A 281,385-nucleotide genomic window follows, 5' to 3' on the forward strand; every position below is an offset into this window, starting at 1 on the left:
GAAAGAAACAAAGAGCAGCTAGTTTAAAGAATGGGAGATGGGTCAAAGAGAGAGCTACCAAATTTGGTCCGATATTTGGTCAGGTTTGAGTCACATCTTCGTGGAACCATCTGGAGGCAAAGGAGACCCTGGACAAGGAACTCCAGAAGACTGGAAATACAGATCTTAGAGTTCTTATATAGTCCCACTCCACAAAGGGATTTATTCTCTGATGACACATAGAGGGCAAAGAGTGGCAAGAGATGAGCAGCCTGGCAGAATTTCCAGGTAGAATTTGCACAGAGACTGAACAGGAGGCCAGAAAAGTCAAGTTCCCTGAAAGCCAATGGAAGATATTTCAAGGAGGAGGGAGTGTCCTCTAGATGCTAGAGGTTAGAGAAAATACACACCAAGAAGAGTTCCTGGAATGGGAATCGTTAAGTTCTCAGAGAGAACTTAAGTTGAGAGAGAGATTTTAGTGGCAGGATTAGACACCAGCCTGACGAGGAGGAGAGAATGGTGAGGGAATGAAAGCAGTGGGCTGTGACCACAGGCATGACACACATGCCACTTGGAGTCACTTAAGTCCCTGGGCACAGGGCCGTTGTCTCAAGGCAGAGAAAGATCGAGGGAAGGATACGAAATGCAGCAGGATGAAAGCCCTGACCTGGGTTTTAGGCTCAGGTGTAAATGCATGTCTGGGATGCTAAAGGCCTTCAGATCCAACAGAATCTCAAGGTGAATTCTCTGAAGGCAGCAGTAAGTCTGCGTTCAGCTCCTCCTTTCTGCATACAGAGTGTCTAAGATGAACTCTCTCCTATTCAGAAATGCTTTCCTTCCTGGTTGGGGAAGTCACCGTTTTGATTTAGAAGTCTTCTAGGCTGTAGGCATGTAGGTGTAGATAATACTTTTTGTCTCAGAAAAGGGTTATCACTAATTTCACTTAATTGTGTCAGTACAAACTGGGTAAGATTTGTTACTAGAGTCCAGCTTTTTGACCCAGAGATCTATAAAAAAAAGTCTGACAGAAAGGACTCCTGAACTTCATCTGGATTTGATTCTAGACTTTCTAGCCAACCAACACCAATAAAGCTACACCCTGCTCCCCACTCCTGGATAATTCAGGCGCTATATGAGGACATATAGGCCAACCTCCTGATTTGGTGGTGTCTATTTCCCTCTGGAAACAGGCACTGACTTTTTTTTTTTTAATTGAAGTATAGTTGATTTACAATGTTGTGTTAGTTTCAGGTATACAGCAAAGTTATCAAAGTGATTCAGTTATACATACATATATATGAGGGTTTTTTCAGATTCTTTTCCCTTAAAGGTTATTACTATATACATATATTTAAATATTTATTTATTTATTTGGCTGCACTGGGTCTTAGTTGCGGCATGTGGGATGTTTAGTTGTGGCATGTGGGATCTAGTTCCCCGACCAGGGATCGAACCCGGGCCCCGTGCATTGGGAGTGGAGTCTTAGCCACTGGACCGCCAGGGAAGTCCCTACAAAATATTGAGTATAGTTCCCTGTGCTATACAGTAAGTCCTTGTTATTTATCTATTTTATATATAGTAGTGTTAAATTAGGAGTTTGGGATTAACATCCTCCTAATTTATCCCTCCCCCCAGGCACTGAGTTTTTACCACTGACAAAAGATGCAAATTTCAGTAGACTAGCAATTCACATATGTGAAACTCACAGTGCTTGTCAAACACAAATGAATTAGGCAGTCCAAGAATCTTAGGAGGCAATGATGGAGGGGCACTTTACTGTTTGTACCTGAACTTCAACTATCATTGAGTGACACTACTGGGCTTTCATATTTGTGCTTAGTACCCTTTCCACTGGTATTAACAAGCTGTCATTCTTCATTGTCAGTGGGCACTCTTCCTTGTCCAAAGCCAAAACACCAAGAGAATGTCTCTGCAGGCTAGCACCCATCAGGTCATCATTTTTCTAACTACTGTTGAGGCCCTGCCTTCCTTGCTGCCTGTGCATTCACCTGGCTCAGTTCCCATTTCCCTATTTGGATGTGAATGTCACTTAGCCAGTTTGCCCACATGATTTCCCAGACCAGGAAGGGACATGCCTTGATGCAGAAAGATGCAATCGCTGCTACCACCATGGAAAGGAAAGCCCATCCTTGGAATGGGTCATGTGCTCTTCTTTCCTTTTGTTTCTTTTTTTTTTTTTTTTTTAATCTCAGAAGCTGTGCTCCGTCATCCATTTTGGTGGGGTATTTCACTCTCTCTGACAAATGCCCATTTGCCTTTGATTCTTCAAGGATACAATTTTCCAGCCAAATGGGACTTCTGCTTATGCTTAGGATTCCAGACTTCATGGACATCGCTTAATCCAACATCTCTGCCTCCAGGCAATGCTTTTTTCCAGAGAATCAGAGAAATTCTGTGCATTCTTAAAATAAAAAGTGAGATCTAATTATAGGTCCTGACATTTCCAGGGATCAGTCTGGAAATTACATAGAGTAACTCTGAAATAACCTCACTTCATTTGCAATTTCCCTTTGATAAAGTTAATTTAGGTGGCCTTGACCCTGGTCAGGGACCCCACTTGCCCTTTGCTCTTGAGTTTGGGGACTGTATTAGAGCTGTATCCAGAACCTTCTCCCAGCTTGCCTGAGAGAGACATAAGTAAGGCTCAGGGAATTTGGGGTTCTTACATGACTCTGCTCTGCATGACTCAAGGGCACAGGTCTCCTTCCTTCTTATCTTTCCTGCACAGAGGCCAAAAGTGAGATTAAGACAATGCAAGTTTAGGATCCAGCCATAAAGTAGCAGTAGGATGTGAACAAGTCACAGTTGCCCTCTGGGCCCCTCAGTTTCTCATGTATAAAATGAAGGGGTTGGACAACAAGTTGCTCTTTGATCCCAGTTCAATTCAGAACTATAAAAGCACTGAGGGATTACTTAAATGAATAAGGCTGGATTCTTTTTTTTTTTTTTTTTTTTTGCGGTACACGGGCCTCTCACTGTTGCGGCCTCTCCCACTGTGGAGCACAGGCCCCGGACGTGCAGGCTCAGCGGCCATGGCTCACGGGCCCAGCCGCTCCGTGGTATGTGGGATCTTCCCAGACCGGGGCACGAACCCGTGTCCCCTGCATCGGCAGGCGGACTCTCAACCACTGCGCCACCAGGGAAGCCCTAAGGCTGGATTCTTGCTCTCAGAAAGCAACCTAGTTAGTGACTGGAATGAAACAAAAAACTCCTGAGTCCTAATGTGTACCAGGTACCATGCAAGGCACTTTGAGCTCACAATCCTCAGTGCAACCTTTAGAGACTGGTGTTCTCACTCCTGATATGGCTAAGGAAAGTAACTGGCCTAGCTAGGGAGTGGCAGGCGTGTGTTTGACCCGAGTTCTGCCAGTCACCAAAAGTCCAAGGGTTTATTGTCCACCCAGACTGCCTCAGACACTTGCAGAATGTGGTAAGTGCTACAACAGAGGTACAAACAAGGCACTCTGGGAACACAGTGTCTTTATGTTTCCAGTGGCTTCTTTTCCTATCCAAGGACTCCATGAGCCTTGCCACTTGGGTCTGGGCTGAGATCACTCAGGGAGTCAGGCCCCACAGGGCTCTCTGCCAACCTCCCATCACTCTGACTCTCAGAATTTATTTTTTACTTTTCTTCCAGGAATGTCAGCCCACTTGTAACAATAACAATAATCCTTTCTACACAGGAACACTGCTTCAAGGTTTATGAAGCACCATCACATCCATTACCTCAATTTAAAAAAAAAAAATTATTTATTTATATTTTTGGCTGCGTCGGGTCTGTTGCTGCACACGGGTTTTCTCTAGTTGCAGCAAATGGGGGCTACTCTTCGTTGTGGTGCACAGGCTTCTCATCGCGGTGGCTTCTCTTGCTGTGGAGCACGGGTTCTAGAGCACAGGCTCAGTAGCAGTGGCTCACGGGCTCTAGAGCATAGGCTCAGTAGTTGTGGCACACGGGCTTAGTTACTCCGTGGCATGGGGGATCTTCCTGGACCAGGGCTCGAACCCGTGTCCCCTGCATTGGCAGGCAGATTCTTAACCACTGCACCACCAGGGAAGCCCACATCCATTATTTAATTTAATCACTTCCTCCTCTACATTCCTACAACATATTCTGGGTATCTCTTTAGTATAACAGTCTGCCTTGTCTAATAGGCCTATTTCCCTTTATTGTGCTCATCTTGGTTCACAAGTTCCATCCTATAATTCAGGTATCTCAGCAACTTGCACACTTCTGTGCACAAAGTGGGGGGAGATAAAAGTTTGCCATATTGAATCCTCAGAGTGTTATGGCTCTTTCTCATTGCTGCCTTCTTCACCCCTTCAATTCAGTGGATGTCTGGTTGCCTGTGAAGGGTATAACTGGGTTCTTCGGGGGTAAATCATAGGAGCAGTTCAGACCAGCTGGGGGAAGACAGAGGTGAAGGCCTCTGATGCCTGGTAGGCCATGGTGGATGCTACAGCAGAGTTTGGTGACTACTTAGTTTTGTCTCAGGACAGGTGGGAAGCAGGACTACTTCTTGGAAGGGCCCCACTCAGAGAAGAAAAGTGGGACTGAAGAGCCCGACAGGGGACAGAATTAGGAAGGGCCACGGATTTGACCCTTGGGAAAGAGTGGACAGCTGCTTGGAAAAATTCTCCTCAAAACAAACAAACAAACAAAAAACAAAAACAAGGAAGGAGAGCTAAATGGGTAACTTTTCTGGGGCACAGGAATTAAATGGTTGCCGTTCTTAGGAAAAGAGGAACTCTTCCTGCAACACTCAAACACTGCTTAGAAAAAGCGCAGGGAGCATAGCTCCCTGGCAGTTCTTGACTAAGAAGGGTGAGGGGCCATCCGTTTCCTGCAATTCCTCTCTGGAGAGAGGAGAGGTGCTTTAAATCCCAAATTTCTCCTCTGGTTGGAGGAGGTACATGCAACTTAGAAATTTCCCAAGTTATCTTTAGAAATGAAGGCTAGGGCTTCCCTGGTGGCGCAGTGGTTAAGAATCCGCCTGCCAATGCAGGGGACACGGGTTTGAGCCCTGGTGGGGGAAGATCCCACATGCCGCGGAGCAACTAAGCCCGTGCGCCGCCACTACTGAGCCTGCGCTCTAGAGCCCGCGAGCCACAATTACTGAGCCTGTGAAGCCCGTGCTCCTAGACCCCGTGCTCTGCAACAAGAGAAGCCACCGCAGTGAGAAGCCCGTGCACCCGCAAGGAAAAGTAGCCCCTGCTCGCTGCAACCAGAGAAAGCCCACGCAGCAAGGAAGACCCAACGCAAACAAAAATTAATTAATTAAATAAATATTAAAAAAAAAAAGAAACATAGGCCGGGGACATGCAGCCCCCACTGCCCCCCAGATCAGGGGGGAACAAGGCCAGTGGCTCCCACTAGGGCTCAGAAAACAGGCAGGGTATGTTCTCTAAATACTCTCCAGGAAAGGCAGTGGACCCTGAGCTCCCCAAATTCTCCTTAGTAAAGCGGACAGGGGCCCGAATCCCGTCAAATCTTCTTTGAACAGAGAGCGGTGGTGGAGGGTGGTCCTGAACATACAAAATCATTCTTTTCCTGGCAATTCTCAGAAAAGTGGGCAGGGCAAGAATAGCTAAAACTCTTCTCAGAAAGAGGGGTCAGGGGCAAGATTCCTCAAGGTTTTCCTTAGAACGGGGGCCGGAGGCAAGAAACCCAAGATTCACCTCAGAAGAGAGTCGAACCCGTGACTCTAGTCAGAAGAGAGCCCAGGGCCAACGAAACCCCTCGGAAACAAGGCCGCGCCGCAGCTCGCCCAGTGTCCTTAGAGCGCGCCGCATGAGGCCCCGCCCACTGCCCGGCGTAACCGCCCCACGCCCGCCGGGCCCAGGCCACCTCCGATGCATTGTGGGTGGGGCGCCCCTGCTGAGCACTGCGGGGAACCCCCTGCCCATCCAGTTGTTGGCCGCCGGGCAGCCCGGCGTAACCCCCCGCCAATGTCCGAGCGAGCCGGCCACGGATTAACGCGTTCTCATGCCCCACCCCTCGCGGTGTTCCTACCCTGAAGATAAGCCCCGCCCCACAGCACCCTGACTGGACCTGAGGCCCGCTACACTCTCCCATTGGCAGGCCGCCTGTCAGTCACCTCGTCCCGCCTCCTTGGGCCCGCCCAGGCCCTCAGCCTTATCCCGAGGGCCAGCCGGCCAGCGCGCTCATTGGCCGTCGGCTGCTGTCCGTCATGAGTATGGCCACGCCCTCTTCGGGGCGCGGATCCCGGGAACCCTGGCTGGACCTCATTGGCCTGCGGCGCCGCCACTCAGTGAGACGCGCCTCAACCCGGAAGTGTGCGAGGCGAAATCTGCCTAGCAACCGGGGAAGCCGGGCTGCGAAGCGGGCAATTTCAGTGTGAGACGGAGCGGCGAGACCGAGCGGCGGCTTCGAGCGCTGTGCGGCGGCTCCTCCCGCCCGGGGTCAGCGCCCCAGCGCGCGCACGCGCACCCCCGCCGCCCGAACGCGCTCCGCGCCGCCCGCTCAGTTAGTCCGTCGATAGTCCGTCGTCCTGTCGCCGCGCCGCCGCCACCGCGGGCGCCACCTGAAGGAGCTGCTGCCGCGGAACCCGAGCGGACTGGATACGACCCTGCCACCCGAGGCCGCCCAGGGCCGAACAGCCGCCCGCAGAGGCGCCGAGCAACTTCGGTGAGTGAGGGGCGGGCGCCGCTGGTGGCGGGTCCCCGGCTTCCGGTGTCCCGGGCTTCTCTGGGGCTTCCGCTTCTCTGAGGGGGCCGCTTCCATGCGTGGACCCCCTTGTCTGAGGAGACCTGCTTCCCTAAACCCCGCCTCTCTGATAGGAGCCTCCCTTCCCTGAGGGTGCCCCATCTCTTTGAGGGACCGCCTGCCTCCGTGAGGGGCGCCTTCTCCGAGGGCCCCCGCCTCTTTGAGACTACCGCTCCCAACTTCTCTAAGGGGATCCCTGCTTCTCCGAGGGATTGCTTTTTGAGGGATCCCCTGCGTTTCTGGGACCCCCATGTCTTCCCTGAGGGACCCCCACTTCTCTCAGGGAGATATCCCTGCTTCTAGGGCACACTTCCCCTCACTTCTCTGGGGGACCCCCACCTCTGCGAGGAGATCCCTGCTTCTCTGAGCTGTTGTCCCACTGTTCTGTGTTCCTTTTTGGCCCTTGCCTTTTTAAGGTGTCCCCCACTTTTCACAGGTCTCCCTTTCCCCCTACCTTTCTGCGTTGCTCTCCCTGCTTTTCTGTCCCCACTTCTTTGGATGACTTCCTCCTTTTCCCAAGTGCCCCCCAACTAATCTGAGGTGTTCCTGCTTCTGTCAGAATCCTTGTTGGAGGTGTTCCCCACTTTTCTGATTTGACCCCACTTTTGATGGGACCCGCTACTTTTTGATGAGTACCTCCATTTTACTGAGGGGGCCCTCTACTCTGAAATGCCCATACGTCTGACTGGATCCTTATTTACTTGAGGAATGTTCCCCACTTTTCCAAAAAAGTTCCCATTCTGGGGGGGACTCCTACTAATCTGTGGATGCTGCAGTGTTTGGAGGGGTCCCTGGCTTCTCCAGAGGTCCTCCCCGTAATACGAGATGTCCCACTTCTGTTAGGCTCCTCACATCTCTGAAATGTGCCTGCACTCTTTCAAGATACCTCCTCTCTGATGGAGGACACAGTGGATTTCTTCACTTCTCTAAAGGGTCCCCCTGAATTCCCAGGGGTTCCCCTTCCACTTGCCTGAGGACATGCCTCCTTTCCTGAGGTTTCCCTCCTGATTTGCTAAGGGAGAAACTCTTCCGTCATTTTTCCTTCGAGCCCTCAACTTCAGTGGTACCCACTTCTCTCTATTCTGGAAGGAGAGATCAGAAATATACCCCTCCCATCTTCAGTCTTCTTTCTTGCCGGATTAGGGCTATTCTCTGAACTTTTACCTCAGCTTCCAGGGACCTGGAGGAATTTGTGATTGGAAGGGAAATTGGGAGACAGGCAAAAATAATGCTGTTTTCTTTCATCCTTTAAGACCTGCTAGATTTGGGGGAGCAGGAGCTGTTGTCGAAGGACAGTCTTGGTTGCTCCATTTTTGAGTCATGGGGCCACCACAGTGTTGTCAGGCCAGTGTAGAGGCAGGAGGGACAGGGCTGGAGCATTGTACCCCATTATCACACTTTCAACTTCCTGTCCCATTCCTCAGTCCTCCCTCTGCATAGTATAACTCACCCCCCCAAAAAAAGAAAAAAAAAAAAAGAGAAGAAAAACGCTCTTTCAGTTCTTCCAGCTGTGTTTTCTCTCCCTAGGCCCTCTGATGTACCCCTTGATCTCCAGTGGATCCTCAATTTGTGGGCCACTCGGGTTTGAAAGGCAGAGCAAGAAGCAGGAAATGGGTCACCTTAGATCCAGGAAGGGTGGAAGGGAGGCAAGGAACAGGGGATTTGAATTCATTTCTCTAAGTTTTAGGTGACTTCAGCTTGGCTCAAAGGAAGTTTTTACGTGGCTTTTACAAATCTCATGTGTACCTTTTTTTTTTAATGGCCCACCCTGGATTCCAAGTTCACTCCAGTAGCTAATTTTATCTGTTTTGCCAAACGCAGAGCTCTCTGGAGCCCAAGTAGATGAATGCTGGCATTGAGAGATGGTCCAAAGGACAGGAATGAACTCAGTTTGAAACCTGAGTAACTTGTAACCACTTCGTGTCCATGCACAAGTTTCAGGCTAAAAATGTGGGGAAAATGTTCCTGAAGTGGAGTTCTGAAATATAGGCTGAACTTGGTTGGTTTAGCATTTCAACCAGTTCTTCCCTCTGATTCTGCTAGAACTGCAGTTCACTTTACAAGTTTGACTTAAGACTGTCTCTCCTGTTCATTTCCATCTGGGTCTTGCTTAATTTGAGTCCTTTGTGAAGACTCCTGCCGAGGCTATAATTTGAGTTCTAAATCTGTCGGTGGACCATGTGGACACAAGTTTCAACTCGAGCTATTTTCTTCTGTGGAGAAGCGCTTGGAGAGTTTCCTGGGCCCTCTGCTCCTGGGGTAGTCAAGTCCAGGCAGGAAGCTGCTACAGACCTGGTTGCTCCCCTACTGCCTCTTCCTGGTCAGCTTGCCCTGAGGGGAAGAGGAAATTTGGTGGGGAGCTCGGGGCTTAAGGTGTCCTGAGACAGGGCAGAGAAGTGCTGGCACATGTTTGTTATTTGAAAATGAAGCCCATAGGACCAGCAAGGTGAGGTGTTAGGGAAGAGGGAACTTTGAAGTCAGAAGGACCTGATTCAGATTCTGGGTCTGTCCTTCCTAGCTGTGTGGCCTTGGATAAGTTATGGCACAAGATCAGCACGTTACTAAATATTTGAGGGGGTCACATCTCTGTGAATGTGTGTAAAGGCGCCTACAAATGGGAAGTGCTTCCTAGATGTGTGAATGAATGAATCTGAGATAACAAACAGGAGGCAGCCAACACAGCGCCTAGCACATGGTTGGTGTGCAATAGGTTGGTTGTTGTGCTCAGGAGATTATGGTTCTGGTCTGGACTCCCAGACAGGAAGCACTTGACATTTTGCCAAGGCCAAATATGCCCGCAGAGCGAAGAGAAAGAAACTCGGAGTGTCTCGTGCAAAACCCACTGCCCACCTGGGTCTAGTAGTGTTTTTCTGTGTTCAGATAGCAGACGTGAGATGGATTTGCTGTGTGACAGGGGTTTGTGTTTGCCTTCGCCTTGCTTTCTCTCTCTGTAAAATGGGGTAATTTGTGAGTTAAGGCCATGGAGATGTATTACTATAATTAGACCACAGGCGAGATAGAAGATTATTACTAGCTTGAATTGTGGGAAGAAAAAGAAGGTGAACCATAAAGGATCACGGCCATATTTTGGGACTGCTTGACTGAGCGATATGCAGCAGTTACCTGATGAGTGATCTCTTCTTACACGTTAGAACCTTGGAAGAAGAACCGTTCTTTTAGGGTAATGGATCAGATTTGGGGACAAAAGACTGGAAAAGTGATGTACAAAGGCATTTATTGGCACAAAAGAATAGTACATTGAGTGTGTGGCTTAGTGCCCATGAGGAGATCAGGATTCACCTTGAGTTCCCAAGGATTCAGAGAGCTGTGAAGATGCTAACTCAAACTCTGGGGATGGAGGCTGGGGTGGGCAGGACACTTTTTATCTTTTTTGAGAGGGTTTTGTCTTAGCAATTAGTGAAAGCCTTAACATCATGGCTGGTGAGTTGGGTCCAGCCTTTTTCACTTATTCATGTGGGGACAGATGGTACTTGCCCTTGATAGCTAAAACCCGGGTTGCGGGTGAATAGTGGGTGAAGAATCTGAGCTAGGCCCCCACTGCACTGCTTCCAAGTTTGAAGAAAAGGGTTTTTCCCCCTCTCTTGAAATATCCCCTTTCCCTCCCTCTGCCCCCATCCCCCCCCAACACAGAGTGAATTTACTATTGAAGCCAGGAAATATCTGCCAGTCTTAAATTTCTCTTAATTCTTTTAAGGACATTTATTCCATTATATGGGAAAGGAGCAAAGTTTATTATTTTTAAAATATAAAACATAGGGTAAACAACTTTAAGGGGATTATTATCCCTTTTGAAATTATGATGTCCCTTGTGTGCCACAGACTTCACTCTGGTGGATGGTGGCGCCACCACCAAGTCCCTTTTATCTAACGGGAAGTTTTTTAAACTTTTTTTTGAATTGAAAGATCCTTACAGCAATAAAAACCCTCGGATAGTTAGAAACGATATTGATCTAGGTACATTTATTAGATGTAATGTAACGTGGTTATCCGTTGGTGGGCAGCTCTAAAAAGGTATGTGGGTCGCAACACTGCCCAGCTTCTAACTGGACAATAAACTGTTGATTTATGTAACTGAAATAGCTGGGGAAGTCAGGGTTTCCTTCCTGTTGGAGACAGCACTGGGGGCATTAAATCCCTGTGGGATTTTGATGATAAGAAAGAAGCTGACCTCCCTCGGAATTGGGGAATAACTACTGTATGGAGTCGTTCCATCCAAATGAATGGATGTTGTTATTTTGAATTTCTAGTATTAATTTTGGCTTTATCCTCTCTGCAACCTGGCTGCCTTTGTTTACACTGGTGCATTGTTTGAATATGAATTTGTCTCTCCAAACTGGCCTATAAGGGACGTTTAAACACTCAAGTAAGGGCTTAACTTGGCACAAGTTTTCCTGTGTGGCCATAAGGTAGGGTTTTTTTGTTTTTTAATACAACTAAAATTGGATTGAGAAATAGAAAGTGTTAGATTTTCTGGCTCATATAACTTCCTATGCCAGCAAATAATTCAGCAATAAATGTGTGCCAGTGATGTGCTAGGCATACCATGCTGGGTGCTGGGGGCCTAGCAGTGAGCTGGGCCCCCAGGGACAGATGCAGTCAGCCCTCAAGGATCTTACATCCCAGTCACAGACAAGTAAACAAATGAATGAAAGAATATCTCAGGGCTTCTTTGGGCATATTCCTGGATGTTGGGAGTTTGGGGTGGAGTTTCTTGGAGGTTTGGAAGTGAAACCTTACTACCCTTCTAATTTCCTCACTGGACTCCTTGCTTCTGTTTCCTCCTTCTGAAAGGAAGCAGAAATTATGGTGTTTTCCCGGTTGATTGTTGGCTTTTGGCACTAGTTGATCCAGGATGACTGTGGCTGTAGTCTTGGAGAAACAAAAGAGAGTCTGGAATGGTTATTGCCAGGAGCATTTTCAGCTTTACTTTTCTTGAAGTTGGTAGCAGTGTGTTTTTGGAATCCTGTGGCATTTCTTCATGGCAGTGCATATTATGCAAAGAGGTAAACAGCTATTAAAGCCCTTCTCGCCTTGTTTTAAATCTTAAAAAAAAAAAAAATCAGACAAGAGTAGTGCTTGGCTGTTGTTTATGGCATAGGAAAAGTGAGATTTCAAATAGGTGGACTGCTTTGTCATGTATCAGTAGGTTCTTGGTGCACAGAGTTCCCTCTGCCCTAGGGTTCCCTCTTGTATTGGGACTGGGGAAGCACTATTTTGATCTTCCTATGTTGTGGCCCGGATTTGATGTTAGTCCACATAGATCAATTATGTGACAGGTGCTTTTCTTAAGTAGGTGTATTTTTGAGGGGTGGAGCCAGAGAGCCGGGGTGGATATTCATTCAGGGCCCAGGGCCCAGCAGGGGAGAGAGAGCATATTACAAGGAGAGTTTCTGGTAGTCTGTCTTCTTTTCCTTTCCCTTCACCCAAGTACTGACTCATGAGGTGAAGCGGAAGGCCCAGGCCGGAAGTGGGCGTGGACAAGCAATGCAACTGTGCACGTGACCAGACTCCCACCTCTGGGCTCTGTTGCCCTTGGGAAGTGGATGCATGCTCTCTCTTCATTTCCTGTTCCCCACATTCCAGGCTGAGTTCTTGGGCTCCAATTTGAGCATAGAAAACATGTTCAGGTTATCATTTTTTGCTCAGTAAGCTGCTTTGTCAGAACTGGGAGCCACCAGTGGACCTGCACCTAGCAGTTCTAGGGGCTCAGCTAATGTACCCACAAACTCAGGACTATCTGGCAGGGTGGTTAACAGGATGGTTTCCTATTGCATTATCACAGTGTTCCCTGCAGGAGCTTGCCTGCAGAGGGCTGCTCTGGAGATGTGTATAGAACTAAAGGAAGCAGACAGTAGATAGATCCTTCTGCAAGAGTGTGCTCTTGAAGAATTAATTTGTCTTTGTTGCTTTGTAAAAGTGCCCTGTGTGCAGTAGAAACTTTGGAGCCAGAAAGCCAGATTCTGCCACTTGCTGGCTCTGTGACCTCAGGAAGGTGGCCTAACTGCAAGTGGCCTAACCTCTTTGAGCCTCAGTTTCTTCATTTGTTGGGTGGGGATGGTAAGCACGAAGCAAGCAGCTGGATTGTTGTAGGTGCCTAGTAAAGGTAGTTGTTAGCAGAATCATACCAAGGCTGACTATTCCTCTTGAGGTTGGCACCCAAGTTTGGATAGCTATCTATGGCAGTTAATACTGCCCAAGAGCAAACCAGTCCACGTTGGGGCCACAGGCTGCTGCGTATGACTGAGGGCTGATGATCTAGAGGTTCCTGGATTGGCTGATTTTTGACAGTGGGTTCCTTAGTTCATCATAGCCTTACACTGCTGCTGCTGCTGCCGCCGCCACTGCACCACCTTGGTGTACCATATGGACTTGCAGTGCCTCCTGAAGCATGACAGGGTAACTAGGAAAAAGGCTCAAACCTACACTCTATGTGGCTATAGTATGTTGTAGGAAAAGCCTTACTTTTGAGTGTGATGGAAATATTCATTTAACTTGCTAAGGGTCAGGCACCTGGCTGGACACAGGAGCTCATATGCTACTAGGAAAAAACAAGTTCATGAACTGATAACTGCAGCAAAATGCTGCAGTTGGATTGCGGAAGGAGAGCCTGCAAAGGAAGGGGCGATGGGGAGGGCTGCTTTTTAGGTGGCTACTCATTCCCAGGAGAGGAACAGCATGGGCACCGTCAGGGACCTGGAGGTAAAGAAACAATCTGGTGAGTTCCCTTGACCTGAGGAGGTTATGCTCATCTAAAAATCAGAGTTTGAACTGAGCACCTTTGGCAAGAAAAGCCCAAAGTTACCTTCAAAGGTAGAGAGTCTTATAAAATGTGCCATAGTAGGATTCAAGATTGAACTCTAAAATAATATTTAAATTGAGCTCTGAATAAGTATTTTCAATCAGAAACCAATGATGGCCAGTGAAATCAGACCATGCAGACTCTATTTATAATAGTATGCAGTCTACATGGAGTTTCAGGAGGACAGATAATGGGGGCTGCTTCTGAATTTTTTTCCTTTGAGAATTGTCATTTAAGCTGGTCTAAAACTCTTAATACAGCAGAACAGTTTTTTTTTTTTGGCTGCGTTGGGTCTTCGTTGCTGTGCACAGGCTTTCTTTGCTCTCTGTGGCAAGTGGGGGCTACTCTTCGTTGCAGTGCACGGGCTTCTTATTGCGGTGGCTTCTCTTGTTGCAGAGCATGGGCTCTAGGCGCGTGGGCTTCAGTAGTTGCAGCACGCGGGCTCAGTAGTTGTGGTGCACGGGCTTAGTTGCTCCGCGGCATATGGGATCTTCCCCGGCCAGGGATCGAACCCGTGTCCCCTGCATTGGCAGGCGGATTCTTAACCACTGTGCCACTAGGGAAGTCCCCAGAACAGTTTTTTAACTTGCATGACATTTTCAAGGTTTAGGCTTTATATTTATACTTAACCTCTTAAAGTATCTCTATTGAAGGTTGATTTTTGAGCCAAATTTGAAAAAAAGATTTTACTGCTCCCAAACCAGGAGTTGGTAAAATTATAGGCCTGACTAGGTCAACATGCAAGAGGACATGGTGTTTGTTATCAAGTTGTGAAGGAGAAAACTAGAAAGACCCGCCTCCTGAATTTCCTATAGTGAAATGCTGGGCACCAGTGGAGGAGGGGAGTATTCATCCTATTAGGAAAACTTTGGGGAGGAATGTTTTCCTCTTTCCTATGTTAGGTTGGAAGATCTGCCATTTAATAACTGGGGAGGGGGGTGTGAACTGGATACCAAGTTTTTAAAACATGTTTTTCTTCATGTCTACACCAAGGATGTTTATTAGCAGGCCACTGATGTGATTAATACTCTTTCTTTGTTAAGCAGGTTTGAATAGGTTGATCTCTAGACTTAAGACTGTCATATAGCATTTTTTTTTTTCTGGTAGTTTTCTGATTTTTTTTCCTGTTAATTCTTTAATTCATAGAAAACATGGTTCACTTACTAACTTTTCAAAGACTTAAAATTGACCTAAATTAGATATGCATATATTTTTTTTTGTAAGCCATATATAGACACAAAAGAGATATTCCTTGCCAACTGGTGACACATGCAGATGAAGACAGAGTGGGAGATACACTTCCGGTTCACAATGATACTTCTGAGCAGTTTGTATTTAACCCTTTAGGGAAGCATTTGTGCTCAGAGCCCTGTAACAGTGGGATATCGTCAGGGCCACACAGAGACTAACTGCAGATGGAGCCTGAACTCCATGTTGCATCTACACTAAGCGTTCAGAATTGTGGTTAGAAACGATACTCAAAACAAACACATGTTGACAAAGTGGCTCATCTCTAGAGAGCTGTGCTTCAGAGAGCTTTTCTGCATACACGACAGGGATGGGGCAGATGGGTGCTTATCTGTCTCCCACAAACTCCTAATCTAGTGTAAAAGTGTTGTGATTTAAAAAATGACATTTGTTGTAGAAGCTGTAATGTGTTGGGAGTATTGTATTTTTCATAAAGCATAGTCCCTTTAACTATTTTCTGGTCCTTGAAAAAAGTACCAAAAATATCAAAGTACTAGGGAAATCAAATTCACATAGAAATGAATCTTTTCCTTTCCTTTCCCAACCAATTGCTTTGCAATCTCACCATCTGAGAGTGAATTTGGGGTGAAATAAGAAACTTTAAAATAATCCTCTTAGAGATTGTGGTTATATTGTCCCTAAACTCAATGAAAATAGTTTTAGACTTTAGAGTACTAAAAGTGCAAAGTGTGGAAAGTAGTGCTCTTTTTCATAAAGGTACTTTTTTTTTTTAAACTTGGTACACTTTTGTAAATTAATTAATTAATTTATATTTTAAATTTTTGGCTGCACTGGGTCTTTGTTGCTGTGCGCGGGCTTTCTCTAGCTGCGGTGCACGGGCTTCTCATTGTGGTGGCTTCTCTTGTTGAGGAGCATGGGCTCTAGGTGCACGGGCTTCAGCAGTTGTGGCTCGTGAGCTCTAGAGCGCAGGCTCAGTAGTTGTGGCACACAGGCATAGTTGCTCCACGGCACGTGGGATCTTCCCGGGCCAGCGCTCGAACCCATGTCCCCTGCATTGGCATGCGGATTCTTAACCACTGTGCCACCAGGGAAGTCCGAAACTTGGTACACTTTTGAATGAACAACTTGTTTATTCTTTGGAAAGCTTCTTAGAAAACAAGAGGGAGCCTAGTGTCACTGTTTGATAGCAGTAATCTAAAAATTGGTTAAAGTCTACATAACTAGGTCTGCTTAGCTTGTGAATTGAAGTGGTCCACAGTTCATTCCGTGTTCTGAGAGAGAAAGCCACCTAGAAAGTTTAAAGGTTAATGAATCCATCCCTTTGCAGCCCTGTCTGCCCCAAAGCCCTCACACTCCAGGAGTAGCCAGCTCTGGCCCTTGCTTCTGCTGTTCTGGATGCCTGGGATGTTCATCCATTAAGAGCTAGCTCAAATGTCACATCCATAAAGATCTCCCAGACCCCTCTCCAGGGAGGGGAGCAGCCTCTTCCTTTGTGATTCCTGTCTTTTCTATGAATGCATTTTCTGCATTGAAAGCATTCTATGTCTTTCTGTGCCACCAGCCTGTGAACTTCTGGAGCTGGTGCCTACAGGCTCCCCAGCCTACAAAACCCTTGTGATGAGAGGTCTCTTAGACGGTTCTTGTTGACCGGTGTTTATAATGTAAGATATCTTAAATTTTGTCCACCAGGAACTTTAAAGACATTTTCTGATTAAAACCCCAAAAGTACAGTACCTTAAACATTTAGTAGGTGATGCTACTCCTTTTCAGTTGGTTTCACACTATTGTTGAGCCTTTGACCAATTTCTACTTTATAAAAGAGGACACGAACATGGATTTGGCCCAAATTTCTTTTCTTCAGTCCCTTTGTTGTACAGGAATTAGCTCTGTTGGTTGTTGGAAGTTTATCTAATAGTACATTAGAAAGATAATTAGAATATTTCTGCAGTGGTTAGGGTGGAAGGAGGCTTGGCTATTATTAGCAAGGATCTGGTCTGAAGGATATGAAGTGAATTCGGCAGAAATTTTTGTTTAACTTAATAACAGAAGTGTTTTTAGAGTATCATGTTAACTGGTACCCATAACTATTAATTGACTGCCTTGTTCTTAGGGCAGAGGGGAAAAACTTCAGGAGAAACATGGTTCTAGCCCTAGTTGTCTCTTAAATTAGGGTTTCTTCAGTTTTAGAATGGCATCTGAAGGTGATTGCATCATATTTCATAATCACCCAGCTGAACTATTTGCTGTTTAGTCCAGTACTATAGGCACAAGTTCTTTAGGCCAAGCAGTCTCAGCATTCACCCGCCTGAGCATCTGGTACCCCAAACAGGTCTGGATTCACTATCGCTTTTTCCATCTACACACTTGGCCCTCTCTTCCTATCACAGAAGTAAACTCTATTTCATCCTTTCCCAGCTGGATAAGTTGGCACTGTCCCCTGGAGCAGCCCACCTGTCACCAGTGCACACCTCAGTCCATGGGGGTGTGTGTGTCATTAATATGTCACAGCTGATGCCTCCCTCTTTATTTTTTTAAATAAATTTATTTATTTATTTATGGCTGCGTTGGGTCTTAATTGCTACGCGCGGGCTTTCTGTAGATGGGAAGAGTGGTGGCTTCTCTTGTTGCGGAGCGCGGGCTTCTCACTGTTGTGGCTTCTCTTGTTGCAGAGCATGGGCTCTAGGGGAGCTGGCTTCAGTAGTTGTGGCGCGTGGGCTCAGTAGTCGTGGCTCGCGGGCTCTAGAGCACAGGCTCACATGTGGCGCATGGGCTTAGTTGCTCTGCGGCATGTGGGATCTTCCCGGACCAGGGCTCGAACCCGTGTCCCCTGCATTGGCAGGCGGATTCTTAACCACTGCGCCACCAGGGAAGTCCCATGCCTCCCTCTTTAAAACAGGATGGTTGTCACCTTGGTGACTCCTATGGGGTTTGCCAGCTCAGATTCTGGAATCCCTGTGTCAATCTCAAGTCTTGGGTCTCCCACCTGACCACACTTTGCTCTGTTTATAGTTAATTAAGTTGGCATTAATCAAGAGCCAGGTGAGGAGCAGTGAGGTAATATTTTGCTTCTATTGCTTTAATATACATCATCTGATTAATCGTCGAGTAAAGCAGTTCTCAAAATAAACAGCTGTCGAATTAGAGTGAAAATCATTTGCTTTAAACTATCTTTGCATATGGGATTAGGGAGTTTCCTGCATTCCTATACCAAGTTACCTGTTTGAGAATAAACTGTTTTTGTTTGGTTTTTGAATTTGAACATTCGAATTTCTTAGTAGCAAAGCAAATTGCTGACAAATCTGGGTCAGGGAAGGTGTTTGGGGGTCAACAACTTGTATTTTGTATCATTTTTAGTTTAAGGAATGCTTCTTTTTTGGCCCTGGGGAAGTTGTGCCAGACGTTGGCATTAAGCCCTTGGAAGATTTTGGGGGTAGGATTGATTGGGGGTGGAATCAACAACAAAAAGTTGCCAGTTAGGTGTGGAACTCAACACAATTAAAATGGGCTTTTTTTTAACTTCTTATTGTGGTGGGGGCACATAGCAGAAAATTTTACTTGTAAAACTTATTCTGCATTAAGTGTTTTTAAAGTTTGGGGTCAAGACTAACAGTGGGTTAGAATTACATTGATTCTTTTTAAAAAATGAAATAGAAAATATCAGTACATTGCAAGGTATGTTTGGTGAAACTTTTGTTTCACTTGTATTAGGATATGTTATCTAGGTGTCTCATCATGAATTATTTGTTTTAACGCTGTAAAAAGAACATGGAAAGGGCCTTTTCTGGTGATTCTTCAGAACCTAATCTTGATATTGAGAGCTTCTTGTGATACTAGATATTTTATTTTCCCTATTAAAACTGTGTTTGTTTTATGTAGTCGAACATCTCCAAAGCCCATCCTCTATCAGGTTAGACTGTTTCCCGTGTTTCCTCCAAGTCACTGGAGAGGGAAGGGTGCAGATTTGCTTTCTTGGGGGGTTTCACCTTCTCCCAGAGGCACGGGGGCAGATTGGGAGGTAACTGGAGAGGGAGAGCAGTCATCCCTGAAGTGTCTTTGAAGTGGGTGGGTCTGGAGCTTACTTTGTAGAACTCTTTACTGCGCTGTAAGAATTACGGTTTCGCCTATCCCCTGGAGGGGAACTTCTGTGTGACGACCCCGCCGGGGGTGGCATTCTAACCTTGGTTTTCAGAAGCAGTTGCCTGAGGTCTCGCAGCTCAGTTGGAGCGAGGTCAGCAGTGAGCGCGTCATGAGTCAACCCTGGGCGCGGCCCGCCCGGCTCTGCCGCGGGTGAGCTGGCGACGACCCCCCTAACCCTGCGGCAGGAGCCCGCCCGAGCCCTCGTGGGAAACCGGCGCGCGGGGCCGGGCGTCCAGTGGAGTGCGGTCAGGAGGGGCGGTGCTTCCGGGGCGGTGTCGGTCTGCCTGACCCCGCCCACCACTATCAGGCCCCGCCCCAACCGACTGGCCCCGCCCATCCGGGCGCGGGCGGGCGGCGTCGCCTTTAAGAGCTCCCCGGTGTTTTGGGGGCCGCGGGCCGGGCGCGCTGACCTGGTGCGCATGTCCCGGGCGGTGACGCCGGCGCCGGGCTCCATGTGTGCGGCCGAGGGGCGCATTATCTGGCCGGCGGCGCGGGCGGGCGGGCGGACCGGCGGAGCGAGCGCCGCGGGCCCGGGCGGCCCCACAGGCGGAGCGAGCGCGCGCGGCCCGGCGCCCCCAGCCCCTCGGCCGCCCGGCCCCGCAGGCGACCCCGACCCCGGCCCCGCGGCCCCTTGAACCTGCGCGCTGTCCTAGGGCCCGGCCGGCCCGCGGCCCGGTAAGTTCCGGACCAAACTTGGCGGGGGGCGGGGGCTGGGGTCGGGGCTGAGGTCTTGCGAGGGAGACTGGAGCGGCAGGGGCGGTGTGGGTTGGGCAGGGTCGGAGGGTCGGGGGGCTGTGAGGGACCCCCTGTGTGAGCATGGAAAAGTGAGAGCGAGCGAGTACTGCTTTTATTCTGGGAGCGTCTTTCTTGCGCTGCCCTGGAAAGTTCCGCGCTCTGACGCCGCCCGGGCACGTGGGGGCCGGGCCGGGCGGGGGTCCTGGAAAGTCGCGTCGTCGCCCCTCTTCCTCCTGCGCTTCCTCTGGGGTCGGGGGAGGGGTCGGGCCGAGAGGCGCAGCTTCCCAGAGGCCGGGACGGGCTGGGGGGCGGTGGCACGTGGGCGCGCAGGGCGAGGGTCCCGGGCGGGGGTCGCGGGCTGGCCGGGCCGCGGCGCTGAACCCCGCGGCGACGGCGACGGCGGCTGCGGATCCCGTGTCAGAATAAGAGTCCCCGCGCGCCCACGCCTGCAGGGCTGGCCCTCCCCCCGCTCGCGCCCTTCCTGCCTGACCCCCGGGAGCCGCGGGACCCTTCCCCCTCTGTGGGTTCCGGCTTTTCACAGGGCTTTACACTTTAAATTTGCCTCCCCATCTAGGCGTTGGCTGTATTGATTTCTTTTTTCCCACCTGGAATGGGTCGGCATCAGTGACTAGACAGCCGCAGCTGGCCTTTTAAAGGGATTATTGCCAAGAATCGGAATTGATCACTTCAACAAGGAAGGGCTTATGGGCAGGGCCCTAGCCTAGAGCGTGATTGACACTTGGTGTGTGCGCAAACACTGGGACCCAGAAATGAATGGGGATCCCTCCCTTAGGAACTCAGTGACACATTGGGTGCACGTTTCTGCCCTGCCCTGGGAATTTTGCAGGGACTGCTTAATTTTGTGTATCTGATCCTATGCCTTTAGGTGTGTAGTTCATCCTTATCCTTAGAGCTTTGGATTCTTTAGATCAAAGTCCGAGTGAGTCACTTGCGACTTTAATTTCCTCTTCCTTACCCTTTTACTTCTTTCAGTTTTCTTGGAGTGCACAGTACTGGTTAAGTCTCTGGTTCTATATGTCCATTTCACACAGTGACACCTTCTGGCTGTGGTAGCGCAGAGAAACTGAGGGACAGACAGCCTTCTGTGCAGTTGCTTTAGTCTTGGACCCACTGTCCTGTTGATGTTTTTATTTCTTCTGGTAGTGGTTACAAGTTTTCTTTTAAGTTAGATTATGTGCAGTGTTTGCTGGCACCAGATCAGTATGCTGAGTAGCGTGTTAGACCTGACAGCAAGCTGTGGAGGAAGGCTGAAAGATCACACCGGCCCCGATTTGAATGCCCACTGTGTGCTAAGCTCAGTGCACAGACATATTTCAGTGCCCTTAACAATCCGATGGAGGAAGAGAGAGTATAGTCCCCACTTTACAGGTGAGGAAACTGGGGCTTCTGGAGGTCAGGCTGCTTGCCCAAGACTGCTTAGTAGAGAGGCAGAGCTGGGCTTGCGCCTGCCCTGTGGGGCACCAGAGCCTAGGAGCTCCTGTTTGCAAGCCCAGTATGTGAGTATTTTCTGGGAGCTCCTAAAACACAAGGCCATTTATTTGTCCAGGCTCCAGTACACCTCTGCTTGGAGTTGGGGGATGACCTGGTGACACCATTTCTAGCCTTGCTTTGTCCTCGGAGAGCACAGTTACCAGCTGGCTTTTAAGAACCAAGCCACAGAGTCACCCCTTTGCCTTGCTTCCATAGCCTGTAACTCAGAAAAGTTGGTCCTTTTCTAGAGGAAGCAGTTTAGGTTGGGGATTTTGAGAGTAATTTGCTAGACCCTTTCCTCAGTTACTCCCCCACCCTTCATCTTTCATCCCCTATTTCTCCCCTAAAATTCTGAAGCTGGGTTTTGCAGAGGATTGCCTCTCATCTTGGATGTGGTGTAGAGAATGGGATTAATGTATTAATGATTTGAATGCATTGTTATTTTCATTCAGATGACGTCATTTTTTTTTTTAATGTCAAGTCATCTCTATTAATGCAGTATAATTTGGCGGATCCTACAATTTTATATTTTGATAGAGAGGAAAGAAATAATGCTGCTTTTGGTAAAAAAAAAAAAAAGTCCTGGAAGGATTTGTACCAAGATTAGGGGTAGCAGTAGTTTGTTTGTTTGTTTGTTTTCTTAACTTTTTGATACTTGTGTTTTATGATTTTTTTTTTTTTTTTTTTTTTTTTTTTGGCCGTACGCGGGCCTCTCACTGTTGTGGCCTCTCCCATTGCGGAGCACAGGCTCCAGACGCGCAGGCTCAGCGGTCATGGCTCACGGGCCCAGCCGCTCCGCGGCATGTGGGATCTTCCCAGACCGGGGCACGAACCCGTGTCCCCTGCATCGGCAGGCGGACTCTCAACCACTGCGCCACCAGGGAAGCCCTATGATTTTTTTTAAAAGAAGGAACATTTTATTTATTTATTTTTGCAGTACGCGCGCCTCTCACTGTTGCGGCCTCTCCCGTTGCGGAGCACAGGCTCCGGACGCGCAGGCTCAGCGGCCATGGCTCACTGGCCCAGCCGCTCCGCGGCATGTGGGATCTTCCCGGACCGGGGCACGAACCCGTGTCCCCTGCATCGGCAGGCAGACTCTCAACCACTGCACCACCAGGGAAGCCCGAAAGAAGGAACATTTTAAATTTAAGTAAAAAATGACTCCAATTCTCAACTGTTTAGTAGTTCTTCTCACTTGTTTTGTATCACTTATTTTGTGACTTTGTGGCATTGCCAGTAGTGATTTCTGTATTGATTTATTCAATAAATATCAATGTGCTTACTGTGCCTCCGGCAACATGCTAGGAATCCCTGCTCAGTGGAGTTTACTGTGAGATTAATGGGAGAGAAATCGTAACTAATCTCATAAACTTGGGGAAACTTACAAGGGCCAAGGAGAGACGGATGCTGTGACATGGTGAGCAAGACTTGAGAGGGTCTTTTTTCAGCTGGGATCAGAGGACATGTAGGAGCTAAATAGGTAAAGTGAAAAAGGGAGACCATTTCTGGCAGAGAGAGTGCTTGGGACTGAAGGAAGATCAGTGTGGTTGGAGCAGAGAGAGACAAATGTGCAGGCTCCAGGGCTGAGGCTTCTGGAATTTACCTTGAGAACAGTAGGACCTCATTGAAGAGGATAATACAGGGACCCATGTGATGAGGCTGCATTGGGCCTTAGATAGCAGAAGACTGGAAGATGGCGCCTGAAGGACATGAGGGGGAGAGTAGCGAAGCCATTCTGAAATGTTGGCATTTTCTTGTGTTCTGTTGGGAGAAAATCAAGAATGACCTTCAGAGTCTTGAATGTGTCTGTTTCCAAGAGACAGAAATGTAATGCCCTTACCACTGAATCCAGTTAAGGACTCTTGGTGTGGGTGTGTTAACCTCTGAAAGCATAGGCAACTCAGATGCTTACCTGGAGAACTACCTGTTTGGACTTGGTAGTCCAAACTACCAAGTTTGGACTTTGGGTGTTTCTGTGCCATCAAATGGAATGGAAAAGATTATTTTCCCTAGGCTTATTTTTTTCTCCCTGATGATTGAGTTAATTTATGCTCATTGTAGAAAACTAGGAGGATTATGAAACAGGTGAGTAGGTGAGGTCTTCATGAGCAGTCGTCCTGGGGTAATAGAGTATCATTGGGATTTCCTTGTAATAGTTGTCGGGTTAGGAAGTGCAGCAGAACCAGAAGAACGAGTTGGCAGTGTCATAGATTGAGGCTTACAGAACTGTGCAGCCTGCCAAGTGTGGTTGTTTGTTAGAATGGATGCTCTTGAGTTATTTGAACTGTTTTAGGAGGTGAGTTGGACAGCCTGGCCTCAGATTGCTTTTCTTTCAGGTAGTGAAACTTACTTTATGTGCTAACTGTGCAAAGCTACATCTTTGCCTTGAATTAGGAAGGCAATGTGTTAAGAAGGTTGACGTAAAAAAATACAGGGGACCTGAAGTGGTGGCAGTGAGATGGAAGTAGTGAGACTGGTGTTATGAGAAACAAAAGTACCAGCTGGGGACAGATCTTACATACTTGTGGATTCCGGCAAACAGGATCCAGGACTTCTTAGTCAAGAGGAATGTTAGACCACGGTCTTCTTGCCCCTCCTCTTGCTTTCTAGGCTGTATTTATGACCTCTTTTTGTGTGTGATGAGAATGTAGGTTAGTCTTTTAGAAGACAGAAACTTACTCTAATTGAATACCTGAAGGTAGCCGTAGGAAGTGACTTGAAATCCTGTGGAACCCTCCAGGGTATGTGGGAAAGGGTCTTTGCGGCTTCAGTGCACTGCACTCACTTTCTCTCTCTTGATTTTCACAGAGGTACTTGAATCTTTCAGCCATTCCTTCTGCATCTCCATCTCTAGCCTTGAAACCACTCGACCTGCCTTGCTAGTCAGGTCTTTTGGTTTGAACCTTCAAACCTAATTCATCCTAAATGAGGTAATGCCTTTGAGTACACTTTTAATAAATAGTGCTGCATTATAGGGGCCAGCCAGATCCTCCTGGTGCCAGGGAGGCTGTTGCATATCCAGTACCGCCTGCTCTTTACCATGTGAGGCCGTGGGCCTGTTCCCAGGTAGCAGGTCCCTGTAATGGTGTCATGGGTCAGCCCTGGCTTTGCCTGAGGTTGGGTGTGAGCTCCACCCGGCCACTTCCCTGTGGCTTGACCTTGGTGAACCTTGTCCTCTGTTTCCCATTTCTAAAAAGGGGGTAGTAATGTCTGCCTTAAATGGCTGAGTTGGGAGTGAGATAATAAATGCAAGTGGCATAGCACAGCACCTAGTATGTGTACCTGCTCAATAAATTGGAGTTCAGTGAGTGTACCATCATGACTTTAGCAGATGAGGCAGAGCCCCAAAGCATTAATGACTGTTCTGCTTCTCATGTGTGGAGCACCTCTATGTTTGTGGGACAAACCATCACTGTCTCTGCCCCTTGGAACCACAACCTTGTTCCCACATTTCAGATGGAAGAAGGTGAAGTCCCTACAGAGGGTGATACTTGCCAGAGTCACCTTGCTGATTTTTCTACAGCTGGGACTGGGCCCCAACCTTTCCGATTTCAGACTATGAATGTTTTTCCCACCAGCCTTAGTGCCTCCCTGGTGATACAGAATGGCTAGGTTGGTGGTGCCTCATCAGGACAAAGGAGACACAGCCCCTTTTCCTGATCCCGAGCTTGCTGAACCCCACATTCTGATTTTCAGGGTCAGCCCTTCCATTTGTAAGATGTTTGCCAGGCAGATTCTCATGGGGTCCTGCCTTTGAGAACCCAGAGGCGCCCCTGTACCTCTGGCTTTATCACTGAGTGGACTCTGCTCAGGGATGAGAAGTAGGTTGCTTGATGGTGCTTGCAGTGGCAAACAGGAGAGTTTGTTCCCGAATCCTGTCCTCCTTCCGCACTTACAGCTCTCTAGCCAGTTTGGGAATTTGACAGATCTGACTACAGCTTACCACTCTTCAGCATTGGGCAGGTTTTCTGGCCACCTGGCCTCAGCTTTCCCATCCATAGACAGGGACTGTATCTTAATCTCATGGGATGGCTGTGAGGGCAATTGGGAAATGTTTAAAAGTAGTCAGGGATATCCTAGCCCTTGATCCTCCATTTACCTCTGAGACAGAAATCCTTCTCTGGGGAAATTCCCTGGCAGTCTAGTGGTTAGGACTCCTAGCTTCCACTGCAGGGGGCACAGTTCTAACCCTGGTTGAGGAACTAAGATCCCGTGTGTCTCTAGGTGGGGCCAAAAAAAAGAAAAGTAACCAAAAAACAAAATGCTTCTCTGCCCAGAGGACAGCTACGTGATGATCCCCCTGGGTCTTAACATCTCAGTTATCACGCACAATGAAACACTCAGATTGAGGAGCTAGATTTTCTTTATAACAAAATTCCACCACAACCTAACAATTTGGAGGTCTTCAGAACTTATTGTAAGGAGATCTCACCTAAAAGGTCAGTCAGGTTATCCGGAAGGGAAGTGAAAAAACCTTGTGGTCTTAAATCTGCATATAATCCCAATATAACATTTCCTACAATCGCAGTTGTTCTGTGCAATTAGCCTTTGAGTCAGTAGCTGTTAAACTTGACTCAACACATTCTTACCTTAGAGGCAGCTGCTCACCATGACCTTGGAGGTGAGCAGGTTTCAGGCCAGTATCTTCGTCACTTGAGTTTCCATTTGGTGGACTTTGTGGCAGTGACAGCATATTTTTAGCTTTCTTGTGTGTTTTGGGCAGGCTCACTCTGCCAGCCAGTTCTGAAAACTTTGCTGCTACAATCTTCATTCATCCACGGAGGAAACACATTTTTTTCGCAATTGCTCAGTGGTGTGGGGAAAGTAGGAGCATGGCAAACTGAATCCTTGGTTTGAAGGTGTTGATTGAATTGGTTGAGTCACTCCAGACCTGTGATATTCTCAGGACTTGCATATCATTGACAACACCTGAACCTCATTTTGTCTTCTCTCCTGCATGTAAAGGGTTAATGCCCACCCCCTTCAATGGTGGGCAGTTCTTTCAGAGGATTCTGGAGTCAGATCCCTCCCTGGGACTCTCTTACACCCACCGGAACCTGGGGAGATTTCGAGGGTTTGATTAGTATTTTCTTTAACACTTTTGTTTGATTAGCTGACCTTCTCAGCAGTTTGTATGTTGGTCATCTGTCTCTTGCCTCTCTCTGCAAACCTTTAAAGTTTTTATTGTTGAGGCTTTTTGTTTGTTTCAACCTTACAAGTGACATTTCCCGATGCCAAAGACTGGGGAGGTGGTGGGAGCCTCAGGTGTCAGTAGTAGGCATTTGAAGTTTTTGAAGTTTGCTTTTGAAGTTTTCTTGGTTAAGGATATTAAGGGACTGAGTCTGGATTAAAATGTAATTGTAGCCTTACTGTCAATTTATATTTGTCAGGCAGAGCATTAGAAATGTAACTATTTTTGGTCCTTGGGCAGCAGACAAATGTAACATTCACCTGGGACTAGCTTGCTTCTGTGTGCTGTTTTGCTGAACCCAGCAGGCAGCATACAGACTTCCAGATGAACAGGACAGCCCTTGATGTTGCAAACTGGAAACTGAGGCCTGAGAGGAGGAGTGGCCTGCCCTGGGTTGACTTGCAGAAGACAGAACATAGATCTCTGTTCCCTTCTAGTGCTTCCTGGTCTGATCTCTGTTATCCTTATTTCTTTATGGCCTGGTTAGTTTAGAATTTTTTGTTTTGTTTTAGGTTTCTCTTTTATTTATGTAGTGTAGGTCCATTGGCAGGTTTCCTTCCTCAGGGCTTTGTTTTTTGAGGTCATCATGGTATCTCTGGTGTGAGGATGGGACAGGACACAGGGAAGAAGAACTCAGGGCTGCTTCTGGAGTCTCAGGGCTGCCTTCAAAACAAAACAAAACAAAAACTCTAGCTGTGTTTCCTGTTCTGGAATTGAGTGGTTGATGGCTTTCAATTTTAAGAGCATTAAACTGCTTTTCCCCATCTATTAATAAAAAGTAATGACACTTATTATTTAGTCATCCTTCGGGTGATCCATTTTGGGTGTCCATTTCAAGATTCAAAAAAACTAGCCATCAGATCCTGTACGAGGCTCTGATGATCAGCTGTGCTAGTCTGGGGCAAGAGTGAAGGACCTTAACACTCAGATAAGGATGAGTCTAGGACAGCACAAGCTGGCTGCTAAAAAGCTTCGAGGGAGGTTATTTTTTGCATATCCTTTATATGTGGGGAAGTCCATTCTGCCTGCTGAAGTAGTCTTTAAACCATTTCATAGGAGAACTGGTTAGAGGGATTGATCATGTTCTTGGAAGAGAGGAGATTGGGTGGGTGGGGGGTGGCGAGGGGTTCCAGGAGACCCATTGGTGAGTTGGGATCTCAGCTCAGGATTGGACAGTTGGCCTTTCCTGCTGTTGGTGCCATCAGGTACCCACTCACCCCCTCAGGGAGGATGGAAGGGGTTCCTCTTACTTTCCAGAGATAAGATCAGGTGACCCTGACACAAAAGGCAGCAAGAGTGGACAGGTCGCCACCTGGGGAAGGTACTTAGCATTGGGTGAGCAGATGAGAAACATGCACCTTCTGTGAAGTTTAAGATGGTGGGAGCATGCCCACTTCGTTACCTTGGTTTATTGCAGAAGGGAGAAAGTAACTTAAATTGCTTAGAAAAATTAGGGTCACTTTGAATCAGTTTAACCAGTCTTCTAAGTCTATGAACTAGGGTTGGCTAATTTTTCTTTTAAGTTATTTTAAAAAGTTAACCCATTGACGTAGAAGAGCCTAAGCTACTACAGTAGGTGGCCTATGGAGTGAAATGCAGTACAGGTGTCTCAGGCCCTGAGATAGTGGGTCTTCGGTTTTAGGGGTGCTGAGTATGAGCAAAGGTGAGGTGAGCTGGGCCCTAGAGAAGGGTGGTCTGAGATCGTGTTTACTGCCTGGGAGAAGGTGGGCATTGGTGAGACCCAGGGCACAGCCTGTGACCCTGGATGGCCACTTTCTGCTTCACTAGGAGAACGTAGTGTGTTGAGGTGTGGCAGTCCTGTGTGACCATCAGGGCTCAGGACCCTCATGAACAGGAGGCACATGTCTTTGACCCTGACAGATCTCGGCTGGCTCTGGGGGCTGGGTGCGGAACTTGATTTGTCCTTGTGTCTCTTCCTCCCCAAAGAAATAGTGCTTTGTGTTAGATGAAAGTGTGATAAATAATGGGTAAAAGAATAAAATATCTGAGGGACTGTCTTGTATATACGAGTTTGTTCTGCTCTGTTCCCAAGAGTGAAGTAGTGATGGATAGGTGGAAATTAGAAGGACGTGGCCCTTAACTTAGCCTGAAAAAGAGCTTTGTAGCAATTAGAGGGACCAGGAAGAGGCTCCATGTGATTCCTGTGCCCCAGGAGCTGGCTGGTAATCAGCATTTTTTTTTTTTTTTTTTTGATGTGGACCATTTTTAACGTCTGTATTCGATTTGTTACAATATTGCTTCTGTTTTATGTTTTGGTTTTTTGGCCCTGAGGTATGTGGGATCTTAGCTCCCTGACCAGGGATCGAACCCACACCCCCTGCATTGGAAGGCGAAGTCAACCACTGGGCCACCAGGGAAGTCCCGGTAATCAGCATTTTCTGGATTCTGAGAATTTTCCAGCTTGAGGTTTTGGACACTTTTCCAAACAGACCTAGGGCGATTAAGACACTTCTCTGAAACATCACATGAATTTTTCCAACAGCTGCGGCTTCCTAGTTTGAGAATGTTTCCCTGTTTCATGCATTGCTCAAATGTTTCCAAATCCTGACTCTTCTTGTAGAGTTCAGGGGAGAAGACAGGTGGGTGTCTTACCCAATGACAATACTGGTTTTGAGAGTAGGGAGAGGGGTTGTGGACACAGGAAGGAAAAGGGCCGTGGGGACCTGGCACTTGGAAAAAAAATGACTTGGGTCTGAGAGTGACATCTGCCTGATGATGACCAAGACACCATCAGGGTCCTGATTTTGAGGTCATGGGTGGGAGTGAGGAATCAGGTGAGTTGGGTGAGGGCAGCAGCCTGGTGCCTCATATGCAGAGCTGGGAGGGCCAGCACATGCCCTGGCCACCACCCACCTTAGGAAGCGCTCCCACAGGGCCTGGGCTGTCCCCCAGCTCCATGTCCCTTGGCCATGTGTCTTCTGCTGTCCTTGCACTCTCCTTGCTGTCTTTGGTCAGAGGACCTGTCTCCTTCCCAATGGTCCGTGTCTGCTCTGTTCCCTACCTCATGCGTGAGTGCTGTGCTGTTCTGATGGAAGGAAAGAAGATAATTCTGCATATCTGTTCCTTGCCAGGGACCCCTGGTCTGCTCTGTGGAGTGCTAAGAGTGGTTGGCTTGTGTGTACATCTCACACAATGGAAAAGAAGATGAAGAGGTCCTAGTTTATGACCTAGGCTGGCAGTGTTTTTTTTTCCCCTTAGTTTTTTGCTGCGCCCCGCAGCATGAGGGATCTTCATTTCCAACCAGCATCAAACCCACGCCCCCGACAGTGGAAGTGCAGAGTCTTAACCACTGGACTACCAGGGAAGTCCCTGGTAGTGTTGATCAAGTCCTTTAAGCCCCTTCCCTTGGCTTGTATGTACCCTAGCATGTAGGGGCTCAGAAATATGTGCTTCGTCAACCTCTGAGGGTTTTAGTGCCTTTTGCAGAAGGTGAAGATGCACACGAGTCATTGAATTTGCTGTATGGTCCATGGAATGAGGGTTTGCACAACAAGGCTCATTCCTCCAGGAGGTTTCTAGCAATTCAGTAAAGGGCTAAGTTAGTGTGCTCTTGTAAGAGGGAATCGAGGGTGTGCTTGCTCATCTTTGCTTTAGGAAGTCTTCCCGTAGCCTTGGGAAGGATCCAGCCTTAGGATGGCCTTAAGAGTCCGACTTCCCTCGAAGGTGTGGTGGTTCAGATTTGAGCCTGGGTCTGGGAGATGGCTGACCTGCATCTGGATCCCCATTTAACTTCTTAATCCTGTGACCCTGGCCAATCACCTTGACTTATCTTAGCCTCTGTTTTTTTCATCTGTCAAGTGTGGGCATCAATGGCAGTCCCCTGTGTGAAGTGTGGGTGACAGTGACAGTCTCCCAGCGTGAAGTGTGGTTAGTGTTGGTAGTACCTCATTCTGTGGTTATGAGGATTAAATGAAATCAGGTATGTAAAGTACTGGCACCATGCCTGGCACCAAATAAAGAATTTAATAATCATTATCCACTGTTGTACTTTTCTTTTCCTCCTTTAGTAACAAAATCTCTTGTCAACGTGTTAAAGGTGATTCTTTGGATGTTCCTTTGTCAGCAGTGAGCTTTTTTTTCTGCAGCAGTTTGAATCTGTGTGCCCAGTGGTAGCTTTCTCAGTGGAGAATCAGGCCCTCCCCTTTCTGTGCCACCAAAGTCCGATGAACACTGATGAGTCCTGGACCATGGGGGACAGTGGAGCCCCCACTCTAGCAGTAGTGTGACTGGGGTCTTGGGGACAGACCTGCAGTGCCTGGGACTCAGGCTGGATCTTGGTGCTGGATGGTTAGGTAGGACCTAGGTCTGTGTTAGGTGGCTGGTGACAGAGCATGGCAGTGGGATAGGCCTCGGAGGAGGACAGAGGGTCCCTGCAAGGCTGGCCCAATAAAGGTGAGGTGAGTGAACACCCCTACCCTTGCCCCTGTGGCACTACTCCTCCTCTCTCCTCCTCGCCCCTTTTGGTCTGGGAGGGCTAGGGCTGGGACTCGAGGCGACTTCCCAGGGGATTTCGTGCTTTGGGTTGGGTTGTATTGGCAGGACTGTGCTTTGAGAATATTGGAATGAGATGAACTTTGTGGGCTACTTGGGAGCCTGACCCTACTTAGGACAGTGTTTCTCTGGCATGTGTGGTCTACGTTCTCAACAACTGACAGCTTAGAAGTATACCTTTGCCTGGAAGATAAAGTGTGTGCTGGCCTCGTGTGTGCCCATGTGGTGTCCTGTATATATTGGTTTTGTGTGCACCCTTGTGTGTGCTTGTGCACATGTGCTTATGCACGTGTGTGATGGCTCTATATGTGCTTGTGCGTGTGTGTATGTGTGCAAATGGAGGAAAGACATTTCAGTCCGTGTTGGACGTGGGCTTCGTGTGGCAGAGTCCTGCCTTTTGTGGGGTCCCCGGCCCACTCAGGGGTGAGTCTCAGGTAGAGACAAAGTCCCACTGAGGGCACAGCCCACAGGTTTCTTTGGGCTTCTTATTTTAAGTCAGAGATTCACATGACGTTCGCATTGTACCTCATAGCGCATCAGGTTTAGTACTAAAATCTGCTACCAGCAAGGAAATCTCCAACTTGCAGCGGAAGCCAAAACAAAGTGTATTTCAAAATTCTGGTGTCCTTGCCGTTGCACCCCAGGAAGCAGGCCTTTCACTCTTCTAAAGCTTTGGTAGGGCCCGGGGATTTGGTCTTTGCTGCCTCTCTCCTCCAGTAGTGGGCTTCTCTATGTGTCTGACTCTCTAGCACGGTTTCCTTCCTGCTTGCTCCCTAGATGCTGGCTCTTCGGCTGAGTCAAGCAGAACCCTTCCCAGCCAGCAAGGCCCTGTGTCTGCCCAGCACCTCTTCTCCCCAGTGGGCCTTCTGTGAGGATAGAGTGATGGGAAGTGTCTGTGCAAGGTGCTGGGAAGCTCTGATGGCCTAGAGAAGCCTGGTGTAGCCCACCCTCCCCTCTTCCCTACCTCCTCTGAGACCTTGGGAAGGCTCTGCTTCTTCCATCTTGGGCTCATTTTACCTTATAAGGGCTGGGGGCAGTGAGGACAGTCCGATGGTTCTCTGAAACACCCTCCCTGAGGAGCCCCTCTGTTCCTGACCTCCTCTGATCATACTTTTATCGTTGGGTACATTGTCAGGAAGATGTGGTGTCTGTTCATGTCATTTCTCAATTTGTTCTTTTTTTTTTTTTAATATTTATTTATTTATTTGGCTGCACCGGGTCTTAGTTGAGGCACATGGGATCTTCGTCGCGGCATACAGGATCTTGTTTTAGTTGGGGCATGCGAACTCTTAGTTGCGGCATGTGGTATCTAGTTCCCTGACCAGGGATCGAACCTGGGCCCCCTACATTGGGAACGTGGAGTCTTAGCCACTGAAGCACCACGGAAGTCCCTCTTAAATTTGTTCTTAATTGGCTTATGTAGTGTAAGCCACAATTTACTGATAAATGTTGCCATCGTTGTAGTTTCTTCCTTGGAACTTTGCAGCATTTTAATCACTCATGCAGTTTTTGTGATCCTTGTGATACATCATCAGAGTTTGTGGCAATGATGAAGTGTCTGGGGCTGGGAACTGGCTTGTTGGCCTGGACCTTGCCATGAGGCCTCGGGACTCCTGGGCTGAACACGTGGCCTCAGTCACGGCCATCAGTGCTGTGATGTGGTTGTTGGATGGCTCCAGCCACGTGTCAGAAGTTACTAGATGGTTTTGACTGTTTGACCTGGTTCCTGACAGATAGAGAAACTGAATTCTGCCTCTTAGGAAAGCTTGGTTGCTCAGATGGTTGTAGCTTGTTTTGTATTTGAAGACCCAGCATCAGACTGGATTTCCAGAATTCTACCAAGGCCACCCTTCTGTCCAAAACTCAGCTAGGGGGCATCTGGAGGTTTGTGTGTGAACAATGCTGACCTTGCCGCCTGCCTGGGTACTCACTAGCTGCTCTGGATTTGGATCTAGGCGGACCCTTTGGTGTTTTGGAAAGTACCACCTTACATAGATCTCAGTTACTTGTTCTCAGTCTCCTGTTGCCTGCCTGGAGGATGGGACCCTTCATGAGGATCAAGGTGGCAGAGGCCAGCTGAGGCTCCAGGTCCGTCCAGCAGTAGTGGGACAGCTGGTGGGTGCTTTCCTTGGTAGCGAGCAGACAGTAGCCCTGCCTCCCAGGAAGTGCCCAAGTGCCACAGGGGCCCTTCTGGGCAGGGGTGAGGGGATGGGGGAGTAGGGGAGTGCGTTTTAGAGGTGAAAACTGGAGGTCCTCTCCTGGACTGTGTGGTCTGCCAAGTTTACATTTCTTTTTTTTTTTTCTTAATTAATTTATTTTATTTTTGGCTGTGTTGGGTCTTCGTTGCTGTGCACGGGCTTTCTCTAGTTGCGGCGAGCGAGGGCTACGCGTGGGATTCTCATTGCAGTGGTTTCTCTTGTTGTGGAGCACGGGGTCTAGGCACGTGGGCTTCAGTAGTTGTGGCACTCAGGCTCAGTAGTTGTGGCTCGCAGGCTCTAGAGTGCAGGCTCAGTAGTTGTGGCACATGGACTTAGTTGCTCCTCGGCATGTGGGATCTTCCCGGACCAGGGCTCGAACCCATGTCCCCTGCATTGGCAGGCAGATTCTTAACCACTGCACCACCAGAGAAGTCCCCCTAGTTTACATTTCTTTGGTGATATTTCTGCCATCCTACCTGCTGCTACCTGACCAAAATAGTCTTATCTTGGACCTTACAGGGATAAGCTTTGTGAACTACTTTTAGATTTTGTTTGGATTTCAAGACCATGAAGTTTTTTCCTTTAGGCCCAGGTAGGTCTTCATTTATATACAGTGGGGCCAGCACAGAACACTGCTCCCTCCATGCTCCTGAACAGGTTTTCCCTTCTCTATTCCAGTTCTGGAAAGTGAGATACCGGTTCTTAAACTTGTGGGGAGCACCTGCCCTAGTTACCAGCTTGCGCCAGATTGCTGCTTGTTCACCAAGACTGCCTGTTTGAAGATGGCCGGTGAGGAAGTATAAACTCTGGGCTCAGCCTATGGCCTTCATGTTGCTCCTCAGAGAGACCTGGGGTGATGTGCAGGTCTTTGCCCTGTCCATGAATATGCAGATCATGGTTGGTGCCTGTGTCATCACAGAGTTGGGGTCTGTCTTTACGGCATAGAGAAGGTGCTCAGCTGGTGGCTTTGCTTCTGCTTTCTCAGCACACACAGGCCCACGGCCACAGGACCTGGGTTGAGGCAGCACATGGCGCCTGTGGCCAGGGCCGGGACCCCTCAGAGGCAGTGGAGGACACCTAGTCCTCCACTTGGTGAAAAAAGGATTCTTGCTTTTCCGGGAGATTGTGTGATAAATAAGGTGTTGCTTCTTTAAAAACAAACTCAAGAAAACTTGCCACAAGAATGGAATGGCTGGAGGTTTTATTTCTTGACATGAAAATAAATACTGATACAGCTGGTTGACATGCTTTGTGACGTGGAGGCCACCTGGATGGTGCCTTCTTGGCAGTGAGGCCCGCTGCTTTGGGAACCTCCTGTTCAGGCCACCTGCTGTAATGGAGATCTTCTGTGGTTGGGGCTTTTTGTGATCCTCACTCTCAAATTTTTCTGTTCCGAGTGGTCCTGGAGACTCAGTTACCTCCTCAGCCTCCCCCTTGTTAGTCGTCCCAGGAGGACACTATATTTTGCAGTCACAGGCCACACAGGGACATGTCTGTTTGGAAAGGAGACTGCCTGTTTGCCCAAGCCAAACTAGGTGGGGAAGCCCAGAAAATCATTTTTGCCCTTCTTATTCTGGAGCAGTTAACCAAAGTGATAATTGAGGTGCTATGGGCGTTTCTATCTGAAATTATTGGTAATGAACCAAATGTCCTCCTCTTGTTGGAGTTGGGTACCTCATGTGGGGTCATTTGGTGTCACTGTTTTCCCACATAGCATCCATGGACTTGGCCGGTGTGGTGACTGACTCCCCTGGGCCTGGCTTTGTGTCAGCCTCACAAGATAAGTGGGTTTGGTACTCAGACCTTGAGGAGGGGATGCAGTGTTTTCCTCTTCAGTGACATTGATTGCTGAGTGCATTGTTGGGGCTAGTTGTCTGTGTCTCTGTTCTCTTTTGAGTTTGACGTGAGTTTGACGTGTCCAGAACTCAGGGCTCACACCGCCAGTGGGCCTGCGTAAGGGTTTCTGAGTCTGGCTCAGGTGCTCCAAGGAATAGGTTTGGGTTGTGCTGTGATATCTCTGGCTTCCACATATAGGAAAAGATTGTGCCCAAGACGAGTTAGTTATCTTTATCGTTCATCTAACAGGGATTTCTTGACTCCCTTGGTTCATGGCTGTGAGATGGGGCTGGAATAGGTGTGTCCTGGGGAGACAGAGTGCTCTGGGAGGCAAGAACTGGGGTGATGAGACTTGGCATACTTGAAGTCCATCTGAGGTATAACATTAGATGCTGCTTTCATCTCACTATTGTAAGTCTTTCCAGTATCTTTTTGTGCAATTTATTTGGGGAGTGGAGGGAAGGACTGGTTGATAGTAGAACATGTCAGGGACATGGCTGGTCTGGGAAACAGGGTTCTAGAGCCATGCTTTTTGGCTGTGGGTGTACCAGACCCATGGGCCTTGTTCTGTACACACTAAGGCCTCGAAAGGTTAAAATGATTTGTTGTTCTACCTCAAAGAGACATTGTACTGAGTGAAATACGCCAGACAGAAAAGGACAAATACTGCATGATTCTATTTATATGAGGCACCTAGAGTAGTCAGATTCATAGAGACAGAAAGTAGGATGGTGGTTGCCTGGATGGGCATGGGAGGGAGGGAAAAATGGGTAGTTAGTGGGTAGTTAGTTAATGGGGACAGAGTTTCAGTTTTGCAAGGTGAAAAAGTTCTGGAGATGGATGATGGTGATGGCTGTACAACAGTGTGAATGTACTTAATGGCACTGAACTGTACACTTAAAAATGACTAAGGCCAAAATATGATTAAGACAGTAAATTTTATGTTATGTGTATTTTAGCACAGTAAAAAAAAAAAGGAAAAAAACCCAGAACCTTTCTGAATTCAGAAATAGCCTGCATCCTTATGAGAGCATGCATGCATTTTTAAAAATAAATTTATTTATTTATTTTTGGCTGCATTGGGTCTTCGTTGCTGCACGCGGGCTTCTCATTGTGGTGGCTTCTTTTGTTGCGGAGCACGGGCTCTAGACACGTGGGCTGCACTAGTTGTGGCATGCAGGCTCAGCAGTTGTGGCCCACAGGCTCTAGAGCACAGGCTCAGTGGTTGTGGTGCATGGGTTTAGTTGCTCCGCGGCATGTGGGATCCTCCCTGACCAGGGATCGAACCCGTGTCCCCTGCATTGGCAGGTGGACTCCCAAGCACTGCGCCACCAGGGAAGCCCGGCAGGAGGATTCTTAACCACTGCACCACCAGGGAAGCCTAGAGCATGCATTTTTATCCTCCAAGAGTTAGCTTAGGGAGAAATGAACAGAGACACTCACATTTTGATGGTCTACCTTATGCCAGATACTAGGGGCTTTAAAAAAAAAAAAAAAAGATATACATGGTTCTAGAAGGCTCATTTTAACATCATCTTGGGAGCGTGATTCCATGGGTGTTCTTTGGTCCCTAGAGCGGTGGGGCCTGGATGCACTTCCTCCCCTCAGTAGAGTCACACAGAACTAGAGTCTGCAGGAGATTTAGGAGGACAGTCCAGGAACATTTGAGATCTTCTCTCCTCCAGTGCTCAGCGCAGAGATTGAAGGTGTTCCTTGGTTTTCTGTGGCTCTTTGTTAGAGAATTCCCTTAGTGTGGCACATATTGATGTGTATGCACAGAAGGGGAGACTCTAGTTCGTAGTTACTCGTTACTAACACAGAAGTTATTTCCTCTTTTGTTCTTGTGACATTTTCTTCAAGGTATCCTTTAATATCGTAATGCCCTAATGCTAGACATTTCAAACACCTACCAAAGTCTCAGACTTGTCTAGATGTGAACATTTGATCCCTGGGCTTTTTAAAATTTTATTTATTTTTTTTATTGTTTTATTTTATTTATTATTATTTTTGGCTGTGTTGGGTCAGTTGTGGCACGTGGGATCTTTGATGAGGCATGCAGGATCTTTCGTTGCGGTACGCGTGCTTCTCTCTAGTTGTGGCGTGCGGGTTTTCTCTTCTCTAGTTGTTGTGCGTTGGCTCTATAGTTTGAGGCATGTGGGCTCTGTTGAGGCGCACGAGCTCAGTAGTTGTGGCGCACGGGCTTAGTTGCCCTGTGGGATCTTAGTTCCCTGACCAGGGATCAAACCCGCGTTCCCTGCATTGGAGGGCGGATTCTTTACCACTGGGCCACCAGGGAAGTTCCTGATCCCTGGGCATTTTAAGTATGGGGGTTTATCTGAAGTTCTGAACTGCCGAGTGGACTGCCTGGGCAGCTGCTAGGGATCGAGGGTGGAAACACTGAAAGGAACCTTGTTATAAGGAATCAAAATATTTTGAGGAACAACATTAATCATAGTAGTCAAAGTAAGAACTAGTTGCTTCTCTTTGAGAGCCTGCCTGGAGCCAGGGCCTGCCACTTGGTCCTCAGGATGGTCTTGAGTCCTAAGGGGCTAGGTGGGCTCCCAGGGGCACAGTTGGATTTGGCCCCAGGCTGGATGGACTGTTTAATTATCAGGAGGGTCGTGGCTGGGCAGCTAGCTGTATGATTCATCAGTAGGATTCTGTTCATTATCATCAGGATGGTCTGGTAGTGTGAAAGGGAGGGATGCTCAGAAGAAAGGAGGGTCGTGCTGGAGTCAAGCCTTCGAGAGGGCAGGGCCTTCTGTTGGAAGGATTGTTGATGGGTTTTTTAGGGAGGGATATGGAATCTTGGCAATAGAAATGGGGAGGGGAGTGCAGGGTGTGGGTGAATGGGTGCTGGGGTAGGTCACACTTCTTAGTGGTGATAGGGGAGGCCCTTCCAGACACAAGGCCATTGAGGCCTAAGGGAATCTCCAGGCACCTTTCTCCAAACAGCCATGTGAGGGAGTTGGGGAGAGCTCCCCCCACCCCAAGAAGCTCTGGGCTCCGCAGGGGCTGTGGCGACGCTGTGGCCTTGCCTATCTCCATATTGTTTCTTCCTGATGTTATATTTATATTGTTATGTTTTTGCATCAGGGTGGTGGTGAAAACATAGTGGTTGAGTATTTATAACTCACAGAGGATGCCATTTTGTCATTTCTTCTCCATGCCTCCTTGGGCCTTGGATAAGGAGATGAGCAAGCGCCCTTTCTCTTGTGGAGTGTAGAGCGTTTGGGGGAGAGAACCTAGTGGGATGCTTGATGTCAGATGTCAAGATCAGCCGTGCCACGTGATGGGGCTGTAGTCCTCGGGGATGGAAGCAAGGAGAGGGTGCCTGAGTAACACATGTTTTGAGTTTGAAAGGTGAGTGGGGGGAAGGAAGGACTTTCATGGCAGTGAGAACAGCATGTGCAAAGGCCCAGTGGTGGAGGAAGGCAGATATGGTGGGTAAGATGAATCGAAACAAGGCCTGTGTGGTTGGAGCCAGGAGCATGGTGTGTGTACACGTACTATGTGAGTCCCAGATGACTTCATAGGGTCACCTGCGCCTAAACAGTCAGGGCCTTAAAGGCTGTGGTGAGGTGTTGGGGGGTTTTAACGAGCTTTAGGAACAGCTGCATTGGCATAGTGTGGGGAGTGGACAGTCTGTCTCTTGGTGAGGCCGTGGTTACTGTGGCTGAGGGAGGAGAGTCAGGGGCAGACCGGGGGTCTGGAGGGCACATACTGGTTGTTACCCTGGTAGATGCTTTGGCTTGACAGTAGAGACCGGCCAGCTCTGGTTGCCAAGGATAGGCTTGTGCAGCTGGCCTCACTGTCGGCTCCTTGGCCCTCATGGGGTTGGTTCTTTGCCTCTCGAGTCTGCCTAGTCATGCTCTCCCTCACTCTGTGGGGATATAGGGTTAATGAGGCTCTTTGCCTTGGGGAGAGCAGGTACTGCTTGGTCCCCTGGGGCTGACGTGGAGCTGAAGCACCCCCTTGCTGTGCCTCTGCCTTGACTTCTTGTCTCAGGCATGCTGCTCTGCCTGAGTCATCTCTGTCATCTCTGTCCCTTTAGAGCCTGTTAGGGCCATGGTTCCCTCCTGCTCTCAAGGATCAGGTAGTCAGTATTTTCCACCGTTGCTGTCTTTGTCACTACTCAGCTCTGCCCTGTAGGTGAAAGCCGCTGGAGACAGTGCAAACTTGAGTGGGCGTGGCTGTGTCCCAGGAAAGCCATTCGCCAGAACAGGCCCAGGCAGTAGTTTGCCGACCCTTGGATTAGGGAATTGACTCTGACCCAAGTTAATCTTTCCCTAACCAGCCAGCGCATGTTGGAGCAGTGTGACCTCTGGGCTTCCTTGAGATGATCCACTGTTGCCCTGCCTCAGTTTCTCCCTTTCTCATAGAGCTAGCTGGGGACTTCCTCTCCTTGACAGTTAGCAGTACAGTCGCTAAGACTGTTGGCAGAGAGGGTCTGGGTGGGGTGCTCATTTTGTGTGGAACACGTGGACTTTGTGGACCTAGGGGTAGGAGAAGGTGAATAGTATTATTGCTGGGTTTCACCTTGGAGGTTTTTTGGCTTAATGTGTTCCCGGGATTGGATTAGAGCCAGAGTGGTAAAACACTGGGCAAGTGTTTGGTGAGTGCAGACGGTGGTAGGAGGAGATTAGAAGTGTGCAGCTTCCATAGGGCCAGGCCTCGGAAGGGATGATGGGGCCCTCTGGGGGGCACCTTGGAGAGCCCAGGCTTCCCCATCAGGTGCCCATGGCCTCTGAGAGCTGTCCCTGGGCTGGCCATGGGCATTGCAGCTGAAGCGTCTCTAAGGAACTGGAGCTCCCTAGACAGCAGCCAGTGTCTGGCCGGAGGCTCCTCCCCTCAAGTTAAAAGGGAGCGGACCTCTCTTGCCTGAGCTGGAGAGGATGAAGTGGCAACAGTGGACTCTTTTTTTTTAACAGTGGACTTTTGTTGCCCAAAGTGCAGTGACTTGATTTCATGTAAACCACCAATCACTGCCTCCTTACCAAGTGTGATCTCCCTCAGATTGGGAAATTGTTGTTTGGGTAGGTCGAAGATTCGGGGTGTTGTGTGTGTATGCATGTAAGTGGAGTACCCAGGTGCAGGGTCAAAGCCAAACCATAATGATTTATCAAGGGAGTGGAAGAGTCTCTTACGAGTTGGTAATTGTGTACTTAAGGGTTACTTGATACTGTTTTAAATATATGGATTGGAAATAAAAACAGTAAAAGCTCTCTAAACCCAGCCAGTGTGGGGTAGATGGCACAGCAACCCAAATGATATACCAGTGGAAAGTGATTACAGTTTATTTTAGAGAAATGCTCCCAATCCTGATGGTGCTAAGTGGTCTCTGCTTGGTTTCTGCTCCTTCGTGAATTTTGCTCTCATTGTATCAAGGGGTTTTTGGGGTGTGAACTCCTCAGATTGGTTCTTTCTCCCTCAATGTTAAACCATCTCTGCTCATTCATTCTATAAATATTTATTGAGCACCGGACACTGTTGGAGGTGCTTGAAATGATATCAGGCACCAGGCAGACACCCTTTTCCTTGTGGCATTTATGTTCTTGCCAGGTGAGAAAGTCCATAGATACAGTAGCTGTGTTGTGTGGAGTTTGAGGAGGGGCCAGGGCTGTGGCAGAGAAAGGGCAGGGTGAGCAGGGTGGGCCTCTTTGAGGGAGACATTTGAGCAGTGACTTGGGGGTACACGGAGGAGATAGCCATGGTGGGGGAGAGTGATGGAGGCAGAGAGCAACTAGCACAAATGCTAGCACAAAAGCTAGCAACTACTGTTAGAACAGGCTGTGTACAGACGTTTTTGGGAAATTGTGTGAAGCTGAATATGGACTGGGCATTTGTTGACATTTAGAGATTATTGTATGGTAGTTATGTTTTCAAAGGTCATTTTCAACTTGGGATGCAAATTGAAGAATTGATTGTTAAAATTACAAAGTATCGGGGATTTTGTTGAAAACCTTGAAGAACCCCAAGGTGGGAGGGTGCCTGGTGTGTTGGAGGCCAGCATGGCTGGAGGAGGGTGGACATGTCAAGAGAGGATGGGGCTTCACTCTGAGCGATTGCAGGGCCTTTGGAAGGTTTCGAGCTGAGGAATGAAAGCAGGGGGTCCAGTTTGCAGACCTCCGTCGTATTAAGGGAGGATAGTGTGGCAAGTGGAGGTGTGAGAAGTGGTGGGACCCCAGATGTGTTTGATGGCAAAATCAGTAGGATTTCCTGGCAGACTGGATGATGGGTAGTCCTATCAAGAAGGCAAGTGCAGCCAAAAAAAAAAGGGACTTTCTGGCGGTCCAGTGGTTAAGACTTCTCGCTCCCAATGCAGGGGTCACAGGTTTGATCCCTGACCGGGGAACTAAGATCCCACATGCCTCATGGCGCACACAAAATAGAAAAAAAAAAAGGCAACTCCAGATTTTAATCTGAGCATTTTGAAAGACTGAATTTACCATGAGCTGAGGTGGGGAAAGCTGTGGTGGAGGGTGAAAGTCTGAGGTGACCTTAAAACTTCTTGTATGTTGCATACTGCCCCATGATGCACTGTATGCATTATGATAACAGATTAAGGTCACCTTTCTCGCAGGTTAACCCTTCAGGAAAATGTCCAGTGTGTCTTGTGGTCTCACGGAGTTAGGGTACTTGGATCTTTGTTGAAAATCATTTGTCCACATGTGCATGGTGTATTCTGTTCCATCTGTCTACTTGTCTGTCTTTACGTTCATATCATACTCTCTTGGCTACTGTTAACTTTACATACAGTATGTCTTGAAATCAGGTTAGGTAAGTCTTCCAAATTTGTTTCTCTTTTTCAGTATTTCACTAGTCTAAGTCCTTTGCATTTCCATATAAATTTTGGAATCAGTCTGTTTTTTCCGGCAAAACATGCCTGCAGTTTTTTTTTCTTAATAAATAAATTTATTATTTAATTTTTGGCTGCGTTGGGTCATCGTTGCTGCACACGGGCTTTCTCTAGTTGTGGCGAGCGGGGGCTACTCTTTGATGTGGTGTGCAGGCTTCTCATTGTGGTGGCTTCTCTTGTTGTGGAGCAAGGGCTCTACACACGCGGGCTTCAGTATTTGTGGCACGTGGGCTCAGCAGTTGTGGCTCACGACTCTAGAGCGCAGGCTCAGTGGTTCTGGCACACGGGCTTAGTTGCTCCACGGCATGTGGGATCTTCCCGGACCAGGGCTCGAACCCGTGTCCCCTGCATTGTCAGTCAGAGTCTTAACCACTGCACCACCAGGGAAGTCCCATGCTGGCAATTTTTGATTGGGACTTTGAATCTATGAATCAATTTAGGGGAGAATTGACACCTTCTGACCCATGGAAAAGTCATATCTCTCTGTTTATTTAGGTTTTCTTTCATTTCTCTTAGCGATGTCTTACTGTAGTTTCAGCTTACAGGTCTTGCACATTTTTTTGAAAGATCGGATTTATCCTTAAGTATTTCACATTTATGGTAGTATTAATTGATTTTTTTTTAAGAGCTTTGAGTTTTGGTTGTTTGTTGCCATTTGGAACAAATGGCATGTGGAACAACATTGCCATGTGGAAATACCACTGACTTTTGTATATTGCCCTTGATCCTGAAGAGAGTAGGTGCTTGGAAAAGCCCAGGACCCCTACTTTCTGAGGCTTCCCCCTCCATGGCAGAGAGAGGCCTTGGCTTGGGAGGTAAAAGAACTCTGATCGCAACTTCCCTGGTGGTCCAGTGGGTAAGACTCTGCGCTCCCAATGCAAGGGGCCTGGGTTCGATCCCTGGTCAGGGAATTAGATCCGACACGCATGCTGCAACTAAGAGCCCGCGTGCTGCAGCTAAACGTGCTGCAACGAAGATCCCATGTGCTGCAACTGAGACCCGGCGTAGCCTTACTAACTAAGTAAATAAAAAAAAAAAAAAAGAGAGAGAGAACTAAGATTCATGGCATCTACTGCATTTCCCAGCCTGAGTGGGGCCAAAAAGAGTGGCAGAAAGGGCCCCTCTCCCTAGGAGCTAGCCCTGGTGGTGGCTGTAGCCCTGGCCCTCACTGAGGAGGATGCTGTGTGCTCCTTGGTTCCCAAAGGTCTTTGCATAGAGTTCACTGATACTTGCTTATTTTGCAAGTTCTCCTGTGGGAGTGTTTCTCGCCATCCATGAGCTGTGAATTGCTGTGAACCCAGCTTAAAAATAAAGTTTTCATATCAGAGCAAGCTCCTGATAGTCATGTGGGTGCAAAGAATGACAACAGAGGTGATATTGACAATATTTGGCAAGCTACAACTGACAACTGCCTGGGAGTCTGAGATTTGGCTGGTTCACTGGGTTCAATCTCTGTGCCCAGAGGCCTGGACATCTGATGTCACAAAGGAGGGGAAGTTCTGGGACCATGCTATCTCTGGGACCTTGGGAGAGTTCCTAAACATTCTTGAGCCTTAGTTTTCCTATCTGTGAAACAGGCAGACTCTTTCTGCCTGGGCAGTGTAAGACCTTTGGAGTTGATCCCTGGGTGAAACTTCTAGTTGCCCTGTGGCGGTGAAGCCGCCTCCATGTGGGAGATGAATTTTGTCCATCCCTGGGCACCTCATGCCCTCAGCTTCTTGAGGGCAAACTCTGCACTGCCGGTAATGGTGGGTGGTTTCCTTGGGGTCTATGTTGGGGAGTGCGCACTGGGGAGGGGAGAGGTCATCTCTGGAGAGGGAGACCTGGGTGGCCCTGGGCAAGTTCCTGAATATCAGACATGTCAGGTCCCTTATGTGTAAAATGAGGGTGATTGTGTAATTTATCCCTAAGATTGTCCTGGGGATTCAAAGAGATACTGAATTGTAGCATAGTACCTGGAACTCACTACTAAACATCTATTAAATGCTAGTATTTCTATTTCTGCTGTTAATGTCATTACCATTATCATCAAAACCTTGAAGTGTTTTCTGTGTGTTCAGTATGTTGGCTTGTGGTTGTGTACCACCTCTTGTCTCCATCCATATTGCTAAAGATGAGATCTGTAGTGTTTGAGATGTTAGTATTTATTGGTTAGTGCACCTTATTGGATCATACATCAGAGACTGATAGAAATTGATTTCCTCAGCTTGCCCTCCCTTGGAAGGTAGCAGACACAGAGCTCTGTTTGAAATCTAGAATTTTGCAATTCCAGGGATTGGAGACATTTAAAACTGTCTGTACATTCCAGAAATTTTCCTTGGAAACTCAGTGTTTCTTCCTCTGTTCTTTGCTTTAGGTTGGCCAGCACGTTGACGGAGTTGCCTTTTGACATAGCTCCCACCATGGCCGGCTGGTAGGACCACCGTCCCATGCCCAGAAGCCAGGTGAGTGTGTAGTATCTAGTATCTGTGGAACGGAGGCACTGACTTACCCAGTAGGCGTTATTCAGGTCCTTGGACATTTGAAACAGAGCACTGCTTTAAAAGCTGATGGCCACCTCCTAGAGGAGAAGGAGGAAGACAGGTACCTCTGGGATTGCACATTGGGCCATCTCCACAGGGCTGCCCAGGCCCTGCCTCCTCCAGGATGGCCGTTTGCTCTCCTGTTGCATCTCAGGGGTCGCTCGTTTGAAAAGGCCAGGCCCAAGTAGGATGAACTGTCCTCCGTGAGCATCAGGGGCAGAGGATAATCCTGGCCAAGTGACCTTTGCCCTCTGGCCATTCCTGTGATTTCCCAATGCTGACAGAAACTGTTAGAATTTATCCTTAACCACCAGTGCTTGGAGCTCATTGCCCTTACCGCACCCCGTGCCTATGGGGAAACTGAGCCATCCCCTACTGCTTATAGGGCTCTCAGGTGGAGACTCTGTCCAGGGCTTTCGGGACCCAGCAAGACAGAGCCCAAAACCCAGGTGGGATTTTGTCTGTTACTATCAGACCAGTGATGTTTTGGGCCAGGGCTGCCTACCTGGAGAAGAATGTAGGACTGAGAGACGTCTTAGAACACGGAGATAGCTTGGAGACCTCCTGGGTTGGTTAGCTGCTTCCTCTTATAGGCCAGCTGGCTGGTGACTTTCCAAGGGGTGTATGCCCTTCAAACAGTGTCACAGCTGCACAGGGTAAGAACTGGCTGCTGGGCTGAGCAAGGTATGTGACAAGGGTTGGGGGTCGGTTTGTGAGGTTTCAGCTCTTATCTGCATATAGCGAGATGATAGTATGGGCATGGTCAGGTAATCCTGGTGTCAGGAAAACATTTCCAGAATGTTTACCCAGCAAAAACAAACTTTACTGGTATTTAAAAAAAAAAAAAATTTTTTTTTAATTGAGATAATTTGCATACCATATAATTCACCCATTTGTAGTATACAGTTTAGTGATGTTTTTGTATATTCAGGAGTTGTACAAATATCACATCTATCTAGTTCCAGAACACTTTCATCACCTTCAAAAGAAAGCCCACACCCATTAGCAGTCCCTCTCCAATCTCCCTTCCTCAGCCCCTGGCAACCACTAATCTACTTTCTATCTCTATGGATTTGCCTGTTCTGGACATTTCATATCAATGGAATCACATAATATCTATGACCTTGTGTGTTTAACTTCTCATACTCAGCAAGTTTTCAGGGTTCATCCACTCTGTAGCATGAGTCAGTGCTTCATCCATTTTTGTGGCTGAGTATATTCCATCAAATGGATAGACCACATTTTGTTTATCCATTCATCTGGGATAGATTTGGGCTATTCCCACCTTTCGGTAATTATGAATAGTGCTGTGAACATTTATGTACACAAATTTGTGTGGACTTGTTTTCACTTCCTTTGGATATATACCTAGGAGTGGAATTGTTGGGTCATGAGTCTTTAATATTCTGAGGAACTGCCAGACTGTTGTTATTGTGGCTGCACCATTTTACATGCCCCCCCAGCCCTGCCCCAGGCCCCCAGAGCTCTCTGGAGACAAAAAATGACTCAAAGTCTGTGCCGGTTTCCTAGGCTAGTTGAGGATCATCGGTGTTGACAGTGCTCGTTACCTGGTGCTGGTGGCAGCATGCAGTGAGCCAGCCACCTAGAAAGTGGGTTTGGCGCTTGATTGTCAACAGGCTCTCTTTGGACGTTAGTGTTGGAAAATCGTGGTACTTTACGTCTTGACAAGGTCTTACCTGCAGCCCAGAGGGGTGAGTGATCATCCCTTATCCTATAGCCCAGGGCATTGTCTGAAGGCAGTGGGCTGGCTTAGGGTTCTCTGAGGTCCTCGGCTGGGTGACCCCACCTCTGCCGGGCCCTTTGTTAACTAGGAAGTACATAGTCCAAGCAGTAAGTACTTGCTGAGTGAATGAATGAATGAATGAAAGAAAACTGCTCCTTTCCTATCACAGGGTCAACAAGGAAGACACAGCCAGAGCATTACAAAGCAGTTAGTTTGGTGATTCCGGAGGGAATTTCTGGAAGCCCCCTCAGATGTTCCCTCTGGCCCTGCCTCTCTGTACCCGGTGAGTGAAGGGGCTTGACGGGAAAGGATGGTCTGTGAATGGTTGTGGCAGATGGTGGTCGATGTCAAACAGGCAAAAACACCCTTGAGCAATTTTATTTTTTGGCTGCGGTGTGGGATCTCAGTTCCCTGACCAGGGGTCGAACCTGGGCTCTTGGCAGTGAGAGCACAGAGTCCTAACCCCTGGACCACCAGGAAATTCCCTGAGCAGTTATTTTTAAGAGATGTATAAATATGTCAGCTTGTGTACTTTTTGTTGTGGGTGTAAGTCAGCTCAGCAGATTGATTGATTGTTCCACTTTCAGTTGAACCATGGCCTAAAGTCAGCTGAGGCCTCCCCATTCCTGCTGCTCAGGACTCTGGGCACAGAGGAAGAGCAAGGCAGGAGGAGGACTGGGTCCTGGGGAGTCTTGAGGCGCATACACAGCCCCCACACGATGCCCCCACAGTGTATGTGGCTGTCAGTGTGAATACTGAGGGTCAGGCTGCCTGCTTGGGCTAATGGAATTGGTGTCCACCCTTGAATTTTGCTTGTCGGGTCCTGTTCGTTCAGCAGCTACGTATACTGCTCGCGTGCTGAGAGACTGGCCTTGTGCTTGGTGTTACGGATCAAAAATGGGTGTGACTTACAGAAAAACAAACAGGAAAAGCAAATGCAGATGACCCTTAACCAAGGCATAAAAGATACTCAGTCTTTTCTGATACTAAGAATAATGCTTTTTGGAGCTTCCCTAAGATATTTCTGACCCTTTGTCCTGAAAGGTGGACACCATTCTCTTGGTGGGAATGACGCAGCACCATATGTTGCTTTTGGAGGTTCACAACTCCTCGGAGGGGGATTTGCTTACCCTTTGCTCCAGCAAGTCCACTTCTAGAAATGTATGCCAAAGATAGACTGTCAAAAATAAGGTTTGTGACAAGACTGTTCATTACAACATTCTGAAGTATAAAACTGGAAATAACTTAGATGTTTGTCATTTGGGCCTGGGACTGATGGGGCTGGATCGCCAGTGGGGTGGAGCCGAGCCCCTGAGCAGAGGAAGGAGGGGTGTCTTCTTGTCATGGTGATGGGATTTCTAGGGTGAAATGAGTAGAAAAAATTATAAGGTGAAAGATAAAGAGATGTACCGCACTCACTTTTATCCCTCATAAGGAACGGTGGGGGTGGGATATAGACATGTGTATTTGTTTATATTTTATTTTATTATTATTTTTTAATTTATTTAATTTATTTTTTGCTGTGTTGTGTCTTCGTTACTGCGCGGAGGCTTTCTCTAGTTGTGGCGAGTGGGGGCTACTCTTCGTTGAGGTGCGCGGGCTTCTCATTGCAGTGGCTTCTCTTGTTGTGGAGCACAGGCTTCAGTAGTTGTAGCATGCGGGGTCAGTACTTGTGGCATGCGGGCTCAGTAGTTGTGGCACGCGGTCTTAGTTGCTCCGTGGCACGTGGGTTCTTCCCGGACCAGGGCCTCGAACCCTTGTACCCTGCATTGGCAGGTGGATTCTTAAGCACTGCGCCACCAGGGAAGCCCTGTATTTTATTTTTATTTTTCCTTTTTTTGGGGGGGCCATGCCATGTGGCATGCGGGATCTTAGTTCCTTGAGCAGAGATCGAACCCAGGCCCTCGGCAGTGAGATTGCAGAGTCCTAACCACTGGACCACCAGGGAATTCCCTAAATCATAGTAGTTTGATTGTAAGATATGAGATATGCCATAAAGGCAAAAATTAGAAAAAAATCTTTAACTGTTTTTAGGAATCATATTTTTGGTTTCAGGTCAACAATGCCCATAGTCTTACTGTTACATATTGTAGGAGAAAACAAGTAATTGATGTCTTTAAGAACCAAAATTGGGAATTCCTTGGTGGTCCACTGGTTAGGACTCCACGCTTCCACTGCTGGGGGCCTGGGTTTGATCCTTGGTTGGGGAACTATGCCTCCCCCCCAAAAAAAGGAACCAAAATTTTTAGGATGAAAGACATATGCAAATAAAAGATCAAAATACTTAAGTGAAAATGTTTTAATTCTAAATCTGCATTGGGAATGTCCCAGTTGTATAAGATGGTACCAGGGTTGTGTCAGAAGGAATCCCCCCTTCCACCCCACCAAGGGTGGGGCAGGTAAATGTGAATGAGAATTAGTCCCTGAGTTGGAGCCTCAAATGTATTAAAAAAATCCAGTGTTCCTATTGGTGCTCAAAGGAAAGGAAGAAACTCACTGGTGCCCTTTGGAAGGTGTTAGGGAATCAACTCATTTTGAAAATTGGTAGATAGAAGGAAAGAAGCAAGCATTTATCTTGCCTCTACTCTACAGACTGTATTTGCAAGGAACAAAAAAGGGAGTAAGAGCTAGTTTCCTTCGAAGATAGATTAGTGCTGCCAGAATTTTCCGGAATGCTCTACTCGCACTGTCCAGTGTGGTACCTGGAATATCGTGATTGAGGAAGTCAAGTTTTAATTTTATTTGATTTAAATCTTTTTAAATAGCCACATGTGGCTAATGGACCGTGTAGCTGTTAACATTCTGGCTAATTAATATGAAACGATGGGATTATAAATTCATACATTTGCAGGCATCTGATGAAATGGTGGGTCTAGACAGTGGACCTCAGTGGCTTCCAGCCCCCAAGGAAGGGTGCACATGCTTCCAGAGGGATGTGTGCTTGGTTGGACCTCAAAATCTAGTTTTGGGACATTGGGGTTGTGTTACATTATACCACAGGGATGCCAACTGGCAAAACCCAATTGTGGGAAACAGGACAAATGGCCTGATTTCTTCAACGTATGATTGAAAAGAAAGTGGCAGGGGAACTTGTAGGTTTCAGCCAAGCGTGACTTCAACAAAGATTGAGGAATGATTGTTTAATTGTTGATGGTGTGATCATGGGATTGTGGTTTTGTGTCCTTGTAGTGATAAACGCTGAACTGTTCATAAATGCATGTTGTATGGCATTTGCTTCTTAGAGGCTAGTGGGCGTGAGGTGTGTGAAAGACCAAGGTGGTCGTCTGACAACCATGGAAGCTGGGTGGTGGGCATGAGCAGTTAATTGTGCTGTTCTCGCTGCTTCTTTGGGTATGTTTGCAATTTTCCGTAATGAAAAGTTTGGAAGATGGTGTTTGACCCAGGCATTCCCTCAGGGAGCTTTATGATTCATGTCACCCAGGGCAGGGGAAACACTCGTTTACAAAAGTGAGGATGGTGGCCGCTTGCGGTTAAAATTCAAGCAGAAAACCTTCAGCAGAGATTCTGGAATTGCTGTGAGGGGCTGTGGCCAGTAGTAGCCTGTTAAGCGGGACAACCTCTTGTTAACAGCATTCTCATTTTCTGTAATAACAACCCTTACAGTACCTTGATGGAGCCCTTGAAGAACCTTAGTGATAAAGTGGGCGCTGTTCTCATTTCACAGGTGAGGAAGCTGAGGTGTGCAGAGATGAACCAGGCATTCTGGTTTTGACCTAATGTAGTGTGATGCTGATGGCACCTTCTGTTCTGGGAGCACTCCGCCCACCTCCCCCAGTACCCAGAGTGCATTTTATCACCACAGTGCATCAACACCCTGATGCTGTAATGTCCCATATGTTGTTTTCTGACATAAATTAATATATTATTCATTAGAAATCAATCTCACCTCTATTGGTGTGGTCTGTACATAGCAGCCATAGCCAATTAAGACTGGATAAAGTAGGTAGTTAGCTGGTCTTCAGTATGACTTCGTCTTATAAAAAGCACTGCTTTGCAGATTTGATCCTTATGTGTGATCTAGGGATTACTGCAACTCCCAGTGTGCGAGGGACCTCAGCCCCATGTCTCAGCCTGCTCTGTCCACTGCCTACCCCACACATCTGTGTGTGTCCCCCCAGTGGCCTACTGGAGTTATGCTGCTATGGGTGGGAAGCCTTTTGTTGAAACCCCAAGGGTGTCCCTGGGGGCCAGTTAGCTCCTGCTCCCTGGTAGAAACTAAGCAGGTGTTTGGGTGAATGCGTGAGTGAAATGTCTGTGAGACTGAGGCGTCTGGCACAATCCCAGTGTGAAGCCTGTGACGGACCTGACTTGAATCCAGATCTGCGGTGCTGGCCCGTGTGACCCCTGCCATCAGAGGTCTTGCCCTCTCTCCAAGTTGGCCCCCTGTTGGTAAATTGTCCCATTTGTGTCCCACGTGGTCACACTCCCATCTGTACCGTGGGCTTGCTCTGGTCCCCTTGGTTGCTGTGAGAAGCTGACGGTTGTTGCTCGTGGAAGGACTGCATCCCAGTGGACAATGGCTCTTCGATTGTTTGGGATCTTGTTACACAAAGGAGTCTTTCCTTGAGGACCCTGTTCGGTGCTCTTGGGGGTCATAGTAAACCTGCTTTTGCGTTTTAGTAGTTAAGCAGCCGTAGAGGGGTTGTGGCTCTTGAGGTTAAGATTATTTTGTTTTTTGTTTTCCTGCTTAAAAAATAATAAAGTAAAATTCACACATTTAAAGTGTACATTGGCATTTACTACGGTCACAACGTTGTGCAGCCATCACCTCTAGTTCTAGAACATTTTCATCATCCCAAAGTGAAATTTGTATGTATTACCCTATACTCCTGCATTCCCCTACCTCTGTGCCATCCAGTCCCTAGCAACCATTAATCTATCGATACTTTCTGTCTCTATAGATTCGCGTGGCTCTGGACATCTCAGATAGATGGAATCATATACTGTATGGCCTTCTGTGTCTGGCCTGTCTCACTTAGCATGTTTTCATAGTTCATCTGCATTGTGACATGAATCAGAAATTTATTCCTTTTTAAAAATTTATTTATTTATTTTTGGCTGTGTTGGGTCTTCGTGCTGCGCGCAGGCTTTCTCTAGTTGCGGCGAGTGGGGGCTACTCTTCGTTGCGGTGCGTGGACTTCTCATTGCGGTGGCTTCTCTTGTTGCGGAGCACGGGCTCTAGGCGCATGGGCTTCAGTAGTTGTGTCATGCAGGCTCAGTAGTTGTGGCTCGCGGGCTGTAGAGCACAGGCTCAGTAGTTACGGCGCACGGGCTTAGTTGCTCCGTGGCATGTGGGATCTTCCGGGACCAGGGCTCGAACCCATGTCCCCTGTATTGGCAGGCAGATTCTTAACCATGGTGCCACCAGGGAAGCCCGATTCCTTTTTATGGCTGAAAAATATTTCATTGTGTGGATACACGACATTTTGTTTATCCATTCACCCATTGATGAACATTTGGGTTGTTCTTACTTTTTGGCTGTTGTGAATAGTGCTGCTTTTTAACATTTATGTACAAGTTTTTGTTTGAATAAATGCACATCTCTTGGGTATATATCTAGAAGTAGAATTGTTGGGTCATATGGTAATTCTGTATTTAACTTTTTGAGGAACTGCCAGACTGTTTCTCACATTACTGCACCATTTTACCATTTTACATTCCCACCAGCAATATGTGGTGGTTCCAATGTCTCCACATCCTCAACAACGCTTATTTTCCTTTTTTTTTAATAGTCATCCTGGTGGGTGAGAGGTGGTATCTCATTGTGGTTTTGATTTGCATTTCCCTAATGACTAATGATGCTGAACATCTTTTCATGTGCTTATTGGCCATTTGTCTGTCTTTGGAGAAATGTCTCTTCAAGTCTTTTGCCTGTTTTGTTGAATTGGGTTTGTCGCTAAGTTTTAAGAGTTCTTTATATATTCTGACACCAGACCCTTATTAGAGATATGATTTCTAATGTTTTTCCCGCTCTGTTGATCTTTTCACTCTCTTTTGCACAGAAGAATTTAGTTTTGATGAAGTCTAATTTATCTTTTTTCTTTTGTTGATATTGAGCTTTTGTTGTCATATCTAAGAATCTCTTGGCAAATCGAAGGTCATGATTCACCCTTACATACTCTTCTAAGAGTTTTGTAGGTTTAGCTTTTAGTATTTAGGTCTTTGACCCATTTTGAGTTGATTGTCATATATGGTATGAAGTAAGGGTTTTGTTTGGTTTTGATCATTATGTTTTCTATTGACATGAAGACTTTTTGGCTTATGTAACGAGGAAGGGGAGTGCCATAGCTGGAAGTTCTGAAAGTACTTTTTCTCATCTGTTTAACAAATATGTATTGAACACCTGTTCTGTCCTGGGCCCTGGGATGGTAGCACTGAACAAAGAGATATATATTATCTGTTCTTGTGGGGGATGGGGTGGGGGGGACAAACACGTAAACGGAGAGATGAGTAAATAGAATGTCAAGTGGTGATGAAGTGGGAAAGGGGTAGAGACCCACCGAAGTGCATGGAGGGGAGATACATGTAACTTTGCTGTTTCGGCTGAAGAAGAGAGTGGTATACAGAGACGTGGGGGAGGACCTTCCAGGTAGGGGGAGCAGGAAGTACAAAAGCTCTGAGGTGGGAGTAAACTTGGTTTTCAGAGAAGCAGCTGGAATGTCAGAGTGGCTGGAGCTGAGAGAATAGGGTCGAGGGGTAGCGGGGACGTGTGGGGGACAGCAGTAGACAGGTCAGAGAGGCCGGCAGGGCCTTGGCTGGGGTGAGGCCTTGCTTTTACCTTGAGTAGCGTGTTTTACAAAATGACCACTAATGTGATATGCTCTAGGTCAGCTTGGCTATTTCCTGGAGGTTGTTGTAGGTGTCTATACCCAGAACAACCCCCTGCCCAAGGGGAAGATTTCCACTTACAGGGTGGAGGAGAGAAGTAGGATTTCTGTTCCAGCTCTCACAGCTGTGCAGGAAGTGCTGCAAGAACTGTGCATCAGTAGAAACTGTTTCTTAGGCCCATGGGCTTCTTTGAGACCAGAAACTTATTTAGTCCTAGACGTAGGTTTCCCTGCTGGCTCTGAGCCTTTTGGGGCGGCCTCCGGCCCTGCCTGCTGCAGGATGTGTGCAGGGAGGAGCTGACAAAGGAGCCCAGGCAGTGCTTCCAGGCAGTGGCGTCACCACATTGCTGGGTGTCCTGTTGAAAATGATGAAAGATGCACATTTGGTTCTCCCACTTTCCACTCACATTTCCTCCCAAGACTGGAGAAGGCTTTTCTGGCCCTTCCTGGAATTTTCTGTGTAAAACCTCCTGCCATTTCCAGCTCGATGAAGCTGGTGGTCAGGGCTGCGTTCTTGGCCAGGCCCTGAGGGAGTCAGCCCTGGAAGGGTTAAGCCCTCCCATTTTTGATGTGACGCCCGATTGGCACATTGCAGGTGGCATGGAAATGGCAGGCTTAACCCTTTGTGGGCCGAGGAGGCTCAGCCTAGGAGGCAGCTGGGAGGGACAGAGGACTGGTCCTTTCCCGTGGGAGGGAAACTCAGCCAGACATCCCTCACAGTGACGTCCTACACCAGAGGACTCCTGGTCACCATTTCCCTGTGGACATTTCATATTTTTCAGATTCCCCTCACAGGTGGCACCTTTATTTCTGTGTCCCGTTCTCTGGCACCATTTGTTTCTCTCTCTCCGGGGCTGCAGGGGTTGGGCTTCAGGCACAGGCCCCCGCTGTCAGAGGCTCAGACACCCATGTGGAGTCGCTTCCAGATGGGCAGTGTTGGGTGCTTACTGAGGACTTCTGAGAGTGTAAACACAAAATCCAAGTCCTCATGTGGGGGTGAGCCTGGGGGTGCTATCGACAGTTTTAAAAACACTCGTTACCCATCTCTCTCCTCCCCTCTTAAAACGTGATCAGTTTAGGTGTACTTTGTCCTACTGTGTGCTTTGACTAGGAGGTGTAGACAGGCTTTTATCTCATGTCCCTGGGAAGGGGCACTCAGAGGCCAAGGCATGAGGCTGAGGGGTAGACAGAGCTCAGTGGAATCTGCGTGGCCTGTCTGGTTAGTGGTGTTCCCTGTTTTCAGAAGTTTTTAGGAGATTGTCTATGTCTGGGGGAAGATAAAAACATACTCCCTACTTACACCATCTTCCCCAACAGGATCTGTGCTTTCTTTAGCCGCCCCTCCCCCATGACTCCAGGGAGGGAGGATGGTTGTTGAGGTCAGGGGACTTGGCTGTTCCAGGCCAGGCCCTGCATGTCCCCAGGTGAGTTTGAGTGGCCGGGCATGCTACCAGAGGGCTGGCTGTTACTGTGGCATGAGCCTCATTGAAGGCAGTGACAACTGATTTTTCTGGAGGTGACTTGTCCCAAAACCTGCTCTGTTCCCACAAGCGGTACTGGGGTGAGGTGCTTCCAAGCGCCTTTCTCCACAGTGCACGTCTACATGGGATTTTCCTTTAGGAATCTGAAGACCATTCAGGCTTTATTTTTAAAATGTTGGGTGGTTACTACTTGAGTACATTAAAGTTTCTGCTTTCTAGGTTAATTTTATTAAATATATCCCAAAAAAGCATTATTTCAGAGGCTGTATTTACATGTCCTCCACCTTAAAAAATAATCAGATTGTAAATGTGTGTTTATTTGTAAATGTAAAAGCCTGAGTTTCTGTGTGTGTGGTTTTTTTACTTTATTTTTTTTTACTCTTTTCAGTCTTAACACTCTATATACCTACATATCTGGGTGGTTCTTGAACCAAGGACTGAGATGACTTTCATAGGATGGCTGATTTGGTCTGACGTTATCTTGCATGACTCCTCTGGGTGGTGATGGCCTTTTAGATGGGTCATTAGCATTTCAGATGGAGTGTGGTGTTTGGGCGCACCGGGCATGATAGAAGTGCCCTGTTAGGAGGAGGTCGAGATGCTCCTGAACTTAACCTTCCCCTTTGACTTCTGTGTCTGAGCTGAGCGCTGCATTTGCAAATGGTGTCTCTTCCCTGAAGGGTTAGGTAGAGCGCACCTCTGGGGGCTGAGGGCAGAGAGCTCCCTGCGGAGAGCGCCAGTGCTCAGATTGATTTGTTTGATGGAGTGACTGGAGGCACTTCATTTAAGTTGTGTGCGTGCATGTGTCTTTTTGCAGCATACTCTGTGCCGTTTCACAGGTCTCAGCACTCCCCTCCTCTGTCCTTCAGGACCTAATTAAAGGTTCCAGCTCTCCTCACTCTCACAGGCTGAAGGCGGGCTGGTCAGGGCCCCTACCCCACCCCCAGTCGCTACACTCCTGCAGGGCACCCTGAGTCAGAGAAGTCTCTGGGAGGCCCGATCATCACTGTTTAGCCTCTTAAACTGAATATAAGTGGCCTCACTGTAATGGGGGAATGTTTTTTTCTTTTCTTTTCTTTTTTTTTTTTTTTTTGCAGTACGCGGGCCTCTCACTGTTGTGGCCTCTCCCGTTGCAGAGCATAGGCTCCGGACGCGCAGGCTCAGCGGCCATGGCTCACGGGCCCAGCCGCTCTGCAGCATGTGGGATCTTCCCGGACCGGGGCACAAACCCGTGTCCCCTGCATCGGCAGGCGGACCCTCAAGCACTGCGCCACCAGGGAAGCCCTGTTTTTTCCTTTTAAGCAACCTCATTCCATTTTAAAAAGTTGTTAAAAGTTTTGATCTCCTTTTATTTGGTTTCATCTACTTACGTTGGAGATGGGTTTTCACGCACCTGTGTATTTCTGCCACTTCACCTTTTGTGCTACCATTTCTTTCTCCCTCTTCCATCTCTATCTACAACTCCAGATTCTACTCTTGGGGCCTAGCTCAAATGAAGCTAGATCCTTAGCCTCCTCCTCTGGTCGGGCAGGGTGGATTTCTTTTCCAGTGTTGATTTGTAACAAAATGGTGATTGACACACATATCTCATAGCCCTTACTGGGTCTTTGCTCCCATGAAGGCGGGGATCCCCCCAAGCTGCTCTTCCTGCCCTCCACAAAGGTGGTACCTGCAGGTCACTGGCCCCTTGGAGGTCACTGTCTGGTTTAGAATCAGTATTTGGAGACTGTCGGCGTCCACGTCCTGGGCCAGATGGGCTGTGAACTAGGAGAAGGGTGTCCCTGGTCGTTAGTAACTGACCAGGCTCCTCCCTGCTGCAGAAGTTCCCTTCTGGGTTCAGGTGTCACTCAGATAAACAACAGTAGACAAAAGTCAGTTCTTCGCCTTCTCTGGAAACTTAAATTACTGTGTACACAAAGTAGTAGAAATGAGCATGGTTGCAGTGCTAGTGATTTTAAAATGATCGGCTGTTCCACCCAGGTGCGAAATGATTTGTCTTGGAGGAATTGTGGGTTGATGTGGCGGAGGTGTGCACAAGGCCCTGCAGGTCTCTCTGCAAGGCCCTCTGGGCTCCTTCACTTGCTTTAGAAGTTAGTGATCCTGGACCCTGTGTCTAATCTTATTTCCATACTTAATAGTTTTGCTTCTTCTTGAGATAGTTGGACACTGATCACCCATAAGAACTGCTGTTCTTTTGCTCATAAATGAATAGAGAAGACCCTTTGTAAGGTAATTGGAGAAGGTTTGGAGGTGGGAGGAAGGGATGAAAACTGTGCACACGTATGTGTGTGGTGTTCATGTGTACGTGGGCGCATGTGTTTGTGTTTGCACGAGTGTGGGTGCACACACACGTGTGTATTTGTGTGTGTGGCGCAAGGTTGCTTGGTGTTCAACTAGCCTGGTGTGCTGCATTTTGGGGAGCAGGGAGGTGTCTGCCGACACCCTGGTTTCCTGCGTCCATCCTCTGCCAGTAGGGTGTCCATCAGGTGGGGTCAGATGCTCCCAAGTCTGGAGCACCCTGTGTTCCTCATCCCTTTTTTACTCCCTTCTCATTGCCTCAGCCTACCCAGAGCCTAGGCACCACTGGCCACCTTTGGAGGCCAGCAGTGAGATTGCCCACCTTATGAGAAGCCTTTGAAAGAGCAAGTGAGCACCTTCAGCAGGACAGAAGAATTTGTTGGTCAAGTCTTTTATTTTTGTTACGTGGCTGTTTATCTGGCGAGCCAGCGTCGGCTTCTCTTAACGCTAGGAAGAAGGCTCAGAAAACTTGCAACAAGTCCCCAGGTCCAGGGAGCTCCTGTGTGGGATGGACACGACGCCACAAGGCTGGGGGTGAGGTGATGTGCCTACCAGTCAGGCCTAGCGTTCACATAAAGGTCAGGAGAATTGAAGGACCAAGGTGCTGACCAGGTGGAGGCTGAGCCTAACTGCTGTTCCCGAGGCTCTCCTGGTGTCCCCAGGCTGGGGCTGAGCTGTGGAGCTACAGTTGCAGGCAGAATGCACTGAGGTTCATTAAGGATGCAAGGTGCATGGCTGTGATGGCACTGGAGTGGGACAGTTGGGTGCAGTATGGTGTGAACCTGTGTCCTCCCAGATCCCAACCCCTCCAACCAGGTAGAGTGCACTTCTTAGGGTTTCTCTAGCACAGATGACCCCCCTGTCCCCAGCCCTCAAGGGCAAAGGTGATTTCTGGTTACCTGGAGAAGCCTGGCCCTGTGGCTCTTCCCAGGACCCCCAGGTCTCCAGCGACTCAGCCCTAGTGTGCTTGATTCACACTTTCCTTCCTGGCTTAACCCCTGCGCCCCCCCCCTCCCTCCCCAATCAGGTCGTTCTCAGCTCCTGTGCTTTTCCTTAGAGCTTTGGTCTGATGCTCAGGCACGTGTGCTTAGGACCTGCTTGTTTCTGTAACTGGGTTAAAGTTTCATCCACTGCAGCAATTGAGTTTATAGCATGTAATTTCCCTCTACGAGGGACCTATTTATCTTGAGAGTGTGTAGGGCTTTTAGGATGGTATAAAATAGACCCACGTAGTGGGACAGACTGACCCTGAAGTAAGCAGTCTGCATTCAACACTTTTTGAAACTAAATTTCTTCTGACTTGTCAAAAGGGTTAACCTTGAGTTCTGGGCTTGGATTGAATTTACACATTCAGGTCCTTTTTTTGAAATCGATTTTTCTCTGTTGTCAGTTCTGCTGTGAGGCTTGTTTGGAAAAGCAGGTTTGTTCCAACACTATTAATATATTGGGCACACCGTTTGGTTATGTGCGATTTTGTCCAGGAGAAATGCTAGGTCTAGGGGTTGGGAAGCTATGGCCCACAGGCTGCTGGCCTGTTTGGGTAAATAATGTTTGATTGGGACACAGCCGTGCCCCTTCGAGAACGAACTGTCACAGTTGCAGAGCTTGAGTAATCAGGACAGAGACTGAATGACCTGCAGAGCTGAAAATATTTACTGTGTCCCTTTTAAGAAAAAGTTTGCAGACTCCTGTACTATAGGAATCCGGAAAACTGCTCCTAGCTAAAAGAGCGCCTGCTGGTACCCTAAAGGAAAATGCACACGCCTCACAAGGGCATCTTGCCCCCTCTGGGCCATACACATCCCCTTCTGGGGTCAGACAACCTCCTTCCAGCATGTCACAGTAACTCAGAAACTGCATCTCACCCACTGTCACAGCAAACACCAGATCTTCCCTCAGGTGAGGCATAAGGCTTCAGGCAGCATTTGTGTATTTCTTAGCTGTTTAACGTGCTGCCATTTAAAAATCAGGTTCCTGTCTTTTTTTTATGGCGCTAATGAAGTTTTAGGGTATTGTGCCCTAACCCCATTGTTCCTACAAGCCCTGTGTTTTTTGTTTGTTTGTTTGTTTTAATTAATTTATTTTTGGCTGCATTGGGTCTTCGCTGCACAGGGGCTTTCTTTAGTTGCCACGAGCAGGGGGTACTCTTCATTGCGGTGCACAGGCTTCTCATTGTGGTGGCTTCTCTTGTTGCGGAGCATGGGCTCTAGGTGCGCGGGCTTCAGTAGTTGTGGCACGCAGGCTCAGTAGCTGTGGCTCGCGGGTTCTAGAGCGCAGGCTCAGTAGTTGTGGCGCACGGGCTTAGTTGCTCTGCCGCATGTGGGATCTTCCCAGACCAGGGCTCGAGCCTGTGTCCCCTCCGTTGACAGGTGGATTCTTAACCACTGCATCACCAGGGAAGTCCAGCCCTGTGTTTTTATTGAATGATTTTGCACCATGTGGCAAGTTTTGGGAATGCATATGTTGAGCTCCAGCAGAACTTACTGTACTCTGAAAGCAAACAGCAAAAGGTGTGGTCTCACTCATAACACTCAATAAAATTGTAAACATTTAATATCTCGTCTGGACCCCATTGGGCCAGAGCGAAACTTCCTGCTTGTGAGGAGCTTCCTGTGTCCTTTGGAAACCACGCCTGACTCTAGGTAGTTGACGGGGGTGTTTCAGTGGGCACTGTCTGGAGGAGCATGGGCTTCAGTTCCCAGCAGTGTCCCACCCACTTGCTGTGTGACCTTCACCTGCCTCAGTTTCCCTACCTGTAAAACAGAGGCTGATGATAGCACTCACCTTGCATCTGAGATGATCCATGTGGGGTAAATACTCAGTCAGTGTAAGGTGTTCTGTCTGTAAAGGAAGACCCCACATTTCTGTTAACAACAGAGGAGCATTAAACTTGGGTTGAGATCCAAGAATCCCAGTGGTGAAAGGGAGCCCGTGCTCACCAACCCCTCACCCCACCCCCCAGTCCCTGAGCTCCTCTCTGTAAAACCTACATTTGTTCATTCGTTAAATGTTTGAAGTGCACCTACTATGTGGCTGGCACTTTTCTGGAGCTGGGGATACACCAGGAACATTGATGACAGGGGGCTTGTACCTTTTGGTTGCAGGGGTCTTCCCTGCCCAGGCCTTCCCATGAGTGCTTCCGCAGCCCCTGGCAGGGCAAGTCTTAATTTTCTGAGGTGAGGCTGCCGTGGAGGCATTTGAGGACAGCTGTTCTGTCCTGCTCCTCACTGGCAAGTGTCATTTAAGCCCTACCATGTGCTTGTCTCTCCAGGTGAAAACAAACAATTTAAACATGATTAACAAAAGGGCTTTAGAGTGTATAGTGGAACGTTCCACAGTGGGCAGGTTGTAAGAATGCCAGGTAGAAAGAAGAGTGTTGGACCTGGGTTCCAGACCCACTAGACTTGGATTTCTCCACCTTGTGGGATGACAGGCTGGTCTTCTACCCCCAGAGGCTCTGGGTATATGGCACCTGTCCCCCTGCCCCCACATGTATGGGTGTGGCCTGTCCCCTCCTGGATCACAGGACTGCTGCAGGGAGAGTCTGTCCTCCTCATCTTCTCAGTTCAGGTCTTTGAAGGCCCAAGGAGCTCCTAGCCAGGTGGCTGAGTCAGGGGCCCTTCCGATGATGTCCAAGAGAGAAAACACCTGTATTCTGGAGTGTCTTCAGTTTTCAGACAACTAAGGGTTCAGAACCCAGCTTCAATCAGTGAGGAAGACTTAGTTCTCTTTTTCAGGAAACCTTAAGCACAGGACTCAACTGTGGCCTCCCTTCCTTTGTCTGAGACTCACAGCTCAGTGGCTTGGCCCATGCTGTTCCTCTGCCTGGACCATCTCCCTGGATTCCTGTTCCCGCCTTGGCCTCAACCTGTGAGGCTCCATCTCAGTACACTCGCCTCCCAGAAAGTCAGAATGCAGGGTTTTTTTTGTTTTTGGCTGCATTGGGTCTTCGTTGCTGTGTGTGGGCTTTCTCTAGTTGCAGTGAGTGGGGGATACTCTTCGTCGTGTGTGGGCTTCTCATTGCGGTGGCTTCTTGTTGCAGAGCACGGGCTCTAGGCTCACGGGCTTCTGTAGTTGTGGTGCGCAGGCTTCAGTAGTTGTGGTGCACGGGCTTAATTGCTCCACGGCATGTGGGATCTTCCCGGATCAGGGCTCGAACCTGTGTCCCCTGCATTGGCAGGCGGGTTCTAAACCACTGTGCCACCAGGGAAATCCCAGGACTTTTTAATGAAAGCCCTTGACTTGCTTGCTACATTTTGCCTTGTAGGGCAACCCCAGGAATCATACACTTTGTGAGGCTAATTTACAGAAATGTAGGTTTAACTCAGTAGCACATTCTGAACCCGTACTGTTGGCTCCACACCGAAAATGGAGATGAATGGGAAAAATCTTCTGCCGTGGAAGAGTTTAACGTTGAGATGAAGCCGTCAAGCTGTATGGGCGTTGTTGCTGTGGGCAGCCCTAGTGAGGAACAGTGTGGGCCGTGGGCCCTCTCAGAATGAGCCCACACTGATGCTGTGGCCTGATGTCCACTTGGGACAGCTATTGGCCCAGGTAGAAGATGGGCTGTGGGGATGAGCTAAGGGGTTTGGGTTTACTGCTTAGAGCCCAGGAGTCGCTGTAGCAAGTGATATAAAGGTGGACTGTTAAGCTGCCAACAACAAATGGGAAAGTGGCAGCGGCATCCCCTTTCAGTCCACTGAAGGTCACGGTTCATCTTGGGTTCTTTGTTCTGCCTGCTGAAGGAGCTGGCCGGGGGGTCCTCCTTCCAGTGCAGGGCCTTCTTCCATCACCCCCACCCAATACCACTTGTTCTTTCAATTCTCAGCCTTTGTAGGTGGGAGTGTTATTTTATCTATAACTCTCCTTTTTATCTTTGTTTTCTTTGAATACAAAGAAACTGATAAATAGTCCCTGTTAAGAGAAGTAATTTAATCCAGAAATGCTTAATACAGACAGTGAAAGTTTCTGAGATGAGTGTTGTGGATTTTAGTCCAATTTCTTTCAGTTTCAATTTTAGTGAACTTTCTTTCAGTATTTTTTTCTGCAGGTTGTAAGCATTTTAAAACTGTGAATGGCATCATATCATTCTGCAACTTGATTTTCTCATTCAAGTTTTTACTAATGTCACTCTGTGCCTCTTCACATAGCGCATCTATGAGGTATGGATGGGAAAGCTGAGGTTCAGAGAGTGACAAGCTCCCCTGGCCAGTTGCTCCCTGAGGTCCATCCTCTGTTCTCTGCAGTGTCTAGTGATGGGGGCTGGCTGTTGGGATCAACTTTCTGTTTCCCAAGTTAAATTTCATCCCTTCTACTTGGCCTTAACGAGGTTTGACATTATTTAAAACTCGAGAGCTGGTGTTTTGGGTGTGATTTCCTTCCAGAACACAGCTGCTCTATCCCTGCCACTGTCACTCAAAGATATGTATCAGGAAGTAGCTCAGGCAGAGAGCAGAGTGAGGTCTCTGGTCTGGAAGGGAAGACATATGCCTGTCAGCCAGGGGCTGTGGAGAGTGTGGAACTTGGCCAGTGGCTAGTGAGGCTGGCATTTGGAACCTGTCGTTACTCAACTGCATCGGTTGCTGCATAGGCCCAGGCCCTTGTTTCCACACCGCCCTGAGGACAGTGGCTATCTCGTGTGCGTGTGTGCAGGCCTCCGCCTGTCAGCAGACACGCCTCAGCCTCTCTGCATGCCAGACAATCCCACTCCCAACATTCTTCCCCCAGATCTGCTCCTTCCCCATATCAGAAAATCAAATCCATCTTTTTCCAGTTGCTCTGGCAAAAAAACAAACAAACAAAAAAAACAAAGCAACCCTCTCTCACCTGGCGTCCAACTGTTGGTATGTTGTGTTGTCTAAATCCTCTAAAGTACACCCAGCATTGGTCATGTCTCCCTGCTGCTCTATCCCCTTTCCATCCTGAACCACGAGATACAGAACCCCCCTGACTGTTCCCCCTGCCACTTCCCTGCCTCAGTCTGTCCCCAAATCCTTTAGAACAAATTGGATCCCACTCCCCCTCCCCCTCCATCCAACACACCCGCTGCCCTCTGTGCTCCACCTGAGGTCAGTCTACACTCAGCACCCTCCTTTTGCCACCTCATCGAGCTCACTCCCTTCTTTGGGCTCTGGAAAAAGCACCCCACATCATCTCCTTTTCAGAGCATCAGCTCTCTCACTTCTCCCAAACACATGTTCCTAAGCCTCATTTTCCTCATGCCTGAAACAGGAGTATTACTAGTAGTGTTCCTGCTGTTATTTTGTAGCAGTGTGGTATAAATAACATTTCCTAGTACAGAGTATTAATGATAACCTCAGGGTTATGGCTGTATGACTTATGCCTATCTAATCCCCCCTCTCAACCAACCCCACCCCCACCCCCTGTGCAGAGTCAGTGTTAGTCTTCTGAGTTCTGTTTAAAAATATTGGTTCCTGGGACTTCCCAGGTGAAGTAGTTAAGAATCTGCCTGCCAATGCAGGGAACACGGCTTCAATCCCTCGTCTGGGAAGATCCCACATGCTGTGGATCATCTAAGCCCGTGTGCCACAACTACTGAAGCCCACATTCCCTACAGCCTGTGCGCCACAACTACTGAGCGCACACGCTGCAACTACTGAAACCCATGCACTCTACGGCCCATGTGCCGCAACTACTGAGCCCACATGCTGCAACTACTGAAGCCTGCACTCCTAGAGCCCGTGCTCTGCAACAAGAGAAGCCACTACAATAAGAATCCCGCGTACCACAACGAAGAGTAGCCCCTGCTCGCTGCAACTAGAGAAAGCCCGTGTGCAGCAACGAAGACCCAAGCACAGCCAAAAAAACAATACTGGTTCCTGCCACAGCACAATTCACCCTTTTGGAGTTGTCTTAGAACAGATTTTCCACCTGAGGTCCTCAGACCAGTTGGAAGGTGACATTTTAATAAAAGAAAGCATCTTTTGGTAGAAGCAATTGAAATTCACATCCAACCCAAAGCCATGTGTCAGCATTCCGCCTGGGACTTGGTAGCCCACTCATCCTGGGATTGGTCTGTGCTGTGTGCTTGTGAAGCCTCTAGTATGGCTGGAGCCTGCCCTTCTTTGGCCTGAGGAAGACTTGGGTTGCATCCTGCCTGTGCAGCCAGGTTATGTTTGGAGAGAGTGAGGAGGGGCTGAGGCCACCTGGGTTCCAGCCCAGCTCCCCATGTAGCAGCCTGTGTCTCAGGCAGCCTTGCAGCCCTGGTGGCCGCATCTTTACGGTGGGCTTGCTGCTGTTGGGATCTGTCCCTGCAGACAGCAGCCGGCACTGGATCCTGCCTTGATTAGAGGGGGCTGCTCTCTGTGGGCCAGCAGTTTTCCCCGGGCCTGTGGTGGAACTTATGCCATTGTGGCTGCTATCTCTCCCTCACTCACCAGGAGTTTTGAAGCAGATCCTAATTTGTCAGTTGCAGTAATCCAACCTCTTCACCTGCTCTTTAGAAAGTATTCTAATGCACCTCCTCACTGCATTTTGCAGAAATTGTGGGTCATGCTTCATTCCTAGGTCGCACTTCATTCCTCAAGGCTGGTTTCTTCCTGACAACTTTTTTTTTTTTTGCTGTCCCTGCCTCTGTGCCTGCAGGGCGGTGGCTGCCAGCCCTGATTTGCTAGGTTGGGGCACTGGTCCTTCCTGCTGAGAGGAGGGAGAGGCCACTCCTTACTAACACCTGCCCTCCCCAGGAGCAATTGCCTGGTGGTGTCGGTGTCCGGGATTGGCCAGTGGCGGGCCCCATGTGGGCACTAAGGCAACCGCCTTCCCAGTGGAGGAGGCTCCACCCAAGGAGGGGGGAGGTCAGAGCCTGAGGCTCCATCCCCCATGGCTGGCCCCACCCCCTCCAGCTGTGCTCGCCCTTTATGTGGTGGGGGAGGGGGGCAAGGCTGCTGCACCCCTCCCCCACTCAGCAGCCTGCCAGAGGCACAGGGCGTGCCTGGGGTTGGCAGAGTTCCAGCCCCTCAGCTTCTGAGTGAGCTGCCCTGACACTGCACACAGAACACAAGCAGATGGTCTCCCAGGTCCTCTGCTAGGGACCCCGACCAGAACTGTGGCCTAGCATGGTCTCTGGGGCTGGTGGGAGCAGCCCCATGGGTGTGAGGCTCTACTCTGGCCCCTTGTGACCGCTTGTCCTTCACCAGTGACAATGATGTGAGGTCACTGGGGCACCACCTTGCTGGTCTGGTGACCTGATGCACAGCGACCTCCTCATCAGCCTCTCCTCCCACCCCAGTCCATGCGGGCAGTTGGGAGGAAGGAGGGACTTCATGCAGGGTCTGGGGTTCAGATGAGCTTCATGGATTGGAGCCTGGGGTTTACAAGGCCGGAGGCTGTGCTGGGGGTGGGGGCCCTGCAGGCTGGGCTGGAGCAGAGGCGAAGTGGGGAAGTATTGGGGGCGGTTCTGAGTTCAGGATTGAGGGGTGCATTCTCCCTGTTCACTTCGGACCTCCCCTCCCCCAGTGGGCACCAGGCCAGCCTGGGAGCTTCTCCCTTAGGGACAGAATTTCCTTTGACTCCAGTGGGGGCCCTCCGTACCTGAGGTCCTGGACTCCCTTCATCTTTTACCCCCAATAGGCTCCTCTCTGATCCTGGGAGCACAGGTACCCACCATCCAACATGGCCGCTGAAATCATTCCTCTCATGCAATTCCCCATACGTTCGAGCAGCTCCTGTTGTTTAGGCAGTGCCCCAAAGGAAAGTGACCCAACCCTCCCACAGTGAGGGAGAGGAGGGGAGGGTGACTGACATTCAATTCAGGGCAGTGACTTGTCTGCAGCTCATGGGGAGACAGGACAGACAGACTCAGTGAGCAGGCTGACAGCATTTGTGGTGAAAGCATGTTGGAGAAGGACAGAAACTAGAACTTTAGGCTGAGAGGGACATGGGAGCATCCCTTGCTCCCTCTGGGGTGGTGAGGAGATGACCTCTACAGGTGAAGGAGGGGATGGGGAGATCTGGGTGAGAGCAGAGGGACGGAGTGTGGCTGAGGGCTGAGGTGGCACGGGGTGAGCAGCAGGTGCAGGCTGGGATGCCAGGAGGGGTTGGAGGCAGATGGAGGCCAAGTTGATAGGCTGTGCCCTTGAGCTTCAGACTTCTCAAGCCCTGCCTAGAATGGGGAGCACCCCAGGGGCGGGGGTGACATGGCCACGGGGAAACCTGCTTGATTCAACCCTTTTGGACTGCCCGTGGGAGCAGATGTCTGAGGGTCCAGGCCGGGGCACGCTGGCCTAACATGTGTCAGACGGACGCTCGGCCTCCTGTGCCAGGAGCCCGAAGCAGCTGTCACTTTCCTTCCTTTCAGTTTGAGTCCAAGGCAGGGCCCTGCAGTGTTGCTCATTTGTGAAATCAGCTCCTTTAAGGAGCTTGCAAATGAGTCAGCTCAGGAGTGTGTCCCAAATACAGTGATGGGGCCCCTTCAATGCCCTGTGCTCTCCCCACCCACACCAAGTCTCCAGAAGGTGGGCTGCTTTGGGACTGGTTCTGCTTGGCCATACCCAGGACAGGCCTCCCAGGGTGTTTGCTGGTGAGGAAACTGAGGTGCTGGGTGTCCTGCCTGCTTGGACACAGAGCCAGGAGGTCTTCATCGTAGGCGCACTGCAGGTGTGAATTGGGATTCTTTGAGGGGCTCATACAGTGTGCTTCTCCCCGGGCCCCCACGTTGGTAGATGTGGGCATTGACTGTCCTGTGGAGAACTGGTACTTCAGGAGCCTGGCAGCTAAATTCTTTTTTTGTCCTGTGATGAACTCTTGAATGGCTTTTTAGACCCTGACTGTTGAAGTCTGGTTTCCCATGTCCTGCCCCGCTGGGACATCAAGGCTGGGCTCTGAGCGGCCCCTTTAAGAGCGAGTACTCGTGTCCCAGACTCGGTTGTGGAATGCCAGCAGTCTCCCTGTAAACAGACATCACTGCCGTCTTCCCTCCTGTCTCTGTGAGGGTTAACAACACTTCAGCTTGTTGTCTGGAACCGGTTCAGACTGGTTTTCTGGAAAGTGCTTTGTCTCTCAGACTGAATCCTGGGAAGGGTCATGTGGAGCCCAGTGATGTCATGGGATCAAAAACTGACTCAGCTGTTTTTTTTCTTCTTTTCTTTCTTCTTTCAATCAAGATATGTGTATGCTGCAGGTACAGGGTGCCGGCATGGTGATGGGCCAGGCCTCACCCCACTCAAAGTTCGCCTCATCGGCAGTCAAAGGGTTAAATGTGACCCCCCACTCCTCACCCTCCTGAGGTGAGCAGGGAGTGAGAAGGCTGCCCCTCACTGAAGCAGGAGTAGAAGGGTCAACCCTCATCAGTGCAGTGCAGGGCTGGAGTTGGGCTGTGACCCTGCTCCTGAGACAGCATGGTCCCTCCTTCTTGGATTCCAGATACCTCCAATCCCATGTAGGTGCTCAGGATCCCATAGGCAGGGAATTCAGATCTAGAACAGTTTCCTCTATTTGCTCTTGAGTCTGGAGTGCAGAGATTTCCCCCTTCTTTCTGATAAGCAGCCACCTTCCGTTGTTCCTGCCCAGGCCCCTGCAGGTTTCTGGCCCTGGATGGGGCGATGCATAGCTTGGCTTCCCAGATGCTCTGTTGCTCCTGCCCTTGCCTTCCCCAAGGCAGTGAAGAAATGTCCTGGGCACGCTTTGTGGGCCCTTCATTTGTTGTACCTACTTCTGCCATTGTCACATGGTGAGGAAAACACTCCATGCTGACATTGTGAAAAGTCTGAGAAGACAGCCACTTCGTTGTGCCAAGTTTAAATGTCATGTTTTCTCCATCCCCTAAAGTTCAGAATGACTGAAGAAGCATGCCGAACACGGAGTCAGAAACGAGCGCTTGACCGGGACCCAGCAGAGGACGATGTGGAGAGCAAGAAAATAAAAATGGAGAGAGGAGTGTTGGCTTCAGAGTTAAACGCTGACGGAGACATGAGAGTGACGCCTGAGCCGGGAGCAGGCCCAGCCCAAGGGTTGCTGAGAGGCGCAGAGGCGATGGCCATGGGCAGAGGCGAAGGGCAGGTGGGCGATGGGCCCGTGGACATGCGAACCACACACAGGTGAGCAGGAGGGTCCAGGAACCAGGGACAGGCCTGGGCGTGAGGAGGCCTGTGGGGGTGAAGCCGCCGTCAGGCCTACAGGAAGCAGCTTTCGGTGGCTTATCATGGAGATGGCTGTGGGCTCCAGCCCTGGCACCTCCCCCACCGTCCTGGCCAAGGGACCTCCCTCTTGGGGCCCTGGGGCCCAGACATCTGTAGCATGGGGTGTGGGTCTCACAGGATGGGGGAGTGGTAGCCTCTGTTGGCTCCCCTGCTTGACAGCAGGCCTTCACTAAACTTGTACCTGCTGTCTAGCTCTGTGCTTCTGGTTTATAGGAAAACTTTTTCATTTGGTCCAGCTTCCCTGCTTTTCAGATCTGGGGCATGGGAGGCCAGGGATGATGCTACACCCTGCTTGGGTCACTTGGCCAGGGGCAGAGTCGGGAGCACAGCCCTCTCACGTGCGTCACCACTCCTCCTAGGCCGTGCATCAGGGAGGAGGGGCCCCTGTGTTCGGGACTCCTGTGATGTGCTCTTTCGGTTTCTCCTTCATCGATACTGATTGCTTCAAGAGTAACTTTCCCAATCCTCAGCTTTTAAGGAAAAAGCTTGAAGAAATAAGACTCAGTGTACCACCCCATGTCTTCACTAAGAAACCCTCTTTTCTCCCTGTAAAGAGAATTGCAGGCCTAGCTCCAGCTCCTGCTTTACCCCTCCCTTCACACCCTGATGTCCCATGAGCCAGCAGCTGGTGGCCATGGCCTCCTGAGAAGCCCCGCGGCCCCTCTGTGTGTGGCCCCTCTGTGGTTCATCCCTTGTCTCCCTCAGTGCCTCCTCTGCAGACTCCCTTCCATGTCTGTTTGCCCGGGGTGGGATGAGGGGCAGTAAGTGCAGATCTGGAGAACCTGGTGCTCTTTGCCTCCTTGTGTTGACTGACCCCACAGAGGGACCCCAACCTGCAGTCTTTGCATTAAATTCATTTGGGCCCCACATTGTTGGCGTCCTAAGGACTTCAGAGATTGTCTGACTCAGTATTTCTCAGCTTTAAAAATTCTTACGCCTTGAGATAAATGGGAAAATCTAACCCCCTCCTACTGGGGAAGCGTATTAGTCTGGGGTGGTGTGCTTTGTGTTCTTGCTACCCAGAAAGGCCTTTTTTATCTGGCTCTGCTTTCTGCAGTCCCTGTTCTAAAACCAGAGGCCTCTTTTAAAGTTCTAGAAATAAAATTTTAAGTTTGGGTCTGCTTTCCCTTCCCTTTCCTTTCAGAATGTCACAGGTGGGTGAAGAGAAGGAGGAGCCCACACTTGCAGAGATTTACTGGGTCCCTCTTGTGTTCCTGGGCTCCTGGTCTACATTTTTTCCTGTAATCACCATGCTCCCCTGTAGGGCAGGCCAGTGAATTGTGAGGGAGAGGTTAAGTGTTGAAGGAGCATAAAAGAATGTAAGAGAGCAAAAGACAGAGACTAACCCAGGCACACAGAGCAGGGGTCCTCCTGTGGGACTAGGGAGACCCCAGGGCATTCTTGAAGCAGTGTGAGATTGTGGAAGGAGCCCGGCTTTGGCAGAGTGGGGCTCAGATCACACTCTCTGACTGACCTTGGGCAGATGATACTGGCCCGTGCTACTTCATTTGTAAAATGGATGATAATCTGTGCTCTGCATCTCTGGGTGACAGATGCGTGCCCAGAATTGACCCTGGTGCATGGCATGTGGTGAGGGAAATAAGTGCTGGTAACAACTACCCTTCAGTCTTCAAGCTTCACTTAAAATACGACGTCACATATAGAGCTAGTGTCTCCTTGAGTGCTCACATAGAGTGTTCTGTCTAGTTTGTTGAAGTATAGTTGTGAATTTTGACAGAATAATAGGATCAAGTCCAGCCCAGAGCCATTCTAAAACTGTAATCTTTTTTGGAGTGAGTGGCCATGGTTTCTGTGTTAGAAGCAGGCAGTCTTTGGATCCTCATTGAGAGTGTCTGGCTCATCCCTTGGGAACCTCCATATAGAGAATTTTATTTAATTGAGTTATATCATACATAATGAAAAGTACGCATGTGCCACTTGGTACATTTCACAAACTGAGCACATCCTTGTAGCTCAAATCAAGAAATAGAACGTTACTAGCGCCCTCATGCCCACTTGTCACTACCCTCCGAGTAACCACTTTCTTGACTTCAAACAGCACAGGTTAGTTTTTCCTGTTTTTGAACTTTAAGTAATTGGAATTATGTAGTCTGTACCCTTTGCTTGCTTTCATTCAACATAATGTTTGTGAAATTTATTTATGTTGTTGAATGTAGGAATAGTTACTCTTTTCATTGCTGTATAGTATTTTTCTAGAATTTGTTTGGCTCTTTTTAAAAACTGCTTCTTTCTTTCATGCTGTGCTATTCTTATGACCCAGTTTAGGCATATTGAAGGCTAGAGGGGGGTTTCTGGTGGCTCCTAGCAGAGAGAATTTCCTTTTTCTTTAAGGAAGTGCTGGTGAATTAAAATCACCAAGATACAACTTTTCTTTTTTTTTTTAAATGACATTGGGGAGATTTAGAGCATGAGGATATCGATAAAATGGTAGGATCAGTTCTCTCCTTCTCTGCAGTTCCCCTCTTCATCTCTCTTTGGCATTTTTTCTGACTTAGTCTCCCAATGTGTGTGTGTTTTATTTTCAAAATAAATCAGGGCTGGAGGGCAGCTTCCAGCAGTGATTGAATGAGGAGAAATTGTCAAATCCTTTCCCCAAAAAAACAACTATGAAGCAGCACAGAATTGACCCCCCAAAATCAGCCATTTCAACACTCTGGAAATTGACAAGAAGCACACAACAATCTGCGAAGTGTTTGTGCTTAAGAAACTGCTGAACTCTGGGTAAAAATGGTGAGAATATGTGGCACTTGACCTGGGGCTCCTCTCATGCCCTCTCCCCAGCTCTCTTGGTAGGGAAGTTCTGCCTAGCCAGTGCAGGCTGTAAGGACCAACAGCTTCTCTGCAGGGGTGAGAAGGGGCTCACTCAATTTAGAGTGGTGGGCAGCAGCCCTGCCCATGGCCTTGTTGGTTAAAGTGACAGTTTTGGAGATGGGTAAGTGGGGAGGGACAGTGGCTGTATTAGCCCAAGGTTGCAGACATGTTTGGGGGCAAGACAGAAAAACAATTTGAAGAAAGAATGGCCAAACATGTATTTGAGCAGAAGCTTATCCAAGAAGCTTAACAAACCTCAAGTAGCATAAATACAAAGAGATCTATACCTAGACACATCAGAGTCAAACTGTTACAAGCCAGAGAAAAAGGGAAAATCTTGAAAGTAGCAAGAGAAAAACAACTCATCACATACAGGGGAAGCATTAATATAATTAACAGCTGACTTCTCACCTGAGACATTCAAATGGAAACCAAAAGGGAACTGAATGGCATTCAAAGTACTCAAAGAAGAAAATTGTCAACCCAGAATTCTCAGTGCATCAGAACTCTCCTTCAGAAACGAAAGCAAAAAGAGATTTTCAGATAAACAAAGACTGAGAGGATTTGTTGCTGGCAGACCTGCTGGTTCTTCAGGCTGAAAGGAAGTGACATGTTGGTAACGTACATTCACAGGAAGAAATAAAGAGCACTGGAAATGGTAAATATGTGGGCTAATAGAAAAGACATTTTTTTCTCATTTCTTCTTAGTTAAAAGACATAACATCATATGAAGCATTAGCCATAACACTGGATAGAATTGACAAAAACAACCATAGCTCTTTGGCAGTTGACCAAAGGCATACAACAATCTGTTGTATTTATAACATATATAGACACGTGATATACGGGTCAACAGCAGTACAAAACAGGAATGAAATGGAGCTGTATTGGAGTAAAGTTTCTATATTTTACCGGGATCAGGTTAGTGTTAATCTGAAGCAGACTGTATTGTTAATAAAATGCTTATTGTAATCCCTAGAGCAACTATTAAGAAAATAACTTTAAAATATAGTTTAAAAAAATCAACAGAAGAATTGTGGTACATTAAATATTTAACACAAAAGAAAGCAGTCAACGAGGAACAGAAGAACAAAAAAGAAGGAAGACATGTAGAAAACAAACAGCTAAAGGATAAATGTAAATCCAACCAGATCAATAATTGCATTTAATGTGAGTAGTCTAAACACCCCAATCAAAAGGCAGAGATTGTCAGAGCAGATAAAAAAGGCAAGATCCAGCCTAATTTTATATATATATATATATGTGTATATATATATATATATATATATATATATTTTTTTTTTCCTTTTTTGTGGTACGCAGGCCTCTCACTGTTGTGGTCTCTCCCGTTGCGGAGCACAGGCTCCGGACGCGCAGGCTCAGCGGCCATGGCTCACGGGCGCAGCCACTCCGCGGCATGTGGGATCTTCCCGGACCGGGACACGAACCCGTATCTCCTGCATTGGTAGGTGGACTCTCAACCATTGCGCCACCAGGGAAGCCCTCCTAATTATATATTGTCTATAAGAGACAACCGTTAGATCCTTAGGTAAAAGGATGAGGAAAGATATACCATAAGTAACCATAAGAAAACTAGAATGACTGTATTAATATCAGATAAAATTGACTTTAAGACAAAAAAATATTCCTAGAGCCAAAGAGGGACATTTTTTAACAGTACATGGGAAGATATACCAGTAACAAATGTATATGTACCTAACAACAGAATCCCAAAATATCTGAGGCATAAACTGATAGGATTGCTAAGAGAAATAGACAGTTCATAAATTATAGAGATTTCAGGGGCTTCCCTGGTGGCGCAGTGGTTGAGAGTCCGCCTGCCGACGCAGGGGTCACGGGTTTGTGTCCCGGTCTGGGAAGATCCCACATGCCGCGGAGCGGCTGGGCCCGTGAGCCATGGCCGCTGAGCCTGCACGTCCGGAGCCTGTGCTCCACAATGGGAGAGGCCACAACAGTGAGAGGCCCGCGTACCGCAAAAAAAAAAAAAAGAAAAAAGAGATTTCAGTACTCCTCTCTTAACAATTGGTAGAGCAACTAAACAGAAAATCGGCAAGATTCTAGAAGACTCGAAGAGCACTGTTGATCTGTTTGGCTAAAGGGCATCTATAGAATACATCTCATGTGCACATGAAACATTTTCCAGAGTGGACCATATGCTAGGCCATAAAACAAGTCTCAGGGGTAGCTGTAATAAAAAAAGACAGACAAAGGACTTCCCTGGTGGTCCAGTGGTTTAGACTCCACGCTTCCACTGCAGAGGGCATGGGTTTGATCCCTGGTCAGGGAACCAAGATCCCGCATGCTGTACAGCGCGGCCAAATAAATAAATAAAAGCTCTTTAAAAAAAAAAAAAAAAAAAAAGAAAGGATGATAACAAGTGTTGGCGAGGACATGGAGAGACTGGAACCCTGATACATTGCTGGTGGGAATGTAAAATGGCATAAACGGTTTGTCAGTTTCTTAGAAAGTTAGACATGAACTTACCACATGACCCAAGAGTCTGTCCAAGGAAGGTACCTGAGAGAAATGAAAGCGTGTCCACACAAAGACAGGTACATGGGTGTCCATAGCAGCATGATTCACAACAGGCAGAAAGGTGGAAACAATCCAGAAGGCCACGGATAAACAAAATGTGCTATATCCATGCAGTGGATTACTAATCAGCAATTTTAAAGAAGCGAGTTACCAATTTGTGCTGCAACATGGATGAAGCTCAGACTCACCATGCCGAGGGGGAGACACCAGACCCAGAGACTATGTATTGTATAATTTCATCTACAGGGAGTATCCAAAAAAGCAAACTTACAGAGACAGACAGCATTCAGATGGTGGTCTGAGGCAGGGGTTGGGGGTGGGTGAGGGCAGTGATTAACTGTTCACAGGCACAAGGGAACGTTTTGGGGTGATGGAAGTGTTCTAAAATTGGATTGTAGGGATGGTTGCACAACTCTAAATTTACTAAAAAATCACTGAATTATACTCTTAAAATGGATGAATTTTGTGGTATGTAAATTATACCTCAATATGGATGTTAAAAAATATAAATGAGGTTAAAATAGTTTGGTTTCCGTTCTGGCATCCGTCAGTGTGCTCAGGGAAAAACAAAACCCCGCAGAGCTGGAGGTTGATCCTGTTGGTCTTGTGAGGCCAACCCAAAGCTCATGAGCATGTGCTGCCCTCCCTCTACCCCAAGTCTGGACTGCTGGATGAGGTCTGGAGCTGGGACAGGCAGAGGAAGCTGTTTTGGGTTCTCTGTTTTGTTTCTGAGATAAATAGATTCCACTCCTGCACTTTCCTATAGAGGAGACTCTCTTTCTGTCACAAATTGTTGATCTTCAAAAATAGTCTAGGCCACACACAGGTGAAAAGAGCTTTGTTTTTCCCCTCTTGGGTAGAGGAACATTTAACTGAGTAAAACATGAGCCTGTTCTCCAGAGGTTCTGCACCTGAAAGGTTAGGGCTGGGTCCCTTGGTTGCCCTGGGCCTGTGTGGGGTGGGAACTTCATGATTAGCCACCCCCATACTTCACTGAAAATGTTTTTTTGTGTGCCTTTTTCTGAGGCGCCAACTCTCCCTGGATTGTCTGTGGCAGGTACCATGCTCGTCCCTGGGGGCAGAAATGATGGGACAGGATCTGACTTAGCTGTTTTTCAGGGTACTGGATCTTGAAAGAATATGCAGAGGTGTTGGGGAGCCTCGACTTTAGGGGTGTGGCTCACCTAGGGATGGAAGTCACTGGATGCCTAAGCAGTCCATCTCTATTTCCTCATTTTACCTGGGAGGAAACAAGGCTGGGCTCCCAGGGTCTCACAGGCAGGGCAGGGGCAGACTTGGAGCCCCATTTCTGCTGCTCGACAGCCAGCCATGTGGGTCTTGTATGGATGTGTGGGGCAGGTGTCATGGTGACTGTGTCTCCCTGGCTTCCATTGGTGTGCGTGGTCTTCAGGCAGCTGTCTGACACCTCTTCCTTCCCTGCTTTGCATCGTGTGTCTCTTTTGCTGTGGCACAGGGCTTTACTTGGACCAATGGTCTGCCCCATGGTGTGGGTGGGAAGGACTCTGATGTGTGTTCTTATCCCTACCGAGTGACCTGTGGCCTATTGGGAGCTGGCAGTAGCACCTGAGCCATTAGAGCTGTTCTTGGCTTTAGTTTTTCTGGCTTTCTGCCTTCTTGCAAGGTTTAACAGACTGTAAAATGCACCAGAAGTACACTCTCTGTTTACCAAGGCTGCAAAAGCAGGGCACCTTTGTTGAAGCCGGTATCCTTGATGACAGAATCACTGCCCCATCTTTCTTTTCGGACTTTGGTAGTGGAGGGCGACACTGTATAGAAGTTAGGATTCTCAATGGTAGATCATTTGCTCTTAAGACAGGGCTTGGCCACCCACAGTGGTGAGTGTGGTGTGTGGGGCATGTCATCCACACCCATGTTAATGCCCGAGTCCTCTTCCAAAGTGAAAATGAACCTGAAAGTAACATGATAGTGCTTCCGCCTGTCATCTGTAATGTTGGATTGTGTGGATGGCCTTGTTTTGTTCTGTTCTGTGTAGAAATGGAGTCCACAGGAAAAGGTATGTGCATCACTTAATGTTTCCAAGATGACTCCGTAAGTTATAGAGTCCTTGTTTGGGTGGACATGCTTTACAAGCGGCCTTTGGGAGAAGGAGGATACAGTAAACCCGGGGTTGCGTTGCCCTGCCAGGAAGTACTGCTGGTGCCTGCTGTGTATGCCTCTCCTGCTGCGGTTTTCACACATGTATCCACCTGTGTACAGAACCTTATCACCCCAGAAAGTGCCCTGGAGCCATCCATACATTTCCTGCCCTCCCTGACTGGGTGTATTTTCCCACTCTCCACCAATCTTGCCTCTTCTCAAACTTCCTAGAAATGGAATCATAGAGTATGTGCTTGGTGGGGTCTGGCTTCTCTCACTCCACGTGATTAGGATTCATCTCTGTTGTGTGTATCAGCATTTTGCTGAGGGACTCCCGCATGGATATGCATAGTTGTCCACTCGCCTGTCCACCGATACTGGGCAGTCTCCAGTTTGGGGTGCTGTGATCATTCCCGTAGAAGTCTTTCGCGTGGACATCGATCATCATTTCTCTTGCTAAATACCTAGGGGTCAAATTGCTGGGGTCACAGGGTAGGTGGGTATTGAGCTGTTTTAAAGAAACTGCCATGCCTTTCCCCAAAAATGTCTGGGTGGTTTTACTCTCACAGGCGTGGAGGTCCAGCTAACTTAATCCTCACTTGGTGTTGTCAGGCTTTACAGTTTTAGCCATGGAGTCTTCAGAGAGGTCTGAGTCCAGGTCCTGGCCTGCTTGTGTGACCATCAGCCCTCTCCCTTCCATGACAGAGGGTGAGGCCAGCGATGGTTGCTGCGCCAGCTTCCCGCGTGGGTGTGGGTGGGGGTCCTCCACGGCGATGTGCAGACGCGAGCCCCCCTCCTACGCTGTTCTCCCCACCATGCTCCACTGCAGCTGTGCCTGACCCACCGGCCAGCTGTCTGCTGGAATGTGCGTCCTTGAGTGATTCAGGGGAATGTTACACAGCTGTGGGCGTGATGGCTCTGGAAAGGGCTCTGGTTCTCTCACAGCCTGAGTGAGTGTGATTGTGGCCCTCACCCTGGCTCCTCCTACAGTCGCCAGCGATTGACAGCCCCCCCCCCCCCCCCCCCCCGCCACAGTGTGAGAGCTTTGGAAGTCACGCAGCCAGGAGCCTGTTCCTTCTGTGTGACGATTACTTCCCTCAGTGTGTGTGTGGGGGGGCTTTGGCACTCTGTGGGAGGCTCTTGGGGAGCCCAGCCCCTCCCCAGCACCTGTTGTGGGCTGGCCTTTCACTTGCTAGTTCCCTGTCTGCGGCTGGGCGGCTTCCAGGAGGGGCCAAGCAGCCTTGGGGAGCAGCTCCATCAGTTCCAACTAGAAATCCATAGCCTGCTTGCATTTCAGCACGTAAGAGCTGAACTGAGAGGTACGTTCCTTCAGAAATCGGTTCCTCGTTCTGGATTCCCCTGCCTCAGCTGCCACCTCTCCAAACCTCTGTGACTTCTTTCCATCTCCTCATTCGCTGCCTCTCCCCTTCCCTTGGGGCTCCTCATCCCGGTTCTCCTCTGTCCACCTGTCTTTATTCTGGGCCGTTATCTTATCCCAGGTTTGTAATAATTGTACTTTGAGGGGTTCACCTGTACTTCTGAAAATCATTAGATTATTTTTGGATGGCAGAGTGACAGACTCTGGGTGCCCTGTTTCTAACTCTTAGAGTGACCTAGTTCACATGGGGCATATTGTGAGCCAGCCTGGTGACAGGTAAGGAGCTCCACAGTTTTGCCACTTCCCCGTTGCCTTTACGGCGCCCTCCTCTGGCCTTGGAGGGGATGGTTTCTCACTGGATAGTGCCAGCCTTCTGGGGATATTACTGTGTGGCTGCCCTGACAGGAACCAGCAAGCCACTGTCTACAGTCATCAGGATAGTAGCTGTAAGCACTTGTTTGTTTAACAGTCAGGAACTCTTCTCTTCACACATGTGTGAGTTAAGCAGATTGGCAGATTAAGCAGATCATTTCCTTATTTTGAAATTATTCAGTATAATTCTGCAATTGCAGTTTCTGATATCCTCTCATGGCATGTATTCCTGCTGGTGCTTTGCCACATGCTGACAGGCAATGCCCTCACTGCTGTAGTGGGTTTAAACATTCTACCTATAGTGGTACATGAGGGAGGGTCTCTGGCCAGCCCTCTGCCATGGAGGCTCTGCTTTTATATACATTGCTTTTTATCTTACAGTCAGTTTCTCTGACATGAGGAGAGCAGGTGTACCGGAACCATAACCAACCCTGGGGGTGGGGATGGCGAGTGTGCTGGCCTGAGGGATCCCATCCTGTCCCTCATGGCCACCTAACCTGGTGGAGAAGAAGGATGAAGGGAGCTCTGTTTGTAGAACAGGTAGAAGCAGGAGTGAATACCCAGCACTTCCCACACATACCGTGTGTCACCCCAGGTGGGGCAAGCAGGATTTATACCAGGAGAGGAGTATTTTCTCAGTTAGCAGAGTGTGCCCTGGAGGAAAAAGAGAGCTGGCCTGATTGCAAGAGATTTCTGGGTTTTTTCCTCAAGAAGATGAGCACTCGAATTGTAATTTGTGAGCCTGAAAGGGAGCGGGGGATAGCAGGTGGTTAAAAAAAATGTGGGGTCTGACGGCTCAATTTCACTCACACCCCTGTGTAGCCCAGGACAGTTCACCCCACCCTTGGAGCCCACCATCTCCTCTGAAGTGAGGCATAGTCCAGTAAGGTTTGTCACAGCACTGATGGAAAGGAGACTTGGGACTCACAGGTGTCCAAGAATGAGGGAGAGGGGAGCTGAGTTCCCTGTGGCTGATCCAGCTCTGTGGATGGGCCCGCCCGGGGGAGGCGGGGAGTGCGAAGGAGGTGGGGAGCGTCTGATGGGTGGAGAGATGGGAGACATACCAGACGTTACTGTGTGTCCCCTTCCTTGGATCCCAAGCCATAAGAGTGCTTATTTTTAGAGCTTAAATCTTAAAAATAGTTGTGATGTAATCACATTGAAAAGCTTCAGGTCTTAGGGGGCACTGAAATCTGGTGACATGCAGAGTTCCTTAAAGCAGGCCCTTGATAGCTTTCAAAAGCAGCTTTAACACAACAGTGCTTTAAAGAGAACAACCAATCCAGGCACGTGTGGTATCTGTGGGCACTGTGGGAAAGAGCAGTCCGGGTGGCATGTCCTGGGGAGCTCACGGCCCAGAAATAGGGGTGCTCGGGCATCCAGCTAGCTCCCTGGAGCCATTGTGTTTGCCTGGAGTCAGGGCCTGAGAAGACCCATGGCGGTGGGAGCAGAGCCGGATGTCAGGCTGGGAAATGCAGCCCATGGACCACCCTCTGGAGCAGGGAGAGTTGATGCTCTGGATGTGGGTGGAGCTTGGAAGTTTGCTGGATGCCTGCATGTGAGAACAGAGGTAGACATGCTGGAGGAGAGAGGAGATGCCTTTGCCTGCAGTGCGGCATAAGGGGGGAGTGGGGCGTGAGATGCAGGATAGTTTCCTGGCGTTGGGGGCCTGGGGTGCCTGACCTGCCTCTACGGGAAGTCTGTGCTTGGCCTGCCCATCTGCATATGCAGGGTGTCCAAGCTGCCCTGGGCAGTGGCAAGTTCTCTGTGAACTGGGTAACTGTGGGGCCTGTACAGTTGCCGCTTTTTAAGGCCACAGGAACAGGGTTACCAAATTTTGTTGTCTTATAATTGAATAGGTTTTATAGGGAAATTACAGCGTGTATGTGTGGTGAGTCCTATTAAATTTTTAGTACGTCTTGCTTTTCAAAACACAACTTTGGCAGCATGAAAAAACCACGTGGATTGTGGTATGTCAGGAGGACTGCACTTGGGAACCTCTGCTCAGACTGGCATCTGTGATGGGGACAGGAAACCCTTTGCCGAAAGCACTGGTGTAGCCCCTTTTCCATCTCTGGACCCCAGAGAACCTTTGGTCGTGTGGAAAATATGTTGACATTTACTGTGTTAGAAAATCTGAAAATAACTTATTTATTTAAAGATGACGATAATAAACCCATTACATGTTAGCATAAAGAACATTGCTTATAAAAAAAATAACTGTTTTGCAGATCTCTTTAATAAGTAGACAGCTGGATTCTCATATCTGCTTCTTCATCCAGTCTCTTGTGATAAGTTTTTAGGGATGAAGCATGTGAAGAAAATCCAGCCTGACACAGAGAAGCAGTTTGAGCAGGGAGGAGTATTTGGTTAGTCTTGGATAATTGTGTGTTTCTTCCTTTAATACGACACCAAAACACAGAGTGGCCATTCCTAACGGTTAGTTGCACTATAGACTCTGAAACCTCGATTATCAGTGAAGTTTTTGTACTCAGTTACATTAAAATCTGTCAGTCTCTCTTGCACCTTGAACAGAACAATTTTTTTTTAAGTATCATTTTAACTTTATTTATTTATTTTAATTAATTAATTTATCTTTGGCTGCATTGGGTCTTCATTGCTGCACGCGGGCTTTCTCTAGTTGCGGCGAGCAGGGGCTACTCTTTGTTGAGGTGCGCGGGCTTCTCACTGCGGTGGCTTCTCGTTGTGGAGCACGGGCTCTAGGTGTGCGGGTTTCAGTAGTTGTGGCACACGGACTCAGTAGTTGGCTGGCGGGCTCTAGAGCTCAGGCCCAGTGGTTGTGGCGGGCTTAGTTACTCCGTGGCTGTGGGATCTTCCCGGACCAGGGCTCGACCCCGTGTCCCTTGCATTGGCAGGCAGACTCTTAACCACTGCGCCACCAGGGAAGTCCCTGAACAGAAGAATTTAAAAACAAATTTTAGGATTGTTTTAGATTTACAGGAAGTTTGCGAAGATCGTTCCTGCACACCCTTTCCCAGTCTCCCTCATTGTTAACAGATTACTGTGGAACATTTGTCACGAGTAATTACTATTAACCAAAGTCTATATTGTCTATTCAGATTTCCTGTTTTTTTACATACCTTTTCTGTTCCAGGATCCCACATGACTTTTTGTCATTATGTCTCTAGGCTTCTCTGGGCTGAGACAGTTTCTCAGACTTTCTTGGTTTTGACAACCTTGACGGTTTGGAGTTAGGTGTTCTGTAGAATGGCCCTCAGTTGGAATTGTCTGGTGTTTTTCTCATGGTTGGACTGGGTTTTGGAGAGGAGGACCTCAGAGGGGAAGTGCCCTTCTCATCACACGTGTGTCCAGGGCACGTGCCATCAGTGTGACTTGTCACACCTTGATCACCTGGGTGTATGTCAGGTGTCTTCATTGTAAAGTTACTTTCCTTCTCCCTTTCCGTGCTGTGCCCTTTGGAAGGAAGTCAGCTCACACCTAAGGAAAGGGATGCGGAGTCATGCGCCACCTTGAGAGTGGAGCGTCTACACAAATTATTTTGGGTTCTTCTGCCTAGATTTGTTTTTTCTCTCCCTGAATGATCTTTTACTCATGTTTGAGTTTGTAATACCATCGAACATTAGAAAATATTAGTTTACTGAGTTACAGAGATCTTTCAAATACTGATATATTTCATTTTACAGTATCGCGGAATCAGATTAGTTAATTATCCGATCTGTTGGGAAGCTCTTGGGCTCACAAATTTTCCAAAATTCTACATTTTGCTTGTTGGAAGCTCAGACATTATCATTAGTGACATATTATCGGTTGTTTTCCTTGAAGTGAACAGGCTTTGCTTTGACCATTTTGGGGAAAGTGTGTGCCAGACACCCAAGTCTGAATAACCACAGCATGTCTGTCCGACCTTCCTTCAAGCATCATGAACGCTCAAACGTGTGATTTTTTTCCTGCATATCTGTTCTGCTTCTGTATGCAACAGGAGTGCTTTATCTTGTCACAGAATATTAAAAAGACATGTTCTCAAATGCTTGAGTTTTAATAAAATCAATAGCTTGTACTTCATGCAGGGCGTTGCCTACAGCGTGATGACACCGTGAGTCTTGGCACAGTTTGGTGCAGCTCTCCTGACTTGGTGAAAAAGGCAAATGTCATCTTGATGTTACAACAGCCTGGCAGAGCCCCTGAAGGGGTCCTGAGGACCACTCTGGGAGGACCGCAGGCAGGCTGTCCACAATGGGCACAAGCAAGGATGCCTGGCAGGACTCTGAGCTCACATCTCAGGCAGGACAGTGGTTAATGGCCTGATGGGGTCAGACAGTGAGAGGAAGAGAAGCCCTCAGCCTGGGATCTTGTCCCTAGAGACCTCGGATTGCAGGGAAGGTGGCCAGATGAATCAATTCAGAGCTAAATTATAGCAGAAAAGGTGATGGGGGCTGCCCTGAGTGTGCACATTACTATGTTCTGCAAGGATGGGGAAGAGAGGTGGGGTCATCATCCGTTGACTAGATGCACTTTCTGTGCCCTTTACCATTCACAGCATCCTCTCATGGTCAGTGACATCCCATTCTGCAGATGAAGAAACTGAAGCTCTTTGAGGTTTGGTGACTGGGCCAGGTCCCAGGAGCCACTGACGAGTGCCCAGCCCCCCAGAGTCCTCATGGCTGACCTGGGCGGAGTCTCACAGCTGCTTTGCTTAGAGCAGCTGGGGCAGGTCAGGTGGGGTGGGTGGGGGACACCTGAGCCGTGCTGGGAGGACATCCCCTGGGATTTGCCAGGGCGTGGAGGGGCAGGACCCAGCAGTTTGAAACACAGATATTTAAGAGGGGGCAAGAAAGTTCCGGGCAAATAGAGCACTTTCTATTTATCACAAGAGTTTGTGGTCATTGCAAGCTGGAAAACAGTGTTTGTTTCTCGAGTGAGGTTTCATCTGCACACAGCTGACTTGCTGTGAGTCGGTGAGGAAGCTGGCATCCCAGGAGGTGTGTTTGGGTTCATCTGGTGTAGGGAGTCCCTCCGTGCTGCAGCGTGCTCCTGAGTTTCTCCCTGGAGGAACGTTGGCCTGGCATGCGGGTGCGGTGACAGAGCAAAGAGGCGATGCTAGCGATAGTGCTGTGACCAGCAGAGGGGTCCCACACTCCTTTTTACCTTAATTCCCCAGGCCCAGGCCCTTTGGAAGCCTGGATTCCCGAGTGCTGAAACCCCACGCAGCTTCCTCAAGCAGGTAGCGGTCCATGTGTAGTAAGAGTTGTTTCCCAGTCAAGTCCAAGGACCACATCCATGTCCTCGCACTGTCATCTCTTTATCACCTCAGAGACTTGGCATGCAGATGCTGGTGGCTATCCAGCATCCTTCAAGTATAAATAAAAATATTTCCCCCTTTTTAACCTAGTCCAAAAATGGTATTTGATAACCTGAGTTAGAGGCCTCAGCTGACAGTTATGTGAGACCTACCCTTTCCTGCCCTGCATCTCCTTTTTGGGATGCCATTTAGCCCCCTTCAGGCTATGGGTGCCCAGCTGGTCTGACTAGGACAGGAGGCCCAGGTCCCAGTGCACTGTGGAGTACACCTGGCAGACCTTGGCGTGCCAGAGTTGACCAGGCCTGCCAGAGGTCCATAGGAGGCTGGGCCTGCTGTGGGCCCAGGTTATCCGCAGGCCATGGGTGTGTGACCTCAGGAAATCACTCTCTTAAGACTCTTTCCGCACCTGTGGATGTGGGTGATGTGGGTGACAGTTGAGCAGTTGAGACGATCACATGGAAGCATGCATCTTGGTGGTTGGCACAGGGATGGCCATCAAAAAGGGTCAGCAAATGTCCTGGGTGATTTTCCCAAATCTGACATAAGTCAGCATTTCAGTTCTGACTATGTGGTCATTTCTAATAAGTGCCCCTTTCCAAATTTCTGAGCAGAGAGCGTGCTGAATCGGATTTAACCTTCCTGGTGGTGACCCGACTGGAACATGTTGCCTGCTGGCAGGGTCATGCTGCAGTGACCTCCTTGGGTGGGTGCTGGCCCTGCAGGCTGTCCCATTGCCATTTGATGTCAGGGTCTTTTTGTGGGGCCACTGCCAGTTGCTGGCCCAGGGAACACTCCCTTCTGCCCATTCTTGGCATGTTTCTCCATCGACTCTGCATGCCCCCAAAACTGGCCCCTATCCCTGCTTCCAGTCCCAGTGAGGTCCTCTGGGTCTCCCTAGCCAGGCTGTGTGACTTCTGGGGGCTCCTGTGTTCCTAGAAGGATCCCCAGCAGGACAGGCTGGATGCCTCCTGGCCTTGCTGATGGCACAGTGCTCTTCCACTGCAGCTGCCTCTGCCCTGGGACTGCCCGCCTCTGTGCTGGGGGCCCTGGTTGGGGGATGGGCTCTCGGGACCAGACCCTGGTCACACTTGCTCTCTTCCTTTCTTCCGAGATGTTCGGCTGTTGCCATGGCAGGGTGGGCCATAATGGAGTCCCAGAGAGATAGCCGGACCTGGAGTCTCCAGGAAGAATTATGGCTGGGTTTCAAAAATCCTGTCCCAGCTGCTCACCTCCATGGCCTCTGTGGCCTAGAAGCAAAATGTATTCTGACTTCCTGGCCCCCACAAAGCAGGCTCTGGGCTTTTGTCTTGACATCCCAGCCAACAGGGTGTCAAGTTACAGTGCTGGGAGAAGTGGTAATGGATGCCAAGAAGGGAGTCGAGGGGGAATTGGGGGAATTGCGCAGGGGAGCCCAGGGAGCCGAGGGAGCTGAGGGGCTGGGGCTGGCGGGAAGCAGGTGGGCTCTGGGGGGCGCGGCAGGGACCAGGCACCCGTCAGTGCCTACCAACCCCAAGGGCAAGCAAGTGTTCGGCTTTGGGGCGCACCTGTGTCTGCATGCAGCGGTTCCCTTTCTAATCACATCGGGTGTGTCTGAGTGGATGGGGCCTCTTGGGAAAGGAGGGTGGGGTGTCATGGGGTCCCAGTGAGCAGCTCCCATGCCCAAACGGCTGTGAAAGATCCCAGTGGTGTGTGTCTGCGGAGATGCCCAATATGCAACTGGGAACTGCCAGTGAAATGTTACCAGGTAGTAGGACTAACCTGGGAACTGGTGATAAACGTCGTATTTTTCTCTCTTTAGGACGTTTCTAGAAGTATTTCTGGAATGGGAGTGCTCATTGGATTAAGTACATGGAATTGCTTTCCAGCGTTGACTCAGACACCACTCCTGGTAGTGCCTGAAGCCGCTGGTAGTGGCTCCCAGACCTGAGGATGGCCCCCTCCTCTCCTGTGGGACCTTCTGTATATACACCCCCTTTTCTTTGTTGGGCAGCTCTGTGCTCCTGCTGGGCAGTCCTAGAGCTATGCTCCAATCCCTTCCCAAGTCTGCATCTGCCCCGGGCAGCCTCTGTGTGCAGAGAAGTACTGCTGGTCCTTTTGGGGGGATTTGAGGTTCAGCAGGGATGGTTACTTGAGTAAACCTTTTCTTTCCCACCTTCTCTCTCCCAGGGTACTGTAGCGTCTAGAGTAGGTGGCCTTGTTGAGTCTGAGGGAGGCCATGGCATTATAGTGGCGTAGGCCAGCTCGCTGGGGGCAGAGCTGGGCTGCCGGCCCCATTAGTTTAGTGGTTTAAAGTAACTGTATTGGTGTAGCATCATCTGTCAGGTCTGCTGGTTCCAGCTGGGTGCAGCTTCTTGGGTTCTCATCTTTGTAGTCCCACGTCAGCTGGATTGGGTGTCCCCAGTGGCTTGGTTACTCATGTGGGATGGCTGGGCCCGTCTCTGTGTCTGTGTCTGTGACCCTCTTTGCAAGCAGCTAGTTTGGCATCCTACTCTGGGGTGGTCTCTCAGAGCAAATGTTCCAAGGGCCCAAGCACAAGCTTTTTTTTTTAATTATTATTTTTTAATTAATTAGTTTTTATTTATTTATTTATATTTGGCTGTGTTGGGTCTTTGTTGCTGCGTGCGGGCTTTCTCTAGCTGCGGTGAGCAGGGGGGCTACTCTTCGTTGTGGTGAGCAGGCTTCTCATTGCAGTGGCTTCTCTTGTTGCGGAGCACAGGCTCTAGGTGTGCGGGCTCAGCAGTTGTGGCTCACGGGCTCTAGAGCGCAGGCTCAGTGGTTGCGGCGCACGGGCTTAGTTGCTCTGCGGCATGCAGGACCTTCCCGGACCAGGGCCTGAACCTGTGTCCCCTGCACTGGCAGGCGGATTCTTAACCACTGTGCCACCAGGGAAGTCACAAGCACAAGCTTTTGAGGCTGTGACCTTGCTTCAAAAGCTTGCATCGTTGCTTCCTCTATGTTCCTCACTCCTGGCCTCAGAGAGTGAGCCACAGAACTAACCCAGATCCTGGGGATAGGACCGGACACGAGGACGTGAGCATGGGGAGGCATGGATCACTTGGAATGAGCTACCTCCACGGTGCTCTTCAGGACTGAATGGATGGCCTCGTAAGGGTGTAGTGCGGTGGTCCTCTGTACAGGGTTTTGTCAACCAGGTGTATTAGGACTCCTCCTTAACATCCACCAGAGTCCTGGACTCATAGGTTAGGAGTTGGACTTCCAGGGCCTAGTGCTTGACAAGACATAATGACACAGAATTCAGAAATCCTTTTTTTTTTTTTTTTTTTTTTGCGGCACGCGGGCCTCTCACTGCCGTGGCCTCTCCCACCGCAGAGCACAGGCTCTGGACACGCAGGCTCAGCGGCCATGGCTCACGGGCCCAGCTGCTCCGCGGCATGTGGGATCCTCCCGGACCGGGGCACAAACCCGTGTTCCCCGCATTGGCAGGCAGACTCTCAACCACTGCGCCACCAGGGAAGTCCCAGAAATCCTTTTAAGTGAGTTTGCACATCCTTTACCAGTGCAGCATCTGTGTGCGTGTGGAAAGAGCTGCTCACATGTGCGAGGTGATCGGTCAGTCTACAGGCATTGCAGATTCCTTGTGAACTCATAGGCCCCATCCTGGAACCAGGTGCAGGGAAGAGGAGGAGGTAGGTGCACACCAGCTGTGTCATCTGAGCACCCACAGAGTAGGCCCAATCTCTGTCTTCACCGGGTTTGAGAATATTCACGTGTTACCCAATTGACTGCTGTGTGCCGAGTTGACCTTCACAACAAGCAGCCCCTTACTGCCTCAGGAGAGGTTGGGGCCTGAACTGCCCTGATGGCCTCCTACGGCATCTGAGCCTCCTTGGCACTGAGGTCTCACCTCACGCAGTAAACCCCACCCAGTGGGGCAGGAATTACTGTCCCCATCCTTGTAGGGGGCACAGAGGGGGAAGTGTCCTACCCTGGGCTTCTCACTTGCAAGAGGCAGAACCAAGTGAGAGGTTTTGTAAGGGTGTGACTCTCCCCCTCCCCTCAGTGTGTGTAGGCTTGGTGCACAGTGCCTGCTCTGGGAGGAAGCCCTGTGGCCTGTCCACCACCCAGCATGGCACTAGGAGGAGGGTCCTGTCCCTCTGGCTCTGGGGAGGTGGGAAGCCCTTTGCTTGTCGGGCCACCTTAGGAGCATCCTGGCCCTCACCGGGAGCTGTAGGGCCCCAGCATTGTGGAGATGGCTCCAGGTGGGACCATGGCTCCCTGGCTGCTATGCCTGTGGTGACCTCTGGCCCCAGCCCTGGGTGGGGGAACCCGCCTATCAAATGCGCAATGACAGCATTACCCTGGGAGGCTGTGGGAGGGTGAACTGAGCCAGCGCAGGGCTGCCATAATGGCACCTTGTAGGAGGGCAAGGCACTTTCTTGGATAGTTTGCTGAGGTGAGGGTGAGTGAGCTGGTCTCTGTCAGGGGAGTGCCTCTGCTCAGGCTTGTGCTGCCCTTGAGTGGAAGCTCCCAGAGTTTTGCCCTAAGCTCCCTGCCTCCAAGATGGACAGTTAGAGGCAGGGCGAAGAAGGCTGCCCCAGACATGCACGCTGTTGCGGGGGCGGGTCCCGTGAGCACAGTGGGGTAGTGCTGACCACGGTCCCAGGGCGGGGCTTGGCCAGCCGGGGCCTTTTCTGAGGGCACAGGTGGTTTGAAGCGCATCTTGAAGTGTGAGTTGGGCCTCACAAGGGAGATGAGAAATATGACGGAGGAACATTCCTTGGAGGGGATGGTGGTGAGGGTGGGAGGAGCTCACGACAGGACGTACATGTGAGCAGCATCTTGGAGTTCAGGGGCTGAGGGCTGGAGAGGCTGTGGGCCTGGGAGGGCCGAATGGGCTCTAGAGGGAGGAATGCCCTGGGGGAGGGTCTGGTGGGGCCAAGACTAATGTTTGCTGAAACTGGCGCTGGGTCTGGAAAAGCCTCTCCCCCGCACCTGCCATACCCAGCAAACAGCAACCACCTGCCCAGCCAGGCCCAAAAGATGAGGGGAAGAGGGAGGGTTCTATCAGGGAGTAGTTGGCCACCAGCGCTGCTGTCTTCCCTGGGTTAGCCCTGAGGAGCAGTTTGTTGTCCCCAGGCCTCATTTGGCCCACCCTCGTCCCCGGCTTCCCTAGTGTGTGCAGGCATCTTAGGGATCTTATAAAAGTGCAGGCTTTGATCAAGCAGGTCTGGGGTAGTAACGTGCCTTGGTGAAGCTGCTCTGCTGCTCAGTGGGCTGAGGCAGGTGGTGGTCCACTCCCATCTGCCCCTCCCCCTCCTGGTTTTGTGTCTGCCCATCCTGGTCGACCCTAAGGATGGAACTGCTTTTATCCAGGGGTTTCTCCCCACTACCTGACAAAGCACCTGCTTCTTAGGTTGGCTTTCAGCAAATTGGAGTGAGTGAGTGAGTAAATGAATGAGTGTGGATCAAGTGTGCCTTCCCCAGACATCAGGCAGGCCCATATTGAGAACAGCAAAGGTCAGAGCTGCATTCCCTTGAGACTACTTCCCCTGGCACAGGCCAGTGAGACAGTAAATATTAACCTCACACTGACTGCTAATTGGTTAGCAGCTGGGATGGTAGTCTGGTGCTGTGAATGGAGGGATCTTGTCATGAGTTAAGTTTATAATCCCTGCCTTCCCTTTAGGAAACTTGGTGAAAGTTCTGGGCAGGTAACAGAACTCTGTTTAGCCACGGCCGGTATACAGGGGAGGAGGTAGTGAGACCATTTTTGCTAACAGCCTAGCCTGCTTCCAGGGATTTTTGTCGGTCATGTAAAATCTCTTCTGATCATAATTTTTTTTAATTTGGCTGAGCCAGGTCTCAGTTGCAGCATGTGGGATCTTTAGTTGCAGCATGTGGGATCTAGTTCCCTAACCAGGGATTGAACCTGGCCCCCCTGCATTGGTAGCGTGGAGTCTTAGCCACTGGACCACCAGGGAGGTCCCCGGATCATAATATTTTATATAAGGGTTCCCAAGATGGGCAGGATAGGCTTAATGAATTTGCCCTGAAATCATATAGCTTCTAAATAAACTTGGTGCCCAGGCAGCTGCCCTGAATTGAGGCAGTACACCTGGCCACTACAACTGTTCCCCTGGCATGTTCGGCTAGATTTCCTCTGCTTTGTTCTCCTGGCCTAAATGGTTTTATAATTTAAAATACATTTTAAAAAAAGAATGCCCACAATAATTTTGAGCCTTTGTCAAATGCGTGTTCTTTTCCCTGAATTAAAAGAACCCTCTGGGAAAGTAATGAGAGCCTTGAAGCACCTTTGCTTTAAAATTGAACTTAGGAAAGTTTTTCATCTTGGAAACTAGCGGGGCTGGTGACCCTTCTGTGTTTGGAAGAGGTGACTCAGGTCCCTGTAACAATCGAACGGGCCGGCACCACACAGGAAATGCCTGCAGCCCGGCAGCCCCAGGGTGAGCTGGCGCCTCCATTTCCTGACAGCACCTGAACCCTACCTCACTTCTCAAAATGAAGGCTGCGTGTCACAAACTGGTTAGAACTGGCTGTTGCCATGGTTTTCACGTTGGAAGGCACAGTTAAAGGGTCACATGACCAAAGAGGGAAATGCCTTTGTCACATGACTTTTTGGTGGCCTGATTAGCATACAGGAAGTTCACTCCCTGCTGGCTGCTGGGATGCTGAGTGATCATTGATGGGAGGTGATGTCATCTCTTGGACGAGTTATTGATTAGTCTCAGTCCAAGATGGGACCTGGGAGTGCTGTGGTCAGAGTGACCATCTCAGGGAGCTTCAGCTTCAACATGGTCCCAGTCCCTAACCCTACCCTCTTCCCTCAGGCAAATTTGAGCTTTATTAGACATCTCACCTTTGGAAGGCGTGCACATCCTCATTGAGGTGATAAAAAGTGATAAATCCCTGCAAGTTACCGTTGTCTCAGAGCGCTCTTGCTCAGGAAGCGCCTGTAGTTTGTAACTCCAGATGTGGTTCTGCCTGGGCTGCTTCTCTGCCCGTGTGTAGCCAGCTGCCTGGGAACCCACCTGGGCTGGGACCAGTGGCTGCACTCCTGTGCTGGAGGCTCGTGTCTGCTTAGTGCCTGTGTGCGTGTCCACAGAACCCGGAATTGGAGCCCCGAGGTCTTTTTTTTTTTTTTTTTTTAATATTTTTGGCTGCATCGGGTCTTCGTTGCTGTGCGCGGGCTTTCTCTAGTTGCGGCGAGCGGGGGCTACATTGTGGCACATGGGCTTAGTTGCTCCGCGGCACGTGGGAACTTGCCGGACCGGGGCTCGAACCCATGTCTCCTGCATTGGCAGGTGGATTCTTAACCACTGCGCCACCAGGGAAGTCCCCCGAGGTCATCTTTAAAGTTGATCTTGGGCAGAGTTGGCAGTCAGCAGGGAGACACGGAGACTTGAAAGTGTGGTGGTTCCCGAATTGCATTGGTTTTTAGTTTGATGAGGCTCTAGTGAGACATCCCGGGTTACTTTATAGACGGCCAGCCAATTTCTGGACTTGAGAACGTGGGCTGCTAACCACAGTGAGGGGATTCTATACCTTGAAATGGAAGCCTTTTTTTGTTCACTCTCCTGGTCTCTTTTCTGGAAGACCATCCAGCAGCTGTGCTGGTTAAATCAGGTCAGGTCTGGTATTGTTGAGGTGCAGCAGCCATGCTGCTCTAGGAGGGGCCTGGGGAAGCACACTGCGGGTTGAGGGGCTACGGGAGTTAGGGAATGCAGTATCTGGTCCTCTGTGCCCATCCTTCCCTGAAGACACAGCTCACTCTGGGAATCGAAAGGGCAGTTGAGTGGGCTGTTAAAACACCAGTCCTCCATCTATAACTCTGTCCCCGCTCAGCCGGAAGGAATGGGACAACTTTGAGGTGTTACTCCCAGTTAACTTCATCGAGTTTGTTCTTTGGGCCACAGTGCCACCTAGTGGACACATTCAGTCCTTGGCTGGTTTTCCTGCTGATAGAAGGATTTGATTCCTTCGACACAAATGCTGAGGCCATATCTCAAGGGAAAGTTTATGTTGTGCCCTCAGCAAACAGAGCTGCTTGGTTCGGGACTAAGCACCGTCTCTGGGACCTGTTGGTCCTTATGTGTGGGGTCAGCAATGCCAGAGCAGAAGTCCAGCATCACTAGATGTGCATATATGTCCTAGGGGACTTGGCTGGTAGGGTTGGCGTAAGAGGGCAGAGGGTAATGGGCAGAGGTGGCTGGGAACTAGTTTGTGAGTGAATCAGGTGGGTGGAAAGTACCCAGATCTGTGAGAGAAAATGTTCCATGTTCCAGTCGGTTTCAAAACATGCAGCCACTACTGCCACATTGCCACTGGCAGGGTGAAGAGGCCACGTGTAGCCCAGGAAGGACTATCTAGCAGGCAGCCTTGGCCACCTTGTGAGGTGGTGGCACCCCATGCTGGGGAGCTAGAATGTAGGCCGGCAACATGTGCATCAGCCCCTCTGTCTCCTGGGACGGGCGTGAGGGCTGTTAGCGAGTCTGGCTTTAGCAAAGAAAGGCTGATTTGCGTGGGAGCTGGACGCCCCATCAGGTGGCTTCCAACACGGGCAGGTAGGAGCCCTAGCAAGAGGCCCAAGATTCAGGACCCAGTATTTTTATTCAGTACTGAGCTACATGGTAGAGATAGGAGCCGTGGTGTTTTTCAAAATGACGGTGTCACCTTCAGACATGTAGGCATCCTCAGCCCGGGGGACACAGAAGTGGTTACCAAGAACAGTCCCGGCTTTTGAAGGGCTCAGCCGCAAACTGGCAGATTTGAGTGCCCCGTGGTGAGTGCGGTGAGAGAAGGCAGCCTGGGTGGGCAGGTGGTGGGGAGGTCTGGTGAGGCAGCCCTGCTTGCTGCCACCTTGTTGTGTCTGCGTCTGAATCCAGGCATCTGCGGGGTGTGGGGGTGGGGCTCTAGGGGACGCCGTCCAGCGCAGTCGGGACGCTCTGGTAGTAACCTGTGACTGTTCCTGTTCCACAGTGACATGAAGTCCGAGAGGAGAGCCCCTTCGCCCGACGTGATCGTACTCTCTGACAACGAGCAGCCTGCGAGCCCGAGGGTGAATGGGCTGACCGAGGATGCCTTGAAGGAGACCAGCACTGAGGCCCTCATGGTGAGCCTTGTCCCCATGCTGGGGAACCATCTCGCAGTGGAACAGCCTGTGTTCGCCGGCCCCCAGCTCTCCCCCTCAACCCTTGTTCTCTTGCCCTTGTAGAAAAGCAGTCCTGAAGAACGAGAAAGGATGATTAAGCAACTAAAAGAAGAGTTAAGATTAGAAGAAGCAAAACTCGTTTTATTGAAAAAGTTGCGGCAGAGTCAAATACAAAAGGAAACTACCACCCAGAAGGTATGTGCGCGTCTGTTCCCTCCTCAGTGGTCAGTGAGAGTCGTTTAGAACCAGGGACAGAAAGCCATGGTCATTTCCTTGGCCCACTGCTGCCCCAGGAGCCAGAAAGACTGGTCATGAGGGGTCAGGTTTCCTTAGGGGCATAGGAACAGGGTCTGAATTGGAAATTTGCAGACTCAAGTTCATGTTTTGGATTTAGCTTAGAGGATATCAGAGTACGTTTTGGTCTAGTATGTTCTGGATCTGAGTATGTAAACCTCATTCCCTGTAGACTCCATCAAGGAAATGGAGAGCAGGCATCTTTGACCATGCTGGAAGCACAGCTCTGTCTCAGACCCCTTTTCAGAAAGGCCTTCTGCCCTGTGGATGAATGTTCTGGCCAGCAGGGGCCGCTGTGGTTTTGTGGACAGATTGCTGAATGCCACAGGGTGCACCATAGCCCGGCCCCAGAGCTTCTACTCCTGTTAACCTCCCCTGATGCCTCAGGCTCCTTGTGCTGCTTCTAAATGCACCTTACCATGTAAGGCAAGGTCAAGTTTGTTTTGTCCTTTTTTGGTGTCTCATTCTGGGAAGGTTCCTGGTCGGTGACAAAACTACCCTTCCTTATATTCTAACCACTCTCTTAGTGAACCAGAAAGTAAATGCACTTCAGGCAGTACAGTGTGTAGAACATGTGTCCCCTTAAGGGAGCAGGACAGGGGGACGCTCACTGGTCTGACTTGGGGATTTGCTTGAGCCCCCACCCCCACCTGGTAAACAAGTGGACCAAGCCTGCCATCTGTTAATATCCCGATGGACAGAGCCTGCCCATTACTTGTTTCCTTGTTGATTGCTTAAGAATTGATGATGTGAACCAAGTCTGTCAGTGTCCCTTCTCTGGTGGAATATGTGACTTTAAGAAGTGCCTGGGGACTTCCCCAGTGGTCCAGTGGTGAAGAATCCTCCTTGCAATGCAGGGGACATGGGTTTGATCCCTAGTCAGGGAACTAAGATCCCACATGCAGCGGGACAACTAGGCCTGTGCACCACAACTACTGAGCTCGCGTGCCTCAACCCTGCATGCTGCGAACCACAGAGCGCACGCGCTCTGGACCCCATGTGCCACAACTAGAGAAGAGAAAACCTACATGCCACAACTAGAGAGAAGCCCCCGGGCCATAATGAAAGGTCCCGCCAACGAAGATCCTGCGTGCCGCAGCTAAGACCCAATGCAGCCAAAAATAAATAAATAAATAAATCTTTTTTGAAAAAAAGAATAAAGTGCCTGGACCCAACATTTTCTCACTAGGGTTGGGATTAACCTAAGCCTGGGGTCCTTCACCTCAGCCTCCACCACCAGCCTTTTTTGTCCCCTGAAGGGCAGAGATGGCACCTGAACCACAGTGATGCCAAGCACCCCCAGGGTGGGGGGGTAAAGGGTGCTGGAAAATCTGTCCTTTGTTTGTTTATTTTTATTTATTTATTTATCTACCTACCTACCTACCTACCTACCTATCTATCTGTCTGTCTGGCTGTGCTGGGTCTTAGTTGTGGCACGCGGGATCTTCGTTGTGGCATGTGGGCTCTTAGGTGCGGCATGCGAGATCTTGTTCCCTGACCAGGAATCAAACCTGGGCCCCCTGCATTGGGAGCCTGGAGTCTTAACCACTGGACCACCAGGGAAATCCCCTTTATCTGTTTCAAACATGTCAGTTCCTGCTGCAAGGAACGTGGCAGGCGGGAAGCAGAACGTTTGAGAGCCTGATGCCTTTTGAAGAGGAAGAAAAGCAGTGCTCTTCTGTCAGAATTACGTGTGGGAGGAGCAGGGTTGGTGACCCTCTCATCTCCTGCATGTCCTGCTCTCTTGCAGCCCGCAGGCTCCACTGGGAGCTCTGTGACCACCCCTCCCCCGCTTGTACGGGGCACCCAGAACATTCCTTCCGGCAAGCCATCACTTCAGGTCAGTGTTCCCTCTGCGTCATGCTCCTGAGCAGCCCTGATCCAGTTTCTGCAAAAGCCCGCTCGTTTCTTCTGATTAGAGGCCGTCTGGTGGGAGCCCAAAAAATAAAGCATGCTTGTGTTCCCATACCCAACCCAGGCCCCTGTTGACATCATAAACAAATCACACAGACTCTCGGAGGGCCCCTCCCATGACCACCCCTAGAGAGACTGGAGAGAGGACCAAGGTTCTAGGCAGACTGGGCTCCCTTCTGCCTGACTCTCTCAGGGCAGTTGGAGGGCCCAGTGGGGCCTTGTCCCAGCCCGGCTCACAGCCTCCTCTGCCCACAGGGTGAGATGGGCAGGTCTCCCACTTCCAGCCATAGGACAGAGAGGCCAGGGGCCCACCTCCCCTCAAACAGGCCTGAGCCCCCAGCTCAGACCAGCAGGCGGGTGGTACTGGTGGTCCCAGTTAGCTGGACTCTTGCTGTGGTGGGGCCAGAGTCCTGAGTAAGCCTGAGTGAGCCCAGGTTGGCGTGGCTCTTGTCAGAGTCTGTTCCTGGTTCTTTTGTGTTTTGAATAAATAGGCATTTTAGCTTTTATTTTCTCTGCCACCACCCTTTTTTTTTTTTGACATTTTAATTTTTCTTTTAATCTTTTTTTTGAAACATCTTTATTGGAGTATAATTGCTTTACAGTGCTGTGTTACTTCCTGCTGTATAACAGAGTGAATCAGCTATATGTATACATATATCCTCATATCCCCTCCCTCTTGCGTCTCCCTCCCACTCTCCCTATCCCACCCCTCTAGGTGGTCACAGAGCCCTGAGCTGATCTCCCTGTGCTATGCGGCCGCTTGCCACTAGCTATCTGTTTTACATTTGGTAGTGTATATATAAGTCCATGCCACTCTCTCACTTCGTCCAAGCTTGCCCTTCCTTCTCCGCCACCACCTTTTTCTGGGTAATGAGTATGTGCTTTTACAAAAACAGCAAACCTGTTTGTTTAAAAAGTCATGTAAGACCTGAGGGTTGGTGTTGTTGACAGACCTCTTCAACTCGGATGCCTGGCAGTGTCATCCCACCACCCCTGGTCCGTGGCGGGCAGCAGACGTCCTCGAAGTTAGGGCCACAGGCGAGCTCACAGGTCGTCATGCCCCCACTCGTCAGGGGGGCCCAGGTAAGCAGAGTGAGGGCTTAAGGGAAGCCCCAGGCAGCCTCCACCTCTCGAGAATGAGCCTTCCTAGTTCTCAGGTTGGGGGCTCTTTCCCTGTGGCGCCCTCTGTCGTCCCTCTCGTTGACTTGTCTCCCCCCACTACACCCTAACAGCAGATCCACAACATCAGACAACATTCCAGCACAGGGCCACCACCGCTCCTCCTGGCTCCCCGGGCATCTGTGCCCAGTGTGCAAATTCAGGGACAGAGGATCATCCAGCAGGGCCTCATCCGCGTCACCAACGTCCCCAACACTAGTCTGCTCGTCAACATCCCACAGGTGAGGGTCATATGTGTGCCCCGCAGCTGCCCCTCTGATGGCCCACAGTTCTGGGACCCAGTCATGTCTCCAGGGTGGCTTGGCGTGACTTGCCTGCTTCCTTGGAGCCAGGTGAGGTCTTGGATAATCCAGCCCCGCAGACGGTGTTACTGTAGCTCCTTGGAGCTAGTTGGTGCATGAAAGTCGTGGGCAGGAGTCTTACGTTGCCAACTGCCGTCTAGCAGAGGTGGATAGCTGCCGAGAGTGGGAGGGGTGGAGATCTGAGCTGACATAGGGAAGGCTCAGGGTGGGGCACCAGAGCGCTCCGCACCCTCCCCCTCTATAGGCACAAACGTGCGGAGAAGGTCTGCAAATGTCCTTTCAGCACCAGGGCATCTATTCTTAGCCACGCATCCCTTCACCTCCATACAGAGCCTCTGAAATGGGGAGGGTTTGTCGCCACCCAACAGAGCAGGGAAGATGGGACCAGGGGCGGGCAGGCTGAAGCATGATCCTCATTGACAGATGAAATTACTGGGTTTGCAAGGGCTTTTGTTGATGTGCAAGTTAGCTTCTCTTCCTCCTTTGGCACGGTGCATCCTTGCCCGCCTTGCTCAGATAAGATCATGGCCAGCAGGGCTCTGGGCAGCGTCCCTGCCTCTTCTAAAGTCAGGTTCAAGTACAGTCTTGCCACCCAAATGGGGACGTCCCGGGCAGGCAGTTTCATCCACACCATAAACTCGGATCAAATTACTACCGTGTGCCATACCCTGTTCTCATGCCATGAGGATGGGAACCAGGCAGGCAGTGGTGGATGGATCCTGTGGCTGTGCTCCCTGTGGGGCCAGGGGAGCCCGCAAAAGGGGCAGGGAGGAACTGGCTGATCAGAGGCTGGAGTAGACAGGCCAAGGTGCAGTGATGGCATCCTCTATGGTGGGGAGTTTTGCTCCGCTGTGGAGACCCCATGGGCGGGGGGTCTGGGCAACCGTCCTGGGCTCCCTGAGCCCCATGATGTGTTACATACAAGTTGTCAGGTGTGTGCATTTTCCTGGAGATGGTGTACACAGCTTTCCTTCTATTTCCAGAAGTGTCTTCAGTGCCACAAAGCTAAGGGCACTGGCGTGGTCAGCTCCAAGTTTGGGGGAGAGCATTTGATAACGTTGGGCGACAAGTGGTCTGGAGCAAGGAGATGGTGGAGGGTCAGCCACTGGGGTGCAGAAGATGATAAATGATGCAGGAGCAGTGAGGGTCAGGAAAGGTGAAGTGCAGGGGCACACAAAGATGCTCATGAGGGAAATGCCATTGATGCCACAGTGAGCCACCTTTGCAACCTTTTGAGGAAGGAGGCCACCCAGACCTGTGCTGGGAGGAGAGCCAGGCCATAGTGACAGGAGAGTTGCCATGCTGCCTGGGTGGGGGACAGTTGCCAAGGGGCTACCCACTGTCATGGTGATGGCTTCATGGGTGTCCTCAGGTGGCAAAGTGTAGCAAATTACAGGTTTTAAAGTTAATTGGATATCAGCTAAACCTCAACAAGTGTATTTATAAGATTGGTCATCTCATAGGGCAATTAGTTTAATGGCGCTTTTCCTGTTGCTTGTTGATGTCAAGCAGCTCTGAGTTACTTTTTACTTAAAAAAATTTTTTTAATTTTTGGCTGCATTGGGTCTTCGTTGCTGCGCGCGGGCTTTCTCTAGTTGCAGCGAGTGGGGGCTTCTCATTGCGGTGGCTTCTTTTGTTGTGGAGCACGGGCTCTAGGTGCGCGGGCTTCAGTAGTTGTGGCTCACAGGTTCAGTTGCTCCGCGGCATGTGGGATCTTCCCGGACCAGGGCTCAAAGCTGTGTCCCCTGCATTGGCAGGCGGATTCTTAACCACTGCGCCACCAGGGAAGTCCTGAGTTACTTTTATAAGGATTTGTTAGCATAGCTAATGGTGCTGATGACCTGGAGCTACTTTCATAAGGACTTAGTGTAGCTAAATGGTGCCGACCTGGGCTGTGGGTGCCGTGGTTGGGCTCTCCTCAGGGTGGGCGCCTCAAGCACCCTGACCAGGTCATTGTCTCCCAAAAGCCCTCCGCAGCATCGCTGAAAGGAACGACAGCCACTTCTGCTCAGGCCAACTCCACCCCCACCAGCGTGGCCTCCGTGGTCACCTCTGCTGATTCTCCAGCCAGTCGGCAGGCAGCCGCCAAGCTTGCACTGCGCAAACAGCTGGAGAAGACGCTGCTTGAAATCCCCCCACCCAAGCCCCCCGCCCCTGAGATGAACTTCCTACCCAGTGCTGCCAACAATGAATTCATCTACCTGGTCGGCCTGGAGGAGGTGGTGCAGAACCTGCTGGAGACGCAAGGTGAGGAGTCCCTGGGCCTGGGGCTGTTTTTATCTCTTGCTGCTGAAGTTTCCATCATGCAAGTTGTTTTCCATGCGTAGCACATGTTGGCATGTCTGCTGTGTACCCACAGCTGTGGGGCGCATTGTGGATGACATCTTGTCATTAGTTATTTGCTTGCTGTGAGGTTTAGATAATTTCTTTCTTTTTTTTCAAATTAATTTTTATTGGAGTATAGTTGGTTTACAGTGTTGTGTCCGTTTCAGGAGTATAGCAAAGTGAATCAGTTATACATATGCATATATCCACTCTTTTTTAGATTCCATTCCCATATAGGTCATTACAGAATATTGAGTAGAGTTTTCTGTGCTATGCAGTAGGTCCTTGTCAGTTATCTGTTTTATGTATAGTAGTGTTTACGTGTCAGTCCCAATCTCCTGATTTCTCCCTCCTGCCCTAGATAATTTCTTAAACGTACCATAGGCACCTTCTTTCTGATGGGGCCACTTCTGAGAGTTGGGCAAAGGTGGAACTCTGCAGAGCCTCAAGCACTCTTAGTCTCCAAAGTGGGAGAGGGACACCTATGCCCAGGCCAGGATCATTTTATTACCCTCCTTGGAAGTAGTTTGGAAAGCACACCTGCATGTTAGAGGGTTTTAGGAATAAAAGAGTATAAATAAGGTAGTGAGCAAAAACGATACTGAAAGGTGAGAGGTCAGGTTGGCCCTTTGGGAGCCTCCAGCAGATGCTAAACTGAGGACTTTCTGCCCTTAGATTGAGCTCGTGGTGGCATTTATTAGGCAGCCAGCCTGAATCCCCACCCCACGTGATCTCGTCAGATGCTCAGAGCTGAGAAGGAGGCAGAGCTGTAACCTCTTCAGGGCAGGGGATGACCAGGTGGACTCCACCTGAGGGACTGTGGGGCACCAGAGCCAGGCCCAGTGGGGAGAGGTGTGGGCTCTGACACAGCCTGGATGTGTCTGGATCTCTTCAATGACTCCTTTATGATAAGGTTAAGTTGGCAAAAATGCTGCTATAAGGCCAGTGCAGTGCGGCAGGCAGGAGGCCTGAGTCAGGAGGCGATGCCTGCCCGTCCTACACTTGCCTGTGCTGGGCACCCGCTCTCCCAGACCAGTCTGTCTCCGCTTGTTCTCATCAGGGGTCTGTCTCCCTCTCCTGTTGTCAAAAAACAGGACCTAACTGTGGGAGGAGGCTCTGAGTCCTGCTTGAGGTGTCTCTTGACACTTCGCAGAGCCACAGGTGGACACTGAGTACAGCCCTGCACTGGTGTGTCTGTTCTGGCACTGGTCACGCAGGCTGCAGCTGCCTGGGAAGCAGGTACCCCATTCTCTGGGGTTGGATGTGTGAAAGCAAAAGTGCCCTTGTTACCAGAGCGTGTTAGCTGTAGGCTGGGGGCTGGAGCTGGGGGCCCAGTGTAGACCCCTGAGCCTTGGGCAGCTTGGGCAGGCAACATCCCATCTGCTCCGTGGAGTGACAGGTCTCCCCCCTAGAGTCAGATCCTGCACAGCCCCTCAGCAGTTAGGGGCAGCTTGGCCAGGCCCAAGGCGGGATGGGGAGGCTAAGGGTCTCTCGGCATCATGGTCCATAATGCCAAGAGGCAACTAAACTCAGGAGTGCTGGACACAGAAAAGATAGGAACAGAGTGCAAAAGGTACCCCTTACTGCACATTGGATGGCAAGCATATATACATTGAAGAAAGTATCGAGGGCTTCCCTGGTGGCGCAGTGGTTGAGAGTCCGCCTGCCGATGCAGGGGACACAGGTTCGTGCCCTGGTCCGGGAAGGTCCCACATGCCGCGGAGCGGCTGGGCCTGTGAGCCATGGCCGGTGAGCCTGCACGTCCGGAGCCTGTGCTCCGCGACGGGAGAGGCCACAACAGTGAGAGGCCCGCGTACCGCAAAAAAAAAAAAAAAAGTATCGACCCCACACCTCAGCAGGTGCTTTTTGTGGCTTCCCCAGTCACCCCTCCTGTAGCTGATCAAGGAGCCACCAAGTTCCCATTTCCCAGGGCAGCCGGGTATGTGTCCTGGCCCTGCCGCTGACCAGCTGTGCACAGGTCACTTCAGCTCCTTGGCTTCAGTTTCTTCCTCAGGACAGTGGGGTGGGGTGTGCCCCTTAGAAGTTTGTTGTGAGAATTGGACACCCTGATACCCGCAAGGCACCAGGCACAGTGCCTGTTGGCATAAGCACTCGCCTAGATGACTGGTCCTCTGTTAACTCACCCACTAGGAAGGGTGCCGGTCACCACAAGGTGGGGGCCTCGAGTGGTCACCATCTCCTCTCCACTGGTGACGCAGTACGGGAGGGTTGGAAATGTCTGCACTGTGGGTAGGAAAGATGACTGGGAGAAGCCAAGCTGACAGCACTGATGTCTTTGAGAGTTGGTATCAAGGGTGCCTAACTCACAGTGTTTTCTTAAGTGCTTCAACTTTGCTTCTGCCAGCAAAGCCTCCCGAGGCTGGCCCAGTGCCCGCACACAGTTGGCACCCAATATGTGTTTGCCTAACGAACACTGACTGAGGCTTTGGTGTCCTGATGCCAGTTGGGCCACATGGCCCAGGGTGCTGCCCCTGCTCTGCCCTCATCCATATCCCACCGGGGGGTAGTCCGGGCTCCTACTGTGGTGTTCCTGTTCCTCTGACGTGCGGCACACCCATCTCTCCCTGCAGCGGGCAGGATGTCAGCCGCCGTTGTGCTGTCTCGGGAGCCCTACATGTGTGCACAGTGCAAGACGGACTTCACATGCCGCTGGCGGGAGGAGAAGGGCGGCGCCATCATGTGCGAGAACTGCATGGCATCCAACCAGAAGAAGGCACTCAAGGTGGAGCACACGAGCCGCCTGAAGGCCGCCTTCGTGAAGGCTCTACAGCAGGAGCAGGAGATCGAGCAGCGCCTCCTACAGCAGGGCGCCGCCCCCGCGCAGGCCAAGGCCGAGCCTGCTGCCGCCCCACACCCTGCGCTGAAGCAGGTGAGAGTCCTGGTATGGGAGCCAGAGCTGTGGCCTGGGAGCATGGGCTGGGTGGCCTCGCCTTCCAGGAGAGGGGCCTCGTTCCCTTGGCAGGGAGTTGTCGCTAGCAGGCAGGATGTTCAGACATTCTCTCCCACACTCGGCGATCATCTGCCTGGTTGTTAACTGTGCGTCTAAATTGCATTTAATGGTGGTGTTTGGTGGTGAACATACTAATTTGCAGTTTCTTTAGATTTTGTAGCTTTCACTTGCAGTGTGCCGGCTGACAAGCACTTCTTGTTTAAAAGGACTTTTCTGAAAGCCACATTGAGATACAAAAGGGGCGTTTGGAAGAAATGTTCTAGCTAAATTAAGGAGAGAAGCAAGTTTGAAATCAAGTTTTTTTGGCTCCTTTTTTTTTTTAATGCTTTGCTTTCCCACCCCCTATAGACCCAAAGCTCCCTGTTGGCAATTTTTTGTGTCCTTGGAAGTCATTTGTAATTCACTAATAAACACATCTTCTCAAGATCCCTACGTAGTGGGTGGCTGCGCTGCCCTCAGGAAATGCCTATCCTGTGGGGACTGGGCCTCAAGCGGCCATAGCTGCTGCCCTTTGGTCACTCTAGATCACCCTTGGCCAGACTCTGGACAGTGCTGACCTCGATTTCAACCCCCGTTTGTGTAGGTCATAAAACCCCGGCGTAAGTTGGCGTTCCGCTCAGGAGAGGCCCGCGACTGGAGTAACGGGGCTGTGCTACAGGTCAGAACTGCGGTGCCGGGAGCCCCCTGCACCGAACCACCAACCGGCCCTCACATCCCAGACCGTGACCACGTCAGTCGCCGACTGTCACACTGCCTGTGTCTGTCTGTGTGTGTCTCTCTCTCTTTCCCTTCCTCCTACCCTCCCGCCTCGGTGTAACTTACCTAGTCTCCTGATTTTGGACTTCAGGGATCCCGTGTGGGTGGGAAGAGGTCAGCCAGAGCAAGGAGCGGCTGCGCTGAGCATCTTGCCCTCTGTTGCCCCCTTCCCCACACAAGCTGTTGCACCCTCTCTCCACTGCAGGCCTCCAGCCAGCTGTCCCGGGGCTCGGCCACAACGCCCCGAGGCATCCTGCACACGTTCAGCCAGTCACCCAAACTGCAGAATGCAGCCTCGGCCACAGCCCTCGTTAGCAGGACCGGCAGACATTCCGAGAGAGCCGTGAGCGCTGGCAAGGGCAACGCCACCTCCAACTGGAAGAAGGCGCCCCTGAGTACAGGTGGGCAGACCCCATGGGGCTCGGAGTAGGGACCTCGCTGGGGTTGGGTCCATCCCTTCCTTAGTTTGAACAAAGACGTGCACACGCACAGGTAATGGCACAGAAGGGCCCTGAACCTGCAGACGTGCTGCCTCGGACTCTTCAGCTTCATCTCTTCTGTTCACTAAATAGGATGCCCTGAACAAGTGATAGCCCTGGATAAATACTAAGCACCCTCGGTGTCTCCACCCTCTATACCCAAACTCTCAGCCCTTGACCCAAAATGGGGGACAGAACCCGTTCAGGCAGTGCCCCCCACCCCCGTGCCGTCAGTGGACCCTGTGAGCATAGATGCTCATTTTGCCAACTCACCCCCTCTCCCTTCCAGCCATAGAGAATGTCTGATTCTGCTGTTACAGTGTATTGATACCTTTCGCGGCACACTGACTTCATTTCTTGCTCACCCAGTGTCCTTCATTCCCTGCTCTCTGGGCACCCTCTTCCCAGCCCCTCTGGCTTAGACAGGTCAGATGGTAGAAAGTGCAAAACAGAATGAGAAAGCAGGCAGGAGGAGGGGGACCCTTGGGCGGGGGCTGAGATTTCAACTGAGGTTGGCAACAAAGGCCTCTGAGGAGATGGCATTTGAGGAACAACCGGGGGAGGTGGAGACACTCAGGTGGTCACTCCCCAGTCTGCCACAGCCCCACCTTCCCTGGGTTGTCCTTGGGTCATCCCCCATACCATTTGTCCTGTTTTTTATTATTTATGTGCTGGCCTTAGGATGAAAGTTAAATATGTCTTGTGTCCGTCAGTAATTGGACAGTGAAATGTAGGCACAAAGAGCTGAGAGGAGGAGATGGGTGAGAGGTCTCATTGGACCAAGTGTCCCGTCTCCCTCCTCACCCCCACGCCGGGGTTGCTCTAGGAAGAAGAGGCGCCATCATGAGATCCATCTCACTAGTCAGAACTGGGAAGTCTGGGTTGTTGGTGGAAACAAAACACAGAAGCCGGCTGTGCACGCAGCTGACCATGAGTTATAAACATGCCCAAATGTCAGAGCCTTCTAGAGGAGAGTCAGCTCAGGGGAGTTCATCCAACTGCAGAAGAATCTGGCCCTCCTGGAGAGCAGAGAGCATTTGTAAACAAACCAGAGATACTTTTGTTCAGCATGTTTAAGATTACAGCTAAGAACTCATAGACTGGTCAGAAGTTCCTTTTCTGGGAAATTTGAAAGTACATGAGATAAGTGGGGAAAGTCAAATATGAGAGTACGCGTGTATGCACAGTGATAGTACCATGTAAAAACTTCGTATTAAGGGTAACATTCGAAAGAGAATCTGAAGGAATAAATAGTTGCTGTGTTCAACGATTTGTGGGATTAGACCTGAAAGTGTCATGGCTTAAGAGCAGCGTTTCTCAGAAGAGTTCTGCTTGGACTCCTGGTTGCCCTGGGTTTCTGGATGGTGGCTTTCTGGGCAGGACCTAGCAGCAGGTTTCTGGAGTGCTGGCCTTGGATGCACAGGGAGGGTTCTGTGGTGCATTTGACTTTGGAACATTTATTCCACAAAATATATTAACCCACCAAAAATACTTCTGGGTAACACAACGACTCTGGTCCCTGCTGCAGCTGAGACTCCAGGGCAGTCCTTTCCCGCAGGCCAGCCCAAAACCTAACTGTGCCGGTTGGAGGCTGGTGGGGCGGTGGGGGGCAGGGTGGGTGTGGGTGTGTGATACTTGGGGAATTCCCTGGCTGTCCAGTGGTTAGGACTCGGCGCTTTCACTGCTGGGGCCTGGGTTCAGTCCCTGGTCGGGGAACTAAGATCCTGCAAGCCGTGCAGCACACTGCCCTCCCCCCCCCCCCAAAAAAAAGAAGTGATACTTGTTCATTGTGGAAATTTGGAGAATACAAAAAGAGAAGATAATGGCAGTGGCCATTGTCAACCCCAGGAGAACAAATGTTGCACTTCAGGACTTTCTCCTCCCCACCCCCCCTCCACCTCTTCACTCACATGTCACATGTGTGTAAATGCCAGCACATATATAATAAAAAATAGGAAGTACCTTACAGAGGGATCGTGCTGTCTTTAGCATTCTGTGTCCCTCTTAATGTTTTAATGAGAGAATGTTACCATATCATTAAAAACTTTGAGGACAGGATCAGTTGTAATGACTGCATAGTATTGCATCATACTGGATTGCTCAGTTGCACAGGTCAGTCATTTGCAGTTTTTCAGTGTTCTGTATAGTACTGTAGTAAACAACTCAGTTTTCATAGTTCCGATAGATGACAGGATCTCTGATTATTGCCCCACGTGTAAGGTTACCATGGCAGAGGCTGGGAACATTGTAAAAGCGATTGAGTTATTAAATTCTCTTCAGCTTCAAGGCTGGTATTTGAACCACCTTTGCTCAGTGGGCCCAGCTGAGGCTGGGGTCCTCCCAGGAGCCTCCCCCTGACTGGGGCTGTTGTGGCCTGTTGCTCTGTTCTGTTGCAGGCGGGGCCCTTGCATTTGTCAGCCCGAGCTTGACGGTGCACAAGACCTCCTCAGCTGTGGACCGCCAGCGGGAGTACCTCCTGGACATGATCCCGCCACGCTCCATCCCCCAGTCGGCCACGTGGAAATAGTGCGAGCCGGGCCCAGTGGAGAACAGGCTCCCTCCTCCCTCCCACCTGGCCCCACCACCCTCCGCTCGGGAAGACACCCTGCTGCCCGAGAGGGCGAGTAAGCGCCGGCCGCGCTGCGGAAGTGAGAGTTCCGATCTTGGCTGCAAAGTCTCATCGACGTGGGGGGACCACTTCACAGGTGGACCAGGATTATTACTGGGGACCTTTCCCATGGGCTTTCTTCCTTTCTTTGCCTTTAGTTTGCCCAACACCAGCAGAAAAGCGGACCTTGGGGGCTGGTTCTGCTCCTCGCCCTCTCCTTCGGCCCCCTGAAGGGCACATGGACGGCTCACCCTAGACACTGTGACACGCTCGGGCAATGGCGCCCGGGGCTTCTGAAGTTGAGCGGAGCATTCTGTTTTGTTTTTGCTTTTCCCTCTGTCTTAGCCTCCTAATCTTTGACTGCCTTCCTTCATGGCAATCTCTAGGTTGACAGATTTTTTTTAAATCACCTCACGATGATGGAGTTTAATGTAAACCGTGCAGACCTTCCCTGCCAAGCACGGCCCCCATGCCCTGGAGGGTGGGCCTCTGACCACCCAGCCCTTGCTCCAGCAGAAGGCCTCTGCTGCTGCTCGTCCCAGAGACCCCCGACCTTCCACACTTAAGCAGAAGAACAAACTGCAACCCGGACCCAGCCAGAGAGCCCGGGATCCTGGAAGCCAAGAACCGTCAACAGAGTAGGGAGGAGAGAATCGGCAGCAACATCCAGAGCCTGAGCGGGAAGTTGGAGGGGCTGGCTGTTGTGTTTTTTTGTTGTGGTGGTTTATTTTATTAAATCCTTTTCTTTTCCTACTTACTTTGATGGACAACATCCTAAGCCCTGGCCTGTGCTTCTGTCAGGTGTGTCTGGGTGGGGAGGCGCCCCTGCACCCCCACCCCAGACTTCAGGGTTCATGTTTGGGTCTAGTTTAGAACCTTCCCTTAAAGCAGGGCCATGCTGCCAGGGTTTGCCTTCAGACTTTTTTTTTTTTTTTAAGCCCCCCCCTAGAGTCTACAGAAATGTCTTACAAAGGATCAGGTCTGCTTTTAGTTGTGTTGTGTTTTGGTTTCTCCCACTCCTTAAAAATCGGTCCATGAGGAAAGGCAGAAGCTGTTGTGTGTGTGCTGCACATGGGCCAGCTCTGTGCAGGTGTGAGGGTGTCATGTGTATGTGCACACGCGTGTGTAGATGGGGTATGCTGCTCCTCACTTCAGCCCCAGCCCTGGTTTTACTATCCATGCAGTTAGGGACTTAATTTAAAATCCTTATTTTGTAGGGCCACCTTCTTCGAATACACTGCTGCAACATTCTAATAAAGGCTCATTTAACCGCCGCCGCGCCCCCCCCCCCATGTTGTGTGACTATCAGTGTTTAGAGGACATTTTTGACATGCCGTAGAACTAGTTTTCCAAAGCATTCTAATTTTTTTGTTGTGTAAAATCCTAAATTTTTCATTGATTTTTGAGTACATAATGTAGATGGGCTGAAGGAGGGGAGGGCAGGAGAAGGGTGGCTTTCATTCCAAGATCCAGGGATTTGGGGGAAAGGGGAAATTGACCTTCAGGAGGGGTGGGGGAGCGGGGAAGGGTGTGTTTTTACACCAAAAAATCAAGAGTATGCAAGCATTTCTATTCCTCTCATTTTTCTGTGTGCCTGGCAAATAAATACCTGTCTTATACTACTCTGAGCTGTTAGCTCTCTCTGTTCAATGACATGGGCCAAATTTTCCAAATCCTCCAAGAAGGAGTGCCCGCTGGCCTCCCCTGCAAACTGACCTCAGTCCTATGCAGCAACTCAGGCGTCTGGGCCAAGGTCACCTCTGCACTGGGGGTGCACCATCGTTGTTGCACCCCCGCGGGGGCTGACTGGGTCTGTGACTCCAGGGCTCAAACTGAGCCACTTGCATTGGCCCCGAGCCCCGTCCCCATCAGAACCTCACTCTCCACTATGCTCAGGAACCACCTCTCCTCACCTCACCTGGCCAGACTTCTCCAGGCTGTTGAATAGGCCTCGTGAGTTCAGTACAAACTGACCACCACAGGCGGAGGATGGGATGGCCGGGCCCTGACCCTGTCTCTGCCTCCTGCAGCCCAGCATTTGCAGGAACATTCCCATAGTAGGACATACTGTGACATAAATGTAGCTTTTTAAAAGGGGGTCAAGAACGTGAGATGCCTTAATCTTTATTCATTTCTACTGTCTCAAAACTTCTATCTCCCCCCTTTTTCCCTTTAATTTCCCCTTTGCAGTGTAACTTCTATAAGCCTCAAGTGCATGGTTCTGTGATGAAATTTATAATGTCGCAAGAAAAGGCATTAAATACCTCTCTGAATACGGGAAGGATATTAACATTAAGGGTATTCTCCCAGCCCCAAAGCCCACGCCTCAAAATTGGCTACAGTTCTGGGAGTTTGTAGGCTGAGAGGATCTGGTTCCCAGGAGAACCAGAGAATGTGGGAGCCTCCAGTCCCAAATGACAATTGTAACTGCCCAGGAATCTGTGACAGGAACCCCCGATGGCAACTGGAAACTATTCAAAACGTCAGCTGTTCTGTGGACTCGGGTGTGGGGTTCACCAAGCTCACTTCCCCATCTGAAGTGGCTGCCTGTGTGGGCCCGAGTGTGCACGCGGATGCTCTCACAGATAACTGTGCGTCCACTTGGAGCTGCCCACGGCTCTGGCCATCCTGACCATGTCATGGGGACTCCAGTCCTCGATGTCCCATGTGTACTGTTGGGACCCACACCTTTGACAAGGTCAACAGTGGCCTCTCCTCGGGAGGCGGGGAGTGGGGGCCGGGGGTGGGGCAGGGCGCGGCTCTGGTCCTGCCTGTACTATAAGATCTTCAGGAAGCAAAAGCTCACTCCAGTGCAGAGGGAATGAAAGAGGCGACAGTACACCCCTGCTGCATCCTGTGGCTCCTGTGTCCCACAAATCACTCTCCTGTGGGCGGAGAGACACGGGGAGGAGTTTTCTATATAAATAATACATTATCATCACAGGGGTGTAAATAATGGGAAAGACAGTCCTTGCTGCTCTGCCATAGGGTTTTTCTTTGATGCCTAGTTATGCTGCACATGGCGTTTGCCTAAAGAACTTGGACTGAGCTTTTTTTTTTTCTTAAAGGACAGCTAAAGTTTTATAATCCTTAACAAAGAAAAGTATAATAGTCACCCTAGTGTAGGGTATTTGGGAGGTGGTTTGTTTTGGTTGGGGGGAGGAGATTGTCACTTGTATTTATTGTGACTCTAAGTCTTTGATAATAAATGTTTAAAAAAATAATCTCCCACCAAACCGGAACAGAAGTTCCAGTAAACAAAGACGCTGGAATCAATGGCTATACATTGTGTCATGAGGAAGTTTTAGAATCTGAAGGACAATAAAGAAATGGATCAAAAAAAAAAAAAAAGAAATGGATGATGTGTTGGCTGTATTTTTTTTTTCGTCCCCTCAGCCCTGGTATCCCACGTTTTTGTCGCGGCTTTGGGGCAGCTTGGAAACTTGGGAAGGGACAGCAGGGTGCTTGGTTGACGGGGAGGCAAAGGAAAGGAGAGGACACCTGCTTCTTGGGCTTCTTTCAGGCCTCACTTGTCATGGGTATTTAGTCTTCCCCTAACTGGGTTCCGCACCCTTGCTTCTGGGCCTCCATTTCCACCAGAACCTGGGGCTTTGTGGCCCGTTTCCCCACAGCGCTGGGGGAGTGCAGTGAGAATGTAGTGGGTTTTGCCCATCGGCCTGGCTCCTAGCCATCACCAGCCTCCACCCCAGAGTGGTGGGCTTTTCTGGATTGGCACGGCATTGGGTGTCTGCTGCAGGACATGATGTGCTTAGATTCTAAGCACAGAGGGTGGGAGCCACCCGGCTGGCTCCGAAATGAACAATTTCTGGTGAAAATTTGTTTTCAGAGCTTGACACACTTTCAAAATTGTATTCACAAAAATGAGACTTGTAAGCACTTTGGTGAATTCCGATGTGCAGTAAATGTCACCCTGTTTTCCTAGGTGCTTTTATTTACTTATATATTTTTTCTCTTCTTTTCTTTTTTTGCGGTACGCGGGCCTCTCACTGCTGTGGCCTCTCCCGCCGCGGAGCACAGGCTCCGGATGCGCAGGCCCAGTGGCCACGGCCCACGAGCCCAGCCGGTCCGCGGCACGTGGGATCCTCCCAGACCGGGGCACGAACCTGCGTCCCCTGCATCGGCAGGCAGACTCTCAACCACTGCACCACCAGGGAAGCCCTACTTATATATTTTGCTGTTTCTTGTTATTGGGGCATCTCTGCCTCCAGCCTCCCCCGTGGCCATGACTAGCCTGGGCAAGGCATAGAACTGGTACAAGACATGACTGAAATTAAACGCAACCCTGTCCTCCACCCGTGACACATAATGACTGGTGCCCCACACCCCGACACTGGCTGAGAGAAGCCCGCTTCCGGGGTTCCACGGCCAGCCTTCAAGTGAGTCTTTGCTGGATTAGGCACAAGCTCCTCCGTGGACAGAGGGCAAGTCTCATGCATCTTATCCAGCTAACAAATGGGACACCAGCCCTGGTCCCTGAGACCTTGTCCCCTCTGAACTGAGTTGTGGGTGTGGCCGTGAGGCAGGAGGACCCCAGGCCCATTGCTTACACAGATCAATCAGTGGACAGAAAAAGGCATGTGCCATGCCCCAGGCATTGGGATCACACCTTGAGACAAGGGTGAGGAGGGAAAGAATGGGGTATCACGGGAGGTGACCTTTTTAGGCCAAGTCTCGCGTGAAGGGAGGGGAAAAGTGGTGCAGGGAGTGGGAGCAGCTTGTGCAAAGCCTCAGAGGTGAGACCAAGCAAGGCAGGTTGAGGACAAAGGAGAGTAGTGTGGCTGGACCTTAGGGGCAAGGGGAGAAGGATGTGGCTTTTATTGAGTGAGCAAGTCATTTCCCCTTTCTTAGCCTGTTTCTTCCTCTGCAAAATGAGGGGGTTGGGGCCACAGCCTATTTGAAGGGAGTGAGGGGAGAGGTGGCACACAATCCCCAGGACACCTGAGAGCCATGGAGGGTGAGGGAGCAAGGGGTGGGGTATGGTCAGACCCATAAATGACCACCCTCCTCAGGTACTGTGGGGCTCTGGTGGAGGCAGGTAGGAAGGGCCTAGGGAGGTGTTTCCCATACACCCCAAATGACAACAGCCACTGTCACCAAACCCAGTAACCTCATCACAGGCAAAATAACCCCCAAGCTCCCCCAGGCCCTGTGGGGTCCCTCTCCAGATACCAGACACACACTTTTTACCTCTCCACCTCCTTTCCCCCTCCATTCCAGCTACAGGAGTCCCTAGCATTACTCAAACACACCAGCTCCATCTTGTCTTGGGAACACTTGGAACACTCCTTTTGCTGTTTCCAGTGTTTGATTCCTTCCCGGCTCAGCTCAAATGGCGTTCCCTTCAGTCCCTCCTTGCTCACCCCCACCTGGCATTTAGCAACAACTTACAATTATTTTATTTTCACGCCATTCTTTTATTTTACTTTTCACTTGCTCCCTTCACTGACAGCAGGGATGAATCCAAGCCATTTGGCTGAGTCCCAGAGCCTGGCACACAGCAGGCGCTCAAAAAAAATGCATGAATGAACAGAGTAAAGAATGAACCCTCAGACAAATGCCCCACCCTCGACTCTTCCCCGAAGCTCTTAACCCTCACCAAAGAAGGGACCCTCACTAAGGAGAGCTTCCACCACCTCCCCACCCCACTTCAGACATATCTAGGTGCAAATCCTGGCTGTTCTTGGGCAAGTGATACCGGTGTGGGCATCAATTTTCTCTTTTGCAAATGCTGTTTCTGTAGGGACAGGCGACCCCCGCCCCTTGCTGTACCATCCTTAAACACCAGAAAGGTGCTGGGGTTCTTGCTCCCTAGTCCAGCACCTCCATTCCCAGGAGTATTACGACGCCGGGGACGACTCCAAAGCCCCTTCGAGTCTGCCCAAGATGGGGAGCCCGAAAGGTCTGGGTTCGAATCCTTCCAACTCCCTTTTCAGACCTGTAGCAAGAACCTCTACAAACCTTTCTCTAAAATGGGGCGCCCGCGCCTGCCTTCTCCCAGGGAGCGATCCCCTCCCCCCAGCTCCGTAAAAGGGGGCGTCGCTAGAGCCAGGTGCGAGAAAGAGCGAGTTTATTCCAAGTTCCAAGGGGGGCAGCGCCTGGAGCGCGCCGTCCCTCACCGGCATGCGCGGCTGGCTGTGGACAGACGCCCTCCGCGCGCGTCCGCTCGCCAGCAGCTTCTCCAAGCAGCCACTGCCGGCCGCGTAGCGGTTGCTCATTCCGCACGGGGGCAACGTTTCCCTCTCCTCTCGTCCTGCCCCTTCCCGGGGGCCTTCCCTCGGGGAACCGAGGAAGCTTCTTCTCTTGGGATCGTGGCGGAGGAGCTGCATTCCAAACGGGGTCGACTGCCGCCCACGGCGTCGAAGTGGCAAAGAGGAAAGGGCGGGTGCGCAGCGTCGCGCGGCGGCTTCGCGGAACTCCGGAAGCGCGCTTCTTGCGCGTGCGCTGCGCTTGCGCAGTGCTCGGGGCGGCAGGAATGGTGGGAGCCCCGGCTTCTAGCCGGAGTCCTCCGAACGCAGCCAGCAGTTGCGCGCTACTTGGCTCGCGGAGGGCCTGGCCGTCGGGCTGAACTGCAGCAACTCGGCTATTAGGGCCTTGCAGTGCTCAGACAGCTCGAGGCCATCGGGGTAGAGAACGCCGCGCTTCTGACGCCGGGGCAGGCCGGCGATGTCGGAGTCGTCGAAGGGCATACACCCGGTGACCATGACGTAGAGCACAACACCCAGGCTCCATATGTCGTACTTCTTGGGGTCGTAGGGGATGCCGAGGAGTACCTCGGGCGACGCGTAGGCGGCCGAGCCGCAGTAGGTGGTGCTCAGGTCGGGGTAGCCATGCGCCTGACGGCCGAAGCCGAAGTCAGTGAGCTTGACGCGGCGTTCATCAGGGCTCAGCAGCACGTTTTCGCACTTGAGGTCGCGGTGCACCAGGTGGTGGTCGTGCAGGTAGCGCACAGCACCGGCAATCTGCCCGAAGAGGTCGCGTGCCTGCTCCCCGGGGATGCGCCCGTTTCGCTGCACGGCCTGCAGTAGGTCGGTGGCGGCCGCCTCCATCACGATGTACAGCTTCCCGTTGCACACCTCGATGAACTCGAAGACGTGCACGATGTGCGGGTGCCGCACGCCCCGAAGGATGGACAACTCGCGTGGCAGGAACTTGTTGACGAAGTCTGGCGGCGCGCGCCGCCGGTCCACCACCTTGATGGCCACCGGGCCCTTGTATTTCTTGGACGTGGCCACCTTCACCTTGGAGTAACTGCCCTCGCCTATCGTGCGGCCCAGTTTATAGCCGAGTTCGCTCAGAAGCTTGTCGCCCGACATAGTGGCGCCTGAAGCGCGTGGGGAGCAGGAGGCGGCTGCTGTCGGTGGGCGGCCGGACTCCTATCTCGGGCCTAACCCATGGCACTTGGCACCTGCACACCCCCACCCCCATGTGCCCACTCCCGGGCCCCCACCGCCGCGGTGCCCTTTATTGCCTAGGTAACAATTTCTGCCTTGTGAAGTGAACGCGGGCGTCACCCCGCCTCGGGGTGGGGCCCCAGACCCCGCCCCGTGGTGCCCCCCAAGGCCCTAGCTAGGGCTTTGTGACTCATGATCACGCTGAATGGTCCAGTTCCCGATGAGAGGACACTAGCAAGGAGTCCCGACCACCACGGGGAGTGGAATCCGTGCCTGGGATTGGGGCGGCTCCTCATGAGTCCGAATCTGAGTAGCAGCCGTCCCCCAACTTCTGTACTCAGCCCTGACCCTGTGAAGCCCTGGGCTGCCCACAGGGCCCCCCGAGGGGGAGAAAATGGGGAAGAGATCTGAGGGTTTCTAACTGGCCTGCACATCGCCCCAGAGATAAGGTGAATAGGTGGTCCTTTGGTGCAAGGACCCTGGCGACCGGCCGGGCTGCAGGCTTTGACACCGACTAAGCCACGCCCCGTGTGGGAGAAGAGAAAATAAGGACTCTACGGCCGCAGCTGGGGCGTGCAGTCGATCCCGGGCCCAGCTATCCGAGCTCTCTCACGCACTGGGGTAGGTAGGTGCACCGGGGTAGGTAGGTGCACCAGCGCCCTAGGTTTCGCAGCCGTGTGCGAGACCGGCGCGGCAGCTTCCGCCACACTCATTATGGCGTTGGCCGCCGTTGCGTAACTTCCTCCCGCGACCGGAAGTGCAGGGTCCTGTAAGTATGGCGGCGTCGAAGGTGAAGCAGGACATGCCCCCGCTGGGGGGCTACGGCCCTATCGACTACAAGCGGAACCTTCCGCGTCGGGGACTGTCGGGTCAGTGTCGCCCTGCGCCGGGGTGTCAGGGTCTGGGCCTTCTGGGTGCCTCGGCGGGGTCGGGACGCCGGGGAGTCTAGCGGGCCTCAGTTTCCCTCTCCGTATGACGGGAAGCGGAGTTCCAGGATCCCCAACAGCTTCAGTACTAACAATAACGACAACTGCTGCAGTTTGTCGAGCATTTACTAAGCCCTTTGCCTCCTCGGAACAGCCCAAGAGGTCGGTCCCGTTAATTATTCCCATTTTACAATTGATGAAACTGAGGTTAATTTAGCCCGCGCCGCGATCCTTCCGCCACGTTCCAGTTTCACAGGTGGGGAAACTGAGGCCCGAGAGAGGATGCGACCTCCCCACGGGGCCACCCAGAGCAAAGCTGGGGCCGAAACCCGGAATACCGAGGGAATTTAAAAGATGGTCTGAAAAAAAAAAAGAGAAGATGTTCTGTGCAGTGGTTCCTCTCTGGTGGCCCCCAACTTCAGGCTATCCCAGAATTATGTGTTCTTAAAATTGTCCAGGGTTCTAAGTAACGTTTTAAAATTTTTTATTGGGTTTAACACAAAAAATGTAAGCGAGAAAGTAAAAGGCGCCCATACTCTGCACCCAAGGATAACAGAGAAATACAAAAAATGTAAAACGAGTTAAGAATGAATACTTTGTTGCAAGTCATTGAACTTTACATTTAACCATGCTCATGTTGTGCAAATTATGCCTCAATTAAAAAGCAAAAAAATTCATGGGCATGGTTTCAAAAAAAAAAGTTATAATTCAGACAGTAGAAAAGTTACTGTCAGGTGAAAACTCAGGTCTTCTCCTGCCCCTTCTTGGCTTTTTTCTAATCCAGAACAAAGGTTGGCAAACTTTATCCGTAAAGAGCCGGCTAAATAGTTCGTGCTTTCTCTGCCAGATGGTCTTTATCCACTATTGCTGCTTTTTTTTTCAACTTTGCAAACCTAAAAGTGTTCTTAGCCCGAGGGACATACAAAAACAGGTTACAGACTAGATTTGGCACCACATGGGCACTCGACTCTAGACTCATTCCTAGATTCAACAAATATAAAGCAATCTTTGAGTCTTTTCTTGACACCCAGGTCAGTGCACTTCTCGGGTGTGTGACATGAGGTCTTTTATACATGGATAGTTCTGTGACCAGGCTGCAGAAGGACCCTAGCCCTTGGGTCTCCCTGGGCTTCCCACAGTCAGCATCTCTTTCATTTTTAAGTGACAAATGTGGCCCATATCCCGGTCCTCTATCAGTTAATAATACAGCAGTGCCTCCCGTGTGCCTCAGATACCACCAGTTGGGGTTGGGTCTCCCATCACAGCCCTTGACACCAACTTTCATTGCAGCACATACAGACCCACCCCAGTATTTCCTGGTTGCAGAGGGGTGAGGAATATAAGACCACATTCCTTTCTGGGATGTGGTCTTCATTTATGTACCTGCATTTAGTAATTGTTAAGTGCATCCGTGGTGCTGGGCTGTGTCCTGAGGAGTTCACTGTTTAGCTGAGGAGACAGACACATCACTCCATAATTTCCCATTATGGTCAGTGCCGAGGCCTAGGATAACTGGGGCTTGCTTTAGCCAGAATGGGCGAAAGGACCTCTCTGAAAAGGATTTCCCCAGGCAGAGGGAACAGTAAATGCAAAGGCCCTACAGTCTGTCTTACACCCTGCCCTTGTCCTCTGTCCTCCAGCCTTATCCACAGCTGCCCTCTCCCAATCAGTCTTGCTCTTGTCAAGGCACTGTGGCCCCAAGCCTGGCACCGACTCCCCTTTTCTCTGCGTGGCCCACTCAGTGCCAACATCCCAGAACATGCCAAGCTGGCTCAGGCCGCCTTTAATCCATGCTGCTACCGAAGTGACTGCTACCCCCACCTTTTCCCTTTATCTCTCACCCCCAGCTCTCCTCTCTCCACTCCCACCTGCACCCAGTGAGTGGCCCTTTCTTTTTTTCTGGTATCTTTAACATTTTTATTGAGATTCACATGCCATACCATACAGTTCACCCATTTCATGTGTACAGATCACCAATTTTGAGTCTATTCACAGGTATGCAACCATCGCCATGATCTAAATTTACAAAATTTTCATCACCCCAAAAAGAAATGCTCTACCCGTTAGCAGTCACTCCACATTCTCTCCCAGCCCCTGACAAGCTAGTGCTTTCTGTCTCTGTGGATTTGCCTCTCATATAAAAGGCATCATTCACTCTGTGTCCTTTTTGTGTGACTTCTCAGCACGTTTTTAATGCTTATGTTGTAGTGTTTCAGTGCTTCATTCTTTTTTATGGCTGAATAATACTCTTGTATGGATGGACCACATTTTGTGTGTCCATTTACCACTTGTTGGACATTTGAGTTGTCTCCACCTTTTGGCTGTTACGAACAGTGCTGCTGTGAACATTCCTGTACAGGTTTCTGTGTGAACATATGTTTCCTTTCTCTGAGGTGGAGTGGAATTGCTGGGTCACATGGTAACTCCCTATTTAACATTGTGAGGAACTGCCAGACTATTCCCAAGTTGGCTGTACCATTTTACGTTCCCACCTGCAATGTACGGGAGTTCGAATTTCTCTGCATCTGGACAACACTAATTACTTTCCATTTAAAAAACTTTTAGCCATCCTAGTAGGTGTGAGGTGGTATCTAGTGTGGCTTTGATTTGCATTTCCCTAGGGACTAACGATGTTGAACATCTTTTCATGTGTTTATTGGCCATTTGTATAGCTTCCTTGAAGAAATTTCTGTTCAAATCCTTTATGCATTTTTAATTGGGTGGTTAGTCATTTTATTATTGAGTTTTAAGAGTTCTTTATATATTTTGGATACCATTCCCTTATCAGGTATATGATCTGCAAATACTTTCTTCCAGTCTGTGGGTTGTCTTTTCAGCTCATTGATGGTGTCATTTGCAGCACAAAAGTTTTAAATTTCAACGAAGTTCAGTTCTGTTTTTTCTTTTGTCACTTGTGCTTCTGGTGTCATATCTAAGAAACCATTGCCTTATCCAGGGTCACAGAGAATGACTTCTCTGTTTTCTAAGAGTTTTATGTTTTAGCTCTTAGTACATTGAGGTCTTTGATCCATTTTGAGTTAATTTTTGTGTATGGAGGGAGGAAGGAGCACACTTCTTTTGCATGTAGCTATCCAGTGGTCCAATTTGCTGAAAAGACTGTTCTGTCCCCATTGAATTATCTTGGCACCCTCGTCCAAAATCAATTGACCATAAATGTGAGGGTTTATTTCTGGACTCTCAGCTCTGTTCCATCAATGTACATGTCTATCCTTATGCCAGGGCACACTGTCTTGTACACACAGCTGCGTGATAAGTTTGAAGAGTCCTCCAACCTTGTTCTTCTTTTTCAGAATTGTTTCAGCTATTCTGGTCCCTTGCATTTCCATATGAATTTCACGATCTGCTTGTCAATTTCTGTGGGATGCGGGGCGGGGGGGGGGGGGCGGGAAGGTTGGGATTCTGATGGGGACTGTTGAATCTGTAGCTCAGTTTGGAGAGTGCTGCCATCTGAACAATTTTAAGTTCTGATCCATGAACACAGGATGCGTTTCTATTCATTCAGGTCTTCTTTACACGTGGCCCGCACCCCCTTCTGGGCATGCCCCTCGTTGGCCTCTCCCACCAGACTGGCAGCTCTGGAGGCACAGACACCCCCTGAAGGCCTGGGGCCTCGGCCTCACCACTGTCAATGAGGAATAGATGAGTTAGAGCTGCATCATCTTAAAGGCCACCTTACCTTAGTCTTGGAATTTATCTTACAGATGGGCCCACACATGGGTGCCCAATGTTGAGGGCAAGAGGTCCTCACAAAGACAGTCTCTCAGTCTTTTCCCTGGGGCTGGGTCGGAAGAAGCAGCCCCGGGCCTCTCTGCAGCTGTTGCAAATAACGGGCAGCTCTGATGAAACACTCCCACCCAATGGAAAGAACGTTGAGTGCCCAACACAGGTGGTCAGCCATTGTGGGAGAGCCACGAGTGCACTACGGACCGGTCCTGGGCACTCGGCCCTCTCAGGAGAGGTCCTACTTCTGAGCACAGGAACCAGGGTGCCCTCGCTACCTTGTCCCCCATAACATGGAAGTGCCTTACCGTGAGCTCATGTTTTTAACAGGTTGAACTAAAGGGATTAAAAAATTGAGCCAGTTTTTCATTTATCTCTGGGTCCAACAGAGGTGCCAGAGGAGCCTTGTGCTGGAGACGAGCTGAAGAAGAAAGAGCCCCCACTTTGTCCCCCCACGAGTCCCAGGAAGTGGCTTTACCCACCATTTGCCGGTGCTTTACTGGGTGTTAAATGGAGCTCGGTCTGGCTGAGCTTGTCAATTCATCCCAGCAACCACGAGTTCTGTCCAGAGGAGAGACTGAGGCTTGAAAGATGAGGTGGTGCAGGACGAGCCAGCCCCAGCCAGGCCCCAAGCGTCCAGACCTCCCTGAAGACCCCAGCAGGCCCACGGCCTGTCAGTCAGAATTACAGCACAGGTGCCCACGGGTTCTCAGTAAATATTCATTTCAGCCTCTGTCTCCTGGGGTCCCGGGAAGGGGATCCACCCTACTGGGACGGGAGGAAGCAGCACCTGGGAGCCCAGGGGGTGGCTGGGCAGCCCCTGCAGGGCACTGCCTGCCTCCAGCAGCCCCATCCAGCCCCCTGTGGGTAGCACACAGGGAGGTGGCCCAGGCAGCCGGGACCTCCGTGGAGCTGGGACCCAGCATGGACACCGTCCTTCCCCACGGGGACCAGCTGGCTGAAGGGAACCAAACGACCTTCTAGTCAGTGGCGGGGCCAGGGCCACCCAGCCATAAACGTTTAGGCCCTCAGGCCCTCTCATAGTCTCTGCCCGTCCTGTACCTTCCAGGAACCCTGGCATGGGGGCAGAAGTGTAGCAGCCTGGTGCCCCTGCCCGCAGAGTGGGTGAATGGGATAAAGAGTAGGCTGCAGCTGTGGGGGAGGGGGTGTCCAAGGGAGGGGGCCAGTGGACTTTCCACAGAGACAAAAAAAAGTAGTCTGAAAAAATAGGCATTAGAGATGGTACCGGCCATCTCTGGCAGGGGGTTCGTGAGGGCTTTTGCCTTCTCCCTCATTCATGTTACTGGACTGTTTGCACAGTGAGTGGGTTATGCTTCAGGAGAAGAAAGGACAAGGTGGCCTGTCCCACGTGCAGGTGCTGAGCAGCGCCCCCTCTCCCCACAGGCTACAGCATGTTCGCCGTGGGCATCGGGACCTTGCTGTTTGGGTACTGGAGCATGATGAAGTGGAACCGCGAACGCAGGTAGGCCCTGCGCTGGTGAGGATGGGAGGGTGGGGACGTGTGCCTGTGGACTTAGTGTACCTCGGGGCCCCTTGTCAACTCCTCAGGCCTCAGTAGGTGCCGGCCCTGACACAGCAAGTCGATTTCTGGGCTTTACCCTCAAGGAATGACTGACTAGTAAGCAAGAAGCTCGCCGCCAGATGTTTACTGGGTGCCCTTGACCTCCACCACTGGGTACCCGAGGGTCCACGTTAGCATAGCAGACGTGGTAGTGGAAGGACAGGCCCGTGATGCACTCTCTTAGGGGGTTTTTGTCTTTTTGTGGGTGGTGACCGGGCAATGGTGATATAAAGGCTTAAAAAGCAGATCATGCAAGATAGTGGCCGGGCCAGCCGTACAGGGCCTGAGGGACCCAGGTCTGCAACGGCCTTGGTTGGGACTCTTGCCGCCTCTGAGCTTGCCGGACGCCCCGCCACGTGGCTTCTTCTCAGTGGCTCCCAACAAGCTAGGCCCCTCCACCCTCTCCCACTCTGTGTCCTGTGTCCTTAGCACCCACCTTGAGCTTGCTCACCCCCAGCACAGGCGGTGCTGGAGAAGGCCTAGCAAGTGGAGGGAGCTCAGCATTGTTGAGTGAACTCAGGAGCACCTGGCGGGTGCTGGACGCTAGGGCCGCCACACTGGACAGGCAAGACCAGGCCCAGTCTCCCAGAGGGACCCAGTAGTAACCACGGTGTGTGACTGTGGTGAGGGCAGCAGCCTGGAGCGGGGCTGCTACCCTGGGTCCTGGGGGATGGGGAGGGGGTGGGAGGGTTGAGGTGGGGGCTGAAGTTCACCCAGACCCTTCCTTGTGCTGCTGTGAGATTTCTGGTGATGAGGGGACAGGGCCGGAGGCCACTCCCCGGGCCACATCATTGGGCATCGCTCTCCCCACACCTCCCAGCACAGATGGGGCTGGTGGCTTGGAGATGCCAAAAAGCAGGGAGAAGAAAGGAGCTGCCCATGATGCTTGCTCCCCCACGGCTATCTTGCAGTGAAAGTGATGTGATTTTGTAAAGTCCAGAACCCCATGATGAACGTTCCCCACAGTTCACTGCAGTCATCAGGCCCGGGCTATTTTTAGGATTTAAAAAAAAGTTTTGAACTGAAAAGAAAGTGTGAAGCCAGCAGTCTTGTGGACTGACGCCGCCTGTGTCAACTGCATGCCCCCCCATCCCCCGTCTCAGGCTGTCAGTGGGCAGAGCCCACTGCCCAAGCCCTTCCCCCTTGCTTGCCTCTCCCCCAAACCCCTTTCCAGGGTAATGCATGTCCAAGGGCCTCATCATCTGCCCCCCATCCCACCATGGTCTGACCTGAGTGTTGGTTTTGGGGTTTCACAGGCGCCTGCAGATCGAGGACTTCGAGGCCCGCATTGCACTGATGCCTCTGTTGCAGGCAGAGAAGGACCGGAGGTGTGCTGCTGGGGCCAGGGTCGGGAGGTTACAGGCCTGAGTGCTGCAGCCTGCAGCGTGGGATAAGGCCAGAACACACATGGGGACCGATAGCCATGACCTTGTACGTGGCTCCAGGGGATGCCCTCGTCCTTGGAGAGGGCCCCAAACTTGATTTGCAGCAGAGACCCAAGAGAGAATGGAAGGGCTTCTGGAGGAGGGGGCATTGGGGCCGGGCAGGAGGACAGTAAGAGTCTGCCAGTGGAAGAAAGGAAAGAAGAGGGGTCAGCATGCGCAGGGTTGAAAGCTGCAGGAGGTGATGGGGAGGTGGGGCAGGGACACATTTGGCAGGTTTGTTCGGCAGGGGCCCCTCAGGGTGGTCAGGCCTGTCCCCCACCTCCCACCCTGTCCCTGCAGGGTTCTCCAGATGCTTCGGGAGAACTTGGAGGAGGAGGCGATCATCATGAAGGACGTGCCGGATTGGAAGGTGGGTCCTCAGCAGGGAGGGCGGGGGTCTAGGCCACTGCAGAAACGCAGCCTCCCACAGAAAGCCTGGGGCCGAGGGGTAGTGGGTGTCAAGTGCCAGAAGGGGAAGGCAGTTTTGGGTGTAGGCACAGTGGCTGCCAGGCCTGGTGGGGTCCCAGCAGGCTGCATGGGCCTAAGGGGTTAGCTGCACCGCCACCCATACCCTTCTGTCCCCTCAGGTAGGCGAGTCTGTGTTCCACACAACGCGCTGGGTGACCCCCATGATGGGCGAGCTCTACGGGCTGCGCACGAACGAGGAGATTCTCCGCTCCACCTATGGCTTCAGGTGGTACACGTAGGCACCTGTGCCCTTCAGACCACTGGACCCCTACTCCCTCCCTACCAGGAGAGAATAAACGCTCTGGAGACTGGCCTGCCTGTGTCCTAGGGACTGAGTGATTGGGGGTTGGGGTCTACGGGGTGTCACAGGAGGTGCAGGGACTAAGCAGAAGATGCCAATGGGATGGCCCCTGGATCACCCTTTAGCATCGGCTACCAAATATGCCTGGACTTTTTCCTACCTTTTTTGAAACCCTGCTTGTCAGCAGCCAACACCTTCAGACTGGGGGGCTTCTCCACCTGGGTACGGGGTGGGTGGGTGACCTGCATAGGAGAGCACCGGGGTGGAGAGGGGCGCAGCACAGGCGGGTCCCCGCGCTCCTAAGCCAGGATCCCATAGCAGGGGTAACCGGCCCATCGCTGCCCCTCCAGACTTTGTTTTCTTGCCAATATTCGCAACCCTGGGATTCCCGCCATCCTCTGAGGCAGCAGTGGGGTTAAGTCCACTTGCACCTACCGACCAACGGCTGTGCACAGCGCCTTCGCGGCGTCTCCTGATTGGCGGACACACGGTGGGCGGGAGGAGAGAGGACGCCCCCTCTGCCCAGGGATGCACTTAAAAGGCTGTGGTGGTGGTGGCTGCCTGCGCGCCCAGATCACCTCCGCCATGAGCAGCGCGGCTGGCCCGGACCTAGCGGACGCACCCGAGGAGCGGTGTTTCCTCAGGTCAGCCGGGGGGAGAGGGACGGGAGGCTGGGGCATGGCTGGAAGAGGGCCTGGGGGACCAGGGGCTGTAGATCAGAGGCAAAGGCATGGCCGGGATGGGGGGGCAGGGAGAATCCCAGGCCCATCCGCATTTCACTGGAGAGACAGCCTGCAGCTGCCGACACCTCCAAAGCTGCGTTACCAGGGAAACGGCATCTGCAGCAGGCCCGCCCGTCATGAATTACTCATCAGCACCACTGGTCGCTCCCCCATTACCCACAGCCTAAGCAGGGCCCGCCTCCCCTTTCCATCTTTCCCAGGGACCCTGGAGCCCATGCCCCTTGTCTCCCATCCGGGAAGAGCTGAGCTCTTTTAGCTCCTCAAATGCTCACACCCTCCTTGATAGTGTACCTGCTACTAACCCCTTGTTCAGAGAAGAAAACTGAAGGCTGGGGAGGGAAGCCACTGGCTGAGCTAGGGCTAAAGTGAGTTTTAAATACATGGGGCCACTTGCCAGTGGGCTGATGAATTTGGGGTCTGGAGCTGGCAGCTCTGGTTGTGCCTTCCACCTTGTCCTAAGTCATCCTCTTGTGTCCTCTAAGCGCTTGTGACATGGGACCCCAAGCAGGGCTGTAGACCTCACTGTAAACCAGACCCCACAGTCCTTTGTGCGGCCACCTGCCCACTGTCCACTCAGCCCCTCTTCTCAAGGCAGATCCTGTGCAGCGACTGGCTGATGTCCAGACTCAGCGAGAGACCCAGCACATGCTAGGCAGGGGGAAGAAAGTGTTTTAGAAGCTGGAGCTGTGACTTCACCTGGTGTGGGGGATGGGGGGGCCTCAGATGCCAACTAAGGAGTGATGGGGTGCTGTGTGTTGGGTGGGAGTGGAACACGGGGAGAGGAGGCTGAGATGAGAGACATAATGGGGGGCATGTAAGGTGAGGAATTTGAATATTCTCTGAACACTGGGGACCCATAAGAAGGTTTAGGACAGGGGGTGGTGAAATCTGGTGTTCAAGTTTTCAAAGCCCCCTCGGCTTGTGTTGAGTTTGGGGGGATGTGACTGCAGTAGGCAGCCAGGTGAGCAATGATGAAGGGCTGGTGGGCAGAGTCACGAGGGTGGAGAGAAGCAGATGGAGCTGAGAAAGCAGGGAGTGTGTGGCACAGGCACCCTAGCCTCAGAGCTTCATCTCTAAATTAAAGCCCCCTCCTGGAGCATTTTGCCCCTTCTGGGGCTGGTGGGCAAATCCCGGGACCTCACATCTCCTCTCATCTGGGGGCTGAGGTTGGGAGAAGCAAGAGGCACCCTCATAAACTGAGCACCATCCCCCAGTCCCATAACAGTTCTGCCCTATCCCCTTCCCTGCCCAGAGCAGCTGCTGCCCCTACCCTCAGGCTCCTAAGCCTGGACTGCCCTCTGCCTGTGGAGTCCCGGTTATCTCTCCAGTGACCAGTTAGGCAGGAAGATAAGGTTCCAAGTGGAGGCCAGAGGCCAAAGCTTTGGAACAGAGAAAGAAGAGGAGGAATGCATGATCCTCCCCCAGCCCTCCTGCGGGGGCAACAGAGCTGTCACAAGGTGAAGATAGAGGAATGAGCCATATTCCTCCTGCCTGCCTGCCTGCCTGCCTGTGCTGGGTCTTTGTTGCTGCTCGCGGGCTTTCTCTACTTGCGGCGAGCAGGGCTACTCTTCGTGGAGGTGTCTGGGCTTCTCATTGCGGTGGCTTCTCGTTGTGGAGCACGGGCTCTAGGCACGCGGATTTCAGTAGTTGCGGCTCGCGGGCTCTAGAGCTCAGGCTCAGTAGTGTGGCACATGGGCTTAGTTGCTCTGCGGCATGTGGGATCTTCCCAGACCAGGGCTTGAACCTGTGTCCCCTGCACTGGCAGGCGGATTCTTAACCACTGCACCACCAGGGAAGCCCTGCCACATTCTTAAAGCACCTTCGACATTCTTTCTCAGGAGCTGGGCCGGCCTGTCCTGTGGGTGCTCTTCATCTGGCCCCACCATGAGGTCTGTTTCCCCATGCGGTCCTTCAACCTCCTGCAGCTTCAGCCGCAGACAACCTGGGAGTTGAATCTGGCTCTGCTCGCTGGGGTGACAAGGCATGTCACCTTGCCCTAAGCCTCCATCTTCCCCATCTGTGTGGGACCCTGAAGTATCTTTCTGACCAAGTTTCTCAGCCTCGCTCTCTCTGCCTCTCTTCTGTCCCTTGAACCTGCCAAGTTCATTTCCACCACAGGGCCTCGGCCCTCACTGTTCTTGCCACCTAGATTACCTCCCACAGCACTCCAGGCCAGCTCCTCCAGGAAGCCCTCCCTGACTCCCCATCGCATAGCAATGTTTGCTTCCCACCTCCACCCCTCCTGCTGCCTGGCCTGGTCACACTGCACAATTGGCTAGAAGGTTGTGGTCTCCTGCTCACAGAATCAAAAAAAGGAACCTCAGGATTCATCCCAACAAACCTCTGCCCATCTGTAGGTCTCCCTCTGCTTTGCTCACACCCCATCCGTGGCTCTGGAGACAGACACCAAGGGTAGAAGGCTCAGTTTTCCAACTTGCTTCCTACATGACTCTGGGCAAACCATTTTATTTATCTGAGTTGTTATATGTTCTTCCAACTCTTCTGGGCCTGGTCCTTTTACGATAATAATAATAATGATAATATCCTAATAACAATTATTATTATTATCACTATACTCTAGGGTGTGCTGAGCTGGGGGCAAGTGCAGTTCCCCAGCTGGAAGGGGTCCTGGCTATGGGAAGCTGGCATCAGGCTATAGACCCTGCCCAGCTGCTCCAGCCCCTGATTCTGGAGTGAAGAACGTCTTCCAGTCCTCAATGCCAGCCAGCTCTTCCTCTCTGTAGCCACCAAGCCCAGACCAAGGCCAGCCTGGGCCCTGCTCTTAGAAGGGCCCAACACTTGGTTTAATGCTCTGCCATCACCATCTTAAAACTCTTAATAATTATTGATCAAGGGGCCCCACATTTGCATTTTGCACTGGACGTTGAAAATTAGCCTGTCCTGCCTTCTCTTTTGCAAGGCTCAGAGAGATGAGACGGACCTCAGTCACTCACTGAGCTGGGGGCTGAGCTTCACCTCAAGCACTTTGGCTCCATTTCTCTGGCCACAATTATTGAATTTTATCACTGTCCCTGAAAGAGGGATCACCAATGAGTCTCATAGCTGCAGGCGCCACAGCCACCTCCCCATGTGAGCCATCAAACTCTGCTGCCTTGGACTTCCCTGGTGGCACAGTGGTTAAGAATCCGCCTGCCAATGCAGGGGACACGGGTTCTTGCCCTGGTCCGGGAAGATCCCACATGCCGCGGAGCAACTAAGCCCATGCGCCACAACTACTGAAGCCCCCGCGCCTAGAGCCCGTGCTAGGCAACAAGAGAAGCCACCACAATGAGAAGGCTGCACGTCGCAATGAAGAGTAGCCCCTGCTCGCCGCAACTAGAGAAAGCCCGCGCGCAGCAACGAACACCCAACGTGGCCAAAAAAACAAAGCAAAACCAAACAAAACTCTGCTGCCTTTAAAACCCTCCTCCCCACAGGCACCCCCAGTCCAGTTGACCTCCAGTGTCCTAGAATCCTTTCAGTGGTTTTCACTGCCTGAAATCCACGCGTCACCCCCAACAACTAAGTCCTTCATGCTCTATTCCCCCCTCTGGGTTCCTCTTGCCTTGGGGGCTGGGGGCATCTGGGTGAGGCTCTATATCCCATGCTTTGGGGCAATAGAACAACATGCACGGCCATGCACTTCTTCTACCACCAGAGGGCTCCCGCGCCTCAGGCTTGTGCTCAAAACTCCCGCAGCCTTCCAGGCTTCAGTTCAACGGTGTGCACGATGGATGAGGAAACTGAGGGTCTTCGGCTCTGGGCACGGGGTGGGGGTGGCATCCGGGCCTGGCTCAGAGCATTGGTGGCACATTTCTGGCTCCAGCTGAGTCTCTGTCTCTAAGTCTTTCCGTCTCTCTGTGTCTCTGAGCATTTCTCCCCACTCTGACCCCCAGCACAGCCGAGGCAGCTGCCCTGGAGCGGGAGTTGCTGGAAGATTATCGCTTCGGGCGGCAGCAGCTGGTGGAGTGGTGCGGCCATGCTAGTGCCGTGGCTGTGACCAAGGTACCTGACCCCTGATCCTCAACCTTGACCCCAACCAGATGGCCAGCCCACCAGAGTGGAGGCCTAGCTGCATGACCCCCATGGCCAGGAAGGTCATTTCTGCCCTCAAGAAGCCCCTCTTTGCTTGGGGCCACCCCAGCCCATCACTCAGATGGGGAAACTGAGGTCCAAAGAAGATCATCACTGGCCCAGGCCAGTGTGTTAATGAGCGTCAGGACAGAGACGGGGGTCCCCACAGATGTGGAGGCAACCACAGAGATGGGTCTGGGGCCCTTGACTGCCTGCCTCTGCCACCTCCTGGGTCTTGAGCAGAGGGGACGTCAGTTCCTGAAGTCTGAGCACCCGCAAACAACTCCCAGCCACAGGTGGGGGAACTGAGGCCCAGAGGTGGGGAGGGGTCTGCACAGGGCCCTGGGGGGTTGGAAGTAAAGCTATGTTTGGCTCTGGAGCAAACCCCCAGGCCTCAAGGTGCCTGCAAGAGATGCAAGAATAATAGCAATGACGATACTACTGTCCAGTGTTTCGTGTCATGTTGCCAAACCACGCTGGGCCTCAGTTTCCTCCTCTGAAAAAGGGTAATAAACTGACACCAATTAATAAACACAAATGCCTTAAGAAAGTGCCTGATTGAGTCAGGGCTCCAGCAGGTAACCCTTTTCCTCTTCCTCCCCTTCTTCCTCCTCTTCTTATTACCACTGTGTACTTTTTTTTTTTTTTTGCGGTACGCGGGCCTCTCACTGTTGAGACCTCTCCCGTTGCGGAGCACAGGCTCAGCGGCCATGGCTCACGGGCCCAGCCGCTCCACGGCACGTGGGATCTTCCCGGACCGGGGCACGAACCCGTGTCCCCTGCATCGGCAGGCGGACTCTCGACCACTGCGCCACCAGGGAAGCCCACCACTGTATACTTTTTAAAAAACTTAATAATATCTTTCTTTATGGGGCCTCAATTGTCTTTTAACTTAAATGTTGCTAGTTCCAAGTGAAACAGATCCTGAGTGAGATGCTCAGAGGAAAAGAGAACAATGAAAATCAAAGCCACAAAAGCAAACCCAGTGTAGTAAACTCATGCCTGGCCGTTGATGACCAACCGTCCAGTTTTTGCGCTGAAAGCTCTGTGTTTGTCCAGAGGCCCCTTGGTCCTAGCCAGCTGCATGTTATCACTCTCCCCGACTTGGTTGTGGGTCTGGGGCTCTGGGCATGGCGTGGTGGGGTCATAGGTAGGACCAGGTTGGGTCAGGACCTTGCTGAGGCCCTGGGGAGGAGACTCAAAAAGGAACTAACTTTCCCTCTGTGTGGTTGGAGGTTAGAGTAGAGTTGGGCCCCCTGGAGCCACCCTGGGCCTGGTAGAGACCCCACAAGCATGTCGGAGCCATTGTTACTCCCATTCGATAGAGGCTGGGGAAGGAGAGTGAGCTGAGGCCAAGCAGAGAGTCAGGGTAGGGCTGAGACTCTTCTGCGTTAAAGAGAGGGAGATACACAGAGACAGAGAGGAGAGTCTGAGAGATACAGAGATGGAGAGAAAGAGAGACACAGAGGCAAAGACAGAAATGAGAGAAACAGATGAGGAGAGACACGTAGAGAGTCTGAGAGATACAGAGAGAAAGACAGGGAGGTGAAGACAGAGGCCAACAGAGAGGGACAGACGGAGAGAGACAGGGTATGGCGCGTTGGAAAAATACCCCCCTCCCCTACTCCCTCCAGCTTTGGGGCCTCCGGGAGGGACGGAGGCCTGGAAACATGAGCAGTGGGAGGGGCAGCCACTGCGGTGGAAAAAGGTGGAAGAATGTCTGCAACTCAGGCCGAGAATAAACAAACCGCACTCTGGGCTCGGGTGGTGGCAGGAGGCACGTTTTTCTGCTTGGGCTTGGCAGAGCCTGAGGCAAGGACTCTGGGTCTCCAACAAGGAAACTGAGGCCCCCAGAGGCCCCAGCCCCTCTCCTCCCGTCCTGTCCTCTTGCCTCCAGGGCCGAGCCCTATCCCATCCTCTACTCCAGGCCTCAGTTTCCCCACTGGAGTAAGAAGTTCCGAACGCCATGCCTTTGCCTTTGCTGTGCCCCTGCCAGGTGTTCCCTTTGCCTGCCCACTCCCGGAAGCAGAGGACGGTGCTAGTCGTGTGCGGCCCGGAGCAGAATGGGGCAGTGGGGCTGGTCTGTGCCCGGCACCTGCGGGTGTTTGTGAGTAGCAAGAATTTCCTTGGCCTCTCAGGGTCACGCTCCCAACCCATCCTTGAAAAAAAATTGCTTCCTCCTCTTACTAGTGTCCCAGGGGGAGGATGAGGCATGTCAGGTTACAGAATATGCCCAGTGCTTGTGCCAGGCAGTGTCTGCTGCCTGGTACCCAGATCTGGGGACAGAGGCCCAGTGGGGAGCCTGGGAGGGCCCCAGTGCTGACCCCTTCCCGCCCCCCACAGGAGTACGAACCAACCATCTTCTACCCCACACGCTCACTGGACCCGCTGCACCGGGACCTGACTACCCAGTGTGAGAAGATGGACATCCCCTTCCTGTCCTATCTGCCCACGGAGGTCAGCTCGGGTGGCAACTGAGGGGGTTGGTGGGGGACAGTGCCCCAAGATTGCCCCCTGACCCTGCCTGCCCTCCCAGGTCCAGCTCATCAACAACGCCTACAGACTGGTGGTGGACGCCGTGCTGGGCCCCGGTGTGGAGCCGGGCAAGGTCGGGGGCCCCTGCATGCGTGCGCTGGCCACGCTCAAGCTACTGTCCATCCCCCTCGTGAGCCTGGACATTCCCTCAGGCATGTCAGGTGGAGTGGGGGGCATGAGGACCTGGAGGGCTTGGGTGGAGGCCCCTGTACCCTGGCTTCTGGTGGTCCCAGCCTGTCTGCCCACTTTGAGCCTCAGTTTCCCCAGCGTGGATGGATCCTGCACTCTGGGTGAGGCTGAGGGTCATGTCCATCCCTCGGATGGGGAGTACCCAGGCTGGTGCCCGTGTGACCCTGGGTCCCCTCCCCCCTACACCCAGCACAGTGTGCCCGCTGCCCACCCTGGCCCAGTCACCCGGGGCAGACGTGAGCTCACTCGGCAAAGGCCCCGCTCATCCTGGCCACCGCCCCAGGCCTGTTGGAGCCATTAGGCAATGGGCAGAACGGAACAAACAGCTGCTGGCCAGCCAGACCCTCCATGGGGGTGGCCAGACTCAGGGGGACATCACCCGGCTTACAAGACCCCAGGGTCATACCAGCAGGATGCCACAGAGCTGGGGGTGGTGTCTAAGGGAGGAGGTGGTCTGGGGGGACAGGCTGCAAGCTCTTGTCTGAACAGATAGCCTTGGACAGAGAGGGTCTCCCTGTTAGGTCAGAAGGGCTTATTAGTGGCCCCTAGTCTGAGGGTGGAGGCTGATTTGAGGGATGGCAGAGGCTACAACCCAATGAGGGAGGGGGTCAGGGTCCTGCCAAGTCAAAAGGCAAGATCTAGTCTGAAGGTGAAGGCAGGGATGTCAGGTCAGAGGGAAGAGTCTCTAGTCAGAGGGAGGAGGCTGGCTGCTCAAGTTGGGAGGGGCGGGGGGCACATCTTGTCAGAGGCAAGAACCTGGGGCAAAGAGACAGGTCTGATGGGGTAGGCTTGCCTGAGGATGGTGGCAAGTCTGTCCCCTGAGTAGAGAGTGGGGATCTGGGAGGAGGCTGGGAGGTTTGGGTGGAAAGAGACTTTAGTTTAAGTAGGGGAGCTCAGGATTGATAGGCAGGGAGGTATAGAGATGGCAGACGCATAGGTCTGATTGGGAAAGGGCAGCAGGTATAAATGAGGTCGTCTGAAGGCAGAAGCTCTGGTCAGAGGAGGAGGGAAACATCTCCGGGGAGTGGGGAGAAACTGGCCTGAGGACAGAGGCTCAGTTTTTTTTTTTTTTTTTTTTTTTTTTGTGGTACGCGGGCCTCTCACTGTTGTGGCCTCTCCCGTTGCGGAGCACAGGTTCCGGACGCGCAGGCTCAGCGGCCATGGCTCACGGGCCCAGCCGCTCCGCGGCATGTGGGATCTTCCCAGACCGGGGCACGAACCTGTGTCCCCTGCATCGGCAGGCGGACTCTCAACCACTGTGCCACCAGGGAAGCCCCCAGAGGCTCAGTTTTATGGGAGGCAGGTCTGACCAAACTCATGGGTCAGAGCAGAGGCTGTGTCTGATGGGGAAGGGGAAGTGGGTGATGGGGCGGCAGGTCTCTTGTCTGACAGCCTGCACCCCTCCCAGCTCCTGATCCCCGCCTCCCATCCTTCCTCCCTCAGGCTGGGACCCAGAGACCGGCGGCGACGCCGAGGACGGGCTACGACCCGACGTGCTCGTATCGCTGGCGGCGCCCAAGCAATGCGCCGGCCGCTTCTCCGGGCGCCACCACTTCGTGGCCGGCAGGTTCGTGCCCGACGACGTGCGCCGAAAGTTCGCTCTGCGCCTGCCGGGGTACACGGGCACCGACTGCATCGCGGCGCTTTGACAGCCACCCGTGCCCACGCGGCTTGGGCCCGCGCCAATAAACACACGTACCACCGCCACCTCGCCTGGGCCTCCTCTGTGCGCTGGGTCTGGCGCGGGGGTGGGGAAGCTCAGGGAGGAACTTCCCACCGGTGCCCTGGTGGCCCCAAGGCGGGAGGGATGGAGGGCAGACATAAATGGACTTCTTGCTGGCCTCGGAGAAAACTGGAGCCAGAAGAGTGGAGGGTAGATTCAAGGTGGGATTTCCAGGCTGCTCAGGGTGGCCTAAAGCCAATAGAATCGAAGTTAGACCCGATGGAGGGTTTCTAGCCGCCTAAAGGGCGGCTTAAACATTGAAGGTTCGGACAGCTTCAGGCTCGATTCCAGGAGGCACTTCCCGACGTGGAGAACAGAGGGTGGGCTAAGGAGGGGACTTCCAGCCGGCGCCGAGGGGACGCAGGCCAGCCCGAGGGTGGAGGTACAGCCAGACGCACCGAGGGGGGCGACCCAAAGAGGTTGTCTGCGCACCGAAGTCACCTCAGGCCCGGGAGCGTTGCTTGGACGGGGAGTGGCCTGGACGGGGCGTGGCTTGCGGTCGCGTCCCTCCCCCATCCACAGCCCCAGCGGCCGCCAGACCCGCGGGAGTCCGACCCGAGTGCACAGCGGAGCTGGGACCCTCCCTCCGACTTTCGGACCTGGCCATGGCGTCACTGCAGATACTGCTCTGCCTCTGTGTCGCCGCCGCGCACCTGGCGGGGACCCGAGGTGAGGCGCCCCCAGACCCCAGACCAGCCCCCTAGGCGCCGGACGTCTGACAGAGGGCGTGGCAAGCAGCCGGAGCCTGGAGACAGAACCAAGGGACCCACTTGCTTCCCCAGGCCTGCATTCCCTTTGCCAGCCTCGGGGGTGGAGTGAGGGGGCAACGAAGAGATGGAGCTCTGGGACCACCTGGGGCAGGAGGGGATCTCGTCCACTGTCTTCCCTCCTCCAAGGGACGATAGGGGCACCGGGAGTGTGGCTATGAACTTCAGGCTCCTCTGGATTCTCAGGACTGCAGGGTACCCATCTCAGCCACAGCATTTGGACCCTGAATCATCCAGTCTTGGTCACACTATGAAGGGGCCAGAGCTGTCCCCTCTCACCTAACTCCTTCCCTCTTCCACACACACACACAGCACTCAGAAAAGAAATTCCCATCTCTGGAACACTCAGTGGAGTGGGGAACTGGGCCCATTTCTCAGATGGGGAGACTGAGACTCCAAGAGGGAAGGGACTTGTCTGAAGTCACTGCCCAGCCCAGTTATCTCAGACAACTCGCGGCTGGAGAAGCCAGGCTAGATTCCAAGGACTTCCCACTGGCAGCTTGGGCCCCAAGTGCAGGGATGAAAGGTAGACTGAGGGAGGGACTTCCAGTCAGCAAATGGATGAAAGAAAATTCAGATCAATATGACAGCAGGGAGGGGCACAGCCAACTGAACTCATGGCCACTGAGCACAGTGGGAGAACTGGGTCTGGGAAGCAGAGTGGACACAGACTTCCCCAGCCTAAGGGGCTGTGTCAGAGTGAGGGACGGGGCTGTGGGAGACTGGGGGTGGGGAGGTCATGGGAAGGCTTCCTGGAGGAGGGGGTGCTGCAATTCTCCCCTGGATTCCGGCTTCTCCCCTGTGAAATGGGGATGATCGTGGCAGCACTTTGCATACCAGGAGTTCACAGAAGTCCTTCCCCCTACCCCTCACCCCTTTGACAGGCACCACCACCCCTGAGGAGCCCATGGTGACTGCGTGGGGCCTTGAAGGTTCATTGCTGCACCCTGGCCAGCCCTCACCAGCCCTGGAGGACTGGGAAGGTGAGCCAGCTTGGGTCTGAGTCCTCGTTCTGCTGTGGACTCTGTGTGAGCTCTGGCTGGTAGGGTCTTGTGAGGAGGGGATACAAGCTGGGTGAAGAGCCCAGGACTGTCCTGGTCCCTGGGCATGGCAGCCCCTGGAAGTGGTGCCCCAAGAGGTCTAAGTTTTAGGAGCAGGGAGATGAGAGCCTAGGCTGTTTGTCCAGGAGGAAACCAGGGTGGGGTGGGGCGGGGCGGTGAGACAACAAGCTCAGTTCAGTCAGGGAAACAGGAGTTCTGGAATCCAAGTCTCTAGCTTCCCAGCTAGGAAGGTTCTATTTGACTTGCTCTTGAATGAGGAAAGGAGTGAGCGCCCCTTGGGGGGTTGATGGAAACAGAAGCTAGCCTGTGAGAGGCCAGACCCTTCCCACCTCTGGCTTCTGTGAAAGGGAGGGTTGCCTGATAGGTTCAGTGGGCAGCGAACAAGGTCCCAGCTGGCACTGATGCGAGGCTGCCAGGCAGTGGAACAGCTGGTCTCAGGCCTGGCTCCTCGTGCTGCCTTTATATCTCCTTACACCTCAAGGGTTCTGAATTCTGAGAGTGGGGGCTGGTGAGACAGTGGCAAGATCTCAGCGTGCACTCATGGGCCAGCTCAGATACTGAGCGGCAGAACTAGGGCCGGGGCAAGCGCAGTCCAACCTCCCCTGATCCTTCTACAGCTCCTTCTGCCCTCGAGGGCTCTGGATCTGGGCAGGCTGGGCTTGCCCATGTACTTTTGTAGGGAGGGGGACCTGGCTTAAACACGCAGGTGGGGGTGGGCGGGCCGCAGCCCAGGCTCCTCCTGCCTGAACTGATGGGGCCCGACCGGCTAAGGCCCGGGTCCCAGCGCGTGCGGTGCCCGCAGAGGCCAGCGAGTGGACGTCCTGGTTCAACGTCGACCACCCGGGAGGCGACGGTGACTTCGAGAGCTTGGCTGCGATCCGCTTCTATTACGGGCCGGCGCGCGTGTGCCCGCGGCCGCTGGCGCTGGAGGCGCGCACCACAGACTGGGCCCTGCCGTCAGACGTCGGCGAGCGCGTACACTTGAACCCCACGCGAGGTTTCTGGTGCCTCAACCGCGAGCAGCCCCGAGGCCGCCGCTGCTCCAACTACCACGTGCGCTTCCGCTGCCCGCATGGTGAGGGCGGGGCTAAGGGAGCGGCGGGGATTGGCCATAGGTGGATGAGGCCTGAAAGGATGGTGTCTTGTTGGGGGGGGGAGGGGGAGGGTGCAGGGCGTGGCAGGGAAGAGGCGGGGTCTTTTAGGCGCAAGGCCGCAGGAGAGGGCCGGAGCGGATAGGAGAGGAGCTTTGGAAGGGAGGGGCTAAGAATGGCCGGGGCCCAGGTCGGGGTCAGGAAGGGGCCCCTAGGAACATAGCTCCCTCTCACTGCCCTCTTTTGCTCATCTAGAACTAGGGCCGTTCTGTGGAAGTGTGTTTTGAGCCCCAGATGTGGGTGAGACGCAGGGAGAACAGCAGGGCTTATCTTGGCGGGGGCGGGAAGGTACCTCAACTGCACATTCGACTGGTGCGCCTGGGGGAGCACCGATTGAGGCAGTGGGCAGGACTTCTCTCTGACTCGGATGCACGTGACGAGAGCACCCTCCAGTCCCACACTGTCAACAGAGTTCCAGGTTCCATCTGACGCCCCCATCCCTGCCCTCTCCCCAGAGGCCACGTGGGGTGCGTGGGGCCCGTGGGGTCCTTGTTCGGGGAGCTGCGGGCCAGGCCGTCGCTTGCGCCGCCGCCGCTGCCCAAGCCCTGCTGCGGATGCGTGTCCTGGGCGTACCCTGGAGGCGCAGAATTGTGTGAGGCCTACATGTCCAGGTAGGAGGGGCGGGGCCTGGAGGAGATAGTTGGGTTAGAGGCGGGGCCTGGGTGTAGGGGCGGGGCCAGTTGAGGGAAGTACCTAGAGGGGCTAGTTGGGGTGGAGCCTGATGGGGCGGTGCCTGGAGGGAGGAGGCGGAGCCTGAGTGTAGGGGCGGAGCCTGGACGACCGGAACTTGGACCACTTGGAGACGCTTTTCCTTCCCTTCCGGGCCCCCGAAGAGCATTGGTAAATGTGTACATCTGGACGGGTGGACGCCATGGGAGTCGTGTCCAGTCATGGGCAGATCTGAGGGGGCACTTCCTCTGTGTGCCTGTTGGAGTGTGCGGATGTCCTGGTGGACGTGGATACACACAGAAGCTGGCTCACACACTCGTGGTGCACACACGCATGGCATTCGCAGGCCACGCCCGTCCCCCACGCCCACGTGGACATGCGCTCACACCCTGGCAGACATGATGCCCAGGCCCTCCCTGGTCCAGACACCAGGCCAGCCAGGAGGCGACTGGAAATTCCAATCAGGCCTGGTCTCCACAAACATGGTCTGGAGACTGCCCCAGCAGAGCATGCAGCAGGGTGGGGGAGCACAGTAGCCAATGGGGTGGTGGGATTCCCCACCCTACTCTGCTTGGCTCTGCCTTCTCCGTGCCTCTGCCCTGAAGTTTCCAGTGGAATTTTCCATTTTATGGAGAAACCACAGGATTGTGTCAGGAGGGAGATGTTCTGGGCCCAAGACCCATCCCCTCGCTGGGCCCCCAGCCCCTGCCTGAACATTTTCTCTCATGCTAGAAGGAGCCTCTCTGCCTTGTAAGAGTCACCTATCCTGTCCTCTCCTCCAGGGCATCTCCTTCACACCAGGATCCCAGGTCCCTCCCCTTGGCCCAGCCCTGACCACTGAGCCCCATGTCCTTCACACCAAGGGCTGCTGCAAGCAGGTCCATGATGAGGACTCTCTGAGGGGAACAAGGTGGGGAGGGTGTCTGGGTACCTTTGCTGAGTGACTGATAGAGAGGATAGCCCTCCCCAGGAAGGGGTCAAGAGTCTTCTCTGCCTCCTGTGCCCACCCCCCAGGGTGTGGTCCCAACACCTGTGGGTGCACTGACCACATCCTTCTGGGCTCGGTGGTCACCCCATCTGGGTGTCCGCTGCCAGGAGCCAGGGTCTCCTTGCGAGACTGGCCTGGCACCATGGCTACTAGCCATGCCCACGGAACCTTCTGGGTGCCTGGAGTCTGTGCCAGCAGCCGAGCCAATGTCAGTGCCCGAATGGATGGCTTCTCTGCAGGCATGGCCCAGGCCCAGGCCAACAGCTCCATCTCTGCTGTGGTCAGTGTTGTCCTTAATAAGTTGGGTAAGTGCCTCATGGTAAGAGGGATGAGGGGGCTGAGGAACTGGGGAGGAAATTCTGGGTGACGCCAAGCACTTGGGATGATGTGATGTACAGTGAGGCCAATGGAGCAAGAAATAAGATGTAACGGTCATTGGAGAAGATGTGAGATGAGAGGTGGAGTTGCAAAGGGAAGCATTAAGATTAAGCATGGGCTTCCCTGCGTGGTGCAGTGGCTGAGAGTCCGCCTGCCGATGCAGGGGACACGGGTTCGTGCCTCGGTCCAGGAAGATCCCACATGCCGCGGAGCGGCTAGGCCCGTGAGCCATGGCCGCTGAGCCTGCGCGTCCGGAGCCTGTGCTCCGCAGCGGGAGAGGCCACAGCAGTGAGAGGCCTGCGTACCACAAAAAAAAAAAGCATTAAGGGCACAGTCTCCAGCAGATGTGAGGTGAACCTGAGTGGGGGGAGGGTCATTAGAAAAGGCCCAAGTGAAACAGGGCATCACTGTAAGGGAAAGGATGGGGCCCTGCTCTTGGGAAGGGTCTTTGGGAGAAGCTGGGGTGGGGCAGGGCCCTGACCTTTGCTGCCTCTGCCCCCAGAGAAGCCCTATCTGGTGAAGCACCCTGAGTCCCGAGTTCGAGAGGCTGGCCAGAATGTGACCTTCTGCTGCAAAGCCTTGGGCACCCCCATGCCCAAGAAATACTCCTGGTGAGTGCCTTGCCCCATGCTCAAGGGTCTCGCGCCCAGCTTTGGGGTTGGAATGGGCTTCCCATGATATGTGGTGCCTCAGAGACCCAGAGGAAGCTGCTCTGCAACCTCCCTGTGCTCCATGTGGGGCGGGACAGATGCAGCCCCTCCCCCGTGCCAAGGGCATTCATGGTGCTGCTCACCCGCCACCCAGGTTCCACAACGGGACCCTGCTGGACAGGCGAACGCACAGGTACGGGACCCACCTGGAGCTGCATGGGCTTCACCCAGACCAGGCAGGCACCTATCACTGCAAAGCGTGGAATGATGCCGGGGCCGTGCGATCGGGCACTGCCCAACTCACCGTGCTTGGTGAGCGTCCTCAGCAACCCTACCCACAACCCTGAGCGAGCCCTGACACCAAACTGAGCCCCAATCCCAGCTAAAACGCAACTTCAAATGGAACCCCGACTTCAGACTGATCTCTGACCTTGCTCAGTCGGATCCCAGGCTCCCACTGAGCCCCCGGGTTGAGCCTCTGATCCCAATCTAGGCCCCCAACCTTGGCCTCCATGGAGTTCCCCCCCCCTTACCCTGATCTGGCTGATTTCTTGCTCCACAGCCCCAGGCCAGCCAGCCTGTGACCCCCAGCCCCGAGAACACCTGATCAAGCTTCCAGACGACTGTGGTCAGCGAGGCAGCGGCCCCATCTACCTGGACGTAGGCCTTTGCCCTGACACCCCCTGCCCCAGCCCTGCAGGCTCGAGGCCCCGATGTGGGGACGCAGGCTCCCGCTGCTGCTCGGTGCACCGGCTGGAGAGCAGGAAGATCCACTGCTCTGGCTACATCCTCCCAGTCAAGATAGTGGCTGAATGTGGCTGCCGGAAATGTCTGCCCCCTCGGGGGCTGATCCGGGGACGTGTGGTGGCCGCTGAGTCTAGGGAGCCCTTGCGCTTTGCTCGGATCCTCCTGGGCCGGGAGCCCATTGGCTTCACATCCTACCAGGGTGACTTCACCATTGAGGTGGCACCTTCCACTCAGCGGCTGGTGATTACTTTCGTGGACCCCAGTGGCCAGTTCGTGGACACTGTCAGGGTCCTGCCTTTTGACCCTCGAGGTGCGGGCGTGTACCATGAGGTCAAGGCCATGCGCAAGAAAGCCCCTGTCATCTTAGATGCCAGCCAGAGCAACACGATATCCCTCGGGGAGCTGGAGGACGAAGCCCCCTTAGGCGAGCTGGTCATCCCTCCGAGAGCCTTCCGCAGAGCTGATGGTGAACCCTACACAGGGGCTGTGGAGGCCCGGGTGACATTTGTTGACCCCCGAAATGTCACCTCGGCGGCTGCCGCCCCCAGTGACCTGCGATTTGTGGACAGTGACGGGGAGTTGGCTCCACTGCGCACCTACGGCATGTTCTCGGTGGACCTCCGTGCTGCCGGCTCCGCAGAGCAGCTGCAGACCGGGCCGGTGGCCGTGCGTGTGGCCGCCAGCCAGATCCGAATGGCCGGCCACGTGGAGGCCCTGAAGCTGTGGTCGCTGAACCCTGACACGGGCCTGTGGGAAGAGGAGAGCGGCTTCCAGCGTGAGAGGTCGGCGGCCTCACGGGTCCGCCGGGAGGAGCGGGTCTTCCTGGTGGGCAACGTGGAGATCCGGGAGCGGCGTCTGTTCAACCTGGACGTGCCTGAGCGCCGCCGCTGCTTGGTGAAGGTGCGCGCCTACGCCAACGACAAGTTCAACCCCAACGAGCAGGTGGAGGGCGTGGTGGTCACGCTGGTCAACCTGGAGCCTGCCCCCGGCTTCTCGGCCAACCCCCGCGCCTGGGGCCGCTTCGACAGCGCCGTCACTGGTCCCAACGGGGCCTGCCTCCCCGCCTTCTGCGATGCTGACCGGCCAGACGCCTACACCGCCCTGGTCACGGCCACCCTGGGAGGGGAGGAGCTGGAGCCCGCCCCATCCAGGCCCCGCCCACTCCCGGCCACCGTGGGCGTGGCCCAGCCCTACCTAGACAAGCTGGGTTACCGCCGCACCGACCACGATGACCCCTCCCTCAAACGCAATGGCTTCCGCATCAACCTCGCCAAACCCAGGTCCGGCGACCCCGCCGAGGCCAACGGCCCCGTGTACCCGTGGCGCAACCTGCGGGAGTGTCAGGAGGCCCCGGTGACCGCCAGCCACTTCCGCTTTGCTCGCGTGGAGATGGAAAAATACGAGTATAACGTGGTCCCCTTCCGCGAGGGCGTGCCGGCCTCCTGGACTGGAGATCTCCTGGCCTGGTGGCCCAACCCGCAGGAGTTCAGAGCCTGCTTCCTCAAGGTGAAGATCCAGGGTCCCCAGGAATACATGGTCCGCTCCCACAATTCGGGGGGCAGCCACCCTCGGACCCGGGGCCAGCTCTACGGTCTGCGGGATGACCGGAGTGTCCGAGACCCCCAGCGCCCTAGCACATCTGCCGCCTGCGTGGAGTTCAAGTGCAGCGGGATGCTGTTCGACCAGCGTCAGGTGGACAGGACACTGGTGACCATCATGCCCCAGGGCAGCTGCCGGCGCGTGGCGGTCAACGGACTCCTGCAGGATTACTTGACCCGGCACCCCCCTGTTGCACCCGCTGATGACCTGGCTGTCTTCTCCATGCTGGCCCCGCTGGACCCTCTGGGTCACAACTATGGTGTCTATACAGTCACTGACCAGAGCCCAAGGCTGGCCAAGGAGATTGCCATCGGCCGCTGCTTCGATGGCTCCTCTGATGGCTTCTCCAGGGAGATGAAGGCCGATGCTGGCACAGCCGTCACCTTTCAGTGCCGGGAGACACCAGAGGGCCGGCCGAGCCTCTTCCAGAGGCTGCTGGAGTCCCCATCGGCAGCTCTTGGTGACATCCGCAGGGAGATGGGCGAGGTGGGCCGGGCACAGGCACGAGCCTCAGGTCCCCTCCGCACCCGCCGTGGCAGGGTCCAGCAGTGACCCTGGGCCCCAGCCTCGCTCCTCTGCCCTGCTCCAGACTCCTCTGTCCTTGGCAAGTCTCTTCAGGTTTCTGGGCACTTCCTCCCCAGCCCAGAATTCAGTCAGGTCTGATGGTGCAAATGCAGGCAGATAATTGTTGCTGTGTGACGTGAAATGGAGTTTGTCCTGACTGTGGGAGCCAGCATCCTGGGATGATGGTCGGGGCTGGTGACCGGCTGAGGCCCAGAGGGGATCATTCCCAGCTCACATGCCAGCTCTGATTTCATTTCATATTTTGATCCGGATTTCAGATAATCCTCCCTTTCAGATTTCTGTGCTGAGCTGGATGCTTTTTTGGGTCCTCTACCCTGAGTTTTGTTCTTGGGGTTATTTATTGAATAAATAATAACAGGTGTGAGTGTGGGGTCCGGACGTGGCCCATTGAAGGTCTGGGGAAGAGGCTTCTTGGCTCTGGGACTGAGGAGCACAATTCTCATACGTTTGGTGCTTGGAGATTCCCCAGGGGGTCGGGGCAGGGATTCAATTAAAGATGCTTCATTTCCAACTCCTGGTGTCAATCTTGGGGAGAGAAGGATGGAGGCTGGGGCTGCTGGATCCAGGTGCACCTTGGCAGGCAGAAACAGGCCTGAAGCACATACGGACATGGGTGTGCAAGCGGCTTGCAGGTCCCCGTGCGGCCCTGGACACTCCTCAGGCAGGCACGTGGTCCCCAACCGATGCCCACAGAAGTATATCTGCGACATGTGTGTGCAGAGCTGACTCATAAGCAGCCCAGGCTTGTGCAGCCCTGACTGCAAAACACAGTAGTAGCTGCTGCCCTGGCCTTATCCTCCTTGCCTGGCTGTGGTCAGTGGCTCCTATCTGGCCACATGCCCAGGGGCTACAGTGGGCAGGGAGGGGCCCTGGCAGGGCCGTTTGCCCCAGGAGGCAGGAACTGAGGCTTCCCTGGACTTCTTCCACCGGGACCACAGCTGCCCTGCCCTGGGTCACACCCGGCTGAGGCCTGGCCATGCCTTGACCACGTGGTGATTTGGCTGCCCAAGGCCATGGTCCTGAGCCATCACCGGGACTCTCAGTCTGGAGGTGCAGCACCATCGCTTGCGCACTGTGTGCGCGCGGCCAGGCAAGTTGTCCTGACGCCCCATGGGACAGGCGCTGTTCTGATCACACACCCCCTTTCCAGACAGAGAAACTGAGGTCCCAAAAAGGAGAGGCAAAGGGCTGCTTGGGCCCCAGAGTGAATCCCGGCAGGAGCGGGGGGCTCCCTGGATGGCCCAGCAGTCCCCTCAAGGACGCGCGTGAGACTCCCTTGGCCTGTAGACGTTGGTCCCTGGAAGGCATCAATGTGGCGTTTCTGGGGGCCTGGAATGGGGAGCATTGTGCCTGGCTGATTGCCCCCAGAAAGGGTGGCGGCAGGCAGTTGGAGTGCGGGGTATTATTCCCTTATTCTAGGGCCTGCTCAGGCCTTCTGCACACCCACCCACTTACCCACTCAACTGCCCACTTCCCCTCTACCACCCACCCACCCGCTCGCCCACCTGTCCACCCCTGCCCCTCCAGTCCCTCTTACCATCTGCCTGTCTAGCATGTAGAGGTGTCACGTCTGTGCCAACAATGGGGGCCCGAAGAGGGCCTGGCCTTGGTGGGAAGAGAGGTTCACGCACACCCCGACACACCTGTGGAGTCAGTGCTCAGCCTACGTGGCCCGCTGGCTCTTGTCCATCTGGAGAACTCTCCATCGGACAACCCCCAGCCTCTCCAGCCCTCACTCACACTTTTGCTCAGCCCATGCCTTTCATGGGAACATCTTTCCCTGCCCAGGGGCCAGACTTAGGGGCCTGGAGGGTCTGGGAGAATCTGGCAACCCGAGGGTATCAGCCCCAGTCTCTGAGGGTGGGCCCCAGGGCTGTGCTTGGAGACAAGGTTTGGAGGCCCCGGTGCCAGCATCCCAGCCTCTCCTTGGATAGGCTGTGATGGACAAGAGAGGGGAGATGCTTTGAGGCCCCTGGGAGCCAGGGGCATGCGCATTTATCCAGACTTACTGTGTCTACACCCTCAGCTGAGAGGGAAGCTCAGAGGGGTAGGCCCCCGCCCAAGGCAACGCAGACTCTGGGCCTGCCTGTCGGGGTCCTGGGGGGGCAGCAGGAGTTGGGGGGGTTCCCCCTGCAGCTGGCAGGAGAAGCTGGCTTCCAGGCTGGGCGTGATGAGGTGTCAGACGCCACTGCCAAATACCTTTCATTGAGAAAGTGTTGGGGCCGCGGCCACTGCCAGGCCTGGGGCAGCTGAGTTTGGGGCCAGCAGCTGGCCCTCCTTCCCTAGGGTGGGGCAGGGGTGGGTGGGCGTCATCCTGGGGCCCCCTCCCCAGCTGCTGCGGCTGGGCCAGGAGTGAGCAGGGGGTCCTAGAGGGAAGTGGGCCAGGGAGACTGTTCCAGGCAGAGGGCAGAGCCCAAGAAAATGCTTGGCACAGGACGGTGGCTGGAGCCCCAGTGCCTCCTCATCCCTGCTAACAGCTCTTCAAGAGCGCAGCACTTGGCCCCAATATTCAGATGAGAAAACTGAGGCTCCAAGAGAAGGAAGCCATGGCTCTGAGCTGACAGCCCTGTGCTTCGTTTTTTTGTGTTTTTTTTTGCGGTACGCGAGCCTCTCGCTGTTGCGGCCTCTCCCGTTGCGGAGCACAGGCTCCGGACGCGCAGGCTCAGCGGCCATGGCTCACGGGCGCAGCCGCTCCGCAGCATATGGGATCTTCCCGGACCGGGGCACGAACCCGTGTCCCCTGCATCGGCAGGCGGACTCTCAACCACTGCCCCACCAGGGAAGCCCAGCCCTGTGCTTCTTGACGCTGTCTTGTGACCCCATTCTAGCCTCCGAGCCAGGAGTCTCCACGCCCCCGCTCCTGGAACGTTTGCTATCCGCCTCCTGGTAAATCCATTGCTCTCCCCCTAAAACTGGGGCTGCCAGACCACACCCCGTCAGCTTGGGGTGTGGGGGGCATAAAGTCCACCCTAGAGACCCCAGCTCCAGCCACCCTGGCGTCAGCTCAGGGCACAAGGAGGCCCTTGGTCCCGCCCACGGCATTTTAGACTTATAATTTTAGAACCAGGGGTTCTTAAAATTCCTAGTATTGCGAGTGGGAGAAAAATCTTGGAACAGTGCTTAAAACAAGAGAGTCTTAAACCTGCAGAATCCAAGAGGAGGAAGATAAAAATGAACACACATTGAGCAGTGACTGGATACAAGCCCTCCCTGTCCCCAAAGCCCTAACTCACTTTGAGAGCATTTAATGTATATTTATTGCCTTGGGCCTCAAAATATGCTTTTAGGGAGGGTGGTTTTTCACACACATACCCCCCCCATTTCACAGCTGAAGGGACTTGCCCAGGGTCACACAGCAAATGGGGACACCATAGGCTGAAGGGAAGGTCAATGTTTCTCAGAGAAAAGGACACAGGCAGTGGGTCTTGAAGGATGTCTAGGAGTTCACCAGGTGGGCAAGGCAGGAAGGGCATACCAGGCAGCTGGAAAGGTACATGTGAAGGCTGAGGAGGGAAACCTCAGGCGGGCATGGAGAAGGGAGACACACAGGGGAGGTGTACAGAGCCTTGAATGCCACACACCTGTGGAGTCAGCGTTCAGCCTACGTGGCCCGCTGGCTCTTGTCCATCTGGAGAACTCTCCATCGGACAACCCCCAGCCTCTCCAGCCCTCACTCACACTTTTGCTCAGCCCATGCCTTTCATGGGAACATCTTTCCCTGCCCAGGGGCCAGACTTAGGGGCCTGGAGGGTCTGGGAGAATCTGGCAAACCCGAGGGTATCAGCCCCAGTCTCTGAGGGTGGGCCCCAGGGCTGTGCTTGGAGACAAGGTTTGGAGGCCCCGGTGCCAGCACCCCAGCTCCTGCCAAGCAAGGAGCTGGAGAGTCTCCGGTGGGTGATGGGGAGCCACAGAAGGTGCTGGAGCTGGGAAAGATCACACAGTTTCTCATAACAAAGGCTCCTCTATACCTGGGGCAGCATTCAGCGTGTGGAAAAGTGTTTCCTTTATGGAACTGGGTCTGCCCCCTCCCACGTGGCAGACCTTCGGGGTCCAAACCTGCAGCCCAGCGCCCCTTCCTCTCCAGCTGCCTCCTGTTTTGGCTGAATACTGCTGGCTCCTCCACTTGGGCCTCGTGTCCCTGGCATGGCTACCCACCACTTCCCCAGCCCTGTCTGTCTCCCTCATCAGCCCTCAGAGTTGGGTATGACCCAGTCGCAGACCCCAAAGACTGGAGCCAGCCTGGCGGGGAGAACTGGCTTCAGTCAGGTGGGAGGAATGCTTGCATTTTAATGGTGGAAACAGAAGCAGGAGGCCAGCAGAGAAGGAACAGTCCAGCTGAGCGCCAATGTCCTGTCCAACCCCTCCCAGGGCAGGAGCTGAGGCCAGACCCCAGGGCCTGGGGTGGGGGATCTGGGCAGGCAGGAGGGAGGAGAGCCCAGGGATCAGGGGAGCAACAGACACGGACATTTGGTGATGGATGCAGGGAAACGTCCACCGCCCTACCCAGGGTCACAGGTGCCGTGCCAAACAGCAGATGTGGCGCGTGGAGTCAAGCGTCCTTATCATCAGTCCTGAGCTCACACCGTCCTGGTCACTCGCTGTCCCTGTCCTCCCCAGTCAGACACTCCCTCCCAGACCACTAGGCCCCCTTCTTGTCACTCATTCAGCTACACCATCACTCTTAATTGCAGCCCCACACGCAGTCATCCCCCCCCACCCCCCGCCAAAGTGCACACGGCTGGATTTGCCGGTTGTTTTGGGTGTGACAGCCTAGCTGGTCACTGTGCCAACCCTCACAGCAGCCCGGGCGGATGAACCCTGACACACAGGCAGGGTCCTGCGAGGGTGCTGGCAGCCAAGAGCACCTGTGTACAGTGGAGCATCAACACCCACAGTGGCCCTTTGTCACCCTGCGCTTGGGGACACTCAACCCGCAGACACCCAGATCGCCCAAGTCAGGGCTGATCCTGACCCGCCACGAACCCCCGCAGTTCAGTCCCTCAAAGCACACCGGGCGCAGCCTGGTGCACGTGGCACCTCCCGCCGTCCGGTGGCCCTGGGGAGGCCGTGGGCTGGGGGCGCCTCGAAGTCCCAGATGCTTTTCCTAGGAAGTCCCGAGTCCCTTCCTGCTGACTCAGCCCTGGGGACTGGCTGCCAAACCTCAGGTATGTCCTCGAAGGCTGCCTGGCGAGGCCTCCGTCAAGGCGATCGGGGGAGCCCACTCAGGACTCAGCCCTCCCCCGGGCCCCAGCCCCTCCTGTGCCCCAGACGGAGATAGAGCTTTAACGATGGGTCATAAGGCAGGCTACTGGCATGGTGGAGGAGGCTGAGGTCGGCTGCTCACACCTCCAGTTCTTCCAGGCTGAGGGTCGGTAGACAAATGAGCTCCAAGCCGGGTCAGGCTCCCTCATAAAGGGGCCCTGCTCAGCTCACGCTCCTTGCTTTGTAAAGATGCCTCTGTCTTGGGTGGTCTGGGGAGATTTGCCTTGGCTGCCCCTCCTGGGGCCCGGCACGAGGACAGCGACACACACACACACACACACACGTGCACACGTGTGCTCTCACGTGATGTCTACACGCAGACCTGTGGGTACAGATATGCTTGATCATGCCCAGACTCAGCCCTGGACTGGCCTTTCCAGAGCCCCATTCTGAAGAGGGAGGCAGAGCCAGGCACAGGTACCTCAGCCTGTGGGGGTCAGATTTAGGCCAGCAGGAGGGCCAGGGGCTGGAAAAAAACAGAGAAGGGCCGAAGGAAGGCTTTCTGGAGGAGAGGGCATTTGCTATGGGCTCTGAAGAGAGAATAGGAGTTTGCCAAACCAAGATCAGATGTCCAAACGTCTTGAAAGCTGGTTTTAGAGTTTACCTTTTGTCTGTGAGGATTTTGAGCAGGGGAGGGACACAGTTAGATGAACCGCAATTCACTACCTCCTCTTGAAGACCCAGCCTCTCCCCTCAGGGGGCTTTCAGTCAGATGGGAGAGGCAGAGCCAGACCCATTCTGGAGGCATAGAAGAGTCCTCAGGTTTGTGAAGCACCTGCTAGGCATTGGGTTGGATCTTGTCAACAACCTTTTAAGGTAGGTATTATCTCTAGTTTTCAGCCGAGGAAAGCAAGGCTGAGAGAGGGAGGTACCTTTCATAGGGTCCCACACGGAGGCAGGGCTGTTCACACACAACCCTGGCTTCTGACTTGCAGTTGTGTCTGCTGACCTGGTCCCAAGCTGACCCTAAAGTTCGAAAGGCAGGGCAGTGGGGCTCCAAAAAGTCAGCTTTGCCAAGGGTCATGTTTTTGCATCTTGGGTCCTGGCCTGTGGGGGAGGCCCCTGCTCACGGGACACACGAGCTCCCCCTGGGCCGCAGCATGATTGTCCCTCTCCCACATCCCTTGTCATTGGCTGCTGAGTGGCTTTGATGAGCAGCCTCTAGGCAGAGGGATGTCTGAGTAGGAGGCTGGTGGTGCTTTTCCAGGCCTCCTGGGAGGCCAAGGCCACAGGCCCGACGTCTGGCCCAGGTGAACACAAACACTTGGAAATGGCTGACCCAACGGAATCTAGGCTGTGGCTGAAGAAGCCACTGGAAAAACATGCAGTCCACGCGGCCAGATCCAGCTTACGTCTCACCAGACAGGAGTGGCCTGCCCAGTGCCTGGAGCTGAGGAATGTTCGTTCCCTAGCTTTTTGGAACCTGCTGTCTCTGACCGGGGAATCCAGCCGCCGGGCGGTGCCACCCTCGGTCTCCTGTGGTCAGGCTGTGACCCGCCTCCTAATGTGTCCTTGGAGAATTAGGCCTCTTGTCTTGTCCCCTGGCCCAGATGCTGTTGGAGACCATTTTCTTGCTTGCATGCCCCTGACAATAGGAAGCTCACTCCTTTACAGCTGTCGTACCTGGCAGCCAGGAGCCTGTAACTGGACCAGTTTCCTACAGGAAGCGCTGGCTCCTTTGACCACGTGGAGGGGAGGTCACTGCAGCCTGAGCACCCCACCCCTCACACCCCCTCCGTGGGTGCAGCCCCCTCCTGGGCCTCAAGACTTCCCCCATGCTCTTTGCATTCAGTGTGTCCTGAGTAGACCCGAGTGTCTCACCCCAGAATGTGCTACTTGCCCCATGGCCATGCTTTAGCACTAATTTCTCCGTCCGCCTTCCTGAGCCACGGCCTGGGCAAGTGGACCACACATCCATTGAGCACCTGCTGGGTGCTGAAGCGCTTTACTTGCATCTCTTCACTGACCCCTCCCAGTGAGGCTGTTCCTATAATTGCTCTACTCTACAGATGGCGAAACTGAGGCTCAGAGGGTGTACTTGGCATCCTGGGGTAGCAGGGGCAGATTCTGGAAGTAGGAGCCATTCCCCTGCTGGAACCAGGATAGGGACCTGGTGGCCTTGTCTTTTGGGCTGGGGCGGCCCCTGGAGGCCAAAGGGGGAGCCGCAGCCTGAGCCACACTCTTGGGCCTGAGAGCCCCCGGCTTCCCATAGGCTCTGGCCTTTCCCCTACACACAAATCCTCCACGGCTCTGACGGTCCCTGTCAGTAAGAGCAGGAGCTCTGGGTGAACTCTTGCTGGGTCACCACGGAGACGCCTAAGCACAAAATCCAGCCTCTTGTATCAGACCCAGGCTGGAACCAGGGATGGGGAGGGACCAAATGAGGGGAGGAGCCAGAGTCAGGGTCTGAATGCTGTGACACACCGAGGTTCCAGGGAGGGGGTGGTTCAGATGAGGGGTGGGGTCCAGCTGGACTGAGAACAAGTGCTGCCCGGTCTCCCAATTCTACCCTGCCCCAGGAGACACTGCGAAATTAAACTAGGAGCTTCGGGGGGCCTTTGACGAATGACCAACGTGGGGTGAGTGGGATGGCAGATCTCCCCTCCACACAGACCACAGCTCTCCTCACCTCTCAACCCTCCCCAGGACTCGCTTTGGTCCGGAAAATCCCCATCGGCCAGGACCAGAGGGAGTTCCCTGGAGGTCCAGTGGTTAGGACTCCGCGCTTTCACTGCCAAGAGCATGGGTTCAATATCTGGTCGGGGAACTAAGATCCCGCAAGCCGCGAGGCCAAAGAGAAAAAAAAAAACAAAAAACTTGAGGACCAGAGATGGGTAGATCCTCCCTGGGGACATACAGCCCAGTCCCCGTCCTGTCCCCGGTGGCTGGGCGGCGATTGGGTGGGGTGTGTGGGTGATGGGCCCAGAGCGAGATTAACCGGAGCCACGCCCACAGCTGCGGAGTTGCCCCATCACCTCTTTTTTTTTCTGGCCGCGCCACCATGCTTTCGGTATCTTAGTTCCCCAACCCGGGCCAGGGAATTCCCTTTTTTTTTTTTTTTTGGAGTTGCCCCATCCCTATTCCAGGGGAGAACGCGGTTCCAGGAGGAGAAACCAAAACCCCCTGGCTCCTGAGGTGCCCCCAGCCCCTGGACGCTGGCTGTCTGGCGAGGACGGGGCGGCTAGGGGGAGAAGAAAGCTGGGGAGGGGGCGGTAGTGAGTCAGGCTGGGAGCAGAGGAGAGGGGTGGGGTTTGGGGGAGGGGTAGAACAGTTCGCCGGGCATAGGAGGGAAGAGAGGGTGCTCCGGCAGAGGGAACGGCCAGTGCAAAAGCCCTAGGGTGGGAACACGTTTATGGGAGGGGTAGCCAGGGGGCCAGTGAAGAGGGAAATGACGTCACAGACACACCTTGTAGGGCCTGGAGGGGGACAAAAAGGGAATTGGAGTCTGAGAGGGAAGGGAAACCAGTGCCTGGATCCACTTCCCGTTGTAAGATTGCCCCCTGGCGGCCCAGTGAAGAACAGGCAGGGAGACGGTGGGGTCCGTCCATCCTCAAATCTACCCTCTGGCCCTCACAGGCCTTCACAGAAATTGTGGCAGCCTGAGCTTGGCTGCCCTTGGTCAAACCACCGCCCTCCTGTCTTCCTGTGTCAGTGTCCCCCTCGGCCGAACGGGGACAAGGTAACCCCAGACTCTCCAAGAGCATGGACACCATGCTCGGTGCTTTGGGTCCTCAGTGCTCACGTGATTCCCACCAAGCCTACTGGGGCAAGAGCTACTTCTGTTTCCACTTCACAGCGGGGAAAACTGAGGCTCAGGGAAGGCAGCACATGCAGGGTCTCCTCACACCAGGGATACCTGTCAGGAGAGACTGGACCCCACCAGGGGGGCCAGAACACAAGTTCAAGTTCCGCCTGTACATATCTCCCCAGTTCTTCAGTTGAGGGAGGCTAGCAAGAATAGCACTAATTTGTTCTTCAAACTTTCTCTTGCTGATGCTGGTGTCCATTGGCGATTCTTCTTTTTTTTTTTTTTTTCAGAGCAAAGTTTCACGCTGTGTGCCTTCACACACCAAAACTATCTCCACCAACATAGGAAGTCTAACTCGTGCTGTGTATTTCCTCAAGGGCCTGGGCCTTTCCAGATGCAGATGGAAGGAGGCAGCACCACCAGACACCAGAGGGATCTGAGTTCGTTGGGGGGGAGGGCAGTGTCGGTTTAATTAATTGTCCTTCTTTTTTTTGGGCCACGCTGCGTGTGGGATCTTAGCTCCCCAACCGGGGATCAAACCCGTGCCCCCTGCAGTGGAAGTGCCGAGTCTTAACCACTGGACTGCCGGGGAAGTCCTAATCATCCTTCTGAAACTTGCCATTGATGTAGGGCACCTGGTCCAGAATCAGCCACCACTCGGTGGCCCACACCAGTCCCACGGTGCCCACGGTGCCCCACATGCCCGCCATGGGAATCCAATTTCTGGCCAGCTCGCGACAGTGCGGGCCCAGGAACCTGCTCAGCATCCTGGGGCCCGCTGGTGATTCTTGCGTGAGTCAGTGCCATCGTGGGCCAGCGGGAGACCCTTCAGTGCTGCTCCTGTGTCTGTGATTTACTCTAAAATTCAGGTCCTCTGGCTCTCTGACCTCAGGCTCCTACACATTTGGATGTAAGTTTTGAGACTGGAAGTGCTACTCCTCATGCCTGAAGAAGGTCCCTCATCACCTGGTTCTACAAGGACTGGCTCATTAGCCACTACAGTTGCTCACCTTCAACACACCTTGAAAGGAGTTCAGGGCGGAGATCAGGAATGAGGCTCTCAGTGCTCTGGGAAAACTGGCAGAACAGGTCTTCAGATAGGTAGGTATCTTCAGGAGGAAATTTTTTTTTTTAATGACTATTTATTTATTTTTGGTTGTGTTGGGTCTTCGTTGCTGCGCACCGGCTTTCTCTAGCTGTGGGGAGCAGGGGCTTCTCACTGCGGTGGCTTCTCTTGTTGCAGAGCACGGGCTCTAGGCGTGCGGGCTTCAGTAGTTGCGGCTCGCGGGCTCTAGAGGGCAGGCTCAGCAGCTGTGGGGCACGGGCTTAGTTGCTTCTCTGCATGTGGGATCTTCCCGGGCCAGGACTCGAACCCGTGCCCCCTGCATTGGCCGGCGGATTCTTAACCACTGCCAGCAGGGAAGTCCCAGGAGAAAATTTTTATGAACCAAATTTCTTGCATCTTCCCGTACTTAGAAAAGCACTAAAATCATTAACCGAGACATCTGCTCTTTGTGACTAGCAGCAACCTTCTACTGAGATGTGTGCTTGATTGCACGTCCCCTTTTCCAAAATCACATATATGCTGACCTCCTTCACACTGCTTCGGAGCAGTTTCTCAGAGCTCTCTGAGAAGCTCTCTCCAGGGCTATGGTCCTCAGTATGGCCCCAAATAAAACTGAAACTCACAGCTCTCATGTTGTGCATTTTAATTTCATTCGACATTCTCTTTCCAATTTATCGCTATTCCAAAATAAGGAAACTAAGGATCTGACACCCCAGCAGCACCCTGTCTCAGCCAGCCCCGAGGGAATGCTGTCGTGTGTAGGGCCCACACCCAGGCAGGGGCCGTAACCCCAGTCAGGATCACACATTCCAGGTATAGGGCCACCACTTGCAAAACTCTAATCTAAAGCCAGTCTTTTTTTTTTTTTTAATCACCAGTCAATCCTGGACACTTTGCTAATTAATTAGCATGATGAATATTACAACTGATTTTTCTCTGGTGGGAGGACTGCGGTTAAGATGTGTGGATCAGCTAAAAATAAAAAAAAAAAAAGGTTCTGAAGAACCTGGGGGCAGGACAGGAATGAAGACGCAGACGTAGAGAATGGACTTGAGGACACGGGGAGGGGGAAGGGTAAGCTGGGACGAAGTGAGAGAGTGGCATGGACATATATACACTACCAAATGTAAAATAGATAGCTAGTGGGAAGCAGCCGCATAGCACAGGGAGATCATCTCGGTGCTTTGTGACCACCTAGAGGGGTGGAATAAGGAGGGTGGGAGGGAGACACAAGAGGGAGGAGATATGGGGATATATGTATATGTATAACTGATTCACTTTGTTATAAAGCAGGAACTAACACACCATTGTAAAGCAATTATACTGCAATAAAGATGTTAAAAAAAAAACCATTAAAACACTAAAAAAAAAAAAAAAGTGTGAATCAGGGAGAATATTAGCGGCTCTCCCCCTCCCAGACACCTGGCCAGAGTTCCAGCCTTATCTGGGAGATGGTGAAAATGCAGATTCCCAGGCATGGCCCAGACCTGATGAACCAGAGCCTGCATTTAAACCCATCTCTGGCCTAAACCCTTCAGAGTAGCTCCCTTGACTTGAGACTGTGAATTGGTCTTGTGTCCAGCTGCTTGGAACCCTACCCAGGTTACAGTGGCTTTTGCCTCAGTGGCTCCGTGGAGCTCTAAGCAGATAGAGTGTGCCTTTCTGGGGCTCCTGACCAGGTGATGGAGATGTGATTTCATGGAACCTGGGGAAGGTGCCTACTCATCTCTCAGAGGCAGCCCAGGACACGGATCCTCAGTCTCTGCCTCCCAGCAAACTGGCTCACAAAAGCAAGACAAATCTCTGAAAAGCTACACAAATGGTACGCAAAGGATATGCAAATCCCACACATCTTTAATTCAAATAAAGCAAGTCGTGCATATTATATGCAAATAACAAACACATATGCAAATGTCATGAGAGGAAGGGTGCCCGGCTCAGGGGTGAGGGTTGTCAGACACATTTCAAGGAACACACTGAGTATAATAGTAATGGTGGGGCTTCCCTGGTGGCGCAGTGGTTGAGAATCTGCCTGCTAATGCAGGGGACACGGGTTCGAGCCCTGATCTGGGAGGATCCCACATGCCGTGGAGCAACTAGGCCCGTGAGCCACAACTACTGAGCCTGCACGTCTGGAGCCCGTGCTCCGCAACAAGAGAGGCTGCGATAGTGAGAGGCCCGCACACCACGATGAAGAGTGGCCCCCGCTTGCCACAACTAGAGAAAGCCCTCGCACAGAAACGAAGACCCAACACAGCAAAAATAAATAAATTAATTAATAAACTCCTACCAACAACATCTTCTTTAAAAAAAAAAAAACGTAATGGTGGAGGTCTCATTTCCTGCCCTGAGCCCGGCCCTTGGACCTGACAGCTACAAGTTGAGGGGGTCTTATATCCCTGGGTCTCCAGCCCAAGAGAGGTAGGTCTCCAGCCTCTAGCTCTGTACTCGCTGCAGGGCCACAGCGGCCTCTGGTGGATGGTGATGGGACACAGCAGCTGGACCTCTCACTCCACCTCCACTTTCTTCTCCCTGTGTGGTGGTTTCCAGATCCCCCTCCCGTGGGGCCCTGATCATGAACTTCCAAGCCACAGATTAGTGGGGGAGGGGGAGAGGAGGGGGAGGGGGAGGGTGGAATAATGAGTAATGAGCAGGACTGGCTGAGGGGAGTGGTCAGTGTTCCAAGGGCTCCTGCTGCTCTCCCAGCACAAGCCTCAGGGATTTCTAAACTGCAGACTGCCCAAGGGTACACAGAGAAATGAGAGATCGCTTCCCTGTCAACTACCGGATCCTTGGTTCCTTCCCCAGTGGCCACGGCTGTGACCTGCGTCTCCTTCCAGAGATACTTGGATACCCCCACCCCCCCCCCCAATTTCGAAAATGGACACAAATGGTTATCCTTCCTACTTTTTTTTACATTAATGCATTGTGGAGACGAGCTACTTCAGTCTTTTGAACGGTTGTATGCTATTCCACTGCAGGGCTGAACAGCGTGATTTAAACAGTGCCCAAAGGACAGACATTTATTTTCATTTTTTTTGCAATTACAAAAACATGTGGCGGGAAATGCATCACTTTGCATTAATTTGCATGTACCTGTAGAAGAATTCTTAGAAGGGAAACTGGTGAGGGAGCGGGTGTGTGCATTTTTAATATTAATGGGTTCTAGAAGATTGCCATCTCGAGCAGCCATACTCTCCCCAGAACTGCCTTCGGGCTCACAGCCTTGGCTCTGCCTGTCTCTCTCCTAAATGGGAGCCTGGGGCACAGGTCACGAAGCCTCTGTGCCTCAGTGTCCCCACCCGTTGCATGGAGGTAACCATCAGCACCCACTCTGCCAGCAGGGCGGTGTCAGGGGGTGCCAGGTGACTCCTCCGCGCTCTTGTGGTCCTTAATAGCTCGATTAGTGTCGTGGGGCCACATTTTAGGCATTTTTTTGAATAATGCTGTATGAAATGCTGGTAAAGTGTGACTTTACGCGCAGAATTTGACCTAGGGAGTTTCCTCAAATTACAGCCCTCCAAGAGGGACTTCCCTGGCGGTCCAGTGGTTAAGACTAGGTGCTTTCCACTGCAGGGGGCCCAGGTTTGATCCCTGGTTAGGGAACTGAGATCCCACATGCCGCGCAGTGCCGCCAGAAAACGGAAACAAACAAGCAAACCAAACCTCCAAGGGACTCAGCCAGAAGCTGGCGGCCGAGCCAACCACGAGCCGCATTCACGCCACAGCCACGAGAGAGCGCAAGTGAGCGGGAGGCTCCAGGGCCACCTGGGACCCGCAAATTGCTGCTTTGTCTATTTCCTGTGGGACCGCGCTCTCCACCTCCTCTCCAGTGTCCACACGACCTGCCGTGGCACATCCCACCCTCTTGCTCCCACAGGACCTACCCGGCAGCTCTCCGCGGCACTGCCTCAGTTTCTCCGCACGGCCTCTGGCGACCCCTTTGCCGCGAGTCTCCTGGAGAGCTGACTGTGCTCTCTGATCCTCTGAGTCGCTGATTGTCTCTTGAACTAATCGGTGGCCCCATTGCTCCACTGAACCCAGGCTGCTCAGTCTGGCAGTCATTTTTCCATGTTGGTGGACCTTCACTTTCTGCTCCTGAAATCTGTCCTTCTGGCTTCCATGACATCCTGTCTTGGTTTTTGTCCCATATTCTGGCCTCTCTCAACTTCCAAACTTCTATCGTGAACAAGACTCCGATGTCTAGTTGCGTGCACACCCCAAGCCTGTCAGTCCAGAGCTGAGCTACCTTCCCTCCGTGATGTCCCCGTCCAGTCTTCCTGTGGCTCAGACCACCCCATTCCTACTCAGCAGCGGGTCCGGCAGGTCTACCTTCACCCACGTCCCCCGACCCTAACCACCCCTGCCTGCACTTGACCACCAGCTGGGAGGCCGCAGGACCCTTGGACCCCCCTTTCCTGCAGTCTGTTCTCGATGCAGCAGCGGCGGATCGTGAAGATGTTAGTCCCCCTGGGGTGCCCCCTGCTCACACCAGGCCTGGCCCCCTCCAAGGGCCGGCACCTCTCGCCCTCCCACTGTTGTGGGTACCTCGGGCACGCTCTCTCAATCACCTCCCTAAGGCCTTGTCTTAAGGCACGGTCCCCAATGGGATGCTGGCCGTCAGAAGGAATGAAGCCCTGACACATGCTGTATATAAAATGGTGAACCTTGAAAACATGCCGAGTGAAAGAAGCCAGACACAGAAGGCCGCATGTATGGTTCTATGTATATGAAATGTCCGGAACAGGCAAATCCACAGAGACAGAAAGCGGATGAGTGGTTGCCAGGGGCTGAGGACGGGAAATGGGGAGTGACTGCTCATGCGGACGGGGTCGCCTTTTGGGTGGGCTCTACAACAGCCTCGACTGACTGAGACCCCCCCCAGGCTGTGGGTTTGGGGTTGCCCAGCATCCTAACAGCTCCTGCTGGCAGGGATAGGGTGAAGAGCAGCTGGGAGGGCTCAGTGGAAAGGTTGCAGATGCAGGGGGAGGTCCTGATGGCTGTCCCCCGCCCGCCCTGAAGGTTTGCAAGGGCAGTGAGGGGAAGAAAAGAAGCGCCAACCGTGCAGAGAGCCAGGCTGGGGGCGGGCTCGCAGAACAGCACCAAAGAGACTCGAGCTGAGGGGCGTCGCGGGCACAGGGCTGCAAACATGGGAGCTACCTAAAATATCCAGCACTGGGGCTGAGGGGCTCCGGCCGCGGCAGTTCATTCCCTGGAGGAAGATCCTCCCAGACACAGAGGCAGTGGCCAGTGCAAGATGCATCGGGTAGAGAGAAGCATGGTGTGCCAAGTGGGGGCTCGTCTGCAGGGACACACCCAGACCGCCGCGGGCCGTCTTGGCAGGTCACCCTGAGGACTAGCGTGCAGTGGGTGCCGGTGGAGAAGGGGCCAGGGCCCGGACACGGTTGGCTGAGGTTGTATCACCCGCCTTAGATATCCATTTCTTGGTTCTTGAAAGCAACAGAAATGGAGACGTGGAGGGCAGTGTGGTGACAGGCCAGGTGAGAGCAGCCGGCTGCTGCCCAGAGGCCCGTGGGTGTGATGGGTTGGGATGGGCAGATGTGCGGGGGGGATGGAAGCCACAGGGGTGGGGGGCAGAGGTCCTTTGATCCCAGGAGACCACCGTGCTCAGTCTTTCGGGGTGCAGGCCGGGACCCCGCTGTGCTGCATGGCTGTGACACAGCCGACCCTCACTCCCGCACCTCGTTTCCTGTCTGCAACCCTCACTAGAGTGTCGGCGCCACGGTGGTGACACCCGCGGGGGTTGGAGACAGGACAGAGGGATCTCTCGGGCATGGGGCCCAAGAACCGGGAGAACGGTGACGCATCCAGCTGGCCAGGATCTGGGCGGAGCTGGTGTGGAGGTGCACGGGAGTCAGAACACTCTGTGTCCAGAGATGAAACACTCTGGACAGAAGCTCAGATGCTGGTCATGGTGGCAGCTGACAGTGCGGGGTTAGGGCCGCGGTGACACTGACTGACGGGCAGATACAGTGCACCTGCTCAGGGCCCCGAGCTGTCCTGAGCCCAGGTTCATTTAATTCTCCCAACAGCCCAGCTCTAGCATCTTCATTCCCGGTGAGGGGAAGAGAGGAGGAGACAGAGGGAAGGTCCCACCCGAAGGCTGAAGCAGAGGAGGAACTGGGTGAGGAGACAGAAAGGGGCATCCAGGAGCCGGGGGACTTGCAGCGCCAAGCCTTGGGCCAGCAGGATTTCAAGAGCACGGATGCAGGAAAGTGCTTGGGAAGTTTATCGTCTTTAACGACATTTCAGCTGAAAATGGTAGAACTTGTATTAACAGAAAAAGGTGCCAAACCAATTCCCAGTAAAATTCTGAGCTCACAACAGACTTAAATCAAAACTGCATGAAACGACACAGCAGAAGAGAGTGTGGAAGGCAGTGTCTGGGCGAGTTGGCACACGGATGGACAAACGAGCAAACAGAGTAACAACCCGCCCAACTGCGCAGCTGCAGCCCTGCACCTGCGCGGTCAGCCATCGGCAGGAACACATCTGGGAGTGAACGACATCGAAATTAAAATCGGTCCAAAACTGTAATGGGAGAATTTGTGCCAAGTCCTGGAAGAAACAATTCAGCCTTAACCATAAAATTACTGTAAAAAACACCAAACGGAGTTGGCAGAACGAGCAGTGTCTCAGCCCATTTCAAACCCCAGCCGACAAGCAAAAGATGGTACCGGTGTCGCCTGCCGTCAGCTCAGGGAGCGCTGTCTGCTGTCAGTTCTGGGATTTCTGAGGAAACATGAATTCCAGGGAACCAAGGCAGGTCGCACCGTCCTCTTTTCTGCTCATCCCAACACTTAATTAGATGCGTTTGAAGTGACCCTGCCGGGGTCTCCAATAGGTGAAGCGGTCGACATTCGCCTCACCTGCCAGCCGCCCCTGGCCTGAAAAGACAGAGACAGAGAGTCAGAGGGGGGCTGTGGGACAGATGACCCATCCGGCCCCCACATCCCTGAGGCGGCCTAGAACATGCCGAGAACCGTGAGAGGAGCCAGGAGATGGGGCAGGGACAGAGGGGTCAGTCCTGGGTCACAGCTGGCCTTGCACATGAGTGTGCCTCCTTGGGAGGAACTGGCCTCCACTGGCCGGGCTCTGGCAAAGGACTGGCAGGGCACCGTGGCACACACTCTGAGGGTGAGGGAGACCCAGGCAGGCCCCGAGCTGACGGTGGTCCCCCAAACATCGTGGTGAGACGTGGTAAGCAGGAAGAGGCTCAGGAACCCAGCAGGACGCGGGCCTGGCTGGGAGTCAGGAGGGCAGCGCCCATGGCTGCGGGCGTGTGGGCTCTGTCCACAGGGCGGGGATATATCGGGCACATGTGACCCTGGGATGTTTGTCCACAGGAGCCCCCCACAATGGAAACCACTACTATTGGTAGTGGTTTGCAGCCCACGAGAGCAGGGCCTGCAACTCACAAGCTCCCCTTCACCTTCCTCATTCTTTTTTATTTTATTTTATTTTAATTGTATATTTATTTTATTTATTTGACTGCGTTGGGTCTTCGATGCTGTGCATGGGCTTTCTCTAGTTGTCGCGAGCGGGGGCTGCTCTGTTGCGCCATGCGGGCTTCTCACTGCGGTGGCTTCTCTTGCTGTGGAGCATGGGCTCTAGGTGCGCAGGCTTCAGTAGCCATGTCTCGCAGGCTCAGTAGTTGTGGTGCACGGGCTCAGTAGTTGTGGCGCGCGGGCTCTAGAGCGCAGGCTCAGTAGTTGTGGCACACGGGCTTAGCTGCTCCGTGGCATGTGGGATCTTCCCGGACCCGGGCTCAAACCCGTGTCCCCTGCCTCAGTAGATGGATTCTTAACCACTGTGTCACCAGGGAAGTCCTATTCACCTTCCTCATTCTTGAACTTTCCTTAACAGGCTGAACCCTCCTGCCTGCACCCTCTACCCCTTCCGACCCCACAAGGCCCAAGACCCTGCTCCTCACCCACCCATCCCGTTCCCCCCTCCCCCGCCTCAGCTATTACCTCCCATGTGCCCCAAGGATCTGCCACAGAGGACAGTGCTGGGCAAACAAATCAAGAGAATGCCTTCAAGGGCTGCCTCATCATGTGACACAGGGACACTGAGAGGCCAGCGTTGCTCCGCCCACCCTCAGTCTGAAAGCAACTGGGACAAGGATACTGGCCTCAGGGGGACACACTCTGCCCTTGGATGGACACCCATAGGCCTATGATCCCAGAAGGAGAACATGAGTGGGGAGGGGAGGGGTCCACTCGCAGGCCTGGGAGGTGACAGGCTGGGGCCCAGTGTGGGACTGGGAGCCAAAGGGCAGCTCAGGGCCAAGGAGATGGCTTGCAGCTGGGGTGACCTCAGCCCCTGAGACCTGCTCTCTGGAAGAGCATCTGTGCCTGTCCAGGGCAGGGGCCCACGGCACAGGTGGGTGTCCACACCACAACCCTAACCTTCCTGCTTACTATGTGGGGTTGACAGGACCCCATGTCACAGTCCACGGAACTCTCACCCCGATTCACTCTCACACGCTCACCCCTCCTGTGCTCGAGGTGCTGAGCCCTGGGCAAGGGCAGAGCCGGACAGGTCTGGCCACTTGCTGGTGTCAGAGCATTTACTCTGTTCAGGTGCTCATTATGGGCTGTGGGGTTGCCACAGTGATGGGATGCGCGCTGCCCGGCACCGGGAGGCATCCATTCCCTGAACCTTTAAGAGGGGCTGGGGGTAAACGGGTGGGGGGTCAACCCCGAAGGAAACAGGTGGGCTGTGTAAGGCCCTGCCCACTCCTGCATGGCCTTGTCACACCTGCACCTGCGCAGCCTCTTCAGGACAACCCTGCGCGGGGGGTCAGGCCCCTGTGGCTGTCAGTGGGAGGCCGAGAGGCCCCAGGGACTGCGAGAGGGATGATGCCCTCTGATCCTGGCTGGCCTGGCACCTTGCCCCAAACCCTGAGAAAGTTCCTGAGGGCACATCCCGAGACAGCTGAGATCCATGGCTCATTTTCTTCCCAGATCTTCACTCTGGCCCAGCTCGCACCGGCCAAGGGGGCAGCCAGGATGGTGAGGCCATGGCATGAACGTGTTGAAGGGTCTGAGCCCAGTGGGGCTGTACCTTCAGACCATCAGGGCCTCGTCTGCCCACCCTTGCCTTCTCCTGATGGGTACAGACACCATCGGGGAGGGAGGGCTCCTTCCCAATAGGCAAAGCCCTCAGCAGTCATCGAGTCCTGTGAGGCGTGAAGGTCTTTGCCGAGTGGGGCGCCACAGAGCTGGGCTCCCTGAGGCGGCTCTGCCAGCCTGCATTCGTCCCCATGATGGACTGAGACACGGTCGAGATAGCCGGTTCCGAGGACCCGCCACCCACCTGGGCTCCACGTCAGCCCTATCACAGAGTCCGGGAGCCCACAGGTGTCCTTGGGATTGTGTTGGAGACTCACCTGGCCCAGAAGGCTGCCTTCCCCAGGGGCGGGCCGGAGGGAGGCCAGCGTCTGCAGGGTGATAAGTGTGTCACTGGTGCTGGTCATCGGAAAGGGACCAAAGGAACCTGGAAGGGCAGGAGGGGTCAGGACCAGTGGGACCTACCAGACCCCCGGCCAGGAAGAGGCTGCGGAGGTGACTCCTACGGCTCCCTGCCCCTCCAGCAGCCCTGCGTGGGTGGGGAAACCAGACTTTTGGTAGGAACTTTCTGTCCCCACAGCATCTGCCCAGCCTGCCGGGATGTGTTGACTTCACTGGGATAATCACTAATGGGAACAGAAACCTCACAGTGTAAATAGAGAAAAGAGGCGTACGCAGGGACCAGTCTGCTTCCCCAGATGCAGCTCAGTGGGCCCGGCCACATGGGAGCGACTGACCCTGGGCTGGGCAGCCTTACTGACTAGAGCTGGGCCTCAAAGGGCAGCTGGCCTGGCTGCCCGGGCCCCTGACATTGGTGGTGTCCTCTGCCATCTTACCTGTGTAAGTAGTAGCCTCTTCTTGAAACTTCCCCATGTTCTTTTTATACCGGATTCTTTTGTTGCTGAACCAGTTTGAGACCTGTGGACAGGCAGAGATGGAAGTCACTGGAAAAAACTGACCTAGCGATGAGACGCGATGTGGACAGACAGCCGGGGGGAACATCACTGAGTGACAACGTGTGGCCCTGGGGCTGGGTGAGAGGCCGGGACTGAGAAGGTGGCGCTAATGAACTGTGGGCCCAGGGAAACGTCTGCAGTGTGTTGGTGACACCCTGGACCTGGCGTGGCTTATAGGAGAGGGGGGAGCTGGAAGGAAAACAGGCATGTGTGTGACACACTCAGAGAGACGAGTGTCTGCTCACTGCAGCGGCAGGCAACAGACTGAATACTGATGCGGGAGACGCATCAGTAACCACATTTCTGGGAATGCAATTTAAGCAAAGAACACAGTCGAATCCAAAACTTATCAAAGGATAAGGACCACTTGACAGTGCAGGGGAAGGAGCTGAGCACTGAGCTGAGGGCCTGTTTTTAGTCCCCAAAGCCAGTTAGGAGGGAGCTGCAGTCAGATGCATCCTGTAAGCAAGGGGCCAGCCCAGGGCCTAGAGGTCTGAGCCCAGCTCTGACTCCAAACCTGCACCGAGACCTCCAGGGCAGGGCCTCTCCCTGTGGGTCACTCTCTGGGGGGCGTCCTGGGCACTGAGGGTGCTGAGCAGCACCCCTGGCCTCCACCCACCAGATGCCAGTAGTGTCCTCCCCTCCCCCCGAGAGTTGTGATAATGAAAATGTCCCCTGGGGGCAGAATTGTCTGGGTGAGACCCTGGGCAGTGCCTTCCTAAGAGCGTGCAGACATATCCCAAAGTAAGGCACCAGGCCCTACAGTGAAAGGTTATGTATTTTAATGAACAGAAATAAACAGTTGAGTTACGTGGCAGCGCTGTGGATGGAGGACTTTTCTCCTCTAAAAATCTGTTTCTTTTCTTTTTTTTTTTTTTTTTGCGGTACGCGGGCCTCTCACTGTGGTGGCCTCTCCCGTTGCGGAGCACAGGCTCCGGACGCGCAGGCTCAGCGGCCATGGCTCACGGGCCCAGCCGCTCCGCGCCATGCGGGATCCTCCCGGACCGGGGCACGAACCCGTGTCCCCTGCATCGGCAGGCGGACTCTCACCCACTGTGCCACCAGGGAAGCCCAAAACCTGGACTAAGTTTGCAGAAGAATAGCAGTGAGCAGTTTTCCATGTTGAATTCAACTGGCATTTTAGAGGGACAAAGAGCAAACTTCCCGTGTGGGTGAGGGAGGGTGCCTGCTGGGGAGCTGGTCCGGGCCAGGGTCCACCCTCTCCACGGGGTGTGTCCCGACACCTCGTACAGGAGTGGGATGCCCTCTCCACCAGCTCGGAGCCATTGGCCACTCCCTGCCCAGTCACTCTGGTCCCTTTGGCTCACACAGCTGCAGCCGCCTGGGTTTCTGCCCATCTCCCTGTCCATGGGCTCAGCTCTCCCGCCCTTTCCCCCTCGGGCCTCCTCACCCTGGAGTTGCAGCTGTCCTGAAAACGTCTGTTGCCTCATCTGCAACACCCTTTGCCCTAATGGTGCTCTCCCTCCCCCGCTACTTCCTCCTTGGGCGAACCGCACAGCCTACACGACATCTGTATCCCAAATTCCGAGCCCTCCCTCAGCTGTCAGACATTCCCAGCTGGAGGACCTGCCCGAGTGGGGAGGGGCTCCCAGCACAGAATTCTGCTGCTGGTGGGCGGGGTCTCAGGGCCCGCCCACAGAGCAGGAGTCACTGGAATGTGGCCGGTGCTTTCCAAACTTTTGTTTGCAACGAACCCTCTCCTGAGATAAAGTTGAGACCCAAGACCCATGTGCTCTCTGGGGGTGCCAGGGCTTGAAGTGAATCTGGCCGTTTTCAGACAACTGCTCACGGTGACAAACAAGCTGCCATGGCTCCCACTTCTTCCGGGCCTCGAAGCCCCAGAGGTGCAGCCCTCACTTCAGCTCCAGCCAAGGTGCTGAGGACACCGCAGCGGTTCCAGGCCGAGTGAGGTCTCCTGTGACCGGGACACCTGTGAGGCTTTGCTGCCTGTGTGACCCTGCGGGGTTCCTGAGTGCCCTTGTCCCCAAGTCGCTGCTGGACTGGGCAGGGACCAGAGCAGAGGGTGGTGACGGAGGGCACAGGCTGACTGGGCTGGAAGCTCAGCCCCTCCAACTGCACAGTGGGAGCAGCCCTCCCTGCAGCCGGGGGCGGGGTGCCGTGCCCTGACCCCCACGCTGCCCCACGGGCGTGGCCTGGTCCTGCCTCTTGCTTGTGGGCTGCCTGCACTTACCGTTCTCGCTTTAAAGCCTTCGGAAATATTTCTTGGGTTCTCATCTTAGCCCCGCCACCTTACCCCAATTCCAGTGAGGACAGTGGTGGTCCCGACTACCAAGGTTGCCCAAGGCTGTCCAGGTCCCTTCTCTGACCTGCACCACCATTCCCCCTCTGGAGCCAGATGTCGTCTGTCTTGTACCCCCAGACACACACACTGGACTGTTTGAGAAACAAGAAGGCAAGGCACGCGCCTGAATTTATCCCAGGATAACTGAATCGGTACTTAAGCACAAGAGCTGGTCTATCACTTCAAGTCCTAATTTTCCTCCAAGTTCTTCTTCTTCTCCCAAGCTCATACCCCACCCCTCTTACGCAACACAGCACATCCCTCTGTTAGGAGAATATTAAATCCCAACGACTACAATCCACGGAGTACCTCATGATACACTCTGTGGTGTCGCCTCCGGGACCGCACACTCCACACCGGCCGCCTCAGCGAGTCCCCACACCTGGTGGGTGTGGCTTCCCGCCTGAGGCCCACTTTCATAGCCCAGACCCCGGGACCTGAGCCCAGTCAGGCCCACTGGAAGCCTGCCTACCCGGCTCCCGCCCCACACATTTCACCAGCTTCCCTGGGTGGCCTCCTCACTGGGCTGAACTTTCCCTCCCTTCTGGGTTCAGGGAGGTGTGGCAGGGAAGGACTGTCACCTGGGAGACGGTGATGCCACCCTTCCTGGCCAGCTCTTCTTTGGTTTCTTCACTGGGGTAAGGGTTGCTCACATGGGAATAAAAATATTCATTCAGCACTTCCGTGGCTTGCTTGCCGAAGTTCTGCCGCTTACGCCTGTGAAGACAGACGGCCTCAGCCGGGGATCGTACGTGGGGCCTCGTCCTCGTCTCTGATTCCCTAGAGGTTGTAACAGCAGCAGCCAGCACTTCAGTCGCCTTCCAAGAGGCTGTGTGAGGGCTACGCCTGCAGCTGTGGCCACAGCCCCTGCACAGGCCTGGAGGCCCCCAGAACTTAGACCCAAGCCAGCACTGACGTAGGTTCCTCTTCCTGAGAGCTGACCCTGGGGTCACAGGCCGGGGGTAGGTGGGGCCTGACCTGGCGTCGAGGACCCTCGAGCGCAGGGTCATCACAGCCTCGCAGGTGCTCTCCTTCAGCTGCATCGGGACGCTGTTGAACTTGCCGTGGAGGATGCCCACCACGTGCTCGATCTCCTTGGGCGAGACAGGCCTTATCCTGCTCTGCTCCCGGAGAAGGCTGGTGACATGCGTGGTGAACTCACGGCAGGCCTGGGGTGGGGAGACAAATGCCAGCCGGTGACTACCCGGCAGGCTGTCCCGGGGGCTCCACGTGGGACCGGCCACCTGCCCCCCGAGGCTCCCACACAGCCTGGCTACTGAGAAGTGAAGGCAAAAGGCTTCGGGTAAAATCGGCCACCTTTGCCGTGAGACCAAGTGTGTGGACGCCCTGCTCTGGGCCACCAAAGGCAGGCAGTTAGCGCTCCACGTTTCGCTTTGACAAATGCGCGTTCACATGACAGAAACTCTCCCATGCAGAAAGATCACCTGTTCATGTTTCTCTAGCTCAGAGGGGTAAATCTGTCGGGTCTGGGACAGCTTGGCCCTGGAGTCAGAGTGCTCAGGGCCACTGTCATTTGGACAGCCACCTGGGGTTGCTGTGCCGGCCGCCGCCTGGGCTCCTCTTCGGTGCTTCTCCGGCCTGCACATGCCCTCGGCCAGCAGCATGTTATCCAGCTTTTGGAGCTGAGCGTCGGGGGGACCCTCTGCCAGAATGCCACGAATGTTCAACCCTGGGTAAGAGAGGAGACACTGAATCAGTGTCTGTTGTCGGAATGAAAACAACCACGACAGAGTGTTAGCACTGGCTTCGTGTCTGAACACTTTTCACGGAACCCTTGAGGGGAAAGAAAGACTTCACCTGATAACAGACACTGAGTAACCCCCGTGACGCTGGTCCAGGTGCCGTGCTTAGGAGCCCAGTCCGGGTGGCGGGAATGCAGGGGGCACACCGACCACAGCTCACAGCCCACAGTTGGGTGTGTGTGGGGGCCCGCAGGGCAGGGGTGGGGTGGCACTGGGTGCTGGAAAGCCTGAAGCCCTGAACCTTGTCTTCAGATGGGAGAGGAAGCACGTTCCAGACACACACACTAGCACAGGCAGGGATACGAAGGCTAGTGGCCGCCTGGCTTCAGGCAAGGCCGTGCTGCTGTGCGTCTGAAACTAAGCCCCCCAAAACCGAGTTCCCTTACTGAGTTTGACTAGTTCCTCTATCTAAAACTTTATTCCCTTTCTTGTCCCCTTTGACCTCAGTCCTGTGCTAACTGAACACTAATCAGTCAGATGACTAAAATTGCTGTTGTTGATAACATCGTTAACGTGCTAAAATTGTTATTATAGATATCATCATTAATGTACAAACTCAGGTTATGTCTCCAGGGCAAGATGAGCTAACAGACCCCTAAGCCATGGACCCACCTGGTCAGCGAATCATAAACCAGAGACATCCTGATTCCCGAAACTACGATTATGAAATGTCACAAGATGATGATTAATTCCAGCCTCTCTGTTCTTCCCCTTAAAAAAAAACAAACCAAAAAACCTTCACTCAAAGACCAAGGTGGAGTAGATCTGAGGCTTGTCTCCCACTCCCTTGCTTGGCACCCTGCAATAAACACTGTACTTTCCTTCACCACCACCCGGTGTCAGGAGAGTGACTTTGCTTTTCAGAAGACTGAACTTTGGTTTGGTAACACATCTATTATGTCTGTTTGTGTTTCCTGTGCGTGTGTTGGGGGGAGGGTTGTTGCTATAAAGTAAAGAGGAAAAGACTGATCCAGAGGTGCCAGAGAAGATGAACTAACCCACCGAGAGACCTTTTTTAAAAAATACATTTATTTATTTATTTATTTATGGCTGCATTGGGTCTTCGTTGCTGTGCGCGGGCTTTCTCTAGTTGCGGCCAGTGGGGGCTACTCTTCGTTGCAGTGTGCGGTCTTCTCATTGCGGTGGCTTCTCTTGTTGCGGAGCATGGGCTCTAGGCGTGCGGGTTTCAGTAGTTGTGGCTCGCAGGCTCTAGAGCGCAGGCTCAGTAGTTGTGGCGCACGGGCTTAGTTGCTCCGCAGCCTGTGGGATCTTCCCGGACCAGGGCTCGAACCCCTGTCCACTGCATTGGCAGGCGTATTCTTAACCACTGTGACACCAGGGAAGTCCCCCACGGAGAGACTTTAAGCGGAGAAACAAGATGATTGGCTTTACAACATGGAGAAGCCACCGCAGCTGGAGTGAGAGGGTGACGTGCTCAAGGGCAGGACTGGACGGGCAGTGGACGGGCAGGGGAGGCAGTGGGGGGGAGCTGTTGCTGTCCGAGGGGATGCAGGTCAGCTACAGGGCGGCCAGAGGGCGAGGCCCCAGAGTCTGTGACCACCAGATGCGGGCGTGAGAGAAAGGAAGAGGCTGTGACCACTCCCACATTCGCCCTGGAAGGTGCCATTTTTTCCCAAGTACAGCACACAAAGCAGCAGGCAGGCACGAGAAAAAATGGCATCAGCCTGGTCCCTGACCCAGCTAAGCCTGAACGTCCAGGTGGCTGCGAGGCAGCTGCTTCCTGGGAGCTGGGGCTGAGCTGACCAGTTTGGGTGGGAAACAGGTATTCATGAGTCATCGGCGTGTGGTGTGTGGGAAATCCATACATATCCACGTGTACCTGCAGCTACACCTATGAGAAGGCCATGCCCCTGAATACTAGAAAACCAGCATTTCAAGAACAGGCAAAGGAGGAGACAGAAAGAGTTATCGGGTAGGTGGAGGAAAAACCAGAAGTAGTCACAGAGGGGTGAAAACATGGGCTTGGTCATTAGGGGAACGCTGTTAACCTCTGAAAAAGCAGGGTAAGGTGGGGTACAGCCTGACTAGCAAGTTCCGGAGGAGCATGGGAGACAGGCAGTACAGGGAAGAGCCTGCTGCAGGGGTTACAGAGCAAGCTCGGGTCTGAGGAGGGTGGTCTTGCAGGACCTGTGTCTTCTTTGCTTTTTCAGTGACAGAAGAAACATCTGTGGCTACAGAGGAAAAAAGATTGGGGGGTGGTTCCTGATGGAAGGCAGGGAACGGAGAAGGAGGTAATGATATAGGATATCCATCTAGCTCTGACTTTCTGGAAAAACAAAGTTTAGAGTGTTTTCTTGGAAACAGGCTCTCAATACTATCAGCTACTGACTGACTCAAGTGCTCAAATAAAAATTGAGTTTAGGGAATTCCCCGGTGGTCCAGTGGTTAGGGCTCAGCGCTTTCACTGCTGTGGCCCGGGTTCAATCCCTGGTCGGGGAGCTAAGATCCTGCAAGCTACGTGGTGCGGCCAAAAAAAAAAAATTGAGTTTAATCCTATCATATGGATATTTACTCATTAATCATGTGCCCCTTTCTTGTTCCCTATGTAACAGGTTAACCTTTTCTGTCAAAAACTCCCCAGTGAAAATTGAAGGCGCTCAAGAGATATCCTTGCAGGAATTTTCTTCACATGCAGGGAGCTTTACCTCCTTACGTTTGGGGACCCTCAACTCACCCAAAGGAACCCCTGCCACTTAACTCAGTCCCACTGGGTTATAATGTGGCTTTTTCTGAAAGAACTAAAGGAAAAGTGCCCCTTTTATCAGTTGCTGGCCTTCCAGTTCAGAGACCCAATTCTCTAACAACCTTACTTGGTCTTCAAGAAGCACCAGATGTAAACGCTGGGCACCCCTGGACAGAGCTGACCTGTGCGGCCTGATCCCTGTGAAGGCCCGCACCCTCCTAACCACTCCTAACCCAGAGCAGATAATGGACGTCCTCCTCCCTCAGGCCCTCTGTTTGCAAATCCTATTGATTCAAACTCCATGATCAACCCACCATCCATCCCCTCCCTTAATGCCACTGCTGGAACCCTGCTGCGCTGACCCCTCTCCTGCCCTCCATGACCTGTGAGGAAACCCCTCCCCTCCGATCCACTGTGCACACCGGCAAGCCAACTACCTTCAAACACTGTGCTCATCATGCCAGTCTTTTGTTCAAAGACTTCAACCAGGGCCTGCATCCACCTAAACTAAAGCCTAGACTCTGACACCTCGTACTCAGGGTCTTTCGTGACGGCCTTCCAAACCCACCTTCATGAACTTTCCCTCTGCTGGGCCCTTCATGGCCCTTTGCAGCACAGCAGATGCTCTGCGACCGTCTCAGTCTTACTCAGCAGCTCGTCCCTGAGCACCCGTGGTTGCGGCTGGGGCTCAAGAGTGACTCGAGAGGGACACACAGCACCCCGTCCCGCCCCAGAGGGCCCCCAGCACACCCTGACTCCCGGGCTGGAGAGGCCACCTCCACAGCTTCCATCACAGCTTCCGTCATTACAATTAGGGGCAGCAGTGGTCCAGGCTGGACATGTGGTGGTGGGGGCATGTGCACACCTGTGTGTGTTCATGAGTGTGTGACTCTGGGCTGCTCAGGGGTGCGTGGCAGTCTTTCATTCTTTCTTCTTGGCCGTGACACATGCCTTGTGGGATCTCAGCTCCCCGACCAGGGATTGAACCTGGGTCACAGCAGTGAAAGCGCCGAATCCTAACCACTAGACCACTAGGGAACCCCTTTCATTCTTTTATTTATCCAACAGTAAGCATCTGAGAGTCTATCACAAGCCAGGTACCCAACCAGGTGCTGGAGATTTTAAAAAATACACCAAAAAACCACGGGACTTACTGTCCTCAAATGAAAGCTCTCAAATTACAAAGAGAACACCATTTTCTCATATCTCTTTACGGGGTATGTGTTGGTGTGGCCTTTTTTGGAGGGGAGGTTTGAAATGCCGATTAACACAGAAAAAGCACATATCCTTTGATCTTGATCAGAACTCTGTTCTGCGAATTTACCCTACAGGAACACTGACCCCCGCAGATGTTGTATTTACAGGACACTCATGACCACCCCGTAACTGTGAAAAACCAAAACCGCCCAAATGCCCATGAATAAGGAGACAATATGCCTGTCATACCCCAGGCCCTGTGGTGTTAACAGTGCATATGTTATGACCATCATTCATGAGCTACAAGCTTTGCTTCTTTAAAGCTGTATATTTTTGCGAATGTATGTGTATGAGGAGAAGCAAAACTTAAAAAAAGTTACCCTGTGCCTTAGTCACCAGGACCGGTCCCAGCTGTGGACACGGCTATGCCGAGCGCCTTTGCCTTCTGTCAGCGAGCGGCCCCTTGCATGCGGCCCTGCCTCTCCCTCAGCACCGCGCATCTGTCTCCCAGCACACTGTCCCTGCCTGATCATGGTCATTAGACACTCGTTACCGTTAATTACAACAAGCTCATTTCCGGTCCCAGGGGTGCTCCTCAGCTCCCCCACAGCCCTCGATTGGCAGGCGGGGAGGCTTTGGAGACCAGGAGCTCAGCTCAGGGACACTGTCAGTTGCAGACACTCAGATGAGGTGGTGGGATCTAAAACAGAGGCACTTCCACCCAACCGCCAAATTTCCTTATGTTCCCAATTTACTGTGGGTAAAAAACTCCAGTAAACCAAACAAGGAAGTAAAATAAAATTATGAATAGCAACACATTATGTTTTTTCTAAGAAACAATATGGAACTGCTATGGACTGAATTGTGTCCCCCCCAAATTCACATGTGGAACCCCCAATGTCTATGTGGAATAGGACCTGTGAGGATGCAATTAAAATCCAACGAGGGGCTTCCCTGGTGGCGCAGTGGTTAAGAATCTGCCTGCCAATGCAGGGGACATGGGCTCGATCCCAGGCCTGGTAAGATCCCACATGCCATGGAGTAAATAAGCCCGTGCACCACAACTGCTGAGCCTGCTCTCTAGAGCCCACGAGCTGCAACTTCTGAAGCCTGCGTGCCTAGACCCCATGTTCTGCAATGAGAGAAGCCACCGCAATGAGAAGCTCACGCACCGCAAGGAAGAGTAGCCCCTGTTTGCTGCAACGAGAGCCTGCGCACAGCAACAAAGACCCAACACAGCCAAAAAAAAAAAAAAAAAAGTTCAGTGAGGTCATAGGGGTGGGGCCCTAATCCATAAGACTGTAGCCTTCTAAGCAGAGGAAGAGAGACCTCTTCCTTATTCCATTCCCCTTGTGAGGACACAGCGAGAAGTCATCTGTCTGGAAGCCAGGAAAAGAGCCCTTACTGGGAACTGAACCAGCCCCAGAAAATAGTAAACCAAGGAGCAGCTGTGTTCCAATAAAACTTTATTTACCAACACTGTGGTCTGCAACCCTGCTCCACAGTATGCATGTCACAGAGCCTAACATGGGTCTGAGGAAGAACCTACATGCATGCAGGTCCGGGTAGGTCAGCACACCTCTGAATCACTGCCTTCAGGTTCCCCCCCTTCCTTGGAATCCCCTCTGGATCTTGCCCCTTCTCTTGACAGTTTTCCTTCTGTGGGTGCAGTATGAAGGATGAGATTTTTGCTTGTTTTGTTCAGTCCTAATCTAGATCAGGACTCCTTGAAAGGTAGTGTCTGGTTTGCCCTCCGTCTATGGAAAGGCCAACACAGACAGAGAGGTTGCACATAGAAACCTTTATAGCAATGTGACAGAGTAATTTCATGTCTGTTGAATCTAGTGGGACTTTTGGGCTTTTTATTTGGCTGCTCCGTGTCTTAGTTGCGGCATGCGGGCTCTTAGTTGTGGCATGCGGGCTCTTAGCTGTGGCATGTGAGATCTAGTTCCCTGACCAGGGATCGAACCTAGGCCCCCTGCGTTGGGAGCACAGAGTTTTAACCACTGGACCACCAGGGAAGTCCTGGGCGTATTCTTTTGTATGCTTCCTTCATTCTTCCTTTCCATGTCCTAGTTCATCTTGCTTGTATTTCGCACTGGTACTGGGCGGTGGTGAGCCAAAACCCTGTGGCCTGAGCAGACTGTGGCTGGGTCACTGCCGGAGGCTGTGGGTATGTCCTGGAGATGCCCAGGCCCCAGGTGCGAGCTCTGGGTGTGGGACAGTCCAGAAGTGACCCTCCTGACACATGTGTAGGATGCCTGCCTCCCTGTGCATCACTACAGTCATCAGTCGTGGGACGGAGACAGAGCTGCCACCTGGAAAGAGCCTGTTAGGGTGTCCTGAGTTCCAGAGATGAGATGCTGAGGGAAAGCCCTGTGCACAGGAAAAAGGCTCACTGCAGGCGCTCCCATCGAGTGGACATAGAGATGCTAAGTGAGGAGGAGGGGGCCAGGACCGGGTTGTAAAGGAAGAGCAATCCATTCTCATGGGAAGATCTATTTAGTGAGGAAGCAAGGCCCCTGAAACCCCGAGGACGCCAGCTTGGTGGCATCACAAATGTGGCAGGAACCCAGACTGTGGGCGCTTCCCTCACAGAGAAGCAGCCCAGGTTCCCCAGCCCAGGAGTGAACACCTTAGCCGAGGCAACAGCATGGGAACATACCCCCAGAGACCCACCTGCCCGCCCGCCCACCCCACCTCTACCCGGGGCCCTGAGGGCCACATCTGTCTCTCTACGGCTGTGTGGAACAACCCTCTTCCCTAAGGACCGTCGCTGTCTTGTTCACTGCCTTGGCTCTGGTTCCTGGAACGTGCCTGGCCTCACAGAATCACGGCCCAGAAATAGGAACTTGTGCTAAGAAACCTCTCCTCAAAGGCCACCAGGACATTTTATGGACCAGTGCTACCAGGCCCTCAAGGAAGAGAGAGCCCCTTTCTGCAACAAACTGTTTTGGAGAAGAGACACGGAAAAAGCCACCCACTCACCAGACGGAGAACTCAGGGCGGGACCTCATGGGGAAGTCACATCCCAGCACATTCATGACCAGAGCCGAAAGGGCAAAACAAATGACCAGCAACCCGAAGTCAACAGCATCTGTGTGCATGTACATGCACAAACATATGAATCATAACCAAGAAGATACATCTCTGAACATAGGTGCTTCCAAAATCTGTCAGTAAAAATCATCAACGCCAATGAAAATCAGTGTAAATGAAAACCTATCAACGTAAAGCATCACAGTAACCACAAGGAGAAAAACTATAGCTCAAAGGATGCAGAAAGAAACAAACTGAATGGGGCTTCCCTGGTGGCGCAATGGTTGAGAATCTGCCTGCTAATGCAGGGGACATGGGTTCGAGCCCTGGTCTGGGAGGATCCCACATGCCGCGGAGCAACTAGGCCCGTGAGCCACAACTACTAAGCCTACGCGTCTGGAGCCTGTGCTCCGCAACAGGAGAGGCCGCGATAGTGAGCGGCCCGCGCACCGCGATGAAGAGTGGCCCCCGCTTGCCACAACTAGAGAAAGCCCTCGCACAGAAACGAAGACCCAGCACAGCCAAAATAAATTAAAAAAAAAAAAAAAGAAACAAACAAACTCATTCAAACAACACCCATTAATGAGAAAAACCTTAGCAAACCAGGAACAGAAAGAACCCTCCTTAACCTGACAAGGGGCATCTCCCTAAACCACACCACACTTGGACTTACTGGGGACCCTTTAGAGGCACTGCTTAGAGTGAGACACGGGCAGGCTCTGTCCTGTAGGTGTTGGTCGAGCAGATGGGACCAGAGCCCGGGAAGGGACAGACGGGCAAGGTAAAGAGGGGAGACGTCACCCACTTGCAGGTTGAAGGGCATTCTTGTGTGACTGGAGTCACCCGGGGATCACCGATGTCACCGACAACTCCCCCCTCCCCCTCCCCCTTGTCCCTAAATTGGCCCCCAGGTGGGGTTGGTGCTGAGCAATGGCATTCTGACCAGCTGGCCACCCGCACTGTCAAGGGCCCGTTAAATGCTTGTTTCCGGGAGATAACTTGGAGCACAGCCTGTTGGTGTGGAGAACTGCCTGCATTTACCTTTGAGACAACGTCCCCCAGGTCAGTTTTTTAAGCAACATTCTAGATGAAGCCATGTTTTAAGTCACTGGACTTTCTCGGTCCCACAGGACTTTACAAGGAATATCCCTTTAGCAAACTCTCATCGGTTTCTGAGATCACAGCTGTCATGCACGTTAGATATTCATCAGATGGCGGGAGTATAACACTATGCAAATTCCTATCAATTCTAATTAATCCTTAATTAAAATACATCACAACCTAAGTGCTGAAACCTCAACCAAATATGCAAATTAATTCTCATTTCAATATACTTTTGCATTTGTTAATTTAAGGCCTGCGATTCTGTCATAAACTACTGTATGAACAGCTGATGCTCTGTAAAAACGGCATGCAGTTTGCCTAGGTTTTTTTTTTCCTGTGGCAACAGGGCAAAAGGAAAAGACAGCAAAATGCTGTAATAGAAAATGCAGCCAAGTAAAACGTCTAGAAAATTAGTCCACGCTCTCCTGTGAGGCTTTGGGAACATTTAAGAGCAACAGCTAAGAAAAACAGCACTTATGGATGGCTTCTGTCTACATTAAACAATCTTATTTCTCATCCAAAGAAATGCTTTAATTTCAACTGAACAATATCTAGAAGCTTCCGAAGCTGGGCTACCGTCACCCAAAGGTACGACCTTTATTTTGCCGAGTCCTGCACAGGGAGGTGACCAGACCAGCAACACGCACAACCATGTCCTACCCATTCCCGGGCTGGAAATCAGACTTTTAGGCCCGCCAAGGCCCTAACTTCCCTAAGAGGGATTGCCCCAGGGACTGATGACAGTTCTAGGTGACAGTAAAAAGGAGCATTTTCTGTTAAGAGAGATCAGTCACTTTCACACCATCACCAAGTTTACTGATAGCTACTGTATGCCAAGCCCATAACAGGGTTGGGACACTCTGCAGGCACGCCTGTGCTTTTGCGGGTAACAGATGCTGCATGAAATTAACACACAGGATACTTTCAGTGGATGGTTAAGCCCTAAGAAGAAATCTGAATAGGGTAACAAATGCTGCAAGAAAGTGCTGCTTCACAAGAATCTGTGTACTAAGGCCTTAAGCTATGGGCCCCCAACTGAAATCCGTCAGTTCTTGATTGGTTTTTATAACAGCTTCATTGAGAAATAATTCACGTGACATACAACTCACCCATTTCCAGTGAAGAACTCAGTGGTTTTCAGTACATTCACCAGGTTGTGCAACTACCACCTAACTTTTTCACTACCTCAAAAAGAGACCCTGATATTGGCTCGGTGCTTTGTGACAGCCTGGAGGGGTGGGATAGGGAGGGTGGGAGGGAGGGAGACGCAAGAGGGAAGAGATATGGGAACATATGTATATGTATAACTGACTCACTTTGTTATAAAGCAGAAACTAATACACCATTGTAAAGCAATTATACCCCAATAAAGATGTTAAAAAAAAAAAAAAAAAGAGAGACCCTGTCCCTGTTAGCAGTCACTCCCCACTCCCCACCCCAGCCCCTGGCAACTGCTAATCTCTTTCTCCCTCTTCCGGACATTTCACATAAATGGAACCACACACTATTGTGGACTTTTGTGTCTGGCTTCTTTTATTCAGAATAAAGGTTTGTTTTTTTTTTTAATTGAACTATAGCTGATTTACAATGTTTCAGGTATACAGCAAAGTGATTCAGTTTATCTGTATCTGTATCTATATCTTTTTCAGATTCTTTTGCATTATATGTTATTACAAGATATTGAATATAGTTCCCTGTGCTATACAGTAGGGCCTTATTGTTAGCAGAAAGTTTTTTTTTTCTTTTAAAAATTTTATTTATTTATTTATTTTTGGCTGCGTTGGGTCTTTGTTGCTGCGCATGGGCTTTCTCTAGTTGCGGTGAGTGGGTGGCTACTCTTCGTTGCAGTGCACAGGCTTCTCACTGCCGTGGCTTCTCTTGCTGAGGAGCACGGGCTCTAGGCGCGCGGGCTGCAGTAGTTGTGGCACACGGGCTCAGTAGTTGTGGCTGGCGGGTTTAGTTGCTCCGCAGCATGTGGGATCTTCCCGGACCAGGGCTCGAACCCGTGTCCTCTGCATTGGCAGGCGGATTCTTAACGACTGCGCCACCAGGGAAGCCCTAGCATAAAGTTTTTAAGGTTCATCCATGTTGTAGTTTGTGTCAGAAAACTTCATTCCTTTTTATGGCTGAACAACAGGCCATTGTACAGATGGACCACATCTTGTTTCTCTAGTCATCATCATGGACATTAGATTTTTTTCATAATCCTTGATTTTCTATTTGTCTGTACTAATCCACCTGTCTGTCCAACAGAACTTTCCCAATGATGGAATGTTCTAGATCTGCACTAATATGGGAGCCACTAGCTACACGTGGCTACTGATTACTTGAGATGTGGCTAGTGTGGCTGAAGAACGTCTTATTTAATTATACTTGATTTTAATGAATTCAAATGCAAACCACCCCTGTGGGATGGGCCACAGTCAATAGCGGCAGAGGAGCTCTGTAGGCTGATCAGAATCGGAGGCTTGATTCATGAGTCACCTGGAGCCTGTGGAGCCGAGAAAGGACACTCCAAGCAACCTGAAAAATAACCCTCCAGCTCTAGGAGATCCGCCGCCTGCGCGGCCACAGCGAAATACCGCACAGGGGTCTCAGCCCCAGGGCCAGCCAAACACAAAAGGAATCTGAATTCTGGAAGAAGTCACACATTGGCCCGAAGGGTAGTCGTTGGACAGACCCAACCAGAAAGCTGAAGCTACTGATCAAGATGTTGCAACTGCAACAGACCTGAGTGGCAGAGGAGGAAGGGAAACAGAGGTAAAAAAACCCCGCTGGATTACTTATGCCTGAGAGCTCCCAGCCAGGCCCAGGAACGGTGGTGAGGAAATAGGAGGGCGGTCCTTTGTGTGAGAGTTATTACATCCACTTCCCCCACGGCAGCTGCCCGTGCTCCTTGGCCCGAGAGCAAGGCTGGTGAGGCTGGGACTTCTCGCTCCTCAGAAACAAAGTGAACCCAGGACTGACCAAAGTGAGGCACAGATGCGTACTTGAGGCCAGCACAGGGGACAGTCACAGCTTAGAGAAGACGGAGGAGGTCCCTCGATGTGAACTTCCCAGGACGCCTGGCGGCTCTTCAACGCGCTGCCCATCTGCAATCCCAGATCCAAAGGTCTTTACGCAAGTTGGCATTCAAGTGAATTTGGAGGCAGAGCCTGACCCACACCAGTGTGTGCGACCGTTCCTGTTCTGAGGCTGTCACTGAACGCAAGGCTCTGCCTCAGCTCTTGTCAACACCACATACGTAAAGCCTAAACAATTCTGAGTTCTGTAACGCACCCAGCCCCAAGGGTTTCAGGAAAGGGACTGGGCCAGTATTGGGTCCTCCCAGCTAAATTCAAAGCTCTCTAAAAAGGGTTTATTTGTTCTCCTCAGGACAGCTCCTCCAGATACCAAGAAGGATGGCTGTTTCAAGGGAAGGATTCGGGAGGGGGGTGTACTCCTAGGGTATCCTTGGTCTTCAGAGACTGCGGCAGGCAGGACCACCCAGACACCACACAGAGGAGAGCACAGGTGGAGGGCCTGCGTATCGACCCTGGAAGATGCACCCGTGTCCTTCCCACAGGCCGGAGGAGGCATTGGAAGGCAATTCCTGGAACTCGTGGGGTAGTGCTTCCAGGAACATTTGACAACACGGTTTACGTGGAGGATGGCTTTCTTTTCAGGATGATACGAATGATAAGCCTTGGGTTCTAAGTCAGGCCCCAGACACTCAGTCTTCCTGAACCCCGTAAGCTGTACAGGATAAAGGATTTCACTTAATAGGTATCAGTCACCAGAAACAGTTCTTCACTCAACAAAAATATAAGGTGTGTACACTGTGTGTCAGGTACCAGGGCAGTCCTAGGACACGGCTCGTCCTAGACCCTGCACTCACCATTGGAGACAGATTGCAGAGGCTAGGAGCCATCATGGGTGCAGTGAGTGCAGCAGATGCACAGACAGTGCCCGGGGCCTGTGGGTGCAGAGTTCCCTCCCTGAGCCACAAAAGGGTGTGGAGGGGCAGCACGCAGCCTGGCTGTGGGTTACGGGGGTGCAACCCTCTCTCCGGAGCTTCACTCTGCTCATCTGTAAAACAGGAGTGAAGTAACTGTCTGTCCCGGGCCACTGGAAGTTTGGGGTAATGATGCCAGGACTCGCGGAGCTCTCTGGCTGTGGCCCACGCTCCATCAATACCTACTGGGCTTTTAAACACTCTGCGCAGGTTTAGTGTTTACCCTGAAGGTCTGTCGCAGACACTAGCTAGAGGGAAATGTGAGAAACGTGGGTTAAATCAAGAAGCCAACGTGCTATCTCCCAGTGTGGGCACCCCAGGAGGCTCAGCCTGCAGGACCGCTCATTGGGCAGAGGCACATGGGAAGCTGGTGCAGGATCATGACCCTGAATAGTTTTCTTTGGCCCAAGACTTGGTCATTCCTGGTCATGGGGTTGGGGGAAGCTGAGGCAGCACTGAGATCTCATTTACTTTCCTCGTGGTCCATCCTGGAGACTGTAAGGCCTGCGGCCCATGTGCTGGAAACACAGTGCTTCCATGACTGCACTTCCTACTGATATGAAAAGACACCTGGCCACGCTGAACTTGACATTTAGGCAGCTCTCGGCAATTGTGATGGCCAGTGCTTTTCAAGGCTGAGTGGTGCTGCCCCATCCCCGTGCAGCCAAATGTACCAGGCACCCTGATGTTTGAGCCAATCAGTGGAGAGGAAGCATGATTTTCTGAAGAAATGCCCAGATCTGACGCATGGCCTACCCTCTGAGCCCTACAGCCGCCTTGGGATTCAGCCTGCGTGGAGTCAGAAGCCCTGAGTGCAGCCCTTGCCACCTGGGACGATGGGACAGGGCAGCGGCGTGGGCTAAAACGGACACCTCAGCCTGTCCTGATGGCAGTAGGTCTCAAACCTTTCATTTTCTCCTGAAACTGCTGAGTTTGAAGCTGACTGACAGCTGTGTTCACATATGGACATACAGAATCAGATGAAGCAAAAGGAGAAGTGCCCAGACAGCGCACACCCACAGCTCTCAAGAAGCAGTTTCCCCAACAGTCCCAGCATCATCTCACTAATGGGGAAAAGGTCATCAAGAACTACAGCTTCCTGAGACAACAGCTGATTAAACTACTTTGAAAAACTGCTTTTCATTACTACTAAATTCCTTACTTTGCATAGCTAAGTTGTCAATAAAAACCTCAAGGGCCCACACACCCAAGGAGCTCTGATGACAGAGCCAACTGCTGAGGGCAGTGGGGATCACCCGCCTCCGCCAAGGGCTGTTTTTTTCCCCCTGGCGGCAGGTGGGAGCTGGCAGGGGGACAGCACACCTCAGAGAGAGGCAACAACACGGTAAGTTTTTATGATGGTGATCAATATCATACAATTCAACGGTCCTGAGGAGCATGTGACCGTAGCCAATGTCTCCAGGGGATGGACACTGGCGTGTCCCCCGTGGGCAGTTTCTTCCAGCTCACAGGACTCTCGGGTTGTGCTCGTTCAGCTGTAGGAATGCTGCTTACCTGTTTCACACAGGGCACTGAAGGGAGTGCTGCGAGGGGCTAAGGGCAAACTTGTTTAAACCCCCAAAAAGCCCAACCTTGTTTACTAGAAGTCATAATATCTGCTCCCCATAATTTAATTAAGGAACAGACAAGACAGGCCATTAGACATTCAAACACCTGTGAGAGGCACCTGAGCAGGAGCCTAGTGTGGGACCTACAGGGCAAGGGGCCGTCCGCAGAGGGTGACCTGGCTCTGGGCGTTGGAGCCTAAGGGAAGCGAGGAGGGCAGCCAGTGGGAGCTGGTGGGGAACCCGGGTCAGGGGCTGAGGTGGTGAAAAGGGATGCACGTGAGGGGGGGAGGGAACGACTGATTAAATAAGTAGAAGTACTGAGGATGATGGGAGCAGGGTTCTTATTGTCAGAGAAAGGAGTTACCAATCTAGAGAGAGAGAAAAATAGAATGAACCCTGTGGTGCTGAACCAGAATTAAAGACACTGAAATGAGGGAATTCCCTGGCCGTCCAGTGGTTAGGACTCGGCCCTTTCGCTGCCGGCGCCCGGGTTTGACCACTGGTTGGGGAACTAAGATCCCATAAGCTGCCTGATGCAGCCAAAAAAAAAAAAAAAGATACTGAAATGAGCTCATGGTTTTCAATATATGCAGATACAGTAAAAACAGACATGAATGAGTCTGTGTACACATATATATGCATCGCCCGCAAATACTCCTGAGCTCTGTGCCCTGAGAGTGACCAGAGCAGTACCACCTCAGTAGTAACGAGCATACCCGGGACCAAGAACTACTCTAAGTGGAGCCAGGGCTCCTGGAGAAATGGCTGACCCCGGGCCGGCAGCAGAGGGGAGAATACGAGCCTGGAACATGTTATGGCAGCAAGGAAGGGAATGCTCAGAGGCTGATGGAGACATGTCAGAAGGACATGAGCCAGCTTCAAGGGTCTCACGCTAGCCAACGCGGGGACAATTTGAGCGTCGAAATGAGTGATAATAGTAACTGTGATAAAATAAGACTCCATGCATTCCATGAATCTATACTGACACAAAATACGAAAATGAATAAAAGGGAAATTGAATGAGGGATAGTCTCAGAGTAACTCCTACAGAATACTTATTACAAAGGGAAAAGGAGCAACTTTAAAAAGGAGGAGTCTGGCAGACACTATCTCACTTGAGTGATCAAAGTTCAAGTCATCAATAGGGGACAGAGCAAATGTGGGCACCACTGAGCAGCCTCTGTGTGAGACGAGGCGTTGCTTCATTTTGAGGATGTGTAGCAGAAATCTAATCATGAGGAAACACCAGATAAACCCAGATGGAGGGACTTGCCTGTGATCTTCCAGACGGTCAAGGTCATGAAAGTCAAGGAAAGACAGGGGCTTGTCACAGATGAAACAAGACCGAAGAGATGTGATAACGAAACGCAACAAGATTTTGACCTTTTTGTCCTTTTCTATAAAGGACATTATTGGGACAACTGACAGAGCCTGAATGAGATCTGCGGATTCCATGGTGGGTGGGGTATCAGTGTTCCCTTCCTGACCGTGACAGTTGTCCTGTGGGTAAAAAGGAGACTGTCCCCGTTTGTTGGAAACGCACTCAAGTGGGCAGGGGTCACGGGGCATCGTGGCAGCAACTTACTCTCTAATAGTTCGGGGAGAAAATGTATTTGCGTGTTCTTGGAACATTTATGTGAATCTGTGATTGTTTCAAAATAAAAAGTTAAACACACACAAACAAACCTATGAGAACAGACATAGACCACTCAAACTACAGTGGCTTTGTAAACCAAATGGGATATAAGCTTTTGGGTTACAGAGTGCATAGAGGGTAAAAGAATTAGAACAGAAATATACCCCATGCTGGCTCTTATGAGAAAGGAAAGTGGTGGGAAAGATAACAGATAAAATGTTGACTTCTACCTGGGTTAAGGAGTGACACCATGAAGATCCACAATGAGATATTCCTTTGAAATAATATGATTCCCAAAATCTGCTGTCATCAAACAGAGTCTTTCAAATACAAACAAGTGTAAAAGGATATCATGTCCACTACAATGGGATACCACTTCGCAACCAACGGGATGGCTATTATAAAAACAAAACAAAACAAACGCAGAAAATAACAAGTGCTGGAGAAGATGTGGAGAAATTGGAACCCTTGTGCACTGCTGGTTAGAATGTAAAATAGTGCAGCTGCTGTGGAAAACAGTCTGGCAGTTCTTAAATATACAATTACCATGTGATCCAGCAATTCCACTCCTGCGTATATACCCCAAATAACTGAAAGCAAGGTCTCAAACAGATATTTGCGTAGCTATTAGCATCATCATTCACAATAGCCAAAAAGTGGAAACAACTAAATGTCCCACAATGAATGGATAAACAAAATGTGGTCCATCTATATGATGGAATATTATTCAGTCATAAAAAAGAAGCAAATTCTGATACATGCCACAACATGGGTGAACCTTGAAAACATTATATTAAGTGAAATAAGCCAGTCACAAATGGACAAATATTGTATAATTCCACTTATATGAGGTACTTAGAGCAATCAAATTCATAAAGACAGAAAGTAGGATGGTGGCTACCAGAGGCCAGGGGAGTGGGGAATGGGGAGTTAGTGTTCAGTTTAGGAAGATGAAAAAGTTCTGGAGATGGATGGTGGTGACGGTTGCACAATGATGTAAATGTACTTAATGCCACTGAACTGTACACTTAAAAATGGTAAAGTGGTAAATTTTATGTTATGTATGTTTTATCACAATAAAAAATGTTCCAACTGTGTGTGTGGGGAAATATCACGTCCTTACAGCATTTGGGTGAAACAAATGTAGGTTTAAAATTGAATTTCTCTTTCAGTCACCAGATGACTACTGGAGGCTGGCACCACACCCATAGCCTTATATGTAAGAACTCACACAGTCTTCAATAACCGTGAGCTAAGTGTTGTCACTGTCCCCAAGTCACAGAGAAGGACTGGGGACAGAGGAAGTTTCAGTCACATGCCAGGGTCATGGAGCCAGAGGTAAAGCGGAATTCAGACCCTTTCACTGCTCTCTGCCGCCGTCCATGTCAAGTACACGTCAATCTTGCACCAAAACCGTGTTCAGAAATAAACATACTTTTGTACCACATACGTGCTTTCCACAAGCCCCAGCATACTCAAGTGCTACGCTCCAAAGTGACACACGACATTCAAATAATTGATCTCAAGAGACCAACTCACTCTGGACTTCCCTGGTGGAGCAGTGGTTAAGAATCCGCCTGTCAATGCAGGGAACACGGGTTTGAGCCCTGGTCCGGGAAGATCCCACATGCCGCGGGGCAAGTAAGCCCGTGAGCCACAACTACTGAGCCTGCGCTCTAGAGCCCGTGAGCCACAACTACTGAGCCCGCGTGCCACAACTACTGAAGCCCTCATGCCTAGAGCCCGTGCTCCACAACAAGAGAAGCCACCGCAATGAGAAGCCCGCACACCACAATGAAGAGTAGCCCCCGCTCGCTGCAACTAGAGAAAGCCCGCCACAGCAACAAAGACCCAATGCAGCCAAAAACAAAAAGAGAGACACCAACTCACTCTAAAAAATCAAGTGACAACCCTTCTCTGATGATTTTGGTTTAAATGATGTCTTCACCATATTTGTGGCTTCTCTTGTAAACCATCTTCAAATTGCTATTAACCTTGACCAAGTGATCAAGGTCAGTGGTCCTATCAGTGATAGGACTTACTGACAGCACATACCTCCGACACGATGCACTGAGGACACAACGTTGCTTCTGTGCGATTCCTGCCACAGATGCACAACCTCAGTCTAATTATGAAGAAACAACGGACGAACCACACTGAGGGACTCTATAAAATAACTGAGCAGGTCTCAGCAAAAGTATGAAAGCCACGGATGATGAGGAACAATGGAAGAAACTTCATAGATTGGTGGTGACTAAGGAGACACGATGACTAAATGCAGTGTGGGATCCTGGACCAGAAAAAGGGCATTTAGGACAAAACCTGGGGAAATTCAAATGGGACCTGTTGCTCAGTTACAGAGCATTGTACCAACATCAATTTCCTGGTTTAATCACTGCACTATGGTTCTGAAGGTGTTGCCATTAGAAGAAGCTGGGAGAAGGGTATACTCTCTGTACTAATTTTTCTTCCTTCTTTTTAAAAAATTAATTAATTGAATAATTTTTGGCCGCGTTGGGTCTTTGTTGCTGCGCGTGGGCTTTCTCTAGTTGCAGCGAGTAGGGGCTACTCTTCATTACGGTGCACGGGCTTCTCATTGCAGTGGCTTCTCTTGTTGTGGAGCACGGGCTCTAGGCGCGAGGGCTTCAGTAGTTGTGGCTCACGGGCTCTAGAGTGCAGGCTAGATTTTGATTATGATTCTACTTTCCTAATTCTGTCATCTCAGATCCTTTTGTAAAACAACTGAATGCCACAATGGCTCTGAGGTCTTGCACCTAGAATGCAGCTGCTTATTACTCACTGGCAACAGTATTTCTCTAGTTACAAACTGCAAAATAAATGAGTGTGATACACCGGAAAGCAGGGCTCTGACAAAGCAGAAATGTACCAACTGAACCATCGCTGCCAGAGAGGGATGTGACGAGCAAGATGGCCCACGACGCACGTTAGGGCTGAGCCAGGACCAGAGGTGCGAGGTTGTTGTGGTCCTGATGCCACACAAGAAGTGTCTTCTCAGCGGCCTACCTGCCTTTTCCTTGATCTCACAGGGCACACTGAAGAGAGCAGGCTTCATCTGATGACAATTCAGAGCATGCTTTCTGAAAGAGAGGTGACAGAGGAGCAGGTGAGAAGGAGAAGAGTCATTCTGTGCATGAGAGTAATGATCCTCTATACTGAGTCTGCCAGGTCTGTTGAAAAACCCTCTTATGAAAGGACAGAACCGTAGCATTTCAAATGATCGAGCTTCAAAATTGTCCACACAGCTAAGAACTAGGTCAACAGGTTTTCCTTCTTCTAATCCACCATTGCTTATTCTATTCATGAAACGTTGCAAGTTTTCTACTGTGGTTACATTGTAGTTGTGTACTTCGAAAAGAACATCAGGATTAATGTTCCTCAAAGTATGTTCTGCTGCTTGAACTTTACTTAACCCTGCTTGATGAGGTTGGAAGAAAAGTCTATTCATATTGGCCAGTTCTACCGTGTCATAGTCAAAGAGTAGCAACTTACCAATGCCACATCTTGTCAGCATTTCAGCAGTCACACTGCCAACTCCACCAACACCTACTATTGCTACAGCAAAGGTACGGATTTTCTCATAGTAGCTTACAATTCCCATTCGTTTCAATGCCATCAGGCGGCATCTCCGCCGCTCCCGCGGGCCTCTCAGCCCAAACTGCATTTTAAAAAGATCACTGTGGCTGCTCTCTGGAGACTGGGCTGGAAGGCAAATATGGAGCCAAGGATACCAATCTGGAGGCTATCACAGCTGGAATAGTCCAGAAATGCTGTTGGCTTAGAGTTATGGTAGTAGACATAAAAAGTAGATAGATCTTTGGTTTGGGGAACAGAATCAACAGGACCTCCTGATAAACTGGTGTAGGGTTTTAGGGAAAGAGGAGGTTCTAGGATAACTACTAGCTTTAGGTCTGAGCAACTGGATGGATGGAAATATCATCAACTTCAACAGGGCAGACTGGAGGGCAGCAGGTTTGGGGGAGGAGGGTCTGGAAAGGAGGGTTGTACTTTGATCAGGTTTCACCTGAGATCCCTATGAGCTACCCAAGAGGAGGTATCAGGTAGGCAGCTGGCACATGGACATGGACTCAAGGCTGGAGATAAACAATACAAAGATGGAGTCCTGGGCATAGAGATGGCACTTTAAGCCACAAGACTTGAGGGAATCACTATAGGACAATGTAGACAGAGAGCGGCCCAGGCCCCAGCCTTAGGCATCTGTACGTGTAGAGGTCAAGCAGATGAGAAAATCCTGCAGAAGAGACTGGGACCCAAACTGCCAGTGGGGAGGGACCAAAAACGGTTTCAAAGAGAGAAGAGTAATCTGTGAGAAATGCTTCTGAGAGGTGAAGTGGGAGAAGAGACCTTGGACTTAGCAACATGGAGGTCACTGGTGACTCAGCAGAGTGAGAAGGTTGGGAGAAGGTGGGTGGAGATGGGAGAGGAAATGGAAGTAGCAACCACAAACTCTTTGACACTTGATCCCAAAAGAAAGTAAAGAAATGTAGCAAGTGCTAAAAGAAAGGGTGTGTATTAATCATGTTTAAAATTTTCTATCTTTTATGATGCTTTGACATCCTGGGGCCAGGAGAGACTGCCCTTCCCAGGGCTAACTAAATCCAGATATAGCAAACAACTTGCCTGAGAGCGTGCCTTTCATATGCAAACTCAAATCCAAAGGCCACACTCCCAATACCTCTTTTATCTAACTCTCAGCACCAGTCAACATGCCTACACACACCCCACACACCCCCACACCCCGCCCCGCTTCCCTGGTGGCACAGTGGTTAAGAATCCACCTGCCAATGCAGGGGTCACGGGTTCGAGCCCTGGTCCAGGAAGATCCCACATGCTGCGGAGCAACTAAACCCGCCAGCCACAACTACTGAGCTCGTGTGCCACAACTACTGAAGCCCACGTGCCTAGAGCCCGTGCTCCTCAGCAAGAGAAGCCACGGCAGTGAGAAGCCTGTGCACTGCAACAAAGAGTAGCCACCCACTCACCGCAACTAGAGAAAGCCCATGCGAAGCAACAAAGACCCAATGCAACCAAAAATAAATAATAAATAAAGAAATAAATTTAAAAAAGAATACAAGGAAAGAGAATGAAGTCGGCTGCTCTGCTTCTTAAAGGGGATTCTAGGAATGATTATTCCCAGGTCAGCTTCCTGCTTATAAAACATCTTACTTTCGATACAGTATAAAGCACCTTTGAATGAATACAAAGTAACTTCACAGAATGTTTTTGTGGTTTATTATGAAAAGTAAACAAATGTCTAACCTTTAAGCATGTTCTTGGCCTAGAGGTGATCAAGCGGCTGACAGCAAACCATCAGTGATTACATAAAGTACGACAGACTACCTCATTCATCAAAGGGGATGAACTAATTTCTGTGACAGACATATCCTAAGGTGACCCGCACTGAGTATAATCCTGTCTCCTTGAGATTGGGCAGAATCTGTGAATTGCAAAGTGGCAAAAGTGATGGTATATAGTCTGGCAAAAGTGATGGTATATAGTCTCGCCTGTGGTTATGTTACATTATGACTCCACCTTAGTGGACTGGGGAATGTCACCTGCTGGCCTTGAAGCCAGCTGCCATGTTGTAAGAGGGTCGGTAATGGGGAACCGCAGGCAGCCTCTTGAAGCTGAGAGCAGACCCCCAGCTGACAGCCAGCAAGAAAACAAGAACTTCAGTCCTGCAACTGCAAGCAAGGGTTCTGCCAACAACCCTACGAGACTGGAAGATGATCCTGAGCTTCAGATAGGAACACAGATCAGCCAACACCTTGACCGAAGCCTTGTGAGACCCTGAGCAGAGGACCCAGCTCAGCTGTGCCCAGATTCCTGCCTGTGGAAACTGAGATCAGTTTTAACTGTTTTAAGCTGTTAGGTTTGTGGTAATTTGTTACATAGTGACAGATAGCTGAGATAACTGAACAGATTGTAAGGCAGTGAATGGGGACTGTGGGGAGAAAAAGAAGGTCTGTGCTCGCACCTTTAGCAAGTACCTGACATGTTCTATGCAGCCAAGTATCTACATTAAAACAAAACAAAATGTTAATGTTTATGAAGAAGCAAAATTCCAATGAATGAGAAATCATAAATCTTTTAAATAAATAAAAGAAACTTCCGAGGATAATCTAAATTAAAAAACAAATCTGCGAATATCCTTTTAAAACCAATGCTAAACAAAACCAATCTGTAACAAAACTATTGAGAGTCACATAGAATCATGCCAGAAAATGAAAGCATACAGCTTTATCATCCTCCAACCCCACTTATTCAATATTTATAGGACAAACATTTATTGAGGCACTAGTATATACCGGTCACTGTATAAGGAGAAAGGAATGTGGGAATGAATAGAACATAAGTCACATCCTGGCTTCTACTAACTGTGTACTGTAGCTTCTAATTTTAGCTGTAATTTACTTTTCCAAATTATGGAAAAATCTGCTTTCCTGAACAAGGTATTATTATATTATATTTATTTATTTTGGAGGTATTTATTTATTTACTTATTTTTTACTGAAGTATAGTTGACTTACGTTACATTAGTTTCAGGTGTACACCATGGTAATTCAATATTTGTATAGCTTATACTCCAAACAAAGTTATTATAAAACATTGACTATATTCCCTGTGCTGTACATTACATCCTTGTAACTTACTTATTTTATACCTAGTAGTTTGTACCTTTTAAGCCCCTTCACCTATTTAGCCTCTCCCCCAGCCCTCTCCCCTCTGGCAACCACTAGTTTGTTCTCTGGATCTGCGAGAGATTTCTTTTGTTTGTTTGCTTGTTTCATTTTTTAGATTTCACGTATCAGTGAAAACGTACACTATTTGTCTTTTTCTATCTGACTTATTTCCTGAGCAAGGTATCATTTTAAATTACTGAGGAATTTGATTTAGAGATATATTCAGAGATCTTATCCTTTAGAATAAGATACTTCTTGAAAAAGCTTCCCTGAGAGCGGCAATGATTCTAATACCTCAACAAAAGATGAAATCAAATCCCCTTAATTATTCTCATTTCTAGAAGGATTGTTTTAGCTGACAAATCCAGTCACCTCCTGGAGACAGACCTAGGTAAAGAACAAAAATTAGAAGACATGTTTCCTACCCTGAGGAAATCAAATCTTGATGGAAAACCTAGAAATTCACAGAGGATGCCAAGCTCCAGAAAGGAATGCAGCCCAGGAGACAGACGCCCTGGCATTTTAAAATAAGCTTCTTTGTAAAAGTAAAACTGGGAAGAATCAAACTGTTGTGGGTACCATCAGTCATCTGTAGAGTCATTCTAAAAGCAAACCTACAAACAATGAAACAAAAACAGCTAAGTAAATGGGGGTTGAGAATACGTACTGATACCCAAATTCAACCATAAAAATTATTAGTTATTTTAGCAAAATGAAGCCTTGGATCAGGAGGCAGTTTTGGCAACAGGAAACGAGGATAGTTATTTAATACAACACAAGAAAAACTCTGCAGGACTTGAATGAAATGCAACCTTTAAATGGAATAAATTTAAGTCTGTGAAAATCTCATTATGATGTCCTTATTTCCTAATCTGCCCATGGATTGGTCACAATCAACACTATTGTTAAATTTCTTACTCAAAACCACAGAGAGATGAAAATCTCTCCTGAGCAAAAGGTGAAATGGCTTCTCACTGCCTGCTCCAAAAAACACAAACCACTTAGCAAGGCATTCGAGGCTCTTCACCAGAGTCCTGCTGACCTTCTCCCCCCTCCGGACTTGGGGAAGTCCTACTCCTCTGTCTAGTCCAAGACTCTAATGGGTTGGCCTGTCCTAGCCTGGATTTCTTACTCCCTCCTTTCTTCCGTTTAAAGCATTTATCACGCCTGGCCCGGACATGATGAAGGCCTCAACTTACTCATTTCAGAAATTCCAGGCCAGCACCATACTTGGCACACTAACTGAGCAAAGATTTGTTGAACTGAACTGAAGGAAAGGTAGAGGCTAGAGATGTGACACTAGCAGAGTAGAAATGAAGAGTTTGAAAGCAGAGCTCTGACGTCTCTAGACTTAAGTGGGGCAAGTGGGGAATCAAAAACTAGGGTGAGAACTGCTAGGTTCCACAGCCAAAGAAGGGAGCAGAAGCCAGAAGCACACAGGGCTCGGCTGGGGGCCCCTCTTTTTGGTCTCGGTTCTAGGGCCGAGCCCACACGGGGCACTCATCCACTCTAGGAATGAAGGGAAAATATTAAGGGGTTTAATAGTGCATCATGACAAGAGAGACAATCAAAAGGGATTTTGGGCTTCCCTGGTGGCACAGTGGTTGAGAGTCCACCTGCCAATGTAGGGGACACGGGTTCGTGCCCCGGTCCGGGAAGATCCCACATGCTGTGGAGCAGCTGGGCCCATGAGCCATGACCGCTGAGCCTGTGCGTCCGGAGTCTGTGCTCCACAATGGGAGAGGCCACAAGAGTGAGAGGCCCGTGCATAGCAAAAAAAAGGGATTTTGCTCTGATCCTAGATAGCTTCAGGAAATTGTTTTAAAACCAACAAGATCGGGACTACCCTGGTGGCGCAGTGGTTAAGAATCTGCCTGCCAATGCAGGGGAGATGGGTTCAATCCCTGGTCTGGGAAGATCCCACATGCTGCGGAGCAACTAAGCCTGTGAGCCACAATGCTGAGCCCGCGTGCCACAACTACTGAAGCCCACGTGCCTAAAGCCTGTGCTCTGCAAGAGAAGCCACTGCAATGAGAAGACTGCGCACCGCAATGAAGAGTAGTCCCCGCTCAATGCAACTAGAGAAAGCCCGCATGCAGTAATGAAGACCCAATGCAGCAAAAAGTAAAATAAAATAAAATAAAATAAAATCCAACAAAATCCAACTCTTAGGAAAAGCACACCAAGGACAGCAAGAGTTTCCTTTGGCACTAGACAAAGCCAAGCTAAGCATGTTAACCCAGGAGCAGAGCTAAAACCTGCAAGCAGTCTAAGAACACAGACTGCCAGGCACCAAGTTGACTGCTATCTACAGAACCTCCTTAAGGGCGATGAAAAAGAAAATTTCAGCTCTGAAATTTTACTTCCCGGCTTTGGACTAATAGATCCTCTCATGCTAATGCTATCTGGCTTTAGGAAATTCCAAACCATAAATTCCTCTTCTGACCCCTTGCATTCTTTGATGGGCGTGCTGAAAGCTCAATGCTTTCTGACATGCATTAATGTACATACTTCTAGAGGTCTGTGTTTCCATATTTAGTATCCCAGAGGTACCAAGACGAGGGGCACACCATTCACTTGACAGTACATACCTTGCCATTTGAGTAAGTTTTAAGGATAGTCAAACTTATGTCATCATCTCCTTTTAATATTCGGAATTTAATCCATATTCCAGGTAAAGTCTGCAGAAATACTGGAGGAATGAAGAAAGTCATGCAAATTTTGACGAGTAGAAAATACCTAACAAGTCATATATGTAAAAATCAAATTTAAAAAAAGTTCAGAGAAATCTTTTCTTCCTAAGGAAAGCTATGGAGGCCCTAATTACAATATCTGTTATGTTGCCCAAAGGCCAACCTCTAAATATACTCTTTTTAGTTTCAGGTTCACCACCGCATATGCCATATAGCTTACTCTTAACACATGTATAATAGTGACCATTCTCCATCATATTTTTATTCGTTATATGTAAAGTTTTTTTGCCCTAAAGACCTTATTACCATTCCCCAATGATCATTTTCTATTACACTCAAGTTCTACAAACTAACGCAAAGTTGAGCTATGGTTTTATAGACCATGTAAAGGAAATATAGAAACAACCCTGGGACTTTTAAAACTTGATTTCCTTAGACTGAAAATGTAAACAGACCCTGAAACAACAAGGTCCCATGGCCCCAGATCAAATGTTTCATCTAGAGAAAAAAAAATCAACTGTTTTCTGATTTTTATTTGTTCATTTCTAATTTTCTTTCTATATTAAATAGACAAAACAATGCTAATATGTGACCCTTGTGATTAATTTAAAATCTCTTATGCCCACAAACACAACTTAGGCTCAAAAATAATTTCCATTTGTCAGATTAACCATCTACTAGGTAAAATGATTCATGAAAATTGAAATAAATGACACGCTATCATCTCCACTCTTGAGAGTCTGACCTCTCCAAGTGTGGTCTGAGATCAGCAGCATTGGCACCCTTGGGAGGTGGTTAGAAATGTGGACTCTTGGGCCCCACTGAGACCTGCTACATCAGAACCTGTGCAATAAGATTTCTGCAGAGATCTGCTGCAGGTCCAGCTAAGAGAAGCATTGCTCTAGAACACTGCTGTCCAGAATTTTCTGCAATGATGGAAATGTTCTCTACCTGCATTAAGATGGTAGTCACATGGCTCCTGAGCACTTGAGAGGTAGCTAGTGTGACTGAGGAATGAAATGTTTGATTTAATTTTATTTTTAAAAAACATTTATTTATTTATTTAGGCTGTGTCTTAGTTTGACCCGTCTTAGCTGCGGCATGCAGGATCTTCGTTGTGGCATGCAGGATCTTTAGTTGTGGAAAGTGGACTTCTTAGTTGCACCATGCATGCAGGATCTAGTTCCCCGACCAGGGATTGAACCCGGGCCCCCTGCATTGGGAGTGCAGAGTCTTACCCACTGGACCACCAGGGAAGTCCCTGAATGTTTAATTTAATTAATTAATTAATTTGTGGTTGCGTTGGGTCTTTGTTGCTGCACGCGGGCTTTCTCTAGTTGTGGTGAACAGGGGCTGCTCTTCGTTTTGGTGAGCGGGCTTCTCACTGCTGTGACTTCTTTCTTTTTTTTTTTTTGCAGTACGCGGGCCTGTCACTGTTGTGGCCTATCCCATTGTGGAGCATAAGCTCCGGACACGCAGGGTCAGCGGCCATGGCTGACGGACCCAGCCACTCCGCGGCATGCGGGATCCTCCCGGACCGGGGCACGAACCCGCATCCCCCGCATTGGCAGGCGGACTCCCAACCACTGCACCACCAGGGAAGCCCGCTGTGACTTCTTTAGCTGCGGAGCACGGGCTCTAGGCGTGCGGGCTTCAGTAGTTGCAGCACGTGGGCTCAGTAGTTGAGGCAAGTGGCCCTAGAGAGCACGGGCTTCAGTAGCGGTGCATGGGCTCAGTTATTGCGGTGTGCAGGATCTAGGGCATGTGGGCTTCAGTAGTTGTGGCTCGCAGGCTCTAGAGCGCAGGCTCAGTAGTTGTGGCTATAGTCTTAGTTGCTCTGCAGCATGTGGGATCTTCCTGGACCAGAGATCAAACCCGTGTCCTCTGCATTGGCAGGCAGATTCTTAACCACTGCACCACCAGGGAAGTCCCCTGAATGTTTATTTTGATTCATTTTAATTTACAGAGACATATGGCAAGTGGCTACCTCCTTGGACAGTGTAGCTCTCTAGAGCATCTTCATGCCCTTGCAAGCAAAAGGTCAAGAACTGACCACAACAGCTAAATCTGCCAATCTGGCAGCACAACCCACCTGTCGTTCCAACATGCAGAATGATTTGAAGGGCCAGTCCTCTTCAGCTGCCTCTTCCAGATCATCAGGTCTGGAGCCCAGGTCTCCAGGACGACACTGTTGACCATTCTGCTTCCTTTTAAAATCAGGTTTCCAAAACTCACCCCTCAGCCTTCCCAGCTCTTGAGTTTTCACACTGACTTGTTAGGAATCTCACTACTAGACAAAAAAGTGAGTCCACCACTGACGAAGGGCAGCTTCCAGGCCCCAGGACACCTGAGGCCTGAGGATTCTCAAAGGTGTGGTACACAAGCACACTGTCAGGGGGCATGGTTAGGAGGGGACCCAGAGATTGCACCAGATTTTCAAAGGGGTCGATGATTCAAACACTGGTTAACAACTCTGGGAGGGGGAAGAACTTTGGAACCTGAGAGTCCTGACAGAGGAGCCCTCAACCCTAGTCTGATAACCTTATAAACACTTCATAAAGGTATTCAAAAGAAGCAAAGGAAACAAATCTACGTAAACTTCAACATGTTGTAAAATTTATTATTATAAAAACTAAGGCTATACATGATAGAGTGACATACTCAGAAAATCCTTGGCAAACAAGAGAAAATTTCCTGCCTTCCCGGTCCCATATAAGAAATGAATGAGAACGTGATCAGTGAAAGATCCAACTCAGAAAACACAAAAACTGTCCCTCTCTAGGAAAAGCTCAGGGTGTCACCAAAGAAGTTCAGAAGATCATTCAAGAAGACTAGTTACCTATCACACAGGAAATTTCCAGCTGACGTGGGCTGAATTTCAACCAAGACAGTGCATTCCAAACTCCCCAGTGTCCCTCTACTATCTGTGTAGCCAGAAGGAAGAACAATACACAGTTCACTATTTGAAGACTATTCAGCTATAATAACAAAATGAATTACACCCAAGTATGTGGAGCTGCCTTCCTAATAACGTAGAAAGGCGTAAGAAGGAATCCAGGTTTAAGGAGAGTAGGTGTGCTTCCCTTCTTTAAGCACGTGGTGACAAAGCAGGTTGAGAAGGCCTCAAATCTGAGATGAAAAATTCTTTTCTTGCTAGCCAGCTGAGCTAAATTGACTCCAGGGGCTCTTAAGAGGTTGGCAGCGCACAGAGATGAAACCGTTCTCTCTTGTTTCAGAGAGAGGGCAGGGTCAGAAAGACCTCACCAGTTGAAGTGAAGCCAAAGGCCAGGGAAGCCAAAGGCCTCACCCAGTTGGTTGATCAGGAAAGACACAATCTGCTTCCCTGCCCAAGCTGATAATCTACCAGGCAGCAAGGTTTACTATGAGGAAAAGACCCACCCAAGCTGTGTTTTCTCCAGAGTGGAGTAAGTGGCCCGCCCACTTGAGGACTGAAGACTGGTGTCTGGACTTGGGTGACTTTTAGGGCCTTGAATTTATCTAAAGGCTATGCAAGGAGTGGGGCAGATGTGAAGCTTCCAAAGTCTCAAAATAAAAGCTCCGGGGATCTTTCTACCTCAGGAAGAAACCAGGAATCAGCTACCTAACAGCTACGTTGTAAGGCAAGTGTAATGACCCCCTGTTCAGTTTCTTAGCCTTAAAAGAAAAACGACTCTCTTTGAGAACAGCAAGAAGAGGTGACTGACTGCATTCCATTCTAAGCCTACCTAGGGGAGTCTAGAATCTCAAGAGATTGTTACAAGAAAAAAGTAGCAGCCTTGGGGCAGTGCAGGGTGACACACGCCTGAGGAAGGCCACATCTGAGCAGAGTTCGCTCCTTAAGCAGCTCCTGGCCTAGAACAGAAGGAACACAGGTAGCTCCACATGCACCCAAAGCACTGCTTCTGTGGTTCCTGGGTGTGAAGAGCCCGTTTTCCCCCTTCCCTAGCTCCTACCAACCCTTCCAGAATCTAAGTGCCACAAAACTTTACTGAACGCTAGGTGCCAGGCATTCTGCACAGCCCTGGGAATACAAAGGAAAAGTACAACAATGCCCTTGCTCTCACACTGGCTTAGCGGAGAAGGCATCACAGAAGGTCACCCTCTCCCGGCCCAGCTCTTTTGTGCCAGGAATTACCTCTACTCAGCACACTCCTATTATGATGACTGTTTATGAGTTAAGTCTCCCACACACCTTCCTTCTGAAAGAGCTCTGAAAGGGCAGAGAACATCTTAGCCATCTTGGTTTCTGGAGCACCCAGCACAATGCTCCAGTGGTGTGCGGTGGGGTTATGTGTGTGTGACACTCTTAACTTTCCAGATAGAGGCCATGAAACTGTGGAAAGAGTCGACATTCCACAAGAAGCAAAGGCAAGAAAGTCTGAGGAATAAATGCCTGCCATATCCACCTTTTACTTGCCTCCTCCTTTCCTGGGGCTGCTGTTCACCTGGCTTTGTAACCCCTCCTCACTAGAAGGTTCTAGGCACTGCACAGTCCACACCACTACACCCTGGTCCCATCCACAGGGACCATCCCTTACCCCCAAACAAGTCCCATTCAACAAGACCTCATCCTCCAAAAGGATGTCATTCTGTGCTTTGCTACCTTCTAACAATTCAGGCAGGGCCCAAACACAATGGGCTGCCTTGAGAAGCACATTTTACCAATCCTGGCTCACTGACAAGCGGTGGGTGGAGGTTAAGTGGGACAGGTGGTCTTAAAACCACTGTGATTTTCCCACTGCAACTGAAATAAAAGCCAAACCCTTTCCTGAAACTTGGCCCCATGTGATCCTGGTTCCAGACTCTCTCTGCTGTACTGGGGACTTTCAGTCCCTGGCTCTGCATTCTTCCTGCCCTTTCCCACCTTCGGGCCTCTAAGGGTGCTGTGCCCTCTCCTGGCTTCCCACAGCTTGCCATCTCTTTACTTACAGCTTTTAGCGCAACTTATACTTAGTTTTGCTACTTACTTTCTCGCCCTCAAACCATGAGCTTGAGATCAGTGACGTCAGCACCCAGCTCCGTGCCCCGCACATAGTGTCTAATAAACATTCGCCAAATTAATAAAAAAGGGAGTCCTCTGTCCCCCTCCAGCTCCCCCACTAACCTTTTTTCTGGATGCTTCCCGAATCAAATCACACCATCTCTTCATTCCCGAGTCCCATTTCCCACAACTCATTCTCCATTACCTGCCCCCAGAACTTCCCATCCTCATACATACCACTGATCCATTTAGTTGTCCATCCTTCACAAATCCCGTGTGCACCCAGCTCTCAGCCCTCACACCCCCCCAACACTCCTCTTCCCCCTTACATCCATAAACCCTGAAACCACCTTTCACCATAAACCTCTCCATCCACAAACTCCCCTTAAACCCATCCCTCTCACCCCAAGATGAGCTCCTAAAACCCAGCACCCACAGCTTAGCGCCATAACCCCCTTTCAATCCGTTCCATTCCCTTCGGCCTCAGAACCCCCTTCAGTCCTCCTCAAACCCCCCGCCCCCGGTCTGCCCTCTCCCTCTCCGCCCAGACTCACCACCCCATCTCTCACCCTGCACCCTCCTCACCCCTCACGCCCCAGCCGCCCCGGCCCTGGCCCCTCGGCCCGCCCCCTTCACTGAAGCGACTTTGGGTGGCCCCCGCCAGGTCCGCGCCAGCACCTGGCTTGCGCCTCGTCCAGGCTCTGGTCGGTGACGGCCATGATCTGCAGGACGTCGTCCGTGTCGGAGCCCGGTGGGGGCCGGGGTGGTGAGCGGCGCGGGTCAGCGGGGCGGCAGCACAGGGTGTCCATGCGCGGCGAGGCCTGGCGGGCGCTCAACCAAGGAGCAGCCGAGCCTGGAGAGCTCGCGCGGACGTCGTAGCCAACCACCGCCGTCTATGCGCGCAACACGCGCGCCCTCGGGCCCCGCCCCCCTCCGCCTACGGCCAACCGCCGCCAGCCAGGCGACCGCGCCCCGCACAGGGACACGCCCTACTATCTCCGTCAGCCAACCGCCGCCGCGCGGGCCGCCGTGCCTCGCCCACAGGCAGGCCCCTAAAAGCCCCTGCTATCTGCCTAGGACTCTGTTGGGGGTTGCTGAGGCAACGGCGCTTTCTACCCCTACCCTCCTCCAGCCGGAGAGGGCAAGGCCGGCTTTGCTCTGCTTCAGAAACCCCATCTCCCACATCTCCACCTCCCTCAACCATTCCTACTCTGAGACACTTTACACCGCACACGTCCTTAGAGCGCTCCCTTCTCAGAGCCCGCACATCTCCTCAAGAGTCCCCACTCCTCAGGGACCTCACTTCCTAGAGCCAATCCCCCCCCAGACCCCAGTCTTCCTCATAGGCTCCCATGTCTCAGAGCATCCCACTCCTCAGGGACCTACACATCTCAGAGTCTTAACTTCTCAGAGCACTGCACTCTTCCTCCAAGCCACCCCTTGCTTCTCAGACCCTCCCTAGCCTCTCAGAACCCCATCAACACCCCTACCCCCATTCATCTCCAGAAGCCCGGAGCCCCAGACCCCTGCTCCCCTCAGCCTCAGTGCCAGCAGGTGGGTCACTTGGGCTCCCGGCCTCCCAGTTCCCCCTCCCCCCACCTCTAATATTCCATAGGGGGTACAGGTACGTGTGGTGATGGTGGTTGGAAGGTCAAAACTGAGTGATTTTCTCAGTTGCAGAAATCACTTCTATTCACCTTTCAAGGTCCAGCTTATTAAGAGTGACCTTGCTTTATTCATTCTTTTGCTCTACAGCATTCCGCTAGCACGTGAAGGATGCTTTCTGAGGACCTACCCTGTGATGCACCCCCAAATCAGAGCGAATCTTCACAGGCCTTTGTTTCTAGCTGTTAGGACTCCTGGCATCAGAGGATTCTTGTGCGAGAGAAAAGGATTTATTCTCGGACATAAATCACTTCTCCAAAGTCATGGGACCTCCTAGAGCCTGTTTGCAATGGGGACAGACCCCAGACGAGGCTCATAAAGGGACCTCAACCTCCTGGGAACCCTTCAGGACAGGGCCCATCTTCTTCGCATTGCTGCTGGAGAGGAAATGCAAACACCAACTGGTCTGATTAGATTCGGGCACTCCAAAGGGAATGGAAATGAATGATGTAGACTAGTGTAAGAACAACCTGGAAAGCTCCTTGATGAAGGAAACCTGACACTTGGCCCCAGTAACAGGAAGTACTAGAACATGTGGGGACTATGGAGAGCTGGTACCCTGTACAAAAGGTCAGCCACTAGTGCAGCACCACACAGGAAATCTGAAAAGTAGTGGGTAACTTTGGCATCCTTCAGAGAACAGTGGTGGGGGGATGGGTTGAGAGCTTCAGGGACCATCTGAGACAAAAACCTTAAGTCACCTGGTGGAGAGGAGAGACCTACAGAGAGGGAAAAACTGATGGGACAAGATCCCGAAGGAGACCAGAAGAGTGTGGGTTAGAACCTGGAAGATGCTGATGCAAGAGCAGCCAGCTCAGAGCAGGTGAAACAGAGCTACCTTTGGAGACCATCAGGGGTTCCCACCCCATAGGAACGGCTGGCTGCCTTGGCACCCAAAGTGATACTTTTGTCCAAAAGGCCTAGAGCTCCCTGGAGACAAGGACTATGTCCCCATCCACGTGGCTGGGTGCTGGCCTAGGTCATCACTTCTGAGATTCAGGCCCCAGGCTCAAGGAGCCACACTGCCTACCTTGGACCCTGGAGAAGTACCTGGCACCCCAGTTTGTTCTTGCCTCCTCACAGAGCTGTTGTAGGGCAGGGAGAATTTTCCCAAAGGGAAACTCAGCCCCAGTTAATGCAGAAGGATCTACACATTTTTGGTTCTTTGGCAATGCACGCTTTAGTAGTTTAAGAATTCAGCCTCTGATGGGAGGCCTGGGTTCAAAATCTGGCTAGGTGTGTAAGCAGAGAGAATCCAGAGCCTGGTTTACGCCGTGTCTAGCACAGCGCCTCTATGTATCTGAGAGGGGACTCATCATGGGCCTGGCACATCTGAGACCACAGGGTGAAGTGGGGAAAGCCAGGCTGAGCTTGTGACCAACTCCGGACTTTGTGGAAATCCGAAGTCCTTTCCTCAGGGGCCTCTCTAGTCCCTCGATGTGTCTCTGTGCCCTTTTGAAACTATGTAACCACGGGCCAAATTTCGATCTCTCTGAGCCACTGTCCTCACATGAAAATATATATAATACCTATGCCACAAGATGCAGGTGGTGATTAAATAATGCACCTAAAACGCTTATCAGTGTGCCAGGCACATCAGAGAAGCTTGAGAAATGGCAACTCTAAAATCCTGCATTCTGGTCCATGGACCCCACTACCCCAAGCCCACAGGTGTGCACGTAGGTGATGGAGTGGACAGTGGGATGGACACACCTGACTATTAACAATCTGGACTCAGACAAGGGGGCAGGCAGGTGAGAGAAGCCTCACACAGGCCACAGACTACTCTGGGCTCCAGAGAACGGAGACAGAGAGGCAGGTGGCAAGATGAAGGCAGGGAAAGAGGTGGAGGAGACAGAGGCAAAAGGGAACAACAAGAGAGACGGAGCAACAGCCATGCAGAGACCAAAGGGGAATGGGAACAGGGCCCAGGAGATGCCACGTTGAAGGATCCCAGCTCAGCCTGAGCTGAGGTGGACAATTCTGGGACATAGGGACAGACAGATAAGCTGACAACAGAAAAGGCTTTGGAGACCTCGGAGCGGAAAGGTTTACTCTTTATAGACCCCCTCCTTGTAGACCCCCTTAACTCTTGTGGGGATAGGCAAGACCACTGGAGGCTGCCAGAGGCCATAAACCTTTCCCAGCTCACGCTCAGCACTCCTCAGTCTGTGGCCTAAACAATCAGCCTCAGGCAGATGGGGCGCCCATGGTCCATCCTTGTTACCCTGTTGCACTGGGCAGCGTGGCCTGAGGGGGCCCTCATCTCTCCCACCTTTATTACCCACGCCACCGTGGACGAGGAAGCAGTCCACAGGGCTTGCCAGGCATGTGCAGTAAAAACAGAAAAGTGTCCGTTAAAAAGCCCTGCAACCTGAGATGACTGAAGGGCCAGATTCCTGCACCCCGTTCAACTCTCTCCCAGGTGCTTAGATGACCCCAACCTACAGGCCCTGAGATGGGCACAGTTGTCTGCCTGGGTAGGGCTGGCAGTGGTTTCATGCCAAGCCAGACTGAGGGTCTGCCTTTAAGTCTGGCCCGCAGATTGGGTAGAGCCGGGCACACCCACAAGTGGCCAGGGGCAGAGCTCTGGCATTTGCTGTACCCTGCTGAAGTCCAAGGTTAGCTAAAGGGTGGAGTCCATCAGGGAATGGCCATTCTCAGGAAGCATGATGCGAGTGCTAGGGCCTGTCTGGGTGGAGGATGTGTAGCGAACAGACTTGTGGGTGGACCGGCGAAGGCACAGACAGCAGAGGAGGTGGCGGAAGGTGCGGCGCATCTCAGCATCTCGGCATGAGTACACCACGGCGTTGACCAGCGAGTTGGCCTCGGCTAAGAGTAGGAAATATTTCTCCACAGCCAGGACGTTGCAGGACTTGCAGCCCAGACCATCCAGAAGCAGCACCACCTGGCCCGGTGTCCAGCAGACCACAAACGCCCCTGCGGGATGGAGCCTGATGTGAGCAGGGCCAGCTGTTGCAATGGCTCAGAACTGGAGGAGTCTCCAGAGCTTGGGCGACAGCTGTGCAGTTTGTAGGGAAGAGCTGCCTGTCTTGCTGCCTTTGCAGCATGATGGGGCAGAACTGCTAAGAGGGGAAACCTTTCTCTGATTGTCTGCCAGAGGAAAGCCCTTCCTAACTGGTATACGGTGGACAGGACCCTGGACATTTCTACATAGAGATTTGTTCTTTGGGGGAAAGGTCACTGTGGGACCGACCGATTACTCGGTGGCGGAAAAGGAATGATTAGGAAGAGTTGCTCTTTGTTTCTTGGGGGTGGTGTGTGCACCTCCCCTGCTCAGACCATTCTACATTCAACCGCCAGACCTCATTACTCCTGGCTAAGAACTCTTAAGGGCTTCCCATGGAACTCAGAACAAAATATGACTCCTGTCTGTGCCTTTTGAGGCTGTGCTGACCTTCTCTTCCTGCGGACCAGTTACGTGGGCCTTCTCCCCTCTTTGGAGACACTGGGCTGGCCCTGTTTGGGGCTGTCACCTTCTGTTCCCTCTGCCTGGAACTCTTGCCTTGCCTCTGCTCAGGTAGCACCTCCTTGGAGTACATTCCCCACCCAGATCATCCCCTCCCATCATGCTCTATCAGTCTCGCAGGAGTTGGGAAGTAGGGTGCCACTCACCCAGGATGATGACAACAGTCTTGACCAGGCTGAGCGTGGTTTCACGGTAGTGGGGGTGGCAGCTGACATGCTCTGCCATGCGCTGCACCCGCCGCCTCACATAGAAGAAGATGCGAGTGTAGACAGCCACCATGAGCAGGAAGACGAGCAGGCTGGACAGGGCCCAGACGGCCAGGTAGGAGCGGCTGAGCAGGGGGGCCATGCGCGAGCAGCGGTCCAGGGCGCAGAGGCAGTGCCAGGAGTGGGCGGGCAGCAGCCCCAGGCCCAGCGCGGCCACCCACACGCCCACGATGAGCATGATGACCCGGCCTCGGGGCAGGCGGCTGTGCAGCTGCACAGCCATCACACTGCGGTGCCGCTCCACAGCGATGGCCAGGAGTGTGGCCACGGACGCCGTCAGGCTCGTGTCCAACAGGCCCTGCCGCAAGAACCAGCCCTGAAGTGAGAGCCGGGCTGTGCGCGGGCCTGTATGGAACATGAGGAAGAGGTAGGCTACACCGGCAAAGAGGTCAGCTGCGGCCAGGTTGCCAAGCAGGTAGTAAATGGGCTGGTGGAAGCGACGGTTGGAGGCGATGGCCGCGATGACCAGTAGGTTGGTCAGCAGCACCAGCACGCTGACAGTCAGCCCCAGTGCCACCACAACCACATCTTTGGGCCGCCAGTGGGAGCTGAGCTCCTTGCCGCTGTTGTTGTAGAAGAAGCCGATGGTCTCATTGTAGTAGCACTGGCCCATGGTGACCATCTGGGGGCACAGAGGGAAAGGTCAGTACAGAAGGTCCTTGTTGGAGGGACAGAGAAGGGAGCAGCAGCCAGAGGGAGGATTAGGACAGGAAGGGCAAGGGTCTCAAACTCAGATGCATGAGGGCAAAGTGGTAGTGGTAGGGGCCAGGGTGGCCTGGAAAAGCAAGTCTGTGAGTTCGGGGGTGGGGTGGGGCAGTTGTTGCTTAATTACTAATAAGACTCTTAGAAGGGTATCTCCCAAATCAAACGACTGGGTGGTTTTGTTTGTAACCTAAAGAATCAAAACAAAACTCATTTGCCCACGCGGCGCCAACCTGTGACCAATCTGTGTGTGTGTGTGTGTGTGTGTGTGTGTGTGGCGGGGGGGGGGTCGGTTAGGGCAAGACAAAGGGGTGTGGGCTGTGAAAGCAGGCAAGGGAGGGTCAGTTTGGTGTTGGGGTCAGTGCAGGGAGCGGAGCCCAGGGGGCGTGTGTGCGCAGGGTGGGGCCACTGCTAGGACCTTGCAGGAGGTGGGTGCTGGGACAAGGAAGTGACTCGGGCAATCAGATTGGGGGCAGTGAGGCAGCCCCACAAGTTGGGCGGCGGGCTCTGGGCGCGAGCGCTCCCGAAGCAGGCGGGGGATCGGGCCGTTCCGAGTGGGACAAAAGGGGCGGTCAGGAAGGCGGCAGCAGGCCGGGCCTCTGGGGGCCCCCAGGCTAGGGGAGGAAGAGGAGGAGGTAGGAGAGGAGGGGGCGGCGCCCGGGCCCCGCAGCACGTGCCGCGCCCTCCCCAGGCCCCGCGCCCACCCTCCCCCGTCCTCGCGGGTCTCACCTGAGCCGCCCGTCACGCCGCAGACAGGGTGGCCTCGCGCCCGAGACCCATGACCGGGCGACGAGGGCTAGAGCAGAAGAGCGTCTGGGTGCGCCTGGCGGGAGCGGCCAAGAGAGGACTGGAGGTGGGGTCCCGCCGCCCCGCCCCCGCCGCAGCGCCCCGCCCCGCCCGGTCCCCACCACCTGGAGGAGCCTCTCTTCCGCTGCCGCGGCGGGGACAGGGTCGCCCGGAACCGCAGCTCCCCTCTTTCCTCTCCGCCTCGCGTCTCCTCGGTCGCCCCTCTCCACTTCCGGCGCGGGACCCGGTCCCCGCACACCTCACGCGCCCGCAGTTTTGGGCCTTCGCGGGGCTAAGTCACTCACTGCCCGAGATTTCCCGCCGTGACCTGGCGCCGCCCGGGCCCACCTCCGGGTGGTCTCAGGGTCTGCGCCCCTGCCCCGGCCCCACCCCGCCCGCTCCCTCGTGTCCAATCCGTCGCCGAGTTCTAAGCCACGCCCTGATCCGACCCGGCTCCCACCGCCACGACCCCAGCCCCTCCTTGGCTTCGCCGGCTTAGAGCTACCGCGCGACGCAGCCTTCCTTGACCCGCAGACCTCTGGCCTCAGCTGACTCTGGCCGCACTCAGGTTTCTCGAAATCCAGCCCCCGGCAGCGCTGTTCCCTGCCCGGCCCACGCCTGTGGCGGCCCTGGACTCCCACGACCGAGAGCACACAGCCCCATTGTCTCGGTTATCTGCACTTAGTTATGTTTGTTTGATTGTGCAGGACCGGATCGCACGCTGAGCTCCGGGAGGGCCGGCCCGGTGTGACTCAGCCAGGTGCCCAGGCCCAGCCTCTACTGCATGTAGGTGCTCGGGGTGTTCTGAGATGAAAGAAAGGGGGCTTTGATTTCCCTGGTCGGTAAAATGGGGCAAAAAGATGCTGCCTCACCGACCTCCCCTGTCACCCTTCCCTGGCAAAGAAAGACACTCAAGGTTATAAAGGACACAGTTTACTCAGAGGCCACCAGACCCCAGGCAGGATGTTGAGTCTGGGTTGCCCACATCCTCCAATATGTGGTCACTTGGGATCAGCTAAGGAGGCAGACAGAGATGGGGGAGTGGCAACAACCAAAGTAGCAAAAAGCACCCCTATCCTAGGGGTCAGAGACTAGGGTGGACCTCAAGGACCCCATGATCTGTATTGACCCTGAGTGACCTCTGAACCTGAGTGGCCCTGTCACTTGACATTGACCTGTGTCTAGTGGGGGGGGGGGGATCCTGGTACATTGCTGCTGAAGGGTTTTAGTTCTCCCCTAGGCCATGTAGTCTTTCCCCATAGGAACTCTCCAGACACCCCAACATTGAACTCCTGGGATGTTGGGTCCATCTTCTCAGTCCTGGGCTTCTTGGTCAGAGTGCTGGGATAGTCAGAAATGGTCCTCAGCTTCCTCAGGCTGGGTGCCTGGGCAGCAGGTGGCCTTGGGCACAGACTCGTTGTGCAGCTTGGAGAGTAGCCGGGCCGTCTCCTGCGTGATCTCAAAATGCTTGGGCAGTGGGGTGCGGCGCAGAGGGCTGCCCTCACGGGAGGTGGCGGCAGGGCCGGGTCTTGGCCTCCGCAAGCTCCCTTGGGGCACTGATGTGACAGGGGTCTCCTCGCACAATTTGGAAGCCACCACGGCCAAGCAGGACAGCTGGTGGGTGACAGGCCGTACACCCCCCCGGGGATACTTCACTGGCTGGCGGCTGAAGTGGCCACGGGACTGTGTCCCCAGGGGTGAGTCCTCAGGGCCTTGGCTGGACACTGTGGGATAGAGTGGTCAATGCTGAGCACCCCTAAGTCCTCTGGATACACCCCTCCCCCATTGTCATCATTCAGCCAAGCTACCCCAAGGCAGGGGCAACCCCAGAACCCCTGGGCTACCCCACAACACACTCACCTTCCTCTCCCTCATTTTTGGTGTCTTTGGTTACTTCCTCTTCCTGGTCCCTCTGCAGAGTTGGAATCTGCAAGAAGAAACCCAAGAATGAGACCTCCAGCAATAAAATGCCAGTTCTTTGAGACTCGCAGACATGCAAAAGTTCCCTTGCAGTTCTGGTATCTGGGGAGAGATGATGCCCTTGAGAGTGTACTGCTTGTCCTCCTGTGAAGAGCAGTGTCATTAATCTCAACTGTGGGCTCTGTGAGGGCAGGAATGCCTTTGTTCAACAGAGGACCAGCCCGGAAAGTGACAGCCTTCTCTGCATTAGGAATGGGTGAACTACCGGTCTTCATCCTGCTCTACTTTCTGCAATTTCAGGCCTGCTTTTTAGCTTATCTGAATATCTTTTAGTTCATCCTTTCGCTAAATGCTAATAGCAGTTGGAATTCTTTCTCTGTGTCCGGAGCACTTTCTGAGGTATTCCAGTTCTCAGAGTCCCACACCTCACCAGCAGCAGCTTTCCCAGCTCTGGGGTGCTACAGGGGAGATCCTAGCTCTCGGGAATGATAAGTGTATCAGGATCTGAGGGTCAGAAAGCCTCCCCTAAGAGTCTCATCTGTAAATGGTTTTCATTAACAGTATTTACCTCTTAGGGCAATTACTATGCAAGCACCCCTGCATTGTAGGCGTGCAGTCTATGGAGGCTTGCACAGCCCTCTTTGGCCTCACTTCCTTCCACCTTCCCCTCACTCATTCATTACAGCATGGGGCTCTGCCCTGAATACACCAGGCATGGTCCCACCTCAGGGCCTTTGTACTGGCTGTTCCCTTTGCCTGGAACACCCTTCCCCTGATCTCCACCTGGCTTACTCCCCCCTCACATCCTTCCAGTCTTTGCTCAAACCCATCTTCTCCATGAGACCCACTCACAACATCCTATTTACTGCTACAAACTGCCCACCACCTCTCACCTTGGTGCCCTTGATGTCCCCTACTTTACCCTACCCTTTCTTTTTTCTACAGTATTCATCACCTTGTAACATCCTGTATAACTGACTTTGTATCATATTTCTTGTTTATTGTTGGTTTCTTTCCCACTAGAAGGTAGGCAACCAAGAGGATGGAGTCTTTGAATATTTTGCTAACTGATGCCTAGAACAATGCCTAGAGCAACGCTTGGCACATAGTAGGTGTTCAATAAATATTCTGTTGAAGGAATGAATGGTACTCATGTTAGTATCTCTGCAAGGCTCTACCCTGTTGTTACTCCATTATTTCCCACCACTCCATTCCTTACCTTTCCTTTCAGAATGAGTGCAGGGTAAATAAGGAAAGGAGAAAGGGAATGAAATAGACAAATTTCAAGGGAAAGGAAGGAAGGAAGACAGGAGAGAGAGAGGATTAAATGGAGAGAAGGCTCTCCCCATGTCTGTGGGCCCAGCAGATTCCTTACCTCTGTGGGCGTGGTCTCGGGATGCTTCTCCAGGGCACTAAGGGGCATGGTGTCTGGGTTGGGGTCCGAGGCTAGGGATATGGGCAGGGCATCCAGGGCAGGTTGTGAGTATGGTGGCTGGGGGCTGGTTGGGAGGGTCGTAGGGGGTGGGCTGGGGTCTCGGGGCAGGGGCTCAGTGGCCAGGAAGAGGTCATCAACCCCGAAGATCTGCTCATAGTGTACAATGAGGAACTCGATGAGCTGGGCCTGGTGCACGGAGTCTAGCAGGCAGGTGACGGGGCCGGCGCTGGCTACCCCTGGACCGTCCGGCAGCCTCAACAGTGTCGGCCCAAACACAATGCCCAGGTTGTTGGCAGACATCTTGTTCTCCTCATACTGTGCAGCCACCCTGGGGACAGTGTGAGGAGAAGGGTCAGGGCACAGAGGGTATGGTTATTGGTCATCGGGTAGGATCTGCAAGCCAGGCTAGTGGCAGCTTGCCCAAGTCATGGGTAAGTGGTCCCAGTCATTGTGTACGACCAGCAGCCACATGCCTGGCAATGGGGGTCAGGGGTCAGCATACAAAGTCAGGAGTCATGTATTAAGTTTCAGAGCTCAGAAAACACATTCAAAGGTCAGAGGTCAGGGGTCAGTGGTCACATGTCCAAGGAAGGAGTCCTGGATCCGTGCCTCAGGTCAGAAGTCATGTGTCAAGGTCAAGGACAGTGCACACCTGAATAGATGGGCCACCAGGTGCCGCAGGGTGTTGTAGTTAGAGTCAGGCAGCTGCACCAAGAGGTTCTTCAGCGAGCGGATAACCTCAGGGCTGGGGCTGGGGGTCCCAGGGTCGTGCCCAGGGTCTGCATGCAGGGTCTTAGCCAGAGAGATGAAGGCATCGTAGAGGTGGAAGGGGACCACGGGGTCAGTGAGCTGGGGGTGGAATGGCAGGGGGGACATGGGTGTGGGTGGGCTACAGAGGGTCCTCAGTCTGAGCCCACCCGGCCTCTGACTCCTGAGCTGCTGAGCACCCACCTCCTGGAGGAATCGCTTGAGAACACTCGAGACATCGTGAGGCGAGTTCCCTGACAGGTCAACCAATGCTCGGCCGTTCTCAAAAGCCTGGCACAGCCGTTCCACGCGGACCCGGGACCCGCTGACCCTATAAATGCCCTGAAGGGCAGGGGTGGGAAGTTGGACAGCTGGCTTGCAATCTGGCCATTGAGAGGGCTGGGTCACTCACTCTTGGGGGTGGTCAAGGGTCAAGGTGGCACCTGCACACTCAGGGCGCGCTGTTCTATCTCGGTGGTGCACCTGGTGATCACAAGGGGCACCTCCTCCGGGAAGTCCCTGGGCAGTTGCAGGAAGTTGACCCCAAAGAGGGGGGTCCGGGCTGGGAGCCGCTTATGTCCGCAAAGGATCAGTAGAGTCTCCAGGCAGCGCTTGTGGCAGGTCAGAAAGCACTGAGGGAAAGGTCACAGGGTCAGGGAGGTCATCGGGGGTCAGTGGGGGAAGAGAAGGTCACAGGGATCCTCAGGGAGCAGGGGGCTCATAGGAGATCATCAGATCAGGGCAGGTCCCAGGGGTGGGAAGGTCTTAGGGATCTCAGGTCAGAGAGATGCCTGGGGTCAGAGAGGTCACTGGGGTTCAGCAGAGGTCATTAGGTCATCGGCCCAGGCCACACCTCCTCGCACTCGGTTCCGCTGACCATGAAAGCCTCGCACTCTCGGCACTTGGCTGGGCCCCGCAGCCGCCGCAGCCGGTGGGTCTGGGCCGCGTTGGACAGTGTCCACTTCTTGAACGGGGTGCCTGGCCCGTTCTCCAGCCCATCTCCCAGGTCTGCAGGGAGACAGGGTCAGGAGTGCCTAGTCCACCCCCACCCCACCCCTACCTGCTTCCAGCCTCACCAGGGTCTCGCTCCTCCAAGTCATCTGAAGATTCGGTGCCTGTGGACGAGACCTTCACCAGCCGCCTCGTGCCAGAGCCTGGAGTCAGAGGGTTACAGAGGTTGGGGGTCACAGAGGTCATGGGGAGGCTCCAAGGCTAAGGAAACATTCCTGGTTTTTGGCCTTCCAAAACCACCCACAGATGCCCTTGGGGAAAGGGTCAGAGGTCAGGAGGGGGTGGGTCAGACAGGTCAGGAGTTAGGGGTTGAAGAACCTGGGGGGTGGTTCAGAAGTTGGATCAAGAGAATGGGTCAGAGGTTGAGAAAATAGGTCAGGGTTGCAGGGTAGGTCAGAGGTCAAAGAATGGGTTTGAGACTGAGGGTCAGAGCCTGGCCAGGGGCTGGAGGATGGTCCCACCTGGGCTGGAAGTGGGAGAGTCCTGGGACCGAGGCTCGCTGCCACCACCCATGCTGTCCACATCACTGGCCAGAGTGGGGCCCAGAGTTCCTAGGAGGGGACAGGTCAGTTAGGTGTGGCCTCCTGCCCCAGCACCACTCCTGCCTGCCCTTCACGGCACTCACCCTGCCAGCCTGTGCCAGTGTCCTCCCAAGGGCCTGGCTCAGCTGCACTCTCATCCAGCGGTGGAGGTGGGGCTCCAGAGAGCTTCTTTCTTGTGTCCAGAGGGGAACTGAAAGGAGAGGTTTGAGGGCTCTGATAACCAGGAAACTTGCCTGGGATGACATCACCCTGGCATCCCGTTTAGGCCCCAACTCCAAGTACTTGGGTCTGCAAGCCCTTATGGCCATGAGTATCATGGCCCCCAGTGCAGTAGCCCCAAATTCCCAACTCTCCCATGACTGGGACAACCCCACCCACCTGCTTGGCTCCTACCTGACCCCGCTCCTGGGGACCCACCCGTGCGTGAACTCCTGGAAAGAGAAGGCTGGTGGCAGGGGCGGTGGGGCGTCGGGCCGCAGCGCCCTCACGAACTCCTGGTATCGCTGGCCCGGCTCAAAGGGCGCGCAGCACTCGGCCAGGGCGGCGAAGGCGCGGGGGCCGCGTTCTGCCTGAGCCCCTCGCAGCCCGAACAATCCCAGGGTCACCTGTGGGGCGGAGGCCTCAGGTGAGAGAGGGGCTGGGCCTGGGAGCCTGGGGCATGGCCTGACCCTGAGAGATACCAGCTCGGTCCAGGTTTGGGGGCGGGGCCGGGCAGTGGGAGGTGGCTTAGGGACAGGAGCCCGCAGCTGGGGTTGGGGGTGTGGTCAGAACCAGGGTGGGTCATCTTGGGGGTAGGACCCCCTGGGAGGGGGCCGAGGGGGAAGTGCAGTCAGGGTCTGGGGGGCGGAACTGACTGTCCAGCAAGAGGGAGCGGGTCCTGGTGCTCTGGAGGTGGTTTAGGGGCAGGAGGCGCCTAGCCAGGGCGAATGAGTGTGGTGGGCAGCCGTCAGGTTAGGGTCTCACCCGCCTCAGCACTTCGTCCCCCTGCAGCACCAGTTTGCGCACGTGTGATACGATCCGCTGCTTGGCGGCCTCCAGGTCCTGCTGCCGCGCATTGGCCTCGCGGACGCAGGCCTGGTACAGCGCCTCGGCCTCCAGCGCCTGGAGAGAAAAAGGCAGGGAGCGTGTGTGGGACAGATCGTGGGACCGGGGGTGCCGAAGCGCAGGGGGGCACGGGGCCGAGTCCCCACCTTGGTCTGGGCCTCCTCTCGCGAGCGCCGCCGCCGCTCCTGCTGCTTGTTGGGTCCCGGCTGGGCCTGGGGGGCCGGGTCTTCGGGGGACGCCTGGGAGCGCACCCGCAGGTCCTCGCTGCGCTGCACATACTGGAGCTGGGCCCGCCGCAGTGCCTGCACCGCCTCATTCTGTGGGTGGAGGAGGGACGCGGTCACTGCTTCTTCATCTCCTTCCCCAGTCCGCTTCCCCAGCCCCCCACCCTAGACCTTACCATCCGCTTCTGCTCTTTCATCCACTGCTCTTTAAACTCCTTCCGCCACTTCTCAATCTCAGTCCGTTTGGCAGCCAGGGGCTGGGAAGGATGGGGAATGGGGATGCTGCCTCAGGGCTACTCGATCATTGCATTCACTGGGGCCACATGTCTTTCATCCTTTGGACCCTTTTCTGGGTCTGCACTCTCTCTCCTGGGTCTTCTCACCCAGAAGACCTCTGCCCTCCCCTAGCCCAGTGTCTCCAGAAAATCTCAGTGGTCACCTCCATCCTTTGTGCCTAGACCCAAAGATGCCAAGGCTCTCTTCCTGGGCACACTTGGCACCTCGTCCCGTGGCCCGCAGAAGAACAAAAGCACGGTTTCGCAATAGCACAGGAAGCCTGGTTCGAATCTCTGCTGGGTAACCTTGGGCAAGTTCCTCAGCATCCCCGGGTCTCAGGTTCCTCATCAGCAAATGGTGCTGATGGTAACGGTGCCTTCCTCCAGGGGGTTGTGGAGGGAATAATGCATGAAGGACCCCCTCACCTGGTAGTAGTCTCTTTTCTGCTGGGCCACTGTCTCCATGGCCAGGGCTCCCAGGCTGAGGTCGTGCTCCAGAAACAGGGTGTAGATGTACTGCAGTGGCATGTGGCTCTGAGGGTGGGGAGAGGCCGTCTGGTGTTGGAGGATGCTGAGGATCTAGGGGTATCTGGCTGGGGTTCTGGAGAGACTGGGCTCTGGGGGGGGTGGTGAGCTCATGGCTACCTGCTGGTGGATGGACACCTTTCCCGCCTCAGCAATCTTCATGATGTTTTTGGCAAACTCCAGCTCTGGGGGCAGACAGCAGGGGTGTGAGTCAGGCAGGGTGTGAGCACTGCAGGGTCTGGGCAGGGCCTGGGACCCGGTAGAAGGGGCCCTCACCATGGCTGGCTCTCTTCTCAGTCCAGGCCAGCAGCTCCTTGGCGTAGCGGCTCCAGGTCTTAGCATACTCCAGGGCTGCATCCACACCCCCCTTGGTCCGAATGAGCCGCAAGTCCAGTTCCTCCCCTGGGGCAGACGGTTGGAACTCTGACCTCTGAACCCTCCCGTGGAAGCCTTCCCTGAGCCCTCAAACCAGACCAGTGGACCCTGTTCTACACCCTATGGCTTCCCCAAACACCCCCTTGTTCTCATTTGTCCAGGTTGTTTTACACTGATTCTCCACTCAGACTGGGGGCTCCCTGAGTACAGGGGTTCAGATCTGTTGTGTGCACTGCCGTGTCCCTGGTGCATGGAATAGGCAGTTGATGATGGAAGGACTCCTTTCTGCCCCCCCTACCTCGCTTGGCCTCAAAGCCCCCCTACCTGTAAGGGGTGCAGGATCCTCTGGGGAGGGACCACTCCAACGGTTGGTTTCACTCGTCTGAGGGGGAGAGAGACAGCATTCAGGAACAAGCAGGGCAGGAGCTCCACCTTCCTCAGACCCCCTCCTCCGAGGTCCCCTCCTCCCTGTCCCCTTGGTCCCATCCCTCACCAAAGTGGCTGTGGGGGTCTTGTCAGGTTCTGGGTCTCCTGAAAGCACAGGGTCTCCAGCCAGCATCTCAAGGGTCCTGGGAGGTAAGGGTGTCAGGAGGTGTCAGACCCTCCACCCAGTCTGTCCCACCTAGGGGTGCTGGGGGCCCCAAGGCAGTTTGGGGATGGTCCTAGTATCACCTCTGTGACGTCTATTGTATCTAGGAGTCCTGAGGGATGGGGCTTTAGAGGGGAAAGTAGGTGAGCTTTTTTTTATGGGACTTGAGATAGAATTTGAAGGATCCCAGGTAACTTTGGGGTTCAGAGTGGGATTATAAAGCTCTCAAGTGTTTTAAGGGGTCACAAGGGTCACAAGAAGGATACGTGGGGGCCCTAGGATCACTTTGGGGATTTCAGGTGGATTTGGGGGGTTGAATTTTGGGATATTCAGGTGTTTTGAGGATCCAGAAGTTGCAGGTTCCTAATGGGGTTTCAGGAACCTAAATGGTTAGGGATTTGGGGGATCCTGGTGGAATTTGGGGTTACTCAGGCACAGACTCACACGTTCCCAAGTGAGATCTCGAGGTTGTCCAGGCTCCGGAAGATATCACTGTATCTCTTCCTGCTCTCAGGAGCTGAGGGTAGCCCTTGGGGAGGGGAGTATCACACATGGGCCAATGGAAGCCTCCCTCCACCCACAGCACTTTGGCAGGTTGTTTGGAGGGTCGGGGTGGGGCGGGGGCGGGGGGGGGGAGAGAGGGAGAGAGGGAAAGGGAAGAGAGAGAGAGTTCTGTTCCCATGGGGAGTATAGGATGGCGTGGGTGTCTGAGCTGGGATGGAGGGAGTGTGGGCTTGGGTGGGGCCCGACTTGGGACAGGCAGATGGACTCAGGCACAACCCAACACAGAGACAGCTGCTTAGAGGAGCAGAGACACCCACACATGCATTGGCCCAGAAGCAAAGCGACAAAACAGACATCCTAGATACAGCCACACTGTCTCCCGGGACAGAGCCGGCTTGACAATGGAACCACATGGACCTCAGCCCAGACAGATGGAAATACACGTGGGACAGAACGGCACATGGCCTGCCACAGAAACACACACAGCCAGCCTGAAACCACAAGAGGCATAAAGACCAAATGACAATCAATATGCAAAGCAGAGACACAAAGACAGGCGGAAACGAAGTCGGACCTTGCCACATTTCTGTCGCAGGCACCACTTCTAGGGAGCCCAGATCAGCATGTCCCCCTCCCCGGGCAATGGAGTAGCCGGGTGGGGATCCTGCCGCGTTGCCCTCTCCATCAGCGGTCGTGACACCCTGCCCCCATCACAAATATCAGAAGCAGAAGCGGCCACTTCCCCTTCCTGGGCCCCCTCCCCCAGGCATCCGGGGTGAAGACTCCAAAGGGGGATGGGGGATCAGGGACTGGTTTCCTGGGTCCTCCTCAGCTTGGGGGTTCCCACAGTGGAGCATGCCCGTGTCCTCCCCATTCAGGAACTCCTCTCCCGGCTCTCTGGACGGAGAGGGATAGGCGGGGCCCCTCATTGATTTAGGAAGTAGGATACTGTCGGGGGAGGCCCCTCTCTGATCCCGTATCCCGGGCTGCCTACCCGGCTCTGTTGAGTCCATGGTCCGGCCCTAGGATCGCTCGGCTGGGACGGGGATTGGGATGGAATCGCGCGCCGGCGCCAGCGGGGCCCAGCCCCGATTTCCTGCTGCGGCCGCCGCTGCCCGGGTTCCTCGTCGCCCCGCCTCGCGGAGGCCCCGCCCCCAACCACGCCTCTGCTGGTCGGCCGCACCCTCTCGGCAGGGGAGCGCGGACCACGCCCCCTGCCTGAGCGGCTGGATATGCGGCTGAGCCAGGACCTCCTGAGTGACCTGCCGAAATGACTCCATCCCAGCCAGGGTTCCCCTCCCCATATCTTTGCGGGGTCCCCAAACCCCAGCACACTCCCCTTGCAGTGAGTCCACAGAGTCTGCCTGGCCTGAGGAGCCTGTCCCAAACCTTTTACGTTCTACGACCCAATGACGCCCCTGCCCAGGGGTCTCTTGGACCTCTGAACTCATCCCAACCTGGCTGGGGCAATGGGAGCCCCCTGGTTGGAGGTGTGATGTCCCGCCTGATTCCAGTTGAAACTGAAGTCCCCTAACAACGCTGGGGCTGGAGATACAACTGGGGGACACCCAGTAATGCTCAGTGCTGGATCAGGTTCTTGAAGACCCAGTTACAGCAGAGCCGGAGCGCCCTTAGCACTTCTCTCAGTCATGGAGGACACAGAGACCCTCGCCCTGAGCCCCGGCAGGAAACATCCCCAGTAAATCACAAGTCAAGAGTGCTCCCCTTCGTGTTGCCTCAAATTGTCTCAAGGATTCCATGTGACCCCAGCAGCCCCTCTGCTGGATGGGGCCTGGCACCCGCGCCCCTCCAGAAACCTTGGCCAGTGTTCGGGGCCCACCTGATGCTCACAGCTGGTCCCAGCCCCTTTCCCACTTTGGCTCCCAGGGCCTCTCTTGGGCTGTGGGCCACACTCCTCCTGATGGGAAGCCAGTCAGGGGTGGGCTGCTGAGGATGACCAAGCGGCAAGGGCAGGAAAGGGTAGAGAGCTCCTCACTGAGCATCGGTGGGGAGGGGGAAGTCGTCCAGAAGCCCGGGCCTGGGTTCCCTGGCCTGAGGTCATCACATGCAGCTTGCCAAAGTTATAAAAATGCACCCACACCCCACACTCTGTAATTTCTGACAAGAAATAGTTTTTTCTAGTTTTTGGCTGTCAAGAAGGCAAGAAATCTCTGACTGTGGCTCTTAGCTTTCATGCCTATCTATTGCACAGTTCCTGAGCTGTAGTGAGCGAGCACCTTTTGAGAGGAAGGACAGTAACAGTATGAGAGCCAGGCTGCAGGTCAGACCCTGGCTATGACCTGTGTGGTGCAGAATCCCGAGTGTGACCCGAGTCAGTATTCGTAATGATTTGGATTGAACTTCCTCATATCTGACACCACGAGAGGAAGGCATGCTGGTATTTTGCATATTATTGAAACGGGAAGAATGGCATCGATCTCAAAACTCCCTTCAGTGCCTGAGGTGTCAAAACGTGAAGCTGCGAGACCACAGAAACATGGGGGCACTTGCAAAACTAGGAAATATGCAGAGCTCTCTGGGTTCCGAGCGTGGCCTGTCCCAGTGCTGAATGTGTTGCAGAGGGAGGTTAGAACCTCACACAGTCCATGAGGAGGGTGCCAGGACCTTCCTTGGGGACCACCCAGCCCCCAGCGACCCCTTCTGCGGTGCAGAGACAGAGGCAAGGCTTCTTCAAATCACTGATGCTGCTTTATTTACCAAAGACACTGGCCCAGGGCTGGTTCCGCCAGCCAGGCCTCAGACAGCCGTAGGGGGTGGGGTGGGGGTGTCCCAGCTCAGTCTTGGTGGGCAAGGCCAGGTCAGCCTCACCGTGGGGGCAGTGTTCCCTCCTGGGGCCCTCGCGGGGCTCCTGCCCAGCAGCAGCAGAGTGGGCAGTAGGTGCCAGCACTGCCATCTCAGGAAGGCACTTTCAACTTTGGGGTCCCCAGGAAGAACTGCAGGACGCGGTCGACCAGGAGTGCCAAGCAGAAGTCCAGGAGTAGGACCTGGGCGATGACCAGCTTGAACTGTGGGACAGGGAGTGCTGGTGAGTCAGGTGCCTGCAGACAGGTCCAGGCCAAGTCCTGGGACCGCGTCTACAGGGCCCCTCACCTCCACAGGGATGTCCACGAGTCCAAACTGGCTGTTGAACTCAGGTGAGGAACCAAGGAGCAGGCCCACGATGGCCAGGAGTGACACGGCTAGGCTCCACACCAGAGGCCGGTTCTCAGGCAGGCTCTCCATGAAGGGTGGGCCCTGTGGGGATAGGCAGATGGGCAGCTGTGTGTCGTGGCAGCCCAGAGGGTGGGCAGGGTGTGCTTGGGCAGGGGCTGGGCCTCACCTTGTAGTTAATGGCGAAGGTGGCCATCTGCATGGCCATGGCCATGATGTACACTGTGCTGTTGACTAGGCTTGGCTCAAATTCTTTGTACAGGTCCACAAATTGCTCCTGCCTTCAGGGACACATGGGGGTCAGGGCCCCTTCATGATTCCTGCTGCTCCCCGCAGAACCAGGACTCTGCCTGGTGGACTCTGCTGGCCTGGCCCTGGTCACCCCAGGCCAACGTCTGCATGTTTCTCCTGCCACCCCCCCAACCGGAGGGATGCTGCCTCCTCTGGGAGCACCCTGTCCACCCCCAGGCTGGGAGTGCACTCACTTCTCAGGGCTCCGGGCCTGGGCCTCGCTGTACAGGTAGACGAGACTCATGAAGTGCACGCAGAACTGGAGCATGACAGTGAGGATGGTGTACAAGTTGAAGATGTTGGGCAGGGGCCGCTCTCGGGAGAGGGTCTTGAGGGGCTGCAGGGGCAGAGTGGGGGTCAGGGCCCAGGCTCGCCCTGGGGTCACCCACCTACCCTGCTTCCTGGCAGGCCTGTGCAGAAAGCAGTCACCAAATTCTGCGGTTTACAGGTCAGCACTAGTCCCCAGAGCCCTGTTCACCCCCCATCCCCTCAGTCCAGATGCCACCCCCGCCTTGCTCAATGCCCAGCCATAGGGGTCTTAAGATCCACCCTGCCCCCGCTCTAGAATAAACTTAAAGCCCTCCCTGTTGCTCATGGGGCATGTATGATCAACCCAGACCACCTCCCACCCCCTCTGGCCACCAGGGCCTCTCGCATCAGCCCATGACCATCTGCGGCCTTTGTGCCTAGTTCCTCGCTGGTTCTCTTGTTCTTTATGCGTTGGCCTCAATGTCAGCATTACACAGACCTCCCTGACCGACCCTGAGGCCATTCCCCACAGCCTGTGTGACCTACTTGGTGTTTTTCTCAGCACTGCATACGGAGTGCTCTTGATAATCGTTTACCCATCTGTCTCAATGGTGTGGCCCACCTGAGACCCCAGCCTGTGGACAGTGCTGGGCCTGAGCAGCGGCACTCTGAAGAGCCTCAGTGGGCACCCGCCCTGCCCCGTGATCCCCATCTGTAACTTGGGGATGAGAGTTCCCATCCCAAGGGCTGCTGTGAGGATAAAACAGACATGTGGTGGCACCTTTAACAGCCTGCCCTGGCTGGCCCAAGCGTCACCAGCCATCAATCCGAGAAGCCTCCCGGCACCTCTGGGGCAAGAACCATGGCTTAGAGAAGCAGAGGGCACCCTTGGGCTGGGATGGGAGCCCCTGCTTTGCTCAGGGTCCTGGCCCACCTTGGAGCGGGAGATGAAGAGGAAACAGCCAGCCAGGAGCAGCCCCTGCAGTGTGGCCTGGAAGTCACTGAACTTGACACCCTCCAAGTATAGGACACTCTGGCTGTAGGCCAGGATGAGGGCATTGAGCGCCAAGATCTTGAACATCTGCAGTGTGGTCACCAGCGTGCAGCGGCCCTGCTTGATCACGTGGCAAACTGCGGGGGAAGGCAGGCGTGGGTGTGGGTGCCAGGCAGGATGGGCCTAGGGATGGGGTAGGAGAGGATCACGGCAGCAGGACTCACTGCACTGGATGGAAGAGAGTTTGGAGGTGAAGGGCGCAGCGATGCTGGCATCCCCCAGCTTCACGATGGGCATGCTCTCGTCCTCGAGGTCCCGAAGCACCTGACTCAGGCGGTCCTATGAGGTAGGTAGCAACGGGTGAGACCTGACAACAAGGGGGTGCTGGTGCCCCGCTTCTGAGACTTACCCGCTGGGAGGCCAGCTGCTCCTCAGAGGGTGGGAGCCCCGACCTCTGCTTGGCTGCCCTGGAGGTGGCCCTAACTCCACTGTTGCTCAGGACGGGGCTGTCCCGGGGCCGTCGCCGCCGCTCGATGATCCGCTCAGGGGCATTGGCCAGGAGGGCCACACCTGGTGGGAGTGTGTGTCAGAAGCCAGAGGGACAGAGCACGGAGTGTCTGTTCAACACAGCTAATCCCGGGGCCAAACCTCCCCATTTTACCTGACCACTCACCCCAAGAGCGCCTCAAGAGAGCATCTATCTTACTTTCTACAAACTACTTAAGGACAACAAAAAAACAATACCCAAATAAAGTATATAACGCTATGTAGGTCAAAACTAACTGATTTCCAAAGAAGTTTATTGCCAAGAATCATAACGAGGTAAATGATGTGTCATAAACATCGCGGTTGATAAACCAAATGAATATTTGAAAAGCACTGAAACTAGGTTAAATTGGTCTTTAGACATCAACTTGACATCTATGTTCTGTTGACACAGATCCGAGGCTATAAACTCTCCCTGGCCTCTGGCCTTGGCCCTTGGAGCCCATACAGTGCCCGGGGGCCTGAGAAAACCAAGTCATGTCTGCCCCATGGAGCTGCCCTGGACCCTCACCAGAGGTTCCTGGTGGTCTCCGCCACACTTTTCCTCAGACACTTGTATCTCTTCCTGGCCTTGGAGCCCTTCAGATCCCCAATCCCACCAGTCCCTGCCCCGTCCCTTCACTACTGCTTCCTCACAGAACTTGCTCAGTGGCGTGTCCCTGATGGTAAGCTGGTGTTGGCAGAACAGCCCCCAACCCCAGGGGCTCACCCACATCAGCGTGCTTCAGGGCACCCACGTCGTTGGTGCCATCCCCACACATGAGGGTCACGTAGCCCAGCTCCTTCAGGCTGGTGATGACAAACTCCTGTTTGGGGAGAGACGGACCAAGTGAGGGCTGCGTGCCCTCCCCAGGGCCCCGCCTGCCCTCCACCACCCTGTACCCACCTTCTGTTTGGGGGCCACTCGGGCGAACACTTGCACGTGTGGGATGAGGCGAAGCAGCAGCTGGGGGTCCTCGGCCTGCAGGTGGGCCAGGCCATCGCCCGTGAGGCACAGTGCGTGATCCAGGGCCAGTGCCTTCGGGGAGCCCTGGGCCAGGGGCAGCACGATGCTGCCGTTGATGGAATGCCACTCACACGGTCGACCTGCAGGGCCAGTGCCAGGGTCAGGGATGGGGCTCAGCTGCTCAGGTGGACCCTCTCACTTGGACCCCACGTATGCCGTCCTAGCCTCTCCTCTCTGGAGCACCTTCTTGGCCCCCACCCCAGGTCCATACCAACCTGTACCCCAGACACTAGGCACCCCACAGAGACTGTGCACAGAAACCTCCGATACAAAGGATCTGAAAACCCAGGGCCTAAGCTACTGGCCTGAGATCATGTGATGGGCCAGATTCAAACCCAGGCAGCCTGACCTCATACGCGCCCCCCCCTCCCCATAACCCTGGGGGCCTGCCTGAAACTCTGCTCTCCCAGGGCCAGGGCACCCCGAATCACTTCCTCAGGCCAGACACTGCTTGCTATCCACTTCCCCTTTCTAGCTGGTTGGTCTAGGTGTGGGTGCTGAGCACCGAGGACAGCTGAGGGCAGCCCACCAGCCTTCTCAGCACTGGACGGCTGGCCCTGAGCTGTCAGAGCTTGAAAGGAAAATAAGCTCCTCCTGGCTCCTGTTGCGGCTGTTCTGTTAGAGCAGCTTCACTTGCTCCTCAACAGTCTTGGCAGCCACCTCTGGGCCACCTGCCTACGATCCCCAGGCTCTGGAAGAGCCCAGTGCCTGGGACTGGGACAGAGACCTGGGCTCAACAGCACAGACGGAGAGAAGGGCTGGGAGGTTCTGGAAGCCCTCTTGGCCGGGCCATACCAGCACCCTCCTCTGGCCTGCAGCCCAGTGACATCACTGGTGCATGTTGCTCCCAAGCCAGGCCCTGCACCGGGTGCTGTCCTACGGCATCTGACAGACTCCACGCCACCAGCCAGAGGTGCTGGGGCTGGATTCGTCCCTTGATTTTTCTGATTCACAGGCACCACTTGCAACCAATTTGGTTACTCAGGAGAGGCCAGAGACCATGAGTTCTGGAACCAGGACATCTGAGTTCAAATCCTTAGTCACAGTGTTTCCCAATGATCCAGGTGGATGGATTCACTTCTCTGTCTCCTTGTCTACAGAGCAGGGGCCCCAACAGCTGACCTGGTTGGCTTCCTCCTATGTGGTGTGGGAATGGCAAGCCCTCCCATGTGGGGCAAAGAGTCTGACGAATACAAACCAAGCCCTCGGCCCCAGGTTCTGGCCACACCACACACGAGCACCAGCAGTCCCGGTGCTCGAGGGGAGCACTCGCCACGCACAGGCAGCCAGCCAGGCCCAAGGTGGGTGGGAGGCTATGAAACGTGGGCTGGTGTGACAACAACCAACCGCCTTAAGATTGGAAGGTGTTGCTGGCCCCAGAGCCGGTGACCGCCTGCACGCTGCCGCACAGGTCGGGTGGAGCTCCCCGGCCAGACAGCCCAAACGTGCGCACAGGGCAGGGCTGTGATCCGCAGGCCTGTGTCACGGGTACTGGATGACGCTGGGCGTGCTCACTCAGGCCTGGCACAGAGGTGAGCCACCGGGCGGGAGCTGTTCTTGGACTCAAGGTACCCCCAGCCCACGACCACATGGGGCCTCACCTTTCTCCGTGGGAGGCTGCAGGATCAGCGTGTGAGCCTTTTCAATGAAGTGCAGCTCCTGAGCCACGTGGCAGGCAGTGAGCGGGTTGTCACCTGTGATCATGACCACCTGGGGAGAGGGCGGAGGCTCAGTGGAGCAGGGCTCAGGGCATCAGAACTCCAGCCTGGAGACCTGGGGGCCAAGTCCCTTCTGAGGACAGCCATAGAGGAAGCGCTTGGCCCCCTAATGGGGACTGGGCTTCCAAGAGCCTCAACCTGCCTCAGCTAGTGGAGTTTTCTGCGAATGATACGTGTATGTGTGTCTTTCTGAGAACACCCATAGCCTTTATTGGCAACACAAACTAAGAGCCAGCCCTTGGTGTGGACCCTCTTGGCTTGGTAGATGCTCCAGGCAAGAGACTGGGGGTGGTATGACACAAGCTCTAGCCTTCTGGCTTAGAGCCTGGTGACGGCAAGATGGGCCTTGACTGCTGAGGCCAGGTGAGGACTAATCACGTCACTACCCTCTGACACTGCCAGGCTCGCCTCCCACACCCTAAACTGAGTCCTGAACTAGAATACACAAACCACCAAGACTGACAGAGAAAAGCCACTGGGACACACACAGCCTGTCTGGGTGTTGTCTCCACATCCTCCAACCCAGCCTCAGCTTTTTCCTAAGATGGGGCGGAGTGGGGGGAATAGCCCTCACCTCCCAGTGATGCTGGGGGCCTGAGAAAGTGATGTGAGAAAGATGGGCACAGACTGAGTCCCAGAGCACCCTCAGGCATGAGGGATAGCACGAGTGTCCAAGCCATGGTGGAGCTCAACCAAACGCCATGGAACCTTTGCTTCCAAGACCCAGATACCCACCGCTGAATGCCCCACTGAGGATGGAACTGTCCTCTACTGTCATGTCTCCCTCTCTGTAAGGAGTAGCCAAGACTGCCCACCCATGGGGCCTGGTGGGGAGGGGTCCAGTGGCTGTACCCGATGGGAGGCGTTCTGGATCTCGCGGATCACGGCCTTGGAGTCAGCCTTGAGTGGGCAGGAGACCACAATGAAGCCGACGAACTTCAGGTTGCACTCCAGGGCCTCCCGCTTGAGCTCCCGGGCCTGTGGATGGACACAGCAGTGCTCTCATGACTTGTCTCTCCCCCTCCCCCATTTCCCAAGCTCTGACAACACGCTGGGTGGGGAGAGGTCAGAGAAGGCCCCATCCTTGCAGGAGGGACACTGGAGGGTCAGAAGGTGAGAGGTGTGGGGAGGGTGAGAGGCGCCCTGGTGGTAGAGGGGCTCAGCAGTGGCTGGGTGGCCCTGGCCCCGCAATGGTGCCTCTACCCGCTACCATGGACAACAGCGTGACACAAAGTCCCTGTATTTCATCTTCTAGGACAGGAAAGTTGGGACTCTCCTTTGATAACCACCGAGCAAGAGCTCACGCTCTATCTCGTATCAGAAACTAAAAGATCTCTGCCTTCACGGAGCTTGCCTTCTACTGGAGAAGACATGTAATTAAGAAAGTCACAGAAATCAGAGCACTGAGTACCACAAGAGAGATGAAGCCAGGGGAATGGGGCAGAGAGGGTCGTGGGGTGGCACAGAGCCGGGTGGCTCTGAAAGGTCTGTAACTAGGCTCAGGAACGGGCCTTGAACGAGGCTCTGAACAGAGGTGTGACCTGGTGTACATTCTGGAAGGACCTCATGGCCACTGGGTGCAAGCAGATGAAAGCCACTTGGATGAGGGCCAAGGTGGAAGCTGGTAAAGGAGCAGCATTGGTACTGGAGGTGGGAGGAGAGCCTACAGCCAATGGGATGTGGTGGGTGACCGAGGGCTGGGGATACCTCAAGACCATGCAGTGACCAGGTGGTTGGGCAAGGCAGGGGTGGAGCTGGGCTGGAGATAGGGAACCCAAGGTGCCCCAGGGTGTTCCCCAAGGGGGTGTGAGAGAACCCGTGGATGTGAGGATAGGAGGTGAGACCTGGGTGTGCTCTCTAGGGAGCAGCCCTGGGTTCTGGGGTGGGATGGGGTCCGTGGGGAATGGGGCATGCAGGGGAGGAGAAGGAAGTGAGGACTGAGTGCCACCTGGGGCCTCCAAAGGTAGAGACCAGGCAGGAGGAAGATGAAATTGTGCCCATTTCACAGGGGAAATGGGTCACAGGGGACAGAAGGTGATGTGGACAAGGGGCCGGTAGGTGGGGGGGCTTGGGCCCTTACCTGCTGGTGAGTGAGGTGCCCCAGCTCCTTATACCCCAGCGCCAGGACACGGGCTCCTTCCCGGGAAATCTCCGTGTGGATGTGGTGGTAGTCAGGTGGGCACTGGGCGAACTGCAGGGAACGCAGGGGGATGTCACCAACCGCCCCGCACCCCCCTCCCCACCCTGGGCCAGGCCTGGCTCACCATGGAGTGCAGGGTTTCAGGGGCCCCCTTCACAGCCGCGATGTAGCAGAGATCGGTGGAGCCAAGCTTCTCGTAGGAGGCGAGCACGGACATTCGCTTTAGGGCACTGGCAAAATGAAAGCGCTGGTGAATTTTCAGCCCCTGAGTTTTAATACTTCGGGGGAATACTTTCTCATCTGGAAACAAATAAGTACGAGTCCTGAGGGCCTTCGCTCCAAAGAGGCAGCCAAGCCCCCACCTGCCCCCTCCGTGCCCTTCCTCCCTCCATCCCCTTCCTCCCCCCACCTCCAGACCCGGGGCCTGCAGGAACTCCTGGCTCTGGGAGGGGTCCGAGCTGGGAGATCTGGGTATGGAGGACCCTGCCCCAGGTCAGAAGTGAGCCTGTGCCCACGCACCTGCCTGAGTTGAACACACAGGTGCCTGAGAGGCACACCCCGCCTGCCCGGGGACGTAAGAGCTGCGGTATGGCCGAGGCTCCAGCCCCTCACCTTTGGTCAGTGTCCAGTCTACGGCCATCAGCATGGCTTTCTCAAGCGGGTCACCCACAAGGGTGCCGTCATCCAGCTGCATGAGGGAATGGCATGAGGCCAGAGCCCGGTGTGTTTCTATGGGGATGTTGGACACAGGGGTCACCTCCTTCCCATCTCTGCAAGGAGGAAGAATAGCTGGTTACCAGGGTGGAGGTGACTGGGTAGAGGGACCCCCTGGGAATTGCTGGTCACAGTGGGGGGCCACAGGGTATTGTCTTGGTCCCTGCGACACCTGCACGCGTCTCATGAATGCCCCCAGAGGTCACGTGGCTGCCTGGAGCCCAAGCTGAGCCCCCTGCCACTGTCACTCACACTGAAGAATGCTTGGGGGCCCCCTAGAATGGACCTCTGTGGTAGGGCCTGTGACAGGCCCTCACTTCGAAGGCTTGGGCTGGGCAGCTGTCTGTCCCTTGAGTTCCCAGAACGCCCCCGGCTCGGCGCCTCACGATCCAGACTCCCCACACTCACCGGAGCCCGGCCACACCGCGCACCACCAGGCTGTCGCTGGTCAAGGTCCCTGTCTTGTCAAAGCAGCACACCTCCACCTTGCCGGCGAAGGGGATCCGGAAGGGCTCCGTGCAGTACATGTCTGGGTGGTGGGAGCCAGTGTCAGGGGTGCTGCCGGGCCCCAGCCCACTCGGCACCTTGTCCCTGCCCCCGAGACTCACAGAGCTTGGCCAGAGCAATGAGGGAAGTGTTGACGGCCAGAGACAGCTCAATGGGCAGCTCGGGGGGCACGACAGAAGTGAGGATCAGCGTGCATTCCAGAAATAGCTTGTAGCGGTTCCGGCTGGGGTCCTTGGTACCTGCGAAGACAGGGCCTGACAGCCTGGGGGCCACGGGCGCGGGGTCCAGCAGATGGGGGAGGCGGAGGGGAGTGGTCACGGTGCTTACCTTCGATCCATACGTAGGCGGCTGCCGCAATGGCAAAGACCAGGAGGAAGAGGATGAAGATGAAGGTCTCCAGGTTGTTCGCTGTCACCCTCTTGACCCCAAAGAGGATCGTGCGCAGCAGCTTGCCCTAGAGGGACGGAGGGACAGAGATCTTCCCTGGGAGGGTGGCGGCCTTTCCTGCCTAAAAGCACCAGGGCCAGGTTCTCTCTGCTGCTGGGGAGTGCCTGCCTGGGCTGACTGAGCGCCACAGCTGACAACACAGCTGTTCCAGGAACTGCACAGCTATGTGGGTGGCTGCAACTCAGCCAACAGCTACAGAGTTACGGAGACCAGTGACTGAAGACTCGGGGTCAGGGAAGGAAGTGGCTGAGATTGGGGCGGAGGGATGAATTTTCTGGAAGATCTGACCATCGTCTCTACCAAGGAATCCTCACGCCACTTCAGTGAAAAGTTTATGGCCCAGACTGTGATTCCCAAGTGTGCGGGACCAAAATCAGTCTACTGTCTGTGAGGCAGAACCCCAGCCGGGGAAAGCAGGCCTAGTCTGGGGCTTGTCTCAGCACTCTGGCCCCCAGCCCAGTACCTGGTATCAGAGTGAGCCTATGGGGTGGATGTTCTGGGGTCTGAAAGAGTTGCCATCTCAGCTGTCCACCATACGCCCCAGGGACCACCCTCCTCAGAACTGGGCAAGGTGCCACACCTGGGATGTGTTGAATCCGGTCCTCAGGACGTAGGCCACACACCCACTGTCCACCGCTGGGGAGAAAAAGGACCAGCGTCATTCATGTCTGCTCATCCCGACTCTCTCAGAGCCAAGCAGACTTTGAGGGTTTGGGGGTGGCAGGGCTAGGACACCCCCAGACACCCCTGAGGCACCTACGCTTCAGGCCTGTGGTGGCTTTCTGGGGAGGGATGTGCTGCACCACCTTGGTGCCCCCGAAGATGACGTGGAGCCGGGAGTCGGCCTGGAGGTCCAGTACTCGGTTGGGGCTGAGGTCTTCGATGGGTTCCTGGGGACGACAGGAAAGTCAATGGCTAGTCCTACCTTGGCCTCCTTCTCCATCCCCAGGCTGGAGAGCCGGACCCTGGGGCTGGGAGGAACCTGCCTGACCCTCACAGGGCTCCCCATCCAAGCCGGTGCACCTCACAGGGGCGGGGGCTCCACCCTGTCTTTCCACCTTTGTGTGCAGCATAGACTCCCTGTAACCCTGTACAGGGAGTAACCCCGGATTCACAGCTTCCCGGTTTCTGTCATCCCACCTCAGCCTGAGATCCCAGGGTGCCTGACACCCCACCGATGCTCCTGGCCTCTCATCTCCTTCCCTTTCCTCATCACCACCTGGCTCCCCTTAGTCCAGGGCACTGACCTGCCAGGAAACCCAGGGTCTCCATCCAGATGCTATGCCTCCTCCAGTCTCCTGGCCCAGCCACCAGCCCTTCCCTGGCCTGTGTCCTCCTCAATGGATGGGACAGTGACGCGCCCGAGGACCCCCCTCCCTCCACTCCTGACCCAGCACCTTCATCTGGGGCACCGACTCCCCAGTGAGCATGGCCTCGTCCACGATGCAGCGGCCCCGCAACAGCAGCACGTCGCATGGCACCAGGTTCTCCTGTGGGGAGCGGCCTGCAGGGCAGGGGCAGGAGGGTTGGACAGAGCCTGAGGCCTGGGCTCCCACCGGGAAGGAGCAGAACTGGGCCTCACCGATTGAGACGATGTCCCCAGGAACAATCTCATTGCTGGCAACGGGCCTCCACTTTCGGCTCCGGTAGACCTGGGAGGGGGTGGGGTTCCGTCAGCTCTGGGGATGTGCCCATGCCTCGTCCACCCCAAGACCACAGGGACCCTCCTACCCACCCGTCACGCTACTGGCCATACCTGGATCATGTGGGGCTTGTTGCCCATCTTCCGGATCTCTGACATGTTCCGCATCTGCTGCTGCACCAGGGAGGCCTCGAAGGCCACCAGCATGGAGAGTGTGAAGACACTGTAGTACCAGTACTCGTCCAGACACCAGAGTCCCACGCAGAACACCTATGGGACACGGGCCTGTCTGTTCCTGGGAACGCAGGGAGAATGCCTCCGGAGGACTGGATGGCACACGAGGGCCGTTGTGCCCACAGGCTCTGACCACGAGGACAGGGAGAGGTTTTCACGTTTGGAGGCGGACTGTGAAAGCCCGAAGGAACAGGGTGGGGAGAAGAACCAGAGCTGCTGCTTTACCTGGAACACAAAGAAGGGCGCGGTGGCTCTCTCCTTGAACAGCTCTGAGAAGTCAGGCACCACCATCTCGGCCCTGAAAGAGACCAGATGCCACGCCCTGTTCCTGGTGGGAAGCCCCAGGGGCCCCACCCCTGAACACCTCCACTTCCGGGCATGGACGGGCTCCCTGGGCAACTAGGGGCAATGGTGAGCTTCCAGACATTGGGATGCTCAACTACGGCTCTCCTTGACCATGTGGCACTGAAGCAGGTGCGCTGACTGCCCCCAGCCCTCTGCTCTGCAGAGCCCAGATGAAGCTTCTGAATCAGCACTGGGCTCTTCAGGCAGCCGCCCCCCTGAGCGGGGCTGGTGCAAGACGAGAACCTATCATCTGGGTGGGTGACAAGGCAGGGGGAGAGGAATGGCTGACCGTGGGACGGGAGCCCTGAAGCTGCACAGAGGAGGCCCGGCAGCTAGGTGCTGTGGAGTCCCCTGGGGCCTGAAATACAGTGCCTGAGCCCCACCCCACTATGGAGAGGGGGCGCCTGAGCTGGGATGTTCCAAAGACTCCCTAAATAAAAGCCCTGGAATTTGAGAAGCAGGGCCAAAAAGTGTGCTCTACAGCACTCTGTGTGGTGGCCCTGTCTGGCCATGGGACCAGCCAGGTCCTTTATGGCTGTCCTTGTTTTGCCCTGCAGAACTGGAGTGATATCCAGGACATGGGATTTGAGAAAAAGAAACTGCACAGTGGCTGCATTGCAATAAAAACTGAGCCCCACCCTGGACTGTGTAGGGTACCTTTGCGTAAGCAAGGACGGTGTGAAAGTGGACATCCCAGGCTGCCACCATGGTTGACCTGGCTTGGGTAGGGGAGGATCAGTAAATGTTTCCTATAAACCTTCCTACTAGATCGCTGGTTGCAGTAACGTATTTGTAATTTTTTGAAAAGCAACTATGTCAAGAAATAATTTCCTAGAGATTCTGAGCGTTTTTGAGTCAAGAACAATTATCACCATGGCCAGGATGGGGGCTCTGAAGCCCAGCTCTGACCCCTCCCAGCTCCCGTCAACACTGGTGGTTTTGGTGAAGGTTAAAGGAGAAAGTGCTGACAGAGCATCTGCATTCCATCTGGTACAAACAAGAGCTATCCTGCTCACCACCATCTTTTTTTATCACCACTCATAAAGTACTGGGATATGTATAAGAAAAATGACAACAATATACATTTATAAAAAAAATTTAAAATAAAGAAGAGAACACAAGTTACAAACACAAGACAAGGATGAACAGTCCTGGGCCAGGCTCCAAGCTGTGGAGGGGTTCCTATCAGCAGGCAAGTCTGAGGGAGACTAGACTAGAACACGTTTCTCAGAGGGTGCCCGCCACGTCCACCTGGGACGTTTCGTTGAAAAGGTGGATTCCTCCAAACCACAGGGCATATACAAGTGGGGAAGGAGCCACTAGCTGGGATAGAGACCCGGGCTGGTAACCACAGGCAGAGGCCCAGTCCTGTCTCAGCAGGGGCGATGCTTGGGACGCTGGGACTCACCTGTTGCTCCCAAACTTCTTCTCGGCTGCACGGATCTCCGAGTCCTCCTGGAACCCTCTGTTGCTCTGGTAGAATGAGAACAGGTTTCCCACAGGAAAGGCCACAGGGAGGAAACGCTTCTTCTCCAGAGCATCGTAGGAATACTTGATCTTCTGGAATTCAAAGGACAGCACCTCCTGGCCATCTTCGCCCTGTGGGAGGTGTGTCTGTGGCAGAGGCCCCTGATCTGGGAATGTCAGGGCCTGGGGATCCCATCCAAACCCATGCTGGAGCAGGTGGTCCCTACCTCATCACGGTGCAGGGCTACGAGCTCAGTGGAGCCGTTGTTGGGAGTCGGCACCACCTTCACGAAGGTTGCTTTGCTGGGGTCGAACTCCTGTGAGAGGCAAAGTGCTGCCGCTGAGCCCTTCTCAAGCCCCAGCTCCGCGGCTTCCACTGGGGAGGTCACAGGTGCCGCAGCTCTGTGGACATGCTCTGGAACATGCCACTGGGCTGTGGGTGCTGACTGGCCACTCCCCCGTCTGTCACTGGGACAAGGGACAGCACTTCACTGGGCCTCTGGTCCCGCCCATATTATAAAGCCAGGGTCATGAACAGCGCTCAGCGCACAGAGCTCTGCTGACGAAGGTGAACTCAAACAGGAAGAATGCTGCCCGGCGTGAGGTACCCTCTCAGTCCACGTGAGCCAAGGCCTGTTACAGCCCACCTGCCCCGCTGCTCCCCCTCCGCCCCCCGTCCCCCTTACTATTCTCGCTGTGTCCTCGAGTGACAAGGGATGATGAGGCTCATCCTTGCCTCAGCTAAGGGCACGTGCTGTTTTCTCTGCCTGGAATGCGTGGTCACACAGCTGGCTTCAGGCCTGCGCTCAAATGTCACCTTCTCAGGATGCTGCCCCTGGATACTCCATCCAAAGATCCCTCACAAAATCCTTATCCTGGTTTTCTCTCTTTAGCATCGACTGCTGAGTTCTATCTCCCCCACTAACACCATGAAAACAATGTGTTTTGTCTGTTTTGTTCTTTCTGCAGCACCTAAGACACGGAGGCACTGAATGGAACTGCACTGGCACTCCCTGAATCCTGTGAGCTGCATCCATCCCACGTCTGCTCCACCAGAACCTGTGTTGCCATGTTTTTTGGGTTTTTTTTTGGGGGGGGGTGTTGGGGGACATGGCAGTGACCCTGAGAAACAAGGCCCTGCCTCTCCAGAAGTTCACAGGCCCCAAAGCAGGCAAAAATAACAACAAAAGACAAAACTATGAACTCAGGAAACGCTGTAGAAAAGTGCAAAGCACTACATGCGGCCAGCCACACGCCGGGTGCTTTGCAGAGTTCATCTGTTTCTTCTTACAACGGCACCCTGAGGTAGGTGTTACAGTTCTCACTTTACACAAGGGGAAGCTGAAACCCAGAGAGAAGCACCCCTGTCTGAGATCTCTGATGCAAACCCAGATCTGCCTGTCCTAACCCCACAGCTGCTTAGTTCTTCTTTCTTCTCCATCCCTGGAGAGAAAGTTAATAGTCACACTTTTCAGCTGCAGGCCAATAGGCAGCTGGAAGTTTGGGGGTGTTACCCCCCAACTTCCCTCCATTCTTTTGTCCCTCACTGGGGTCCTTCATTGTACTGACTTGAAGCCACCAACCCCAGAATTTTGAGAAGTTTGAGTCTCTCCCCTGGGATAAGAGAGATTTCACTTTCTCAAAAGAGAAAGAGAATTCAGTCCACACTTAGAGTCAAAGAGGGGTGAGGGAGGGTGGTGATGTGGTTTCTCTTTCTCTTTCTGCAGCCCTGGGTGCTGTTCCTTTTTTCTCTTCTTTTAACAAACCTGTGTGGGATCAGAGGGGAGGCTGACCTCAGTGCCCATGGCTCCATAACCTGCTGGTGTCATCTGAGGCCAGCCCAGAGGGCAGTGGCATAGTCACTGATATCAACTGCTAACCCAGGGCAGCTCTCATTCATCCAGATCTCACGACTAAGGACCACATGCACTACCTCGCTGTTGTATTCTGAGGGCATCATTACCATCACCTCATCATTACCTCTTTACCATCACCCTTGCAGACAGACATAAAGAGACTCCGAGCAGCTAAGTCACTTGCTCACAAACACCCACTGCTCCTCTTAAACACTGCAATTAACTGCATTTCAAGCTCATTTTGGTCGTCATGGGGTGGACATGGGTGGCTCTGAGCACTGGCCATCAGGACTGATGCTCAGTTCTCAAAGCAAGCTCCACAGACAGGGAAACCCATCCCACAGGTCTAACCTCACACTACGAACAACAAGGTAGGAGACAGACAACAAAGAAGGTAGGGCCGTTTCCAGGAGAAACAACCGAGTACTCGCTAGTATGGGAGCTAGTAAATGGTGACATATGCCGGTCCCTGCGCTAAGCTTTTTACAGTTATTACCTTATCGAATCTAAATGACGACACCAGAGGGGAATTCCAAAGAAGGGAAGTAACCTACGCCAGGGTTACACAGCCAAGTCAGAAGCGGGGCCAGAATTTAGCTAGCGCAAAAGGGTGGAGGGCGCCTCTAGGGACCCGGCTCCAGCAGATGCGGAGGCCCCGGCTGGGATGGGGACGGACATAAACTCAGTAACTGGGATCCGCGGTGAGGCCGGACCATGCCGAGGGTCGGTCTCGGGTGCGCACACTTACCGGGGTGCAGGTGAGCGCGCAGTGCGCGTGCACGGACCAATGCCCCGAGAGGACGGTGAGCGCGTGCGCGAGGCAGATGGTGGCGAGCACAAGCAGCGCGGCCTCGGGGATCTGCGTCCAGCTGCTGCCCCAGCCCCAGCAGCCGGCAGCCGCGGCACCCAGCCAGGCTGGGTAGAGCAGCCCCACGAACGGCAGCACCGTGAGGCGCCGCAGCAGCGCCAGCCGCCGGTACGGCCACACGGCCGCTACCAGCTCGTCGCCGCTCTCTATGAGCGCCGTCCCGGCGGCAAGGAGTGTGCGCGGCAGCGGCCTGGGCTTGGGCTGCCCGGCGGGCTGGGCCCCGCAAGGCCGAGCCCCGCAAGGAACCGCATTGCCCACCGCCGCCGCCGCCGCCATCTTTCCCAGCGCCGCTCTCGCTTCAGGGCAGAGGCTACGGCTCACTTCCGATGTTGTACTTCCGGTAAACCTTGGGCGCCGCCATGGCAGCCAGGAGTGAGAAAAGCCAGGGCAATGTAGGGGTCTGGGTCCGGAAGTGGCTACTCAGGGCACCGCCATGATAGGCTGTGGCCGGAAGGAGAGTCGGGGCGTCGCCATGACACAGAGGCCTTGAAAGGGCTAAGGCAGCCTGCTTGCTTTGCCACGCCGGACTGAGACCGGAAAAGAGGAGGCAAGGCGGGTTGGGCGCCACCATGACAACCTACATCGGAAGAGGCCAGGCCTCCTCGGAGACTGCACTGTCTGGGCCACGAGGGGCGGAGCCTGGACACTGCGGAGGTGGGGATAAATAAGCACCAGTGTTCAGGGGGTGGGATTTATCATGAGGGCGGGCCTTGTGCGCGTGCGGGTTGGGTGAAGGTGGGATGAGGTATCCCTACCTCCGGGCCTGGGTAGGGCTCGGGGCTGTTGGGCTTCGAGAGTCTAGACAGGACACAGCCACACCTGACAGGAGGCGTCATGTAATAGATAATAATTACACACCCACAAAGTTACTACTTTAACGTAAGAATATGAAAAATTGGTGTTTACTTATTGTTTATTATTTACTTTCCTGTTACATAAATGCCATTGTTTCAACAAAACCACAATAGGACTAATTAACAGTGGCAATTAGTATTTCAGTACTTAGTAGTACTACTAATAGAAAACACATCCAACAATATGTTTGAGAAAAATGTGTATGATGTGTTTATAATGTTTCTGTCCTCTGATACAGTAATATTTGAACTACTTTTTAAACTCTTTACTGGACCTTAAATTTGTAGGTTATATTGTTGCATATTCTTAAGATTCTTGAGGTATATACATGTAAGACTGCAAAAGGAGAACATAAATGCAACAGGACTTAGATAATATTCTATATTTAATAAAAATAACGTGGCATTTCTTTCTGTCCCATTTTACACAGTAGGATATTTTTACTTTGTTTTCTTTTCCAAAAATACTTCTTTGAATGGACTGCAACCTTTAGAACATCTTTCTCTTTTATGTGGTGATAAAACTAACACAAAGATGACATCACGTTGACTTGATTCCCTGCTCTTAGCGGGCCCACAATTACTCTGATTCTCTTTTTTCAAAAAAAATTTATTTATTTATTGACCGCATCCTGCGGCTTGAGGGATCTTAGTTCCCGGACCAGGAACTGAACTCAGGCATGGAGTCCTAACCACTGGACTGCCAGGGAACTCCCTACTCTGATTATTGGTGTCATTCCAATGTGAAGACATCAAGGTAAATAGCCTCCCAACTAAAGCCTTTCAGCATGGATTTTACTAACTAGCAACAACAAGCTTTTTGACTTGTAGGGATTCGTATCTAGCTCTCCAAAACAGGTTTGTTTTGTAGACCAACTATTTGTCAATCAGGTCTTTGCATCTATAAATTTATATGCTGCTATCGGTGTCCAAGATGTTTTCATTTTTGAACATTCCCGAAGCACATTCCAATGTTAACTTATCATCATAAGTTAAGGCTCCCTTGCTCAGGGAGAATGGTTTTAAAGCATAAAGTTGTGAAATCACAGTTGGATTCCAAATAGTTACATGTTTAGGAAGGAAACAGAATGTCCCATTTAATTTGCCCCTTCCTGGTGACATGTTGAATTCCAAAGCAGTCTTATTTCAAAAAATGAGTCATTGTTTTGCTGTATGAGTTTTTGTCACAACTGTCTCCATAGTGTTTTCTTTTCCAGAATATCATATAGTTGGAATCATGCAATATGTAGCCTTTTCAGGCTGACTTCTTCACTTAGTGCTGCATTTAAGGTTCCTCAATGTCTTTTCATGGCTTGATAGCTCATTTCTTCTTAGCACTGAATAATATTCCATTATCCAGAGGTACCGCAGTTTATCCATTTCCCTACTCAAGGACATCTTGGTTGCTTCCAAGTTTTGCCAATTATGAATAAAGTTGTGTACACGCCCATGTACAGGTTTTTAAAATGGCAACATGGTGACATACATTTCTTTTTTTCTTCCTTTCTTTCAAGTGTTCTAGCTTTATTGAGACATAATAGACATACAACATTGTGTAAGTTTAAGGTGTGCAACATGATTTAATACACATATATATTGCAAAATGATTACCACAATAAGTTAGTTAACACCTCCATCACCTCACATAGTTACCTGTGTGTGTGTGTATGTGGTGAGAACATTTAAGATCTACTCTCTTAGCAACTTTCAAGTATACAGTACAGTATTGTTAACTATAGTCACCATGCTGTATGTTACATCCCCAGAACATATTCATCTTGTATCTGGAAGTTTGTACCCTTTGGCCAACATCTCTCCATTTCCCCCACCCCTCAGTCCTGGCAACCACCATTCTACTCTCTATGAGTTCCATGTTTTTAGGTTCCACATATAAATCATGTGATCATGCAGTATTTGTCTTTCTCTGTCTGACTCTTTCACTTACCATAATACCCTCAAGGTCCATCCATGTTTTCTCAAATGGCAGGATTTCCTTCTTTTTTTATGGCTGAGTAATGTGTATGTATATATCACATTTTACTGATATATGTATTTGTAATATATATGTTTTATAAATATATACAGATATATTTATAATATGTATATATCTCACATTTTCTTTATCCATATATTGGTCAATGAACACTGGTTGTTTCCATGTCTTGCCTATTGTGAATAATGCTGCAATGCACATGGGAGTGCAGATATCTCTATGAGATACTGATTTCATTTCCTTAGAGATAGTGATTTCTTTTGCTTTGGATGTATACCCAGAAGTATGATTGCTGGATCATATGGTAGCTCTATTTTTAATTCTTTGAGGAAACTCCATGCTGTTTTCCATAGTGGCTGCACCAGTTTACATTCCCACCAATAGTGCACAATCTTCTCCACATCCTCACCAGCCTTTGATATCTCTTGTCTTTTTTTTTTTTTTTTTCCGGTACGCGGGCCTCTCACTGTTGTGGCCTCTCCCGTTGCGGAGCACAGGCTCCGGACGTGCAGGCTCAGCGGCCATGGCTCACGGGCCCAGCCGCTCCACGGCATGTGGGATCTTCCCGGACCGGGGCACGAACCCGCGTCCCCTATCGGCAGGCGGACGCTCAACCACTGCGCCAGCAGGGAAGCCCCTCTCTTGTCTTTTTGGTAATAGCCATTCTAGGGGTGAGGTTATAACTCATTATGGTTTTTTTATGCATTTTATGCATTTCGTTGATAATTAGATGTTGAACACCTTTTCATGTACCTGTTGGCCATTTATATGACTTTGCAAAAATGTCTATTCAGGTCTTCAGCTCATTTTTTTTTTAAGATGCTAGTTATTTTTTTAAAATTAATTAATTAATTTTTGGCTGCATTGGATCTTCGTTGCTGCTCACGGGCTTTCTCTAGTTGCAGCAAGCGGGGGCGACTCTTTGTTGCAGTGCACAGACTTCTCATTGCGGTGGCTTGTCTTGTTGCGGAACACGGGCTCTAGGCGCACAGGCTTCAGTAGTTGTGGCACGCAGGCTCAGTAGTTGTGGCTCACAGGCTCAGTAGTTGTGGCTCACGGGCTCTAGAGCACAGGCTCAGTAGTTGTGGCGCACGGGCTTAGTTGCTCCGCGTCATGTGGGATCTTCCCCAACCAGGGCTCAAACCCATGTGCCCTGCATTGGCAGGCAGATTCTTAACCACTGCGCCACCAGGGAAGTCCTATTTTTTTTTCTGTTGTTTTTCTAATCTCTATTTCATTTATTTCTCCTCTGATCTTTGTTATTTCCTTCCTTCTGCTGACTTTGCATTTAGTTTGTTCTTCTTTTTCTAATTCCTTGAGGTGAAAAGTTAGGTCATTTATTTGAGATTTTTAAAAAATGTAGGCACTTATAGCTATATTAGTGCCTGACATTAAGCTTTTGATTGTCAAGGCATCCATTTCAAAAGACATCCATCTTGAATAAACATCTTGGCAGCTGTATGGTACAACTACTAGCAAAATAATCAGATAAGGAATTAGGCCACCCCCTTCCCATGAAGGTCCCTCTTTCAGAAAGCCCTGGGTAACCTGGATAACTGACCATTTGAGTGATCCTGCTTCTCCCTTCCTATGCCCTAATTCCTGCTCTTAAGCTTTATTTATTTATTGGCTGCACTGTGTGGCATGTGGGATTTTAGTTCACCCGACCAGGGATCCAATCTGTGCCCCTTGCTGTGGAAGTGCAGAGTCTTAACCACTGGACAGCCAGGAAAGCCCCTCTTTTTTTTTTTTAACATCTTTATTGGAGTGTAATTGCTCTACAATGGTGTGTTAGTTTCTGCTGTATAATAAAGTGAATCAGCTATACATATACATATATCCCCATATCTCCTCCCCCTTGTGTCTCCCTCCCACCCTCCCTATCCCACCCCTCTAGGTGGACACAAAGCACAGAGCTGATCTCCCTGTGCTATGTGGCTGCTTCCCACTAGCTATCTATTTTACATTTGGTAGTGTGTATATGTCCATGCCACGCTCTCACTTCGTCCCAGTTTACCCTTCCCCCTCCTCGTGTCCTCAAGTCCATTCTCTATGTCTGCGTCTTTATTCTTTCCTGCCCCCAGCTTCTTCAGAACCATTTTTTTTTTTTAGAAGGAATGTCTCTCTTAAGCTTTATAGTAACCAATAACATGAACCTACAAAACTCTAGACACACCAGTTTTGGATCCTAATAAAGACAGAGTCCTAGGTCTTTTCTCTCTCTCTCTCTCTTTCTTTCTTTCTACCTCTGAACTCACTGTGTAGCCCTGGGGTATGCTGTGTGTGCTCCAGGACCTGTGAGTAATAAATCTTGTTCCTCAAATTCCCTGACGGTTTTTTCCTGCAATCATAATAAGAACCAAGGGCTGCTCCAGCCACAACATTGGCTGGAGAAATGTGTGTGTGGCTCACTAAGGGTAATATGGGCCAGGGTGAGTGCCTCAGGTGTACCTAGCTGATAGCATCACTATCGGTAGGCTGGGACCAACACAACACAATGTAAACTTTTTTCTTAGCACTGCTTTTGCAACATCCTATAAGTTTTGGTATGTTGTGTTTCCATTTTTGTTTGTTTCAAGATTTAAAAAATTTTCCTTTTTTATTTCTTCTTTGACCTATTGGTTATTCAGGAGTGTGTTGTTGAGTTTCCCATATTTGTGAATTTCCAGTTTTTCTCTTGCTATTGATTTCTACTTTCATATCATTGTGTTCAGAAATAATACTTGGTGTGATTTCACTCTTTTAAAACTTGCTAAGATTTGTTTTGTGGTGTAACGTATGATCTATCCTGGAGAATGTTTCATGAGGGTTTGAGGAGAATGTGTATTCTGCTGCTCTTGCATGGAAAGTACTGTATATGTCTTTTAGGTCTATTTGGCCTAAAATATAATTCAAGTCATGGTTATGCAACCAATTTTGATGTGCAGGTTTTTTCCCCAGCACCAAGTGTTTCTCTGACACCAGCTGTGTGTACTACAATTCAACTCAGTTCTGACACTGTCTACCTGGAGATAGCATCAGATCCCACAGGATAAGGGCTTGGTCTTAGAAGGCTGCCCACCTCCCACTTCAAATGCCAATCAAAAGTCTAGTTTGTTACCTGTGCTTCTGATTGATCAGCTATAGATCAGAGGTTCCTATGATTCCCCTCCTCAGGTTCAGTTAATTTTCTAGGGTGGCTCACAGAACTCAGAGAAACATTTAAATTAGTAGATTACCAGCTTATTATAAAAGGATATAACTAAAGAACAGCCAGATGGAAGAGATGCACAGGTAAGTTATGGGGAAAGGGCTTGGAGTTTCCGTGCCCTCTCCCAGTTTGCCACTCTCTCAGCACTTCCAAATGTTCACCAACCTGGAAGCTCTCCAAACCCATCCTTTTGGGTTTTGATGGAGGCTTCATTACATAGGAATGATTCATTAAATCATTGGCTGTTGGTGATCAATTCAACTTCCAGCTCCTCTCCCTTCCCTTGAGGTTAAGGAGGATGGGACTGAAAGTTCCAACCCTCCAATAACATGGTTGGTTCCCCTGGCAACCATCCCTCATCCTTAGGTGTGGTCAAGAAGTCACCTCATTAACAGACTCAGGTGTGGTTGAATGGGTTTTTTGATGAATATTAACACACCTTTATGGCTCTTACAACTTAGAAAATTCCAAGGATTTTAGGAGCTCTGTGCCAGAAATAAGACAAAGGCCAACTTTACATTTCTTATTATAAAACACAATATCACAAAGTCCAGTGTTTCCTTATTGATTTTCTGTCTGGCTGATCTGTCCATTGTGAAAGTGGGGGTGTTGAAGTCCCCTACTGTTACTGAATTGTTGTCTATTTTTTCCTTCAGATCTGTTAGTATTTGTTTTAATATTTATTAAACATTTAATATTTACTTAATATTTATGTGTTCCAATGTTGGGTGCATATATATTTACAGGTTTTATATCCTCTTGATAAATTGACCCCTTTATCATTATACAATGGCCTTCTTTGTCTCTTGTTACATTATTTGACTTAAAGGCTATTTTGTCTGATATAAGTGTAGCTACCCCTACTCACTTTTGGTCTCCATTTGCATGGAATATCTTGTCTCATCCCTTCACTTTGGGCCTATGTGTGTTCTTAAAGCTAAAGTGAGTCTCTTGTAGGAAGCATATAGTTTGAATTTTTTTTTTTTTTTTTTTTTTGCAGTACGCGGGCCTCTCACTGTTGTGGCCTCTCCCGTTGCGGAGCACAGGCTCCGGACGCGCAGGCTCGGCGGCCATGGCTCACGGGCCCAGCCGCTCCGCGGCATGTGGGATCTTCCCGGACTGGGGCACGAACCCGCGTCCCCTGCATCGGCAGGCGGACTCCCAACCACTGCGCCACCAGGGAAGCCCTGAATCTTTTTTTTTTTTTTTAATTCATACTACCACTCTATGTCTTTTGATTGGAGAATTTAATCCATTTGTATTTAAAGTAATTATTGATAGGTGATGCCATCAATATGGCCTTACTAATGTCATTTTTTTTTTAAACAAGCAAAAGCAAGTTTATTTGGGAATAGCCATTGGAATTGCAATTCAGGAAATGCAAGCCACGGCAGACCATAGACTAATGCTGTCTTAATAATTGTTTTCTGGCTATTTGTAGTTTTTTCCCCTCTATTGCTGTTTTCCTATGTGAATTGATGATTTTCTGTAGTAGTGTGCTTTGATTCCCTTCTCTTTATCTTGTGTGTATCTACTATAGGTTTTGTTTTATGTTTACCCTGTGGCTTCCTTGAAACATCTTACGTAACAGTCTATTTTAAGCTGATAACAACTTAACTTTGATTACAAACAAAAGATCTACCCTTTACTCTCCTCCATTTTATGTTTTTGGTGTCACAATTTACATCTCTTTATATTGTGTATCCATTAATAACTTATTGTAGCAGTAGCTAGCTATTTCTTAGTACTTTTTTTCTTTAACCTTCATATTAGTGTTAAGTGGTTGACACACCATCACATTACAGTTTTAGAGTATTCTGAATAAGACTATATACTTACCTTTATTGGTGTATTTTACATTTTCATGTGTTTTTATATTACTAATTAGCATCCTTTTGTTTCAGCTTGAAGAACTCATTTCAGAACTTTTGGTTAGAAAGGTCTAGTGCTCTGAACTCCTTCAGCTTTTCTTTGTTTGGGGAAGTCTTTATTTAGCTTTCATTTTTGAAGGACGACTTTTCTGGGCAAAATATTCTTGTTAGCAGTGTTTTTTTTCAGTGCTTTGAATGTATCATACCGTTTTATCCTGGCCTGCAAGGTTTCTACTGAGAAATCTGCTGATAGCCTAGGCAGTGGATAAGTTACCTTGTATGAGAGAAAATTCTTTTTCTGCTTTTTTCTTTTTATTTATTTTTGGCTGCGTTGGGTCTTCATTGCTGTGCGCCAGCTTTCTCTAGTTGCGGCGAGCAGCGGCTACTCTTCGTTGCGGTGCACGGGCTTCTTATTGCGGTGGCTTCTCTTGTTGTGGAGCACGGGTTCTAGAGCACAGGCTCAGTAGTTGTGGCGCACGGGCTCAGTAGCAGTGGCTCGTGGGCTCTAAAGCGCAGGATCAGTAGCTGTGGCACACGGGCTTAGTTGCTCCGCGGCATGGGGGATCTTCCCGGACCAGGGCTCAAACCCGTGTCCCCTGCATTTGCAGGTGGATTCTTAACCACTGCGCCACCAGGGAAGCCCTGTTACATTGTTTTTGATCTTGTGACAGAATTTCAATCTAAAATAGAAACAGAGGATATAAAGTGGAGAATCTCACACACATGCCCTCAGGAAGACAAAACTTAAGGACTAAGAGACTGATTTCCAGTAAAATTCCTGATTTACACAAAATGATAGCATTGGAATTTTCTCAGATGATGTAGGATTGATCAGAGGTTGTCTCATATTGACTTTGGAAAGTTTTGTCAGAGGCGTGAATGGGAGATGACCCAGGAGATGTCAAGGTTGATCTCACAAAGTGGGCTAAATTGAGCTTTGTTTGTGTGACTGGATCGATTTTGTCTGCTTAGGAAATTTTCCTAAGGCTGGTGGTCTCTGGTTTTTATTTTAACTGACGAACTGAACTGTCCTCTCTTTACCTTCCCTGCCCATAAATACAACCTGCCCCAAACCCTGAATGGACTTGCCTGTAGCTTGCTACAGTTTGCTTGTCCTGAATTGCAGTTCCTCTAACTATTCCTGAATAAACTCGTCTTTTGGAACTTGCCTCAGTTTACCTCTTTGTTTAGGTCAACAATCTCTAGCACTTACCTTTGGTTCTATCTTAGTATTTCCATCTCTCTGCTTGCATTGACCGTCTTGCATGTTGTTGTTGACTGAAAAAAAATGCACAACCTAAAAGTTGAGAATTATGTTTTGTTCAGCAGACATACTAAGGACTTAAGCCCAGGAGACAGCCTTTCAGAAAGCTCTGAGGGACTGTTCTGAAGAGGTAAGGAGGAGCCAGGATATGTAGGAGTTTTTGCAAAAAAAAAATCCCATGTAGTCGGAACATCAAAAGATTACTCTTGTTTCTGTAAATCTAACACCTCTCTAAAAAAATAAAGTCTATTAATTTAAAAAAGATTACTGTTAATTAAAGAAAAGCAGACATTTCAAGTTAATGAATTCAGTGCTTTTGTATATGGGAAGGTACAAGAGTCTGGGATTATTAAAATTATTCCTTTGAATAATTAACTATCTATGGCCACCTTAACTATCTATGGCCAGTATCCTGTTTTTCTCGATCCTGAATCCCACCGTTGGAGATGGCTGCAGAGGCTGAAGCCTTGATGGCCTCAGCATCCTTTGTTTATTGAAATGGCAGGCGACATTCTTTGTCCACACTATTTTATCTATCAAAGCCCTTACTGCTGCACGGGCTTCCCTGGTGGCGCAGTGGTTGAGAGTCCGCCTGCCGATGAAGGGGACGCGGGTTCGTGCCCCGGTCCGGGAAGATCCCACATGCCGCGGAGCGGCTAGGCCCGTGAGCCATGGCCGCTGAGCCTGCGCGTCCAGAGCCTGTTGCTCCGCAACGGGAGAGGCCACAACAGTGAGAGGCCCGCGTACCGCAAAAAAAAAAAAAAAGAGTAAAAAAAAGCCCTTACTGCATTTATCATGGCTGTTTTAAGTTCCTGGTCTGACAATTCCCACATTCCTGTCATGTCTGGTTCTGATACTTGCTCTGTCTCTTCCAACTGTGTTTTTTGCTTTTTAGTATATCTTGTAATTTTTTCTTTTCTTTTCTTTTTTTTTTTTGTCTGCATCCACTCGGCCTGAGGGATCTTTGTTCAGGACCAGAGATCAAACCCGTACCCCCTGCAGTGGAAGCACAGAGTCTTAACGACTGGACCACCAGGGAAGTCCCTCTTGTAATTTTTTCTTAGCCAGACATAATGTACTGGGTAAAAGGGACTATGGTAAATAGGGCTTTAGTCATGTGGTGGTGAGATGTGGGGGGATGGGGAAGTATTTTATGGAGCTGAGAGTAGGTCTCAGTGTTTTAGTGAGCCTGAGCCTCTAGACTGTGAACTCCCTTAGGTGGGAGATAATGGCTAGAGCTGACTGGAGCTGGGTATTTCCCTTTACCCAGGTCAGTTAGACTGCTAATAACCCAGCAGGTTAGGCTCTGGTCAACTAGTTTCCCCTGATGGCAGGATTTGTGAAGAACAGAGTGCTCTGGCATTTATCAAATGGTTCCTTTTCCCTTCTCGCTGCCAGAAGCACAAGGAGATTTTTCTGATATTTTCTATCAAGCTTCTGGAAGTGAATCTCAAAAAATTGTGGAGGCTCCTCTATGACTGGGTCTTCTTGGAGTTTTAAATTGTCACACTTGTCCACACTGAGCCTCCAGCAACTCATTAATTACAGTTCAGGTTTTCCTATTTTGGCACTGCTTCCTGCAGCAGTTTCTGCTGATGAGTCTCTGCTCTGATAAGCTGTGACTCCCTGTATTTACTTGTTTGTCTCCCCAGTCTTGGGGGCAGTGGTTTGTCCTTCCAGATCCTAGAAGAGTTGTTGACGTTTCAGTCTGTTCATCTTTTTATTTGTTAGGACAGAGTGGTGACTTCCAAACTTACATGCAGAAACTGGAAAACCCAACGACAGCTTTATTAAGACACATTTCACATACTGTACAATTCCCCATTTAAAGTGACGAATCGATGGTTTTAGTACATTCATAGATGTGTGCAACCATCACTGCTTAGTGTAATGATTTCAAGGCTCACTTACATTGTAGCATGAATCAGTACTTCATTCCTTTTTATGGCTGAATAATATTCCATTGTATGGATGGACTGCATTTAGTTTTTCCATTCATTAGTTGATGGACAGTTGGGCTGTTTTCATCTTTTGGCTATTATGAATGATAATTGTCCTTAGTTTCAGCTGTGGGCAGACCCAGGATACCCTCCTAGAGCCTCCCTGGTTGGGAGGGTGACCTAGAAAAATTTTTGTCTGACACAGGGCTGGAGATGAACCCAGAATGCCCTTCACCAGTTTCCCTCTTTAAAAACCTTTCTGGGAGATTCTCCACATATTCAGGCCCCATGCAAGACTATGGCCAGGCCTGGGACTCCCTTCTTAGGCTTTCCTGCATAACCTGGGCCAGTCCTAGCCTCCAGTGGGAGACTTAGAAAAATTTTGGGGAAGCCTATCCAGCAATTGGGCCCCACCTGCACTGCCACTAAGCCCAGGGCACCTTCCCAGGTTATCACAGGCTGGCCTGTGCTGGCTGCTGCTACTGGAGGGGGACTTAGAAATATTTTTTGGTGGCTCCTTTGACTATCAGCATCCATGTAGGACTGCAGCTGTGCCCAGGCGACTTCTCCACAACCCTCTGAGTGTGGCTGCATGTTCATTTTCACAATTACAGTTACGGTCGTTTTCATTTGTTCTAATTTGATGTTAGTTTTGCATGATTGTGTGACTCTTCCTTTTCACAAATAATACATTGGTTCATCTTCATTTGTTCTAAGTCTCTAAGTCAAAATAATATTTTAGTTTTGTGGGCTCTTTATAACTCGGAGCATGCGTGATGCATAATTTCATGGGTCAACCTGGCTAGGCTACGATACCTAGATATTTGGTCAAACACTAGTTTAGACGTTGCTGTGAAGATATTTTTTAGATGTAATTAACAGTTAGATCAGTGGACTTCAAGTAAAGTAGACTATCCTCCATAATGTGAGTGGGCCGCATCCAATCAGTTGAAGGACTTAAGAGAAAAAAGACTGACCTCCCCCAGGGAAGAAGGAATTCTGTCTCCAGACTGCCTTTGGACTCAAGCTACAACATCAACTCTTCCCTGAGTCTTCCACCTGCCAGACTGCCCTGCAGATTTTGTACCTGTCAACCTCCACAATCATGTGAACTAATACCTCAACATCAGTCAATCTCTCTCTCTCTCTGTTTGTATGTATGTATGTATCATCTATGTAGATAGGTATGGATCTATCTTTACACGCATACATCTTATTGGTTTTCTTTCTCAAGAGAAGTCTAATACAGCACATTTTCTCAATGCATTGATTCTTCTTCATTTATTCTAAGCTGAAATAACACAATATTTTTTTTTTTGCACTATGTGACTCTGAGGTTGTTTCAGTGTTGCTTAGCTGCACTGTGATTTGCTTTAACCTGAAAGGAGAACTTTGTTTGGAGAGCACTGTTTAACTTAGCACATTTCCACAAAAAATGCCTTGATCTTTGTGTGCTTAACTTGAAATAAGGTGTTACTCCTCAGAATGTGACTGTGAGCTAGTTTCTACAAATTCTACTGGAATAAAGTGTGTAATTTTTTTCTTTTAACCATTGACAGCATTCAAACTCCCCTGTCCCCTTCTGCCTCACACATGTGCTTGCTGATCACGTAAACTGGCATGGTTTAATGGATATATTACTTTGCCAAGCACCCTGTAATGAATGGGCTGAATGGTGCTCTCCCTGTACTTCCACTAAGAGATATGTCCAAGTCCCAATCCCTGGAACCTGTGAATGTGACCTTATTTGGAAAAAGGGTCTTTGCAGATGTAATTAACACAAGGATCTTGAGATGAGATCACCTTGGATTTAGGGTAGGCCCTAAATCCAATGACAAGTATTAGAGATACACAGAGAAGAGAAGAGGATTAGGCCATGTAAAGATGGAGGCAGAGTGATGCAGCCACAAGCCAAGGAATGCCAGTGAATACCAGAAGCTGGAAGAAACAAGGAAGGATTTTCCCTCGGAGCCTGTGTAGGGAGCACAGGCCTGTTGACAGCTTGGTTTCAGACTTCTGGCCTCCAGAACTGTGAAAGACTAAAGTTCTGTTCTTTTAAGCCACACAGTTTGTGGTAATTTTTTTTTCTTTTTATAAATTTATTTATTTATTTTTGGCTGTGTTGGGTCTTTGTTGCTGCGCGCGGGCTTTCTCTAGTTGCGGCAAGCGGGGGCGACTCTGTTGTGGTGAGTGGACTTCTCATTACGGTGGCTTCTGTTGTTGTGGAGCATGGGCTCTAGGCACACGGGCTTCAGTAGTTGTGGCATGCAGGCTCAGTAGTTGTGGCGCACAGGCTTAGTTGCTCCGTGGCATGTGGGATCTTCCCAGACCAGGGCTCGAACCTGTGTCCCCTGCATTGGCAGGCAGATTCTTAAACACTGCACCACGAGGGAAGTCCCTGTTTTTTTTTTTTTAAATATGCTTGGCTCCTTATTTATTTATTTTAAAAATATTTATTTATTTATTTGGTTGTGTTGAGTCTTAGTTGTGGCAGGCAGGCTCCTTAGTTGTGGCTCACCACCTGCTTAGTTGTGGCTCACCAGCTGCTTAGTTGCAGCTTACCGGCTGCTTAGTTGCCACTCACCAGCTCTTAGTTGTGGCACATGGGCTCCTTAGTTGCGGCAGGTGGGCTCCTTTAGTGGTGGCTCAAGGGCTCCCTAGTTGTGGCTTGCCGGCTCCTTAGTTGTGGCACATGGACTCCTTAGTTGTGGCAGGCAGGCTCCTTTAGTTGCGGTGTGAGGACTTCTTAGTTGCAGCTTGCTGGCTCCTAGTTGCGGCTCACTGGCTCCTTAGTTGTGGCACACAGGCTCCTTAGTTGTGGCACACAAACTCTCAGTTGTGGCACACATGTGGGATCTAGTCCCCTGACCAGGATCAAACCTTGGCCCCCTGCATTGGGAGCATGGAGTCTTAACCACTGTGCCACCAGGGAAGTTCCAGTTTGTGGTACTTTGTGATGGCAGCCATCCATCCAGTATATATATATATACTGGCTCCTTCCTTACCTCTTTGGAGCAGTTTACTCAGAGCTATTGAGTGGCTGTCTCCTGGGTTATAGTCATCAGTCTCAGTCCTATAGAAATTACTCAGTAATTTAAGTCCTGAATAAAACTTAAACGCACAAGTCTCATATTGTGCATTTCTCTTGAAGTTGATATGACCTGGACAGCATCATATGGTCTCTAATTACAGGGCTGCATGGCCCCCTTCAACTGGTTCAGCAGCCACCATTAAAGAGGTGCTAGATGGCAAGAAGTGCTGCTTGTTCATGGGGTGCACACCAACACCCAGGGCTTTGCATTTCAAGGCAACAAACACTACTACTGAGGTCATCTCAGCTTTTTAGAATTTTTAAGGCTACCCACCTTCCCCACCACCACAGGAATGTTGTGGTGCCCACTTGCTGGAGGTGCCCCTGAAAACATTTTCAAGTCTCTCTCCAATAGCCCTGAGAGGCCACACCAGACTTGGCTGCAGTAAATTCCCCATGGGCTCCAGGTCATACGTTGACCACCCCCACTCCTGGGAGTTGATTGCAGTTATGTCCCTCCTTAGGACTTTCAAGACAATCAGTGCCCTATAATAGATGCCTCTGATGGATGCTCTCTGCTTGGTGCCTCCAATGGATGCAGTGACTCTGTGCTCTCCTGGGCAGGGCCTAGGATGCCCCAGAGTATGTGGACATTGGGGCTGCTCTTCCTGCTATGCCTGAGGGCCGCATGCACCCCCTCCCACCACCCTATCCCTGCTTCTGCTCTCTCTGACGTGGCTTCAGTGAGTTAGAGTCATCCCTGACCCTTTGTGTCTCCTGTGCTCAGCCCTCCCTGGGGCAGGGGGATCACCCTGTTGTCACCTGCACTGCCCTTCATGGCCCTGGGAGCTCCAGGCCATCCATCAGGCGCCCCCACCCAGGGTCTTTCTTGCTCTCAGATCCCCGCTGTGTGGTGTGTGAGAGGAGGGCCCCACCCTGACAAGTGGCAGCAGGACCTCGAGAGCATGTTGCACTGTGAGAGGGGCTGAGGAGAGCACTGCGAGGTCACTGTATCAGTCTGGACAGTGAATGGTCCTCTTGGGCTGAGCTAAGGTGCTCGCCGGCTTAGAGTCCTGATGCTGCTTGGAGTGAATATTTGCACCCCAAATTTCCAAGGGAGGCCAGGAGAGGGACCAGGCATGAGTCATATTTGTTGTTGTCCGTGACATTCCTGCAGCTGCCGCATAAGACAACTCCCCAAGCCTGCATGAAGCATGGGGGGTTTGGCCTAGCTTGATGGATACAGCACATTTCATGTTTTGATGCCAGGAATTGCCTGACTTCCCCTACACTCTCTTCCCCCACCTCATCCCCCAAACTGGGCCCACCCAGGACTGCTTGGGACTTGGGTTCCCTCCGTGGCTGCCCTAGCCTGTTCCCTGCAACCAGAGTGGAACTTTGAAAGATTTTGGGGAGTACCTCCTAAAATTGGGCACAATGCAGGCCTGAAACAGGGCTGGAAACAACCTCCCTGGCTGCCCTGTCCAAACCAGGCTGGTTCCTGGCACAGGAACGGGGTTTAGGGATATTCTGTGGGAGAACTTCCAATGATGGGCCCTATATGAGACTATAGCTGGGCCAGGAATGCCCTCTCTAGACCTCCCAAGCTGGCCTGAGCCAGGTCCCTTCACTGGAGGGAGACTTTGAATGTTTCTGGGAGGTTCATCTGATGCCCAGTGCGCAAGCAGTAGGTGGCCAAGCTCAGGACACTTTCCTGCCTCCTGACTGGGCAGGGCCAGGTCCCTCCTTCAGAATGGGATTTAGGAAGATTTTTTGGTATTGCCTCCTACTGCTAGGACCTGTGTGGGGCTGTGGCTGGAGCCAGAGGCACCCTCCTGGATTTCCCTCACTGGTTTGAGCTGATCCTCACTGTGGAAGGAGACGAAATATTTTGAGAGGTTTATCTGGTGACTGGGCCCCCACGGGACACTTCTTGGGCCTCAGTGTCTGGTTTGGGCTGGTCCAGGTCTCAGGAGAGAGACGTAGAAGACTTTTCAGGAGGTGTTCCCAATGACCAGGGGCCATGGGGAACAAAGGTTCGGCTCTGGGCACATTCCTGGGCTCCTGGCCTGTGCTGATGTGCCCATTCTAGAGGTATGGAAGTAATCAAAGACCACCCAAATGAGAACAACAGAGGCTGCTTATTCAGAGCTTGCTAGAGCCAGGGGGTCAGCTGCCACTGCTGCATTTGGCAGAGACTCAAAGGCAGGCAGTGGAGAGGGAGAATTTTATTGTGGAGAAGGGAAGACTCAGGTGTGCCCATTGGAGGCTGTTGGTTTGAGGAAGCCAGGGGTGGCTGATGACAAGCAGGTGTCCTATGCGATTGGTTGGGGGGCATATTTGGCTTTTGGGGGGCAAATATTAGGGAAGCTGCAGTCATCAACCAAGTCTTGACTCTCTGGACCAATTGCTGCAGAGTTTGTAAGTCAGAGATCCCTTGTCATGTATGGTGGTCTGGACTTTATCCTTTTTTTTTTTTTTAAAGATTTAATTTTATTTATTTTTGGCTGCGTGGGGTCTTTGTTGCTGCGCGTGGGCTTTCTCTAGTCGTGGTGAGCGGTGGCTACTCTTCATTGTGGTGCACGGGCTTCTCATTGCGGTGGCTTCTCTTGTTGTGGAGTACGGGCTCTAGGCTCGCGGGCTTCAGAAGCTGCGGCATGTGGGCTGAGTAGTTGTGGCACGCGGGCTCTAGAGCGCAGGCTCAGTAGTTTTGGTGCGTGGGCTTAGTTGCTCTGCAGCATGTGGAATCTTCCCGGACCAGGGATCGAACCTGTGTCCCCTGCATTGGCAGGTGGATTCTTATCCACTGCGTCACCAGGGAAGTCCCTGGCCTTTATCCTTTTGTACAGTCCACCTTTCAAGAGTGATTTGAAAATCTTTTGGGAGGCATATCTAACAATTAGGACCTGCCTGGGACTTTGGTCAGGCCCAAGGCCTTCTCCCCAGACCTCTGTGACTGGCTGGTCCTCGCCATGAAAGGGGGATTGAAAGGCATTTCTGTGAGATGAACGTGATGAAAGGTGCTCATGTGGGGTCCCATATTGGCACAGGATGCCGCCCTGGATGGCTCTGGATAGTTGCCTCCTCTGGAGGGAGACAGAAAAATTTGTGTGTGTGGGGTGCTTATTCAACAACTGGGCCCCATGTGGGATGCTGCCAGGCCCTGGGCACCTTCTCAGGGCATTCTCCCCATCCCAAGTCAGTGCCCTTCCTCTGGAGGGGGAATTGAAAATGTTTTGAAAAATATTTATTTATTTATTCAAAAATACACATAACATAAAATTTATAATCCTAATAATTTTAAAGTGTACAGTTCAGTGGTGTTAAGTATATGAAACAGGGCAATAGTTCTGCCTATGAGAGCTCTGGAATCCATAATTAACTGAGACTTGACCTGTGACTTACACCCTGATCCATGACAGCATATGTACAAAGACTGATTTTGCTGAGAAGGCTGAAAAAAATACTACTGTAATTTAACTGATTTATTTTGTAAGAATCTTTACTTATAGTGAACCACATTTTGGTGTAATACTGGTATAGTTAATAAGGTAAATTTGATTTTACTATTAAACTGATATCAGTGATCAAATTTATTGGGAGAATGAATTAAAACCCCCACAGGCTGTTCTTCTGAGGAAAGCTGATTGGCTAGAGAAAGAACAGATTTTGTTAATAATCAGTTAACTGTTTCATTACATCAGTCTATCGATACTTTTCATAAAGTTCATGTTTAATAATGGAAGGAGGTAAAAGAGTTGTCAATTTTTTTTTACATCTTTATTGGAGTATAATTGCTTTAAAATGGTGTGTTAGTTTCTGCTTTATAAAAAAGTGAATCAGTTATACATATACATATGTTCCCATATCTCTTCCCTCTTGCGTCTCCCTCCCTCCCACCTCCTTATCCCACCCCTCTAGGTGGTCACAAAGCACTGAGCTGATCTCCCTATGCTATGCGGCTGCTTCCCACTAGCTATCTATTTTACGTTGGTAGTGTATATATGTCCATGCCACTCTCTCACTTTGTCCCAGCTTACCCTTCCCCCTCCCCATATCCTCAAGTCCATTCTCTAGTAGGTCTGTGTCGTTATTCCTGTCTTACCCCTAGGTTCTTCATGACATTTTTTTCCCTTAAACTCCATATATACGTGTTAACATACGGTATTTGTCTTTCTCTTTCTGACTTACTTCACTCTGTATGACAGACTCTAGGTCCATCCACCTCATTACAAATAGCTCAATTTCATTTCTTTTTATGGCTGAGTAATATTCCATTGTATATATGTGCCACATCTTCTTTATCCATTCATCCGATGATGGACACTTAGGTTGTTTCCATCTCCTGGCTATTGTAAATAGAGCTGCAATGAACATTTTGGTACATGACTCTTTTTGAATTATGGTTTTCTCAGGGTATATACCCAGTAGTGGGATTGCTGGGTCATATGGTAGTTCTATTTGTAGTTTTTTAAGGAACCTCCATACTGTTCTCCATAGTGACAGTACCAATTCACATTCCCACCAGCAGTGCAAGAGTGTTCCTTTTCTCCACACCCTCTCCAGCATTTATTGTTTCTAGATTTTTTGATGATGGCCATTCTGACTGGTGTGAGATGATATCTCATTGTAGTTTTGATTTGCATTTCTCTAATGATTAATGATGTTGAGCATTCTTTCATGTGTTTGTTGGCAGTCTGTATATCTTCTTTGGAGAAATGTCTATTTAGGTCTTCAGCCCATTTTTGGATTGGGTTGTTTGTTTTTTTGTTATTGACCTGCATGAGCTGCTTGTAAATTTTGGAGAGTAATCCTTTGTCAGTTGCTTCATTTGCAAATATTTTCTCCCATTCTGAGAGTTGTCTTTTGGTCTTGTTTATGGTTTCCTTTGCTGTGCAAAAGCTTTTAAGTTTCATTAGGTCCCATTTGTTTATTTTTGTTTTTATTTCCATTTCTCTAGGAGCTGGGTCAAAAAGGATCCTGCTGTGATTTATGTCATAGAGTGTTCTGCCTATGTTTTCCTCTAAGAGTTTGATAGTTTCTGGCCTTACATTTAGGTCTTTAATCCATTTTGAGCTTATTTTTGTGTATGGTGTTAGGGAGTGATCTAATCTCATACTTTTACATGTAGCTGTCCAGTTTTCCCAGCACCACTTAATGAAGAGGTTGTCCTTTCTCCACTGTACATTCCTGCCTCCTTTATCAAAGATAAGGTGACCATATGTGCATGGGTTTATCTCTGGGCTTTCTATCCTGTTCCATTGATCTATATTTCTGTTTTTGTGCCAGTACCATACTGTCTTGATTACTGTAGCTTTGTAGTATAATCTGAAGTGAGGGAGCCTGATTCCTCCAGCTCCGTTTTTCGTTCTCAAGATTACTTTGGCTATTCGGGGTCTTTTGTGTTTCCATACAAATTGTGAAATTTTTTGTTCTAGTTCTGTGAAAAATGCCAGTGGTAGTTTGATAGGGATTGCATGGAATCTGTAGATTGCTTTGGGTAGTAGAGTCATTTTCACAATGTTGATTCTTCCAATCCAAAAACATGGTATATCTCTCCATCTATTTGTATCATCTTTAATTTCTTTCATCAGTGTCTTATAATTTTCTGCATACAGGTCTTTTGTCTCCTTAGGTAGGTTTATTCCTAGATATTTTATTCTTTTTGTTGCAGTGATAAATGGGAGTGTTTTCTTAATTTCTCTTTCAGATTTTTCATCATTAGTGTATAGGAATGCCAGAGATTTCTGTGCATTAATTTTGTATCCTGCTACTTTACCAAATTCATTGATTGGCTCTAGTAGTTTTCTGGTAGCACCTTTAGGATTCTCTATGTATAGTATCATGTCATCTGCAAACAGTGACAGCTTTATTTCTTCTTTTCCGATTTGGATTCCTTTTCTTTCCTTTTCTTCTCTGATTACTGTGGCTAAAACTTCCAAAACTATGTTGAATAATAGTGTTGAGAGTGGGCAACCTTGTCTTGTTCCTGATCTTAGTGGAAATGGTTTCAGTTTTTCACCATTGAGGACAATGTTGGCTATGGGTTTGTCATATATGGCCTTTATTATGTTGAGGAAAGTTCCCTCTATGCCTACTTTCTGGATGTTTTTTTTTTTCATAAATGGGTGTTGAATTTTGTCAAAAGCTTTCTCTGCATCTATTGAGATGACCATTTTTCTCCTTCAATTTGTTAATATGGTGTATCACATTGATTGATTTGCGTATATTGAATAATCCTTGCATTCCTGGAATAAACCCCACTTGATCATGGTGTATGATGCTATTAATGTGCTGTTGGATTCTGTTTGCTAGTATTTTATTGAGGATTTTTGCATCTATGTTCATCAGTGATATTGGCCTGTAGTTTTCTTTCCTTGTGACATCCTTGTCTGGTTTTGGTATCAGGGTGATGGTGGCCTCGTAGAATGAGTTTGGGAGTGTTCCTCCCTCTGCTGTATTTTGGAAGAGTTTGAGAAGGATAGGTGTTAGCTCTTCTCTAAATGTTTGATAGAATTCGCCTGTGAAGCCATCTCGTCCTGGGCTTTTGTTTGTTGGAAGATTTTTAATCACAGTTTCAATTTCATTGCTTGTGATTGGTCTGTTCATATTTTCTATTTCTTCCTGATTCAGTCTTAGCAGGTTGTGCATTTCTAAGAATTTGTCCATTTCTTCCAGGTTGTCCATTTTATTGGCATAGAGTTGCTTGTAGTAATCGCTCATGATCTTTTGTATTTCTGCAGTGTCAGTTTTTATTTCTCCGTTTTCATTTCTAATTCTATTGATTTGAGTCTTCTCCCTTTTTTTCTTGATGAGTCTGGCTAATGGTTTATCTATTTTGTTTATCTTCTCAAAGAACCAGCTTTTAGTTTTATTGATCTTTGCTATCGTTTCCTTCATTTCTTTTTCATTTATTTCTGATCTGATTTTTATGATTTCTTGCCTTCTGCTAACTTGGGGGGTTTTTTGTTCTTATTTCTCTAATTGCTTTAGGTGCAAGGTTAGGTTGTTTATTTGAAATGTTTCCTGTTTCTTAAGGTGGGCTTGTATTGCTATAAACTTCCCTCTTAGAAATGCTTTTGCTGCATCCCATAGGTTTTGGGTCCTCGTGTCTCCATTGTCATTTGTTTCTAGGTATTTTTTAATTTCCTCTTTGATTTCTTCAGTGATCCCTTTGTTATTAAGTAGTGTATTGTTTAGCCTCCATGTGTTTGTATTTTTTACAGATCTTTTCCTGTAATTGATATCTAGTCTCATAGCGTTGTGGTTGGAAAAGATACTTGATACAATTTCAATTTTCTTAAATTTATCAAGGCTTGATTTGTGACCGAAGATATGATCTATCCTGGAGAATGTTCCATGAGCACTTGAGAAAAATGTGTATTCTGTTGTTTTTGGATGGAGTGTCCTATAAATATCAATTAAGTCCATCTTGTTTAATGTATCATTTAAAGCTTGTGTTTCCTTATTTATTTTCATTTTGGATGATCTGTCCATTGGTGAAAGTGGGGTGTTAAAGTCCCCTACTATGAATGTCTTACTGTCCATTTCCCCTTTTATGGCTGTTAGTATTTGCCTTATGTATTGAGGTGCTCCTATGTTGGGTGCATAAATATTTACAATTGTTATATCTTCTTCTTGGATCAATCCTTTGATCATTATGTAGTGTCCTTCTTTGTCTCTTCTAATAGTCTTTATTTTAAAGTCTATTTTTTCTGATATGAGAATTGCTACTCCAGCTTTCTTTTGGTTTCCATTTGCATGGAATATCTTTTTCCATCCCCTCACTTTCAGTCTGTATGTGTCCCTAGGTCTGAAGTGGGTCTCTTGTAGACAGCATATATATGGGTCTTGTTTTTGTATCCATTCAGCCAGTCTGTGTCTTTTGGTGGGAGCATTTAATCCATTTACATTTAAGGTAATTATCGCTATGTATGTTACTATTCCCATTTTCTTAATTGTTTTGGGTTTGTTATTGTAGGTCTTTTCCTTCTCTTGTGTTTCTTGCCTAGAGAAGATCCTTTAGAATTTGTTGTAAAGCTGGTTTGGTGGTGCTGAACTCTCTCAGCTTTTGCTTGTCTGTAAAGATTTTAATTTCTCCATCAAATCTGAATGAGATCCTTGCTGGGTAGAGTAATCTTGGTTGTAGGTTTTTCTCCTTCATTACTTTAAATATGTCCTGCCAGTCCCTTCTGGCTTGCAGAGTTTTTGCTGAAAGATCAGCTGTTAACCTTATGGGGATTCCCTTGTGTGTTATTTGTTGTTTGTCCCTTGCTGCTTTTAATATGTTTTCTTTGTATTTAATTTTTGACAGTTTGATTAATATGTGTCTTGGCGTGTTTCTCCTTGGATTTATCCTGTATGGGACTCTCTGTGCTTCCTGGACTTGATGAACTATTTCCTTTCCCATATTAGGGAAGTTTTCAACTATAATCTCTTCAAATATTTTCTCAGTCCCTTTCTTTTTCTCTTCTTCTTCTGGGACCCCTATAATTCGAATGTTGGTGTGTTTAATGTTGTCCCAGAGGTCTCTGATACTGTCCTCAGTTCTTTTCATTCTTTTTTCTTTATTCTGCTCTGCAGTAGTTATTTCCACTACTTTATCTTCCAGGTCACTTATCCGTTCTTCTGCCTCAGTTATTCTGCTATTGATCCCTTCTAGAGTATTTTTAATTTCACTTATTGTGTTGTTCATCATTGCTTGTTTCATCTTTAGTTTTTCTAGGTCCTTGTTAAATGTTTCTTGCATTTTCTCTATTCTATTTCCAAGATTTTGGATCATCTTTACTATCATTATTCTGAATTCTTTTTCAGGTAGACTGCCCATTTCCTCTTCATTTGTTAGGTCTGGTGGGTTTTTATATTGCTCCTTCATCTGCTGTGTGTTTTTCTGTCTTTTCATTTTGCTTATCTTACTGTGTTTGGGGTCTCCTTTTTGCAGGCTGCAGGTTCGTAGTTCCTGTTGTTTTTGGTGTCTGTCCCCAGTGGCTAAAGTTGGTTCAGTGGGTTGTGTAGGCTTCCTGGTAGAGGGGGACTAGTGCCTGTGTTCTGGTGGATGAGGCTGAATCTTGTCTTTCTGGTGGGCAGGTCCACGTCTGGTGGTGTGTTTTGGGGTGTCTGTGGCCTTATTATGATTTTAGGCAGCCTCTCTGCTAATGTGTTCCTGTCTTGCTAGTTGTTTGGCATAGGGTGTCCAGCACTGTAGCTTGCTCGTCATTGAGTGAAGCTGGGTGTTGGTGTTGAGATGGAGATATCTGGGAGATTTTCACAGTTTGATATTACTTGGAGCTGGGAAGTCTCTTGTGGACTAGTGTCCTGAAGTTGGCTCTCCCACCTCAGAGGCACAGCACTGACTCCTGGCTGGAGCACCAAGAGCCTTTCATCCACACGGCTCAGAATAAAAGGGAGAAAAAGTAGAAAGAAAGAAAGAGGATAAAAGAAAAGAAAATAAAGTAAGGTAAAATAAAATAAAGTAAAGTAATTAAAATAAAAAATAATTATTCATATAAATTATTTTTAAAAAAGTAAAAAAAAAAAGGAAGGATAGAACCCTAGGACAAATGGTGAAAGCAAAGCTATATAGACAAAATCTCACACAGAAGCATACACATACACACTCACAAAAAGAGGAAAAGGGGAAAAAATAATAAATCTTGCTCTCAAAGTCCACCTCCTCAATTTGGGATGATTCGTTGTCTATTTAGGTATTCCACAGATGCAGGTACATCAAAGTGATTGTGGAGATTTAATCTGCTGCTCCTGAGGCTGCTGGGAGAGATTTCCCTTTCTCTTCTTTCCAGTTGTCGTGTTTGTACTTGGTTATGAATAAGTCTGTGTTGTAATATTTGGTAAACTGAAATGTTTCTTTCAAGCAATATCTATCCTTCATTGCAAGATGCAAATAATTAGTAATATCTTTCTACTTCTTTTGTTTTATAAATGTTGAATGATTCAGAAGGAAGGATAATGAGTGGTTTGTAATTCAAAATGCTTGACTAACGGTCAGAGACTTGGACCATGTAAGTACAGGTCTAATCTCAGGTACTCTGTTTCAACCCTGGTTTATCTTTGAAACACCAGTGTCTTGGTTCTGACTCTTGGCAAAAACGGAATGAAATGTGGCTAGCTAGTGATTGATATAGATCTGTGCTAGGGTCTGCAGAACATGAGGGTGAAGCCTTAGCAGTCTATCAGTACTGGTTTTAAAAACATACAGATTGACGGTTTGCAATTGGTTTCAGTTATGTTCTTTGATTTCTACTGTTGAGACCGGTTATGCAACCTGCCTTTGGTGGTGTGCTCAGAAAGGCATTACAAACTCTTCCTCAGATGAGGCTGTGGCTCCACTGAGACCAAGATGTCTCACACAATTTTGGTGATTCATGATCTGAAGATGAAATATATTCTGTGAGACTGAGAAAGGACCCTGTGGGTTACTACTGGATGTCTCAGGTCTCTCTGATGTTGGTCTGTGCCTTATTTTTCCTGCTATAACATATAATGTCTTAAGTTTTTACCCATGTTTTAATGTGTGTCAGAATTTCATTAATTTTTAAGGCTGAATAATATTCCATTGTATGGCTATACCACATTTGTTAATTCATTCATCAATCGCTTGGGTTGCTTCTCCTTTTTGGCTATTTTGAGCAATGCTGCTATGAATGTGGATGTACAAATATCTCTTTGAAACCTTGTATTTAATTCTTTTGGCCATATACACAAAGGGAAATTGCTGGCTCATATGGTAATTATATTTTTATTTTTCTGAGAAACTGCCAGACTGTTTTTCATAGTGACTGCACTATTTTACCTTCCTACCAGCAGTACGGGAAGGTTCCAATATCTCTGTTTCCTCACAAACACTTGTTATTTTCTGTTTTTTTTTTTTTTTGATAGCAGCTATCCTAGTGGGTGTGCAGATATCTCATTGTGGTTTTGATTTGTATTTCCCTAATGATTAGTAATGTTGAGCTTCTTTATATATGGTTGTTGGTCATTTGTAATATCATCTTTGGAGAAATGTCTATTCAAGTCTTTTCTCCATATTTAAATCAAGTTATTTGGGTTTTTTTGTTGTTGAGCTATAGGAGTTCTTTATATATTCTGGATATTAAAGTCATCAAATATATGATTTGAAACTATTTCTCTCTTTCTGTGGGTTGCATTTTCACTCCATTGATTATATTCTTTGATGCACAAAAGTTTAAACTTTTGATGTAGTCCAATTTACCTATTTTAATTTTTGTTGCTTATGTTTTGGTATCATATCCAAGAAATCATTGCTAAATATAATGTCATGAATATTTTCAACTATGTTTTCTTCTAAGAGCTTAATAATATTAGGTCTCCTGTTTAGTTCTTTGATCCATTTTAAGTTAATTTTTGTATTTGGTGTTAGGTAAGGGTTCAACTTCATTCTTTTGCATGTGGAGATCTAGATTTTCTAGCATCATTTGTTGAAAAGGCTATCCTTTTCACTATTGAATGGCCTTGGCACCCTTGTTAAAAGTCACTTGACCATATATGTGAGAGTTTATCTCTGAGCTCTCTATTCTATTCCATTGGTCTACATGTCTTTTAAAATTCCAGTACCACGTTGTTTTGATGACTGTAGCTTTGTAATAAGTTTTAAAATCAGGAAATGTGAATTCTCCAAATGCTTGGCCCTGCTGTGGCTCCTCATGGGACTCAGTTGCTGGATGTGCTTCCTAAAATTTCTTCTAAGTTCCCCTTTGTGGAGATGGCCAGAGGCCCAAGAAGAGTACCCTAACACTGCCATGAGACCACATGGGGCATGGTTGCTACATGTACACGTTGACATTTTTTCTAGTTCTCCCTTCAGAAGAGGTACTATCCCAAGTCAGCCATTCAACCTTCCCAGGCCAAGATTATGAGAGGAACTGGGATGAGGCCAGGTAAGTGGCAGAGTTCTTGCCCCCACGCAAGGACCTGGAATAGGCCTATTCCTGCTCAAGATGGCTATTGGGAGTTGACTGGCTTTTGCCTTTATGTGGCTCCTCCAGACCTCTGGGTGTCCCTGGAATGGAATTGAATCTGGCCTTTATGGCCTGAGTCAGAGTTTCAGGAGGCTGGCAATGATAGCAGGGTTGTTCTGCTATGCCCAATGTGGTAGGGGAAAACATTTGCCACATATTTACTTACACATAGGGGAGGGAGGCCACTGTCACTGTTCAGGTATTACCTGGGATAGTGCAGGTGGGTTGATTGGCATGTGGGGGACCCTCCCACCAGCTAAGACTGTCCCAGGAGACCAGGAGTAGGATGTATGGGATTGGGTCATCTGATGAGCTTCCTGAAAATGTTTCCAAGTCCTCTTCTGAAGGCTTGGACTGTACCCTCCTTGCCTGGGTCTGGAGTGGGGGCACATGGGGATCCAGGCCTTCCTGCCACTCCATATAAGGAGGTGACCAGATGGCCCACAGTGTTCTAGGTCTCAGTGATGAGGCTGTTGCGGGTCCCAGTGGCCAGGTTGAAGTTCCAGGAAGTCAGCCTGTGGTGTAGATATTGCATACTGATGTGGGTAGGGGTGCATTTTCTGACCTGGCAGCCAGATTGGGCCACCAGAATGGTGGTGATATGCTAATCTTTGGCTATTCAGAATAATGGGCTATAGACTTTCCACCATCCAAGATGACTCCTGCTTGAACTGCACATGTGCTGGCTTTCATCTGTCCACGTGTCTTGACCTCACTGCTACTTTTGGTCTGTGGCACCTGAGAGTGGCAGAGGTGGTGGTATAGGTTCTTTACCCAACACAGGATAAGAGTCTGAAAAGCATTGAGGCCAGGGTCAACCTGAGGTCAAATTCAAGGTGATATTCAAGGCCAAACTCAACTGTAGTAAAAATTTCAGGCAGTGATAGAAATTATGAGGATGGTAGTCAAGGACAGTATATGGGTCTTCAAAAGGTCAAGGTCAGGGTCAAATTATTAGTCAGTGATAGAAATATACATTGATGATGGTCAATGGCAGGGTTTGATCTGAAACAGAGTCAATGTAAAAGCCCAGATCAAGGTCACATAATCAGTCAGTAATAAAAATTGTCAGGATACAGGATATGGGTCTGAGAAGAGTCAAGGTCAAGTCCAGATCAAGTTCGAGGGAAAGGGCAAGGGCAAGAGCAAGGTTGAGGTTTAAGCCAAGGACAAATTATTGGTCAGTAATAGAGAAGATCAAGACAATTGTAAGGGACAGGACATAGGTGAAAAGAGGAACATGGGTGAAAAAGGGCAAAGTCAAGTTCACAGTCAGGTCACAATGTCAGGCCAAGGTCAAATTATTGGTCACAGAGAGAGTAATTCAGGAAGACAGTCAGAGACACGATATATTCAACTAGTGTTTATATCAAGTTCAAGATTATGTCAATTTCAAAGTTAAGTCAACAAGATCAAGGTCAAATTCTCACTCATTATTAGAAATGGGGAGGATAATATTTCTACAGAGACTATGGTTCTGAAAAGGGTGAAGGTCAAAATTAGGCCATGGTCAAGTTCAGTATCATAAAAAGCCAAAATCAAGGTCATATTAAAAATTAGTGATAGAAAGGATCAGTACAGTAGATAGCGGACAGGATTTGTTTAAAATAAGGGTCAAGGCAAAGTTAAAGGTATTAAGTTGAGGTCAAAGGAAAATTATTAGTCGTAGAGAATTTCAGGATGATAGGAACAGAGCACAAAACTGGAATAGATAAAGGTCAAGAAAAATGCCAGGTCAGGTTCATATTCAGGGTCAAATTCAAGTTTAAGTTTTCAGTCGGGGTAGAAACGAACATTGAAGATTGTGAAGGACAGGAGTTGGTCTGTATCAGTCAATATAAAGGTGAAGGTTAAGGTCAAATTAAAATAATCATTCAGTGTTACCGAAAGTTGTCATGATAAGGACAGGATATGGGCCTGAAAGGTGTCAAGGTCAAGGTGAGGTCAAGATCAAGGTAAAAATATAAGCCTGGTTCAAATAGTCAGTGTTAGAGATATGAAAATATAGTCTGATATAGGATATTAGTCTGAAAAGGTCAAGGAAAGCTGAAGGTCAAGGTCAAGAGAAATCAAATTATCAGTTATTAAGAAGACTATCAGGAAGATAGGGACATGTCTTAGTCTGTTCAGGCTGCTATACCAAAATACCACAGACAGGGTGGCTTATAAACAACATGAATTTATTTGGACACCAGAAATCCAAGGTAAGGGTGCTATGGTTGGGTTCTGGTGAGAACCCTCTTCCCTGTTGCAGAATTCTTATATCCTCACATGGTGGAAGGGGTGAGGGCGCTCTCTCAGACCTCTTTTTTTTTTGGCTGTGCCACGCAGTTTGCGGATTTTAGTTCCCTGGCCAGGATTGAACTTGTGCCCCCTGCAGTGGAAGTGCTGAGTCCTAACCACTGGACTGCCAGGGAATTCCCTTGGGCCTCTTTTATAAGGGCATTAATCTCATTCATTAGGGCTCTGCCCTCCTGACCTAATTATCTCCCAAAGGTCCCACATCCTAATACACATAAAATGGGCATTAGAATTTTAACATGAGTTTCGAGGGGACACAAATATTTGAAACATAGCAGGAGACAAGGATCTCTATCAAGTTCAAAATTATGTTAATGCCAAGATCAAGGTCAAATCCCCAATCAATGAAAGAAATGGTCATAATGATATTCTTTTTTTTTTTAATGATATTCTTACAGTTCTAAAAACGTTCAAGGTTTGCAGTTGGTCACACCAAGTGTGAGATCAAGTTTAAGATCAAGTTCAAATTCAAGGTCAAGATTATATTATCAGTTGATGGTGAAGATGGGCAGGATGATAGAATCAAAATTAGGGATAGAAAATGTTCTAATGAAGGGTCAATATGAAAATGAAGGTAAAGGAAAAGGTAAAAATCATGGTCAACGGTTTCCCTGGTGGTGCAGTGGTTAAGATCCACCTGCCAATGTAGGAGACACAGGTTCGAGCCTTGGTCCAGGAAGATCCCACATGCTGCGGAGCAGCTAAGCCCATGCGCCACAACTACTGAGCCTGCGCTCTAGAGCCTGCAAGCTACAACTACTGAGCCCACGTGCCACAACTACTGAAGCCTGTGCACCTAGAGCCCATACACCACAACAAGAGAAGCCACCACAATGAGAAGCCTGCGCACCGCAACGAAGAGTAGCCCCCGCTCGCCACAACCAGAGAAAGCCCGCGTGCAGCAACGAAGACCCAATGCAGCCAAAAATAAAATAATAATAATTTTAAAAAATCGTGGTCAAGTTCAAATTTTCAGTTAGAGATAAAATGGACAGGATGATAGACAAGGACACGATTTGTTTGGACTCAAGTTCAAGATTTTAAAGGTAATATTCGAAGTTAAGCCAAGGTCAAGATCAGGGTCCAATTATCCGTCAATGATAGAAATGTCAGGGAGATAGACAAGGACAGGATATAGGGTAATTGGTGCAAACTCTAGTTCAAGGTAAGGTAATGGTCACCTTTAGGTAAATTAAAGGTTGTATTAAAGGACAGGTCAAGTTCAAATTGGATTTCAGTGGTGTAAACTGATAGGATGATAATCAAGGTTGGAATATATTGTGAATCAGTGTGAAGATCAAGTTAAAGGACAAAGGATATGGACAAAGTGAGGTCAAAGGAGATGTCAAGATTCAAATGCAAGGTTCGAAATAATCAATTTGTAATAGAAAAGCAAGAAACGAAAGGACAGAACAGAGATTAAAAATGGTCAGTGTCAACTTCAAGGTAAAAATCAAGATCAAATTATTGGTCAGTAAGGAATAAAGTTAGAGAGAAAGTTTCACACATGATATGCATCTGAAAAAGGTCAAGGTCATCTTCAAGGTCAAGACCAAAACACCAAGGTCAGGACAAATTTCCATTAAGACAGAGTCAATGGCAGTATTTTGACTCTCAGGGTCAAGGTAAAAGTCAGATTCAAGTTCAAGATCAAGGTAAAGTTCATGGTCCAAAACAACCCCATAGATATAGGAGATTAAGGTCATGGTCAAATTAAAAGTCAGTGATAGAGGGACTTCCTTGGTGGTCTAGTGGTTAAGAATCCACCTTCCAGTACAGGGGACATGGGTTTGACCCCTGGTCGGGGAACTAAGATCTCACATGCCATGGGGCAACTATTGAGCCCGTGCACCACAACTAGAGACAAGTGATCCCACATGCCACAGTGAAGATCCTGTGCACCGCAACTAAGACCCGATGCAACCAAAAAAAAAAAAAAAAAAAAAAAGTCAGTGATAGAAAAGGTCATATAGTAGAGACAGAATACGGGTCTGAAAGTACCATGATAATCAGGCAAGGCTCAATTTCAATGACAATATTAAGGTTAAAATCAAGGTCAACTTTTGAGGGTTAGGGTCAAGATAGAAATTTAAGACCTATAGAATGAGGGTCAAGGTTGGGGTTGGATAAGGATAAAGTCAGATTTAGGGTTATAATTTGGGGTAAATGTTATGGTTAGGATAAGGATTAGGGCAGGAATAAGGTCATGATTCAGTGTTGGAGTTGGGTCTGGTTTGTGTACGTGTTCATGTTTGTATTCATGTTGGTGTTTGTTGTTGGATTTAAATTCAGCCTTGGGCTCGGGCTAGGACTTGGGAGAGTGTATAACTTGCAGTACAGAGTGGGAAACACACTGTTCCACACAAAAACATGATACGGATTCATTCATGCCACTAGCAGTCTTGACATATTTTACACGTTTCCATAGGGAGTGTGTAATACGCAGCACAGAGTGGTGAACACATCTTACAGAAATAAGATTATCCTGATTCATTCACGCAACCAGTGCCATTAGAAATGTCTTCTTTTTAAAAAAGTAATAATTTATTGCTTTTCCTTCCAAGGCTTTGTGAATTTACAAAAAAAAAAGTTTACAGGCTGCTCAGCTCAGACTGAGAATGCAAGAGGTGAGAACCTGGACCACAATGGCCACTGGGTGTTTGCCTGCAGATAGGCACTGACATCTGAAACAAGCTCCCCCAGATTTGTTTTATTGCCTTCAGAGTTGCTGCATTCCTCACACACCATCTCACACGACACACTTGGGTCATTAGTCAAGTCAGTGGAATTGTACAGAGGTTTTTTTGGTTTGGGGGTTGTAGTTTTTCCTTTCTTTTTTTGCCCTTTTGCTAGAAAATGAAATTTTCAGTTCATTTCTGAAAAAAAATTGGTCAATAAATTCATTTTGTTCTGGTTCTACTTTACACAAAGCTTCATACTCAACCTGATACCTTCCAAGCTGCATTTTCTTTTCTGCTATTAGTGCCTGGAGTTGCTGCTGTTGCGCTTCTCTCTGTGTGTGTGTGTTTTTTTTTTTTCTCTCTCTGTTTTGCTGTAGTTTTGAGCAAGTTCTGAGCACCAATGGCCTTCATCCTCTCATTTTCTGCTGCTTTTGCAAGTTGGTCAACAAGCTCAATTAAACCACCAACTATTTTATGAAATTGGCCAATTTTGTCCACAAAGTCCTTGCACTCTTCCTTGAGCTCTATGATCTGCTGGGTAACCTCTGGGTCCAACACCCGCAGCTTGTTCAGCTCATCAAAGTGCGGCCCTGCTTCACCCAGGATGTCCTTGGCCATGGCTGTCCACCCCGCAGCAGCTGTGCCTGCAACCCAGGCTGACGGCGGTAGGCAGCTCCTCTCCTGTCGGTGGCAGCCGGAGCCCTGCCCACCAGCCTCAGCTGCTGCCAAGGCTACATGACCTGTTTACCTCTAACGTCACTTTCCGACATCTTTAGCTCTTACACCGCAGAGCCTGCTGGGAAACAAGAATTTTTTTTTAATACATCTTTATTGGAGTATAATTGCTTCACAATACTGTGTTAGTTTCTGTTGTACACCAAAGTGAATCAGGGATATGGGGACATATGCATACATATGTCCCCATATCCCCTCCCTCTTGAGCCTCCCTCCCATCCTCCTTATCCCACCCCTATAAGTCATCACAAAGCACGGAGCTGATCTCCCTGTGCTATGCGGCTGCTTCCCACTAGCTATCTATTTTACATTTGGTAGTGTATATGTGTTAATGCTACTCTCTCACTTCGTCCCAGCTTACCCTTCCCCCTCCCAGTGCCCTCAAAACCATTCTATGTCTACATCTTTATTCCTGCCCTGCAACTAGGTTCATCAGTACCATTTTTTTTTTTTTAGATTCCATATATATGTGTTAGAATACGGTATTTGTTTTCTCTTTCTGATTTCCTCCACTCTGTATGACAGACTCTAGGTCCATCCACCTCACTCAAATAACTCAATTTTATTTCATTTTATGGCTGTGTAATATTCCATTGTATATATGTGCCACATCTTCTTTATCCATTCATCTGTCAATGGACACTTAGGTTGCTTCCACGTCCTATCGTAAGTAGTGTGCAATGAACACTGTGGTACATGACTCTCTTTGAATTATGGTTTTCTCAGGGTATTAGCCCAGTAGTGGGATTGCTGGGTCATATGGTAGTTCTATTTATAGTTTTTTAAGGAAACTCCATACTGTTCTCCAAGTGGCTGTACCAATTTACATTCCCACCAACAGTGCAAGAGGATTCCCTTTTCTCCACACCCTCTCCAGCATTTATTGTTTGGAGATTTTTTTATGATGGCCATTCTGACTGGTGTGAGGTGATACCTCATTATAGTTTTGATTTACATTTCTCTAATAATTAATGATGTTGAACATTCTTTCATGTGTTTGTTGGCAATCTGTATATCTTCTTTGGAGAAATGTCTATTTAGGTCTTCTGCCCATTTTTGGATTGGGTTATTTTTTTGATATTGAGCTGCATGAGCTGCTTGTAAATTTTGGAGATTAATCCTTTGTCAGTTGCTTCATTTGCAAATATTTTTCTCCCATTCTGAGGGCTGTCTTTTCATCTTGTTTATGGTTTCCTTTGCTGTGCAAAAGCTTTTAAGTTTCATTAGGTCCCATTTGTTTATATTTGTTTTTATTTCCATTTCTCTAGGAGGTGGGTCAAAAAGGATCTTGCTGTGATTTATGTCATGGAGTGTTCTGCCTATGTTTTCCTCTAAGAGTTTTATAGTGTCTGGCCTTACATTTAGGTCTTTAATCCATTTTGAGTTTATTTTTGTGTATGATGTTAGGGTGTATTCTAAATTCATTCTTTTACATGTAGCTGTCCAGTTTTCACAGCACCACTTATTGAAGAGGCTGTCTTTTCTCCATTGTATATTTTTGCCTCCTTTATCAAAAATAAGGTGACCATATGTGCACGGGTTTCTCTCTGGGCTTTCTATCCTGTTCCATTGATCTATATTTACGGTTTTGTGCCAGGACCATACTGTCTTGATTATTGTAGCTTTGTAGTATAGTCTGAAGTCAGGGAGCCTGATTCTTCCAGCTCCGTTTTTCTTTCTCAAGATTGCTTTGGCTATTCGGGTTCTTTTTTATTTCCATACAAATTGTGAATTTTTTTGTTCTAGTTCTGTGAAAAATGTCATTGGTGATTTGATAGGGATTGCATGGAATCTGTAGATTGCTTTAAGTAGTATAGTCATTTTCACAATGTTGATTCTTCCAATCCAAGAACATGGTATATCTCTCCATCTGTTTGTATCATCTTTAATTTCTTTCATCAGTGTCTTATAGTGTTCTGCATACAGGTCTTTTGTCTCCTTAGATAGGTTTATTCCTAGGTATTTTATTCTTTTTGTTGCAGTGGTAAATGGGGTGTTTCCTTAATTTCTCTTTCAGATTTTTCATCATTAGTGTATAGGAATGCAAGAGATTCCTTTGCATTAATTTTGTATCCTGCTACTTTACCAAATTCATTGATTAGCTCTAGTGGTTTTCTGGTAGCATCTTTAGGATTCTCTCTATGTAGTATCGTGTCATCTGCAAACAGTGAGAGTTTTACTTCTTCTTTTCCAGTTTGGATTCCTTTTATTTGATTTTCTTCTCTGATTGCTGTGGCTAAAACTTCCAAAACTATGTTGAATAATAGTGGTGAGAGTGGGCATCCTTGTGTTGTTCCTGATCTTAGAGGAAATGGTTTCAGATTTTCACCATTGAGAGCGATGTTGGCTGTGGGTTTGTCATACATGGCCTTTCTTATGTTGAGGTAGGTTCCCTCTATGCCTACTTTCTGGAGAGTTTTCATCATAAATATGTGTTTCATTTTGTCAAAATCTTTTTCTGCATCTATTGAGATTATCATATGGTTTTTATCCTTCAATTTGTTAATATGGTGTATCACATTGAATGATTTGTTTATATTGAAGAATCCTTGCATTCCTGGGATAAACCCCACTTGATCATGGTGTACAATCCTTTTAATGTGCTGTTGGATTCTGTTTGCTAGTATTTTGTTGAGGATTTTTGTGTCTATGTTCATCAGTGATATTGGTCTATAGTTTTCTTTTTTTTTGATATCTTTGTCTGGTGTTGGTGTCAGACACCAGATGATGGTGTCCTCGTAGAATGAGTTTGGGAGTGTTCCTCCCTCTGCTACATTTTGGAAGTGTTTGAGAAGGATAGGCATTAACTCTTCTCTAAATGTTTGATAGAATTCCCCTGTGAAGACATGTGGTCCTGGGCTTTTGTTTGTTGGAAGATTTTTAGTCACAGTTTCAATTTCAGTGTTTGTGATTGGTCTATTTATATTTTCTATTTCTTCCTGCTTCAGTCTCAGAATGTTGTGCTTTTCTAAGAATTTGTCCATTTCTTCCAGGTTGTCCATTTTATTGGCATAGAGTTGCTTGTAGTAATCTCTCATGATTATTTGTATTTCTGCAGTGTCAGTTGTTACTTCTCCATTTTTATTTTTAATTCTATTGATTTGAGTCTTCTCCCTTTTTTTCTTGATGAGTCTGGCTAGTGGTTTATCAATTTTGTTTATCTTCTTAAAGAACCAACTTTTAGTTTTATTGATCTTTACTATTGTTTCCTTCATTTCTTTTTCATTTATTTCTGATCTGATCCTTATGATTTCTTCCTATTAACTTTGGTGTTTTGTTTTTTTTTTCTACTTTCTCTATCATTTCTCTCAATTCTTTTTCAGGCAGATTGTGTATTTCCTTATTTGGTCTTGTAGATTTTTACCTTGTTCCTTTATCTGTGACATATTTTTTTGCCATCTCATTTTTTTCTTTTTGTAAGGTAGGATTTTTTCCCTGTCTTACTCATTGTTTGGCCTGAAGCTTCTAGCACTGGAGTTTGTAGGCTGTTGGGTAGAGCTGGGTCTTGGTGCTGAGATTAGGACCTCTGGGGGACTTCACTCTGATGAATATTCCCTGGAGTCTGATGTTCTCTGTTAGTCCAGGGGTTTGTACTCAGAGCTCCCACTGCAGGAGCTTTGGCCTGACCCCTTGCTCATGAACCAGATCCCGCCAGCTGCACAGGGTGACAAAGAAGAAAAAAAAAGAAATAAAGGAGCAGAATAACAAAGATTAAAAAATAAAATTAGACTAGGAAATTAACAGATATGTTAGAAAGAATATAAAAATAAAAATATAGATGAAACAACAACCAGAATGTTAAACATAACCACAATAGTAAAAAAGCGGGGGAAAAAAAAAGAGGGGAAAAGGCCTTGGCTGTGAGTGTGGGGATTAGGCTGGGGTAGGGTTTAGGCAGTGGGCGCAGCCTATGCTTAGCACCCACAGGGCTGCTAAAGGTCCTCGTGTGGAGTGGGGGGTGGGGCTTAGGGTCAAACAACAGAAGGGTCCCAGGCGTGCCTCTAGTCTCGGTGGGTGTGGGACCCGGCCTGGGAGTCCAGCAGGCTTCCTGGGCCCGAGTGGGCAGAGCAAATGCCCTCTGCACCTCTCATGCTCCTCTGGTCCTGGAGGGCCCCTCCTGCCTTCCTCTCCTGTTCTCCCCTGGCCTCCCTCCTACACTCCCAGGAACAATGCTGCCCTGAGGGGTCCTTTAAGGGCAGGGGACCCGGCCTGGGAGTCCCAGTCTTCCTGGGCCAACTGGGCAGGGGAAACGGTAGGTGAGCTCCTCCCTGATCCAAGCCCCTGAGGGTCCCTCCAGGCGTGGGAACCCCTTCCCCCTCCCAGCCACCCCTCAGGGGCATCGGTCCTGTCCAGGCTCCACTTCTCCTCCACACTCAGTCACCCCATATCCTACTTGGTCGCTTGTGGGTTCCTCCCATCTCCTTGGACATCGAGGTCCCCCAACAGTGTCTGGCAGGTGCCCTCGTTGTGGGGAGGCATGAACTGCGTGTCTTCCCATGCTGCCATCCTGACTCTGTCCCACCCTATTTCTTTTGATTGGAACATTTAGTCTATTGACATTTAACTACTTATTGATAGATATGTACTTCCTGCCATTTTTTTCTTACTGCCATTTTATTACTTGTTTTTGTAGTTCCTTTCTGCTTATTTCTTTTTCTTTTTGTTTCTTCCCTTGTGATTTGTTTCTTTGTTTAGAAGTATGCTGTGTTCCTTCATTTTTAGTTTTCATGCATCAATTATAGGTTTTTGATTATCCTGGGGCTCACATATGTTAACCTATAATTATAGCTACTTTTTTTTTTTTTTTTTGCAGTATGCGGGCCTCTCACTGTTCTGGCCTCTCCCGTTGCAGAGCACAGGCTCCAGACGCGCAGGCTCAGCAGCCATGGCTCACGGGCCCAGCCACTCTGCGGCATGTGGGATCTTCCCAGACCGGGGCATGAACCCATGTCCCCTGCATTGGCAGGTGGACTCTCAACCACTGTGCCACCAGGGAAGCCCTATCTACTTGTTTTTAAACTGGTATTCCTTTAAGTTCAGACATGTTCTAAACTTTTTTTACTCTCCCTCCTCACGTTTTTACTCCCCCACCTCACATTTTCTGTTTCTGAAGTCATATTTTACATCTTTATGTTTGTCCCTTAACTGTGTATTGTAGTTATAGTTACTTTTATAATTTTTTGTCTTTTAAACTTTGTACTAGCTTATTTGAGTTGTTGATCCTCAGTTTTTAATATATATTTGCTTTCCTAATGGGATTTTCTCTCCCCTATAGATTCTTAATTTCTTTACGCTTAGAGAAGACCCTTCAACATTTCTTTTGGAGTAGGTTTAGTGTTGTTGAACTCGTTTAGTTTTTGCTTGCCTGAGAACTTCTTTATCTCTCCTTATATTCTAAATGATAATCTTGCTGGGTAGAGTATCTTTGTTGCAGGTTTTTCCCTTTCAGAACTTTGAATATGTCATCCACTCCCTTCTGGCTTGCAAAGTTTTGGCAGAGAAATTAGTTGAAAGCTTTATGGGAATTCCCTTGTAAATGTCTCTTTGTTTTTCTCTTGTTGCCTTTAGAATTCTCTTTAACTTTTGCAGTTTTAATTATGATATGTCTTGGTGTGGAATTACTGGGAGTGGAACTGCTGCCATATTAGTGCTCTGAGGTGGCCCATAGCCCCAAGCAGTGTGCTAAATTGTGCCTGTGGTTCCTTATCTTGTGGGTGCTGGGCAGTTTTCAGGTCTACAACTCCTCTAGCTCCTGCCAGATCTCCTTCTTCACCTTCTCTGGGTCGTGGACCAGGCCTGTGTGAGGCTTCACATTACAGGGGTCCAGTCTCTCAGTCATGTCACCCATCCTCTGGATCTTCTCTTTTGACTTCTCTTAATCCTGGGCCAGTTATCAAAAATCCGTCAAATTGGGGCTTCCCTGGTGGCACAGTGGTTGAGTCCACCTGCCAATGCAGGGGACACGGGTTCATGCCCCAGTCTGGGAAGATCCCACATGCCATGGAGTGGCTAGGCCTGTGAGCCATGGCCGCTGAGCCTGTGTGTCCAGAGCCTTTGCTCCGCAACGGAGAGGCCACAACAGTGAGAGGCCCACGTATAGCAAAAAAAAAAAAAAAAATTCCATCAAATTGGAGGAAGACCAGAGACATTATGGTGGAGTAGAAGGACTTCAGCTCACCTCCTCTCATGAAAACACCAAAATCTCAACTAACTGCCGAACAACCATCTACAAAAAGGCCGAAACCTACCAAAAAAGATAATATACATCCAAATACGAAGAAGTAGCCACAATGAGACAGTTAGGAAGGGAGCATTTGCAATACAATCAAATCCCATTCCCACTGGGTAGTTGACCCACAAACTGGAAACCTGCAGAAGTTCCCCACAGGAGCAAAGTTCTGAGCCCCACATCAGGATCCCCAGTCTAGGGGTCTGGCATTGGGAAGAGGAGCTCCCAGAGCATTTGGCCTTGAAGATCAGGAACTCCACAGGACCAGGAGAAACGGAAACTCCACTCTTGGAGGGTGCACACAAGGTCTCATGCACACTGGGACCCAGGGAAAAAGCAGTGACTTCATAGTAGCCTGGATCAGACCTACCTGCTGGTGTTGGAGGATCTCCTGGGGAGGTGGGGGGAGGCTGTGGCTCACTGTGGGGACAAGGACAGTGGTGGCAGAGGTACTGGAGAATATTCATCAGCTTGAGCTCTCCTGGATGTCACCATTTTGACACCAAGACCTGGTCACACCCAACAAAGTGTAGGCTCCAGTGCTGGGATGCCTCAGGCTGAAAAAGCAACAGGGCAGGAACACAGCCCCCCCCCCCCATCAGCAGACAGGATGCTTAAAGTCTTTCTGAGCTCATAGCCACCTCTAAAGACACCCACTGACAGGGTGCTGCTCACCAGAGGGAAAAAACCCAGCTCCACCCACCAGAAGCCTCCACAGGCCTCTTAGACCAGCCTCACCCACACACTAGGGGGCAGACACCAGAAGCAAGAAAAAATACGATCCTGCAACCTGTGGAACAGAGACCACAAACACAGAAAATTAGGCAAAATAATATGGCAGGGGAACATGTTCCAAACGAAGGAACAATAAAAAACCCAGAAGAACAACTAAGTGAAGTGGAGATAGGCAATCTATCCAAAAAAGAATTCAGAGTAATGATAGTAAAGATGATTGAAGATCTCAGAAAGAGAATGGGGGCACAGACTGAGAAGATACAAGAAATGTTTAACAAAAAGATATAAGGAACAAACAAACAGGGTTGAACAATACAATAACTAAAATGAAAAATGCACTAGAAGGAAACAATAGCAGAATAAATGAGGAAGAAGAACGGATAAATGAGCTGGAAGACATAATGGTGGATATCACTGCCATGGAACAGAATAAAGGAAAAAGAATTAAAAGAAATGAGGAGAGTCTCAGAAACCTCTGGGACAACATTAAACACACCAACATTTGCAAAATAAGGGTCCCAGAAGGAGAAGAGAGAGAGAAAGTGTCTGAGAAAATATTTGAAGAGATTATAATGAAAACTTCCCTAATATGAGAAAGGAAAAACTCACTCAAGTCCAGGAAGCACAGGGAGTCCCATATAAGATACACCCAAGAAGGAACATGCTGAGAGACACATTATTCAAACTGACAAAAATTAAAGACAAAGAAGTATGTTAAAAGCAGCAAGGGAAAGGCAACAAATAACATACAAGGGAATCTCCATAATATTTTCAGCTGATTTTTCAACAGAAACTCTGCAGGACAAAGGAGAGTGGCATGATATATTTAAAGTGATGAAAGGGAAAAAGCTGCAACCAAGAATACTCTACCCAACAAGGCTTTAGTTCAGATTCTATGGAGAAATCAAAAGCTTTACAGACAAGCAAAAGTTAAGAGAATTCAGCACCATCATGCCAGCTTTACAACATTTGCTAAAGAAACTTGTTTAGCTGGAAAAGGAAAGGCCACAACTAGAAACAAGAAAATTACGAATGGGGAAGCTCACCAGTAAAGGCAACCATGCAGTAAGGGTAGGAAATCATCCACACACAAATATGATACCAAACCAGCAATTGTGAGAAGAGGAGAGTACAAATGCAGGATATTGGAAATGCATTTGAAATTAAGAGACCAGCAACTTAAAACAATCCTGCATATATAGACTGCTGTATCAAAACCTCATGGTAACAAGAAACCAAAAATCTAAATTAGATACACACACAAAAAAGAAAAAGGAATCCAAACACAATACTAAAGATAGTCATCAAATCACAAGAGAAGAGAACAAAAGAGAAAGGGAAGAAAAAAGACTAGAAAAAAAACCCCACCAATAACTGAAAACAACAAAATGGCAATAAGAACACACATATCAGCAATTATCTTAAATGTAAATGGATTAAATGCCCAATCAAAAGATAAGAATGGCTGAATGGATACAAAAATAAGACCCATATATTTGCTGTCTACAAGAGACCCACTTCAGATTTAGGTACATATACAGACAGAAAGTGAGAGGATGGAAAGCAACATTAAACGCACCAACATTCAAATTATAGGGGTCCCAGAAGCAGAAGAGAAAAAGAAAGGGACTGAGAAAATATTTGAAGAGATTATAGTTGAAAACTTCCCTAATATGGGAAATGAAATAGTCAATCAAGTCCAGGAAGCACAGAGGGTCCCATACAGGATAAATCCAAGGAGAAACATGCCAAGACACATATTAATCAAACTATCAAAAATTAAATACAAAGAAAAAATATTAAAAGCAGCAAGGGAAAAACTACAAATAACATACAAGGGAATCTCCATAAGGTTAACAGCTGATCTTTTAGCAGAAACTCTGCAAGCCAGAAGTGACTAGCAGGACATATTTAAAGTGATGAAAGGGAAACATCTACCACCTAGATTACTCTGCCCAGCAAGGATCTCATTCAGATTCGACAGAGAAATTAAAACGTTTACAGACAAGCAAAAGCTAAGAGAATTCAGCACCACCAAACCAGCTTTACAACAAATGCTAAAGGAACCTCTCGAGGCAGGAAACACAAGAGAATGAAAAGACCTACAATAACAAACCCAAAACAATTAAGAAAATGGTAATAGGAACATACATATCAATAATTACCTTAAATGTAAATGAATTAAATGCTCCAACCAAAAGACACAGACTGGCTGAATGGCTACAAAAAGAAGACCATATATATGCTGTCTACAAGAGACCCACTTCAGACTTAGGGACACATAGAGACTGAAAGTGAGGGGATGGAAAAAGATATTCCATGCAAATGGAAATCAAAAGAGAGCTGGAGTAGCAATTCTCATATCAGACAAACTAGACTTTAAAATGAAGACTTTAACAAGAGACAAAGAAGGACACTACATAATGATCAAGGGATCAATCCAAGAAGAAGATATAACAATTGTAAATATTTATGCACCCAACATAGGAGCATCTCAATACACAAGACAAATGCTAACAGCCATAAAAGGGGAAATTGACAGTAACACAATATAATAGGGGACTTTTAACACCCCACTTTCACCAATGGACAGATCATCCAAAATGAAAATAAATAAGGACACAGACGATTTGAATGACACAGTAAACGAGATGGACTTAATTGATATTTATAGGACATTCCATCCAAATACAACAGAATACACTTTCTTCTCAAGTGATCATGGAACATTCTCAGGATAGATCATATCTTGGGTCACAAATCAAGCCTTGGTATTTTTAACAAAATTGAAATCGTATTAAGTATCTTTTCCAACCACAATGCTTTGATACTGGATATCAATTACAGGAACAAAACTATAAAAAATACAAACACATGGAGACGAAATGATACACTACTAAATAACCAAGAGTTCACTGACGAAATCAAAGAGGAAATCAAAAAACACCTAGAAACAAATGACAATGAAAACACGAGGACCCAAAACTTATGGGATGCAGCAAGAGCAGTTCTAAGAGGGAAGGTTATAGCAATACAATTCTACCTCAAGAAACAAGAAAGATCTCAAATAAACAACCTAGCCTTACACCTAAAGCAATTAGAGATGGAAGAACAAAAAAAACCCCAAAGTTAGCAGAAGGAAAAAAATAATAAAGAACAGATCAGAAATGAATGAAAAAGAAATGAAGGAAACAATAGTAAATATCAATAAAACTAAATCTGGTTCTTTGAGAAGATAAACAAAATTGATAAACCATTAGCCAGACTCATCAAGGAAAAAAGGGAGAAGACTCAAATCAATAGAATTAGAAATGAAAAAGAAGTAACAACTGACACTGCAGAAGTACAAAGGAACATGAGAGATTACTACAAGGAAATATATGCCAACAAAATGGACAACCTGGAAGAAATGGACAAATTCTTAGAAAAGCACAACCTTCCAAGACTGAACCAGGAAGAAATAGAAAATATAAACAGACCAATCACAAGCACTGAACTTGAAACTGTGATTAAACATCTTCCAACAAACAAAAGCTCAGGACCAGATGGCTTCACAGGCAAAGTCTATCAAACATTTAGAGAAGAACTAACAGCTATCCTTCTCAACCTCTTCCAAAATATATCAGAGGGAGGAACACTTCCAAACTCATTCTACGAGGCCACTATCACCCCTGATACCAAAACCAGACAGAGATGTCATAAAGAAAGAAAACTACAGACCAATATCATTGATGAACATAGATTCAAAAATCCTCAACAAAATACTAGCAAACAGAATCCAACAGCACATTAAAAGGATCATACACCATGATCAAATGGGGTTTATCCCAGGAATGCAAGGATTCTTCAATACATGCAAATCAATGTGATGTACCATATTAACAAATTGAAGAATAAAAACCATATGATCATCTCAATAGATGCAGAAAAAGCTTTCAACAAATTCAATACCCATTTATGATAAAAACCCTCCAACAAGTAGGCATACAGGGAACTTACCTCAACATAAGAAAGGCCATATATGACAAATCCACAGCCAACATCGTCCTCAATGGTGAAAAACTGAAAGCATTTCCACTACAATCAGGAAAAAGAAAAGGTTGCCCACTCTCAACACTATTATTCAACATTGTTTTGGAAGTTTTAGCCACAGCAATCAGAGAAGAAAAATAAAAAGAACCCAAATCAGAAAAGAGGAATTAAAGCTGTCACTGTTTGCAGATGACATGATACTACACATAGAGAATCCTAAAGATGCTACCAGAAAACCACTAGAGCTAATCAATGAATTTGGTAAAGTAGCAGGATACAAAATTAATGCAAAGGAATCTCTTGCATTCCTATACACTAATGATGAAAAATCTGAAAGAGAAATTAAGAAAACACTCCCATTTACCATTGCAACAAAAAGAATAAAATATCTAGGAATAAACCTACCTAAAGAGACAAAAGACCTGTAGGCAGAAAATTATAAGACGCTGATGAAAGAAATTAAAGATGATATAAATAGATTGCGAGATATACCATGTTGTTGGATTGGAAGAATCAACATTGTGAAAATAACTCTACTACCCAAAGCAATCTACAGATTCAATGGAATCCCTATCAAACTACCACTGGCATTTTTCACAGACCTAGAACAAAAAATTTCACAATTTGTATGGAAACACAAAAGACCCCGAATAGCAAAAGCAATCTTGATAGTGAAAAACGGAGCTGGAGGAATCAGGCCCCCTGACTTCAGGGCCCCTTACTACAAAACTACAGTAATCAAGACAGTATGGTCCTGGCACAAAACCATAAATATAGATCAATGGAACAGGATAGAAAGCCCAGAGATAAACCCACGCATATATGGTCACCTTCTTTTTGATAAAGGAGGCAAGAATATACAATGGAGAAAAGACAGCCTCTTCAATAAATGGTGCTGGGAAAACTGGACAGCTACATGTAAAAGAATGAAATTAGAACACTCCCTACACCATATACAAAAATAATCTCAAAATGGATTAAAGACCTAAATGTAAGGCCAGACACTATAAAACTCTTAGAGGAAAACATAGGTAAAACACTCCATGACATAAATCACAGCAAGATCCTCTTTGACCCACCTCCTAGAGAAATGGAAATAAAAACAAAAATAAACAAATGGGACCTAATGAAACTTAAAAGATTTTGCACAGCAAAGGAAACCATAAACAAGATGAAAAGAGCCCTCAGAATGGGAGAAAAATATTTGCAAATGAAGCAACTGACAAAGGATTAATCTCCAAAATTTACAAGCAGCTCTTGCAGCTCAATATCAAAAAAATAAAAAACCCAGTCCAAAAATGGGCAGAAGATCTAAATAGACATTTCTCCAAAGAAGATATACAGATTGCCAACAAACACATTAAAGAATGCTCAACATCATTAATCATTAGAGAAATGTAAATCAAAACTACAGTGAGGTATCACCTCACACCCATCAGAATGGCCATCATCAAAAAATCTCCAAACAATAAATGCTGGAGAGGGTGTGGAGAAAAGGGAACCCTCTTGCACTGTTAGTGGGAATGTAAATGGATACAGCCACTATGGAGAACAGTATGGAGTTTCCTTAAAAAACTAAATATAGAACTACCATATGACCCAGCAATCCCACTACTGAGCATATACCCAGATAAAACCATAAATCAAAAAGACACATGCACCCCAATGTTCATTGCAGCACTGTTTACAATAGGCAGGTCATGGAAGCAACCTAAATGCCCATCGACAGAAGGATGGATAAAGAAGATGTGGTACATATATACAATGGAATATTACTCAGCCATAAAAAGGAACGATATTGGGTCATTTGTAGAGATGTGGATGAATGTAGAGACTGTAATACAGATGAAGTAAGTCAGAAAGAGAAAAACAAATATTGTACATTAACACATATATGTGGAACCTAGAAAAATGGTACAGATGAGGCAGTTTGCAGGGCAGAAATTGAGACACAGATGTACAGAACAAACGTATGGACACCAAGGGAGAAATGCTGTGGGTTGGTGGTGGTGGTAGTGTGATGTATTGGGAGATTAGGATTAGCATATATACACTAATATGTATAAAATGGATAACTAAGAAGACCCTGTTGAAAAAATAAATAAATAAAATAAAATTCAAAAAAGAAAAGAAAAACAAACACCTAGGAATAAACCTACCTAAGGCGGCAAAAGACCGGTACTCAGAAAACAGTAAAACACTGATGAAGGAAATCAAAGATGACAGAAACAGGGCTTCCTGGTGGCTCAGCGGTTAACAACCCACCTGCCAATGCAGGGGACATGGGTTAGAGCCCTGGTCCAGGAAGATCCCACATGCTGTGGAGCAATAAAGCCCGTGTGCCACAACTACTGAGCCTTTGTGCCACAACTACTGAAACCCACGCACCTAGAGCCCATGCTCTGCAACAAGAGAAGCCAATGCAATGAGAAGCCTGCACAGCACAAGGAAGAGTAGTCCCCACTCATTGCAACTAAAGAAAGCCTGCACACCGCAACGAAGACCCAACGCAGCCAAAAAAAAAAAAAAAAGGCAAAGATAACAGAAATAGTTGGAGAGATACACCATGCTCCTTGATTGGAAGATCAATATTGTGAAAATGACTGTACTACCCAAAGCAAGCCACAGGTTCAATGCAATCCCTATCAAATTACCAATGGCATTGTCCCCAGAACTAGTACAAGAAATTTTACAATTTTTATGGAAACACAAAATACCCTGAACAGCCAAATCAACCTTAAGAAAGAAAAACGGAGCTGGAGGAATCAGGCTGACTTCAGACCATACTACAAAGCTACAGTAATCAAGACAGTATGGTACTGGCACAAAAACAGAAATATAGATCAATGGAACAGGATAGAAAGCCCAGAGAGAAACCCAAACACATATGGTCACCTTATTTTTGACAAAGGAGGCAAGAATATACAATGGAAAAATACATCCTCTTCAATAAGTTGTGCTGGGAAAAATGGACAGATATATGTAAAAGAATGAAATTACAACACACCCTAATACCATACACAAAAATGAACTCAGGCTTCCCTGGTGGCACAGTGGTTGGGGGTCCGCCTGCCGATGCAGGGGACACGGGTTCGTGCCCCGGTCCGGGAGGATCCCACATGCCGTGGAGCAGCTGGACCCGTGAGACATGGCTGCTGAGCCTGCACGTCCAGAGCCTGTGCTTCGCAACAGGAGAGGTCACAGCAGTGAGAGGCCTGTGTACCGCAAAAAAAAAGCAAAAACAAAACAAAACAAAACAACAACAAAAAATGAACTCAAAATGGATTAAGGACCTAAATGTAAGGTCAGACACTATAAAACTCTTAGAGGATGGGCTTCCCTGGTGGCACAGTGGTTAAGAGTCCGCCTGCCAATGCAGGGGACGCAGGTTTGAGCCCTGGTCTGGGAGGATCCCACATGCCGCGGAGCAGCTAAGCCTGTGTGCCACAGCTGCTGAAGCCCGCGCGCCTAGAGCCCATGCTCTACTACAAGAGAGGCCACCACAATGAGGGGCCTGCGCACCACAATGCAGAGTGGCCCCCGCTTGCAGCAACTAGAGAGGGCCCACACGCAGCAACGAAGACCCAACACAGCCATAAAAAAACAAAACAAAACAAAAAAACTCTTAGAGGAAAACATAGGCAGAACACTCTATGACATAAATCACAGCAAGATCCTTTTTGACCCACCTCCTAGAGAAATGGAAATAAAAACAAAAATATATGGGACCTAATGAAACTTAAAAGCTTTTGCACAGCAAAGGAAACCATAAACAAGATGAAAAGACAACCCTCAGAATGGGAGAAAATATTTACAAATGAAGCAACTGATAAAGGGTTAATCTCCAAAATATACAAGCGGCTCATGTAGCTTAATATCAATAAAACAAAGAACCCAATCCAAAAATGGACAGAAGATCTAAATAAACATTTCTCCAAAGAAATGGCCAACAAATTCATAAAAAGATGCTCAACATCTTGGGCTTCCCTGGTGGCACAGTGGTTGAGAGTCCACCTGCCGATGCAGGGGGCAAGGGTTCGTGCCCTGGTCCGGGAAGATCCCACATGCCGCAGAGCAGCTGGGCCCGTGAGCCATGGCCGCTGAGCCTGCGCGTCCGGGGCCTGTGCTCCACAACGGGAGAGGCCACAACAGTGAGAGGCCCGCGTACGCAAAAAAAAAAAAAAAAAAAAGATGCTCAACATCACTAATCATTAGAGAAATGCAAATCAAAATCACAATGAGGTATCACCTCACACTGGTCAAAATGGCCATTTTCAAAAAATCTACAAACAGTAAATGCTGGAGAGGGTGTGGAGAAAAGGGAACCCTCCCGCACTGTCGGTGGGAATGTAAATGGATACAGCCACTGTGGAGAACAGTATGGAGGTTCCTTAAAAAACTATAAACAGAACTACCATATGACCCAGCAACTTCACTACTGGACATATACCCTGAGAAAACCATAATTGAAAAAGATTCATGTACCACAATGTTTATTGCAGCACTATTTACAATAGCCAGGACATGGAAGCAACCTAAATGTCCATCAATAGATGAATGGATAAAGAAGATGTGGCGCATATACACAATGCAATATTACTCAGCCATAAAAAGGAACAAAATTGAGTTATTTGTAGTAAGGTGGATGAACTTAGAATGTCACATAGAGTGAAGTAAGTCAGAAAGAGAAAAACAAATACTGTATGCTAACACATATATATGGAATTTTAAAAAGCGGTACTGATGAACCTAGTGGCAGGACAGGAGCAAAGACACAGAGTAGAGAACAGACTTGAGGGCACAGGGGCGAAGGGGAAGCTGGGATGAAGTGAGAGAGTGGCATTGACATATATACGCTACCAAATGTAAAATGGATGGCTAGTGGGAAGCTGCTGCATAGCACAAGGAGATCAACTCGATGCTTTGTGATGACCTAGAGGGATCGGATATAGAGGATGGGAGGGAGGCTCAAGAAGGAGGGGATATGAGGATATATGTATACATATAGCTGATTCACTTTGTTGTACAACAGAAACTAACACAACATTATAAAGCATTTATACTCCAATAAAGATGTGAAAAAAAAGTCTGTCCAAAAAAAAGAAACAAAAAAGAATTTCTCACCCCATAACTTTAGTTAGGTAAAATTCTAAAAGTGCATTAATAATTTTTCCTTTGATTATTTCTTAAACCATCTAGTTCAGGGAAATAGTGAGATAAAAGGCAAAGCTTCTCAAATAAAACATGTTTGAGACAGTTGCATGTGGATAGGGCACTCTTTTACCTTTTTTACAATGATTGTCAAAAATTCATACTTAGGATCATTTGGATGTCCCTCTTGGTCCTCAGGACAGGCTGCCCCAAGATAGGCTACAATGGTATATTGAATATAGTAAACTAAATTTCCTTGAGAAACCGTTGATGAAACAAAATTATAATTACAAGCACTCTCTGCTCCCCCTCTCCTGGAAGAGGAAATAAATCAAATCTCCCATGTGAAGGTACTGTCAGTATAACAGGATAATAGAAAGCATCCTTATCACCAGATTTGGGAATTCTAGGCTAAGGAAGCTATGTAAACAAAGTTTGTTACTTCTTCATAAGTTTGCTGCCCGAAGCACAAACCCCTCTGTTTTGTTAAATCTTCACAAATAATTGTTTCTTTCTCTAAAAATGATATATGAGTGGCTGCTTTAGTCTCTTCAAAAGTCTCATTTCTATGAGACCTCTGTTCATATAAATTAAATTTGTTTATTTCTTTGTTAATCTGTCTGGTGTCAATTTAATTGTTAAACCATCTGAAAGAACTAAGAAGGCGTGAGGGCAACTTTTCCTCCTTCCCAACAGTTGTTTTAGTTGCCAGGATACTAGCTGGACCCACTCTCTTCCCCTTAGGGCTACAGAATTGAGAGGTACTGTGACCACAAACTTAAGCTGGCAGAAGGTAAACGTTGTTAACAGGTTAGCCTTCTGGATCTCTGCCTGGAAATGCCAGTGGAAGTGAAACTGATAAAAGTCATTTTTCTCTATAAATTTAGATTAGCAGGAGAAAATATGTGTGGAACTTTCTCCTTTGTCATAGCAACTCAAATAAAAATATGGTAAATGAGTGATCTTCATTTTTATTGGTCACTTCCTCCCAGAAAATGTCTCTGCTTTTCTTTGTCTCTCTGTGTTGTGTCATTTGTCCTAAGGAGGAAGAACCATAGGGCAGAATAGCAGGCATAGGTTCTGTATAAAATTGCTGTTCAAGCCAGCCTCACAGACTGGTGAGTTCATGGTTGTCACCCACTAGTGTTTGTTTAGACAAATGTTGCTGTGGGTCCCTCGTGTAAAAAACAGAAGAGTTTATTCCTTCCATCTTGGTCTATATTGTGAGAGCTTGACTTTATGACCAGTGAGAATATTCTATCTGGTCACTGCATTCTGAAATGTGCACTTATTGGGGTGGATCTATCTGGTGGCCAAATAGACTGGGGCATGAGACAGGAAATCACAAGCATCTCTCTCTTCATGTGGCAATGCCAGATTTCACAGGTATTTGTCATAAGGGGTCCTAGTCTATAGAGGCATTTCTTGTCTCAACATTCATTGCTTTGTGCTGAGAAAGTCTCATTCCAGTAGCACTGCCTGGTGCCAAAGATGAGTAGATTTATGACTGGAGGCATCTCACATTGTCATGACAGAACAGAGACAACATTTGATTACACCATCCTTACCACATGTGCAACAGAAGTCTTTACTGTCTTAGACTATATTGGGAGTAGACCTTTGGATCATGGGGGATACATCATCTGCACCCACATTAGGGATGCCTGTTTTATACATGGTAAAGATTTATTCTAAGTCTAAAAAGTTACCTCTGTGTCTTTCCATAAGAAGTCTTACTGGATCGAGTCATTATTGAAATAAACATACTAGTGGAAATCCCATTCGTCAGTGACAGGATAATGAATCGTTTTAACTGGAAAACGTCTATGTTTGAAAATCTTTTCTTTTTACAGAGTTTTATTGGAGTATAATTGCTTTACAATGTTGTGTTAGTTTCTGCTGTACAACAAAGTGAATCAGTTGTATGTATACATATATCCCCATATCCCCTCCCTCTTGAGCCTCCCTCCCACCCTCCGTATCCCACCCCTCTAGGTCGTCACAAAGCACAGAGCTAATCTCCTGAGCTTTGCAGCTACTTCCCACTAGCTATCTATTTTACATTTGGTAGTGTATATATGTCAATGCTAGTCTTTCACTACGTCCCCCTCATCATAAACAACTCTCATACTGGTATTCACAGGAAGATCTAATTGAAAAGAGAACACAAAATGGTATGATGCTATTCTTAGGGAATCCTTTAATAAAATGAATTAACAGAAGCCAGACTTAGAACAAATTAAAAAAAAATCTGAAGTAAATTCCCCTTCTCTTCCCTTTTATACTCCTCTTCAATCCCAGCTCCCTGCACCTAGCCTCCATAAGATCATTTGGACCTCTGGGATCCTGGTATGACCTATCCCTCAAAAGCCAGCTCTATCACCTCACCCAGTTCTCCTAAATCTTAAAACTCCTGCAAGCTTCCCATAAAGCACTCACCTGGTTGTTTTGATTTCTCTTTTTAAAAAGATTTTTCGGAGAGCACATTGGGTTGACCTCTAGTCCTGGGGAGTACAGATTATTTTGTAAATGCTGACAGTCAGAAGTGAATTCAGCTGAGTACTTGAGAAGCACAATAAAGCTCACTTTGCAGTCCCTTATAACTCCTAATTTCCAGGTCTTGCTAACCAGCCTCTGCCAGCTTCAGGCATTCCTATGCAATGTCCTTTGTAGAAGTATACTGTACCCCATCCCCAAAATTTCAGATCCCTTGTAAAACATCAGATCTTTAAATTATAAAACGTTTTACCTCCAGTCTCAAAAGACCCAATCAATTCAGGGCAGAATTAAAAGATTAGTTGTTATTCACAACCCCAATCATAGGGACCTTAATTGACTGCTAGAGGGTTTTCTTCCAGCCCACAATTATACTGTATCTATTAGGTAGGCCAGATGACACTCTGGGTAGACAAAACCCCTTCAGAGAGGAACAGAGGCCAGCACCTCTCCCAGTCAACCAAAGTAGAAATGACCTAAATAGAAGCTAATATTCAAGGTTCGATAGGAAAAATATTAAAGACCTTTGCCCATAAATTTAGTTGGTCTAAGGTTGAATTATGTATTCAAAAAACAAAAAGGAAAGAATCCAGAAGCTTTTGTTGAATGTTTTATACAAAATTTTTAGCAGAAAACTGCATTGAAAACAGAAGCCCAGAGCACATGAAACACTAATATCTGCTCCAGTGAGAATTTTTCACCCTGATACTGGACAGCAAATTCAAAATAACTGCAAGTGTGGTAATTGAGGATACAACTCAATTCTTTGAAAGTAGCTTCTAGGAATGTAGAAAAAAAGTTTAATAGCCACAATTCTTGCTTTACAACTTGAATATTTAGAGAAACAAAAACATAAAGCTGAAAATAATTTGAAGCCCTCTTCCTATTTGCCTCCAGACTACTGCAGATATTGTAAGAAATCAGGAGGTTGTAAGAGAAATTGTCCTGCATTTAAGAGAAGGGTTTAAGAAGCAATCCCTTTGTGCCCCAGGACTGCCAGTAGGTTCATTTTTCTCCTTCTGAGGGACAGTTCCCCCCCAAATAACAGGGTCAGCTGTTCCTCTGTTGCACCCCATAGCTTATCATTAAACCTAAAACACAGAATCAGGCACTGGATTCTTAATTGACACTGGTGCAACGTCCTCTACCATCTGCTCAGTGGAGTTGCCTCTACCTGTGATTTTGTTCAAGCAGTTGGAAACTCTGGGTAGACTATTTCATTGCCAATATTTCAGTCCACCGCAATATCTTTAGCTCCCCCACCCCCCCATAACATGCACTGGGCCATTCTAGTTTCCACCTGTTCACCAGTAAACTTCTTGGTGGAGATTTTAACGTAAATTTAATGCCGCTATAAAATGTAAGGGGAGGGGCTTTTATTTCCCTGCCCTCAGATAAAGCCTCACACTGTTACCGAATGCAAGTTCATGTGCCCAATGCACAGTGAGGCCAAACAAACCGAAACTCTCTGGAAGGTTTCAACAAAGCACTTTTAAAAGCAAGGTGAAAAAAAAAAAAAAAGCAAGGTGAGCTAGGGGTGTTTTTGGTTGTGGCAAACTTCTTGGTGTTGAACTCTTTTGTTCTTGCAGCTGTCCATGTAAGTCAGGTCATGATGTTCCTGTAACCCCCCAACAAGACAAATGCTATTCTCTGTTCTGCAACTTTTTATCTCTGTATGAATGGACTCTTAAAGGTTAGAGCCCTGAGAATAGACTATCCTGTATACTTAAGGCTATAGGCAACATTCAAAAGGTGCAGAGCCAGCATGACTAAGCACAGGCAACAAGGCACAAAGTTTAAAGTAAAGAGGAATAGATCTAATATGGAGTCAGAGTTGTTCTTCCTTGTTCCAACACCTCCTGCTTTCCTTACTGGAAAGTCAGCCTGATTTAAATCCTTCTGAATTGGATGGACCTTTAATAGATGTCCCAATAAATATCTGGGCCACACAGGCAAATGAATTTGCATTGCTACTATTGATATATGAAGTGACTGTATATGTTATATGGAAGAAAAATTAACCTTTCCATCAGTAGACTAACATGGTGTACATATTAAAAAACAAACAAACAAACAACCTTTTTCTGAATAATGAACACATTACCCATATTTATTAATCATGTATTAGAAAACTGCCTGGAGAGTACTTGTCTCTCACTGCCCTACTTCACTCTCTAGGTCTCCACTATAGACTATTTTTTTTTTAACATCTTTATTGGGGTATAATTGCTTTACAATGATGTGTTAGTTTCTGCTTTATAACAAAATGAATCAGTTATACATATACATATGTTCCCATATCTCTTCCCTCTTGCGTCTCCCTCCCTCCCACCCTCCCTATCCCACCCCTCCAGGCGGTCACAAAGCACCGCGCTGATATCCCTGTGCTATGCGGCTGCTTCCCACTAGCTATCTACCTTACGTTTGTTAGTGTATATATGTCCATGCCTCGCTCTCGCTTTGTCACAGCTCACCCTTCCCCCTCCCCATATCCTCAAGTCCGTTCTCCAGTAGGTCTGTGTCTTTATTCCTGTCTTACCCCTAGGTTCTTCATGACATTTTTTTTTCTTAAATTCCATATATATGTGTTAGCATACGGTATTTGTCTTTCTCTTTCTGACTTACTTCACTCTGTATGACAGACTCTAGGTCTATCCACCTCATTACAAATAGCTCAATTTCATTTCTTTTTATGGCTGAGTAATATTCCATTGTATATATGTGCCACATCTTCTTTATCCATTCATCTGATGATGGGCACTTAGGTTGTTTCCATCTCCGGGTCCACTATAGACTCTTTTTCAAACTGTGTGTTGCTCTTATTAACCCTTACTTTTTCAGCATGCTGAGCACAAACCAAACGCTCCCTTATGCCTGTTTACTAAACACTGGTCAGGTTAACTAATCAATCTGTTGGTTATATCAAATCTAGATAGAGCAAAAGAACCAGAACTGGTCTTCATTCCTGCTGATTGAACACCTGGTGGACTAAAGTAGAAAATATGGATGAATGACAAGCTATGGTATCCAAGACTGAAAAATAATCACTGCATTATTTTCTTCTGGTGAGTTATTTGGGACCCAGACCACCTGTATAGAAGTTCAAGGACCGGCCCTTGACCAGATAAAGACAATTAATGAAAAATGTTCTCTTTGCATTGAAAACAAACATGACCTTGGAACTTCTCTTGGTGACATACTAGGAAAATGTTGTAACAAACTGTAGATTCCACAAGTGGCAACTTCAAACCTCTCTGGGAGATTGTAAATGACTCTAGCACTACCCTTTTTGGTACAGATGTCTGCCAAATCACCAAATGATTTGGATCCTGCACAAGCCACTCTTTGTACACTCTGTACAGTGGGTATTTAAAAAAATAATTAATTGATTGATTAATTAGTTATATTATTTTTGGCTGCGTTGGGTCTTCATTGCTGCACGCGGGCTTTCTATAGTTATGGCGAGCGGGGGCTACTCTTCGTTGCGGTGCGTGGGCTTCTCATTGCGGTAGCTTCTCTTGTCGTGGAGCACGGGCTCCAGGTGTGTGGGCTTTAGTAGTTGTGGCTCATGGGCTCTAGAGCGCAGGCTCAGTAGTTGTGGCGTGCGGGCTTAGTTGCTCCGCGGCATGTGGGATCTTCCCGGACCAGGGCTCGAACTCGTGTCCCCTGCATTGGCAGGCTGATTCTTAGCCACTGTGCCACCAGGGAAGCCCTGTACAGTGGGTATTTTAACTGTTCCCCTGAATAAGCTACCAAATACCACAAACTATTGTTGATGGATTGGTCCTTTTGTCAATATACAATCTCCTAGTTTGTCTTATTTAAGAAATTCACCTGAGTTTCTACGTTGTCTGAGATTAGGATTGCCACCTCAGCATTCTTTTGTTTACTATTTATATAGAAGCTATTTCCATCCTCTCATTTTTATCCTACTTGTGTCTTGGATCTAAAGTGTGTTTCTTGTAGATGATATGTAGTTAAATTACTTTTTTTTAAAAAAATTATTGTCTCTCTCTGCCTTTTAATTGGAAATTAATTGTTTTTATTTTGGTAGTGTACCATTTAATTCTCTTCTCACTTATTTTAGTTATTTTCTTAATGTCTACCCTGAGGGTCAAAACTAACACCTTAAACTTAGAATAATCTAGTTTGAATTAATATCAACATAGTTTCTATAGTATAAGAAACTATGTAATACTACCAAAGGTAAAATAGATAGCTAGTGGGAAGCAGCCGCATAGCACAGTATCAGCTCGGTGCTTTGTGATTGTGACTGCCTAGAGGAGTGGGAAAAGGAGGGTGGGAGGGAGACGCAAGAGGGAGGGTATATGGGGATATATGTATACGTATAGCTGATTCATTTTGTTATACAGCATAAACTAACACAACATTGTAAAGCAATTATACTCCAACAAAGATGTTAAAAAAAACCCCTATGTATTAAACATATATCCTTTATATTTTTACTGTCCCAACTCTATATACTTGTGTCTATTAACATAGATTTATGTTAAAGCTTTACTCATTTGACTTTTAAATAATATAGGAAAAAAAGAGAACCTACGAACCTAAATACAATCATACTGGCTTTTATATTTATCTACATAGTTTCCTTTAGCAGCATTTATTCTTCATGACACTGAGTAGTTCTCAAGTGACATTTTTTTCAGCTTGCAGGGTTCCCTTTAGCATTTCTTGTCAGTCAGATCTGCTAATGATTATCTCCCTCAACTTTTGCTTATCGTTGGAACATCTTTATCATTCATATTTA

The 281,385-nt window shown here is 50.4% G+C and overlaps 11 protein-coding genes across 17 annotated transcripts; 4 read left to right on the forward strand and 7 right to left on the reverse strand.

Moving 5' to 3' along the window:
* The first annotated feature begins 19,481 nt into the window (after positions 1-19,481).
* On the forward strand, positions 19,482-107,567 carry GATAD2A (GATA zinc finger domain containing 2A). 7 transcript variants are annotated; one of them, XM_082651857.1, is made up of 13 exons: positions 19,482-19,565; positions 44,069-44,156; positions 67,391-67,659; positions 91,257-91,389; positions 91,492-91,623; positions 93,473-93,562; positions 94,588-94,719; positions 94,869-95,036; positions 97,085-97,364; positions 100,034-100,332; positions 100,997-101,179; positions 101,375-101,570; positions 104,045-107,567. In XM_082651857.1, exons 2-13 carry the CDS (start codon positions 44,142-44,144, stop codon positions 104,173-104,175), a joined length of 2,028 nt encoding a protein of 675 aa, XP_082507983.1. In that variant the 5' UTR covers positions 19,482-19,565; positions 44,069-44,141; the 3' UTR covers positions 104,176-107,567. The 7 variants fall into 7 exon arrangements, with proteins under 7 accessions (XP_082507983.1, XP_082507984.1, XP_082507985.1 ...); XM_082651858.1 differs by having other exon boundaries at positions 100,997-101,143; XM_082651859.1 differs by having other exon boundaries at positions 100,997-101,071.
* Positions 107,568-110,768: 3,201 nt separating this feature from the next.
* TSSK6 (testis specific serine kinase 6) lies at positions 110,769-111,590 on the reverse strand (the record flags this gene model as incomplete). Its single annotated transcript, XM_082652449.1, has 1 exon — positions 110,769-111,590. One exon carries the CDS (start codon positions 111,588-111,590, stop codon positions 110,769-110,771), a length of 822 nt encoding a protein of 273 aa, XP_082508575.1.
* An 828-nt stretch (positions 111,591-112,418) lies between these two features.
* NDUFA13 (NADH:ubiquinone oxidoreductase subunit A13) lies at positions 112,419-120,121 on the forward strand. The gene is made up of 5 exons (XM_082651081.1): positions 112,419-112,537; positions 117,740-117,818; positions 119,174-119,245; positions 119,642-119,711; positions 119,929-120,121. The coding sequence occupies exons 1-5, from the start codon at positions 112,444-112,446 to the stop codon at positions 120,046-120,048; spliced, it is 435 nt and encodes a 144-aa protein (XP_082507207.1). The 5' UTR covers positions 112,419-112,443; the 3' UTR covers positions 120,049-120,121.
* Positions 120,122-120,695: 574 nt separating this feature from the next.
* YJEFN3 (YjeF N-terminal domain containing 3) lies at positions 120,696-129,300 on the forward strand (the record flags this gene model as incomplete). The annotated part of the gene is made up of 6 exons (XM_082652111.1): positions 120,696-120,754; positions 124,750-124,858; positions 126,924-127,034; positions 127,271-127,384; positions 127,464-127,623; positions 129,095-129,300. 6 exons carry the CDS (start codon positions 120,696-120,698, stop codon positions 129,298-129,300), a joined length of 759 nt encoding a protein of 252 aa, XP_082508237.1.
* Positions 129,301-129,907: 607 nt separating this feature from the next.
* CILP2 (cartilage intermediate layer protein 2) lies at positions 129,908-138,443 on the forward strand. Its single transcript, XM_082651367.1, has 8 exons — positions 129,908-130,043; positions 131,026-131,124; positions 132,005-132,277; positions 132,809-132,964; positions 134,037-134,315; positions 134,891-134,999; positions 135,193-135,350; positions 135,601-138,443. Exons 1-8 carry the CDS (start codon positions 129,980-129,982, stop codon positions 137,934-137,936), a joined length of 3,474 nt encoding a protein of 1,157 aa, XP_082507493.1. The 5' UTR covers positions 129,908-129,979; the 3' UTR covers positions 137,937-138,443.
* Positions 138,444-147,575: 9,132 nt separating this feature from the next.
* Positions 147,576-147,746, reverse strand: LOC309820950 (cytochrome b-c1 complex subunit 10-like; the record flags this gene model as incomplete). Its single annotated transcript, XM_082652008.1, has 1 exon — positions 147,576-147,746. The coding sequence occupies one exon, from the start codon at positions 147,744-147,746 to the stop codon at positions 147,576-147,578; it is 171 nt and encodes a 56-aa protein (XP_082508134.1).
* A 6,821-nt stretch (positions 147,747-154,567) lies between these two features.
* On the reverse strand, positions 154,568-192,554 carry PBX4 (PBX homeobox 4). The gene is made up of 8 exons (XM_082651269.1): positions 192,499-192,554; positions 180,449-180,522; positions 161,865-162,109; positions 161,398-161,588; positions 161,001-161,136; positions 157,902-158,058; positions 157,461-157,567; positions 154,568-154,953 (listed from the first exon to the last, which is right to left on the reverse strand). Exons 1-8 carry the CDS (start codon positions 192,537-192,539, stop codon positions 154,867-154,869), a joined length of 1,038 nt encoding a protein of 345 aa, XP_082507395.1. The 5' UTR covers positions 192,540-192,554; the 3' UTR covers positions 154,568-154,866.
* A 3,477-nt stretch (positions 192,555-196,031) lies between these two features.
* On the reverse strand, positions 196,032-197,863 carry LPAR2 (lysophosphatidic acid receptor 2; the record flags this gene model as incomplete). Its single annotated transcript, XM_082650770.1, has 2 exons — positions 196,032-196,425; positions 197,122-197,863. 2 exons carry the CDS (start codon positions 197,861-197,863, stop codon positions 196,112-196,114), a joined length of 1,056 nt encoding a protein of 351 aa, XP_082506896.1. The 3' UTR covers positions 196,032-196,111.
* Positions 197,864-199,646: 1,783 nt separating this feature from the next.
* On the reverse strand, positions 199,647-208,971 carry GMIP (GEM interacting protein). The gene is made up of 21 exons (XM_082652481.1): positions 208,915-208,971; positions 207,861-207,945; positions 207,321-207,396; positions 207,152-207,209; positions 206,729-206,854; positions 206,573-206,637; positions 206,354-206,461; positions 205,829-205,909; positions 205,575-205,745; positions 205,348-205,485; positions 204,802-204,989; positions 204,468-204,574; positions 204,304-204,393; positions 203,908-203,985; positions 203,685-203,839; positions 203,275-203,463; positions 203,036-203,173; positions 202,737-202,933; positions 202,025-202,412; positions 200,590-200,656; positions 199,647-200,453 (listed from the first exon to the last, which is right to left on the reverse strand). The coding sequence occupies exons 1-21, from the start codon at positions 208,931-208,933 to the stop codon at positions 200,080-200,082; spliced, it is 2,898 nt and encodes a 965-aa protein (XP_082508607.1). The 5' UTR covers positions 208,934-208,971; the 3' UTR covers positions 199,647-200,079.
* A 1,659-nt stretch (positions 208,972-210,630) lies between these two features.
* Positions 210,631-226,406, reverse strand: ATP13A1 (ATPase 13A1). The gene is made up of 26 exons (XM_082651231.1): positions 225,996-226,406; positions 223,619-223,708; positions 223,333-223,523; positions 221,805-221,877; positions 221,460-221,615; positions 221,286-221,355; positions 221,101-221,207; positions 220,464-220,593; positions 220,284-220,339; positions 219,584-219,710; positions 219,358-219,495; positions 219,158-219,278; positions 218,648-218,805; positions 218,160-218,335; positions 217,976-218,086; positions 216,748-216,873; positions 215,779-215,887; positions 214,058-214,257; positions 213,881-213,977; positions 213,035-213,195; positions 212,850-212,964; positions 212,566-212,762; positions 211,577-211,719; positions 211,261-211,372; positions 211,032-211,175; positions 210,631-210,946 (listed from the first exon to the last, which is right to left on the reverse strand). Exons 1-26 carry the CDS (start codon positions 226,389-226,391, stop codon positions 210,836-210,838), a joined length of 3,615 nt encoding a protein of 1,204 aa, XP_082507357.1. The 5' UTR covers positions 226,392-226,406; the 3' UTR covers positions 210,631-210,835.
* A 31,074-nt stretch (positions 226,407-257,480) lies between these two features.
* Positions 257,481-257,862, reverse strand: LOC309821260 (intraflagellar transport protein 20 homolog). Its single transcript, XM_082652448.1, has one exon. The coding sequence runs from the start codon at positions 257,852-257,854 to the stop codon at positions 257,495-257,497; it is 360 nt and encodes a 119-aa protein (XP_082508574.1). The 5' UTR covers positions 257,855-257,862; the 3' UTR covers positions 257,481-257,494.
* Positions 257,863-281,385: the final 23,523 nt, after the last annotated feature.

This window comes from Grampus griseus (assembly GCF_964374135.1).
Source record: "Grampus griseus genome assembly, chromosome: 3".
NCBI classification, from domain to species: Eukaryota; Metazoa; Chordata; class Mammalia; order Artiodactyla; family Delphinidae; genus Grampus; species Grampus griseus.

Excerpts from the sequence above, each read along its gene's own strand:
- GATAD2A (XM_082651857.1), top strand. Across the intron at positions 91,390-91,491 it reads CCAGCACTGAGGCCCTCATG|AAAAGCAGTCCTGAAGAACG; the intron begins GTGAGCCTTGTC and ends TTGCCCTTGTAG. Across the intron at positions 91,624-93,472 it reads AGGAAACTACCACCCAGAAG|CCCGCAGGCTCCACTGGGAG; the intron begins GTATGTGCGCGT and ends GCTCTCTTGCAG.
- NDUFA13 (XM_082651081.1), top strand. The coding sequence starts at position 112,444 with ATGGCGGCGTCGAAGGTGAAGCAGGACATGCCCCCGCTGGGGGGCTAC. Across the intron at positions 112,538-117,739 it reads TCCGCGTCGGGGACTGTCGG|GCTACAGCATGTTCGCCGTG; the intron begins GTCAGTGTCGCC and ends CTCTCCCCACAG. Across the intron at positions 117,819-119,173 it reads AAGTGGAACCGCGAACGCAG|GCGCCTGCAGATCGAGGACT; the intron begins GTAGGCCCTGCG and ends GGGGTTTCACAG.
- CILP2 (XM_082651367.1), top strand. The coding sequence starts at position 129,980 with ATGGCGTCACTGCAGATACTGCTCTGCCTCTGTGTCGCCGCCGCGCAC. Across the intron at positions 131,125-132,004 it reads AGCCCTGGAGGACTGGGAAG|AGGCCAGCGAGTGGACGTCC; the intron begins GTGAGCCAGCTT and ends CGGTGCCCGCAG. Across the intron at positions 134,316-134,890 it reads TGTTGTCCTTAATAAGTTGG|AGAAGCCCTATCTGGTGAAG; the intron begins GTAAGTGCCTCA and ends CTCTGCCCCCAG.
- PBX4 (XM_082651269.1), bottom strand. The coding sequence starts at position 192,539 with ATGGCCGTCACCGACCAGAGCCTGGACGAGGCGCAAGCCAG. Across the intron at positions 158,059-161,000 it reads GTGGCATCACCGTCTCCCAG|GTCTCAAACTGGTTCAGCAA; the intron begins GTGACAGTCCTT and ends GCCTGTCCACAG. Across the intron at positions 154,954-157,460 it reads AAGGCAGCCTTCTGGGCCAG|GCCAGGGGCGGCTGGCAGGT; the intron begins GTGAGTCTCCAA and ends CTGTCTTTTCAG.
- GMIP (XM_082652481.1), bottom strand. Across the intron at positions 204,394-204,467 it reads CACTGGCACAGGCTGGCAGG|GAACTCTGGGCCCCACTCTG; the intron begins GTGAGTGCCGTG and ends GTCCCCTCCTAG. Across the intron at positions 203,986-204,303 it reads CTCTCCCACTTCCAGCCCAG|GCTCTGGCACGAGGCGGCTG; the intron begins GTGGGACCATCC and ends CTCTGACTCCAG.
- ATP13A1 (XM_082651231.1), bottom strand. The coding sequence starts at position 226,391 with ATGGCGGCGGCGGCGGCGGTGGGCAATGCGGTTCCTTGCGGGGCTCGG. Across the intron at positions 221,616-221,804 it reads CGCCCTTCTTTGTGTTCCAG|GTGTTCTGCGTGGGACTCTG; the intron begins GTAAAGCAGCAG and ends CGTGTCCCATAG. Across the intron at positions 210,947-211,031 it reads TCGTGGACATCCCTGTGGAG|TTCAAGCTGGTCATCGCCCA; the intron begins GTGAGGGGCCCT and ends CCTGTCCCACAG.
- LOC309821260 (XM_082652448.1), bottom strand. The coding sequence starts at position 257,854 with ATGGCCAAGGACATCCTGGGTGAAGCAGGGCCGCACTTTGATGAGCTG.